We start from the raw sequence: 275,750 nt of genomic DNA, 5'->3' as shown, positions 1-275,750 counted from the left end.
CCAGGACACAGTCACAATCCAGACCCTGGCAGGAGGGGGTGGTTCTGAGTACCCCCAGGTCCTTGACTCACCTGCTGTGTGACCCCCGACAAGCCCTTTGCCCCTATGAACCTGTGTCCTTACCTGGAAAATGGGTGATGAGGCAGCTGCCTGCCCCCCCACTCCGGGGGGAAGGGGTTCCCGGGCTGATGGTCCGCGTCCCTGTGGTGGGGGGTAGGGAGCTGCTGGCCTGTGACAACAACCTGTGTGTGTGTGGATGGTGGGGCCTCCCCTGCCTGCCCTCCACAGACCTCAAGCAGCCCGAGGGGTTCAGGGGTTCGCCGTGCGCCTCCTCCCAGGCCCCCAGGCCCATTCTGAGAACCCTGAGCTCCGAAGCCCCGTGGAGTCGGGGGCACCGCACAGGCCTGCTGGAGGCGGGGGCTGCTCCTGCCCAGCCTGGCTGGACCCTGGGCGCCTCAGACTCAGGCAGAAAAGGGATTTCAGGGGCGGCAGAGCCAGATCTGAGGCCAAGAGCCGAGCTCAGCCCGAGACTTCGGCCGCGTCCACAGGAGAGGACAGAGCCCGCCCGAGTCTGCTGATCGAAGGCCTCTGGGAGCTGATCCCAGGAAGACCTCCCCCCTCTCCCCGGCGCCAGGCTGGGGGCTTCCTTCTGGCCCCCTCCTTATGTGACTCAGCCAGGCCACCCCCTCTTTCCCTTGAGGCTTCCTCTACCACCCTGGCCCCTGGTTGTGTGGAGTCACCCGCCCCCCAATCTCATCACCAGGGTCTGATGAGATTAGATGGCCTGGCAGCGACCCCAGCCCCGACTTCCAGGCCCAGAGGGCCCGACAGAGCCCCCAGGTGCTTGCAAGCCTCGGGTGATGGGCTGCAAGGATCTGCGCTGTAATCAGCATGAAACGTGCCCCTTTGCCGGGAGGAAAATCCCATCTCTGAAATCCGCGTCCCAGTGCCAGTTCAATGCCACCCTCGGGGCCATAAAACCCTTTCCAATCACCTGTGCTGCTGGCTGCCGGCACCGTTAATTCCGGGGACATTATTTAGAGCCAAGACACCGCCTTGGGGGGGGGGGCGGACATCAGGTCCGAACCCCGAACCCCACAAGGAGCTCCCCCTCTGTCCCACCACAGAGCCCTCTGGCGACAAACTATGCCCAGCCCAGGGCACTGGACAGGGGAGTGGGCGTCCTGGCAACCACACGGTCGCTTCATCTCTGCCCACCAAGCCAGCAGGGCCCCAGATGGGCCCCTCTTGGCTGGGAACCCTGCGGCCAGGCAGCTCAGGCCCCCGTCCTCCTCCTGGTTCTCATCAATCCCCTGATTACCGAGGATGACAATGAAAACATGTCACTGAATCTCCAAGAAACTACCATTTTTATAACTTGCACCCAGTTCCTGAGATAAATTAAATGTCTCCCTTGTAAGGCGGCGCTCAGGGCACCTCAGCGAGGGGCGACTGCCCTTCATCAGCTTCTCGGGGCTTCACTAAGGGGAATGCCTCCTGCCTTCCACAGGCACCTGCGGATCCCGCAGCCCTGGGCGGGCTGGGTCTGCCTGAGAGGCGCTCCATCAGCCGCACCTGGGCTTGGGGGGTGGGGAGGGCAGCAGGCTCCTTAGCTGAGTAGCTGGCTGATGGTGTAGGTTGGGGCCAGCTGGAATCCTAGAAAGCCAGGCCTGAGGCCAGACGGAGGGCCAGTAGTGACCAGGCCTGGTGGGAAGGGAGCAGGAATTCACCCCTGCCCCCCCACTCCTGTTGGCCAAAGCTGACTCCAGGGAACCAACTGGCCAGTGGGCTGAGATGGGCACCCAGGGGTTTCGTGGCATCTCGGGGAGCTGCTGCCACGCAGGCAGGGAGCGGGAGGGGTGACCAGCTGTTTGACTGGCCACTTTGTAAGCTAGCTGGTTGGTGGGTGTGGTGGTAGGAGTTAGCTAGGGGGTGAGCTATCGTGCCTCTTGCTGGGCGGGCTGGTGGGTAACTGGGTGGACGCCAACCCCGTCTGTGGACTGAATTCGCTGCGAGGGTTCGCAGGCTGCACTCGGCTGACCCACCTTCAAACAAAGGACCCAACAGTGAAAGCCCCTCACACCAGCTGCCCACTGACAGACAAGACAACATGAGGCCGGCCAGCCCTGAGCCCCCAGCCCCTTGGGAGGGGGCAGGCAAGGGGCCCCTGAGGGGTGCCAGTGTAAGTCCCATGTGAACAGTGGGGTGAAAGCAACAAGCCAACCACAGATCCAATTTGGGTGGGAGCTTCTCCCCCACCCCAGCACTGTTCCTGCCTTGCTGCAAGCGCCAGTCAGGGCTGACCCACCCCGGGCTCCTCCTCCATCCCCGGGACTGTCAGGGGCACTCGGTCCAGCGCACTCTGCAGCCAGTCTGCGGGGTTGTGGCGCCATCTGGTGGTGAATCCTGGAACCCACACCGTGGCCTCCCCAGGGGGGACGAGGACACGCAGTCCTGATGGCCCCAGCTCACTGGTGCCAAGGGATACCAGGACACCAGCCACCTGTGGCCACTCCAGGTCTCTGCCCCTCACCCGGCACCCAGTCTCTCATTCAGCCCCTTTGGGCCTGTTTCCTGGGTGCAGGGACGGGCCCCAGGAGCTCATGGCCAGCACTGTCCACTCCCAGCAAGAGCTGCTTTGGGCCAGAGAGTGAAGAGCAAGGTGGGCCGGCATCCTGGATTCTGGACCCAGTGAGGGTCTGGTCAGGCGGCCCTGGCACTGACCATCAGTCACTCCAGCCAGGCTGGCTCCGCAGGCACCACCGTCTGTCTAGCAGGGACAGATGAGCATAGGGATGCTGAGAAGGGGGTGCACCTGCCTGGCTGGGATCCTCTGGGGAAGCAGGGGAAGGTGGGGGGGTGTCTCTGGGCTCATGCAGGGGTGGGCACGTCCAGTCACCCGTCCTGGAGCACAGGAGCCTTGGCAGCCCCCAGCACGGCCACCTTCCCGGCCTGGCGTCCCCGGCGCCCCAGCTGATGGTAATTTATTGGTGTTGTGTGCCCCTGAGAGGATTTCCCTGACATTCCTATTATCTCCCTGATCCTTAAATAAAAAATGAGCAGCGGTCTTCAGAGAGTCACCCAGGAAGGGAAAACAAATGGCCTGCCATGGCCCGTGCCCTGGGAGCGGATCAGCCACACGGGGACAGGGCAGACACAGGAGCACGACCCCCATCTCAGCCTCAGAAATGGGGCCACTCTGGGAGCACCTCAGGGCACAGCCCTTGACCTTCCCCTGACCTTCACCTGCACTCCCACCCCCAGGGCCCACCCAGCCAGTTCTCCATCCTGCAGGGCTGCCCCACAGGCTGGGAAGGGGAGCCACCCGGCACTCAGAGAACAAGGCGTGTGTCTGCCCTCTGGCCCTGGGATGGGGTGGGCACTCCCCAGGCTGCCCCGGCTCTCACACCATCACACCCGGTGGGTCTGCCCATCCTCCTGGCTGAGTGAGTTGGGGGTACCTGGTAGGTGCAAAACAACCATGGGCCCAGCCACGGGTCGCCCACTGTGTGTTACACGCAGCGCAAAGGACAGCTCATCCCCTGGCTCTGGCAGGGGGTTGAGGGTCAAGAATAGCCTGAAAGCGCAGGTAAGGGGGACCCCCAGCCCAGGTGGCTCCAGGGAGCCTGAGGGGCTCAGGGACGCACAAGGTGGCCCTGAGGACTAGAGGGGGAGGGTCTGGGCCAGGAGCCCAGGTTTGGAGGCACAGAGACGGGACTTTTCCTGAGGGGCTGGCCCAGCGATCCCGAGTTCCATCTGCTCCAAACCTGTTTCTCAGCTTCGGACATGAGCGCGGGGCATCGAATGCCGAGGCCACCGTGAATCCAGGCAGGCGTGCTTCGCGCAGGGCAGGAAGGGGTGGGCCTCCTGTCCCTCTTCCCTGCCCAAGGCCTGCTTAAGAGCCCCTGGCTCCCAGCGGCCACTGGGGGTCACAGCAACTTAGGCAGGAAGCAGCTGCAATGGCAACGGGCAGGCAGGGTAAAGCACTACCTGGCAGTGGGCTGGGGGGGGGGGGCGGCAGGGGGGGCGGCAGGGCATGACCTGGTGCTCCCCACCCTGTGCAGGAGGCAAACCTTCCCCCCGTGGCCAGCAATCCTGCCTGCCCAGGACCCCATCCTGGAGCTACCCCCATGCAGGACCCCCATGATTTTCGGGGTGCTTTGCATACATTAGAGTATCTGTCCCCATTCTGGGAAATGCCACCACGATGGACCCCCAGCACCCTCTCCCTCTGAGAGCCCCAACTCCCTGTCCCTTGGGGCCTTCTCCAGCTTAGGGCACCAGGAAGGGGGTAGGAAGGGAGGTCACAGGGAAGTGGGTCTTCAGGGCTGGGCCTGAGCCTCCCACTTGGGGACACAGCCTGGTAAGGGTGTGGGTGTGTCAGGCAGCGCGGAGTTTGCAGGCCAGGAAGGGAGGATCCCCAGGGTCACAAGCAGAGGGAGGCTGCAACGGTTGGGGGCGAGGCTCCTGTGTCACCCAGGAGCCCCAGGCATCTCCTCAAACCCGCTGGAGATTGCCCCTGTTTCTTGGCCTCTCAGCTTGGCCTATGCCCCTGGGGAGACAGGAGGCACCACCTTCTCCCCCCCACCACCACACCCCGCCCCCAGGCAGCCTGTGTTACTGCTGCTGTTATTATAGGGCAGGGATCCTCAAACTTTTTAAACAGGGGGCCAGTTCACTGTCCCTCAGACCGTTGGAGGGCCAGACTATAGTTTAAAAAAAAAACTATGAGCAAATTCCTATATGCACACTGCACATATCTTATTTTGAAGTAAAAAAAACAAAATGGGAACAAATACAATATTTGTATTTGCATGTGGCCCGCGGGCCGTAGTTTGAGGACCCCTGCATTGAGGTCTGTGAGGACCAGTCTCCATGAAGACCATCTTTCTCCCCATGCGCCTTTCCGGGCACTACTGGCATCTGGTGGGCCCAGGGGCACTGAGTACAGGCAGCAGCCCCCACCTCACCTTCTCCCCCACACCAGCCACCCAGGGCTTTGGGACACCCCCTCTCCATGGCGGCCTCACCCCAGATGTCAGCCAAGAGGCCTTCCTTGGCCCCCACCCCCAGTTCTCCCGAAGGAGCACAGCCTGAGACCCGTTCGATTCTAGAGAGGAGTGGCAGGGCCCAGGCCACGGGGGGCGGGGGAGGAGGCTCCTTCCTCTCTGGGTGGCTGAGCAGACCCCCGGCCGGCAGTTCCGAGGGCAGCTGGTGCCTGAACTTGGCTCCAGGCCCATGCTTCCCGGCTCACCCCACACACACACCCCTCCCCTGCCAGAGCCTGCCGTTGGGGGCTGCAGAGGCCACCCTGCCCTGGAGACACGGCAGGGACCCCTGGGGCCGGGCCCACGTGTGTCAGCCAGTCACGGCCAGTGGACTGTGCACGCACCTCCTCTGTTGGTGAGCGGCCCACACCGGGCGTCCCTGCAGTATATCCACCCGCCCGGCAAAGAGGACAGGAGAGAGGCACCTTCAGACGAGGGATTTCAACAAACTTCGGATGGGAAGTGGAGGCTGACTTCGCAGGGCAGCCTGGGTGTGGATGAGGCAGGGCAGGAACCTGGGGCTGGTTAGGGGGCAGCTTGGAGTGACTACCCAGCACCTCGAAGGGGTAGCAGGTGACACACAACTGCTCAAACTCGCCAAGCCTCCCCGCTCCACGCGCAGATCTAGCTGCAGCAAACAGACATCTGCCCACAGTCGGAGGCCTGCCTTGCAGGGGGCTGGGTGAGGCGCCAGCCTGCTCTTCCCTTCCTCCCTGCACAGGGGTGGGCCAGCCAGGCATCTGAGGACAGTGTCTACTAGGAAGTCCCAAGAACAAATAGAGAAAATGAACCACAGAGAGAATAGAAAGAATGAAGGAAACAAAACCCACTTCATTCCTAAAATAGAACAAGACGCTCCGCAAAACGCAAAAAAAAAGACAGGGGCTCTCAGAGAACAATCGAGATGCATCGTCAACTTAAACCCAGATTGCTGGGATTTAAAAGACCAGCAGCCAAGCCCGCTGCTCACGCAGCGCCGAGGACCACGGGCCCGCCTCGAACTCCTGTGGGAAAACACCCAACAAATACGAGGGCAGAGTAAGATGCTCTCAGACCCAAGAGGAGCCTCATGATCTATCCCCATGTGGCAGGCCATGCCCAACCATCACGGCTAAGACAAGCGGTTCAGCCCAGGGCTCGGCGAGTTGGCCGCCCTCGGGGCCATTCTTCAAGGGCCCCCTGGGCTCCGGTTGAGATGACGGAGCCTCTGTCCCCATGACGATGATGCTATAGCAAGGCCTCCGCACACCAGAGGGTCCCCAGAGCAGCAAGAGGTCAGGCCCAACTGCCAATATGTTAAAAACGTATTGGCTCCCGGCCGGCGTGGCTCAGGGGTTGAGTGTCGGACCTAGAACCAGGAGGTCACGGTTCGATTCCCGGTCAGGGCATAGGCCCAGGTTTCGGGCTCGATCCCCAGTGTGGGGCGTGCAGGAGGCGCCAATCAATGATTCTCTCTCAACATTAATGTTTCTCTCTCTCTCTCTCTCCCCCCCCCCCCCCCGTTCCTCTCTGAAATCAATAAAAAAATATATATTAAAAAAGAAGAACCCATTGGCCCAGTGGTTCCCAGGCCGGTCCAGAGTCCAGGGTGAAGAGAGAACCCTGTCTCTCTCTCTCTCTTTTTTTTTTTCTTTTTAAATATGTGTTTATTGGTTTCAGAGAGGAAGGAAGAGGGAGAGAGAGAGAAACATCAATGATGAGAGAGAATCATTGATTGGCTGCCTCCTGCACGCCCCCTAGTGGGGATCGAGCCCACAACCTGGGCATGTGCCCTTGACCAGAATCGAACCTGGGATCTTTCAGTTCACAGGCCGACGCTCTATCCACTGAGCCAAACTGGCCAGGGCGAGAACCCTGTCTCTTGGGGTGAGGAGGGCACAGTCAGGTTGCAGAGGGCCAGGCGCACAGGAGAGGAGGCAGCTGTGGCTGTTGCTGCTGCACGGGGACTGGCGTTTCCTCTGATCCACCTTCTGGAGGCTGTTATTCGAGGATGCACTTCCCTGAAACAAGGGCGGGCGCCGAGAAAGAGGTCACGGAAACAGGGCCCCGGTGGGGGGGTGGGGGGAGGTGCGGCCCACGGATGGCGTGATGGAACCTTGGAGAGAAGGATGGAGACCCGACCAGGGGCCCATCGGACTCCACTACTGGACACGTGCTCCGCCGTGGGTACCAGACCCCCGAAGCGGTGAAGAGCTAGCTCCAATCCCATCCTCTCACTGAACAGGGGTGTGGCCCCGGGCAAGCGACTAAATGTCCTCATGCCTCAGTTTCCCCACCTGTAGGAGAGGAGAACAGTCGTCCTGACGGGACCGTTAAAGTGAACGTTCAATAAGGTATTTTATTTAAAAATAAGTAAAACCTGAAAATAAAATAAAATAAAACTTGGCGATGTGTTAGGTAAAAAAAGCCAGGCTGTGGGATGATCTATTCTGCGTGGGGAGGGAGGAGAGGTCCCGGTGCCGCCCGTCGGGGACATGCAGCCGCCCCCGGAAGGATCTCGCCGACCAGACCAGCCTTGTGGGGGCTGGGGCAGCAGGGCGGACTGAGGTGTGCGGGAGGGTCCCACCAGACACCTTGTTTGTTGTTTGATTTTGTTTTAACCGTGTGTCTGCATTATGTTCTATGTTTTAAGAAAATAGCCAAGGTGAGTGGGTGGGATGGGCGGGGTGGGGAGGATGGGATGTGGAGGGTGAGTGGGGTGAAGATGCAGAAGGGGTGACTAGGAGAGGACACTTCAGGGACAGGGGTGCGTGGTGGGAGGGGCCTTGCCAGCCAGGCTCCGGCTACTACCCCACCCATTATGACCTCCCTAGCTGTGTCCAGACCTTTGTGACAAATGCCTTGAGGCGGACCTGTGAGCTGTGATGCCTGGAGGGCCTCAGTCAGAGAGTGGTAGGTCTGGCCAGGCCAGAGCCTGGACCTAGGGTCAGGAAGGGGTCATAGGGAAGTATGGAGGGACCGAAAACCCTGGGACCCTATGGCCACTCCCACCCCCAATGCTCCCAGCCCTCAACTTCAAGCAGCCACGGAGGATGCCTCGAACCACCCTGCCAGGGGTTTGTGAGGTGGCCCTGCCTGGTGCCTCTCAGCTCCACTCACTCAGTGGAGTCTTCCGGAACTTTCCCAGCCCCGGGGCCAGGGGGCGGGGGGCCCAGCGTAGGCAGTGAAGGACCTGGGGGCTTTATCGCAAGTGAAGAGGGAGAGATGCAGAGGCAGAGACCACGAGACCCAGCAGGGGCGAGGCCAGGACAGATGGAGGCAGGGCTGGCGTGGGGCTGGTCCCTGCACTCGGGAAGGGAGCAGGGGTCATCCAGGCAGGAGGGAGCCCCCAGCTCAGGGCCCAGATCCTTCCCGTGCCAGCACCTGTCACCGGGGGCAGGGACCCCAGCCTCACCCAGGCCAGCCTCCTCCCAGCTCCAGAGCGGGCCCCTGGGGCCTGCTGAACAGTCCTTCCTACAGTTGGAGCAGGAGAACCAGAAGCTGGTGAGTGAGGCGCCAGCCAGGGCCGCGGGGCTGGCCCCAGGCTTGGCACCTGTCTGTGCAATGAGCTCACAGCTGTTGCCGGACCTCCTCAGCCCCAGGCCCAGGCTGCCTCCGTCTCCTGCCCAAGAAATAGCTGTGATGAGCAGCCCCATCCATCTCTCTGCCTCCCACCCCCAGAAAAGACAGAACCAGGACCTTCGAGAGCAGCTGGGGGCCCTCCTGGGACCGGGGCAGCAGTTCCTGCCGCTGTGCCCGGAGCACTCGAGTTGCACAGCCCTGACCTGGGTAAGTAATGGCGGCAGCAAGGGTCCAGCAGGACTTCGGCTACTGTCAGGACGGACCCTGCGACGCCACGCACCACACCCTCCACTCCTGATCCCAAGTAGTCCATGACCACAGAGGCTGCCCACAACCTTGAGGCTGACCCAGGGCTCTTCCGCAGCCCCGTGAGCAGGCTGGCACCAGGCCCCTGGAGGACAGGGCACCTTTGCAGGTGCTGCGGCGGGAGCTGTGCCGGGGCGAGGAGTCCTTCGTGCAGCAGTCCCAGGTGGGCACCTGGAACGGGCCCTGGGGGATGGGGGCAGGTGCCAGGTGGGTGGAGGAGGAAGAAGCTGACCACCGGTGGCCCCGCCCCCATGCCCATCCTGTGCTCCTCCCCCAGAATGAGCTGCAGCAGATCCGACTGTCCTTTGAGAGGAAGAAGATGGCCATTACCGAGGTGCCCACCTGGCCAGGGTGGGGGGTGCTGGGGGACCCACGTGGTAGGGCACATCCTTGGGGCCTGACCTAGCCTTCCCCCCACCAGGTGTGGGATGGTGTGGCCGAGGTACACATGGCCCTGAACAACCAGGCCACCGGGCTCCAGGTAGGTCCCCGAAGAGCAATACCTAGAGGGTGGGGGAGGCAGGAAATGAGTGGGGGAGGGGAGGGGGGAGGCAGGGCGATCGGTCAGGGGTGCAGGACTCTTGAGCCCCTCTGTCCCCTAGAACCTCAAGAAGGATATTCGGGGCGTGCTAGACCAGATGGAAGACATTCAGCTGGAGATTCTGGGGTGATGTGTGTGGTCAGGGGCTGGGGGCGGGGGGGGGGGGGGGAGGGTGGCTCACTGAGCTGGGATGGTGCAGGTGTCCTGTTCAGGTTGGAACAAACCAATCCCTAACCCCTCCCCATTTCCGCGGCACCAGACCAGGGGTGGTGCCAGGCTGGTGTAGGGAGTGCCCATGGCCCTGACTGTACGCCTTCCCCAGGGATCGCGCCCAGTGCCGCACCCAGGCAAGAAAGGACCTGTGCATATCGGTAAGCCCCCGCCCCTCTCCCGATTTCCCCCCCTGACGGCCCTAACTGGGGAGGGGAGAGGTGGGCTGCAGTGGAAGAGGCCCCAGGGTGGGAGCCCCACCAGGAGCTACGTGGTCAGATTCACCGGGTAGACACGGTTGCAGGTGCCCGTCCTGGGCCTGGGGAGTAGAAACACACAGCACCCAGATCCCACAGGGAAGGGCAGGCTCTGACTGGCTGCTCCCCCCGCAGAAGGCGCGGCCACAGCTGGGATGCTCCGAGGGCTTCAAAGGCCAGCTCTGGTAGGTGGTGCGTGAGTGTGTGGGCAGAGTCCAGTCCCCCGGGGCTGCCCCACGGGTGCCCCTGCCCCCTGACCACCGCCGCCCGCAGGCTGCTGGCCCTGAGGCTGCTGCTGGGCGCCCTGCTGGCCTGCACCGCCGCCTACGTGTACGTGGTGGACCCCACACCCTTCGAGGGGCTGGTGCCGCCCCTGCTGAGCCGCGCTGCAGTCTGGAAGCTCCGGGCCCTACTGGACCCATTCCTGCGCCTCGAGGTGGACGACTTCCTGCCCTTCTAGCTGGAGGCCCAGAGGCCCCAGTGAGGAGGAGGCCAGGTGGCCAGCGCGGCCCCGGGTGCCCAGCAGCCGAGCCAGCCCCTGCCCACAGCACTGCCGTGCACACCGTCCTGCCAAGAGCCTCGGAGAAGGGTGGCGGCGGGATCTGTCCGGAGGGCTGGGCCTGCGGCTGGACATACAGTGGTGACACACACAGCGTCTGAGCTTGTCTCCATGGAGATGGGGGGAACCTGACTGCATCCTGAAGCTAATCTTAAAGTGGGGGTCCCTCAGGGTGGCACCCCACCTCGGCCTTCATGCCCTACCTGCCTGCTGGATGGCAGCCCCTCCACAGCAAGCCCCCAGGTTGCCCCTGGCACCAAGAGGGCCCTGAGCAGAGGGTATGACCAGGAGGGTCTTCACTGAGTGAGGACTGGGCATCCCCAGGCCTCCACCCTCATCAGGGGTCGGGTTCTCAGCCTGAACCTCAGACCTCGCACATGACTCCAGTCCCTGTCCAGTAGACTACCCCACACCCCGCTCCCCACACCCACCCGGCCACCACCGCCCACCCCACTCCTGCGCCCTCCTCAACCCAGGGTCCCTGTTCAGTCCAGCCTCCTGGCACTGACCAAGGCTCAGAGGACAGGGAACCACGTTGGTGGAGAGAGCTATGGAGGTGAACACCAAACATTTTATTTAGGGCATTGAATTGGGGCAGGGAATACCTTCTAGAATAGGAGCTCTGTGGCTTGCTCACCCCCAAGTGGGAGAGGCAGGGCTGTTGCCGAAGCAGGGAAAGGTGCCGAGCGCCCAAGTGTCCACCTCAGAGCGGAGGAGTGGAGACTGCGGGCAGGGCCTGGGCAGAGCGGGCTCACTGGGCCAGGCGGCTGGTCTCCTCCTGCCCAGGCAGGGCCTGGACAGCTCAGCAGGCTGGTGGCTCCAGGACATTAAGGCATCTGCACTGGGTTCGGGGAGGGGGAGTGCAGTGACCAGGGCAATCTGAGACCCCCACCCCAGCCTGACACAGAGGTCTGGGCTTCCTGGGGAGGAAGTGACGTCTAAAGCGCTTGGTCAGCAGGGAGGTCAGGTGATGGCGTGACACCCTAGGAAGGCCGTGCAGGTCCCAGCAGCTCCAGGGCCCCCACCTGGGGTGTCGGACCCCCTGCAGCAGATGGGAACTTCCAGAGGTGGGCGGGCACCTGGTCACGGACCCCGGTGGGTAGGGAGTCGGTCAAGGTTTGGCCCTTCAGCCCACACCCCCAGGGTCCGTGGCAGCCTGGCCTCCCTACTCTCCCATAGGTGCCTACTTGGTGTCCCGCGTGGGCCCCGAGAGGCGGGGGAAAAGGCTGGAGGCAGCCATATGCAGGCGGCACACAGCTCCTCGGGGAAGCACCCCAGCAGCTGGGCTCCAGGGGACCTGCAGCAGTGGGCGGTCCTCAGGGGGGCCGAGGCGGCACAGGTGCAGGCCGGGGGGCACCCTGGGCAGGCCACGACGCCCCCATCCATGGCTATAAGTGCCGATTCGCCCCCTGCGGGCCGCAGCGTCCCATGAGAGAGAAGCAGAAAGGTGGAGGTCAGCATGAGGCTGACCAGTGCAGGGGTCCAAGGTCTGGGGTACCCCCCACAGGGGGCCAACCCCCGCCTTCCCCCCTCTGCCTAGCTGTGAGTCCTGAAAAGCTGTGCGTTCCCGATGCCTCCCCCCAACACATTGAGCAGGCAGAGGTGAAGGGCCAGTAAATGCAGCTGCAGGTCATGGCAACAGCCACCGCAGGGCCCCCAGGCAGCGGGCGGCCCCGGGTACACCCCCTCCTTCATCTCCTGCGAGCCCTTGGGTTCCTGGGGGGGCCCCGGGGGCAGCTGCAGCCCCAGTCTTTCTCCAAAAGCCCTGTCGCTGCCAGGAATGACGCAGACCCAGGGGAGCCGCACGCTCGTCAGCCAAAGACCTGTGGGCCAGCCCCCACCTCCCAGGCTTCCAACTCCGCTTAAGTCAGCAGAAATGCCCACACGGAACATCCGATCCCACACTGCCGGCCTCCACCTCTCCTGGAGCCTGGATGGCTCTCCCCCGCACCCGCACCCCCACCCCCACCCCAGAGCCCCTGAGTATCAGCAACAGCCCTGGCCTTGCTCAAGGAAAGGATCGAAATGACTCTTTTTCTTTTTTTAATAAAATTATAGATATATAGATGTAGATATAAAAACATAAAACAGACACAACGCAAGCAAACGCTGCTGTGTGCTTACTCTCGGGTCCCTGGCGCCAGGCAGAGCTCTGACCCCCTCCCCATGTGCTTCCCACGCAGACGCCGGGGCTCTGGTGCCCCGACTCTGCATGCCTTGGGGTAGAGAATCTCGTTTGGCAGGGCAGGGACTCCTGGTCTCAGAGGCCCCTGTCGCAGCGTCCAGCCTGTGCCTGCTCCCACCTGCCCCCGGTGCCACCACAAGAGCATAAAGCAGAGGTTAAGGCTTCAATGACAGCGAGTTTCCCGGCAGTGGGGCCGCGGGGCCCCGAGCTTTAACACATGGGGCGTGGCATGGCAGCTCAGCGCATAGACATGGGGACACGCCCGCCAGCTGGGCGAGACGGGACACATGGAGCCAGGACCCCACCCACGGCTGGCAGTCTGTCCGTCTGTCCATCCACCTGTCAAAACCCAGAGTAGCCCTGGAGCCGGGTGGCCGTGGGCCAGGGCTGGCCTTCCCCACAGAAGCAGCGGCCTCACCACACTAGAAGTTTCCAGCGGGTCCCTGAAGGCGGCCGGTTAGGGTCAGCCCGGCGGTGGGCCCTCAGTCCGGAGGATGGCCAGGGACCCAGGCCCCTCTGTCCGTTTCCGAGCCACAGTGACCCTTCTATAAAGGGACTGGGTGGGGGCTGGCTTGGTGACAATCAGGGGGACATGGGTGCAGTCCACGCAGATGCAGTCCGTGACCCTCGAGGCCCAGCCTATGGGAGCAAGGGCACCAACACAGATCCTGGAGCTGGTGGCCCCTGGCCTGGCCGCACCCTGGTGAGCAGATAAGTGGATGGACAGGTGGAGACCGAGGGACAGACGCGTGGAGGCGTGGTTCTCCCTCCTGCTGATGCGTCCACACCTGCTGGGCCTCCTCCTCTGTCAGGCAGAGAAGTCGGGGGTGGGGGGCAGCCGCTGGGGGGTCCTGGTCCCCGTGGTGCCACAGCGGATGGGTGGCTGTCACTCCTCACACGGAGATCTCGTACGTGGTCCCACCCACGCCAGACACCTTCTTAACGAGTGTGTGCCGGGCGGGGCTGGTGGAGGGCCCTGGGGGGCCGGCGGCAGGTCCCAGGCGGGCCAGGCCCGGGGACTGCCCGTTAAGCTTACTTGGGGGGTTCTTCAGCTGAGGGTGGTCCCTGCATCAAAGCAAACACATACATGCAGACACACGGTGAACAAGGGACCGACCATGGCAGGACAGAGGCCAGTGAGGCAACAGGACAGATGATGCAGACGAAGCCCTGGCTAGCCACGCCTCTGAGCTCAGAAGGTGCCACCCACAAGACGGGTGGCCACACCGAGCCTATAGGGGGAGGGCTGTGCTGTCACAGGACCGACAGATATCAGAATAGCTGTCACACCCCGAGGACCCTTAGTCCCCCTACTGGCAAGACCATACGCATGGGGCGGCCAGGTGGACACCATCAGCCAAGCCCCTGGTTCTGCACGGTCCTGGTGCCCTGAGCTGGGAAGCCCAGTGATGCCTGTGCGGCCCTTCCCTGTTGCCTCCTGGGAAAACGAGGGGCTTCCCTCCTGCCCCAAAGGCTGCCCAGCAATGACCTCGCTGTCCACTCATGAGGGCAGGAGGCCCTCCCTCCGTCAGCTGCCATCCCTGCCTCTGCAGCTGCCACCTGCTGGACCTGTTACACCCACAACAAGACTCCCTGCCCTGGCCTGTGCTCAAGGCGGTGGGTGATGCCCCGAAGATGCTGCTATGTTCCCTGGGGGCCTGGGCCCACCTGCCCTTCTGAGCAGGAAGCTGCATGCCCACCCTCCTGAGCAGGGACAGCAGCACCATCTCCTGAGGAAGAAGGCCTGGAGGACCCCAGGCAGGGGTCTGTGCTAACTTGGCGGGAATGTGGAGCTTTAGGCTAAGATGCAAATCGTGCCACACCCTGGGACATGCCAGGGTGTCCTTGGAGGGGCACAACCCCCCAGGCAGGGAAGGTCCACCCCACCGGTGGCCTCAGGCCTTCTGGACAACCCGCACTTGCTCAGCCAAGAGATCCCACAGCCAGCCAGACACTGCCCCCTGCCAGGAAACCTGCAGAGTCCCCAGCACCCACCTCTGCACAGCCAGCGAGGGCGGTGGTTCCGGGAGGTCCGAGTGCATGAAGGCAACGGCTTTGGGGCCCATGTAGGAGGGCGAGCGGGGAGTGCTGGGCGGGGAGGCGGGGCCCTGGCGCAGGGGAGACCTGTGGGAGCCGCTCCCTGGCCGGGGTCCCGGGGCGTTGTTGTTGACCAGGTCTGCCTGCAGGGAGGAGGAGGAGGTCCTCGGCGCCCGGCTCACTGTGCTCGACAACGAGGACATGGATGTCTGCAGGGCGGGGTTGCGGGCGCCTCCGAAGCCCGGTCCGGCCACCAGGTCATCTCTGGAGCCGTAGCGCAGCACAGGGCCCCGGGGGCCCTCCGACAGCACACTGGCCTGCTGCAGGCTGTAGGAGCTGGGCGCGTCGTAGACGCCCGAGTCGCCAAAGAGCGAGTCGGCCTGAGAGCGCAGCAGCCGCTCCCGCTCCTCCCGATCCTTGCGCTCCTGGATGGAGGCCATGATGGTCCTGGACAGGTTGTCGTAGCGCACAGGCGAGGGCTCCCTGGGCCGGGGGCCCAACACGGGGCTGAAGCTGCGGGGCGGGGGCCGCGGTGGGTCACCCGCAGCCCCAGGGTGCAGGTAGGGCGAGCGGTAGCTGGCCACGCCGGCTGAGGGGTGGGCGGGGCACGCGTGGCCACCGGGCGAGGCGGGGTTGAGCAGGCTGTCGTAGGACAGGCTGCCATTGCGGTTGGGCAGCGCGTGGGGGGCAAAGATGCTGCGATGGGGTGTCGGGGGCCCACCCTCAGAGCGCAGGGGCTGGAGGGCCACGTGGTCCCCACCCCGCCGGCCTGCCGCCTTGAGGCTCAGGGATCGCAAGGCCCCTGAGAAGGTGTCGGCAGCGCTGAGCGGAGGGGAAGGCGAGTAGGTGGTGTGCAGACCACCAGGGGGGTAGTCAGGGAGGTCCAGGCTGGGCTCAGACGTGAAGTCCAGGCTGTGGAGGCTGTCCTCCCCCAGAGTCAGCGAGTCGGGGCCTGAGACCTGCAGGGAGAGAGGGTGCACGCCTGCCACTGCCCACCCGCCACGCCCCACCTGGTCACCGGATGCTCTGTGCCCACGTGGAGGCTGCAAACTTAGTGACATCTAGGTGGTGGCAGGTACAACCGACAAGCCGTCCCAGAAGCTCTCCAACCCCTGGCCACACCACCTGCTCCTTGTCCACCAGAGAAGGAAGTGGGGGGCGGGGTGAAGCAGAGCAGCAGCCCCAGGTGGTACCCCCCGGGGAAGGGTGCACACACTGTTCCAGCTCGTACACCCGGGGTGGGGGTGGGGGTGGGGTGTGCAGGGACAGCCTCGGCAGCTGGACCTCGAGGAGATGTCATAACCACACAGGGACCAGGGCCCTCTCTTGGGCGCCCCACCTCTGAGTGTCGGGGCACAACAGGGCCACAACTGGCCACTACACACACCCAGGGCAGTGTGCTTGCAGCCCCCCAGCTCCGGGACAGCCACAGCAACAGGGTCTTTGTGATTCGAGGCTCAGGCTGGAGACAAGAACCTGCAAAACCTCAACACAGAGCCCAGCTAGCATGTCTCAGTGGTGGCGCGCTGACCTATGACCCTATGAACCAGAAGGTCGAGGTTCAGTTCGAGGTCAGGGCACATGCCTGGGTTGCGGGCTCAAACCCCAGTAGGGGGTGTGCAGAAGGCAGCCAATCAATGATTCTCTCTCATCATTGATGAGTTCTCTCTCCCTTTCCTTCCCTCTCTGAAATCAATAAAATGTATATAAATTAAAAAAAAAAAAAAAACAGAAGAGGCATGGGTGGGGACAAATGTGACCTCAGGGGCCAGCCTCAGGGGGACAACCCCAGGCCCTCTGTAAGAGCCAGGACAATCGCAAGGAGGTGCCCTGGATGAGGGCACCCAAAGCCCACCCCTATCCCCAGGCAGGGCCACTGCACACGGCCAGAGAGGCTCGGGGTCACTGCGGAGACCAGTGGGCCCCAAGAAGAGGGGCGTCCTGGGGGGTGGGGGCTGGTCGAGGTGTGCTGGTCCAGCCACAGGGCTGCCTCTCAATGGCTGTGAAGGAGGGCGGCCAGCCTGGGAACGCTTGGGGAATTCCTGGGAATTCCTGGCAGTCCAGGGCCGCCGATGGCTCCACAGTGAGCACAAAATGCTTATACTTGGGCAAATAATGTGCTTTCTCAAACAATCTCAGATTCTTCTGAAGCCTTCCCGTGGGCCTGACCGAGTGACTAATGGTGCAATTCCTGGCATCCTGGCACATACTGCTCCTGGGGGCAGCCGCCTACTGGGCCAGCAGGCAGTGCCGGCCAAGGGAGTAGGGCCAGGACCGCCTGCGCCAGCCCCTCCCAGGACACCCTGCTCCGCTCCCGTCCACTGGCCCTAGCTGGGATCTCTGCAAAGTGGGATCCTGCTGACACCCTCCATGCCCCCGGCAGGGCCTCCCACAGGTGAGGCCTCTGGGGGTGGGGTCGCCCAGGCAGGGCATCAGGGGTAGGGCCAGGTTTCCTCACCTGCTCGCTTGGGCCACAGAAAGGCGCTTTGGGACCTGTGGGAAAGGCAGGCCGGAACTTGTACATGGCGGGTGTTGGGGGGCTGGTCCTCTGGGCCGACAGGGCGCTCTCTGGGGGAAATGGACCACAGTCAGGCCAGGGTCAATCATGCCCCTCCCCTCGTTTGGCCAGCCCCTCCTCACCAGCACTGCCTGGGCGTGGGGTCTGCCGGTCACCACCAAATGAGCCAGCCTCCGACTTGGGGGGCAGTGGCGGCCCCAGGTCCAGTGGCTTCTCATCCAGCCGGTCCAGGCTGCCCTTGGACTGGGAGGGGGCACGGTCAGTGGTGGGTAGAGCGTAGGCCAGGGCCCAGCCCACCGTGGGCAGAGGGACAGCTGGGGTCAGGCCAGTGGTAGCCCCACCCAGGCCACCCCAGCTTGTCCCTGCAGGGAGCTGTGGAACTTCCGGGCCCCGAGTCACTGGTGGCTGCAGTGGCAGAGCTCCACCCCCCTACCCCACCTGGGTGCACTGGACCATGCCTCCCTGGGGCCCTGGGACATCGAACCTGCCCCAGGACCTGCCCAATTCCTCCGCCCTCCATTCTTCCAGGCCCCTCCAACCTAGCTGCTTCGCGCCTTCAAGGGTCTGACCTTCCCCCCATCTCCTACCCACTCAAGGGCCCCCACCTTGCTTCGGCCCAAGCCAGCCTTCAGCCCGTTGTCACTAAGCTTGACCTTGAGCGGAGGAGCTCGATCCAGGAGTTCGGGCCGAAGGAAGGGCGGCTTCAGGCGAGCAGCCAGCGGCAGCCGGGGCGACTCCACCACATACCTGCACCGGGGAAGAGGGGGCAGTGGCGAGGCCGACCCAGTCTGAACGTATCCCGAGGGCAGGGCCAGCCCCACCTGCCAAGGGCAGAAGTAGACCAGGCTTAGGGTCTGCAGCTGCCCACCCTGAGCCCGGGCAGAGGCCCCCTCGACACCCGACCCAGGCCTCACCGGGGAGCCAGGGGGCTGCACAGCACGTGCTCCACGTTCCCATAGCAGCCTCGGGTGAAAGGATTCACGCCCCCACGAAACTTCCCCGTCACCTGCGGACAAGGGGCCCTTCAGCCAGCGTGGCTACCCGGGGCCCAGCCCACCGTGGGCAGAGGGACAGCTGGGGTTCCTCCTGGGTTGGTCAGGGTCAGGCCAGTGGTAGCCCCACCCAGGCCACCCCAGCTTGTCCCTGCAGGGAGCTGTGGAACTTCCGGGCCCCGAGTCACTGGTGGCTGCAGTGGCAGAGCTCCACTCCCCTACCCCACCTGGGTGCACTGGACCAGAGCCTCCCCCACCTACACGGGCCACCTGAGTGAGTGCCCCTGCAGCCTTGCCCCGACCCCCCAGGGTCCCAGTGCAGGCTTGACCCTCTCAGCATCGGGGACCCCCATCCCTGTCACAGCATGGCCCACCCAGGGTCTGCACCTGCTCATTGGTAGTGCGCCCCCGAGTGACCAGCACCACGTGGAAGCCGGTGAGGCCGATGACAGGGATGAAGAAGAGGCCGGCCACACACATGACAGCCATGCTGGCCCGTTAAGGCCAACGGCCAAGGACGAAGACACAGAGCAGGTGCCTGTGGACAAACTTCCCACCCATCCAGAAAGGGCAGCCCACCCCCTGGGGGTTCCCAGGCAGCTGACCCACCCGAGTCTGTTTCCCTGAGAATGTGCCCCCAGCCCACACTGCCTCTGTGGTCGGGCCAAGGATACGTGATGGTGGTGTGGGCAGCTCCCAGCCCCTCGGCGTGGTTCAGCACGTAGACCAGGCCGAAGGCGACGACACCCACCATGTGGGCGCTGAGGGACAGCAGGAACAGGAAGAAGTAGCGGTAGTTGCGGCGCCCGATGCAGTTGTTGACCCAGGGGCAGTGGTGGTCAAAGTCCTGGGCAGGAGCAGCACGTCAGGGTGAACGGTGGGTGGGCGGGGGGCGCGGGGGGTGAGGGACATGGCAGGAGGGGAATGGATGGGATGGCGGGGCGGTCACCTCTACGCAGTTGTCGCAGACGCTGCAGTGGGAGCAGCGCGGTGGACGGTAGAAGTGGCAGGTGGCACACCACTTCATACGGACCTGGATGCCCCGCACATCCACGTTCTTGTAGAGCGGGGCCCGGAAGTCGTCCTCCTTATCCTCGTCCTCATCCGCTGTGGGCCAGAGCCAAGGGTGGTGGCAGGAAAGTGACTTCCCTGGCAGGAGAGCCCCTCCCCGATCTCTGCCAGCCCACCCGTCAGGAACCCCCTACCAAAGACTCTCCCCGTGTCAGCCACTCACACTCTAGTGAGAGAGAGCGGATGACCTGCCCCAGCACAAGGTCCTACCTCGGGGGAAGACGCCAGGGTCCATGAAGGTGGCCATGCTGAAGTTGGCCAGGACGAAGAGGAAGATGATGCCATTGTAGACGGGAACGGCTGGGGACACAGCACGTGTCAACCACGGGCACCTGTGTGGCACAGCAGGGCAGGGCTGGGTCTGGGAGTGTGGCAGGCGGGTGAGGAGGGGACTTGGGGGCAGAGAAATTAGGTACATGCACGTGCAGGCCTTCAAGGCCACGGTCGATGCTCAGCATGGCAGCCAGGAAGGCCATGCTGCTGTGGGTCCCGGCAGGCCCCTGCCCACCTGCCTGCTGCTCCTTTGCTCAACCATTGGGCTATGCACGCTGTGCATGGTGCACGGACTCTGTGTGCCAGCTCTAACCCCAGCAAGCCCCCTGGTAGCTGTTGGGAATTTAACTCACAGTTGAGAAAAGTGAGGTTCAAAGAGGCCATAGGCCTGGGGTGGCACGACTTAGGAGGGGTGGCCAGAGCCCACCCGTGTCCTCCCACCGCACCCAGCACCTTTCCCAGGCTCCCCGGAGGGAAATGAGCCCTTTCTGTCCACGCACCGTGCCTGGCAGAGGCCAGTGACCCACCAGGTAGCTCAGGCCACCTGCATCCTCACCTAGACCTGTCCCAGCCCAGCGGGGCCCCTGAGCCTGGAGATCCTCAGGTGTGAGGAGCCCCAATTCTCAGCCAGTGAATGCAAAGTGGGGTGATCCCTGCTCTTCCCTGAGGGGCGCAGTCTCAGAGTCTGGGCCACCTGGCAGCGCCTTCTTTTCAGTAGGTCACCTTACACTCCACATGACAATGCAGAACGCTGGGAGACTCTAGGAAAGAATGACGCCCCCACCCCTTCGAAATCTTTCACCACTTGCCCCCTCTTCCAGGAAGCCTTCCCAGACTCCTGCTGCCCTGTAAGGGTCACGCATACCTCCCTGATGGGTACTCTGCCACAGACAGTATCTTCCTCAGCTCTCCTGGGACCTAACCAGAGCCCCCGCCAGTCCCTGGGCACATGGCCTCTGGCCCCTGCCCCAACTCACAGTGGGTCCCTGAGTCCCCTCACTCAGCACCCACAAAGCCCCTCTGGCCTCAGGCTCCCCATCTCCCCCATGGTCCCTGGCTGCTGTGACAAGCAGGGACATTCAGGGGGTTTGCTCTCTTCCCAGTACCGAGGCTCACTGTGAAGTCGGGGGGCGGGGCACCGGGGATCCCCGCCGCAGCCCTGACTATGAGCCCTGCCTGTCACCCAGCGCGTACAGGCCACACTGGCGCACCCACGCCTCATTTGGCCAGAGGCCAGCCCCGCCACCCCGGCAACCACCTCCATAGCAGCAGAACTTCGCTATTTTTAGTGGAAAGCAAGAAGCTATTTAAAGATTCCCTTCCCACAGCAGCACGCTTGGCACCGGGAGCCTGAGCTACCCCTTCCCCTTCTCCGGGACCCACCATGGAGGTGGATGCACAGCCTGAGGACGGGGTTCCCTCAGCCGGGAGGGCCTTCCTCTGCCACCCCTTTCCTGGGCGGCCCCAAGTACCCCCCAACAGACACCTTCCACACCTTCCACACTTCCCACCCGGCATGCTGGAGCCTAGCATACAGACAGCGCTCAATGTGACCCATTCAGCAAGACAACAGTGGGCGCCTGAGGCATGGTCTGCCCAGCAAGGCAGGGGTGGGGGCACAGGCCCAAATGCCAGTGGGGATGGGCTTTTCACACATGCCCGGCCCCCACGGAGAAGTGGAGCACTGTGCACCCCAAACGGGTGGATTGAACCAGCTCCCCATGGCACCGTCTGGGAAGGGCTGGCCACGTAACCTGCCAAAATGAAAATGTCCCACTTGTTTAAAAAGTATGAAGAATTTCAAGACAGTGAAAGCATTAAAGCAAATACGGGCCCTCGTGCACCTGAACGGTCCGAGGCCAGTGGAGGCAGCCTGTTCTGGGAAAGGAAGAGGCCGAGGGAACCCAGGATGCACTGGGGCGGGCTGAGGACAGGAGATGTGCAGACACTGAGCACAGCAGGCAGGTGGGCACTGAAGGCAGGACACGGGGGGAGACTAGAGTGTGAGCCCCGCCCACCACCGTGTCCAGGTTTGGCTGATGAATTCACAAGACCCACCGCCTACCTGCCCTGCACAATGGACCACACATTCCATCCTCCAGCTGTAGGGGGTGTGGGGTGCTTCTCTTCCCATTTTACGGATAAGGAGCAGGTATCGGAGGGCTTGACACATGCTCAAGGCCTTAGGACAAGTCTGCGTCAGAGCTGGGATTCAAGCCATTACATAGGCTGAACCCCTTGGGCAGCCCCCACCCCTATGCTGACCAGAGCTCCCACTGACCTGGGCAGCCGGTACTGCTTTGTCCTCCTTGAGCCTTGATGGACACCCAGGCCACATGGGCTAGACAGTGGCCCTGATTAGATGCCTAAGACTGGGGTGTAGCTGGGCAGCATTGGGGCCAGGTTTGGAAATCTGCACTGTGATGGGCCAACGCTTACACTGAGGTGCTGGGCGGCCTCCGTCCACTGTGGGTAGCACCTACCACTGCCTGGGCCGCACGTACCCAGGAGGGTACAGACCTTAGTTGGTGTTGGGTAGGCTGGGGAGGGGTGCAGGTCCTCTGACTGGGACCTGAGCCACTGCCCACTCTGCCTCCCATCTCCATCCCCCCAAACTGATTCAGACCCAAAGATTACGCACTCCCATGCGATCCTGTCCTCCGTCCCCCCACCCCCGTCTTCCCCCAGGTGGCCTTCACCCACCAGGAAATGCCTTAAAGGGAGCTCAGGCTGGGCTCACGCTTAAGGGGTATGGCTCACTGGCCAATGCTGCCAAGGCCTGGAACTCAGCCACCTCGGGAAACATGTGGGCTAAGGGAGGAAAGATGAAAGAGCCCATGCAAACACATGCATATGCATGTACACATGTGAACACGCAGGGACAGATGCATGCACATGTGCTCAGAACAGAGACACATAAACATGCTCCATACATGTGTGTACATAAGTAGACGCTGAACAAGCATGCACAGAGACACATGTCCACACATAATTGTGTACATAAAAGGCATGCATCCGTGAACACACGTGAACATGTGCTCAACCTGACGCACAAACATACAGATGTGCACGCTTGTGCACACACTAGCACACCTGCATGGCTACACATACATGGCCACATAGGCACACCTGCATAAACACAGACGTATGCACTTGTGAACACACGTTTCTCCTCCCACTGACCCCAGCCCCATCCAACCCGGCTGGGCTGCCGCTCGCTGCCCTTCCACCTCTCTGGGCGTCCCTTCGCTCTGTGACCAGGTAAGCACACGGATGTGTGGGGACACACACGCTCTGGGCAGGACCCGGCAGGCAGCACTGCTCGGCCCACCTTGAGTCTGTCCTAGGCACCAGGAGGGCCCCTCTGCCCACAGGGAAGTAACGCCACTCCCACCCAGCGGATGGTACACCATAGGCTCGCCCTGCTGCCTACAGCTAAGCTTGGGGCCAGAGTGAGGCCAGGGCTGGGGGCGAACGAGTCGGAGCTCTGAGCCTTCCTCTCTGACCAGCCCCTGCCTCCCCAGCGCCAGGGCCACACACCACGGCTATGAGCTCCCCCACATGTCGAGGCCCCAGGTCCTGCCAGGACCAACAGGGAGACACCTCCCAAGGGCGTGGGAGGTTATGCAAGGGCAGCATGCTCACCAAAGTTAAATGTGGACTGAAATTTTTAACTCAGACATTTTCATTTAAATTGGGTTCATCATTAACAGTCTGTGTTCACGCACATGGATACCCAGCACCAGAGGGTCTGTGGCCACTCTGCCCTGATCAGGCCAGAAAGGCCTCTGGCCAGCTGCACCCACCCACCTAATCCCTACAGAGAGGGAAACTGAGGCTCAGAGGGCCAGGGATACCCCAGGCCACATGCAACAAGCCCTGGCAAGGGGCTCACACCAAGTCCTCCCTCCCCATGCAGCTCTGTCCACCAGGACCCACCATGGTCTGGCCTGGTCCTGGGCTGGCCCTCCCACTGTCCTAGGCCGGGCCTTGCTGCCTGTCTGGGCCTCTGAGCATGGGGAGGGCTCAGGCCCACCCTGGGAACCAGCCCCGACATCCCAGAAGTCAACCCACTGGCCCCAGACATAGGCATGATGGCCCGGCCCAGCCCCAGGCATTGGTATTCTGGCAAGCAGCCCAGTTCTCTCATCTTCACAGGGTCTCCGTCGTTCTGCAAAGTGGCTCTGGGAGGAGTAAGGGGCAGGGGCAAAAGCCTGGACCCTCCCACACACCCTCACACCTGTCCCAGCCTGGCACTGAGCCAGTGTGAAGAGCTTCTGGGGCGCAGGAACCTAGGAAGGCTTCCTGGAAGAGAAGGGCCTCTGGGAACCTGCCCTGCGATGTGCTCCCCATTCTCAGAGGAGGGATACTCCAACCTCCTGGCATATTTTCCAGGCCACCGACTGTCCTAGCAACAGGGTCCGAGCCCCCTCAATGAGCTGGCCTTGGTCCTCCAGGCGTGGTTCCTCACCTCGCATGACACCAGGAGCTGCTGCCTGTGTGGACCTGCCCTAGGGGGGCATCTCATGTTTACTGGTGCACAGCGGGGCCTGGGGCCCTCAGCATCCAGTGAAGTCCAAGGATCAAAGGCAGAAAGACAACCCTGTGGGCTGGAGGGCGGGGAGAGGGCACAGGAGAGCTGCTCCCTCCCTGCACGTGTCTGAGTCTGGGGCAGGCCTGGGGCAGAAACAGGGCAGAAGCATGGGTACTGGGGTGATGAAAGGCCAGTCCTGAGAAGGGGACCGCCTGGACCCCCGATTGCCCAGAACCGGCATATTGTGCCGGCATGAATGGGCCGGGTCTGCCCCACAGAGCCCCCTTCTCAGGGACCCAGCTACCAGGGCAGGGGCAGGCCAGGGTTCATTGGGCCCAAACAATGTGGCCTCGGGGTCGGGCTACAGGGAGCCCTGTCCTGGAATGAGCAAGGCTCCCTTCGCTAGGTGGTCACTCCACCGGGACCCCGACTAGTGCCCCCGGGTCCCCATCCTGCCACAAAGACACACAGCCATACACAGGGCAGGAGGCAGGCACCACCTGTGGTACCCCAAAGGAACCCTGCACCTCCTAGCACGACGTCCCTGAATCCAGACCCCCATCTGTGAGAACAGAGGAAGACCTGGCATGGGGCAGGGTGCAGAGCGGGCAGCAGGTTTGGAGCCTACGGCCTGGGGGTGGGTCAAGTTCACAGGACAGGGAGTAAGAGCCCTCTGAAATCACAACCTCACCACGAGCGCTGGACACCAGGCCAGGTGAGCCTACAGAAAGAGACAATGGCTCTCTGGGGTGAGGTCAATTTCAATTTCTTTTTAAATGGTCTTTTTTTTTTTTTTCCTGCATTTCACAAGTGCTCGATAGAGAACACATATTACTTTGAAAGTTGGGAGGAAAAAAATGCTACATTGCACGTAGGAAATGAGAAACTGAGATGGTCACGCAGAGACCCCCCTCAAACCCTTCACCCCGACCCCAGAGCCAGGACTGCGCTGGGCCCCACCCCTGCAGGAGACCCAGCAGGACGCGCCACCCCTCTTCCGGTGTCTGCTGCCCACCTGCCCCTCTCCTCTCTGCCCCACAGTCAGCAGCTTCTGAGTGACACGAATCCGCCTGCTCACCAAAGCCAGAAATAAGCCCGTCCACACAGGCCTTTTTTAAACACGCTCTTGGCAGCCGGTGGCACCTACCCAGCTCTGGAGTCCAGGTAGAGGGCTCTCCCGCCTCCACAGACACCCAGTGCAGACCCACCAAACACAGGGCAGCCACGCTCGCTCTGGCTAATGTGAAAGGGGGCCATGCCGGCCCCTGTCCACCCCGCCTCCGATTCACTCTCTCTCGGGGGCTGACCTGCCTCTGAACAGAGGTCCCACTGGCTTCAGGTCCCCAGGTTACTTTGGTCCCCAGAGCTGTGCCTAACTAAGCCTGGGACCTGTGGAAGGAGGTGGTCACAGTCCCGCAGGGCTGAAGTCTGGGGCCCCCAATCCCTCCTGGTGCCAGAAGGAGACCTGGGGGGCGGGGAGGGGCATGACCACGGGGCGGGAGCTGCATCGCCAGCACCACTCCGATCTGTGAGCCAGCCGGTGTCTAAAGCTGCAAAAGCCCAGAGCCCAGCCTGCCTTCGGCCTCAAGGGTTCCAAAGCCCGCCATGGCCAGTGCCCCTGGGTGTGGCCTGGCCTGGGCCCTCCAGCTGCGATCACTAGGCTTTCCTATGAAGGTCAAGGAAGGGAGGAGGGTGCTGCCACGCCAGGGTCACTGGGGGCCGTGGGGCAGGCACGTGGCAGATGGGCTAGACCACACCTCCTCAGGAACAACGCGGCTCTGGCCCCTGGCCGGACAGCCAGGAGAGGGGCCGAACACATCCTCAGCTCCTTGCAGGAAGGGCTGGTGGCTCCGGGCAGCCCACGTCCCTCCTGAAGCCTGTGGGGAGGGGAGGGCTGCAGCCACACCCTGGGCAGCCACTGCACACACTCTCCTGCCCAGGCCCAGCGGCTCACACCCAGGGCCTGCCTGGCACACTCATTAGGTGCCCACGGGTCACGGGTGTCCCCGCACACAGGACTCACCTTTTCCTGGTGCCCAGGATAGGCACCTTCACGGCCTCAGCCCAGGGTGCGGGCTCACGCTGCCCAAACCCCTGGTGCCAGCCCTGTCCTGCCCAGCCCTCTGGACCCGGTCCCTGCCCCTGGTCCCTATCCCTCTGGCCGGGCTGTGGCCCCTGCGCCCCCGGCGACGCGGCGGACTCACGTGAACACGAAGAACAGGGTGCTGGAGCCGACCAGCAGCGCGGCGGCGGTGGCCACGGGGATGTACTTGGCGGGTTTGAGGCGCGTCCCGGGGCTGCGGGGCATCCTGGGCGCCGCGCCGCCGCATCCCTCCCCGGGGCCTGACGGGCGGGGCCGGCGGGGTCGTGCCGGGGTCGGCGGGGCGGGTTGGACGCGGCGCAGGACCCGCGGCGGCGGCGGCGGCGGCGGCGGAGGAGGAAATCCCACCCCAGGGGCGGAGCGGCGGCGGCGCACTGATGTCAGCGCGCCCCTTAAGGTGGACCGGGAGGCGGGGGGCGGGGGCGCGGGGCGGGGCCAGAGGCCCGGGAGGACCCTCCCGCCCCACCACGCCCTCGTTGGGATGCGGGCTGCAGAGCCCACCCCAGCCTGGGGCTCCCGAGCTCCCGCCCCGGGCCCTGCGCGCGCGGTGGAGCCGGGTCGGCCTCCTGCGCGGCGCTCGGGACGCTCAGAAAGCGGGCCTCTCCTCGCCTCGGTGCCCCGGTCTAGCGAGTGCCCGCGGCTCTCTAAGCCACAGCCGTCGCACCTGCAAAGCCCTGCCCACCAGCTGGACACTGTAGAGGACACCGGGCACCCTGTGTCCAGCCCGCAGGCCCCTCCTGGGCCTCTGCAGACCGCTCGCTCCCTGAACGCCCCCGAGCAGCGGGTGCCTGCGGGCAGGCGATGCCCCCGCTCCAGGCCATTCTCGGGAGCGCCAGGCCCGGCTCCTCGGGGGCTCCCCCACCAGGGGGTCAGCGGTGACACTGCGCGGGCACCTTGGGTGTTTATCCCCGTCCCGCCGCTCAGCCCTCGGGCCGCTGGGCTGGAGCAGCACCGCTCGCGGACAGCCTCAGGGCAGGGGGAGTGGTCCCTCTGCCTCCTGGCCCGAGCTGCAGGCCTGGGGTGTGGGTGGGTAGAGGCCCCGGGGCAGGCGCGTCCCTCGGCCCCCCGAGGCAGGGTGGAGCACCCCTCAGGAAGCACCGGGCACTCTGCCCCTGCGTGGGATCGGCCCGTGGTCAGGCCCACCTCCGGCAGGAAATCCCCCCGCCCCTGCCCACGCCGCTTAAGGTGGACCCGCGGCCTCGCAGAGTCGGCGCGGAGTGGGCGGGACCATCTGGGCAGCGAGTGCAGCGCCTCTGGGAGGTCGGAACCTCCATCAAGCTCCAAGGCCTCCCCAGGGAGCACCAAGTGTCTCTGTCCGCGGCACTGCGAGGCACATTGACCATCTCCTCCGGCCACGCTGACACAGGCCCGGTGGCTCCTAGAGGCCCCTCCGTGCTGGTAGGTGGGCCTTCTTAAGGCCCCGGCCCCAACGGCTGCAAGCTACTACTAAGGACCCCTGGATGGGGGCCAGACCCCAGCGTTAATGCAGCTTGACAGCAGATCTGGTGATGTGCTTCCTCCCACCACATCCAGTTGTAGCGGTGCCCACTCCGGGAGGCCCAGCCCTTGGGGGACTGGCTCTGACAGGGTCTGGGGGCGGTGGGGTGGATTCAAGGTGCAAAGGTGGACAAAGGACAGCCTCCACCTGGAGCAGACCCCTCCTCAAGCCTAGCGGAGATGCCACAGCCCTACAGGCCTAATGCAAACAGGCCCTCGGGACAGGGGACACCACACCAGCCAAACCCTGCCCCACCACTTCCCCTTTGCTCTTGCCCTTCTGCAGCCCTGTACAGGGAATGCTGTCCCCCACCGCCCCCCTTGCCACACACACACACACCCAACTTCTGGTAACAGGGCCTGGACATAGGCCCACCCATCAAGAGGCCCCTCCCCCACTGCACCCACAGTAGGGCCCTGCTTTGTGTAGGGGTGCCAGGTCAGCTGAGAGCTGAGTGCCAAATGCTGGTCACAGGAAGAGAGGGCTGTCATGTCTCTCTGCTGAGGTCCCTGCAGAGGGGGTCCTGGGTGGGGGAGACCCAGTGAGGCCACAGCCCAGAAATACTCTACCCAAGGAGTTAAGATCCCAGGGAAAGGAAAGCGCAGCGTTCCCAACCCCCTTCCCACCCGCAGGAATGAAAAAATTGTAGGTCATTCCTATCTCTTCTTCCCCAATATTGTTAGCACCTCAATTCTGGCTTAACATCATCACCTGTGCCACCCACACTGGCTGGGGGCAGCGAGTGAGGGGGGTTAAAGGAACCCCTATTGGCGTCCTGGCTCACACTTGCATGTCTCCCCTTGCAGCGCCTTCTGTAGTGTGAACAGCCGCATCGTTAATGCACCCTGGTCACAGCACCTGAGGGGCCTTCCCCTCTCCTCGTCCAAGGAGTCAGCCTGGGGTTTTACATGAGGTGAGGTTAGCTTTCATTGGAGCCCAAAACAGTAACATCCATTCTGTGCTGAAAGGCGTGTCAAGCCCCTGGGCCCTTTCACATAATGCATCCAAGAGAGACCTCACAAGGAAAGGCCATCTGCCCTCACAGCATCACAATTCCAACTCCAGAGGGGCGGTGCACACGCTTCTGTGTCCCTCCTTGGGTGGGAAAAACCACTGCACAACACTGGCCTGTGCCCTGGGGCCTAAGGCTGCCAGGACACAACTAAGCTAGCCAGGGAAGTCTTCAGTTTTAAAACAAGAGCGGCTTCCCTCGGAGGTGCATCCCCGAGTGACCACGGACAGTTTAAACGGGACGAACATCACAGGACAGACAGGGCCCAGCTAGACTTGGCCCCTGGAAAGACCTCTGGTAGGTGTTAGCTCAAACAGCCACCGGCGGCAGGGGCATGTCCGTCTGGGTGGGCACAGACTGCTCCTCCCCCGCTGAGGGTGGGAAGGCCACAGATCCTCGGGGGCCTGGTTATTTGCCAGGAACATACCATCCCAGGTGAGACCATGTGTTTTCCAGATCCTGCCGGCACACTAAGAATCCTCCCTTACGTGGGATGATTCTACAGAGGTAGCCCATCTACAAGACAAACCCCCAAATGGCACTACCCCATTTGCACTCTTGAAAGCATCCTTTTATTTAAAGCCATTGCAGATGTCCACAATTCCACCCAGATGGATGCCAAGAACACATGGACGATGGGATGGTTTTCTCCGACGATGGCGATGAGGCCAAGGCCTGCCGAGGAACTGCAAGATTGGGTTGGGTGCTACGGGACTGGCCTTTCCCAGCCTGAGGGCCGACCAGAGACAGCCTTGGCCAAAGCCCGGACATCTGCTTGGCTTCCTTGTACCACAGCCAAGGAATCTGGTGATCTTCCTTTCTCTTCCCCAAAGGCAAAGGAAGAAAAAATCCTCTCTACTCCTCACCACCGGCAAAGGCACTTGAGGCCTTCAGGAGGCAGTACCTAGCACTGGTCTCCCTGAGCCCAGCTGCCCCACTAGTACCAGCTCAGACATACCACAGCCCCAGTAGCCAACAGTGGCCCAAAGTCCAGAGCAGAACAAGCAGGGTCAGACCCAGAGTGCCACCCCAACCCCCTGGAGCCAGCAGGAACCCACACAGCTGCCAGGACAGGGCCAGCGCACACAAGGTCCTGCCCTCCATGAAGGTTTCGAATGAGTTGTTTATTCACTATGTTTGATGACTATAAATAAGTGTTTCCACTATGGAAAAGAAAGTTAGCACAGTACATCTGCATGACTGGGGAATGGATTTTCTGGTCATCTTCAATAGGGCAAAAACTTCCAAAAAAAAAAAAAAAACCCACCTGAATGTTGGAATTCAGTTCTTTATATAAAGTCCCTTGTAAAAACAAAACAGAATAAAAACAAACCGAAAAGACGGGGCAGGGCAAATTTTTTAAAAAAGGAAAAAGGAACAGAAAACAAGGGCAGAGGACCTATTGCTTCTCCTCAGCTTTCTCCTCGGTCTCCTCCTCTCCGGACTCCTTGCTCTCCTCCACCGAAAGAGCTTCTAGCTTTTCAGCCACTTTCTCGGCATTATCGTTTTTGCCCAATCCTCCTGAAACACGGGGAACACAGTAAGAAAACAGAGAAGCGCTCTTCTCCCCAGCCCACGCGGGAGCGAGATGCACCTGCCTCACGGGATCCCGACGCTCCCCTCAGGACAGGCTGCTGTTCTATCTATCGCATGCCTCCAGAGTCACCCAAACACACACACACCTGGGACCTCAGTCAGTCTGCTCAGCTGTGTCACTGGCTATGGCAGCCATTATCAGGCCCTGAATAAGCAGATGGCCGTGAGGCCCTCTCAAAGTCCATTCAGCCTCTGTAGGGCTCCAGTCAGACACTATGACCTGCCCACCGGCCCAAGTGCAGTGAGGCCAGGTCAGTGAGCATGCACTGGGGCCTGGACGGCCAGCTCACTCCCAGAAAGCACCATGTCCCCGGGCAGCTGCGTCACCCTGCACAGGTCAAGGTAGTGGCAGTCCCTGGAATGTTTCTGTGGCAGACTGAAAAAGCACCCGTCTGGGACTGCAGCCGGGTGCAGAGTGAGTCTGCAAGGAGGCCCCCACCCATGAACCCCATGTTACCTTTCTTTTCTCTCTCTTCGATCTCTTTCCTGCATTCTTCAAACTTTGTCTTGAATTTCTGTGCATCTGCGGAAAGAAGAGACTTCCTCAGAACCCTGAGAAGTGAAGGGGACAAGTCCAGCAAGTGTGAAGAGCCAGGGCTCATTAAGGGCCTGTCCCATAGCCATTCTGACAAGCTGGGCCATCTAACATGACCCTGGATCCACTTCTGCCCAGACTGGGCAGTGACTGTTTCTTAGGTCCCTCCTGAGGCTAGTGGCTATGCTGAGTCGTCTCCTTCCATCTGACTCTGCAACAATTTGGGCACAGCAGCAGTATGGTGGCCTCACGCAACCAAGGGCCAGGGCCTCCGCCCAGGTACTCTGCCCTCCATTCAGGTTGAAGTAGCTGCTGGATAGGCCCCGTTCTAGAGCAGAAGAGAGGTTCACTCACACCAATGGTGAGCTACTGGGCCGCTGAGCTCCAGCACCCACCCAACTCCTGCAGGGCCCACTGGGCACAGCTTTGACCACCTGGGCCGAAAAGACACCCAAGCAGGGGAGAGATCAGCCTCAGCCTGTGGATCTTAGCACAGCCCCTGCTGGCACCCAGGTGACCAGGTGATGGTGAAGGAAACCTGGCTGGTGCAGCCTCCTTTGCGGTTAAGAGGGAAAGGCACTCACTGCTCCTAGACTTAGAGGCAAGAGCGCTTGGCTTGACTGCACTTAGATCCCTTCCTTGAGGGCCCACCAGATAGCAAGATAGTAACAATTCCCACCACAGCTTCCCAATTACCATCAATTCTCCCTGAAAAGCAATAGTGTTTCTGTTTGCAATGAAACTGCTACACTGTAAAACTGGCGGCAGCACTCAGGCCAGCCCAGAGGCCCGCCCCCCCTCCGGCTTACTTTCAGCATTGAGGAAGCGGATGGCCAGCAGCTCCGGCTTAGGGCGCTCATCAGCGAAGTCGGCATGGGTGTTCCAGACCCAGGCACGGTCACTGCCTGCGTTTGGCTTCAGCTCCATCATTGGCGTGACTGGAGGAGAAGCGCCATGAGGATAATGCCCACTACCACAGGGCCAACTTACCACCCAGGCCACGCCACTCCAGGACTGCAGTTCTGCCTGCCAACCCAAGGTCCCATTTTGGGCCAAACAGGGATGATTTGGGGCAATCTGGAATTTACCCAAACCTCTTTTAAAATGCCCCATGTTCACTTAAAACCAGGAACACCCTAAATCAGTCAAGGGCTCCAAAGCCAATGCAGCTGATCACAGCCCGCCCCTTGGTGCAGCCTCCAGACCCAGGAGACATGGGCACCATGATAGGCAGACCCAGCCCTTCCTGGGGACCTGACCCTTTGGAAGTTGGGGGTCATCAGAGGGCCAAAAGCTGAGAAGTGGGAAGATCACCCAGAATGGTGCACAGTCAGAACCACACACCCAACCTCAGCCATCTATGCCAAGGCAGGCCAGTGGGGAGGCGCCAGTCTACCAGAAGTGGGCACTATATAAGCCTTGTGACATGGTCATGTCACGGAAGACACAGTCATGGCCTGGAATAAGCAAACTGCCATTCTCCACAGGCTCTACGTATATCCAAGGGAGACTAGCTGTTCTGAAAGAACAGAAGCACCCCCAGTGCCATGCCCAGCCGTCTACCAGTAGCAGAGGTCTCCAGGGATGTGGGACAGGCCAAGCCCAGCCCTGGGCCACACATCACATCATCACCCAGATGAGCGGTGAGCCGTGTGCCTCGCAGGGCATGCACAGCCTCCTCCCACCATCAACCGCCGGGTCCACCAAGGGCCTAGGGTGTGCACCAGGCCCAGGACTCACCTGCAACTCACACAGAAGTGACCTAGCAACCTGGCAAGCCTCTAAAAATAGCACAAGTGTCAGGAAGACCCCTGAGAAGGCACTTCAAATTGGGTTGATCGGCAAGGACAGGGAAGAGCAGACAGGCTGGGACGTGGAGACTGGCACACAGAGGCCGAATGGGGCCGAAGCAACTGTGGTACAAGGAGGACCCCCCGCATCACCCCCGAGGGCCATTGCACTCTGGTTCCTGACAGCAGTCACCCTGTGAGCAAAGGGGCCCTGCCCTGTCAGACACACATCACACCAGAAATGCAGCACGGCCCTGGATCAGAAACGGAGTCCAGGACACGCTGACTTCAGTCATCTCTTCACAGGCCAGGCCTTGGGTGGCCAATCCTAAAAACCCGACCGCACTAAGCCCAGCGCTAACGTCACACCTGCCCAAGGGCTTCCACCCACTCGTGACGCTTCCCAGGCTCCTAAGGGTGAGGTAGCCACCTTCTCCCCACCCCGTTCCAATCCCATGTCCTCCCCAGGGAACACCACGTGGGGACAGAACACACCAATGGGTGGGAAGGCTGCCGCCCAGGCGCTTCACACACAGAGGCACGTGAGCACACACACAAACGCACTCACACGCCCTTAGGCCGAGCCTGGTTCCGAGGCCACACTGGGGCTCTGCCTCCATCCCGCTTGGTCCCACCTGCCCAGTCTCCACACCCCCGTGGGCTATAAGCTTCTCTGCAGGTCTGCTCTGAGGTCTGAGGCACGTTGGAAAACCTCATTTCCTAGTTTAAATTAAAAGAAAACACACACTGTAAACGTGCACTGGCGGACGGGACACTCCTGGGTCGCAGTGCAGGCCTGAAGCAGGCTGCCCACAGGTCGGAAGCTGCCCCGATGCCGTGTCGGGCCCAGAAGGAAAGCACCCCCGAGAGGCCACCTACTATAGTGGTTGGCGCAGATCTTCAAGGTCTTGTCCCTCCTCATGAGGAGGCGGATGGTCCCTTTTTCCTTATGCTTCAGGAGCTTCACGTCGCCGGTGCCTCGCTCCTTCCATTCTGGGAGATCGTTCTCTGAAGCGAATCGAAACAGCTTTGCCCGCCTTCAAGAAAAGCCGTTACGCGAGAGCTTAGATACACAGAAAAGGTATCAGACAAAAGGCACCAACCTTCTGATGGAAAAAGCACTTCTTTTCTGGGTGTTAAACCAACAGCTGTACCTGATGTCTCAAACGTACACCCTTTCCTTTCTTTGTACTCCAAGAACTACAAACTAAAATGTCACCAAAAGAGCAAAAAAGCAAATTCCAAGTTTTAACATGATGATAAGAAAGAATAAAAGATTTCTACAGTCACACCGTGTTCTTTTCCTTTTTTAAAGACATTTTTTTCAGAGAGGGAGAGAGAGAAACATCAATAATGAGAATCATTGATCGGCTGCCTCCTGCATGCCCCCTACTAGGGGGGATCAAACCCACAACCCAAGCCTGTGCCCTTGGCCAGAATCGAACCTGGGACCTTTAGTCCGCAGGCCGATGCTCTATCCACTGAGCCAAACCGACTAGGGCCAGTCACGTTTTCTAACAGAAAGACCTGACCCATCGGCAAAATAGCTCACCTGAGTCTGCTGAGCGTGTCTGTGAAGACCGTACGGGACTTCCTGGTGATCCGTGGGGGCCACAGGGACAGCATGGAAGCAGATGGAGGCCAAGGACCCCCCTTTCCCTCAGCTGTGAGATGCCCCCTGTGCTTCCCCAGCCCCCACCAGACCACCAGGCTCTGGCCCAATCCCCTGTCTTCCTGCCCAGAACAGTACCTCACTGGGCCCAGGCAAGGCCGCCACCACAGCCGAGCCCAGCAGTCCTCCTCAGGGCTCAGGCCAACATCCTCCCATCACCAACCACACCTGCCCGTTTTGCTTCCCCACAGGATCCCCGCCCTATTGTTCCCTTTTCTGCAGAAATTCTGCTCTCTCCCTAAAACTCCACTCTGTTAAGGGAGGCATGTTCTCACAAGGACGCCCCCAAGGGCTTTGACCTAGAGCCGTGGTCGGCAAACTGCGGCTCTCGAGCCACATGCGGGTCTTTGGCCCCTTGAGTGTGGCTCTTCCACAAAATACCACGTGCGATTGGAACTTCGGCGTAGTCCATGCAGAAGTCGGTTTTCGGCCTGGGCGAGTCTGTTTTGAAGAAGTACTGTTGATATTTGGCTCTGTTGACTCCTGAGTTTGCTGACCACTGATCTAGAGCCCTAGGACCACATACAAAGGTGAGACTTGCTGGCCTCACTTCCCTCAGGAAGGGCCTGTGTCTAGGACACCAAGAGTACCTCCCACCCCCGCAGGGACAAGGAGGTAACAGTAACAGCACCACCGGCAGACGTCACTCATGGGAGCAGCCAGCCCTGGCTGCAGCATCATTTCTGGGCAGAGCAGAGATTTGGAGAACCACCTTCTGAAATCAAAGGGGCATATCCATCTCTTCTTTCCTGCCGGGGCTGACCAACAGCCCCTGAATGACGGATGAAAAGATTACTCCGACACAGTCTGACTGTGGGGGAGAGAGGGCTTAGGGGCTTGCCTGCCTCATTAAGCTTTTTTTTATAAATATATTTTATTGATTTTTTACAGAGAGGAAGGGAGAGGGATAGAGAGTTAGAAACATCGATGAGAGAGAAATATTGATCAGCTGCCTCCTGCACACTCCCACTGGGGATGTGCCCACAACCAAGGTACATGCCCTTGACCAGAATCGAACCCGGGACCCTTCAGTCTACAGGCTGACGCTCTAACCACTGAGCAAAACCGGTCAGGGCTCGTTAAGCATTTATTGGAATTTTTTTATGTAATCAGTAGGGTGAGTAATCTTGGGAGGACACGTGTTTACACTGTCCTCTAGGCAAGGGCATCCAGGGATTAAGCATAAGGATTCCAGTAAACACCTGGGGGTCTGCATAAGCAGGCTTGTTTGGAAAAGGTCAAGGAATAATTAGAGGTGCCACCTTTGACACTCCTGTAAATCGGAATTCTGATAAACAGGGCACATACTTTCCTTTTATCAGAATGTCCTCCTTACAAACTTCCCAACCGAGTCTCTTGTGCTTCCCAACCCTTTCCCAGGTCCTTGGGAGTTGGTCTCCCCAGGCTCCCTTCCTTAAAGGGATGGGTCCCAGGGTTGGTGACTGCCTCTGTTCCCCTGCCTCCAGCTCAAGCAAAGCACTCAAACCATAACCCAGTATCTTGGATAGGTTTGGGGAGGGGGGAGTTCCACACACTTGGACTAGGAACACACTACACCCTATTCTCATTCACTTGTAGCATTTCCTGCAATTCTGAGCATGCCCAATAGGCCGCAGGTCAGACATCTCAACAACACATTGCTCCTGTAGGCACTGCTTCAAAACAACACTCACCCGCACTCCCCTCCAAAAACAATGCCTTGTAGCTTCTCACTGAAGGTGCCAAGAAGCACATTCAGAGTAACTTTTAAAAAGTAACCCCCGTTACTATAACACCACCCATTTTGGTTTGTAATTCCAGGCATTGTTTTGTGCATTAAACACAACGAATCCAGAATTCACGCCCTGACTGGTTTGGCTCAGTGGATAGAGCATCAGCGTGCAGACTGAAGGGTCCCAGGTTCGATTCCGGTCAAGATTTAAAAAAAAAAAAAAAAAAAAAAAGAATTCACAAGCTTCAGAATGCTAAAGTCCACGTGCAAATAATAATAGATTCCCTGCTCAACCCAGGGAAAGGGGCTGTGGGAGTCGGCGGGACATGGGGAGATGCATCTTCGTGGATACAGAACAGCCACAGGACACCAGGGAGTGCCTGTGCCCTCCGCAGCACTGGCCACAGAGCAGCAGGGGTACCCAGTAATAAATTATGTAATAAGTGGGTTGCAATAGCAGCCCTGATTAGTCATCACACAATTCCAGGCCCTTTCTTCAGCCTCGGTCCAATGATAGGTCAAGCCAAGGCCTGGGCACCCACAAAAAGCACCAATTCCGTCTCAAACGAAAGATAATCTACTTCTGTAACAGGATCAGTTACTTACATTTTGAAAAGTTCCTCTTCATCTTCTTCCAGGGTTTTAATTTCTTGCTCAGGAAGAGAAACTATAGGCTCAAACTGAGGGTCGTGGTTGGATTCGTCTGCATTCTCGGTGGAGGTATCATGGTCCTCATGGGTGTCCTGTGGAGGGAGGTGTGGAGAGTTTTGACTGATGGCCTGCAAGCCAGGGCTCACCAGGATCCAAAGTGGGCATCCTCACCAGCGCATGGCCTCAGCACACAGCAAGAGATGACGTCTCCAGCCTTTCACACTTGGAAAGGTTTGCATGTCGGCCCAGCGCACGGTGAGACACGCTGGGCTTCAGCACCCTCCTCCCCCAGGAGGCATCAATCACAACTGACTGGGGTTCCCAAAACTCAGCCACCTACCGAGCAAGTGGCCTGGGGGAAACCCGCCCCATTTCTTGGAGCCTCAGTGCCGTCATCTGTAAAATGCAGATACCGATCCGGCCCAGTTTAGATGAAAGGGCGCAATGATGGGCCGAAGAGGACAGTGTCACAATGAAAGCAAAAAGCAACCGGTTGAGTTTGCACTGATCGAGAAAAACGTGTGCTCTTGCTTACCAGACGGAAAAGTTGGGGACTGCCAGTTTTTTACAAGGAATTCGCAGTTCTGTCCGAAAACTTTACCTTGCTTCAGAAATTAAAGTCAAAAGAGCCATAGAACTAAGGGCCGTAAAATTCTGGCCCGCTTTAGAGAGGACGCAAAGGATCTTATTTTAGGTACAGAACACGCGGCTTTGATCCACAAAACTGTAAGAAACCCGGTCACTTCATTACCAGATTGAAGCCGAGAAAGAAAAGATAAGCCTTTCGCCGCTTTCCTGGGTCGGACGGCACTGCGGCTCTGCGCGCGGCCAGCTCCGCAAGGAGACAGCCGCTGCCGACAAAGCCGCCCCCACCCTGGGCCCGCCCGGCCAGGACCCCCCCGGACCGCAGAGGCCGTGGCCGGCCAGGATTAGGCCAGAATGAATGGAGCGCGGCGCAGACCAGAGGGAGGGATGCACGAGCTCGGCGGGAGCCCGCAAGGGGGCCGGGCCGGAGGAAACCGGCCTGCGTCCGAGGAGAGCGGCGAAGGGAACACGAGACCCAGAAGACTGGGCGGTGGGGCCGCGCCAAGGTCGCGTAGGCACCCGCAGACCCCGGGCCCGAGCCCGCAACCCCAGGCCCCGCGCGTCCTGGCTCCGAATGTCTCGAGACCCCAGGCCGCACCCCCCACAGCCCGATCCCGCGCCACGGCGACCCGCAAGCGCCAAGATCGCAGGCCAGCGGGGGTTGGCGGCAACGGCGCGGGCCGCCCACGTGGCCGCCGGTAGCGGCCTCGGGCCCCCGGCCCCCGCCCATCACCCCCCCCCCCAATCCAGGCCCAGCCGCACCTTGGCGGCCGCCATGGCGGCGCGGCGGCGGTGGCGGCGGCGCGGCTGGCTCGGTCGCTGCTGGTTCCGGGGCCTCTCGGCGGCGACTCGTAGCTCTTTCACTCCGCGTCTGGCGCCGGCGCCTCCCGCCCGCCCGCTCTTCCCTCCGCCCAGCGACCCGAACCCTGACCCCTGACCCCGGAGGCGGGAAACGCGCCGCGATTCAAAACCAGTGCAGCTTTATTGGCTCAGGCGACGGACATTATCATTGTCCGGCCCGCCCCGTGCTTCCCGCCAAAACGCCCGCGGCGCATGCCCGGCCCTCCCGGGAGCCCAGAGAGCGTGCGCTCCCGACGGCCCTCGCGCGCACTTCCGCCCCTCGGCCGCGCGTGGTCTCGGGGCTCAAGAAAGCGAGAGCCAGACGCTGGAGTTGGTGCCGTCGCGCGGCGATGACGTAGCCGGAAGCCAGGATGATGGAGGCGCACCGCCTAGTCTGCATGCGCTAGCCGACTGGACAGCGGCCGGCGGGGCGAGCCACTGGCGCGAGCCCCTGGCCGGCGGGCGGTGCACCCCATTCCCGAGACCGGGACCTGAGCACCGAGGGTTCGAGCCCCGCCCTCGGGTCGGAGCCGGGAGGCGGCCTCAGGGAGCCAAACCCGCGCTCTGAGAGCTTCCCGTGCGCCAGGCCCAGGGTGAGGCGGTGGGTCCAGGCAGCAGGACCGACCGGACGATGAGTGACAAGCTCGACAACCAAGCAAAGTGAAGGGCGATCCCGGCTAGACCCGCGGGGCAGCGATGGCGGACTTCATGAAAGGAGATGGAGATGGGGGCGCGGTGGGAAGCCACTGGGGATGGGGGTGTGAGATGGGAGAGAAGGGATCGGAGGGTGAGGATGGTAGGAAGGGTGGGGCTGGGTGTGGGAAGCACTAAATGGAGGTCTAGATGTGAGGCGATGAATCCTGGACGTCAGCACCCAGAGTCCACCCCTCATCCCAGCCCATGCCTGTCTCCACACAGGGCCCCGGGCCAATGGATGGCTGCGGCCAGGACAGCAGCAGTGCCCTGGGCACCTCTGCAGCCCCAGTCCCCGACGAGAAGGAGGAGGAAGGAGGAGGAGCTGGGACAGCTGCCAAGGCAGGCCCTCAGCCGGGGCTCTACGGCTACATCAGGGACGACCTGTTCACTTCAGAGATCTTCAAATTGGAGCTGCAGAACGTGCCACGCCACGCCAGCTTCAGTGATGTCCGACGCTTTCTGGGCCGCTTTGGCCTGCAGCCCCATAAGACCAAGCTCTTCGGCCAACCTCCTTGCGCTTTTGTGACATTCCGCTGCGCCGCTGAGCGGGACAAGGCCTTGCGTGTACTGCACGGTGCCCTCTGGAAGGGCCGCCCCCTCAGCGTGCGCCTGGCCAGGCCCAAGGCCGATCCCATGGCCAGGAAGAGGCAGCGTGAGGAGGAGGGTGAGCCTCCAGCCACGTGCGTGGCTGATGTAGTGACCCCTCTTTGGACGGTGCCCTATGATGAGCAGCTTGACCGGAAGCGGCTGGAGTGTGAACAGGTGTTGCAGAAGCTTGCCAAGTGAGTGTGAACACAGTCACCCCCTCGACACCGGAGCTCTGTTCAGCTCCATGCTTGGTCAGACCTGCCTGTGCTCTGTACAGACCTCCTGGGCATCTGCACAGACTCTTGGGGAGCTAGCCAGTAAGACCCTGTGCTACCAGTGGGGATAATGAGGTACAAAGTGAGGGTCCTAGGCACCTAGGCGTTTGGAGAGTCGTTGGAGATGGTTTGGGGGCTGAGTCTAACCCTGGTCCCCCCTCACTCTGCAGGGAAATTGGGAACACCAACCGTGCCCTGCTGCCTTGGCTGATCTCGCAGAGGCACAAGCACAACAAAGCCTGCTGCCCCCTGGAGGGGGTCCGGCCATCACCCCAGCAGGTGTAGCCCACAAACCTTTACCCCACACTATCCTAAAGAAAACAGTCCTCACCCACCCCTTGCTTTGCATGTGCTACTCGTGTTGGTCACTAGACTGCTAGCTGTTGTCGGCCTTGTCCCCTGGATTGCCACACCCGATGGGGGAGCGGGGGCTTCTCACACATTGCCCTCTCCCACTCCCCGAGGTTCCCTCCGTGAACAAGTAAGTGGTGGGCTGCCAGGTTAAGATCAGCTGTGTCTCTCTGCCTCCCTCTGCTCACCCTGCAGACCGAGTATCGGAACAAGTGTGAGTTTCTGGTGGGCATCGGAGTGGATGGAGAGGACAACACTGTGGGCTGCCGGCTAGGAAAGTACAAGGGCGGGACCTGTGCGGTGGCGGCCCCCTTTGACACTGTGCACATCCCTGAGGCCACCAAGCAGGTGGTGAAGGCCTTTCAAGAGTTTATCCGGTGAGGACTTGCAGCTGGGAGAAGGTTCCGGAATGTTCGGACTTATCGCAGAGCCTGAGTCCTGCTGGGGAAAGGTGGGGGCGAGAGTCCTATGATTGTGGTGGCCTGGTGGGTGTGGCTAAAGGAGAGCAGGAAGGTTGCCTGCCCAATCCTGGTCAGGAGATGTTGGGGACTCAGGGCTGCTTATGGCTCTTACAGGTCTACTCCGTACTCGGCATACGACCCAGAGACATACTCAGGCCACTGGAAGCAGCTGACCGTGCGCACCAGCCGCCGTGGCCAAGCCATGGCCATTGCCTACTTCCATCCTCAGGTCTCAGGCTGGGTGGCCCTGCTGGGTGAAGGTGTCCCAGCCAGAGTGGGCTGCATGCAACACAGCCTCACGGCCTTTTCTACCGTCTCCTCCAGAAACTGAGCCCCGAGGAGCTGGCAGGGCTGAAGGCCTCCTTAGCGCAACACTTCACAGCGGGACCAGGCAAGGCCAGCGGGGTGACCTGCCTCTACTTCGTGAAGGAGGGACAGCGGTGAGGAGCCTGGATGGGAGGCTGGGGTGAATCCTTTCGAGGGCTAGCAACACTGACTGGCCTCACCACCCACAGAAAGACGCCCAGCCAAGAGGGCCTGCCCCTGGAGCACATAGCTGGGGACCAGTACATCCACGAAGATCTGCTGGGATTGACCTTCCAGATTTCCCCTCATGCCTTCTTCCAGGTAGCTGAGTGCCCTGGGGATCATACAGACACATGGAGGCCCAATGTGACACCAGGACGTAGTTGGGATAGTGGGCTAGGGTAGGTGACAAGTGTTAGCCTGCACAAGTTTGGGGGAGAGCATTCAGGCGGGGGAGCCGTAAGTGCTGTGAGGTAGTAAATTTCACTAACTAGACCTTTGTGATATAACCCTGCTGGAGAGCCACATGTAGGGAGTGGGAGCTGGGTAGTGCCAGGGCTCTGGTGTGAAGTCTTCTGTGCCTGATGCTGATGGGGGAGGGTCCCACACATCCATCACTCAGAAGTTCTTAAGTTAGGGATGTGGGGGGTCAGCATCAAGTTGCTTTTAAAGTCAGGGCCCTGAGTGAGGTTGCCCAACATCTTGTAGATGGAAGAGCAGTTGGACCACTAGGGGTGCTTCAGCAGTTAGAGGTGGGGAAGGGGTGGGATCAGATGAGTGAGCCAGGGACTGGCCACAGGTCTTAAGAGAGGGGGAGTTCCCCGGGGAATGCAGACACTTGGTGGGGCGCTGCAGGGGGAGGCAAATTTGGGCAGTGGGGCTGCTTTGACATCCTGGGTCGTGCTGGCCCACCTCAAGGTGAACACCCCAGCTGCTGAGGTGCTCTACACAGTCATCCAGGACTGGGCCCAGCTGGATATGGAGAGCACAGTGCTGGACGTGTGCTGTGGCACTGGCACCATCGGCCTGGCCCTGGCCCGGGTGAGCCCTCCCACGCACCTCAGCTGAGGATGCCCTCTCCTCACCCAACCCTCCTGCTATCACCACTTTGTGACCCCCTAGCCTGTCCCAGATCCTCTTCTACTCCCCACAATGCCTCCTGCTACTCTCCACCCCAGGCCCCTGGGGAGGTGCAAGGCACCATCAGCCTGTAACCTCCCCTTGATTCAGAAGGTGAAGAGAGTTGTGGGGATTGAGCTGTGCCAGGAAGCTGTGGAAGATGCCCGGGTGAATGCCAACAACAATGGTGAGAGCCAATGTACCACACAGTGGGCAGTCCCCACTGCTATACACCTTAACACCACACCTAGAACCCATTACATGGCTTCTAGGGAGTGGGGGGATGTGGGGACACATGACAGAAACTGCAGAAGGTACAACAGGGCCCCTAGTGTGCACCCACCCACAAAGCCTGGGGCTGCCTGACAGGGAAGGAGGGTGAGCAAGCTCCCTGGCGAGTTTTCCTATGGCATCTCTGGTCAGGGGCTTCAGGACACCACAGCGGGCAGCTCAGCGGGCCCTGTGTGGCAGAGCATCCTGGATCCCAACAGGCTTGCTGTACCATCTGCAGAGTTGAGCAATGTCGAGTTCCACTGTGGGAGGGCTGAGGACCTGGTGCCTGCCCTGGTGAGCAAACTGGCCTCCCAGAAGCTTGTTGCCATCCTGGACCCACCCCGTGCCGGCCTGCGTGAGTAGCCTCCATTTGTGGATGGTACCGGGAATGGAGGGCAGTGACGTCTGGGTGATGTCCACATCCATTGGGCTGCTACCCCTTCTTTGAGGTGGGAACCTCCCCTTAAGGAGTCTGCCTCCTCAGATTCCAAAGTGATCCTGGCCATCCGCAGAGCTGAGAACCTCAAGAGGCTCCTGTATGTCTCCTGCAACCCCCGGGCGGCCATGGGCAACTTTGTAGAGTGAGTTTAAGGTGGGGGCTTGGAGTGGAATAGGGCCAGCACCCAGCCCCACGCCTCCCACAGGAGCCCAGCCATGTGACTGACCTGGACTATTCCCTTCCCACCATAGCCTCTGCAGAGCCCCATCTAATCGGGTGAAGGGCACCCCCTTCCGGCCAGTCAAAGCTGTGGCTGTGGACCTGTTCCCGCAGACCCCGCATTGCGAGATGCTCATCTTGTTCGAGAGGGTGGAGCACCCCAATGGCACAGAGACCCTGGAGCCCCAGGACCCACCAGCTCAGCACTCACCTGGGCCCCCAGATGACACCCAGCAGGAATCTGGGTCCTCCCCTCCTTCCTAGGCCCTGAAGCAGTGGAAACCAGCCTTTCCAGAACAAGTCTAGTCAGCTTCACGGGCAGAAACCAAGTAGCTCCTCAAATCCTTGCCTCACCCCAAAACACTGAGATAGTACTACCAACAGGACATAAGACCCAGCTGTCCTGCCCAGGGCCTTCCTGTTACTGTGGGTAACGGGTTATAGGCTCTTGCACCCTGCACACAGGTACACACACTCGTTCTTTTTGGACCACAAGGGCCAGAATAAACAACTGCTAAACTACTGATGTTTCTGTGATGAGAAACCAAGTCCAAGTGTGTGTGTAGGGGGTTGTCAGGGTGTATAACACAGGGCAAGGGGCTGGCCTTGCCTGTCTAGCCCCCACTTTCCTTGCACCAACGGGAGGACCGTCAATTTTGTTCCACCCCCAACTGAACCCTGAAGAAGGAAGCTGGGCTGGGATGCTGTTTGGCTACTATGGGGAGCAGCTGTGTCCAGGCAAAAGCCCTAGGCTCACTGGGGTTTGCTCCAGAGAGGTTCTGGCAAACTGAGGGTCCACAAGACCCCCTAGTCTTCCACAGCTAGAAAAAAACACCAGTCAGAACCTTTTGGACAGGTTTGTTTTATGTGTCCAAACAATCAAGGCTCACTGTTACAGCCATGGCCCAGCCACCATCTGGGACATACATGACGCACAGAGGTGGCATCAGATCAGCAGAGGCTCTCCTTGCCCTCTACCCCCACAGCACAGCTGTGTGCACACCACACGCACACCACACATGGGACAGGAAGGATATGGTGGGCCCACAGAGGCTCACCCACTTCTAGTAACACGTGCACAAAGCTTTGGTTCATAATGGCGCATCTGGCTGTTTTAAGGGGAAACCGTCAGTCAATTATTCATTGCTGCAGACAGGAAGCAAGACAGAAGCAAGTGCATAATTACAGCAATTTGATTGAGGACTCTGTTTTATAAAGGTCAACACAGAAGCTAACCTTGGTCACATGGGTGCTGAGGGAGGGATACACTGGGTGGCCTACAAGGCCAACATTGTCTTCCCGGAAGCAGACACCACCAATTGTCTTCCTGGAAACAAAACACCATCCACAGGGGATGTGGTGGACAGGCACACCCAAAGAACGTAACAATGCAACCCAGCACTGGGCTCCTGTATCTGGCAGTGCACCATGAGCATGTGGCACCCTGAAGAGGTGCTGGGAACAGGAAACCAATGGCTAACCACCACTACCTTACATGTGGGGACAACCAAGGGCCCCCGCACCCTCTGGGACTCAGAGCAGGGTCACATCTAACCCTGCACCTGTCCACAGGGGCCACCTGGAGAGCACAGGCTGCTGGTCAGAGGAGTGAGCTGGTTACCAGACCTGGCTGCACAGGGCAGCTGCCTTTGAAATCCAGTGAAGCTACCATCCATGTGCTTGCACCAAATCTGGAGAGGAGTGCCAGTTTGTGATCAAGAATGGATTGCACTACTGGTCCTTGTTCCCTCTTCTTAAATAAACCCACGTGCTAAAATTCATTAATTGTTTATATCTGCTACATGATTCCAAATCTATCTTCTACACACTGTAAAAGTTTCTTTCCAAATGCTAAAATATCATAAAAGCTTTAAAAACTGAAGAGTGGATAGAGAGATTTGACTGTGCAAAAATCTTTAGTAAAAAGTTGCTAAAGGCCAGTGAAGGTAACCAGCCTAGGTGTGTTTTTAGGGCATTAAGACTTACTCAGAAGGCCCTGGCCGGGTGGATAGCTCAGTTTGTCAGAGCATCGTCCTGATAGGATATGCCAAGTTTGTGGGTTTGATCCCTGGTCAGGGCACATACATGAATCAACTAATAAATGCATAAATAAGTGGAACAACAAATTGATTACTTTTCTCTCTCTCTCAAATCAATAAAAAAAACTTTAATTTTTTAAAAAGACTTCGAAAAATGGATCACAACCCAGCTCAGGGCTTGGGAAACAAGCCAGGCAGAAACACACTGGCTGAAAAATAATCACCTTGATGATTTGCCTGCAATCTCTGAAAAATAGTTCTGATGCTAAAATTGTGTTTATTTTAAACCTAAAAGGTCTGAAATACTCATTCCTGTTACAACATTTTCAGGGGAAAAAAGGGGAAAACACAGGAGGCAGGAAAGGGGATGGTGTGCCAGCATGCGCCTTCTGACCAGGTTCCTGCAGTGGCCTGCAGGAGCCCTAGACACAGGGCGCCATAGCACTTGGCCATCACTTCTCATTTCATCTGTGATCCAACTATCATTTCTTGTCAGTGCATGTTACATACTAAAATTCATGAAAATCTTCATAAAACCAGTCTGCAGCAAATCCGTAAAAGCATAGGTCATCTCCAAGCTCAGCTTCCACCTGCACGGGCAGGCTGAGCTGATGCTTGAACACGTCCACTCAGACCTGTGGGTGGCCCACAAGGAAATGGTATAGTAGAATGTGGCCCTGGCTATCCCCATACACTGGAGCCCCACCCCTCTGGCCCCAGCCTCAGACATGTGGCTGCAGGGGAGGAACTTAGATTGGAGATGAGAGGCTGCAGAGTGAGCAGTGCATGGTCTCCTGGCACAGAGCTGGCAGCCCCCATGCCCGGTCCACCACCTCCTCACACGTCCACAGTGCACAGGGGCTCGCCACCAGGCTGAGCAGATGCCACAATAGACATCTTGGGCTTCTTCCGCGTCTCCTCCTAGAAAAACAATGAAGGTCAGGGATGCCAGTGAGGTGGGAACATGTTGCAGCCCAGCTTCAGGCAAGAGGCTCCAGAGGGAAATGGGGGGGGGGGGGGGGGTGAGCCCAGCAGACTGGTGCCAGGCAGCCTCTGGAGTAGGAGGGCACCCGTGCTTTGCAATTTCAGGCTGGAAAGAATAAAGGCCTGAGGAGTGGGCCAGGCAGGGGCCTGGATGGGAGGATAACCCTGGACACCATCAGAGTACATGATTCCCTGGGTATCAGGACAGTCAATAATGAAGAGCCAAGGAGGTTACAGCCACCAGGGATACGCCCCTAGTGGGTCTCTCTCCTCACCCCTACCTGAGGGCAGCAGCGAGGCATCCCCTGGACCCAAAAGGTCCACAAAGACAACAGACACCGACTTCAGGGTTTATACAGGCCCAGGCTGATACCACAGCTGAAAAGATCCGAGACCAGAGGCTCCCTGAATGGGTGGTTTTAGAAACGGCATGGGGACTGAGCCCTACCTGCATTCAACCGTTCTGTGAACCACACTCCTTCCTCAGAACTGCTGAGGACTCTAAGAGGTCCAGAATGGCAGTCTGTCACCCACAAGGACCCAGAGTGTGTGTGTGTGGGGGGGGGGGGGGGCGGGGGGGCGCAAGGGGCAGAGTGCTAGCCAGTGCACTCCCCTGCCCTCAAACAGCCAGCACTGAAAGTCAGTGCATAAGAGGCCGGGCCCTTCACAAGCACTATCAAGCTAGAGCTGCCAGCTCTCTAATTTAATTATATAAAATAGGGACTTAGCATAAGTATCACGAATGCTAAAGCTCAAGGAAAAGCAAATCTAATCTGGATGGCTTTTCAGGTGCCTGGGCACTGCCAGGGTATCAGAAGCCAGTGATGGGTTACTATGGGACAGCTTCCCCCGCCCCTCAGCTGCCATAGTGTGACACAGCTTGGTACCCTCCCCTGCCTTGGGGGCAAGGGGATGGAGGAGCCATGGCCTGTGCTCACCCTCTCCTCGGCCAGCCTCTTCATCTCCTCCTGCAGCTTGCTTAGGATGTGCAGGTTCGGCTTGTTCTTCTTGGCATACTGCTGCAGCTCGATCACACTCTTGTCTGAGGTCTCCTAAGGAGCACAGTGCCTCCATTTCAGGTCTGCCCTGGACCTCACACCAGCTGCCCCACCCTCAACCTGTGCAGAGAACATTATGCTGCCCCCACTGCCCCATCCTCAGTGGACAAAAAGCCACAACCTGCTCTGGGAGAAAAGCACCCAGGTACCCAGCTGTTTCCAGCCCTATCCAGACCCAAGGAAGCTAGCCACTGCCTTAGATACAGCAGTCAGCCAGGCTTGCTGTGCCCAGAGCCCTCTGACTGAAGTGGTACCTAGGCTGGGAGGCCATCAGCCCCAGCCACTGAGCTCTCTGCATGCTCTAGACCAGGGGTGGGCAAACTTTTTGACTCGAGGGCCACAATGGGTTCTTAAACTGGACCGGAGGACCGGAACAAAAGCATGGATGGAGTGTTTGTGTGAACTAATATAAATTCAAAATAAACATCATTACATAAAAGGGTACGGTCTTTTTTTTCAATAGTTTTATTCATTTCAAACGGGCCGTAGTTTGCCCACGGCTGCTCTAGACTCTCAGTGCAAGATCCAACTGTCCTAAGGCTCTCCATCTCTCAGGACAACTACTGTATTTGGGGTGCCAGACCCCACCTGTCTTCCAAAAGCCGCATGCTGGGCTGTTCCCAGGCTTGACCCCTCGCCCTCCAGCTTAGGAAAGGTTCCCACCCATGGGCCAAAGTGGGCTGTCTCTCCTTCAACCTTAGCCCGAGAGGATACACAGAAGGCAAGCATATATAAAAGGCAAGGTAAGTTTCATGTGCATTGCATCCAAGTTTTCTCAAAAACACATATCCTGAGGTTCCTCTAAGGAAGTTGGGGACCTGTCACTTCCTTCATCCCACCTATCATGCCCAAAGCAAGAGCATCTTCAGGGATGGTCTGAGATCTACTGTGTGATCTTTGGAGTTACCACCTGTAGTTCCCCAACTGTACACTGATCATCCCTCTACTTACTGGGGTGCTGATAACCCAGAGCGTTTCTATAAACATCAGGGGGGAAATTAAAAATGTAAACACTCACCTCCTAGTACTTCCCTCCACCCAACAAAGCATCTGTCATCCAACTATCTGCGATCTACCTAAAGGTATTGGTTTAAATCTCAAGATCTTGGCAAAAGTAGCAGAAACAAAACAAATGACACACAGGCTGTTGAATTAATTAAAGCTCAGTAACTGTGTTCATAGCCAAGAGAGCTGCCCTTGCATGCTCACTCTCCCTCAGCCACTGTGTGGCCTCAAAATAGCATAAGGCCTCCCATCACTGGACTAAGGTCTCGGGGCTGGCAGCACTCACCATCTGCACTTCTGCTGCTCCAGTCCCCTCCCCATACTGCCAGAGCCAGGCCCAGGCCCCTTGGGCAGGATGACCCCACCCCAACAAAGTCACAGAAATAGCCCAGCAGAGAACACAAGAAAGGTGGCCATGAACAAGAGCAGAGTTGCGTGACTCTATCCCTGTGACAGTGGGACCCCAAGCATGTACTCCAAGGTTGGGAGGAAAGTCCCGTTACCTGTTTGACCATCTTGCTGCTTTCACGGCCATACATGCGTAGTAAAGACCCCCAGTTCTTGACATGTGGGTGCAGGAGCTGAAGGATTTTCTGAGAGGCTAACTGCTTCCCAACTCTCTTATTTTTACCTGTGAAGAGGGCAAGGATACACAGAGAGGGAGTCACAAATATCCAGCTATCCAAAACAGTCACCTTGCCTAAAAAGGAGCTCATCTGCCCCTCCCCCCTCGAGCTGAGGGCACATTCTACAGGAAGCAGGTGAGAAGTGCTCCACCACCAAGCTGAGCACAAGCACCTCACAAATTCCAGACCAGGACCCACCCCTATCGCACTTCACAGAACAGCCCATCAGAGGCTCTAGGAGGTCAGGACATGATCAAGTCACACAGCTTAAGGGCCCTTCCTCCCACCACAACCCCATACTTCCAGACACACTGTCAAGCAGCAATGAGGTGTCATGAAGCATGTGGCCTCAGGTTCCTTGGAGGAGGCACAGGAGGAGGGTTTTCCCAGAAGGCCCAGGCCAGCCACACTTTCAGACAGGGCTTCCCAGCTTGGAGGAGAGAATTCTGGCACCAGGATCCCTCTTCTATTTCAAGCTCCGCCCACCTGCTTAGGAGCACTTCTCAGTGGGACTGATGTCTGCTGGAGTGCGAGGCACACCAGGTCTCAACGTGGTTCTGAATTTTCCCAGGGTCAACTTGTGCACTACCTTCTAATTTATACAGCATTGGTTCTGTGTATATCGTAGTAACAAAAATTTTTCTTTTAAAATAAAGTTATATTTTAAAAGGCCGTCATTTCAAAACTCACATTAGGTAAAGAGCACAGGTAGTGCACACAGACCAGAGGCAGAGGGGCAGCACAGGAATGCAGAGCATAGCGGGGTGGAGACTGCTGCTGTTTGAGCAGCATCGGCCACAAGGACCAAGAACTGTAGGGGGCAGAGATGGCAGGAGGGCACACATGGCCTAACCAGAATGAGCAGTCCTAGCCCAGGCGAGAGAAGACAGAGACAGCACAGACAGGACTACCAAAGTCGAGCCTCAGGCTGACTGTGTTTCAGATGTTGACGTGAGACGCTGGTGGACAAAACTGTAGGGAGCCAGTGCACACAGCTGGAGCTCAGGAGCAACAGTAGGCAGTGACAGGGAACCAAGGCAAAGGGGCTCAAAACTCCCAGAGAGACCCCAGGATGGGGTGGCAGCAAAGCAACATCCCCCAGTGGTCATCTGCCAGCATGGTGGGTGGCAAGGAGGAGGAGATGGGGTCCTTACACCAGCCGCGCACTGTGTGCTTGCCACACGCCATGACATATTCACTCTTCTGGTTTTTACCAGGAACCACTTCAAACTTGATGGATGTGTCACCCATCCCATGGTTTCTAAGAAAAAAACAAAGACAACAGGTAGCATCTGCTGAGGAGGAGGAAACAGCTACTTCCAGAAAGTTAAGGGCTCTCTCAAGACAATGCCAACCCTTTCCCCAAAACTGCTTCTCAGCTGGAGGGTGAGGTTCTCCAGGTACACCCAACCTGATCCCATGGGGCTCTCTGATGGACCGCCAGGGAACACTTACAATGGCTCTCGGGCTTTAGCATTGCCTCTTGAGTCAGGATCAACAGCCAGTAAGGATGTTGGGCACCCAGATAGAAGCCCCCGACCAGGCTTAGGACGGGAAGCTCCCACCCTACCTTTTAAGGCACTCGTGGAGGATCTGATAGGGAGACAACAGTCCGGCCTTGCTGGTCAACTCGTAGACCCGCGAGTCCTCGATACTGATGTGGTTAAAATACTACAAAACAAAGCAGCCACTCCTAAGTACTGGCCTGGCAGAGCTGCTCCCCATGCTGTCTGCTTCCCCCAGAGGCTTACTGTCCTCCTTATTGCTTCACAGAGCACCTCACAGCCCCCACTTCCCTGTCCAGCTGGCCCTCTGGAGACAAGGATGAGTAGCTGCACTACACCAGGCTAGAGACAGGGCATGGATGGGGTGGGAGACCTTGGTACAGTGAGGACCTGGGCTGCATAGCTAGCCAGCCCGGATAGCCTTTTCTGAACCTGAATCTTCAGACTTCACATAGTCTGAAATCTAAGGATAAATAACCTTTGGAGAAAAACTTGAACATCATAAGTGAGATTACAGAACAGAGAAGGTAAGCAAAGCAAAAGCTGCACTCTAATTCTCCCCAAAGGCGACAAAGTGCCTGGTCGGGCTCTAGTCTTAAACACAAATGTTGTCCTGGATTTAAAAGTGATCACTGTGACCAAATAGAAAGGTTAACAAGAAACCACTTAGCCAGTCAGGGAAAAAAAAGGGAAATTCTGCAGAAAAGAGACAGGAGCCGCCCCCGGGTGAATGGATGCCAGTCAGGAGCGAGGTTCACCTCCCCAGGAGGGGCTGCCATAACTAAATACCACAAACTGGGTGGCTTAAAACAACAGAAATTAATTTTCTCTCACTTCTGGAGGCCAGAAGTCAAAGTGTCAGCAGGGTCCTGCTCCTTCTGAAGCCTCCCAAGGAAGAGCCTTCCTTGACTTTTCCAACTTCTGGTGGCTTGTGGAAGCCTAACTCCCATCTCCACGTGGCGTTCTCTCTATCTCCCTCCCCTCTGCTCTGAGCAGGGAGGTGGGGTTCCTCTACCTCCACCTGCTTCAGTGAGGAGAAAGGCTCACTATGACTGAGTGGAGGAAAGGAAGGCACTGTTTCTGAAAAGTATTGTTGATTCTGTGAACAGGAAATCCTCTTGCTATCACCTAGTTATTTGTTTTCTCACAGGTCCCCACAAGACGCCTCCATCTCAAGCGCCCATATCATTGTGGATCAATTTCCAGGAAAAGTTACTTATCAAGATGTAAGGCTCTGGGCCCATCCTTAATGGCTGGTCAGGCAGCCAACACATCAGCAATGTCTGGTTTTCTCATTCAGCCTGTGAGGACTAACTTTCTAACCAGTAGTCGGCACCTGGGCTGTGGGCCTGTAATGAGGCTGAGCAGGTGGATAACTTATGAACCCTACAGCTCCAGGTTCCTCCCTGACAGAGCTAAAGCCAACACACACACATGCCCACGCTCAGAAGCCCCAAAATACCCAACAGCCTCTGCCAAAGGTCAACACCACAATTACCAAGTAGCCATGGCCACATGTTACTGATGGTTAAGCTGCCAGGGGAGTGTAGGTACTCCAATTCTAGAGAGCAAAGGCAAAGGGCAGAAGTGACCACTGAGAACAGCAAGAGCCCAGGTGACTGGCCCAACAGACAGTGAAGAAACACCACAGAGAACCCAAGACCCATAAATTTAAAAATTTAGATAAAACAGACCAATCCCTAAAAAATGCAAACTACCTGCATTGCCCTATTCCAGTTATTTTTAACCTTTTTCATCTCATGGAATACATAAACTAATGACTAAAATTCTGCGGCACTCCAAAAGTATATTTTTTGTCTAATTAAAAAAAAAGTATGATTTTAATTCATTCACACTAGAGGGTTATTGTGTGGCTGTTGTCATTTTTTATTTGACAATCTAAGGGAAAAGAAGTCAGTGCCCCTGACTAGTCAGGTACTGCATGTTTTAAAAATTCTTGCAGCATACTGTTTAAAAATTGCTGCCCTAAAAAAAGAAAGAAAGAAAGAAAGAAAGAAAGTTGCTGCCCTATTCTATTCCAGAAATTAAATTTGTAGCTAAAAACTTTTCCTTGAAGAAAACTCCAGGTGCAGATGGCTTCAGTAGTGATGACTACCAAACATTTAAGAGGAAGAAATGACACTGATTCTATAGAGATTCTTTCAAAAAATCTGAAGAGGAGGGAACAACTGCCAACTCACTTTATGATGCTGAGCAGTAGTACCCTGATATTAACACCAGACCATGGATGTACAAGAAAATAACAAACTAAAACCCCTCACAAACCAGGTATAAAAATCCTAAACAGTATTAGCAAATTGAAACCATTAACATAAAAAAATTTCTATCACACCCAAGTAGAACTTATCATAGGAATGAATTTTTAAATTTTAATTCTCATCCAAGGACACACTTTTTCCTTTGATTCTAGAGAGAGAGGAAGAGAAGAACAACAATCGACCTCCTCCCTAATGCATCCCAACAAGATCGAACCTGAAACCTGGATATGTGACCTGACAGGGAACAAACCTGCAGCCCCTTGGTGCATGGGACAATGCTCCAACCAACTGAGCCACACCAGCCAGGGCCCAGAAATGCATTTTTAAAAAATCAATCAACATAATTCACTATATTAGTATTAACAAAGAAGAACCTTATGATAATGTTAACAGATACAGAAAGGGCATTTGACAAAAATCCAGCACCCTTTCTTGATAAAACACTCAACAAAGAAGAAATAGAAGAGACTTTCCTTGATCTGATGAAATGACCTGACAGCTAACATCATACTCACTGGCAAGAGTTGCTAGATGCTTCCCCCAATTATCAGGTACAAGACAAGGATGTCCACCCTCCCTACTGCTACTCAGCACTGTACTCAAGATTATAGCCAAAATAATAAGGCAAGAAAAAGAAATACCAATGAATTACATAACCTACATCAAATTGAAAAATTTCCAGAAAGATACAATATCCCAAACTAGCTCAAGAAGGAATAAAAAATCTAAAAAGATGAATAACAAGTAAAAAGATTGAACTAGTAATTAAATAACTTCAAAGAAAAGTCTAGGCCAGGGGTTGGCAAACTTTTTGACTCGAGGGCCACAGTGGGTTCTTAAACTGGACCGGAGGGCCGGAACAAAAGCATGGATGGAGTGTTTGTGTGAACTAATATAAATTCAAAGTAAACATCATTACATAAAAGGGTACGGTCTTTTTTTTTTTTTAGTTTTATTCATTTCAAATGGGCCGGATCCAGCCCGCGGGCCATAGTTTGCCCACGGCTGGTCTAGGCCCTAGTGGTTTCACAGGTGAATTCTATCAAATGTTTAAAAAATTAATACCGGTCCTTCAAAAACTATTCCACAAAATGGAAGAGGAACACTTTCCAACTCATTCTTTGAGGCCAGTATTACCCCATACCAATACTAGACAAAAACATACAAGAAAATTACAGATCAGTATCCCTTCTAAATAAATAGAGCTACAAAAAGTTCTCAATAAAATACTAGCAGCCAAATCCAGCAACACATAAAAATAATTATACATTGCCCTGTCTCCACTTCCCTTCTAATTGCTCTAAAAAATAAATAAATAAATAAATAAATGGAAAAAATATCCTCAGGCGAGGATTAACAACAAAAAAAGAAGAAGAAAAAATACATCATGACCAGTGGGATTTATCCCAGGAATGCAAAGTTAGTTTAACATTCAAAAATCAGCCCAGCCAGAGTGGCTCAGTTGGATGAGCACTGTCCTGTGCAACAAAAGGTTGCCAGTTTAATCCCCTGTTGGGGAATGTATGGATGTTTAAAAATAAATAACAAATTATCACAGCTTAAAAAAAAAAACATTCAAAAATCAATGTAATATATCACCATATTAGTAAAGTAAAAGACAAAACACACACAATCATCTTATTAGATACAGAAAAACTATCCGAGAAAATCCAACATCTATTCCTGGCAAAAACTCTTAGCAAACCAGGAGTAGAAGTCAACATTCTCAATCTAATAAGATCCACAAATAACACAACATGTTAAGTGAAAGAAGCCAGTCACAAAGGACCGCATATGTGATTTCATTCCTATGAAATGTCCAGAATTGGCAAATCCAGAAATAGCAACTGGCAAATCCAGAGACAGCAAGTACATTAGTGGCTTCTAATTAGTGTTGAGGGCTAGGGAATGGGGAGAATTGGGAATTATTGCTAAAAATTTTTAAGGTTAGATTGTTGTGATGATTATATACAAATACCCACTGAACTTTAAAAGGATAAAATTCATGGCATATAAATTATATATCAATAAAGCTTTTAGTTAAAAAGACTAAAAGCTTTATTGATATATAATCTTTCAAACTCTTCAGAGTTTGAAAAGCCCTTGTTAGAAATCATAGAAACAGATTTACCCCAAAAAAGTTCACAAGTAGTTTTAAATGGTTCCTAATATAAGACTAATTTAACTTTTGTAGACCCTGCCTCAAAGGTTCATTCCCACCACAGATCTACTATAAGGAGAGAGCTGATTTCCTTCCAAATACATTTATTGCTCACAAGCAACTTCTTGACACCAATTACAAGACACAGGGGACAAAAATGACATTTCTTTCCTGTGCTTGCACAAAGATAAGCAAGTTTCCCCTTTTATAAAATATGAACAAACAATATCACCTTGAATGATTAAATCACTGAGCACACCCTGCACTGGCAGGGCAGGCTGAGCTGAGAATTGCAGTTCCAAACAGGGCAGTCATGACACTCACCTCCAGCTCTTCACTGTCTTTGGGCTTCTCCTCAGAAGTCTGTTTAACAAAATCAGGGATGAGGATTTCCAGCGTAGCTCGAGCTAGGAAAAGAAAAATCTTGAGGATGAGGATTTAGGCCCAGCCTGCTTTCCAACTGCAGAGCGAGCTACACACTGGCTCCTCGGCAGGACCAGGGACCCCATGACTCAGGGGAGCAAGGGCCTTAGGGAGCAGCAGTACTTTTAGAGGCAGAGACAGCAGAGGATGGAAAGAGCACATCCTAAGAAAAGGAGGCAGTGACAGAGGCAATCGGCCCTGAGGCATTTGTAGCAGGTTAGGGAGAGGAGATGTGCATGTCAGAGGATTCACGTGACATGCAGACAAATGGCTCAGCAGAACCTGGACCAAGTAGGGAGAACTGCAAACTGAGTAAGCTACATGTGTGTGGCAGGGAGAAGCAGCCAGATCAGATGGATTATCTGGAAAAACAGCTGCAGGACAGAGCACAGGGATGACTCCATGTTGAGCACAGGTGTCCAAGTGAGCAAGGGTGCCACTCACCAATGGCATGGGGATGTGGGGCACTGAGGGAGCGGGGAGGGATGTGTGACAGTCTGGCCCTGTACGGTTATAGTACCAGCAAGACATCCAAGCGGAGGTGTCTAAAGATAAGCTAGAGTCTGGGCAGAAAAAGTGGGTCCCTGCTCGAGGGAGGAGTGCAGCAGGGTCCTGTCACCAGAATGTCTCCATCCCCATGCTGGGCCTGCTCTATGTTAACTGCTCCATGACTTCAGTAACACCCAGCCTGTTGAGCTGAAAAAGTCTTTGGGGCCCGGTCGGTATAGCTCAGAGTTTGAGCATCAACCCAAGAACTAAGAGGTCACCGGTTCAATTCCCAGTCAGGGCACACACCCAGGATGTGGGCTCAATCCCCAGTAGGGGGCATGCAGGAAGCAGCTGATTGATGATGTTCCTCTCTCATAGATGTTTCTATCTGTATATCCCTCTCCCTTCCTCTCTCTCTAAAAACCAATAAAAACTTTTTTTTTTTTAAAGGAAAAGTCATCCTAGCCAGCTTGGATCAGTGGATAGAGCGTGGGCCTGTGGACCCAAGGGTCCGGGTTAGATTCCGGTCAAGGGCACGTACCTAGTTGCAGGCTTTCTCCCCAGCCCAGGCCCTGGTCAGGTGGCCCTGTGGTTCACTGCTAAGAAGAGGCCAAATAGCCCTGAGCTGGGGCAATTGGCTTCTGGAAAAAAATGCTCGTGCAGGAGGCAACCAATCCATGTGTTTCTCTCACATGGATATTTCTCTCTGTCTTCCCGTCTTTCTTCCATTCTCTCTAAAAATCAATGGAAAAAAATCCTTGGGTGAGGATTTAAAAAAAAGTCTTCTGACAGAATTTCTCAAAAATGGGCAATAGGCCTTCCTAGAGAACGGGGCGCACTGGATGAGCCCAGCACAGCCTCACAGAGGAAGGACAGACAGTAATGTATTATTCCAATTGTATTCAGCATACACCATCGAAAGAAAGCAACACCGAGGGAAACGCTAAGTCCCATGAGCAAAAACACTTAAACTGAGCTGAGACCTAGTGAGATTTGAACAACACTGACATATTTCACACTCTGTGAAGGACAGAGCCGCTCTGGAAGACGATGGGAATAGTAGAAACCTCACGAATCAGCCTATGGGTACCAGAATCTGGGGTGCACCCAACACCTACCCTGCAATGTGGTCCACTCCTAAGAAGAGGCCAAATAGCCCTGAGCTAGGGCAAATGGCTTCTGGGAAAAAATGCCAACTACTAGTGCTGAGCATAAAAGTGAACAGCAAATACACGGTCAAAAAGAGCAATGGGTTTTAACCAGAAAACATAAGCTTTCCCCCGGATCTGCTGTGTTCAATGAGTGGCAGTCCCAAATGTGCAGTTTGAAGGACTCAGGAAATCGTCCTCACAAATGTCAAAACCACTCAAAGAGAATGCCAATAGCATGCTGACTCACCTGTTTTTCATCTCCTAGCATGCCCACATTTGCTCCGTTTAAATACAAACCCACTCTACAACATGTGCCTAGTGCAGCCCAGTCAGCTCTGTGAGTAGGGAGGAAAGGGTGGGAGATTGCAGCCTGGCTGCCAATGAGTTAAGAAGGGACTTTCTACTTTTATTTCTCAGGCTTTACTTTCTATATCTGAATCTTTCCCAATGAACAAATAATTTTTAAAAATCAAATGGACAATTACAGAAATAAAATGGATTCTCCCCAACCACACCACTCCCACTCCTGCTGCTCAGCCCTCCCCAACCAAGAGGAGGGACAAACACAGTGGGTAGTGTGGGCTCTGACATCTCAGCAGGCACATTACCAGCTTTATTCTTCGCAAGTTTTTTGCTGCTTGCAGTTCCAGATCCATAGGTCACACCATCAATGGTCACCGAGGCGCCAAAAGGCTCACTTGGGTTCTCTTAAAATTAAAATTACTGTTTTAAAACACACTTGCCAAGACATTAGAAGCCAGTGTGCACACTCAAGCGCGCGCGCGCACACACACACACACACACACACACACAATCTGCTCACACCAGCAGACAAGGTGGGGCCAAGACTGCTGCTGGAAGACAGAGACCTGAGACTCCCTGAGGCATTGAGATGGGGCTGAGATGGTCAGCAGGCAGAGAACACACCCGGAAAATTTCAAGAAAGGGGGACCATGGGAGAGTGAGCTGAAGGTTAGAGGCAGAACCACCAGGAACAGGGACCAATGTCTGTGAAAGACGGACAGAGTACAGTGAGGGGCAGGGATGCACAGATGTAGTGAGCCAAAGAAACATGAAAAGCAATGAGTAATTCCTAGGTTCTGGCTTCCAACAGGAAGAAAAATTGGTTTTCAAGGATGTGACAAGGATGGACAGGAGAGAGTTGATGGGAAGGGCAGGCCTGAAGCTCCTTCATCCACCTGGGGGAGCCTGGAGACAATGGGAGGCCTTCCTCAGAGCAAGGAACAAAGGAAGATGAGGGAGGGTGGAGTGTGAACAATAAAAGGGGAAGCAGAGGCAGTAACCCTTAGTCTCTAGACACATTCCCATAAAAATGAACTGCCTATCTGCAATATCCTTCTCCTTGTCCTTCCCTTTCATTTCTATCCCAACTAACAGCCAGTTCCCACCTCCCCAGCCATGATCAAAGTGAGGTGTGTGACTTTAGTACTGAGATGAGGAAGGTCAAACTTACCACATTCAAAGAAATTATAAACCGGGCGGACCTTGAGGACACGCTGCATGTACTCGTGCAGGATGCAGACCTCCGATTTCCCGTTGGGGTTAATGACAAATTCTGTGACAAGAAGGACCATCTCAACAACAGTGTGAGGACCCCACTACAAGCTAGCACTCGGGACCTGGCACCATCCAAGTTACCAAGTCATTGAATTAGAGGCGCACTGCCATGAATGTGTCGGAATTCTGCATTTGTAGGGTAAACATAAGCTTTCAATTAAAATGCAACTCACACACAAAGTATACATTTTAAGAACATCAAATGAAAAATAACAATATAACCAGTCTGCCAATGTTACAATTTACAAGTCCCACTCACCTTTCTTTGTGGGTGCATCTTGCACAGATAGAGTAATGAGCTTCTGATTGGCCGGCAGGATGGGCCTCTCAGACTCCGCCTGTTTACGTTTCATTTCTCGGTTAAACTGCCGCCGCTCGGCCCAAGTTCTGAATTTCTTTACAGTAACTTGCTCAAAGTCAAAACGCTTCTCCAAGTAGCTCCGAAATTCCTCAAGATCTATATAAGATTTACCAGCGAGACATATTACTAATTTTCAATTAAGTCGTTTCTTCTGTCCAGTGAATTGGACAGTGATGGGCTGCCACTAGACAGGTCCCACCACACAATACCCACTGCTCTTTCCATCTCCCTTTTGAAGGGCATGGAAAGCAAAGAATGAGGTCCCTTCACTCAGCCAGCTCAAATTATTCTGAAAGGTCCTTATGAACAAACTTCTGGGATATTCTTTTAGTTAATTTGGAGTAAGAACAAGGATTAAAAAAAAAAAAAAGAAAGCTTTAAAAAAAAAAATCAGATGGCCTTCAGAATCCATCAAAACAGGTGCCTAACTGCCAGTAGCAGGCAGGGGAGCCATGCACCCACTGCCCATCTTGCTTGCTCTCCCCTCCAGCCACCGTGGCAGCCTCCAAATTCAGTAACACCCTCTGGCAGCTTAGACCTGGATACTCATCATGCCTCTCCCCACATGGCCCCTGGCTCAGCCCCACAGATCAGGCAGGGCCTTGCCTCAGCTGAGTATTCCACCCCCGCACCATTCAGTGAAGCTTCCTGGGGCCTCCCACTTTTACTGTTACAACTACTATTATCCCCTTCTCCCCAGGACTTCCTAGAGGTTCCCATCAGCCTCAATAGTTTCCTGCCTGCCTCCTAGCACTCAAGTGTGCCATAGCTCATGCCCAGCCCTAAGAGCAATACCAGCAGAAGGTGGAGAGACGGATTCTGTGTAGGAAGACTGAGATGTACACTGAGATGTAGCTTTTTAAAACAAAAGGCTACAAAAAATATACTTGCACCTACTTAATTATAAACTGAAACTACATACTTCTTTGCACAGAATGCAGAGAAGTGAGTCTGGAAGTAAGTGCCAGTGGTCGCCTCTCACAGGAGAATGAGGTTGTAAGTGGGAGGCAGGTGTTTTCGAAACACAGAAATACCATCATTTACACGTGCATAAAAGATAGTACAAAAAAGTAGAGCACTATCTCAAAGGGAGAGCTCCCTTCCAGCTAGGTCCCAGAGAAAAGCCTTGACACCCACAGAGGACAGAGGAAGCCGGCTTGCCAGAGGGAGGAAGGCACACCAGACAGACAGGCTGAGAGAAGACTGAGCTCCATCCATCGGGGGAACTCGGGGACCAGAGACTCGGCCTTTCCCCAGATGTCCAAGGCTCTAACCAGCATGCTGCTTCTCCCCCACCCCCAGAAGCCATCTCCCTAGCCCTTAGGCCCCTTACATGGAAGAGTTAGGAGACAAGCCAGGCAGCAATACACACCATCAGAAATCCTGACAAGGCAAAGTCCTCTTTGAAAAAAGATTCAACCTAACCAGTGTGGCTCAGTGGTTGAGCGTCGACCCATGAACCAGGAGGTCACAGTTCAATTCCCAGTCAGGGCACATGCCTGGGTTGCGGGCTCAATCCCCAGTAGGGGGCATGCAAGAGGCAGCCAATCAATGATTCTCCCTCATCATTGATGTTTCTATTCTTTTCTCCCTCTCCTTTCCTCTCTCTGAAATCAATTCAAAAAACATCAAAAGCCCTGGCGGGTTTTGCACAGTGGGTAGAGCGTCAGCCTGTGGACTAAAGGGTCCCAGGTTCGATTCCAGTCAAGGGTACATGCCTGGTTGCAGGCACAATCCCCAGTAGGGGGAGTGCAGGAGGCAGCCGATCAATGATTTTCTCTCATGATTGATGTTTCTCTCCCTCCCTCTCCCCCTCCCCCTGTTCTCTCTCTAAGCATGTCCTCAGGTGAGGATTAAAAGTAATAATAAAAGTCCAACCGATGTTGCTCAGTGGTTAAGCATTGACCCATGAACCAGGAGGTCATGGTTCAATTCCTGGTCAGGCCACATGCCCAGGTTTTGGGCTCCATCCCTTGTGGGGCCTGCAAGAGGCAATGGAGCAATGATTCTCTCTCATCATTGATGTTTCTATCTCTCACTCTCTCTCCCCCTTCCTCCCTGAAATTAATCCTATATAATAAAAGACTAATATGCAAATCAACCAAACAGCAGAACAACTGGTCACTGTGATGTACACTGACCACCAGGGGGCAGACGCTCAAAGCAGGAGCTGCCCCCTGGTGGTCAGTGTGCTCCCACAGGGGGAGCGCTGCTCAGCCAGAAGCCAGACTCACGGCTGGCGAGTGCCGCAATGGTGGCAGGAGCCTCTCCTGCGAGCCTAAGCCGTCAGTCGGAGATCCCTGAGGGCTCCTGAACTTCGAGAGGGCGCAGTCCAGGCTGAGGGACTCCCCCACCCCCCAGTACACGAATTTTGTGCACCAGGCCTCTAGTAAAAATATATCTTTTAAAAAATAATAATAAAAATTTTTTATCAAAATGTTAAAATTTGAATGGGTGAAACTAAGCTTAAAGACAGGAGAGGGAGTGAAAAACACCAACACACACCCACAACTGCAGGATTTAAGTGTGAAATGCCCACAGAATAGTGATAGTTTCCCAACAATGAGTCTGTGGATTGAAGTAGCCTGTTCTGAGTGCATCAAGATAAATCAAAACGCCACATCGAATACATCCTACTAAAAAAAGCAAAACTTCAGGAAAGAACATAAAAATTACTAGAGAAACAGGTGGGCCTGCACTAACAGCCATCTCCATGACAGCATTGGCCACATGGGCCCCACAGAGCCCAGGAGCAGGGGCCTGGAGGGTGGGACCTAGGCAGGTTCTCCAAAGAACAGGGAGATGGGCCTTTTCAGCCATGTTGTGGGTAGACAGAGGTCCCCAGCAGTCCCTTCTTCACAGACATAACTAGGAACAGATGGTCTTCAGCAGAGGGAAGGAGACCCCACAGGATGTAGGGGCATCCCTGCAGATAGTACAAGGCAGCAAAATGGAAAGAGTTCACTCTGGAAACTTACCAACTGATTCGTCTTTGCACACCTCAACTTTGGCCTTCACCTGCCCCAGGGCCCCAGGGGCAGCCTCAGCCCCCAGTGGATCCTTCTCATCTGGGGGCCCCGTGTCGGCCCCCATGGAATCAGGCTCTTCCAGGGGAAACTCCAGCTCTGCAGATCGACTGAGGGGCTTGACAGGGGACACCTCCCCACTAGGGGAAAGCTCACTGTTTTGCTCCCTTTCCTCGTTGTCCTTCATTTTCTTGTAATGCAGACAGGGGATGCTACTCAGAGGAGGGTCATGTTTCTGTGGATAGTAAAATTGTAATAGATTATAAGGATGACCCCAGTCTGAAATCCGATGTCTTTCAGCTGCCTCAGCTTGGCTATGATGCAATGTGTGCACATTCTTGTCTGCGAATTTGCAAGACTAAATTCAGGACTGATGCATCCCATACCCGTATGCTTCCCGTTCCCAAGAAGTACGGCCTCGACCAGGTGACCACCCGAGACTCTCGGTGTAGGTACACAGGGACTCCGGAGTTATGGAATGTCATGATCCACCCATCAGGCAATGGTTCTGTAGGTGGGCGGCCACGACCTGCATAGAAGAACATCCTACAATCACTTGAAAAACACAAAAACTGTTGGGATTTTTTTAAATTATGACATAAGGCAAATAAAAATGGTAAAATGGACCAAATATTGAAAAGAACCTCTAAGAACTAAGCAAGTAAGGAAGTGCCCCACCTCCAGACAGAGCCTACCCCAGCCCTGTCTGTTGCTTGGCACCTCCCAGCACCTCCTCGACAGCTGGTGTCAGGACAGCCCCTGGAAGGGAGTATTTCAGGTCAGAAGTGCACAAACCCTTATCAGGCACTCTCCCCTGTGAGCCAGGCCAAAGAGCTGCCTTACATCAAATGAAATACAAACCAAGCACAATATGGGACACAGGTGCATCCAGGCCACTCATTTATACCAATGAGTGGCCATAAAGTTGCCCCGGCTGTCCGAAGAGCTCACATGCTGCTCATATGCAGTCTGTAAGCAGGAGGAGCAAGCTGCAACTCCTGGGAGGGAGGCACCACTGCCAGTCAGGCTGCCAGGTGGAGAAGAATGCAGAGGGAAAGCCAGTGCCCAAGCAGGTAGGTAGAGTGGCCAGGCATACTGCTAGCCTGTGCACTGCTCAAAACGGACACGACTTTACCTGCTCAGAATGAGGTACTGAAACCCCAGAAAGAGCACAAAGCAAACCTGCCAGAGGCACCAAGGTGAAGACTGCCCCTCAACCCGTTCGCAGAAGCTGAGACCCAAGTTCATCTCCGTCTGCAATCAGTGAACCCAACATTTGTCCTATTCCAACCACGTCAACATAGGCAGACACACACCTGCCCACCACTGACGCATCCACTACATAGCCAGAGGAGACTGCATACAACCTATCCCTCAATTTCCTCCCATCACACCTCATCACCTTCTGTACCAAGCACCTCAGACTAAGGTGTCACCTGTCTGCCTACCTGAGTCCCCATGCATCTCTTCAGCCCATCTCCACTGTCCAAATGCCCAGCTCTACATCTCCACCTAGACACTCACAGGTGCCGCCAGGACAGACAGACTCCTCTCAGACTGGCACTGCATTAGCAAAGCAGTTGCGCAAACAAAACTCTGGACGTCTCCCTACTGCTCTCCACTCTGTCCTCAAATCCAAGTGTAAATCCTGCTGCCTGTACCTTTAGAACACCTCCACTTGTACACCAGGAGCTCCCACCCTGCCTATCTGAAATACACGTGCCATGCTGCAGCCATAGGAGCTATGCTTTTAGATAAAAATTGTGTAACAATATCTGCCTGCTTTTTTTCTACCTCTAGCTACAAAGATACATTTTTTTTCCAAGTTGTCAGCATCCTTTTAATCTTTAAAAATATATCATATTTCTAAATCTGTTTTAAAAACCAGCCATTGGCCGGCGTAGCTCAGTGGTTAGAGCATCATCCTGCACACCAAAGGGTCCCGGGTTTGATTTGGGGTAAAGGGTTCATACCTGGGTTTCAGGTTTGCTCCCCACCCCATGTCCAGGCGAGTGTAGGAGGCAACTAGTCGATGTGTCTCTCTCATATTGATGTTTCTCGCTCACTCTTCCCCCCTCCCTCCCTCCTTTCTATTCTCTCTGAAAAACGATGGAAAAAATAAAAAATATCCTCAGGTGAGAATTAAATATAAACACACAAAAAAACCCACAAATCATTAGATTTAGCATTTTTATTGAGAGCAATTATGCCACAATAAAATTTATTCTACCATGTTTTGTTTTGAACACCTGCTTGCTTCTAGTGACTTCTCCCGAGAACAACAGAGTCTAGAGAACTTGGACCTTGACCTTCACCTACCACCATGCTGAGCACCCACCTCTGGCCTCAACCTCCACACACACTGGTTGCCTGTCTTGTCATCTCCCAGAACACACCAATGTCCCTTCCTCAGGGGTCCACTCCCCACCCCATCAGAAGTCCCTTCCCAGTTCCCCTGCAATACACTAGCTTCTCTGTAGTTTCCACAGCATACACCACGATTTGCACCTGGGTGGTAGTGCTTCTGGGTGCGTCCTTGTGTCTTATTTCCCCTTCATCAGACATGATTATCTTGCCCTCAAAAGCATGCCGAGACTGTCATCTGGTATCCAAAAACCTCTCAAACCTGCACTTCCACTGCCCTGCAAACACTCACTACTTTTGACCCAACTTACTTTTGAGCACTGTTTTAATCTTGGTCATCATTGGCTGCACACTTGTCTCTCCATCAGATGGATGGTCGCTGTCTCCTCCATATTTCTCATCCACTCTCCTCTTTTTGGGAGCACAAAGGCCCTCTTCCAACAGAGCATCAACGTCGTTGTCAAAATCATCCTGCAAAACATACTATTCAGACACTACAGCCCCGGCACCTACATTCCTGCACCACAGGCAAGTTTAACAACACTAGTGAGAACGGACACAGAAATGAGGCACTCTGAATGGGACCTAGATGTGCCTTTATGGTGCATGATCATCTGAAAAACAAACGGGACGAGACAAAAAACGGAAGCCAAAAGGCTTGGTCCAGGCACACACACCATTAGGGAGCATGTCTCCGCAGCATTTTCCAACTCAGGTTGGTAAAAGGCTGACTTGTCAGCCAAACTTTTCATCAGTTTAACAACGTGGACTCTTTATAGCTAACCCTTTTCCACCTCGGATGGACTTCTTTTCTCTGCAACACCAGCTTACAAAAGATGCTGCTGTTCCCAAACACCTCTCTTTGGGTTTTGTCAAGAGCACTCCAAAGGAGAGGTCACCGACATACCTCGTAGGAGAAATTCAAGGCCTCTTCATCCACTCTGTCTCTTTGCACGATTGCTTTAGCCGTGAACCCGCCTGCTCCTTCTTCATCTAGCTCCAAATTGTCAGTAAAATCTTCTAACTCATCGAGCACTGCATACTCCACTCTCTTTTCCTGATCCAGATCATTCTCCTCATCCTTCTTATCAGCACTCTCACCCCCTATGCCTACCCCATTACCAACACTCCCGCCAAAGGGACAAGCATGCATGTCTCCACTGACAGGGCTAAGGGCCAGACTGCACTCCGCACGAGCGTCGCGCTCCACTCCTGTGTACAGCACCTTCCTGTCCTTACTCCTGCAGCTCTCGGTAAAGCTCACACTAATCTTTACATCCTTAAGCAACTTAAGGTCAGGGGAGAACTTCCGGACCGCAGGTGCGTGCCGGGCGGTGCGCGGGCTGTAGCCACTACAGTTCGGGTCTATGAGGAGACGGGCTTTAGAGAAGGATCCTTTGGAGAGAAGAGAAGCTCCGTAGAAGTTGAGTGGGTCCTCAGCAGGGGGTTCGGCCTGTCCATCACCACCAGAGCCAACGTCCATTACCTCTGCATCACTGGACGTTTGCAGGGGAGGTGGTGGAGACTGTTCACGGGGCAGCGCTTGGAGGGGGCAAGCACGTTTCTCCATCACCGCTTCTCCTGCGGGCTCACGCGGGAGAGGAGAGGGACTCTCATATGTCTCCATAGTAAAAGTGGTTAAAACTATTTTAAAAGACCAGTTTTTAAAAACCTCACATAAATCTATACTGCTAACATGCACAAGTCCGTCGAGACCCGGTGCCGTCCTGCCCGCGCTGCACACACTGGCGGCTTAGTCAAGCTGGCCACATTGCTCTTTTCATTAATGTAGACAGCTTTTAGAACCACTGCCTCAATTATTGGAAATCACAATGCACTCAGCTTAAATGACTGACGACTAAGCGAGTCTGTCTTCATGCCAAAGTGGCACCTTTCTTCTTCTACCTGCAAAGAGATTTAAAAACATCGTCACAAATGACAGAAACCTTCTACTTCCCTGGTACCAAGAGTCAAGTGCTTTTAACAGTGTAGCAAAAAACAAAAAACAAAAAAAACACACACACACAAAAATACTGCCTAAGAGAACCTTTTAAGCTTTAAAACAAACTACCTTTACTTTATTTCTTTATAACCTAAATGATAGTAAGCCCAAGTTAAATATTTTATTAATTGTCCACTGTAGTTCCTACTTCAGAAGCATAAAAACAGTATTTAGTCTTAAGGCTCAAAAGGATTAAAAAAAAATCTACACTAAACTTCACCGCAGCATTCCACTAACTCAGTTTATTTGGTAAGCAAGCACGTGGTGTAAGGCTGCCCTTTCCAGAGCACACATAAGGTGTGTGGCCTCCCTCCGGCCATCAGAGCAACATCAATCTACTCACCTGCTAGGGCTGGGTCAGTCAGAGGGTGAGCACGAGACCCTCAGCTCAACTCTGCAGCACTAGGGCCTCAGAGGTACAGCCGGGCGCTCTGCTACCCTGGAACCCCAGGGCTCTCCTGGGCCCACAAGGTGGCACGTGGACCGGGACAGTGATGCAGCGTGCTGAAGTCGCCAGAGGTGGCGTGGTTCTGTTCCCAGTAGAGGAAGGGGTGGTGGCTGTGGGAAGGGAGCCAGGCCAGGGTTGGTGGGGCAGCTGCAGGAGACAGCTGGAGCCAAGGCACAGGGAGTTCTAGGTACCATCTGGAGCCTGGCTCCATCCTGGGGGCAATGAGGAGCCACACAGGGTGAGTTGACTCTCATGCCACAGTTTAATCCTTATTTGAGAAAAGAAGCTAACCACTGCTCCAGGCACAGTCCCTATGCCCAAGGGGTAGGAGTCCTCGAGGCCAGAGGGCCAAGGCGTGAAAGAACAGGAGCCTTCAGGAACAGTGAAGACACCATACTAACCACTCTGCTGACTGGGTAGAGGTGGAGAGCACAGACAAGAGGGAACTGAGAGCAAATGAGGCTTTCCCCTGGAGGGACGCATGTGTTTCAGCATTCGGGCAGGAGCCCTGTCCAACAGGAGCTGAGGTCACCGCTCTGGAACTAACTGGTCCTGAGAATACGGGCCAGAACACATTCAAGAGGTGGTAGTCGTCAAAGCCACAGAAGAGAGGCTGCCCAGAGAGGGAATAGAGACCAAGAACAGGGTTGAGGACGCAGCTCTGAGAAGCTTCACTCCAGAGGAAGCATGACAAACGGACTGGTATGAGGCTGGAAGGCAGCTCAGAGGGGCAATCCAAAACCCAGAGGTCTGCAGGAGGCCTGAGCATCAGAGCAAAGCACATGCAGGCTCACACACAGTGCAGACAGACAGACATGTAAATATGCCATGCACACGGTGCAGATATGCACATGCATGCCTATATATGCACAGGGCAGCATGACTGGTTGCATAGACAGGAATCAGCAGACATCACATGTTTAAAAAGTTTGTGGTGATCGCTTCTCGGCCTTTTGGCTAAGATCAAGTGTGAAGTTTGTGGTGACGGGACAGAGAATGGTGGTTGTATTTTGCAGGTGGCACAACATAAAAACCAGAGGCTTGTCTTTGAACAAATACTGGCTGTCTACTCTGAGGAAGGCACTACCAGAGACAAGTAAGGTCCCCACGACCTGGACACAGGTGGAAGGGCAATGATCACCAAGCTGTCACTCTATTTCCAAGATTCTAAGATGTCCTTACTGTTCTGGTTTCAATGGTAATTTAACACAATACCTCCCCAGAGATGTGTCTGTCAAAGGTGCTAAGGATGAAGGAAATGCAGCACACAGATAAGGACAGACAGACTGAGCTGCAGGCAAACACTAAGGAGGCTGCAACCAGAGAGGCACCGGGACCACTGAGTAGAGTGAGACCAGTTTCCTGCCAACCAAGAAAGATCATTTTAAGAGAAGGACAAGCAGGTCAGCATGCCCAGAGCTACCGAACACAGATCAGACCAGGACCAAACCCCTCAGCACCTGGCAGGTCCGGCCAGACTCGAGCTAGGGCCAAATGTGACTCTTGGGGCTAAAAAAAAACCCAAAAAACAAAAACTAAAATGAAGAAGACATAAGGAGATGGGAGGATTGAGGACAAGTGGCAGCACAGGCGAGGGACTGCCTACTACCATAGTAAAAGGCTAAGAAGTAGCCATGTGGTAGATGCACAAAGCAAAGATGACAATGATAACAGCTGCAGGAGGCCTTGAAGAGGTGCAGAGGGTGAGGCTGGAGAGCTGTGGAGAGGAAGTGTGTTCTTCTTGGAAGATCAGGAAAACCTGCCCAGCCCCAGGAGGCAGCAGCTCAAGGTGCAAAGGCCCACAGTGGGGCAGCTCTGAACAAGTTCCTTACTTTCCCTCTGCAAGCTTTCACTACTCATTCAACAAGTGTTTGCTAAACCCCTTCAATGTAGCCTGCACACACACACACACACACACACACACTATCCTAGATGCTGAGGACACCAGGCAGACAAAATCCCTGCCCCACAGAGCTCATGTTTTAGCAGGAGATGGTCAAGTAACAACTAAGAAAAACTGATAAGTGCTCAAGAGAAAATAAAGCAAGGAATTCTTCAGAAAGAATGGACAGTAAAGACCTCAGAGCCACTGTCCACCTGAAGGTAAGGAGAGTGAGCCAGGTGGGTAGTGGGAGTGTGAGGAGGGGACACTCCAAGCACAGAAAGAATAAAGGCCCTGGGTAGGAGTGTGGTGTAGCAGGTGAGAGCAGCGTGCTGACAGGAAATGAGAGGAGGCCAGGTCTGTGCGAGCAAGCAAGACCAGGACTGGCTCTTATCTTGAGATGGGCCACTGGACAGGAAAGTCCAAGCAGTGGGGTCACATGATCCAAGGACAGCAGTGGCAGCCAACTCTCAGCTGGACCCTTTTCTAAGCCCTTCGTGAACTTTTATTCGCCAGTGCTCACACAGCACCGAGAAAGGTTAAGCAACTTGCTCAAGGTCACACAGCTAGAAAGTGGTGGAGCTGTTTTACCACCCAGGCAAGCTGGCTCCAAGCTGAACTGCCTCAGTTTTACATTATCTTGCAATGTAAAAGAATCATGAGGAGAGGGGCAAGGGTGAGAGCAAAAAGAAGAATTAAGAGGCTTATTACCAGACTTAAACCGGGGGTGATGATAAATGGTCCCGAGGGTGGTTATGGAGGCCTGAGAAGAATCCAGGGGGCTCCAAACTCAAGAACAGAGCTGTCACGCACTGAGGTGGTGAAGGCAGCATGAGGAGTGTTTGGGGGTGAAGATGGGGCGCTTAAGTTTGCACGTGGCTCCTTAGCATCAAAGTAACACAGAGAGATGTGGACGAGGCAGCTAGAAAGCTGAGGCTGCAGCTCAGATGGCAGGCTGGGGCCGGAGATGGAGATGTCAAGGAGAGATGGCATTAAAGCCAGGCGGCTGGATGAGATCACCACGGAGGGGAGGGCCGGGCAAACCAGTCGGATGTTTGCTACCCCCAAGGCCACGGTTAAGCTGTAAAACAACACTTGGGAACTGTCCCACACGGTGCCTGACCACAGAGAACGCAAACGGATGGTTCGCCCTGCCGTGGGCCTCACTGCTGCTTCAGCTGCCTGAACACATGCAGACCCTGCCTGCCAAGTGGACAGTAAGCCAGCAGCAGGCTTAAAGCGGGCTTCCCTGAGTCCCCAGCGCGCGCGGGGGTACAACCGGCACACTTGGACAGCACCCTGCGCTGCCGGGGCTGGCAGGGAGGCACAGCTGTGCTGGTTACAAGGCTGTGGCCGCTGCCTTGAGGTCAAGCCTCTCCTGCGGCGGCTTCCCGCCCAACCCAGCAGCAGCATGACCTCATCCGTCCCTTTTGTCATCCTCCAATGGGCCTCCTCCTGTGCCCGCACCGCCGACTGGGACCGTTCACTCCCTCCGGGGAGCGAAGGCCCGTGAGGGGGCTGCCCACAGCCCGGTGACTGAGAAGTCCATGCCGCTGCCAGGAAACAGCGGGCCCCGTCCTAGTGGTTGGCCTCCCGGTCACCAGCACTAGACTGCACGGCCGAGCATCGAGCACCGAGCACCGAGCACCGGGTAGCAAGGTACATGCAAAGCATGCAGCAACGGTAAGTCAAACTCCTACCATGAGCAACCCAAGTCCATGAGAGGATACCTGACAGATAATCACTGTCAACAGGTTGCCCCCTTTCCTTGTACTTCTACCACGATCATTGTTATGATAAAACCACGTCCAGAGTATCGAGGTGTGATACTCAACCCATGAGGATTAGTGGAGAGCAAGACTTGGGCGACTTCTCAGATTCCCCGCAGGGTCCTAAGCAAGCACGACCCATGTTCATACCTTTCCCGCCCGAAAGCGATGCTAGGGCTTCGGGCCCACGGGGTGAGGGGTTTCTTTACACTCGGACAGTTACCCCGGGCGGAAAGCGACCGGCCTCGGCGCCGCCTGGTCCCGGGGCCCGCCCCCCAGCCGCAGAACCTCGCCGTCCCACACCCACCCCCCCGCCGTGCGGGACCCCAGCCCCACGCTCTCCCAGGCCCTCGTCCCTAATACTTCACAAAGGCCGAGACTCCGCGTGGCCAGGCCCGCCTCACGCACACCCGCCCCGCCCCGCCCCGCCCCTCCGTGCCTCCCGGGCCGCGGCCCACCGCCCGCGCGAGTAAGGGCGCACCCTCGCGCAGGCCGCAGCGCCCGCCCGACCCGCGGGGCGCCCTTCGCGCCCAGCACCTACCTCTGGCGCCCGCGGCCTGCCCGAGCTGCCCGCAGCCCGACTACAATAGGGAGACCCTCACGGCCCGGCCGCTGCCGCCAACCAGAAAGGCCACCCAGGCTCTCCCGGGTCGGCCGGACCCGCCTGCCGCGCGGGCGAGCGGAGGGCGGGCCTTGGCGCTGCACGGCCAATCCCTGGGCGCGGCCGCCCCGCATTGGGGAATCCGCGGAGCGGGCTGAGGAGGCCGCCAATCGGCGGCGCAGGGCTCTCGAGGCCTCGGCGTGCAGCCCAATAGCGCGGCCGCGTGGGCGGGACCAGAAACTGAGGCCGCGGCCGCGCTAACCGTCGCAGCCCGGGCGGGGCTTGCCGCGCGGAGGGCGATCGCCGCGAGGAGCGCCGGGAACGGGGCGCGCAGGGAATGCCGGAAACAGAGGAGCGCTGGGAACGCCGGGAATGGGGGGTTGGGGGAGGGTTACGGTGGATGCCGGGAATCCGGGAGCTCGGGAATGCCGGGAGTTAAGGGTGCTTGGGTGGTCTCAGGGCTCCTTCCGTCTCCAGTCTAGGCCGTGCGGATGAGAGTGTCCACACAGAAATTTTCCAATTAAAATAATTAAATATTATTATTAGGGATAAAAGGATAAGTATCCTCAATTGTCTTGCAGTTTTCCACTTGCCCATACTGTGTCAGGAGCCTCAAGAAAGGGAGGATATGCCCTAACCGGTATGGGTCAGTGGATAGAGCGTCCGCCTGCGGACTGAAAGGTCCCAGGTTCGATTCCGGTCAAGGGCATGTACCTTGGTTGCGGGCACATTCCCAGTAGGGGGTGTGCAGGAGGCAGCTGATCGATGTTTCTCTCATCGATGTTTCTAACTCTCTATCCCTCTTCCTTCCTCTCTGTAAAAAATCAATAAAATATATTAAAAAAAAAAAAGAAAGAAAGAAAGGGAGGATATAGGAAATGAAAGGACCGTTATTCCTTAGTTAGACCAGAGTGCCCGTAAATAAATGGTGAAGGAATGATGGAAGTAGAAAGTACCCCACCTGGCAGACAGCACCTAAACTGCTTCAGACAAAATCACTGGATGCTTAAAAAAAAAAAAAAAAAAAGGTGGGCAAGCCTTGACTGGTTTGGTTCAGTGGATAGAGCGCCGGGCCATGGACTGAAAGGTCCCGGGTTCGATTCTGGTGGAGAGCATGTACCTTGGTTGCGCGCCGATTTCCAGTAGGGGGCGTGCCGGAGGCAGCTGATTGATGTTTCTCTCTCATGATGTTTCTAACTCTATTCCCTTCCTCTGCAAAAAAAATCAATAATATATATATATTTTTTAAAGGTGGGCAAAAGTATGAGAAACTGGTGGTGGGGTGTGTTTTACAGAGGTGCGGTTTCTTCCCCAATTGCAGTGGAAAAAGCCTGAGAGACACCACCTTAACAAAGTGATCAAAGTCATCAGCAAACGTATACACACCCAAACTTACCAAGTTATACACTGTAAGAATGTGTTGCTTGTATGTTAATTATACCCAAATAAAACCGAAGGGGGAAAGAAGCACCAGAAAAGAGAAAAATTGTGTGCCTCCTGAGGGCATGTATCACTTGGTATTTCTGCCCAAAAGGCTAACCCTGAATGTCATCATGACGAAAAATCAGACAAACCCAACTGAGAGACATTCTACCAAAACACTGGCTGGTACTTTTCTAAAGTGTCAAGATCACGGAAGTCAAAGACAGACTAAGGAGCCATCTTTGATCAAAGGAGACACAACAAATTGCGATGTGGGATCTGGATCAGAGATTGGAAGCTGGCTTAGGAAAGGGATATTAGTGGGGCAATTGGTAAAATTCAAATAAAGCCTGTAGATCAGTTAATAGGATTTAACAATGCTACTTTCCTGGTTGTAATCATTTTACTGTAGTTAGGCAAGGTGTTAACATTTGGAGGAAGTGGATGAATGATATTGGAATTCTTTGTTCTGTTAACATAAAAAAATAAATAAATAAACCTGTAAAGAATTTTTGTGAGTTTATTTGAGCGAAACTGTTGACAATTGCCAGGAAGCAAAACCTCAATGTATTGGGATAATGCTCCGGAGAATGGCTGGTTTTTACCTTGTTTTTATAAACTACCATCAAAAGAGGAGCTGTAAGTGGGTTACTTGAAATCCACTGGTGCTAGATGAGGGAGGTGGGAGAAAGCAAAGTGGGGAAACCTCTGAGATTGGATAAAAAGTGAAAGGACGGACACATGCTTCTATTACATAGGTGAGTACAGAATACTTAACAGTCAACAATTCACATGATAACAATAACAGTGAGGGAATGTGTGGTCTCCCTTGGTGCCATTTGTGGTTACCCAGACACTTCACAGGTATGTTATCTTAGATGCAGAAAGACAATAGGCTCAGTAAAGATCAGAAGTTGATCTTTGTCACGGAAAATACTGGCCTAGGAAATGACTACCTCCTATCAACTGCTTTTAATTAAATTTTTAATTTCAGCCCATCCTTTGTGGTTACTTTTGGTCTTGGAATTTGCAAAACCGCCATGCAGGCCTTCCCTGAACGAGTCAGGTTAGCAGGTGGCCTTTTTTTCATACGTCCATAGTTCTATTTTTTTGAAGTTTGTAGCAAATTGAAATTCCTTCAATGGAAAGGTTAATAAAAGCGGGGAGAGAGAATATTGCAGGTGAGGAAACTGGAAGCCTACACAGTCCCATTCTTCCCTTCCTGCCCCCTTCCATCCACCTAGCTGCCAGCACCAGGCACCTCACAGTGGGCATTGAGCCTCATGAGGTTCTGGTTCCTGGATTTGGCCAGCTGCTGACCTTGGCCCAGTGCCATCAGGGCCCATGGGACTCTTGCTACACCACCATTCAGCCTTAGCTATCTCTACCAACCGGATGATGGACAAGGACCCTCACCACCAGCCCTCCCCCATAATCCCCACCTGGCTCCAGCCTCAGAGTCACAAAGATTGAAGCCTGGAATCTGGAACTCCAGCCCAAGCTGCGGTGGTCAACTTCCCTCTGGGCTTGTTTGCACTTTAGCCTAGCCACCCAGGAGCCAGGTTTCTGCTGAAGAGCCTGGATGATGCCATCTGCTGGCACCTTAACCAAGTGATCATGGTCACCAGCAAATGTAAACACATCTAAATTGTGAACCCTGAGCAAAAAAAAAAAAGTAACTACTAAGAAGGGCTCCTGGTAGCTAACTGAGCTCAAATTTTAAAAAACAGTCTAGCAGCCATTTCTGCACATGAACCTGTCACACAATATGCACTTCACAGAGAAGGGACCACTGAACTCCCTTCCTGCACTGTGTTTTTGCCATCTGAGCCAGGCTTTATGAAGGAATTCTGAGAATCCTATTTCAACCAATAGGGCTGAGGCTTTCCCTGTCCAATTGGAGCTGTGCAGTTCCAACCAATCAGAGTGACTCTATTCTAACCAATCAGGACCGCCTTTTGGACCAACCAACTGCAAGGTTGAGTCCTTGCATGAGGACAGACCAATCAGGGACCAGGAGCAGGGACTTCTGTCCTTATAAGCCAACTCCCTTCTGGCTCAGAGAACACACTCTCCCTTTTCATCAAAGACTGAAGACTTCCCCTGGCTGAGCAGAAACACTGGAGATACCTTGCAGGCCACAGCAGAGCATCTTGCAGGACAGAGCAGAGCTGTCTAGTTGGAGAGGGCCCTGGCCTCAGAGCTGTTCTACAGCTGTGCTGTTTTCCCAGCCACACTGCTATCACAATTTACCTGTTTTGCACTGAATAAAGTTTCCTTGTCACCACACCCCAAATTGGGAATTCCTGTTGGCATTGAATTAGCACCAATGACCATCGGTTGACAAAAATTGTCAAAAGATGGGGTGTCATGGGCAGTCTCTGCAGACCTGCCAGGACAAAACTTAAGGTCAGGCTGCATTCCTGAGCTTGTCATCCCTCCTCATAGACTTGCCTCTGCATCCGTCAGCTCCACACCTCTGGCCTCCATGCCAGCACATCTCAACTTGGCTGTCGTGGAGCCAGAGAGTAAGAGAAGCTCATCTGGGAAAAAGGGCATCTGAGAAAGGGATGGATGAATTCCCCATTCACCCGGAGAAGAAGACCCATGTTGGGAAACTCAGTGACCAAATGCATCCGGTGGCAAGCAGAGAAGACTGGCTAAGCCATGCCAACATCAGGCCCAGGACTTCCTGGATGGTATGCCAAAAGTGCTTCTAGAAGGCATCAGATTCCTATGGTCCTAGTACCCTTCTAACAGTATAGGGGCCTCACTAAAAGGCACTAAATAAATGGAGGCTTGAGCAACATCAGCACTATATCCTTGAGTCAAGGCATCAGGATATAGCGGTAGGCAAAAGAGGAAAGGTCCCAACTTCCTGGAGCTCTCCTGACAGGGAAACACATACACAATCAAAATACATAGTATGTCAGACAGTGCTAACTGATATAGAGAAAGAGCAGGGAGTCAGGCAGAGAAAATGGCAATTTTAGATGGGATGCCCCTCTAAAAATCACTTTAGCAACATTCTGCAGAATGTGATGGAGAGTGCAGTTGGGATATTTGGAAGAGGAGTTATTTAGGCAGAGGGGACAATGAGTGCAAAGGCCGTGGGGCAGAAGCTGTGCAGAAAATGTGGCTTAGCAGTGGCAGGGGCTTAAGTGAGGTGAAGGTGGGAGGGGTGCCAACAGCAGGATGAGGCCAGGGTGGGAGGACCCGATGGGCCTACAGGGCCAGGCACACATCTTGTCCTCTTCATGCTCTTTCCTAGCCTCATGGCTCTGACTCCCATGTGCTCTGGGGACTGAGGGACTGTTATAGTACAAATCTAAGACTTGGTTTTCTCACCTGTCAAGTGAAGGTCACAATTATATCGTTTTGCTAGGAATGCCATAACCAAGTACCACAAATGAGTGGCTTCAACAACAGTTCTGAAGGCCTGAAGTCTAAGATCAAGGTGACAGCAGGGCCATGCGCCCTCTAATGGTGCTGGGAAAGATCTGTTCCAGGCTTTTCTCCCAGCTTCTGGTAATTTCTTGGTGTGTGGCAGCATAGTCATCGTCTTCATAGGGCGTTCTCCTGTGTGCATGTCCAAATTTTCCCTTTTTTATAAGGACATCAGTCATATTTGCTTAGGGCCCACCTTAATGGCCTCACTTTATCTTGATTACTTCTAATATGGTCCCATTCTGAGGTCCTGGGGTTAGGATGACATATATCTTTTGGGGGCACAAAATTCAACCCCTAACAATCACAGAATTACACCTTGAGCTGCCTCTTCCCCGGGGGACCCAGGCTATTGGGGAGCCCTGGGCAGGCTAGACACAGAGGAGGCCATGACACAGGTGGGGAAGTTTCCCTTGATGCCCACCCCTGGGGCAGAGGTGAATATCTTTGGAGGCTCTTCAGTGGCTCTGCACCCAGCCCAGTGGTTCCCTACGAGGGTGGACATGCCTGGCTAGGGTGGATGCTGGTGTGGGCACTGGTCCACACTGTGGGGTAGCCCGCTGAAGCAGATAAAGGGTGTTGGCATAGAATGAGCAGCCAAGTCGGGCCTGATGCAGGTCCACATCCCATAAGCTCTCATTTCTCTGTGATGGCCAGAAGTGAGTGTGGGTGTGAGAGGCACACCTCTGCCTGTCTGGCACAAGCGCATGTGTGTGTATGCCTGGGAGCGTGTGTGTGTGTGTTCCAGCAAGTGTCCACACATCTATTGCCTGTGCCTGTGTGTGTGTGCCCCAAGTTGGGGGTTGGCTACAGAGGCATAGGGAAGCCTGGGTCCTGGCATTGGATGTGTGGGACCCCCTTATGCTTGGCCCCAGATGGGGATAGGAACACCCGAGTGCTTGCCCCCAACCCTGGTCCTGGGGTTGAGACAGACTCCATTACCCTCTTACCTTGAAACCCACTCCACAGTCCACACCAAGTGCAGGTCTGACCACACTGCTCCGTCAGGGGGCTCTCGGGGGCTCCCCACTGAACCTGGATACATCCCTGGCTCCTTGGCCTAGCTCAGGAGGCCCTGTCACTGGCACCTACTATATCCCATATACCCAGGCTCTCCCACACCCGGGCATCAGCCCAAGGACCAGCATGGTGCTCAGGAGACCGTGTGCAAAGGAGGAAGTGGAAAGAGCCCTGTCCTATCACCTGTGTCACAGGAGCTCCTGCAGGCCGGAGAGCAGCCACCAACCCCACACATACAACAGCTCCATTTGTCCCCGTCACACAAGTTAAGCACATGGAATGGATGGACTCACCATAGCCTCAGCGTTTTATTGTCAACGTCTCACATTCAAGTACAGATTCCTGTGAAGTGTGATTCGCCTAAAGAGGAGGGATGGGCAGGGGCTGGCTGTGTCCCCTCGCTGAGATGGGCCTGCCCAGAACCCACGACCAGTGGGCAGGGAGGGTCTGACAGGCTGCTGGGTGCCCAGCACATGCAGGACTCCAGTCATGGGACAGCCCCATGCACACGGGACCACTGGATCCACCAACCAGACTGTGCTTCTATGATGAGAGAAGGTTTTCCTTGGTTCTTCCTCATTCCTCATTCAGAATGTGGCCAGTCTGTCCTCCAAGAGCCGGTCTGGTTGTCAAGATCTGGACCATGTCCAGGAGAGAAGGGGACACTTCTAGACAAAGGTCTACTCCTGTTGTTTTTGATCAAAGCCAAAGATCCACTGGCCAGAAGTGAGTGTGGGTGTGAGAGGCACACCTCTGCCTGTCTGGCACAAGCACATGTGTGTGTATGCCTGGGAGCGTGTGTGTGTTCCAGCAACTGTGCACACATCTATTGCCCGTGCCTGTGCCTGTGTGTGTGAACCATGGGTGTACATGTGTGCCTATACACCTGTAGGCATGTATGTAAGCATGTGCCTTGCGTGGGTGTCTCTATGCATGGGGAGGGGGCAGGGCCAGGTGTGCCGTGCATGTGTGAATGCACCTGGTCCTGCCCCTGACCGGGCTGTGTGGGACTTGCCACTCCCACTGGCATAAGGATGGACTTCGAGCTGGATACTGGGACACAGACAGATCACACACAAATCAGAGGGCCCTGGTGCTGAGAGATGCTGGCCAAGTCACACACAGGCAGTGCCGGTGCTGTGGAAGGTTCCCATCCAGTCCTCAAGGCAGGGCCTTACAGGAGCCTGCTGGCTGCACTCAGGGGGAGGTCTTAGCTCTGCAGCGTAAACTCGTGGGTCCTGGTCTCCCAACGGGAAGGGTCTTTGTCTAGCATGCTGCGCTCTGTGAAGGTCACATGCCCATCCACGTCCACGAGGATGACCGTGTTGGTTCTGAAAGAGAGCACAGGGCCCACATTCAGCCTGCTGCCCTCAGCTCCGGCCCACCTGTCAGCGCCCCAACTGGGGTCAGATCTGAGGCAAAAGGGGCAAGTCCACCACACCTGGGGCCTGTGCTAGGCACTCAGCATGCCTAGAGGCAGGTCACAAATGAGCAGCAGCCTTGGGAAGTAGAGGGACCCTCTGGGGTAGCTGGGCACTGAGCCTGGTGGGGCCTGGAGCTCCCTGGCTGGCCCCCCAGGATGAAGCTTGATGACTCCTGTTGCCTCCCCTCTGACACACCCCCAGCCTTCCCTGCCCACCCTCTGTGGTACAAGTTCCAACCAACCACCACTCTCACCAGGGTGAGCCCTGGGCTCTCCGGCAACGGCCCAGCACAACTACGGACATTCGGCCACACTCAGCTCTTCCAAGCGGTCAGCCTGTCAACTATTTGGGGCCCGGGCCTTCTTTCACCTAGAAAATTCCTCTGTGCCCTCCCTCACCGCCCCCACTACCCTGTTCCAATGCTCAACACACCTGTCCTCCTGCCTGGCCCTCCCCATAGTCAAGGTGGGACCCAGCGGCCATGCAACCAGACAGGGAGTAGACCTGGCATTCTGCCTCACACACCAAGTTCACACGAGCACATGGTTTAGTCAAAAAATAAGCCTATGATGGCGGAGGGCTTGAGGGAAATATGCCCCTGCCAAGGAAAAAGCCGCCCAGCCAGGAAGACTGCCATTCAGGCGGCAACCCTCCCGGGGCTGGGAGCATCAGTGCCGCCATTCACACCATCCGTTCCCCCAGCCAGAGGGCTTGAAACCGCCAGTTCCTGAAGGAGAGAAGACTCAGAGGGGCCTGCTGGTCACCAGGACTTCACATGCCCATTCCCCTGCCTGATGCCCTCAACATCAGCAGAGCCTCAGCCATGTCACCGTAGCAAGGTTGGCACACATCCTCCTGGGAGAACCACCTAAGGCAGCAATAACCCAACCTCTCCCACCTGCGGGGAAAGGAGGGGCTTGGCTCACTCAATCTCAAACGACCTGAATCCAAAAACCAGGTAAATGTGTGACATCACCCTGACGTTAGTCAATACTGGTCACGGTCAGTACTCTTCCCTGAGTCCTTGGTAGCCATGGACCCCCAAGGGCATGGCCCATCCACCACAGTCACTGCAGGTCCCCAGCCTGACACAAGGCTGGTGCCCCTGGGGCCTGGTGCAAGCTGAGCCTAGGCAGATGTGGCTTGCACACGAGGCTGTGCTCCACCTCCAGGCCAGGTAGGCCAGGCACATGGCAGCAGCACCCCTAACGCATCTGGCTGGACCCCAACCTACCCTCCTTTGTGCCTCCCAGCCACTTCTAAGTACAGCATGTGGGCTGCCCTCTGATGGAGCCACATGGGCAGGTCAGGACTCCCAGCCGCACACCCAGGAGGGAGGAAGACAGGAAAGGAATTTGCCAGGACAGCTTCTCCCTCCTGGGCATTATCATCTCGTGGCTGAGACATTTTCGCCTTTCCTGGGATACGGCAACATCCCCGGCTGAGGTGACCTAATCCCGACCTTGGTCACGCAAAGAGCGTGACAGGCCCAGGGACACAGGCAAGTGAAGGGAGGAGCCAGACACTGGGACCTCCAGGCTGACAGGGATTTGCCCAATGCCATCTTGGCCCCCTTGTGGCTGTGTAAGAGGGTAGGGGGCAGCCTAGGACCCCTTCTTGGGAAGCAATGGAAGCCTCGGGGGCCTTGTGCCTGGTCTGCAGCACCCCTGGGAGCTGGCATCTGCTCACCCCACAGCCCCCTGAGCTGAAACGGCATCCACTTCTAGATAAGGCAGAGGCTCTGGGATCCACAGAGCTCGGGTAAGGCCAGGTTCCCGGTGAGACAGGACCAGATGCACCCAGCAGCCCGCCATACCTGGTGCCGTAGCCTGGGCAGCGCACGCACACAGCCGCATACTTGCTCAGAATGGGCTGCACATACTCCCTGCCTTGATCCTCAATGGCTGGGTCTGGCAACTGCCTGGAAGGACAAAGGAGGGGTCATCACCCCACCCCCACACCTGCTGCCTGCCCCCAGCCTTGGAAGGTCTATTTTGTACTTTTCTGCTCAAAGGCTCAAATCTTGGTCCAAGACTTTCACTTAGGACTCCATGGCTGGGCCGAGATGACCAGACAGCGGTTACTGAGACAGCACCCCCTGCCAGGGCCACCAGGAGCTTTCCCAGGACCCAGGACCCAGAACTCAAGACTCTGAGGACATGAGCACCTATGCGCTCAGTGCTAGGAAGGCTCTGCTGGACCTGAAAATGCCTGGCGTCTGTTTGGTCAGAGCTGTGCAGCGTCCTCTGCAGGGGGAGAGAAGCCACCCCGGGAGCGAGCTTGCCTCCTACTCTCAGTGGGGCCTGCATCAGTGGGGGCGCTGCGGGCAGGGGCCAGGCTGAGAGATGCAGTCACCTGGCCACATATGCTCCTGCTTATGCCAAGAGGTGCCCTATGGGCATCTCTCCACGTGACAGGAGCCCACTCAAGCCCTGCAGCTTGCTGGCCACCACAGCTGTCAATAAAAGCAGCCAGGGCCTGTCATGGGCCAGCAGGGATGACGGACAGTGACCAGGCCGGCCCAGGCAGGGCTTCCCTGAGGGGTCAGCTGTGCTGAGGCGGTGCCCTGGTTCATGGTTCAAAGAGGAGAGGGAGGGTGAGCCAGGGCAGAAAGGGGCTGTAGGGGAGAGGAGCGAGGGGCAGGCTGTGGGCGGCTCTTCTCAGAGGCCATGGGCATCTGGGCAGGACACTGGCCTGGCCTGAGTGGGGTAGAGGAGGGATGTGTGGGCCGTGTTGCTGCATGGGAGGAAGGTAGCTTGGCCAGCACCTTGACACACACCCCTACCCCGACTGGGATGGCTGAAATATGCCATTCCATGCAGAGACCTCTGAAGTGCCTCAGGGAAGATGGGCCGGAGACAGCTTTTCCCAGGTAATATCTGGGTGGGCCTCTATGCCACAGCTCCTGTGTGCAAACAGAGGGGAGCCTCCAGCTCCTGTGAGCACCACCCAAGCCCACATCAAGCTCTGAAAGCACCGAGCTTCCCAGCACACTACTGGCCCACGACTGCCCCATCTCCCATCCTCAAAGGCCCCCATAGGAAACCGTACCTGTCCACAGGGACAGGTGGGAGGGGGCAGGGGACAGCGTGTCAGCATATCCGTCAGGTTCTCCTTCAGCTGAGGAGCTGGCCCCCGTCACCTCCACGGGCCTCACAGGGCAGCAGAGGCTGCCTGCCTCTCTGCCCCAGGGCCAGAGTGATGGGGAGACACTCTGCTCACCCCAGCAGGACCCACCCACTCACGCCTCCTCGTTGTTGAGCACGTCCAGAAGCTGGGCCACGAGGACTTCCTTAGGGAGGGCCTGGCTCCGCTCCACAGCCTCCAGGAAGAGCCGCTTCCCAAAGCACAGCTTCCTCCAAGGCGTGTCCAGCAGCGCATTGCTCAGCCCATAGGTCCCTGCAGAGAGGGGTCAGTCCACCAGTGCAAAGGCCCCACTGCCTGAATTTAGGGTAAGCTCCCACCCACCCACCCAGCACCAGGCAAGGTGCCAGGATACAGCTGGGGGCACGGAGGCCAGGCTGCCCCACACTCCAGCATCTTCTCTATGGGTACTCCCAACCATCGGCATGGCCAGAGGCGGAAAACTCAACATGGTAGGGCACCAATAGGAGACTGCAAGGCACAGAGGCCGAATGGTCTTGACAATAAGGAATACACAACCTAAATCCAACTGGGCAAAGGAAAGGGGGAACCACCTCCCCATCTCACTCTCATCCCTCCCTAAGCTAGGAAAAGGCTTCAATGTGTGGGTCCACCCGAGCAGGTCAAGGGTGGGAAAATCACAACCAGAGGCCAGGAGGGTGACTGCCCCAATGGATCCTGGCTCACATCAGCAGGTAGAGAACCCACCACATCACGATAGCCCCACCGAGTGGGCATGGGCAGGGCCTCCTCTACATGCTGGCAGGGACCCTGGCTGGGGGAGCCTTAAGGTCTTGACACGAGTTTCTCAGAACAAGTTCTCGGTGGTTAATAGAAGGCATCACAAAAAAAGGGGTGGGGTGGTTCTCATGTCAAGAGAAAGAGAGAGAGAGAGAGAGAGAGAGAGAGAGAGAGAAAGAGAAAGAGAGTCATGGCCTTGAGGTGGAGAGGTTACAGCAGGTAGCAGGGGTAGGGGAGCTCAGAGTCATGCGTCCTGAAAGATACACTGAGGACAGGGAGCCACCACCCCCTCCAGCTACCAGACTTTCCAGGCAAGAACTTGACTAAGTATGGCATGACTTCAGCAACTTCCAAGGAAGACAGCTCTGGCTCTGCCAGGCCCCCATAGCCACGCCACCAGCCCAGAGTATCACTGAGCTTTATCTATCAGGAGTGACGGGAAAGGCCACCCATCAGTAGTGCTGGGCATCTGGGCAGCCACATGCAGAGAATGGAGTGGAACCCCTACCTCACACCATATACAAAAATCAATTCAAAATGTCCCAAAGACCTAAATGTAAAAGCTAAAACTATAAAACTCTTAGAAGAAAGTATAGGGGAAAAGCTACACAACCTTCGATTAGTCAATGATTTCTTAGCTATGATACCAAAAGCACAAAAAAAAACAAAACAAAAGAAAAAATATAAAATGGACATCATCAATTTACAATGATGCACTTCAAAACTTTCTTGATCAACAAGAAAGTAAAAAGAAAACTCAAAGAAGGGTAGACAATTTTTGTAAATTACATATCTGATAAGGGACTAGAAGCGAGAATATATGATGAACTTCAACATAAAAATAAAAATACAAACCATCCAATTCAAGATCTGAATAGACATTTCCTCAAAGAAGATACAAAAATGACTATTAAGTACACAAAAAGCTGCTCAATATCATTAGCCACCTGGAACATGCAAATCAAAACCACAATGAGATACCACTTCATACCCACTAGGATGGCTGTAATAGAACACACACACACACACACACACACACACAAATAGACAATGACAACTTTTGGCGAGGATGTGAAGAACCTGGAACTTCCTATACTGGTGGGAATGTAAAATGGTGTAGCTGCTTTGGGAAACAGTTGGCAGTTTCTCAAAAGATTAAACAGTTACTTTATGATCCAACAATTCCACTCCTAAGTATATACCCAAGAGAAATGGAAACATGTGTCCACACAAAAATTTGTAACAAATGTTCATAGCTGCATTATCCGCAATAGCCAAAGGGTAGAAAAGAAAACCCAAATGTCCATCAAGGGATGAACAGAGAAACAAAATGTAGGATATACATGCAACAGAATATAATTCAGCCATAAAAAGGAATTAAACCGTCCTGACTGGTTTGGCTCAGTGGCTAGAGCGTCGGCCTGCAGACTGAGAGGTCCCAGGTTCGATTCCAGTAAAGGGCATGTACCTTGGTTGCGGGCACATCCCCAGTGTGGGGTGTGCAGGAGGCAGCTGATCGATGTTTCTCTCTCATCGATGTTTCTAACTCTCTATCCCTCTCCCTTCCTCTCTGTAAAAATCAATAAAATATATTTAAAAAAAAAAGAAAAAAAGCCGAAACCGGTTTGGCTCAGTGGATAGAGCGTCGGCCTGCGGACTGAGAGGTCCCGGGTTCGATTCCAGTAAAGGGCATGTACCTGGGTTGCGGGCACATCCCCAGTGGGAGATGTGCAGGAGGCAGCTGATCGATGTTTCTCTCTCATCGATGTTTCTAACTCTCTATCTCTCTCCCTTCCTCTCTGTAAAAACTCAATAAAAAATACATATTAAAAAAATATATATATTCTAAAAAAAAAAAAAAAAGGAATTAAACCTAATTCATGCTACAACATGGATCAACCTTGAAAACATGCTAAGGGAGAATAGGAAAAGCCACGGAGACAGAAAGTAGATTGGTGGTTGCCAGGGGCTGGGGAAGAGGAGGAAAGGGTATGGTTTCTTTTTGAGGTGATGAAAATGTTAAATAGCAGTGATGCTGACAACTGCACAACTGTGTGAATATATGAAAATCCACTAAATGGTACACTTAAATGGGGGACCTATGACATGTGAGTTATATATGCTAATTAGCCATTACGCCCTGAGGTGTAACGACCAAGCGCATCACGACCAGATCACGAATCAGCAGGTGCAGGAGGTACAAGTGGGCTGTGGAGAGCTACAGGAGGGGGCAGGGCAGCAAGCCATTAGGGGGGTAAGGGGGGAGAGGAGCTGGGGATGGGGAACTACAGGAGGGTGGCAACGACCTACTGGCTACAAAGGCCACAGAGAGCTACAGGACGGAGCAGGGCAGCAAGCAAGCGGGAGGCAGGAGAGCTACAGGAAAGGGCAGGGCAACAAGCTAAGGGCGGGGGGGGGGGGGGCGGCGGAGGAAGCTAGAGGAGGGCGATGGAGAGCTACAGGAGGGTGGCAGTGACCTACTGGTCCACAGATTCATGTACAGGCCTACTAGTATCTCAATAAAACTGTTATTAAAAAGACAGTGACATGGACCAGGCGAGGGCAGGCTCAGGGATGAAACAATAGGATGTTAGGTGAAAAGAATTTCTTCCAAGCAACAATCTAGCAAAAATCAAGCATCTCTAGTCACAGAGTCCCTAGCACTAAGAACTGAGGGCATCTCGGAGACCGATTCCAGATGCTTCCACAAAGGCCTCGGGGCCGATGAATAGAATTTGGGGGTGGGAGGGGGTGGCACTCTCTGTCCTTTTGTGCCTTTTAGTTTCCCGTTTTCTCAGGGCGGTCCCAGGCTCAGCGCTGGGGGGAGGCGGCCTCAGCTGAGGGCAGCCTGTCATGTAGGCCATAAGGTACACAAACAGCCAAAAAGCAGTCCCAGGAGAGAAATATGAGCGGGCCCTAGTCTCTGAAAAATACAGCGGTGTCCCCATAGGAGCAGCCCCCACCCTGTCGCCACCCACCAGAGCAGGCTCACCTGGCGCCAGGACAATGGGTTCGGGCTCCCCCTGGTTTCCATAGTAGCAGAAGACATCTCCCTTCTCTGTGCTGTGAATGGGAGGGCAGAGAGGGTCATACAGGGGCCACGGACCGTGCAGACCCCTCGCTGCCTGGCAATCGCCACAGCCCTATCCCCATGGGGTCCCAGAGCGCTCCAGGGCCACTGCCAGTTGTGCTTGCACCTTCCTTCTCCAGCCTGGGGCACCTCTGCCTCCCAGAGAGCAGTGCAAGTGAGGCATGATCCCAAAGCAGGGGGCTCCTCAGCCATAGGCACGGACGGGAGAGGACCTGGGTCCGAGGGGCGGGTGTCAGCAGGGGGCATGCCCTGTACTAGGAGAGCACTCTGCAATCATGCTCCAGTTCCCCGATGGCAGGAGCCAACAGCCCCCACACTGTCACAGGGAGCCCCACTGCAAAGCTCTGCTTCCCAGGTCCCCACGGCAGTGGGTCTGGGAGGGGCTCAGCCCTCAGGACACTCACCAAGCCGGCTAAGAGAGGCTGCCCCAGATGCCACGGCACCTGAGCTGAGCAGCGGGGCAGGCACCCTACTCCCTGCTGGTTCCAGTCCCAGTCCTGTGGGGGCACTCGGTGGGCTGCCACTCCCCTACCCCCAGCAGACTCACCTCAGGTCGGCTGCTAAGAGGTTGAAGCCATTGTACAGGTGACCCTCTGTGGAGACCTTCTTCAAGTAGGAAAAGCTGTCCATGTCTGCGGTCAGAAAGTGGGCCACCAGTTCACCTGTGAGCAGGGAACAGACATGGCTGAGGCAGCAGGCTTAGGCCCCTCCCTGGGGAGAAGGATGGCCCCGCGTGGGCTGGCTATATCTCACTGACCCCACAGCCAAGGAGGTCGGCATAGAGGACTCTGCTTTTATTGGTTAAAAAAAAGTTTTCCTGCCCTAACCGGTTTGGCTCAGTGGATAGAGCATCAGCCTGCGGATTGAAGGGTCCCAGGTTCGATTCTGGTCAAGGGCATGTACCTTGGTGGCAGGCACATCCCCAGTGGGGGGCGTGCAGAAGGCAGCTGATCGATGTTTCTCTCTCATCGATGTTTCTAACTCTCTATGCCTCTCCTTCCTCTCTGTAAAAAAATCAATAAAATATATTTAAAAAAAGAAAAGTTTTCCTCCATTATGCCCCCATATGGAAGTCCAGCATGAGGGGGAACGTCTTTAGTAGGGACAACGTGTGTCCCGGGAACTATCCTCCCACGGGCATCTGCTCTGCAAACATTGAACAGGGGGGACAATTACACACAGCCAGAGTGACACATTGCCTGGGGACAAGTCTGAAACACATTCCCTGAGAGGCGTGAAAGGTCAGTGTCATGTGGGCCAGACCAAGGGTGGTGCCCACAGTGACTGCCAGCCAGTGGATTACAGGACCCAGGAAACACGCCCTCTCCCCCATTCCAGCTCCTCCTCCTGCCTCTGCACATGCCCAAGGAAGCCCCCACCCCGAGGCCCACCCCCGAGGCCAGCCCCCGCTCCTCTAAGCTAGCCCCCAGCACCCCGCCCCCGCCCCATGGTACCTCGGCCCCTCGCATCTGGGTCCTGCCGTGGCTGCAGGTAGTTGGTGAGCGCTGCCAGCTTCCCCCGAGTGCTGATGCCCAGCCATGTGCCTCCTTCCTTGCCTTCCTCCATGTCGAGCCCTGGACAGACACCAGCATCACCACCAGCAGTACCCACCCTCTCCCTGTGTCCTGGGCAGTCGAACCTCAGTCCCACAGCCCTGGCTGTGGAACAGGGGATCTGACTCCAGAGGGTGGGGCAGCAAGACACTGGAAAGATGCCCTCCCCACGCTCCACCCCTCAGGCCAACTGATGCCAACAGCATCCTGGAGCTTGGGTTGGCACGGGGCTGGGAGCAGAGCACCAGCTCCATCGCGGGAACCTCCTCCCGCATCGGGTGCAAGGGTGGCTGGCTGTCCTCCTCCGGCAGAAAGCACAGGACCCTCACAGCGAGAGCTTCATTGGGAGCCCGGTGCACATCCAGGCCTGCAGCGCAGCCGCCCACTGCCTGTTCCATTGCCTTTGGTGTGTTTGCCCCTAAGCTGCGTGCAGCAGCCACTGGGCTCACCCAGCCTGTGCTGCAGCTGGGCCTCCCTTCCACCAGGCAGGTGCTCCTTCTCAGCTTGCCAGGGGCCTCCCCCAAATCACTACAAAGGATGAACAATTCGGAGTGGCTGGAGCTTCCCAGCCAGGACTGGCACTGATTCAGGGGCAGGGTGCTGGCCCAGGTGCCAGGGTAGGATGGAGCCCAGGTGGCCAGGATGGCCCAGGTAGTCTAATCTTTCATCCAATCCTCATCTACAGGAATCCTGGAGAGGTGCCTCCTGCCCCGCTACCCCAAGGCAACAGCCCCTCACCCCACTCATCCCGAAAAGCCCCCCTCAACACATACACACACACACACACACACACTCACACACACACACACACTTCAGCCTCCTTGTGTGCAGCAGCGACACATACAGCCTGCCCTATCCCCCTTCTGTTCTATCCTAGCCCAAGAGGGCTGGGACCCAGCCTCTCCTCCCTCTTGCACTCAGTCATCTTGAGTCCCCACTCCCAGCCTCTCGGCAGCTTTCCCCACCACCTCTGAGACCTCCTGCCCAGGACAGCGCCCTGCCCTGGTCCCCCCACTCCTGTCCTCCTGTCACCCAGCACCAGGATGGTCTAGCAGTGCTTCCCTCGCACCACTGCCCAACCATCGTCTACACAGGAAGCTCCATAGCTGAGCCTTTAGACACTGCGGGCGGAGCAGAGCACACGCTGCCTCCCTGGGCCCGCGAGGGCACCCTGCCCAGCACACTGGGCACCCTGTCAACTCTGCCAGGCTCCCTTGTGCTTGCCTGGCACCTGGCTCCCAGGCAAAGGGACTCCTGGCCTAGCCAACACCTGTCTGCATGCCCTCCAAGTAAATCCCTGCCCACCCCATGAGCAGGAACTTCTCCCTGTCCAAGTGGCTCAGGGAGGCTGTGGGCTGGGTGGGCAGGGGACCTGGCTGTCACCTTCACTTCTCCTCCACAGGAACCCCTCATGAGGCTCCCACCCAAAGGTGCCCCAACCAAACCTCTGCTCCCCAAATTCAGACCAGCTCTCACTGGACCAAGAGTGCTTGTATGTAAACAGAAACGTGTGCAGAGATAAGCACATGTGTGTGCATACATATGTGCGCACACACACACACACACACACACAACAATGATGCTGCACAAAGCGATAGAGGGTGGACTTGCACCCTCACACCAATACAACTGCATGTCCACAGGGAACATGTGGATCCAAATAAAACCAACGGATCCTTCCAGCTACCTCTTCTGGGGACCCACGACACATGAAGCCACGGGGACAGTGCTGGGTGGACAATTCTGGGGCTGGCCAGCCCAACACTGTCCCGGGACCGAGACTTTGGAGCCAACCCCATTAGACCCATCAGTGTCCACTGATTCATTCCGAACGTACACGGGGAAGCAGCACCGTAACTGCTAGGACCGTCTGGGGCCGGCGCTTCCTGCCACGCTGTGGCCACCCACCACGAGGAAAGACTCACCACTGAGGATCTCGTTGTTGTTGCCCCAGAATTCTGCCACCTTGGATGGCCTGTGGTAGAATTCATCCCTGTTGGATGCCAGGATGAGCCTGAAGAAGAAAGCATGACTGAGACTCTCGGGTCAAAACAGAGAAGCCACGGTCTTCTCTCTCTAGTTAACAAGGAAAATTGGCCTCAGTAACAACGTGGGCGAGTCCCAAAGACAACAGGAACCCGCATCCTGACCGCATTACCCAGACCTCTCCCGGCAACACAGACCAGCCAGTGCAAGTGGGGCTCCCGCACCCCAATTCCGCTGCCCCCTGGTCCTCTGTCAGCCCACAGGGATGTGCCGCTGCCGGGGCCCACTTCACTCCTCCGTCCCGCCCACGCAGGCATCTTTAGAGGCCGAGTCTTAGTGTATTTGTACAATCTGTACATCGGCTCAGGGTCTTTACCGCCAAGGGGCATTCCCTCCAGCGCCCACGCTGAGTGATCACGGTCTGAGAGGCACTGCCAGGCCTGAGCAGCTCGTCCCAGGGCCGCCCTCCCCCTGCCTGGGCAGCAGCGGCATGCCTCTCCTGCCTGGGCCACCTGCATGGGTGCTGTGGCCTGTGGGGCACCCGAGGCTGAGCAGATGGCGGCAGACTCAGAGTGAGGGGTTACCTGTATGCATTTTTGGAAACAGGGCGAGGATCGAACTTAAAGAAGATGATGCACATCGGTCCCTGAGGGTGGCTTTGCTCACACAGGGTTACACAGTCTGTGGGAAAAGGAAAAAAGAAAATGATTTGAGTAACCAGCAGACAACAGATCCACCGTCCCAAACCTGCAATGTTCTTTGAACAGAACCAGCTCTGTAACGCCCCTGGCCTTCCTTAGACATGCCAGAGTCATGTGCCCAACAGCATGACGCTCACCAGCGCTGCACAGCCGTCTCCCTGCCAGCACCCCATGGGCAGGTGGGCGGGCAGCAGGGGCTACAGCCACAGAGTATAGAAGAGCCAAGGAGGGGCGAAGGCCCAAGGCTGTCAGCACGAACACAACCTCAGCCGAGAGCCACTCTGAGGCTGCCTAGCTCCTGGGGCCTTCTTGTGGACAATGCCAGGGTGTTCCCACCACTCCACTCCCTTCTGCTCACTGGTCTGACTGGGGTGAGAGGTGGGGGGAAGGACTGACTCCACCACTATCTCCACTGGTTCCCACAAGCCCTGGAGGGACCCCCAGGACTTGGCCCCCTGGCCCCTTCAGGCATGGGCAAAGGTAAGGGCCACAGGGGAGCTACCTTTGCCCTCAGTAAAGCCTGTAGCTATGTGAGGTGTCGCCTTGGTGACTAGCAGAAGTGCAAGGTGCTAGGGGGTGTACAGCCACAGGCGATGGGCTGCTGGCTACCAGCCCGAGCTGACAGGAGCAGGCTGGGTTCCCATCTGTGGGCACCCTGACCATCCCAATATTTGTGGGCAGCCTGATGGAACCAACATTCTTGGTAAAAACTCAAAATGCTTGAGAGAATGTGAAAACATCTTAAAAGCAGCCAAGAACTAACTGGTCACTTAGACTTTAGCCAACATCTTGGAGAATGTAGGAATTCAGAGATGGGAAAAACAGAGATTGGAGCATTCCTGCCCTGGGGCACTGACTCATCTGGGCAAACCTGGCTTTGGTGACCCTGGGAGAGAGGGACAAAAGACAAAACCCAGGACTGCCTCAAGACAGGACCTCGTAGGAAACCCCTTTGGAACCCCAAGGAGCAACATTCAGAGGGCGAGGGTGGGCTGTAGCCACAGCCACCAGGGGCGGCAGGGACAGCCTACAAGGGAGGGAGTCCTTGAGGAGCTCGGAGAGTGGAGCCAGGGCCACACCAGGTGTCCAGGAACCCTCACGCCAAGACGTGGTTTGAGGAGTCCCACACTGGCAGTGCCCCCGGGCACCTAGCAAACCAAAATTCTCATCTTCACCCCAGACCTCCAAGAAGTCTCACAAATAATTTCTAGGAGAAAGCAGTACACAGTCAGAAAGAACCGCCTAACAGAGCAAAGCACCAAGCACAAGAGCCAGCAGAAAGAGATCCCCGCACGTCTCGTAAACTCACCACACTCTGATCACAGAAAACAGGGAGCTTGGGAATATCCACAGAGAAAAAGGGGTTCACGAAGCACCAGAAAGAACTTTCTCAAGTGGGAGGTATAGATAACCACGAACTACAACTCAGCAGTGGATTTAACTGCAGGTTAGACACAGCTTATGATGAGTCAGCATAATCATCCAGGACATGGTGCAGAGATAGGAAGCATGCTGGGCCTCCCAGGACCCCAGGTGCCCCACCCACCAGGCACAGCTGACAGGGTTCCCAGCATTGCCACCTGATCCTAGTCCGACACAGAAGACACAAGTCTCCTCACCCCAGAGGAGCTGGTCTCTCTCAGGCATAAGCATGCTCCGAGCAAGGCCGGCTGGCGGTGTCTGTGGCACCCAGGCTGCCTCCGTCAGTGATAAGAGCCCTGCCAGTCCATCCCTGCCGGAATCCCACTGGTCCAGAGCCCCACCGGGACGAAGGGCTATTCTGAAGGCTGTTCCACTAAGGATGTGCCACTCCGGACTGTCAGAGGAGGAGGCCATCATGTCTCCCTGGACCTATTGTGTCCCTCCCTGAGCTGCGTGCCTGGCCACTAGGTGAGGCCACTGGCAAAGGGCAGGTCTGGCCACTGATGCTCACAGGCCATATAGAGACTCGGCTGCAGGACTCCGCTGTCCTAGCTGGTTCAAGGGAGTGGCAGATCAGCCTCCAGGTGTAGCAGGGAGGGTTCTGTGGTCTAAGGAAAGGCCGCCAATGGGTCTCCAGGCAGCCTTGTGCCAGAGGTGTGGGCACAGAGAGCCCAGGGCTGCAGCCTCGACGAAAACGCAGTCATTGGGAGGGAAGGACCAGAGGAAAGCCAGCCCCTGGGGAGGGGACCATCAGGAACTGCCTTTCTCTCCAATCCCTCACCCCCCCACTCAGCCAGGCCCGCTGCCCACAGGCCCCTCCCCTTCTTCGCTTCACTGCCCACCTGCAGCTGGCGGGGATCCACATGTGTAGAGCAGGGCTAGCGCTTCCCACATGCACCGGAAGTCCCTGCGTGCACCTTGAAGTGTGAAGCGAAAGGAAAACGCCCTCTTCAAACCAAAGCCAAGAGCTTCCCATCCTATCTAAGAAAGCCAGTGGAAGTCTTCCCAGCTCACAGCGCGGCGAATCTGGCTTTGCCCCGGTCTCACCACCTGGTGATTCTGACGCACAGGAAGAATGGGTCCCGGATTTGGCGCGGGTGCTGGCTACAGAGCACAGAAGCTTTCTAGGCACTCACAGCCCATCTGCTGACAGCGCTTTTGAGAGTTCTCCTGGCCAGCTTCGTCCTGCTGCTCACTCCCTGCCTCTGAATCACCCGCTCCAGCTGGCGCCTCCTTCCTCCTCTCCTGCCTCAAGGAGGACCAGCAGGGCTGTTTCCAACAGCCAAGTGGAGCCAGGTAAACTGCCTCTGTCAGAAGGCTCAGGCTCTTCAGCGCAAGCTTCAAGCCTGACTCCGCGTGGCATCTCACAAGAGCACAATGAGAAAATGACAGGCAGGCAGGCCTGGCCAAATCAGGTCAGAGTCACATGCCAAGAGATGCAGCGATGACTGCAGTGGCTCAGGCAAGGGCCACGGGAAACATAACCTGGCACCGTGATGGACTGGTCCACAGCCTGCTGACCAACAGTGAGGATCTGCTTCCCTGCTCCCCCCGTACTCTCCACCCCCCCAACCCCCGCCCCAGCAGACAGGGGGGTGAAAGGCAAGGTGAGCCATTGACCTCATGGAGGCCACTGGGAGAGGAGGCAAGAGGGGCCAGAGGGCCACCGAGAAGGCCTCATTGTCACTGCCAGCCCGGATGGAAAAGGACCCAGCAGGGGGACCGGCAGGCCTCAGCACTGCTGGGGGTGGTCCAGTCCCTCCCTGGCTGCCCGCCTCACCTTGCGGGGCGGCTAACAGCATAATGCACTGACTGCTGCCACCCACCCAGTGCCCACCAGCACCACCTCCTGCAGCGTTTGCACCAAGGGTGTCTCCCTTCCCCTTCCTTCCAGCACACCTGTCCTCTCACACCCGAGGCAGGCTCATTGGCCCAGCCTCTCGGGACCCAAGCCCAAGGCTCCACACCTCCTGCTGGCACAACCAGCAGCTCCTGGGGGCCAGCGGGGTCTGTGGTTGTGGTTCCCACTCCCAGGTTGCTCAGAAACACACTCTCGTGTGGAAAATTTCCCAACTCTGCACAGCCAGCAAAATCCCCATCTCCAGTCAGCTGTGTGCTTTCACATCTTTCTCAGCAAAGTATGAGGCACAGGGCTATCTGACAAGTGGAATGTCATTGCCCATCTTCCTTCCCCATGACTGGCTATGCAGGAAACTGGACAAGAACAGACCTAGCCCTGGCTCAAAATGCCTCAAAATAGGGACCAAGCACTGCTGGGCTGCACAAAGTCACACCAGGTGTGGACGGGGGTTGGGGGTGGTGGTGGGGCCAGAGGGGTGAAGGGGACTTGCTCCCTGATTGGGATCACTTCCCTTTATCAACTAAAAAGGCAAGCAGGGCATTTGGTTGGTGGGGAGATACTAGGTCAGAATGGAGCAATGCATGGCAGAGACGCACGCCAGTGAATGACGAGGTATTTTTGCCACAACACAGAGCCAACGGGGCAAGACACTCAGGAAAGTGAATCTCCCGGTTCACATCCAATAAGCATAAAAAAAAAAAAATCAGGCTCTAGTCAGTTTGGCTCAGTGGACAGAGCACTGGCCTGTGGACTGAAGGGTCCCAGGTTTGATTCCAATCAAGGGCACATGCCCAGGTTGTGGGCTCCGTCCCCAGTGTGGGGCGTGCAGGGGGCAGTCCATCGGTGATTCTCTCTCATCATTGATGTTTCTATCTCTCTATCCCTCTCCCTTCCTCTCTGAAGTCAATAAAAATATATATTTTTTTAAAAAAACAGTGTCCTATCCAGCTGCACATGCTAAGGCTCTGGACAGAGGTTAACTGGTCCCTAGAGTCAGGTCCAATTTCATTACGCCGAGCACGTTACACATTTGGGAATACATTTTTAAGTCTAGCCAGCCTGTCTATCTAGTCTTGAGGAGCCGTGCAGAGGATGCGATTGCTCAGGCTTCACTCATGATGGCTGCAGGGCCAGGCACCACCTCCCGACCCTGTAACAGTTCCCAGGGGCAGAGCTGGAAAGCATAGGCTCGCTGCTCTTTTCACTTGCCGCCTGAAGTCCTCCTAGCGGTTGCCAGCAGAAGAGGTAAACACACATGGGTACACAGTGTCGCTGTTCCCAGGCCTTGGCTGAGAAAGCCCTGACGTCTGTAAATATTCTCAGCAGCCGGCCTGCTGCAGTGCTCCACCCTCCTCACCCCTCGGGGACTGAGGACTCCTCGATCTACACTTTGTCGTTTTGACTGTTAAGTGGCATTTCACCATGACAAATGTCCTACAGTGATACGCTCTCCTAAGATCTTTGAGATGTTTCGGGAGCAATGATTCAGCCTCACACCACGTGTCATTGTCCCTTCACAGTTCAAAGGAGCAGCACAAAGGAGGGACAAAGGTGAGCACTGAGGAATGCTCCAGTCATGAGGCGGCCCCTGCACCTCGGCCTCTCCTGCAGGAACCCCCGCTTCCCCGCAAGCCAGCCAGGCCTCACAGTGGCCCCTGTGGCCCACATGGCTAACACAGGAGAAAGGGGCCACCTTCCCCCCAACCCTTCAAAAGAGGATGAAAGCAAGCGCTAAAGTTGGCATGGTCCTGAAGACCTCAATAGACGAACCCAAGGAGAAGCAGCCACCAGGAGATGGGGGTTGGTTTTTTACTTTTAAGTGCGCATATATTTTGCAATCTAAAAAGAAAGCTGCGCCGAGACCAGTTTGGCTCAGTGGATAGAGCATCGGCCTGCGAACTGAAAGGTCCCAGGTTCGATTCCAGCATGTACCTTGGTTGCGGGCACATTCCCAGTGGGAGATTTGCAAGAGGCAGCTGATCGATGTTTCTCTCTCATTGATGTTTCTAACTCTCTATCTCTCTCTTCCTCTCTTTAAAAAATCAATAAAATATATTAAAAAAAAAAAAAAAAAGAAAGAAAGCTGAGCCCGGCTCAATGGTTGAGTATCAGCCTACGAACCAGGAGGTCACGGTCTGATTCCTGGTCAGGGCACATGCCCGGGGTTGGGGGCTCGATCCCCAGTACGGGGCATGCAGGAGGCAGCTGATCAATGATTCTCTCTCATCATTGATGTTTCTATCTCTCCCTCTCCCTTCCTCTCTGAAACCAATAAAAATATATTTAAATAAATAAATAAATAGAAAGTTGACAGAGAAAGGAAAAAGCTGCATTGATAATATGAAAGGGCAGCTCAGTAGTTCTGGGGTGGCCTATTTTCATAGAACCCATCATCGAACCGCACGGTCCAGACCAACGGATGCCAGGCTCTGCAGTGCTGTCCTCACGTGCCGACGGAAATGTTCGCAAAGGATGGACTCTGTTCTCGAACTGGAGCATCAGTGTCAACATAGCCCCGCTTCTAGAAGCCTCCCAGTTTCCCTGCCCTGGGGGCTGTTTCTCTCCAGACAGGCTCTGGAGTCCCCTCATCCCCTCAGAGAGCCTGCCCTTTCTTACGGAGGCCTGTGGTCAGAGAACACAGCACACGGCTGCACCCATGGGGAAACGGCCAAAATGAGAGTCATCAAATGAAAACACGAAGGAAGCATGGGGCAGTAATAGCAGCTCAGGGGCTGGGCCGCCGAACAGAGGGGCTGGCCTGTTGCCTGCGTTCAGGGAAGGACTATCATCACCACACGCTGGAGCAGGCAGGGGCCTGGTCTGAAGATCCTGCCAGTCTGTGGACACATCAGAACAAGAAGCTGCAGGACTGGGGTATTAAATAGTCAGGGGCCTGAGGGTAGAAGCCCCAGAGCCAACCACCCTGCCCCACGGGAACACTGGGACCCTGGAGAACAGGATTGGAGACAGAAAGAGGTTCTGCTGTGTCCACCTGCCTACACAACACAGCCATCCTCTCCAGTTGCCACCTGACAGGTCACGTGATGCAGGAAGGCTCCTGGGAGAGAGACCCAGAAGCTAGCAGCGGCACCAGGAGCCAGCCCCGACTCCATGTGACCTTGGGAACACCATTTGCCTCTCAGCCTGAGTTTTCTTCATTGTGAACAGTGTTTGGTCAATGAACACTTGCCCCAAAAGGTTGCCCAGAGGACCATCAAACAAGTGTGAGAAAGCACTTCCAAGGCACTGCCAGCTGGAGACACCTCTGACAGCTGCCACCACCTCACGTCTGCCTCACCGAAGAGGGTGCTGAGCCCAAACAGCAGCAGCAAAACAGCGGTCAGCAGGTCTGGAGCAGGACAAGCCAGGCCTGTACCCAGCATGTGATATATCCGCGGGAGGATGAGGGCCTGAGGCTCAGGGACCCGCGCCCCCACCCCTGATGACCTGGGGGGAGGGTCTGACCTCCCAGAGCCACCCCAGGAAGGCCTTGTCCAGGCGAAAGGATAACCCAGCATTTGCTGCCTACTCAGACATGCATCAGCTGTCACCCCGCTGGCCCCGCGGCAGGACGCAAGGAGGCAGCAGCGTGACTCAGGGCTCCGTAGCTGACCGACACCGGGACCACGCAACTCCCAGCACCGACAGTCTCTGCTTCCCTGCAGCGAGACCAGCCCTGCCTGCCAGTAGCCCCCGCATCCCATCCTGGCGGGGATCCCTAGAAACGCCTTTCAGTAACGGCGCGGGGCCGTTCGTCAGCCGGGGTTGGTTTGGTCTCCCCGGATCTGGCCGCTCGATTTCTACTCCACGCCTCAGGAAGGGGAAACTCAAGCAGGGCAGGGAGGTACCACCTCGCCCCTCCGCACCCGCGCCTCCAGAGCCCAGCGCCCCGAGCCCAGGCCCGCCCCGCAGGGAGCTGAGCCCGCCAGCCCAGGCAGCCAGCCGCGCACTCACCGCCTCCGCCGCTGCCGACTTCCGGGTGCCGCGTCCTCGCGCCGCCGCCACCGCCCAGGTCCCGCCTCTGACACCATTCGCGCGCTCGCCATTGGGTTGCCTGGAGAGGGGCGGGGCAGTGCGCTACACCCTGGGGTACGGTTGGCTACCTGCGCTGTCGCTCGGGGACTGCAGCCTCCCGGCGCCCCGCCCCCAGAGCTGCGCCAAGACTCAGGTCTGCGCGTTGTCTGGGGACTTGTGATCCCCACGGCCTCCCAGCCTTCCACGCATCCCGGTCCTGGGGACGCCCGCGGGAGTTCACAGCTGCTTGCAGCCGCCCCCGAGCTCATGCCCGCGAGGACCCGTGGGGCCGCGGCCTGAGCTCCAGAAGCTTATGGGCCACCTATCCACCCGAAGGCTCGCTGGAAGCACTACAGGGATGCTCACTTCCGGACCCGCCCCTCAGGCTGGGTCCTTGTCGTCCTCTTCCCCACCCCCACCCCTAGGTCCATCCATTGTGGGCCTCTGGACCTGGCCATCCTCTCCACTGTAATCCTGATACCCTGACATCCCTGCCATGTTCAGGACAGACCCTGGACTAGGCATCCCAGCCCCATCCCGCCACCATAGCCTATGGAGGCTGTTCTGCAGGCCCAGGCCCCAAGGATGAAGGGCTAGCCCCGCCTGATCTGTACAAGGTGAGCCAGTGAGCAAGAGGCCGGGAAAGGGCACTGAATGGGGCCTTCCCAACTGGACAAAAGCAATCACTGGGCTCCCTAGCCCCACTGCCTGGGGCACCTGAGCGTAAGGAAAGTGGAGAATCAGAGGCCTAGGGCAGCTTGCTCCAAAGTGGGCACTCAGCAAACTATGACAAGAATGACACTTATATTAAGGATAACAACAATGTGCTAAACACTCTAAACCTAGTGTTTCAGTACACAGCTCTCATTCATCCCCTTTTACAGATGCAGACACCAGGACTCAGAGCAGTTAGTCGCTGGCTTGAAGTTTAAAAACGTTGGTAAGTGGCAGTGGCTAGATCAGCTCCACAGACCCGCATTGAAGACCTAGGTGCCTTGATCCTGACTCAGAGCACTGATGCCCTGTGGGAAACTGGAGCTCAGAAAGGGCAAGGGTCTGGCTGGTAATCAGCAAAGGCAAGAGACAAACCCAAACCTGCATGGCATCCCCTAAGATCCATTGCACCCCACTCTTTTGCCATCTCATCTGTGTTCCCCCTGGAACCCTGCAAAAGCCCTTTGCAGACATGGGAACTGAGGACTTCAGATGCCCACGGACATAGTCTTCCTTCCTGTTCTATCACCACTGACTCCAGTCTGGATGACATGTGATGTTAGGGAGCAGGCAAGACCAATGAGATGGGTCACGGTGGACATCTGAGCCCTGAAGTTTCAGGGCTGCAAAGGGGCTCACTACCATCCCACTTGTAATTACACACATCCTGAGACAGGGGGCTCACTACCTGATGTGGCCATGGTTTAGGTGTCTGAACATCTGCAACTGCTGGAAAGCTCTTCCTGACATCTATCTAAACCTCTTCCTCCCTGTAGTTTTCCTCACGTGCCCCAGGGATGTCATTCAGAGATGGCCACTGGCTGAGAAGCGAGAGTGGGAGATAGAGAGGAGACTTGGTACTCAGTGAACGCGTGGTGGAGTCCATCTCTCCTGCTCTCTGACTTTCTGACCCCCACCTGCAGCTTGGGTCATGGTGGGCCCACTACTGGATAGTGGCCCAGTCCTCTTGGAACTGTGGTTGCCCACCCTGATCCTCTGTATGTGCTGGTGATCTAGTTCAGGAGCAGATGGGTCTTTGCAACCCTGTCAAGAATTAAGGGGAGCCAAAACCGGTTTGGCTCAGTGGATAGAGCGTCGGCCTGCGGACTGAAAGGTCCCAGGTTTGATTCCGGTCAAGGCCATGTACCTGGGTTGCGGGCACATCCCCAGTAGGAGATGTGCAGGAGGCAGCTGATCGATGTTTCTCTCTCATCGATGTTTCTAACTCTCTATCTCTCTCCCTTCCTCTCTGTAAAAAATCAATAAAATATATATTAAAAAAAATTTAAAAAAAAAAAAGAATTAAGGGGGACAGAGGTGATTGCTTGGGCTGATTTAGGTGAATAATCTCAGCAGAAGTCTGTCCAGCCCCTTTTGCCACCATGAGCAAGTGTGTAGGGAAGAGGTGATGCTGGACCACAAGGTCACTGTAAGAAGAGGGGAAGGGCCAGGGCCCAAGGCCCTTGGTGAGATCTATAGTGAATGTTGGACTAATTAAATCCACTCCTAAATGCCCCAGCCCATGTGGCAACTCGGCCAGAATGTCACCGATATGTGGCTCCATGGGAAAAGAGCTATCTTGCTAAACAAGGCCTTTGTGTCCCAGAGAGGGACACTTCATTCTGCCTGCCCAGAGCTTTGAGCAACATCCTTGTGCCAGGATGCCAAATGGCTGTCCCCTTGATAAGGGTTAGCTAGCTAGCTTAATTAGGCAGACAGGAAGGGGGGCTGTCCAGGGAGGGTGCAGGCACTTCTGGCCTGAGCAATGAAAAGAGCCATAAGGTAGATTAAAAGCAACTCCAACCTGAACAGATAAGATGAGTATGTGAAGGGCACCACGTAGGCTTTGAACTTTGAAACTAATACTATATAGCAGAATGACCAATGAGGAAAGTATGGGGTTCGAAAGGTCCAATTAGAAAGGGTCAGGTTCAGACAACTACAGCCTTTATAAACCCGGAGACAAAGAGACTCAGTAGATACAGATTCTAGATGTTTGGATTTATATTTTTCCCATTAGAGAGAGAGAGAGCAAGCTTTTCCCATTTGGGGGCCCCTCCCCAGGGGGACCCCTTTGGGGACACTCCTGCCCAGATGGAGTTTGTATATACTTACAATAAACTTCTATATTTTTTATTAAAGAAGCCTTTTTGTCCACAGGTTTATTCTTCAAACTTCGTAGGGCCAGGACCCACGGGAGAAGAATCTGCACCCTGAACCCCACATGTCACCCTTAAGTGCCAACTCCAGTTGATTGGTGGTGGCTGCCTGGCTCTGAAAGACTGCTGGGATCAATTTGCCTTGTATGCCAAGGCACATGGGGACCCAACGGTGGTCCCAGTGGTGAGTTCTAACCTCAAGTCATTTCCCTTTCTTTGTTCTGACTAAGAAACTATTTGGGCGAACACTCTGGCCTCTGACATGGGTGGATAAGACATGAATGTCTGGTCCCTCCATTAGCAGTGTTGTGGGCAGTATAGCTCCCTGGGTGGCCATGGGGAATATGGTGAGCTGAGGATCTATCTGCTCATCCTCTCCAGGTGCAACCAGGACAGGAAAGGCCTAGAACCAAGAACAGGGCCTCTGAAACAATCTCCAATGGGCAGCATCCCCACTGGTGCCTCCCACACCACAGAGTTAAGGGAGGTTGGCCTAGGGTGATAGTCCCATTCATGGTCACATGTGCACCCTGTGTCACTGCAGGGACCAGGTGGCTGCTCTCCACCCGGCAGGGAAATACAACCTTTGCTAACCTCAACCGAGGTGGCAGAACCCCATAGTGTTCCTCTGTGAACCCAGGGAAGGGTGGAGGAAGTGGGACACCAGGGAAGGGGAGTAATAAAGGCACAGATTCCTCTGTGGCAGTGGGATGAGGGATGGGGTGGAAGATAGTCCTGAGTTGCGCCATTAGGTGGGCTGAGCCTGATGTATCTGAAGATTCAGGCCTGATAGTAGAGCAGTGGTTCTCAACCTGTGGGTCGCGACCCCTTTGGCGGTTGAACGACCCTTTCACAGGGGTCGCCTAAGACCATCCTGCATATCAGATATTTACATTACGATTCATCACAGTAGCAACATGACCGTTATGAAGTAACAACGATAATAATTTTATGGTTAGGTCACAACATGAGGAATTGCATTTAAAGGGCCAGAAGGTTGAGAACCACTGTTAAGTAGAGGAAAACCCCTTGTTCAGCGAGGGGGTCCCTTCCTGCCCTGGAAACCCTGCAGGACATTCCCCAGGACGGCCTCTCTAAGCCTGCTCCCTGCCTTTGCTGTGGGAACCCTAGGGAGATGAAGGCGGGGGAGCCCCCGGGCCCAGGTATCAGATGGGCCCCCGTGGCCTCTAGCAAGTGGGAACCTCTCTGAGTCTGTTTCCCAACCTGCAGACGGGGTGGGTGGTGGCCGCAGAACTCTCCCCCGCGGGCTGTGTGAGGAACACAATTCGGTGTGGACAGGAGAAGCGCTTGGCAAACAGCAGGTGCTAGCGAAGAATAGCTACCAAGTGGGGGTGGTGATGGGGACAACGCGGCCGGAATCCGGGGAGGGGGCGTTAGTCCTTCCAGCTCCTGCTCGGGGCCCGACGGCCCGGGGATGTCCTGGAAGGAGGGAGGGAGGGAGGGAACGGCCTCGCGGCCCCGACCGCCACCGCAGCCCCGGTCCCGGCAGGTGCCGGGCCTTCGCGGCTCTACAAGGGGACCGGTATCGGTCGGGACGGACAATAAGATGGCCCAATGGGAAGCTGGCGTCTCCCCGAGCCCGGCCAATCGGCGCCGGTTGCTGGGCCGCGCCGGACCTCCGGACCAATGGGAAAATTTGCGGGCGGATGGGGCGGGGTGGAGAGCCGAGTAGCTGGCTGGGGCCGCTTTGCGCACGGGCCACGCGAGGGGCGCGCGGGCTGTCCCGGGGGCTGATCGCCGGGCCGAGAGGGTCAGCCCCCGCACGGCTCCAACTCTAGGCCCTGCGACCGGCCCCTTGCAGTGCGCCCTGAGGACGCCGCGTCCCGCACGCTCAGGGACCTGGGGACACCCTTCTGGGGGCGGGGGCCGCGCTGCGGAGCCGCCCACGCCGAGCTCCAGGTAGGCTGGGCCGGAGGGCGGGGTCCGCAGGGAGCCAGAGGTTGGAGCTGTCAGTGAGGGCCCGGCAGGGGCTGGGTCGGGGCGGGGCCTTTGGCTGGGAGTCCAAGTCTGGACCGGGTCGGGCTGGCGATCGGAACCCAGCTCCGCCCCACCCGCACATTTGCGCCGCGGTGCGCGAGACCCTCGACTGGCGGGGACAGGTCCCTTTGTGCGTGGCCTCCGGGCTCTGTCCGACTGACCTGGGCCCCTGCACTGCGCGACGCCGGGCGCCCTGTAGCCAGCAGGGCTGTGCATCCACGGAAACTTTACAACCGCCGAAGGGGCTACGGGGACAGGGAAGTTTCCTGGGGGCGGGGCGCCGCTGGGAAGCGCTGGGGCCCATGGGGGGCCCGAGGGGATGTCTCCGCATCCGTTGCTTCCACTGCCTAGAGGACAAGGGGGGCGGGGTGGGTGAGGTGGGAAGGACGCTGTTCTGGGTCCATGAGCGGTGCCCCGCCCACCCTACCTCCCACCTTCATCCCCCTGGGCCACCTCCGGGGCCCTAGCAGAACCGCGTCCTATCCACTCAGAATGCTACCCAGCCCGGGTTCACTGAGGTGTCGCCTTGGGCAGGCAACCGGGCATTCCCAGCCTTCCATTTTAATCTTTAAATAATTAAATATTGGGGACTTACAACAAGTCACCGTTTGTAACCTATGCAGAGTGTATTGCTCTGGTTCCGATGCACTTTAGATCCAAACATGTTTAGAAACAAAGGAAAGAGAAGAACCTGCTCGATGGGGTTTGATCTTTTAGGATAGACTCTTAATGTAACCTCGGGCGGTCACTTCTTGCTCATGCCCCTTCCCCTTGTCACGCATATTACTGTGCAGGGCACACACCAGATCAGGACTTACACATTCAGGTGCTCAGGGGATGAGCAGCTTAGTGCCTATGGGGGCAACTTGCCCCATAAGGACAGCACCAGGGGCACGTTGTGAGCCCCCTACTCTGCCTGCCTCCGCTCCCAGATCCAGGCTGCCACCAGAGGTCTGCCTGCCTGACCTGTGCTCAGTGTATCTCTGGGACGGTGCTGGACACAGGGGACAGTCAAAGCCCGTGGCCATTCAATTCCCGAGCAGGTGGTCCAGGCCTTGAGTTTGGCCGCAGCATGGGTGGCCATGAATCTGAAGGTATGCTTTCTCCCAGCCTTGCTCTATTCCATCTACTGTACCATGTCTATCCCCTGTTGCCCCTGCAAGTCTGTGGTCTGCCAGCATCCAGCACAGAGCTGGGCACATAGCGTGCTTCTTGCTGGGGATTCTGATCTGGCCTGGGGAGGAGGGTCATGTGAGTACAGCGAGGCAACCCCACCCTGCTCTTCCTCACTCGCTTTTCTGCAAGACCCTGGTATCTGATGAACAAGTCCCTCCTGGATGAACTGGCTGAAGCCCCCAGCCTTCCGTCCTACTAAGTCAGAGCTGCCCCCATTCCCCTGTCACATCTGGACTGTAGTGCCCCCTCCAGAGGTAGCCCCTCAGGTCTCTTCCTAATTTGGGGGTTCCTTTGCATCTCCTTTCCTGTTTGTGTTGCACAAGGATTCAGGGTGGGTTTACTGTGCCCCCTTCACCCCAAGAGACAGGCTTGGGGGACATGAGCCGCGGGATCCTTTGCCTCCAAGAGCAACCAGAAACTGAAGCACAGCTGGGGGGGGGGGGGGCGGGTGCCAAGGACACCAGGCATGCAGAGCCTTAGCCAGCCCCTAGCATCTGCCCTGTGACCGAGCTTCAGCAGAGAGAGGGAGGGGGCAGAGAGAGGGAGGGGACAGAGCTGGAGTGGAGGACCAGGAAAGGAAAATGAGGGCCTTGGGGGCAAGCACTGTGGGATACAGAGGGGAGGGTACAAGGGGTTCTGGGAAATTCCCCCGTCATGGCTCAAATGGGGGGAAGACATGTGTTCTTGTGCTGCAGCTTCCATCAAGATGAGGATGAGGTCTAGGGCCACTCTGCGGGAGCCCCTGAATTGGAGTAACCAGAGGGGGGGGACGTGGGGTCAGGAGCCCTTTCGTGGGCCTTCCCAACCGGAAGGGCAGCACATGGTGACCTACTTCACAGGTCAGAAGAGGAGCCCAGTGCTGATGGACAACAACCTCACCTACATGGCTTCCCCTCTCCCCTCCCGCCACCCTGGGTCAGTCATAGGCGTTCCCCCTGCCCCAGTGGACCCAGAGGGGCCAGCAGCCCCTAGAGCAGGGGTGGGGAACCTTTTTTCTGCCAACGGCCATTTGAATATTTATAACATCAATCGAGGGCCATACAAAATTACCAGCTTAAAAATTTGCCTGCTATATTTGGTCAAACATTTAATGAACTCACCCCTAATGCCTTGGGAGGGCCAGACTAAATGATTTCTCAGGCCTTGTACTGCCCAGGGCTAGACATTCCGCACCCCTGGTCTAGAGCAAAGCAGCAGCAAGCTAAGTGCGGCCACCAGAGGGCACCAGGGACCACTGTGCCGGGCAAGACTGGCTCCACCCAGGACCCTTTCCCAAGGCACCCTGTAGGGAGACCAGGGCTCTGCTTTCTCTAGGTGGCCTGTTCTGGGTGCACGGCTGGAGAGGAGCCAGGACCCCTGGAACAAGCCCCTTGCTACCCCTCAGAGCCCCTCATCACCATTGGTGCAGGCAGAGGACACCCTAAGTCTGGATGGCAGGGTGGTTGAGCACCGTCTTGGGCGAGGGCAGTAAGGGACGGGCCCTGCCGCGGCACAGCACTGAGAGTGAGGACTCCTTCTGTTGCATACCCCAGGCACCGCCCTGCTTCCATAGGACAGCCCCGCCATCACGAGTGTCCAGGCAAAGACTCCAAACCAGCCACTCAGGGCGGGGCTGTGCCTCTCTGCCTCAGTGCCCTCATCTATAACCGAAAGGGTGCAGCCAAAGTGGGTGCCTTTTCACGATGCACCGAGTTACCAGAGTGACAGGGAGAGCTCATCAGGATTTGCCGTGGTGCAGCCCGAGGCTCTGGTGCAAAGCGGGCTCTCTGACAGGCCTGCTGGAGACCCTTACCTGAGCTCCTCACTACCCACTGTGGCCCCAGGCCACCAGCCCAGCCCTCCCAGCCCTAGCCCCAGCCCTCCTCTGGACTCCATTGGTGCCCATGGGAGCTGTCTCGTTGTCAGATGTCTGCGGGTCCATAGCTTGCTGTTCTGGCCTGGTGGCTGGCCCTTGAAGGCTGGGCTGGGCTTCTGCCTCAGTTGGAGACAAAACAGGCCTTCCCAAGGCTGGGGTGGGTCTGATTAAGGGGTGTGGTGACTCCCTTGACCTTGAGGTTCTTGGTAGAGGGTTCTTGGCCTGGCAGGTGACCCCAGAACCTGCAGACCAATTCTGAGGGGGTGATGAGAAGGGTTCCCCATGACAGGTACCCCCTGCCCTCACATCACAAATCACATCACTGGTTCTACCTTCATATCTCAAGTCTGTTCATCAGTTTTGTCCATCTGTCCACTGCCCCGGGGCTCCTGTTTAGGCTCTGCCCTGCCCCGACCGATACAGCACTGCCGTGACAAGGATGCCCTGGGAGTGGAGACCCATGCCTCCCCATGCCCTCCTGCTCCCTCTGCTTCCACCCTCCACTGTGGGAAACTCTTCCTTGGACTCCCTCCCCCGCGGAGCCCTGCAGACGTTCCCACCCCCACACTAGTGTTTACTACTTGGTCTCCTCTGTGTTTGTGGAGTTCTTGGCCTGGCAGGAGCCCCACGAAAAGGAACACATTCTTCTTGTGACCGCACATTCCCAGCTCAGTGGGTGAGTTGTGGGAGCCCTGGCGGCAGGAAAACCTCCTGAGTTCAAGTGCTGGCCCAGTGCTACCTTGCCTGGACCCAGTTTCCCCATCTGTAACATGGGGTATTGGGCCGGCCCAAGGTGTCGAGTGAGAGTCTATGTGATGTTAGTGCACAGCCAGTTACTTCAAGAGGCTTCTCATCAATGAATAGAGCGTTGGCCTGCAGACTGAAGGGTCCTGGGTTTGATTCTGGTCAAGGGCACATGCCCAGGTTGTGGCCTCGATCCCCAGTAGGGGGCGTGCAAGAGGCAGCCAGTCAATGATTCTCATCATTGATGTTTCTATCTCTCTCCCCCTCTCCCTTCCTCTCTGAAATCAATAAAAAATATATGAATAAAATAAAATAATAAAACCTCCACCATTTAAAAAAGGGGGTTCTCATGAGGCCAGTGCTTGGGGAGAGGCTAGTGGGTTTTTTTATTTGTTTGTTAATCCTTACCTAAGGATATTTTTCCAAGGATTTTTAGAGAGAGTGGAAGGGAGTGGGAGGGATAGAGAGAGAGAGACACATCGATTGGTTGCCTTCCGCACACGCCTGGGCCAGGGCCAGGGATTGAGGCTGCAACCGAGGTATGTGCCCTTGACCAGAATCCAACCCAGGCCCCTTCAGTCCGAGGGCTGATGCTCTATCCCAGCCGTGGGCAAACTATGGCCCGTTTGAAATGAATAAAACTAAAAAAAAAAAGACCCTACCCTTTTACTTTGATTTATATTAGTTCACACAAACACTGCATCCATGCTTTTGTGCCGGCCTCCGGTCCAGTTTAAGAACCCATTGTGGCCCTCAAGTCAAAAAGTTTGCCCACCCCTGCTCTATCCACTGAGCCAAACCGGCTAGGGCGAGGCTGGTGGTTTTCAGGCCTGAATAAATAAATAAAAAAGGCATGCAGTTCTCTGGGACGAGCTCTATATGAACATTTAAGCCAAAAACTGAGGTGTCCCAGAAATGTCACATTCTGAGCGAAAGCTGATCCTTGGGCCTCAGACCTGGCACAGGAGCAGCAGCACCCGGGCTGTGAGCAGGAGGGCGTCCGTGGGCAGGTGGACTCCTGACCACGCCTCCCTGCCTCGGCGCACAAGCTCATGTCTTCACATGCATGTGCATGCCCAGCTTGGCTGCCGTGCTTCCCTGCCTCAGGCCCCAGTGTCCTGCCTCCCACCCCATGATCCTCCCTGACTCGAAGCCCCTACTCTTGATGAAGGGGCTGAGTGAGGATGGAGGCCCACCCTCCAGGCCCCGAAGGGGCCACGTCCACAAAGGAAGATTGGACCTAGGTGGAACCATCTGGAAGATACCGTGGAGCTGAGGGCGAGAGCTCCTGAAATCAATCACGCCTCCCAGGAGATCGCCTCCCACCTGGGGTCCAGACCCTCCCTGCCCATCTCTGCCACCCTGGCTTTCTTTTCCATGACACAGACACTGGCAACATCTCCAGGCTCGATACGAGGGTGGATGTATTCCCAGGTTGTTGGTCAAGACAGAAGGCCACGTGGGTCCTCCGTCCCCACTTCTGCAGGCATGTGAAGGGCACTTGGCCGTAGCTTCAGTCCCTGGCGCCCAGAGACCAGGGAGCTGGGCTGGCCTGAGAGAGCCTCGGGAAAGGCAGGTGGCCTGTCCTGCAGGTCAGGTAGGGGGAAGCAGGGCCCAGCAGGGGGTGGGGACAGAGCCCTAGGCAGTGGGTCGTGACACCCTGCGTGGGCTGGATGCTGGTGTGGGAGTTCTCCTTTCTGGGCCTTTAACACAACAAAGCACACCCCGCCTTCTAGAAGGGGGACAGATGTTATCAGTTCACAACTTAACAATCACACTTCTGAAGAATCGTCACACGTTGGAAACACAGGGACCATGGTATTCCAGTGCACACTGCAGATGTGATGGTCCCAGTCGAGTAGGGACAAGAGTGCTCACAACTGTGCATGTCAGAAGCACCACCGGTGACCTCGGGATCAGGGATGACGGTGCCCAGCCAGGAGTCTGGCCACATCCAGAAGAGACAGCCTGGCAGGTGGGCCTCACGAGGTGCCTTCGGTTTCCCTGCAGGAGCTGGAGTTGGCAGGATGGGTGTCGGGACATGCTGATCTCCCCTTGAGACAGGTAGGTGACCTGGGCTTGGCCTGGGGACATCTCCTCACACAGGACAGCAGAGTGTCTTGGTGGGCTGGGTCAGTGGGGTCAACAGGGATGGACCGTGGCTCTCAGTGGTGTGTGCTTCCAGTCAGGGTCTCGCTGGGTGGGCATAGCACCCTGGATGGGACCTGGGACCTCCTGCCACCCCTGCCTGGATTCACTGATGGCGTGAGTGTGGACAGCAGCCACCATTTGACACCTGGCTTAAGGGATGAGCCTGCATTCGGGCCAACTGACCAGGACGTTAGCTGGGCTGTTCTGCACCACCTTCTCATGGACGTCTGCCACCGCAGTGTCTGATATTGGCACAGCTTGCCCAGCTCTGCTCTTAGCTCAGGGTGGTCCCTGCTGCCAGGGGAGACTAAAGCCACCGGCTACGGACAGGCAGTGGGCCCACATGCCAGAGTGCCAGGAGGAGGGCACCAAGGCCAAGCAGCAGGCTTTGTCGGGCCCAGAGAGGAAATGTTTCAATTCTGCCGGCCGTAGGTCTGCCACTCACAGCCACACTGGTCTGCGTTGTAGAGCGAAAGCTGCCACGGACGACAGTGCCCTGAATAGTCTGATGGCATGTGCTGGCCCAAGGCCTCGGGTGGTATCTGTTTTGTGGGTTTCTCTGTTAATCACAGCCCCAGTGGGATGGGCATGATGCCAGGAAGTGTAGCAGGAAGCTGAGTGGCCCCTGTCTCCCCAAGGACCCTCTGAATGGTGCAAGGTGTGCCCTGCTGACACCTCAGTCTGCCAGAGTTGACTGTGGTGGTGGCTTTCCTAGCGTGGTGATGGCTTGTAAGAATGTGCCCAGTCACTCTTCTCCGTCCAATACAGGCTCCCAGTCCCCAGCCCAGTGATCCGCTCCCGACCCACTGGGTGCCGTCTCTGTAGGAGGCTCAGCCGACCAGCTCAGGAGCCTCACCGAGTGCCCAGTGTGGAGGGCCTGGCCCAGTCCGCCGTGCTCAGCGGGTGGTGAGAGCCCTGGGATCTCCAGATGCCTGCGTGTCCTGTGCTAAGGGCTGTGCGACAGAGGAGAGGTGCGAGGAGCCCGCCTCTTTTCTGGTCTCTTCCCCAGGACCTCAGCTGTTGGAGGCTCACAGCTGGGCTGGTGGGAGCTGGGGATCCACTGCCACTTGGCTGCGTTGGGCAAAGGTCCAGCCAAGCACCTTGGTGGCCGGACTGGTAGGCCTTGCAGGGGCTCTGAATTGGGTTAAAGAAGCTCAGGCTGCCCAGCTGGCGTGGCTCAGTAGTTGAGCATCGACCTATGAACCAGGAGGTCAGGGTTCGATTCCCATTCAGGGCACATGCCCAGGTTGCAGGCTCGATCCCCAGTAGGGGGCGTGTAGGAGGCGGCTGATCAATGATTTTCTCTCACCATTTTAAAAAATTAATTTTATTGATTTTTTTACAGAGAGGAAGGGGGAGAGGGATAGAGAGTTAGAAACATCAATGAGAGAGAAACATCGATCAGCTGCCTCCTGCACACCCCCCACTGGGGATTGAGCCCGAAACCCAGGAATGTGCCCTTGGCCAGAATCGAACCTGGGACCCTTCAGTCCTCAGGCTGATGCTCTAACCACTGATCAAACTGGCTGGGGCTCAGCTCAGCTTTTGTGGTTGAGTAAGGCTGCACTTCTGGCCCCTAGCCAGGGTTTCTTGAGGTTTTGATGTGTTTTTTAACCATTGGTATGAGTCTTGACGCATTAAAGAATGAATTCTTCCCTTGTCTGTCTGCCTGCTGCAAGTTTTTTTCAGCCTTTTAATTTTAGTTTGTGATGGTTTACATATTCAGACATTTTTCATGTTTTGTGGTGAAACCTACTGAGGTTTTTTTCTTTTTTACTTGTTTCGTTGTTCTATGCATTGTCCTCCCTAGCATGTAGCCAGATAAATTCACATCAGTCTTTTCCTGTGGGTCTTTCTAGCTTAGTGTTTACACTCAAGATTTCATTCATCTAGAACAGCCGTGGGCAAACTACGGCCCGCGGGCCGGATCCGGCCCGTTTGAAATGAATAAAACTAAAAAAAAAAGACCGTACCCTTTTATGTAATGATGTTTACTTTGAATTTATATTAGTTCACACAAACACTCCACCCATGCTTTTGTGCCGGCCCTCCGGTCCAGTTTAAGAACCCATTGTGGCCCTCGAGTCAAAAAGTTTGCCCACCCCTGATCTAGAATTTACTTGGACATAAATGTGAGGAGAGGATTTAACTTTTTTTATACAGTTGTATCTGAGCTGTTTCTTTTTTATTTATTTTGAGAGTATGTTTATTAAAGCTGGGGACAGCAAAACAAGGAAGGGCTTAGGGTAGAAGAAGCAACAAGAAAGAGCAGTAGGGTAGCCATAGCTCTCAGGAAGCATTATGGGGAAGAAGTGAGCCAAGGCGGGGCTGCTGTCAGCTGGCTGGAGAGCCAGAGAAAAGGGGGCTTTGGGGACAGGTTCGGGGGGCTCGCCTGGGATGAGCTGCTGCTGCCCATTGCTCCCCTGGTTGCACGTCTTGTGGGATCCCTTAGCGTTTAGGAAATGCACGAATTTGGGGGAAGGAGAAGGGGAAGGTGCAGGCATGCTCTGGGGAGGGGGAGTGTGCTGAACTGTGTCTTTTTGTTGTTGTTGTTAATCCTCACCCGAGGATAGTTTTTCCACTGATTTTTAGGGAGAGTTGAAGATAGAGAGAAATATCGATGTGAGAGAAACATATCAACTGGTTGCCTCCTGCAGCCCCGACCGACCAGAGCCTGGGCCGGAGAGGAGCCTGCAACCAAGGTCCATGCCCTTGACTGAAATGGAACCCGGGACCCTTTGGTCCGCAGGCCGACACTCTATCCACTGAGCCAGACTGGCTAGGGCTGCTCAACTGTGTCTTGTCTGTCACCAGAAATTGGAAATGTCACATAATGTGTCCTTGGGTTTGTGGTGCCCTTGGCCAGAGCCCAGTGGATTGTTAAGAAGATCCGGTCAGGGCCTCCCGTGATCAGCCCTTGTTCTCAGAAGCCCATCCCTCTGTATGTGTAGCTCTAGGGACATGTTGGGCCCACTCTGTTGGGACCTCCTCCCTCTTTGGAATCACAGGCTCGCACTGGTGGAGCCCGCTGGCCCTCCCTCTGTGGGTTTGTGTCACGTGCTGTCCCGTACACACCTTGGCTGCTCTGTTTTCCCTGTATCTTGGGCTCGAAGCCCCTCTGAGCACCCTTCATTACTGAGGACAGGTCCCTGCCATGGTGGGGCCCCCTCAGAAACCCCAAAGGTGACCGGGTTCCTTTGTGGACATCCAGGCTTTGAATGCTGTGTGCTACCTGTGGCATGGGACAGCCCCAGAACCACCTGCAAGGAGGGGCATGGGTCTCCTGATGACAGTTTGTGGGCTTTCACATGTGGTGTCTCTTACCCAGGAAGGTTTGTCATACTGGGGGAGTGAACTGGCCTCTTTCTCAAGGGTCCTGAGCCTGGCATCCTTATGCCCGCAGTGGGTGGCACCACCTGGCCAGGGGCTCACGTGTCCTGTTTGTGTCTCAGCCTCATGGCTGGTAGGTGTGTGGTAGGTGGCCAATCTGCCTGCCATGCAAGGATCTTGCCTATATGGCTGGAAAGACTGGTTCAGGCCGGCCAGCTGCCCTCTCACCTGTGGGCTGTCCTAAGCCAGGTATCTAGGGGCCTCTGTGATTGGACTTGTGGGTCCTTTCCCAGGTGGGCTCTGTTAGAGTCACCGAAGGAGGAACACATGAGGCCGAAAGTGGCAAAGAATTATAAATTAGGTCATCTGGCGAGACCAGATAGGCTGAGCCCCAAAATGGTGCCTGCACCCAGGGAAGGGGAGTCAGATATTTTAAAGGATTCTAGGTGGGCTTCTTCAGTGGGGAATTCTCTGGGTGGGTCCAGATCCTGGACAAGTCTGGAGGGGAAAGTTACTGGTCTTAGCAAATGGAATGTGGTCTAAGCGAAAGGGAATGTCAGACCTAAAATTATTTAAAGGTCAGTTTCCCAGGGGAGGGGGCATCGATTCAATTATGTGATCAGACCGCACAGGCTCAATGTGAGAAACAGGAGCCAGCACCACAGCCCCAAGTCCCTTTCCACCCCCAGAACCCCTGCAATCTCAGGTGAGGCAGAAGGAAGGACACTTATGCGGCAGGATTGGGTTCAGACCCTGGCTCTGCTGGCCCCACAGGCCGCATGAAGGGCTCCGTGCCGGCCACTGCAGTTGGGATGTGAGTGCCGTGCCAGCTCTGGCTGCACCATCCCTCACTCCGGGTGAGTCACAGCCAGTGGCGTGGAGGGTGCAGTGGGGCCAGGTTAGTGAGGCCGGGCAGTCCCTGCCAGCCCTCAGTGGCTGTTGTGGTGTGTTTACCCTCACTCCCCAGCCCATCACTCTCCTCCCAGAGCATCCCCTGCCCCTCTGCTCTTCGGGGGCCTCTCACTGTCACTCTGTGTAGAGTCAGCTTAGGGCTCTTCCCTGGACTTGTTCTGCTTTGTCCCCCTTCTTGTACTGTCCTTGGGGGAGCTGCCCGAGAAGCCCCTGGACCATCAGGCTGCTGAGGGGCCTCCGTCCCCCCCCCCCCCCCCCCCCCGGCCCTGGGTGCCCTGCCCAGCATGACTCTCAGCTGGAGCACCGGGAGTCATTAGCTCTGTTTCTCTCGCCCACAGGGACGGCATCCCGGTTGGGGAAGCCAGAGGCACCCCACCCCCATGGCGCATCTTGCCAGGTTGATGTTTGCAGTTGATGAGTTTGGTATTTCGAATATGCCTTTAGTTAAACTTTTTCTTTTCAAAATATTTCACTCTCCTGAAAACCTAATTAGACCATTCATTCGTCTGAATGTACTTGCTGCTCTCTGCATTTTGTGAGATAATGAGTCTGTGGAGATGCTGCCAAACCCATCCTGGGGGTAGGGGGAGGCTTTTGCTCTGTGCCCTGGAGGGAAAGGTGCCCCTGTGGCCTTTCCTGGCCTGTGGGATCTGGGCCCCAGATCAGGGATAGGGAGTGGGGGGGCACCAAGGGTATAGATGGGGAAACAGGCCTGGGCCACTGAAGAGTCTGGGATGGCAGAGGTGGAAGGGTCTCAGACCCGGCGAGGCCCACCCTTCACAAATCATCTCCTGTCACCTCTTGTCACACCCCCCTACCTCCCCATCACCTCCTGTCACCCCAGGCCCTGCCTGGGTCAAGGCCATGGCCTCAGTGATGCCACGGGGGTGCCTCCTAAATCCCTGGGCCAGGCTCCCCTGAGGGGCTGAAAGCCAGGGAGAGGCCACAGGACCAACCCACAGATGCTAAACGTCAGTGGCACCAGAGCCTTTTTAATAAATTATAAACCAATATGTGCGTTTCTATAGAAAATGTAGAAAATAAACCAGAAAAGGGAAAAAAAATAATGGCTGTCACACCCCTGCATCCTGGCCCTGGCGGTCCTTCCTAGGCTCTTAGGGAGGTGGCTTCTGCATGTCCAAGTTTAAGCTGCTGGGCTTGGGACTCCCCTCCCCCTCACCAGCATCTTCTGTGTTGATGCTTTGCCAACACAAGAGAGTGGGTGCCCTTCACTGTGCTGGCCCTCCTACGCCTCTCCTCTGACCACCTGGCTATTCCCTGCCCGCGCCCCACCACAGCCTCAGGCCCAGCTGGGGCCTTGCCTCTTGGGCCTCCCAGCATGGGTGTGAGAGATTATGATGGGGAAACTGAGGCTCAACAAGCAGAGTAGTGGTGGGGGAGGGGGAGTGGCTCCCTGGCCTGCCCCAGACAAGTACATCTTCCATTTCCATCTTCTTGCTAACTGTGCTCTGGCCTTTGTTTCTGCAGAAACCTATTGTTTGTGATGAGACTAATTTAGAATATATGAATTTGAAGAAATAATTCCAGACATTTATTTGCCAAATCTTTGTAACAGGGGCATTAGTTAATTTTTAATTAAGCCTTTATGCTTGCAGACTTTGTCTTTGCAGAACCAGGACCTGCAGAGGTTTAGTGTTGCTGGGGGTGGAGGTGTGTGATGCCCCAGGGTGCAGTGCGGGGAAGGAGGCCATCTGTGACCTGTGACAAAGGCAGTAGCTGCGTACCCTGAAGGAACCCTGGGCCCAGCATGCAGGCTGACATGTCCTCTTGCTCCTGGTTATCCTCCCCTACCCTGACCCAACCTGTTCTGCTCCGTTAGCTCAGACTCCTCCCTCTGTCCCCACCAACTGATGGGCCAGAAAATGAACCTCAGGCCAGATACATGGAGTCTGAAGACAGCAGCCTTGGGCAGGGGAAGGGGGCTGGGTGGGACTGGAGGAGTGTCTGCCACCCCCTCCCCTGAAGCTGATGGCGGGCTGCTTTGGCCAGGACAGGGGAAGCTCCTGAGCTGGGTCTGGTTCTCTTGCCCCAACACCCCCCATGAGATGCTTCCCCATCAACCTTCAGGATAAGCCATACCTGGTCCCTGCGATAGCACCAGCCTCACCCCTCGCCACACCCACCTTCAGCATCAGCAGGCTCTGCCTGGGCGAGGTCTCTGTGCCCACTCCCCCCTCGTGCCATTCTAGACACAGAGGCACTCGCTTCAAGTCGGTGTCCTTCTGAGCCCCCAGGAGCCCCACGGCAGTCCATCTCCTGGCATTTCTCCAGTTTCTTGCAAAAATTGGCCTCTGTATACAGCACATGCTCTGACTCTTCAGGGCAGCCCAGGCATGGGAGTCGCAGGGCTCTGTTCACTGGGCACTATACTCCAGCTGCTCATCCTTTCTTCCTTCATGCAGCAGGAATTAATTGAGCACCGCTGCATGCCAGGTGCTGTGCTGGTTGCCACTCAGCTCTGGCCTGTAATTCAGTAGAAGCTGAGGCGATGGCTGTCCCTGCCCACCTGCACCTTCAGTTCCATGTGAGGCAGCAGGGGAAAGGTTAGATTTGTTGTGTCTGCCTTGTCCATACAGAGGCTTAAGTGCTGAGGGAGGCATAGCAGTAACTTCACATTGTGGTCCTAGCTAGGGTCAGAGATTAATTTTCTCTTCCTTCAGTCCTGCTAGGTTCATAGGTTAATTTTCTCTATTAGAATTTTTTCCATTTCTGGCATATGAAAGGTAGTCAGTGAGAGATGCATCGGTTATTTTGATGAGAATCTTGGTTTGGGGACTTAGATGCCTGTGTGCTCATTTATTTTAGATTTATCCATATTATTTTTTAATTTTTTAATTATGAAAGTAATTAAGGCTATGAATTTACCTATGAGAACAGCGTTAGCTATAACCCATATTTTTATTCCCAGCTTTATTGAGATGTAATTAACATATAATACTGTGTAAGTTTATTGTATATAATGTGACGATTTGATATATATATATATATATATATATATATATAGTGAAATGTTTACAACAATAAGATTCGTTAACCCATCCCTTCATCTCACATTATTATTATTGTTCTGTTGTTGTTACAGTGAGAACATTAAAGTTCTTCTCTCATAGCAATTTTTAAGTACAGTAAGTCCTCACAACATTACTACTAAGTTTTTGGAACTGGGGCAAAATGACATATCATGAAAACAATTTTACCACAGGTTAATTTATATAAACGAGTTAAGTTCCTATGGCATTTCATCAATGTTATAATGAAATGATGTTGAACAAAATGATGTTATTAAAGACCTGCTGTATATAATACAATGTTATTAACTATAGTCATCATGCTGTATATTAGGTCCTCAGAATTCAGTCATCTTATAACTGACAGTTTGTACACTTTGACCAGCATCTCCCCATTTCCCTTCTGGCAGCCACCATTCTACGATTCATACATGTTTATGTATGACATGTGAATACATTTTTTCACTGTTTCTAAATAGTAAGCTCTGTATGCTTAAATCATTTTTTATTGATTGATTTTTTTTTTTAGTAGAGGAGAGAGAGAGAGAAACATTGATTTGTTGTTCCACTTATTTAGGCATTTATTGGTTGCTTTTTAAATTTTTTTTTATTGATTTCAGAGCGGAAGGGAGAGGGAGAGAGAGATAGAAACATCAATGATGGGAGAGAATCATTGATTGGCTGCCTCCTGCAAGCCCCACACTGGGGATGGAGCCCACAGCCCAGGCATGTGCCCTCGACCAGAATCGAACCAGGGATCCTTCAGTCCGCAGGCTGACACTCTATCCACTGAGCCAAACCTGTGAGGGCTATTGGTTGCTTTTTGTATGTGCTCTGACCAGGAATCAAACTCGCAACCTTGGCATATCCGGACAACACTCTAACCAACTTACCTACCCAGCCAGGCCCCTTCTTTTGGCTCTTAAAGCCATAGTCCAGGGTCCTGGTTTGCTGCCTCCTGGGAAAGATTGACCATGCGAACAGCAACGTGACTTTGGAAATCCAGGGACTTCACCCTGAAGTCTGCTTCCTGTGATCTCAGAGCTAGGTTAACCCTTTTTTTTTTTTAATATATTTTATTGATTTTTTACAGAGAGGAAGGGAGAGAGATAGAGAGTTAGAAACATCGATGAGAGAGAAACATCGACCAGCTGCCTCCTGCACATCCCCCACTGGGGATATGCCCGCAACCCAGGTACATGCCCCCGACCGGAATCGAACCCGGGACCCTTCAGTCCGCAGGCCGACGCTCTATCCACTGAGCCAAACCGGTCTCGGCAGTTAACCCTTTTAAAGATCTCGACTTAAGGAGGTGAAGTTTCCTGTTTGTTTTTAATAAGGCTGTCAGCTATTTTTTACCCAAAAAAGTGTCTGCAACGTGGGAGGTGATGAGTGGGCAGCGGATCCTGCAGCTGACATCCATGAACATCCGGACCATGTCCAGGGCTGTGGGCAGCCTGGTGGAGAACGTGAACGCAGACCTCAGTGTGGCCTGGGACGCCAGCCTCGGCAGGCCTCCTTCCCACACTGCAGAGTGGACACCACATGTTTAAGAAGTCTGAGGAAATATCAACCTAACGAGAGTGAATCGTAAAACCCAGGCAGTAGCCATGTCCACAATTTTCTCAGCTTCGGCCTGGACAATGACAGCCCCGCGGGAGGCGTTTCTGACCTTTTCTTTGGGTCTCTTGTCTATTTTTTCTGCCTCAGAGAATCCCCGTTATGTCAAAACTTGGCCCAGGATTCGTTTTCCACATCTCCTGTCTTCCCTCTTTTATCAACTCTTTAATCATTTTCTGCTGGTTTGGAAGGACTGCCTCAAGTTTGCTTTCTGCTAACTCACTGTAACCTGGTTTTCTGCTCGGTCCTGCCTGCTGTTTGCTGCCTCTGCTATGTTTTCCTGTAAATCTCTACAGGAACCTCCTCATTATGGTCTGTTCTCAGCGCATCAGTTCAACGCTGCCTTTCGCCATTTGAGAACACATGCCAGCTATTCCCTAATATCCGTGCTAATAATAAATGCACTGAACATGTTTCAGCGCAAGGCCCTCGGGTCTCCTAAGGGCACAAGGTCTGCCCGGGGTGTGGGGTGCTGCAGGAGGTCTGTGCATGCTGGGTGCTTCTGACCAGGGTCCGTGGCCCAGCCACCCCCATCTGTCACAGATAGACCTCAGTGTGGGCCAGAGGCTTGGGGCTGCTTGCAGACTGTGTTGTCAGGAACAGGTCTGGCCTCTTGGTTGGGGGCAGCCTCACCTGGTGTTCAGGACAGTAACAGGGTCTGCCCAGAACCGCTGATCCTCACCAGGAGTCACGATGGCTAAGGAGCCATAGTTTTACCTTCCCCTCCTCACAAGGACTGTCAGGCCACCTACCACCCATTTTTTTAAAATACATTTTTATTGATTTCAGAGAGGAAGGGAGAGGGAGAGAGAGATAGAAACATCAGTGATGAGAGAGAATCATTGATTGGCTGCCTCCTGCATGCCCCCCACTGGGTATCGAGCCCGCAACCCAGGCATGTGCCCTTGACCGGAATAGAACCTGGGACGTTTCAGTCCGCAGGCCAAAACTCTATCCACTGAGCCAAACCGGCCAGGGCACCACCCATTTTCTGGTGGGGCAGGAGCAGCTCCATAGGGCAGTTATGGCAAGCTCATTAGCAGCCACGCAGAGCAGATAGTATGCCTGCGTGTGTGTGCATGACTGAGTGGGTGGCTGCACGCAGGTGCTGCAGGTGAGTTTTAGGAAGTCCCAGAATACTCAGCAAGCCTCTGCAGTGTTTCTTCCTCCTTGTGGCCAGCCACAGACAAGCCTGGTTCCCAGCAGGCTCTCGTGGCATATTACATATGTGTGTGGGTTGGGGGGAGCCAGACAGGGACACTGCAGATCTTAAAGTCTGCGCTGAGTGGGGGTGGGGTGGAGCCCCCTGCCCAGTCCCACTGGGTTATTTGCATATGAAAAGCAGGACTTTGCTGTTGACTGGAGGTTGGTGGTGTCTGGACTTGTTGCCATGGGCACTCAGCCCTTCAGAGCAGCAGAGCTGGTTCCCAGGAGGAGGAGAGCGGTTGGGAGCAGCAATGCTGGCATCCAGCTCGGTTTCTGGGAGGGAAGGGCTGTCCCTGGGGGCCCCTGCAAGGAGCCAGAGCTGGCCAGAGGCCACTTGGGACTGTGGGCAAGAGCGGACCAGAGGGGACCCGGCCCTCTGACGCAGCAGGCCAGGAGCAAGGCTGGGAGTGCCTGGAGCCTCCCCCCCCCCCCCCGCCCCCCGTCCGATCCATCGAGAATCAGGCAGCCACGGCCACGGCCACTCTGCCTCTGCCACAGCAGCTGGAGGGGCCCTCTGACACGGGTGCTGCTTGTAGGCCCTGTCCCTCCCTCCCACTGGGCTGTGAGTGCCCGCAGGTGAAGTGCTGTTTCCTGATGGGGGAGCGAGGGCCAATTTCCCACACATCTCACTCTTCCCGGAGAACCTTCTTCTGGGGGCTCTGGGTGATTCAGCTGAGCCCAGGCCCCATCTCCCGGAGAACCTTCTTCTGGGGGCTCTGGGTGATTCAGCTGAGCCCAGGCCCCATCTCCCGGAGAACCTGGGGGCTCTGGGTGATTCAGCTGAGCCCAGGCCCCATCTCCCCTTGGCTATGTTGGGGTCCCCTCCCACCTCCCTCCGGCCCAGGGCCTTGAGAGGATTGACTGGGTATATTGCTGATGATGGTCCCCGCAGGCACATCCGGCTGCCTGAAGTGTCAGCAGCTGGCAGGAATGCTGAGAGAGCTGGCCGGGTGGGTGGAGCAGGGGCCAACATCGGGGTGCAGGGGACGGTTGCTGACTTGCAGGGGCACTAATGTGTCAGGGCCGCCCTCCCTGGCATCTGTGTGGTTCTGCCCACAAAGGGAAGAATCTGTCGTGGGGCCATTACCGCCTCATGCTGGCCCCCTGGGCCTATGATTCCCCCCACCCCAGGGGCTTAGTTAGCAAAGCTGCAGTGGGTCAGACTGAGGTCACTTGGGGAGGGCCAGCCCGGCAGGGGCCCAATGTGCAGGGGCACTGCCAAGTGCCTGGTCAGCAGCAGTCAGGGTGGGAGGACCCCGTGGGCTAGGATGGGGAGGGGCTCTATGGCTAGGACCACCTCCTGGGAGGAGGGGGGTCTGTTGGGGTGAGCCTCCCTGACTGTGGAGCTGGGGTACAGACAGGACAAACATGTTGGGGTGGGGGGGCGGGGACTCTGCATTTGGTCCCTGTCACTGTGCCCTGGACCTACGCTGCCCTCACAGTCCCATCTCCCCAACCCTGGAGCAAGCCAGGCCACAGTGAGCTTCCCTTATCCAAGCCTGTCGCAAGGCTGTGGCTTCAGCAAGTCTGCTCCAGGCCACACAGCTTGGCTGGCAGAATTCTCAGGGCGGGCAGGCAGAGATGGGGGCCTCTACAGTGGGGGAAGCCAGGCTAGAGAACCAAGGGACAGTGAACTGGGATGGACCAGACACTGTGGGCAGTCCCTTCAGCAGCCCTGGTCCCAGGCCTCCAGTTATCTGCCAGCACCCAGGACTTCCGTGCCTGGTTTCCAGTGAGGTGGGAGCTCCCCTGCTGCCTGTGCCGTTTTCCATTTATCTAGGCAGAGTATGCTGCTTGTCAGAGGATGGCGGAGACAGTGGGAAGTCCCCCAGCCCGCAGCAGACAACCACTTCCAGGTGCCCTGATGCTCATCCCAGGGACCCCTAACCCTCAGGCTCTCCTGTCCCAGCTTCCTTGGCTCTGTAATGGGGGGCAGGGGATTGAGGGACCCTGTCTCATCCCCCAGGGGCTGTAACCCCACCGCCCCTCAAAGAGGCTTTGTACCACCACAAAGAGGCTCTGTCCCTCCCGGAGAAGCCTGGGTGTTGCCATGGTGACAGAGGGGGCCTGGAAGAAGGGGGTCCACTGTGTGGGGGGAAAGAGGCATTCCAGGCAGAGGGCACCGGTGTGCACAGGCCAGTGGCTACTGTGGGTGATGGCTGCGCTGCCAGGCTTCAGCCCTCGGCCTGGCCTGACAGCTGCCCGGCTGTGCCAGGTGGGCCGTCAGAACATCTCACGGATCCCTTGTCCCCTCAGTAGAGGCTGGGCTCCCAGGCCCTGGTTGCTGTGGGGTCTGTCTGGGGTTGGTCCCAGCCTAGCTGTGAGCCTCAGTCCCTGTGATCACCCCAGAGTGCAGTTGGTTGGGTCGCTGAGCTGGCGCTCTCTTAACTGCACCCCCACACACATTGCCCTGCTCTTCCTGAGATGGAAGGCTGTGGTGAGCAGGGCTCTACTGGAGGGGTTGGGGAGCCACACAGGGTGCCTTCCAGGCTGGGTGCCTGGTGGGGGAGGCAAAGGAGGCAGAGGGCCAGCTGGATCCCACACAGTGGGGCACCTTGCGGTTCAACCCCTCCCTTATGCCTCAGATTCCCCTCTCATGCTGGAACTGGAGCAGGTGGGCTGCTGGTGCAGGTGGAGAGAGGACTGTGACTGCCAGCCCCCAGCCCTCTCTGCCTGGAGCCCCTGGCTCCCCAACTCTGGGGCCTTGGGGTGTCCCAGGGCTGGCTGTTCCAGGGACCACAGAGTAGGTGGGTCCTCGCTGCCCATACCCACACTTGGAGCTTGAAAGGCTTAGCCCTCAGGCACATGCTGCAGCTGCCGTCTGGGTCAGGTGCAGGAGGGGCTGCCCAGAATCCCAGCCTAGGACCTGGGGGACTGCTGTACATTTCCACACCAGAGTCCTCACAGAGAGGCGGGCCCAGGGAACCAAGGAGACGTGAGGGGTGCCACAATGGCCATAGGGAACACAATCTGATCAGTCCCAGTGGGAATCTCAGGCCAGACCCTTCAGGGGCTCTGGCAGTGGCTCCCTGTGGCTCAGGCCTTCCTCCTGGCGGGGGGGGGGGGGGGGCGGGGGGCAGCAGCTGGGATGCTCACCTGCCCCTGCCTGTATTGCTGTGTCTGACCTGCAATCACCTGGCCACTCCCCAGCCCCACCCCTGGCCCAGGCTCTCAGCTCCTCCGATCTCAGGATCCCTGCGCCCCAGGAATGTCTCTGCCTGGATCTGACCCTGAACGTACTGCATCATGCACCCCCCACCTGCCCCTGCCCAACACACACACACACACACACACACACACACACACACACACACAAACACAGCCCCAGTTCTTCTGGATCACCTGCCAAACGGCCCCCCTACCCAGGTGCTGACCAGTGCTTGACCTATGGCACCCCATAAGTATAGGGCAAGAACCTCTTGGGAAGAACACCCCCAGATTGTCTCCCCGCATGTAGGAGTTGTCTTCCATGTGATCATGGGAGGTGTACTGCTGGGGGTCCAGGGGGTCCAGTCTTAGGGTAGGAGGAGGTCACCGAAGGGCCACCACCCCCTCCACCCTCACCCCCCATGGTGTATGGTCCAATGCAGTAGGAGCACCTCCTCTGCTGGGGAATCTAATTTCCGGGATGAATGCCAGATGGGCTCTGCCAGCTCCCTGAAAATCCTACTGCTTCCCTTGGGCAGGCACTGCCCAAGACCCTGGGGAGCTCAGGTCCCCAGCTTCTTCACCCACTTGGCTGCCAGCTGGGGCGGATGTCTGTTTTTCCCAGTTCTTTCTTAGGGTCTGATGGTAGCAGAAGCTTGTGTTCCTTCCTAGAACATTGGCTCAGGACCAAGGGGCCTGGAGCTGCTGAGGCCAGAGACGAATTCCTTCCCGTCCTTTTTCTGTGGACGCGCTTCGGCACACAGCGGCTTCCGCGCTCATTGCATCTTCTCTCTCAGGCCACAGCCCTTGTTTATGACCTTTACCTACTTTGGGGTTTTGGTTTTTCTATTGATTTATAAGAGCACTTTATAGACAAAGGAGATACTCTACCACAAGGACTTGATCCCAGTGTGTCGATTGGCTTTGGGTTATCTTTATGTCTTTTTCTCCTACTTTCCAGTGTGGGAAATTACAAATGCACGGAAGTAGAGCGACTGGTGTGACGCATCTCCGCGTACCCTCACCAGCTCCCACCGTGACGTCACCGTCTAGAAGTAAAGTCAGTGTCTTTCGCCTGTAACGTTCTCTACATGTGCTACTGTGAATGGTGTCGCTTTTTAAAACAACAACCTATAACCAAAATACAGGGCTTTTATTTTTGATGTACAGAAATGTCTCATTCTCCCAAAATTAAGCTGCTTTGTCTTTGCCTTGGCAGTTTCTTTAAGGTTGAGAACAGCCTCCTCCCGCCCAGGCAGCCCAGGCCCTGCACTGACTATGAGTGACCCAGTGGTCCTGGCTGGGATGGAGGGACAGACAGACGAGAACTCCCCCCTTTCGAACCCCATGCCCCGGCCTCTTGTTCCAACCTTGTCCCCAGCCTTGGCACAGGGTGCGTCCCTGTAGGCTGACCAGAAGCTATCCCTGTGGCTGTCACCACAGCAGGGGGTGACGGTAAAGGTGGTCCCCCCACAAGGCCAGAGGTGTAGGGAGCAATCTCCCTGCTAGCAGTGCTGAGGGGACATGGGGCCCCCTGGCAGAGAGAGCTTCGGCACCACCAGACCTGGGTTCTGCTCTTCTGCTCCTGCTCGCACCCTTCCTCCCCATCCAGATGGGTGGAGAGTGGGGTGGGGAAGGAGGTTCAACCAGTGTTGAGTCCCCTCTCTCCGCTCATGGGGGACAGGGACAGCTGGCGGTAGACTGACAGATGGCCGGTGAGAGGTCAGGATCGGAGCCCAAGCCTCCTGCCTGCCTCCCCCTGCTGGCCTGACCCTTAGGAAATTCCTCTAATTCCTCAACCCAGATTGGACTCAGGCCCCATAATTTGATTTTCTGGAGCAGGGTTTGGCTGTACTCCCTGTGAGCAGGAATGTCTGGGTCAGCAGGAAGACGGCAAATGTGGGCTTAGGCCCTGACTGGTGGCGCTCAGTGGTTAGAGTGTTGGCCTGTGCACCAAGAGGTCGGGGGTTCAATTCCCGGTCAAGGTCACGTATCTGGGTTGTGGTTTGCACGCACCCCACCTCCAGTTGGGAGGCAACTAATCTCCCACTCCCTCCCTCCTTCTTCCTCCTTCCTATCCTCCCTCCCCCCTCCCTCCCTCCCCCTAACCCTTCCAGTTTCTCTAAAAAAGCAATGGGAAAAAAAAGTCCTCTGGTGAGGATTAACAACAACAACAGAAATGTGGGCTTAGGTTTTGGGGGAAGGTTCAGCATCTCCCCCCAGTTCCTCTGATGGTGCCTTCTGTTTCCTGATGGAGTGCAGTGTCTACAGTTGTGCCCCAGAAGGTTTGGGGACAAGGCCCCTCCTCCCAGCGGTGTTTCAGAGCCTCATTCTTGCCCACCTGCCCACTCATTCATCTGCCCAACTGTCCATTTACTCATGCCTCCAGCCAGCCTCCACCCATCCTTTTACCCACTCACCAATTACCCATGTAGCCACCCACCCACCCATCCACTCATTTACCCCCATCCTCTCATACAATGACCTACTTATTCTGCAATCCACCCATCTGTTTACTCGTTCATTCATTTCCCCTTCCATCCAGCCTCTGTACTTCCATCCCTCCACCCACCCACCCGTCCATTCACCTGGGATCACTCCTGGGTGTCCAAGCCTGGACAGGCTTTCCCCAGTCGAGCACCTCCACTCCTGCCCTGAGACAGGCAAGCCTGTCTCTGGACGGCCTGTTTGTTCCTGTCTTCTTGCTACATCACCTCCATGGGCAGGCGGGCGTGTGTGGTGAAAAGACACATGCAAAGGTGGTGCCTGGGGTCAGGGTGGGGATCATGATAGGTCTGCCCTGCAGGTAGTGCAGGGCCCTTCCCAGGTGAATGGCTGTGATGATGTCAGTCAGGGTGGCACCTCCCCGCCTGCCTCCAGAGCCTCCCGGGTCCCTGCAGGAGTGAGTCTAGTAACTACCACTACCCAGGATCGGAGCTCCAACCTAGGGCCAGCTGGGAAAACAGCTGGGAAAGTCTCATGGTTGATGTTAAACATTCATGCCCATTTTGCCTTTCATGTCATTACATATTTATTGTTTTAATATAAAAATAGTGTTTTGAGTTACCATCAGAAAAGCCACCTCTGGGGTGCTAGCCTGGGTCACATGTGCCCACCTGGGACTTAGGGAAGCTACCATGTCAGGAGAGTGGGCCTGTGTCTTCCCCGCTTCCTAGATGTCCCCAGCCAGCAGTCTGCTTCCTGCACATGCCAGGGCTGCTCTTGTGGCCACCAAGGTGACAAGGCTGCAGCCTGCAAGGTTCAGTGCCCTCCCTCACAGGCAGACAGAGAGGTGTACCCTCAGACTGGATCAGGGGGCATGGGCCCCAGACCTGGGGTCTCTGTTCTCCAGTAGGCAGCTGTGGGGCATTCTACCCTCAAGCTGGCTGGCATTTGGGAGTGTCACCTGGGAGACGCACAGCCATTTAGCTCCAACTGAGAGAACTGGGTAATGGAAAGGTCAGTGTGGGGTTTGGCCACCTTCTCACTATAGGCTCAGAATTCTGGGCCTCTGGCCAGCTCCCAGCCGGAGCAAGCGGCCCCCTTCAGATCTGGGGCCTGCCGGAGGGCTCAGGGCAGGGAAGCTGGAGGCTAAGGCTGCCCCTTGCCTGCTGTCCCAGGGTCTGGGAGGAGGGAAAGCCTGAGGTTAGGCAAGAACCCATGTCTCTGCATGAGGAGGGCGGGAAGCCACCTCCTGGCTGTCCCATAGGTCCTGATCATCCCCTCCCAGACACACCTTGCCCTCCTATGTGTGGCCCTGGTCTCAGCTGTGCTGCCTGGGCATGAGGCTCAGCTGAGGCCGCCCAGCCACAATCAAGGCTGGCTGCAGGCTGACCTACTTTGACCTCCATCCTGCCCTGTGCTGCCCTCGAGGGAGAAAGTGCCCATAACACCCACCTGGGCAGCCAGGTTTAGTTGATCTGTGCACAGGGCCTGGTGGCCCCCGTATGTAGGTGTGTCTGTGACCCCTGCACAGGGGGCTGTGTCCATGCCGGGCTTTTTGTCCCTTATCCCCTGCTGACCCACTGACCCCCACCTCCCTGTGAGTGCCAGGACCTCTCCCTGCAGGAGTTCAGTTCATTCTTCCGCCTGTGCTGGCCTCATCACCCCTCCTCCAGGTCACACTGACAGCTTATTTGTGTGACTGGTTCTGGGGAAATGAGAAGCAGCTTCTGGGACCTATGCTGGCTTCTTTTCCTCTCTGGGCCTCAGTTTCCCCAGTTGTCACAGTGGATCGGACTCCGCGGTGTTCTTTAAACTGGAGGTGCACCCACACCCCCACAGGGCTCTGCCCCTGCAGCTGGACCTTCTCACGTGCTGCCCACTGTGCTGTCTCTAAGCTCAGGCCCTACATGAGTGGAGGCAGCCTCAGTGGCCTGTGCGGGTCGGATCAGGAGGATGCCCTGAGCAGCACTGGCTCCGTGGGGCACGCTAAGCGCCTGGCAGTGTGGCCACATGGCCTGCACCCCATGCACTCCTATGCGGCTGGGTGTGAACTCCAAATGCTCCTCTTGCATCTTTTTGCCCATGGAAAGCAAACACACTGAGCAGCCAGGGAGCAAGCGGCGAGGAACAGCGCTGGCTTGTGATTGCAGCTGCCAAGCTCTGCCACTCTCTCCCCATTCCCTGGGACCTGCAAGGGAAGCACTGGACCCGGACCCAGGCAGGCCTGGCTCTCCTGGCACACTGGGCCTGGGTAGCCTGGGCCCCCTACCCTCAACCTCCTCCGGATCCAGTATTCATGGGCCACTTTCAGGCACAGAATCACAACCACACTGTCTGTACTCGGCCTTCACTCGGCCGTGTGGGTAGACATCACCCTGTTCCATCCAGTGTAGCTGTGAGTGGAGGCCAGACCACTGGTCTGAAGGCCAGTGTCACCCCTGTGCCTGCCTAGGTGTCCCAGGAGCACCTGGTGGCTGGGGAGTGACACCTGATGTCCTGCTCACTGGTCCATTGGCTCTTCACACCAGCTGTGTGGCTATGGACAGGTCCCCCAACCTCTCTGGGCCCCAGCATTCACCTCAGTGAGAGGAGCCTAGGCTGGCCCCATAAGATGGGGTGAGTTGACATGTGCTGTGGGCAGCAGAGGGCCTGGGAGGTCTGAGTGCTGGTCACACCAAGCTCTTCTGGCCCTTCCTTCCCAGTGGGCTCTAGGACCCCCATAGTCCATGGTTCTGCTGTGCCTGCCAGGGAGCAGAGCCCCACACCCCACAGGGAAGGAGCCGGCTGCTTCCGGCCAGCCTCAGATTCATGGCTTTTAATTTAGAATTTAATCAATGTGGCTTCTCTCTTGAGGGCTGGATGCTCCAGCGTGGGAGTGAGTTGTGTGATTTGTGAGTGGGGCAGGCAGGGGGCCCATGGTGCCCTCTGCCTCGGCCCTACCTTGACCTTGCTCTGCTTTGCCTGCAGCCAGCAGGCGTCCTGGTCATGGAGGACTGCAACGTGCACTCGGCTGCCAGCATCCTGGCCTCGGTGAAGGAGCAGGAGGCTCGCTTTGAGCGGCTGACACGGGCACTAGAGCAGGAGCGGCGCCATGTTGCCTTGCAGCTGGAGCGTGCCCAGCAGCCTGGTGTGGGCAGTGGTGGCGTGGGCAGTGGGCAACCCCTGCCGATGGCCTGGCAACAGCTGGTCTTGCAGGTAACAGCCCAGTGACTCAGGAAGGGTAAAATGGTCAAGTGGGAAAACAATCAAGGGTTCCTGGTGGGCCGCATGCCAGCATGCAATGGCTTATTGCAAGACCTCCTGGGGTCTCTGGGGGACAGGAGAAAAGTGGGATCCCCAAGGGACTAGAACTCCCAGGTGGGTGTGCAGGGCACCATGCGATAAATGGGCAGGACACAACCTGACCCTCAGAGCAGCACCCTCCTCTTGAGTGAGCCCCCAGAGCCCAGGCAGCTGAACAGGCTCTATTCTGGGCACCCCAGTGGTCAGCATGGGGACATGGAGGGTTTTGCCAGCCCTGGAGTCTCCCTGCCATGGTGTTCTTCATAGCATGCATCGGTGGGTCAGCCCCAGGGGAAGGCTCCAGCAAGGCCTTGGGCTCTGCCTGCCGCCCAGAGGATAACCTGGGGGTTCAGTGTCTCCACTGGCCCCTGATCAGCCCCCAGGAGGTGTGGAACCCTGTCTGCCTTGTGGCCAGACCCTGATAACTCTGCCGTTAGAGGTTCATGGTTAGGAGTCAGGCCGCCTGGACTCTTCCTGCCACCCACTGTGCCCCAGTGCCTAACCTGCAGACTTGTTACCAAAGCACCTTGCTCACGGGATGGTAGGGGCAGGACAAAGAAATGTGGGAGTCCTGGAGTTTGGCAAGATTATTTTGGTTCCCATTATAAACTGAGGCATGGGGTGGGGGACAGGCAGGGTGGAGCTATCCCAGGAACTTAGGGAGAGCTGGGAGTAGGGCCCCTGTGTGGGGATCGCACCCTGCAGGCCTCCCACTGTGCCCCCTCCTCACCACCAGGCTCAGTGGCCTCGGGGGGCAGAGGCCTGAATGTTCCCCTGGGTTCCTCGCAGTGACCCTGGAGGCCCTCCCCGTGGGCTCGTCAGTTTCCTGGGCAGGACAGCAGGGTTGCTCTCCTCAACTTGGTAGCCGGAGCCCCTCCTGATGTTTCCCCAAGCACATGCACAGCCTCCCTTATCTGGTCCTGCTGAGTCCTCCAAAGGTGAAGCCTGTACCCCCAAACTCAAGGAGGAGCAGAACAGCCTAGCTGGGCCACATGGGGATACAACAGCCAATGACCCCAAGGCTGCTCCTCAGGCGCCAGGAGCTCTATCCAGCCCTCCCAGGCCGGAAAAGGCTTGGGCCTTCAGCCCAGAGGGCACCGACAAGGGTTGATGCCCCCGAGGGAAGAGGGAAGATGTTCCCATGGCCTGGAGCTGCCCTGGCTTCCTGAGGGCGATGCAGGGGAGACCTCAGGCCACCACCCCTCTCTGCCCACCACCCCTCCCTAGCCTGCCCTCAATTTTTTCTCTCTTGGGAGGATATGGTTTTCTCAGGCTGAGATGGGAGAGAGTGTGTTCCCAGGGCGGTGGCTAGACTGGCAGGGCTAAGGGGGCTGCTGGGGGAGGTGGGACCACATCTGGCTGTCCAGTCCTAGCAACCTCAATGCCAAGCCTGCTTTCCAGATCCATCTCAGCATGAGGGGGGCCTAGTGACCTACCTGCTGAGCCACAGAGCTACCAGGAGCTGGTCCTCAGGGTCAGAGCTGGGCTCTGCATAGCTTGGGAGCAGGTAGCTGGGCCAGGGGGCTGAGAGGCCAGGGGCTACCCCCACCCCTAGACTGTGTCACAGTCCTGGTTGCCTGCCCTTCATCCTCCAGCAGGAAGAGTCCCCTCCTCCAGACACCTGGCTGGAGCAGGGCTGGCCCTCACCAGTGTGTGTGTGTGTGTGTGTGTGTGTAGGGTGGGTGGAGGGGGAACGGTCATCACTCGGGACCTACCCAGCTTCAGGCTGGGGTAAGCATCCAGGCCAAGTGACCTTAGGGCAGTGGTCTATCCGCCTGCTTCTGCCCCAGCCCTCTTGCTTCTGCTCCACCTAGGGCTGCCATGGATTGATGATATAGGGGCCAGTGGTCAGGTCAACTCACCCCTGTGCCAGTGGTAAAACTGCGGCTCAGAGGGACAGGCAGTGGACACCCAGAGTGCTCGCGCATGCTGGCTGCATGGTCTATGCACATGGCATGTTGTGGAAGAAAAGAGGCCCTGTGGTGGCTCTAAGTGGTGCCTGTGGAAAAACAGGTAGGAGACGGGAGGCCCGGCCTCCTCTCTTTTCTGACACACTGACTCTCCCTGGGCTGGCCCAGCTCTGTGCCTCCCAGAGCCTAGTTAGGTTACCTTGATTATAATGCAAGAGCCACTGGCTTGTTTTTGTGGGAAAGGACCCAAGAGGTGGCCCAGCCCAGCCCAACCCTTCTCTTGTCTACATTTCTTTCCAACAGAGCCAGACTCCCCAGGGTGTGGCTGCACCTTCTCACCAGGCTTCTGGGAGGGGGGCGGGGGGGGGGGTGTATCCTGATTAACCCACAACTCTGAACGCCCCCCCTCCCACCACCACCACTTCCCAGTAGATCAAATACATGGAGGGGAGAGGGTCTGAGGCAACTCAGCCTCAAAAGCTTTCACCCAGGGTCACCCAACAGTTGCCCCTCCTTAGAGGGTGGAGAGATCCGGGCCTGGGCCTTGAGGGAGAAAACCCAAGACAAAGTGGGTCAGTGCAGGTCCCTTTGCCAGGTCTCGGTTGAGCTCTGTGGGGACACTTACTTGGGGGGAGGCCTTTTGGGGATAGGCAGTTGGCCTGGAGCCGGGTCTGAGAGACCGCTGCAGCACTGTCAGGTTAGGAACTACTGTCTTATCGGCCCGCATTTCACAGCAAGGGGAAACCGAGTCGCAGTCAGGATGAGCAGTCCTGCAGGTGAGAGTGGCCTTGCCCTCTGTCCATAGCCACTGGACCCTGCACTGCCAGAACTGTTTCCTCAACTCTACAGGGGGGGACGTGTGAGCTTTTTAATGGGGACAGACCTAAGCCCGGGAAGAGGGACTGGGCTCATCTTGGGGCAGGAAAAAGATCACCTTCGCGGGGAAGTGGGGTACGGGGAGGGATGAGGAGGCCAGACCCGCTCCAGGGGACACCGCCTCCAACCCCCCCCCCACCTCCCCCCCGCCGCCTTGCCCAGGCTGCAGAGCCCCGCCCACCGGTCCCCGCCCCGCCCACCGGCCCCCGCCCCGCCCCGCCTGGGCGCGGCCCCGCCCGATTGGCTGCTCGCCGTGGCCGCCGCCAGGTCCGCCCCCGCGGGGAGCGAGTCCGCGGAGCCCGAGCACCAGCGACCGAGGCTTCGGAGCCGAGCCCGGACCAGCCGCTGCTGCCCCACCTCCGGTCCGCGCCTCCCGAGCCGGCCCAATGCCGGCCGAACTCAGACAGGTTGGAGGGAACTTGGTCCCGGGACCAGCGGCGGAGGGCGGGGCGCCGGCCTTCCCGGGAGGACCCGCTTTTGTCTCTCGAAGCCGGCGGCCGGAGGCGGCTATTGTCTGTGCTCCGGGCCGGCGCATCTGGCCCGGGCGGGGCGGCGGAGTGGGCGCGCCTGCGGTGGCTCTGCCTGGCGCGGGGTCTCCGGGGGCCGGGCGGGGTTGGGGGAGCCCGGGCGGTGCGACCCTGAGCGGGGAGCGGGGCCGGGACTCGGGGGGTGGACCCCGGGCCAGCGCCCAGGACAGGTGCCGACGACAGGGGCGGAGGGCGTAGGCTTCGGGAGCAGCTCCTGTGCAAGAGGGATGCCGAGTCCGGAGGGGGAAGTCCAGCCAGGCCTCCTGTTCCCTCTCCTCCCTTCCCCTCCGTCGCCCCAGCGCGGGTTCAGGCTCCGGGGAGCTGCGAAGGAGATTCCGGAGGGAGATTTAAGGGAAGCCCTGTCTGCGGCGGCAGCGCACGTGAGGGGAGGGGTGGGGACGGCCCTGCCCACGTGCAGAGGCGGGTGGGGTCTCCGAGGAAAACCGGGGCTGTCTGCCTTCCAGCGCCGGGGCTGGGGGAGGCCTGTGTGCAGCCGGCGCTCTTGCCCAGAGTGGGCGGGCCCAGTAATAGGCCCAGAAGCAGGCTGGGTGGAGGACCACCGCAGTGACCCCTTGAGCTGTCTCCCACACAGCTGCCTCCGGGGACAGCCAGCCAGTCTTGGCCTCCTGTGGATCCCTGATGTGGTCCCCAGGGTCTGGCCACTGACTACCCCAGAGATGAGGTGGTCATGGGAGGAGCTGGGGAATTTGGGCCACAGTGTGGCCAATGGATGTGGGCTGGGTTTGGGGAAGTTGGGATGAGTGACAGCCAGCAGCTCTGCTTTCTGTGCCCCACAATCCTGCTCCCCCAGCCTGCTGGGCACCCACTACCTCTTGGCCTCTCTGCCAGTCAGCGTGAGGCTGTGCCCTGGCAGGAGGACTGCTGCTGTGGAGGACTGACCTCCAGTCCGCCAGGGCTGGGCAGAGGCCATGGGCACCAAGGGAGAGAGTGTCTGTGGTGGCTAAGGGTTTGCTCCCTGATGAGAGAGGCCAGCCTGGCTTATCGTTGAGTCCAGCTGGGATGGCCCTGCTGGTGGGAGGGGGCTGTCACTCCTCTACCCCTCTGTTCATTCAGCAGCATCCATCTTACACCCTCTGGGGGCCTGGCCCTGTGGGGGTATGGGAGGCAGGTGTGGGATCCGTGGACAGAGTGGGACACCTGCCCCTTGGTTCATTATTTATGAAACAGACCACGGGTGCTCATCTGACAAGTGCAGGTGGTGCAGGTAGATCCATGCCTCTGGGACCCCAGTCCAGCCTGCCCCCTACCCCCCCATTATAACCTGGCTTGTTTCCTCTGTCCCCTCCCTCAGCCATTCCCAATGCACCCCAGAGGCTATTGTGAACTTTTGCCCAGGTAGTGACCCCTCTGCATTGTCCCACATCTGGCCACAAAGGTGGACTGACACTATTTCCGCCTGTCCCACAGCCTTGACAGCACGGGTCCTTCCTGTTTCTGTGTGAACGGGCCCAGGGCTCAGATGCTGTGCTCAGCTCTGTGCCTGTAGGCATCCTCTTGTGAACATTACCTTTCTGGGGAACTCCAGCCCCCACTTGGAGACCTGGGCCATCCCCTTCCCCATAAGTTCAAGGGAGCTCATGGGAAACCCCAGGTTTGGGCAACGGCCCCTCTCTGGGCCAGAGCTCATGGGCCATGGACCAGGTGGACCATGGATAGGTGTATCACAGGGAGGATTTGGGCCCTGGGGGTGGGTGATGGGAGGCTGGGCAGTGGTTCCAGTGAGAGCTGCAAGGATGAGGCCAGGTCTGGAGAAAGAGTGCCAAGACACAATTGACAGGACTTGACAGGATGTGGGACATGGAGGAGGGCTGGGGTGGTGTGTCCATGCAGGTGCCCATGTCTGGGGTATAGCGGGGTAAGGGGGGAACTGGGGCTGCAGGGCCAGGGGTTGCTGAGGGTGGGCTGGCCTGGGTAGGTGGACATGGGTGGTACATGTGGCCCTAGAGCAGGGCCTCAAGACTAGCCAAGGATCCAGGCCCACTGGTCAGCTGCCTCTGTTGAGCACCAACTGTGTGCTGGTCATTGGCCCATGATCTCAGGTCCCCAACCCAACGATATTGCACAGTCCCAAGCCATGGGTAGTCCTTAGGCTTCTCCCTACCCTAGGCCTCAGTTCGCCCATCTGCTTCCAGCTCTCAGACTCCTATAGTGGAGGCTGGTTGAGGGAGTCTGGCCCATGGTGGAAGACAGGAGGGGATGGGGTTGTGTGCACACCTCTGAGGATGGTGGGCACTGCCCACTGAGTGCTGTTAGAGCACACACACTGATTTACTCAGGCCTATGGGCCAGGCTGGTTCTCGTGCACACGTGTGTCCCTTTCAGAGGGATCAGGTACATGCACATGTGTGTCTAGGTCCCTGTCTGCATGCGTGTGCCCAGGCATAGGTAATGGGGCCAGGCCTTTCCATGATCTCCGGCTGACTCAGGCTCCTGCCTGCCTGCCCGCCTGGGTGAAGTCATCGCCTGTTTTTAGCTCCCTGAGGTCATTTGCCAGCAGGGGCTCTTGGTGCCTCAGGATCGTACAGGGCTGCCTGGACTGGGTGTAGATGGGTGGTGCTGCAGGATTGTCAGGCGCTGTTGGAGGGCCCTGGCTCTCCTGGACACCCCATCTCCTCACCCTCCTGACTTCACTGTGTCAGAACCTCACTACAGGTCGGAATGAAAAGAATAAGCTAGACCACAGAGTAGTATTGAGATCTGAAATGTGCTTCTCCCAATCCCAGCCAGGGAGTAGAGGCTCTTCTATGAAAGTGATAATGTATGCAAATGTATGCAAATTTACTGAGGGGCCATATCCCACTGGCAGTGTTGTGTCCTGGGCAACAGTCCTCATCCCTCATGTCAGGCTTGCTTCTTGCCCCGCCCTGATACTTGCAACCACCAGGGCCAGCCAGACCCGAGACCCCTCCGTGCCTGGCCCTTGGGAACCCAGCAGAGAGAATTCAGTCCCTGCCACACATCTGTTCCTGTACTTGCTAAATACAGATGGGGCACCCAAAGCCCCAGCAGTGACAGGCCATTCCTAAACCTTCTCCTGTTTCAGAACTGTCCTGGCTCCCCAGTGCCCTCCAAGAAGCGCTCAGGCCACCCTGCCTGGCAACCCATCAGCATGTCCCTACTCTGGGCCTCAGTTTACCTCTCTTTCCCGGGGGACAGTGTTCCTCCTTCCTGGCCAGGTCTCCAGTAGGCACTCCCCCTGCATCCCAAGACTGAGAAAGTGACAGTCAAGGCTGTGGCCCACAAGGGGTGAGGTGTGGCTAAAAGGCTTTGCAAAATTGCCTTCTGTGCAAAATGGTCTTCTATAAGGATGCCTGAAATCCCCCCCTTAGCAGTTTGTGAAGTTCTGGGTAGAGCTTTTCCCCTTTGTCAGGACTCAGTTTCCCTTTTATAAAATCACATGTTTTCTCCTGCTTGGGCTACATTCTGTGCCTCTTCCTATGTCACCAGAGCCTGAGGGATGCACCTGTCCTATCATGATAGTTTAGGCCCTTCCCTGGACCCCTGAAGAAGTTACAGGGACCCAGAACCTCAATGCTACAAGCAGTTGGGGGACTCAAGCATTCCTTCAGGACAGGACCCCGACCTGGGAAAATGTCACACCCTGAAGGCACCCTGACTGCCTTTCCCTGCATAACTCCAAGCAAGACTCAGGGACAGGAGCTGAGTAGGGCTCTGATGCCAGACAGACGCAGATGGGAGCTGCTGGTCTTCCCTGGGCCTCAGCTCCATGCCTGTGCAGGTCTTAGGGGCCTGGGGGCCAGGCCAGGGACCCATCCTGTAAAGCATGGGGCCTGGGCTGCAGAGCAGAGCCTGTGCTTCTGTTGGCCCTGGCTGTCCAGGAATGTGCTCCCCATTACCCACCCCCTGTGGCTTGGATTTCAGCCCCTGCCCACCATGGCCAGGTGCTGATCCTGAGACGTGGGTGCTGTGTGTGGAATTCATATGGTCAGAGACTCAGGGGTAGATCTTGGTCCCTGTGCCACACAGCACAGCAGGGGACTAGCCAGTTCTGCTATGGGCTGGTCTGTCCTCTTTGAGCCTCAGTTTCCCCATTGGCCAGAGGGGACAGGGCCTTTGAAGAGCCTCTGTCCAGAGCCATCTTGCCTGGAATTCCACCATGGTCGTCCCCTGCAGGGATGATGGCGGGGAGAGGTTGAGGGTGGGGGGGAGCAGGTTGAGAATGAGCAGGTGTTCAGGAGCAGAGGGCCAAGGTTGGGGAGATCTGGGGTGGTGAACAGGGAGGTGACACTGGTGTTCTTGTCAAGGACAAGCCGGGCCCCCTTGGCCTGAACCCACTCCTTGGCCTGAACCCAGTCTCTGGGCTCTCAGGGTTTTCGTGATGATAGGACTAGGCCTTGCCCACTCAACACCCTAAGAGTGTCTGGGCCGGAAGGAGTGTGAGGTTATTTTGGTCCTCCGAGTGCACAGGGCATTCTGGGAGCTGGGTATTTCTGGTCTGCGAGGGTGTCTGGCTGGCCTTAGGGACGGGGGAGCCTCGGTGTGGCCACAGCGAGTTGGTGAACGCTACTGAAACTGCCGCCTTAAGGCCTCTGTACTCAGCATTTGTGAGGGGGGGCAGGGAGGTGGCCCAGGACACCTGGAGGACATCCAGTGGGTCCTGCCTGGCCTTGGGCCCCCAGGAGCCTGCTGCACTCAGGCCTCACTGCTAAGACACGGGACCTTTTCTGCCAGCTCAGCCCCAGGAGGCCCTGGAATGGGGGCCAGCCTCTGGGGCCCCCCCCTTGGGATGGGGCAACAGGGCAAGGTCAGCCCCTCAGCGTTCAGAGGCAGGCACGTGCTGTCCTCACCAGCTGGGGCTGAAACAGGCCCTCCGGTCAGTGGGTTCCTAGGGCGGGGATGAAGGCATTCCTCGCATCCAGGCCAGCACCTACCTGCACTCCAGGGCAGGGTGAGCGTTGGGTCCTCCCACCGACACCCACACCCCTCACCCAGGAGCAGAGCCCGGGCAGCCAGGTCTCACTGGCCACAATGCCGGAGGCGCCGGACGTGCTGGAGGAGACCGTGACGGTGGAGGAGGACCCCGGCACCCCCACCTCCCACGTGTCCATCGTCATGTCAGAAGATGGCACTACGCGGCGCACGGAGACCAAGGTATGGCTGGGCCCAAGTGCTTGGCAGGTGGGCCGTGGAGCCGCAGTTGTCCCGTGTGTAGAATGGGCGTATGCCCCAGCTTCCTGGAGGCCCCTTGTTCGGGTGGAAGACAGGCCACTCTGGCCCTGTGGGCAGTGTCTGGGCCTCTCAGGCTGCCCAGCCCATTGGCTACCTACTTACTCACCAGGTCACCAAGATGGTCAAGACAGTGACTACACGAACCGTGCGCCAGGTGCCCATGGGCCCAGATGGCCTCCCCCTCCTGGATGGTGGCCCCCCGCTAGGACACTTCGGTGATGGCACCCTGGACCGGCACTTCCTGCTGCGTGGGGGTGGCCCGGCGGCCACGCTCTCTCGAACCTACCTCAGCAGCGGGAGTAGCTTTCCTGACAGCCCTGAGCCCCGGGACATCCCCAGCTATGGCAGCCTGTCCCGGGGGCTGGGTGTGCGGCCCCCACGTGGTGGCCCTCTTGGCCCCGGCCCCGGTGATGGCTGCTTCACGCTGCCTGGCCGCCGTGAAGCCTTCACCGAGGGCCCAGAGCCTGTGCCGCCGGCCGGTCGCTCCCAGCCCGAGCGCTTCCAGGCAGAGCCATATGGCTTGGAAGACGACACACGCAGCCTGGCTGCCGATGACGGGGGTGGCCCGGAGCTGGAGGCTGACTATGGCACCGCCACGAGGAGGCGGCCTGATTGTGGGCGGGGCCTTCGCACTAGGTGAGCACCCTGTGCCCTGCCACCACCAACAGGGAGTCTGCCTTCCACTCGCCCACCAGAGAGTACCCCACAGGTAGTCTAGCTGCCCGGGCTAAATGAGTTAGTCACGCACACCTCAGTTTGAATTGGCCTCCATGCTTCTCAAGGACAGCAGCAAGGATAGGCTCTGGGATGGTGGAAGTTGCACTGGGTGCCCTCCCTGCAGGTCTGGGCATGAAAGAAGCTGGTCATAGTGCCCCTGCTCTAGGCAGGTGACCCTGAAGACAGGAACCCAAGAGGCTCAGGGTGTTTCGCTAAGCTTGAAGTCTCAGCCTCTCCCCAGGCCTCATGCACAGATGCAACTGGAACCCTAGAGCCCCACCTCCCCCCAGACCTCAGCGTAACCTCTGGATCTGTTCCCTCTGCCCTCAGCTTCTCTATCTGTAGAATGGGAACATGACCACAACCTGGGTCTGGAGTATGTTGCATGACGATGGGCAAGACACCTGGCTCCTCCTAACCTTAGTCCCTCTCCTGGGAAGTGGGTTTGATGGTAAAAACCCACAAGGACATCTGTGCCCTGGGTGACTGGTAGTCGGTATGCCCCTTAGATGGGTCCACCAGGATGGCCATATACAAAGAAGATCACCTCCCCCCACATCCTGGCACCAGGCAGAGACGGGCCTCATGGGAAGGTGGGACTTCCCAGGCATGGGCAGATATTTCCTAGAAAGGCATTTAACTCAGAATCAGGGGACACTGCCTGGCGATGGGAGTGAGTGAGCCCTATCTGGGAGGGATGCAGCCCTGATGACCATTGGCTGGGGTTGATTCTGTCGTTGGTTCTGAGTCGGTTCTTGCTGGGCTGGAGTATGACTCTCAACACCAGTGCTTGGGGCCAAGTACCAACACTCCAGGCCCAGTCCCACCCTCAGTGCATTCACGTTTCCCTGGAGGTCTGTTGGGGCAGCTCAGGGGTAGGGCGGGCAGCCGCTGACAACGTGTTCGCATGCCCTGTTCGTTTGCACAGGGCCTATGAGGACGTGGCCGATGACGGCGGTGAGCTGGTGGAGGAGAGGCCCCCATTCCCAGCCACAGCAGCACCCCTGGCCCAGCCAGAGCGGGGCAGCCTGGGCAGCCTGGACCGGATGGTGCGGCGCTCGCCCTCTGTCGACAGCGCCCGTAAAGAGCCACGCTGGCGGGACCCTGAGCTGCCCGAGGTACTGGCCATGCTGCGGCACCCCGTGGACCCCGTGAAGGCCAACGCAGCTGCCTACCTGCAGCACCTGTGCTTTGAGAACGAGGGTGTCAAGCGGCGAGTGAGGCAGCTGCGGGGGCTGCCCCTGCTCGTGGCTCTGCTGGACCACCCAAGGGCAGAGGTGCGGCGCCGGGCCTGTGGGGCACTGCGCAACCTCTCCTATGGCCGAGACACTGACAACAAGGCCGCTATCCGGGACTGTGGCGGCGTGCCCGCCCTGGTGCGCCTGCTGCGGGCCGCCCGGGACAATGAGGTTCGAGAGCTCGTCACAGGTGAGTGGCACCTGGCCGGCCCTGCATCCCCTGGGAAGAGACGAGAGTGAGGCTTGGCCCGGGAAAGCACCCCATTTAGTCAGGAGTCCCAACTGCTGGGGGCAGGTGTCAGGCTTAGATGCCATGAAAGGTCCCCGATCTTTACCTCTGACTTTGCTGCCACTGGTGGGGCTGGCACTGGGCCCCTCCCCACCCGGTCCTACTCCCAATGGCAGGGTCACATGACCACCTTTCATTGTGGCCCCAGTCGTAGGCCTACCCACCCGTGTGGCTGGGAAGGGGTGGGGAAGAGAAGGCACCTGCTGTATCCAGCCCCAGGCTCCTTGCTCTTGTCCTAGCCCCTTGGGCCCTCACCCCCTCCTCAGTGGGAGCCAGTGGTAGGTGCCATATGCCCCAGCCAGGAGGAGCATCCAGAGCCTGTAACAGCTTTTGTCACTTCCTACCTTCTGGTCTGAGCTGGGGCATGGTGGACGGTGCGGCAGGTCCTGAGCAGTCGCATGGGAGGCAGGGAGGCAGTGCCCATGGTCAGCACTGGCTGGTCAATGGTGCCCCACAGGCACACTCTGGAACCTGTCATCCTACGAGCCCCTGAAGATGGTCATCATTGACCATGGCCTACAGACACTGACCCACGAGGTCATTGTGCCCCATTCGGGCTGGGAGCGAGAGCCCAATGAGGACTCCAAGCCACGGGATGCCGAGTGGACGACTGTCTTCAAGAACACATCAGGCTGCTTGAGGTGGGGGTGGGGCCGGGCTCAGGCACCCCCTGAGCAGCCGCCCTGGGCTGTTCCTGGTCAAGGAGGCAGGAGCCGGGCACCAGAACCTGCATGCAAACAGCTGTCCTGGGAGAGCCATGTCCTCCCGTCCCAGATAACCTGGAAGACAACTAGCTGCCCGAGTCTTAGGGATCAGCCCCGTCACAGTTCCTGTCCCAGTCCCGAGAATGGGGCCTCATGGGCTTATACTTACGCCCAAGGGCCGCCTCTGGACAAAGTCTGCCACCCTGTTGTGCGGTACCCCATGGCCCTATTCATGCCCAGCTTCGACCCACTCTTCCATCATCATGACACCCAAGGAATGGGGAGCCAGGACCCTCCTCTTCAGTCTGCCTCAGAGGCCTCATCCCACCTCCTGTGACCTCTCCCCCACAACAGGAGGGCCTGCAGAGATCCCACAGGCAGTCCAGTGTCCCCACAGTCCTGACTGTTTATCAAGATAGGGCCCCATCCTATAGGATCCCGACCTTAGGAATAGTAGAGCTGCCATCGGGGCAGGGGGAAGCCAGAATGGTCTGTGCACAGATTCAGGCTTCTGGACCCACCTCTGTCCCTTTCCAGTTCAACTGGGAGTCAGGAAAGCTTCTCCCCCACCCCCACCATGGAGACGCCAGGTTAGGGCTCCCTCCCCCGAAGGAAGGCCAGCCTCACCCCTTCACTGCCGCAGGCTGGTGTCAGCTGCCGATCACCTCAACAGGGCAGTGTTAGTGTCCATTTTGTAGATGGAAACAAGCCCCCAAGGCCAGGTGGGGGCCCGGGGAGTCCCGGTGGGAGCCAGGGGTCACGGAGCTTGTCTTGGCTACCCAGGAACGTGAGCTCAGATGGCGCAGAGGCCCGGCGGCGACTTCGGGAATGTGAAGGGCTGGTGGACGCGCTCCTGCACGCCCTTCAGTCAGCCGTGGGCAGGAAGGACACAGACAACAAGGTGGGCGGGGTGAGACACGGTGGTCCCAGCAGGTCCCAGTCAGGGGCAGACTCAGCCTCCCACAAAGGGTCAGGGAGATGGACCAGAAACGGGGCCCAGGGGGCTTGAAGCATATGGGCGGCACAGAAGGGACAGGCCCGCACGTCTGGGGCAGCACAGGCCACCCCGTAGTGACCATATTGTGCAGTGGGCCTGCCCCAAAGCCCAGATGAGGTCCTACAGGAAGTGGGTGCTCTACCCTTTTCCTCTCTTGGCCCCTGCCTGAGGGTTCTTGCCCGTGTGGGCCCCCTGCCTCAGGCCTCCATGGCTACACCCTCGGCCCTCTCAGAGGCTTAGCATCCCCCATGCCCACCCGGCCGTACCCCATCAGCTCTCTTCTCCCACAGTCGGTGGAGAACTGCGTATGCATCATGCGGAACCTGTCGTACCACGTGCACAAGGAGGTGCCCGGGGCCGACAGGTACCAGGAGGCCGAACCTGGGCCCCTGGGCAGTACTGTGGGCTCCCAGCACCGGAGGCGGGATGATGCTGGTTGCTTTGGTGGCAAGAAGACCAAAGGTGTGTGGATGGGACTGGGTGGGGTACCACTTTAGAACCTTCCCCCTCCCCCCCCCCCCCCGCCGTACCCACAGGCTGAGGCTCTCTATACCCATGGCATTCATGGGAAGTGGGGAAGCAGGGAGCCAAGGTGGGTGGGCCACCCTGGGATACCCATCCAACAGGCCCAGCCTTCACCCCTCTGCACCATGTGGCAGGCCTAGTCCCTTAGCTCTAGGGAGGGTTCTATGGGCCCAAGTTTGGAAAGCGCCGAAGATGATGCCACCTTCTGGCATTGATAGAGCACCTACCTGAAGACCCTGAGAAATCCTGGGGGCAGCACCCCACTCCACCTTCAGGGTGCAGGTTCCAACATCACCCCGGCAGCTGCTGGAATCTGTGGATCACCTTCACCTGTCCCACCTGTGTGGGCCTTTGCTGACCCCTTTGCTGTCCTACTTGTGGGCACTCAACCCCCAAGAGTAATTGGGGTGAGATTCCACATGCCACCTGTTTAACCCAGGGTGTGCAGTGGGAAGTCGAGGCTTCCTGGGAGGGCACAGGGTGGGGGGTGCTGCCCGCTCAGGCTCATCTCCTTTCTCCTGTGCTTCCTCCGGCCGCCCAGAGGACTGGTTCCATCAAGGTGAGTCCCTGTTTGTCCTGCCATGCAGGCCTGGCGGGTGCAGCGGGCACCAAGGAGGCATAGGCCCCTCCCCTTACTGCTCAGGCAGTGGTCTTCGTTACTGCAGGGCTTTCCAGCCTCAAGGTCCTGCCCCACCCCCAGTCCCTTCTCTGGGCAGCCATCTCCATGACAACAGCAGGAATGTCAGCCGTGCACTGATTTGGAGGCTAAGGGGCTGTCCCTCTGTAACCTCAGACTTTGCTCCCCAGGCAGGGCTGGGCCTGGAGCTAGGAGCGGGGCAGAGCTGATGTCCTTAAGGCCTGGGGGTGTCTCTCCAGTGGAATGGGGCATGTGTGGCTCACACAGGGACCACATAAAGGCCCCAGAAGGCCAGGGATGGTGGGGGTCCCAGGTCATCTAAACCAGCGGTTGCCAACCGGTGGTCTGCAGACCACTGGTGGTCCCTGAGGTCCGAGAGGTTGGTGACTGCTTAAACTCAACTCTGCTGCTTTCCAAAGGAGAAACTCCTTCATCTGAGGTGGGGATGATGGCCAGGAGGTGGCGATGCACCCAGAGGTGTACAGGTCGAGGCTGACAGGTGTTAAGTGGAGCTGCTGCAGGGGCTTGGCCTATGAGCAGGGTTTTCCTGGCCAACAGAGCCTGGGACCAGGTCTAGGCCCCGGACGGGCAAGTTTCCCCCTGGGTAGGACTCATTGGCCCCAGCCCTGCCTTGTGTAGCCAGGCATGTCCTGTCCCTGCCAGGCCTCGGCTTCCCTGTGTGCACCTACCCACCACCCAGCCACTGAATCCCTCAGTGCACACACCTGGCAGCCACAAGGAGGCCACTGGGCAGGTCTGCAGTGCAGCTCCCAGCACCTGGTGGGAGCTGAGTCCTGGCTGGGACATCCCTAGGCCCTGCTGCTAACACTGCCCCCCCCCCCCCCCGGCCTCTTGGTGCCTCGTCCTGGACGTGGGGGCGCTTTCTGGGCTCTAGGCAGAAAAGTGCTGTGCCCGGCCCTCGTGACACACACCTTCCCCCCAGAGGGTCCACCTCACCTCCCACTGTTCTTCTGTTCCAGGGAGGAAGGATGGTGACATGGACCGAAACTTTGACACGTTGGACCTGCCTAAGAGAACGGAGGCTGCCAAAGGTGAGTGGGTGGAGGTGGAGTCCAGGCTCGGGACTGTCCAGTAGTAAAGCTTTGTGCCACGAAGGAGGCCTGAAGGGCCTTGCGGATCCAATATGGACACAGCCCACCCTGCAAGCCCAGATGCTCCCAAGCAGAATGGAAGGGACCAGCCACAGGAGATCTGGGGGGGACACCACAGGCTGAGGAATCAGCCCGGGCCAACACCTCAGGGGGCCACGTGTTTGGGGAATTGGAAGCCCAGCGAGGCTGGGGTGGAGGGAGCATGGACATGAGGGCTAGGGAGGGGGTGAGAGGAGAGGGGACAGGGAGGTAATGTCCAGGAACAGGCAGAAGCCCCGGTGTGGGTACAGTAGCCTTGGCAACTGCTCAGCCCCTCATCTGAAACACTGTGGCGAGCGCTGCTGCCAGGCCTGGACCTCTTGGAGGGATGGCCCTGCTGCTAAGGGCATGACCCTGGTAATGGAGCCTCAGTTATATATGGGAGCTGGGCCCTGTTGCTAGGGGAGGTGGGTCTTGTCGCTAGGCCTCACCCTCCAGTTGCACAGCCCCTGTTAGCTACTGGGAGGATGGGTTTTGTTGCTAGGGAGTTTGAGTCCTGTTGCTAGGGGAGAGGCCCTGGTTGCCACCTTCTCTCCACTGGTAGGCCTCCCTGAGCCTCTCGATTCCTCTGTGAGGTGGGACTGCTATTTCTCTGGGGTAGCCATAACATTGTTAAACACTTCCTGACTGCACCACACCCACCCCTGGGTCCCAGCTCAGCCTTGCCCTGGGAGGAGGAGGAGGGAGAGGCGGTGATGTGGGCGGTCTGGGCGACCGTAGGCAGCTGGTGCTCTGTGCCCAGGCTTTGAGTTGCTGTACCAGCCCGAGGTGGTGCGTCTCTACCTCTCACTCCTCACGGAGAGCCGGAACTTCAACACCCTGGAGGCCGCGGCTGGTGCCCTACAGAACCTCAGTGCTGGCAACTGGATGGTGAGAGGCCATGTCTGGCAGGGAGGGGCCAGAGAGGGAATCCCCCTGTCTCTGTTGGTGCCTACTCCTGCCTTTGGCCAGGCAGGGGGAGGGGAGGAGCCTCCCCAAGACCAGGGGTTCTGGGCGCTAGGGCTGTAAGCAGTGTGCCCTGGGTGGTGGGGTGTGGAGGCGTCTGGTGAAGGGAGAGTGGTGCCCTGGGTGGTGGGGTGTGGAGGCATCTGGTGAAGGGAGGGTTGTGCCCTGGGTGGTGGGGTCTTGGAGGCATCTGGTGAAGGGAGAGTTGTGCCCTGGGTGGTGGGGTGTGGAGGCATCTAGTGGAGGCAGAATTGAGCTGCTGTGTAAGGCTTTGTCAGGAGCACAGTCCCGCTGAAGGAGTGGTCAGGGCTCAGGCGGGAGAGTCCATCCTGAGTGGGGTGCTGCTCCGGGTGCTGAGCGTGCTCCGCCTCCTCTGCTGCCACAGTGGGCCACCTACATTCGCGCCACCGTGCGCAAGGAGCGCGGCCTGCCCGTGCTGGTGGAGCTGCTGCAGTCCGAGACCGACAAGGTGGTGCGCGCCGTCGCCATTGCCTTGCGGAACCTTTCGCTGGACCGACGCAACAAGGACCTCATCGGTGAGGACACTGGATGGGAGCCGGGTGGACGGCCCTCGGGGTCCTAACGTAGGGGCCAAAGGCTCCCTGCTGCAGGGGCCTGGCCTGGGCCCCATCACTCTGTCCCAGGCACTGGAGCTGTCTGAGCCTAGCCCCCTGTGCACTGGGAACTGTGGGCTCCTCTCTCCTGAACCCCGCTTCTCCCCACGGGTGGGCAGAGGCGTGTCCTAACACCCGACCCTGCCCCCCAGGGAGCTACGCCATGGCCGAGCTGGTGCGGAACGTGCGCAATGCGCAGGCTCCAGCGCGACCCGGGGCCCGCTTGGAGGAGGACACTGTGGTGGCCGTGCTCAACACCATCCACGAGATCGTGTCCGACAGCCTGGACAATGCACGCTCGCTGCTGCAGGCCCGCGGCGTGCCGGCGCTGGTGGCCCTTGGTGCCTCCAGGTACGCGGGTGGGGACGGGGGAGGGCGGTCCGGGGGTGGGACCGGACATTGACCCCGTCCTGGGCCCGGCCACAGCCAATCGGTGCGAGAGGCGAAGGCTGCGTCCCACGTGCTGCAGACTGTGTGGAGCTACAAGGAGCTGCGTGGTGCCCTGCAGAGGGATGGCTGGACCAAGGCACGCTTCCAGGTGCAGCCTGCACAGCCTTTCCTTTCTCACATTGCCAGGCTGGGTCCCCGGCCGGAGTGCCCCTGACCCCCACCCCTGTCTGTTTTGCTCTCTCCCCTCCAGTCAGCTGCTGCTAATGCCAAGGGGCCCAAGGGAGCACTGAGTCCCGGAGGGTTTGATGACAGCACACTGCCGCTGGTGGACAAGAGCCTGGGTGAGGACGGGCGGGTTGGGGTGTGGGAACCCATCCCCGAGGTGGGGTAGCCTCTCCACACGGCGCATTGATAGTGACAAGGCTGGTGAGGCGTGGAGGAGGGAGGTGGGCGGGCTTACAGGAACATGGCCTCAGGGTGGCCCCTTTCCCTGTCTGCAGCCTTTTACGTCCTCTCCACCACGGTACTCACACTGGTGCCAAGTTGTGGGAAGAGGTTGGCAATGGGCAGTGACCCAGCAAAAGGGTGCAAAGATGTTAGTGATGAAGGGTACCCAGGGTCTCTGAGATCAGCCCAGCCATGGGTGTATCTGCCGTGGCCCCTCGCACTGCTGCTTGCAGCCAGCCAGCCCCTTGCTTGTGCCTTTTAGATGGTGAGAAGCCAGGCAGCCGGGATGTGATCCCCATGGAGGCCCTTGGCCCAGGTGAGTGCAGAGGCAGTGCTGCGTGCTTCCTGTGTGGGGAGGGGGGGCGTGGGCCAGGTGGTTTTGCTGTGTGTGTGTGTGTGTGTGTGTGTGTGTGCGCGTGCATGCGTATGGGGGTGGGGGTGGGGGTCCTGAGCTGCCAAGGGGAAGCAATGAGCCGCTGCAAGGCCTGAGCGGTTGAGGCAGGGGATGGTGAGAGCCGGGAGGAGGAGCTATGGGAAGACCTGTCCTAGGCCTCCAGGATGGTGCTGGGGCAGGGAAGCTGGTGCCCTCTCCAGATGCACCCTGTCCCAGCCAGAGGGAGATCTGCTCCGTGGGGCTTTCCCCTCAGGATCCCCCTTGTGCCCCCACAGATGGATACTCCACGATGGACCAGAGAGAGTGGAGGGCTCGAGGCAGTGCCCCTGCAGGGGAGACCTCTGAGAAGGAACCGTTGAAAGTGAGTGGCTGTGGCAGGTGCCCAGGGAGGCAGCATGAGTAGTGGTTGCCTGGAGAGGGGCTCAGGCGAGATGGGGCCTGGCATCCACCTGGGGTGGGGCTCACCTGTAGGGCAGCTGGGCTGGGAGATTGGGCCCAGGGAGTGGCTTCTCCACCTTGGGAACCTCACATCAGAGTCAGTCTGTGGGTGCAGCTGGTTCGAAGCTCACACTCAGAGAGGGAGGGGGCACATGAGGGGGCACATGACAGGGGGCACAGCCTGGCACAGTGCACAGGACCCCAGGAGTCTGAGCAAGTGTTTCTACCCCCTACTCTGCATGTATGTGTGTGGGCAAGGGCCCATTGTGTTCCCACTTCCAGGGCAGCACCTGCCCCCTGCTCTTTGCCAATCCCCTGGCTTTGGGCACAGGCCTCGTGCATCCACTCGTCACTCTGCACCTGTGTGAGCCACATTAGTAGCCTGGCTCCCCACCCCTTTGGCCCTCCCCTCCTGTGCACCAGCATGGGCCCTGCCCCTCGGACCAGACCAGCGCCCAGAGTCAGCTCTGACTAACCTACTGTGTTCTGCCTCTAACACCCTCCTGCCCTCGCCCATCTGCTGCAGCCTGACCCCAGCAGGAAGGCTCCTCCTCCGGGGCCCAGCAGGCCCGCGGTCAGGCTGGTGGACGCTGTGGGGGACACCAAGCCTCAGCCCGTTGACTCCTGGGTCTAGCTTGCATGCCTGGTACGTTCTCTCCTCTGATTATTTGTTCAACCGTTTCCCGTTCGCTGGGCGGGGGCTTTTTGCATCTCTGCTGGCCGCATGCTCTGTCCTCCCTGCGCGCTCCCTGGTGGGACCCCTCCCCGCTCCACCACCTCGAGCCCAGCCGCCTGAATGCCCATCTTAGGGAAGGACAAGCCAAGTCAGGGCCCTGAGGAGATGGAACCAGAGCAGGGATGGCCCCCCCTACAGCTTGAAACACCCCAAGTGCATGGCCTCTGAAGAACAGCATGTTGGGATTGGCCCTGGTGGTGAGACCCTCAGGGTCGTCCCACAGCTGCTGCCTTTGTATACACCTCCATCTGTCTAGTCTGAGGAGGCAGCCCTCCCCTGCCACCCTGCCACCCTGCCACCCTGCCACCCTGCTCAGCCTTTCCCTCTCCCTCCTCAGGGCCTGGGCCCAGCTTTTCATTCTTAGGAATCTGATCATGGGAAGAAGGGAACTCCAGGGCCAGCCTGCACAGACCCAGCCTCGGAGCTTGGAGCCCCCTGGCGGCAGGGGTCGGCAGTCTGCGCGGGAACCAAGGCTGGACTTTCTGGACACGCCTCCCTTCCCACCCCCTCGCTCCCTCCCTAACTCCCTAGGCAGAGTTAGCTGTTTACTGACATGGTGCTGTGTGCATGGTGCTGTGTGCAAGTGCGAGAGAAGGCTGAGGGGGGCTGCAGGGCAGGGTCCAGGGAGGCAGCAGGAGAGGGGGCCTGGCCTGGCTTTGCTTTGCGGTCGGAAGAATAGGAGGAGAGTGTAGTTGCCCCAGAAGAGCTGGGCAGCTGGCCCTGGGAACAGGCAGCTGGGCAGGGAGGGGGGCTCAGGAGTTTGACTCTGAAGGGTAGAGGGGATCCCCTGGGTTTCCACTCCTGCTCCCCCCCCACCCCCACAGGCCAGCCACTGGGCTGCTCTAAGGGGGCTGACCCCACAGAGAGGATTGGAGACAGTGAGATGGGGGTCAGGCTGTTCTAGCCCCCACCCTGCCCTTGGATGCGTGGAACCCCAGTGCAGTGGGAGCCTCCCTAGGTACACTGGCCCGGGCGCAGCCTCTGCACCGTCTGCCAGAGCCTGGGGCCTGACCCCACCCGGACTGACCCTCCGCAGCAGTGGGGGACTGCTGTTCAGTGCCTGCTGTTTGTGACTTCAAAACAGAAGAAAAACACTGACAAAAAGCATTAAAAACAAAACCAAAATAAGACTGTATTGGTAAACACGTAAATTTTTGTAAGAAAATTTAAAAATTAAAAAAAGCGACCAAGGAACTTCTTTCATGGCTCAGATCTCTCGCCACAAGCTGATTGCTCCTGTTTGTGAGGTGGGGAGTTTGGGGGGGGGGGGGGCGAGGGGGGGAGGGTGGCCCCAGGGGTCCAGAGGGATCTCAGCTCTCAGGCCCCTGGGTGGTTCCCACACACATTCTCTCAGACTTGCTGCGATCCCCTTGCTACATACAGAGAGGGGTGGGCTTGCTCCTGGTGGTTGGCTGGGCCCTGAGCCCCAGCGTGGTGTCCTGGGCAGAGGGGCTCATCCAGGACAGGATGCTACCCTGAGCTGACCAGAGGTCCAAGCCATCTGGGGGTTGGGATTGGAGGGACAGGGCTGGGGCTGGAGGCAGCTGTGGGTTTAGTGGCTACAGATCAACTCTACCTCATTGCTCACCAGCTGTGCAGCCTGGTCTGAGCCTGTTGTCTCTTCCATACACAAGGCTGAGTGGGCCTGGGGAGGTGCCTACACTTAGTGCCACCAGGGGCCCCGAGGGACCAGGTGCTGGAGGCCATGCCTGGCTCTGCTGCAGGCTGAGGCCTCCATTCCCCAACACCTGCTTGGCCAGAGATGAAGGGTGGCCAGCTGCCCTGTTCTGGTTTCCCAGGTGACACAGCCTGCAGCTGTCCAGGTGGGGCTGTGACAGGCTCCTGGCCTGGACAGTGGAGGAGCAGTGCTGGGAGCCCCCGGGCGCATGGGCAACATTGGCATCCAGTCAAGGGGAGCGCTGTGTGTTTGGTGCCAACACGGAGGGCGCCAGGGGAAGGAAAGAGCAGCGCAGTGGTTGAAAAAAAACAAAGTTGACCTCTTATATCGAAATACGTAGATCTTTAATTACCATTTTAGTATCTTTTAGTCATGATATCAATATATAAAATTGTTAAAAATCGGCCCGTTTTAGTGAAGTTGCATTTCCTTCTTAAAAAGGAGAAGAGAAAATGAGGAATCAGAGGTGCGATGTGTTGTTGGTCACAGTGCCAGCACTGAGGCACTGCTGCCACCTGGTGACTGCCAAGCTCGAGGACAGACTGTGAGTGCACAGCCCAAGTTTCCAGATGTTCCCCACTTTCCCCTTTGCTGGGTCAGGGCCTGTCCGTGTAAGAAACCCTACTGGCATGCTGGTGGGGTGAGTGAGCCATGGGCACCACCTGACCCTGACTTGGTATTCACAGATAACTTTCCAGACTGATTGCAGGGATTGTGCATGGTGAGCGGGTTGCTCTGGGGTGGGTTGGTGTGTGACAGCCTGGAGCCATGTGCAGAGGGGCCAGTGTGGCTGGCCGTGGCCTCGCAGGCCTCCAGTGTGTGGCACTGAGGACAGACCCCAGAACTGCAGAAGCAGGGTTGGCGGCAGCATGCCCATCATGACCTTCCTGACCAGGCTTGGCGAGTGCCCCAGAGCAGCCTCGGTCAAGGCCGCGCTGGGCTGTCCGGGCCCATGTAGACGGCCTTCTCCAGACCATCCACGGCCTGGGAGTACTCCAGGAAGGAGGAGAAGTGTGTGCAGTCAAAGCGGCTGCTCCCACGCACGTGCGCCAGAAACTCCGGCGTTCCTGGGCAGATGACGTTGTCAGCCAGCAACACCGTCCCCTTGCGTAACAGGCCGCACTCCTGCAGGGGGCAAGACAGTTGGAGGGGGGGAAGGTCACGGGTTCCCATCAAGTTTGCTCCAAACCAGGACAGGTGCCCCTGACCGGGTGGAGGCTCCATATGCTGGCCTGACCCCTGGGTGAGCCCCCTCACCTCCCGGGGTCACAAGAGGCTCTCTGCAGCCCTCCTCCCCAGCATGTCCCCTGCAAGAAAGGGCTGTGCTGAGTGCAGGTCCCACCTCTAGCACATCAGCTCTGAGGATCTTTTCCTCCGTTCACATCTGCATCCTTGGCCCCTAGGACAGTGTTCAGTACACAACAGGAGCTCACTAAATGCTAGCAAGATGACTGGAGGTGATGATGGGGCGGGGATTTGGGTCACAGTGCTAAAGCCAGTGGGTCCCTCATCACCCAGTGCCAAGAAAATGCAGCTTCTCCAAGCGGGAAAAACGCCTGGTGCCCCTGTGTGTGGCTCTTGGGGTGGTCCCTGGAGGTGCAAGCTGGCCTGACCAGGATGACCCTGCAGTGCTAGGGGGGCAGGGGAGAGGCACATCTCCCCACCCACAAGCCTGCCCCTCAGGGATTCGCTTTGGACATCCCCAAGCCCCAGCATTCGACATGCCCCATCCCATCAGCCCCCGGGCCCTGGGCAGCCAGCTGGCGTGCCGGGCCTGGCTCTGCAGAAGGAAGGAGGGGCAGCTGGACACAGCCTAGGTCCTCCAGCGCTCACAGCCGAGGGAGGGCTGCTTCGGTTACAGGGAACAACAGAATGGGAAGCCTAAGGGGGAATGTTTACCTTGGGGGACAGGTGGACTAGGATAAGGGGGAATGTTTACCTTGGGGGACAGGTGGACTAGGATAAGGGTTGCCTTGTCTCCTGGATTTGACTTTGGAAGCACAGAACTTTTTTACATAATCATAACAGTTAAAAAAGGAAAAGCAATCCAAACACGGAAAGCAAGTGACCCCAGGTGTGTCTGAAACTGCCCACAGGACCACAGACGTGGGGCATCTCCAAGTGACTGAAAATCGGACTAACTCTGCACCCCTCCAGGGCTGTGCCCTAGGGCGGAGTCTGACTGGGGTCCCCGCCCTCCTGGTGGTGGCAGCGGTTCCCTCCAGCCTGTGGGCTGTGGGGGAAGCCGAGGGCCCTCCAGCCAGAGCTCAGGAAAACACGCAAGTGTGAGGTCACGAGGCTGGGGCAACCCACGAGACAGGATTTGAACAGAATGTATCATTATGAATCATAGAGAGTTTTCTCTTAAAAAAGAGAAGGAACAGAACTTTTAGCAACATTGCCTAAAAAGACCGAAAAAAGAGCACCCCGGGGGGAGGCGCCCCTGGCCCAGGCCCCAGAAGGGCAGCTCAGGGGGGGCAGGAAGTGCACAAAGTGAGCTGGGAGCAGGGGCTCCAGCCTCGAAGGGTCCTGCTGAAGGACTCAGGGCACCACTGGCACTGAAAACCACCCGGTTAACCGGGAGAGAGCGAGCGGAAGGAGGAAACTTGGCCACCTGTGGAGGTTGCTGGGGCCCAGCCATCCCGGAGGAGGCTGGCCATGAGGGGGAAGACACGGGGCCTGCACTGCCTCTTCCCAGACGCCAGCCTCCGACAGGACACAGACCCCTGGAGACTTCTGGCCAGAAGCTCAGAGGCTGAGCAAGCCGGTTGTGCCAGCTGCCGGGGAGGAAGTGGTGTGAGCACAGGGTGCCAGGTGTGAGGTGATTGAAACTGTGTCCACAGGTCACAGACCTTCAAGGGGTGGATGTGGGCCGGGCTCAGGGACTGGCTTCTAACACAGAGAAGGCAGAAGCCACAGCGCGTGGCTTCCAGACGAGGTCACACTCGGCACCCAGCCCCTCCTTCTGTCTGTCTGTCTGTCTGTCTGTCTGTCTCTTGCTCTCTCACCTCTGGCTTTGGGGGAAGCCAGCTGCCATGTTGTGAGGACACCTCAAGCGGCCCCGTGGAGACACCCAGGTGCCAAGTGGCCTCCAACTTTGAACAGACAACCCCCCCCCCCCCCCGCGCCTCCCCTGCCCCTTATTCCCAGCGGAGTGGAGGGGCAGCTGGCCCTGCCCCGCACGAGCCAGGGGCCTGCAGAGCCACAGGTGTGGGGCGGCAGACACGCTGGAAAAGTACAGCTGGTCCCATTCGTGGCTTCTCTTTTGAGCCGTGGTTGTCAACCTTGGCTGCACATTAGAATCACCTGGGAATCTTTTTAAAATCCTGATTTCTGGGCCTCATCCTCCGGAAATTCTGTTTCTTTGTTACTAATGTTGTGGCCCCACCCCATAACAAAGAAACAGAATTTCCGGAGGATGAGGCCCAGAAATCAGGATTTTAAAAAGATTCCCAGGTGATTCTAATGTGCAGCCAAGGTTGAGAACCACTGCTTTTGGGAGAATTACCAGCCTTGAACAAGAAGCACTGAGAAAACGATCAGTCTCCTAGTTACCGAAAGGCAGTATTTGCTGCTCTTCGGTAAATGCAGGCCCCTCCCTGTATTCATCACCACACCCAGGCTGCTGGAATCCTCCCCACGCCCTGTGACACAGGCCCCGCTGGGCTGGCCACCTGGTTTCTGCCCTTAATACCCGATTCCCAGGCTCTCGCCCCTCTGCCTGGTGGACCTCCCCAGGCTCAGGCATGTTCCCCTCCGCTGCCCTCCCCCCCACCCCGCGTCTCCTCGTCATCTCCGCATTGTCCGCATGTCTTAGCCAACACAGGACCCGTCCAACTTCTAGTCCAGGGTCCCCTCCCTTCCCACCACCAGCACTCCCTGCCTCCCTGAGGTTCGGGACATCTGCACCCCCTCCTCACAGCCACCCCTCCCACTCTCTACACGCCCAACAGGGATCTTTCCTGGACACTAACCTCCCCCTCATGTGCTAGGAGCTCTTGTGCCCCCGCCCATGTGCCATGTGAGGCCCTCCACACACAGCTCTGGCCCTCTGCCCCAATCGGCCCACACCTGGAACACTCAAAGCCCTTTCGCACCCACCGGAACCACTGGGTTCCAGGTGTTGCCCAGTCTTCAGCCGTGGCTCCTGTGCTCCCAGTCCCTGCACTGGGCAGAGTGTCCACCCTGTGGGGGAGCCGAGGTGGGTGAGCATGGGACAGATAACATGGGACAGCGCCAGGCTGGCCCTTGGGCAGGGAGGCTGGGGTGGGACAGAGTGCTTCTAAGAGTCTTCTAAGGTGCTTCTAAGAGTCCTCTTGACCAACCATGAAGGCCAATGCAGTGGGCATCAATATAAAGCGCCATATGTCAACTCATTACAGGCCCCAAGCTCCATCCTCCTGACCAGGCAACCACTGGTCACCACTTTGTGCGGGCTGAGCAGCTGGCACTGAGGGCTGGGACAGTCTGGCGGTGGAGGCATGTGGGGGTGCAAAGCAAGGAGCCCCAGGAAGAAGGGCAGGAGACGCTGAGTTCCCTGACCAGCACCGTCCAGCTGGGAGAGCCAGCACGGCCACCAGGCTGCTTCCCTCCTGCCTCCTCTGCCCGGTGCCCTTTTGGATCAGACCATCTGGTCCATGAGCTCCCCACCTGCTGCCCTGGCACAGGCTGCCAGAACCCTTTCCTGGTCTCCGTCCTGCCCCAGGCCTCCTGCAGTCCTTGGAGCTCCCTGACCCCCAGCGGCCAGTAGGAGCCACCTGTGGCCCCCGGCCCCCCCTTGTCAGGGCTTCGCTGGAGCACTTGGCTCTTCAGAGGCTGAGGCCCACCGGCTGGGCAGCCCGTGCCGGCAGCCAGCGCATCCCGACTGGGTGGCGGCACAGCTCACCTCCAGGAGGAGCGTGTCCGGCAGGTACCGGTCCTTCCAGTGGTCCAGGAAGACCATGTCCAGCGTGTCCACGTCATATTTCTTCTTCAGCTGCGGGATGATGTCCTGGGATGCCCCCACGACCACGGTTACCTGCAACAGCACTCCATCAGTGCCTGTGCCCACGGGGGTCAAAGAGCCCGCCCCACCCGGATGCCCAGGCAAGCCCACCAACAGTTTCTCTGCGGTTCTGGGGACACAGTCTCCACTCTGCCCCTCCCTCTGCGGAGGTTTCCTGCTCTGAGGAATGGGCAGTAAGGCGCCCTCACGGAGCTGCTGGAGGCCCGTGAAACCCGGCCCAGGAGGCCCTGAGGCCTGGCTGCAGCGGGGTAAGTGTGGTCTGGAACCATGCGGGGCAGGCCCCAGGCCTCCCCCTCCCACCCACCCACACCTGGCCTGTCAGTGTCCACATCTGTCACCGGGGGAGGTGTCGCACCCTGTCCTGCAGGCCGGCGAAGTCCAGCATCTGCTGGGTGATGGCGGCGTAGTCAGGATTGAGCTCGATGGTGAGCAGGCGGGCGCCGGGTGCCAGCAGGCGGCCCATCCGAACGGCCGAGTAGCCGCAGTAAGCCCCCAGCTCCAGCAACACGGAGGGGCGCTGCTCCCGCACCACTGCGTCCACGATCTGGCCTTCAGGGGTGGGCAGGGGTGAGTGCAGGCAGGAGAAACCCACTCCCAGTCCTGGTCGGTTCCTTCTGACTAAGTGACAGCCTCTCCCAATGCCTGGCCCCAGCCCTCCCCCAAGGCCCCATCCCACTGTACAGCCCCCCCAAGCTCCCATGGTACCTTGGGCCTCTGCCTTTCCACACACTGGCCCTTCTCTTTCCATGTTCCCTGGCTGACTATACTGGCCTTAACCCAGAGCTGCCCTCTGTGGAAACCTCCCCCCCCCCTCCCCCCTCCCCGCTCCCCCCACAGGGGCCTCACTCAGGGCCTTCCTAGCTCCCTGGAGCCACACAGTAGCTGTCACGTTTGTCCTCAGGGCTGGACTTCAGGGCATGCAACACAGCACACTCCTGTGCCCCACGCTGGAGTCAAAGGTCAGGAGGCAGCCAGTGCCTGGGCTGGGCAGAGTCCAAGGAGCTCTGTGCACCCTCATGCCTGGCAGGGACACGCAGGAACCCACTGCCCACCCTGCACCAGCCGGGCTCTGAGGGATGGCGTGTGAGAACAAGGCCTGCATGGAGCCACTGCTGTCCCCTCTAATACTGGCTGTTGGTCTGTGGCCAGGAGGGGACCCCACACAGTGGCCTCCTGAGTGGTTTATCGAATGTCCCTCCCTCCCCACGGGGACAGTGATGTGGGGCGTTAGGGTCTCTGCACAGCCTTGACCCCTGGCTGGACAGGTGGCTCGGGCCCCCAGGGCTCCAGATGAGCACCCACCCCAACACGCAAGAAATGGGGTGATAGTAGGCCCCTCCTGTATGGGCTGTGCTGCCTGGCCTGGGGTCCCCCTTCCTATATTCAGTACCTGCTGGCCAGGCCACCCACCTTTCTTGTCGCCCACGTTCATGGCCCACTCCTTCTGCGAGCAGTAGGTGTCGATGGCCTCCAGCACGCTCTCCGGGTCCCCGGCCACGGCGTGCTGCAGCACGTGGCGCAGGATGCGCTGCTCCTTGCTGTCACCCATGAGCAGGCTGTAGATGGGCTGCAAGACGAACTCGTTCCAGCAGATGAGAAGCAAGCCGCTGCGTCGCAGGAAGAACAGCAGCCCCAGCAGTGACAGGCACAGTAAGAAGGCCACCACCAGCAGGGGTGGAGTCTCCAGCATCTGACACAGGGCAGGGGTGGGCGGGGGAGGAGGAGAAAGAAGGAGGAGGGAGTCAAGGGGAGGTGGCCGGCTGCAGTGCCTTGTGGCTGGCCAGGCAGTCCTGAAGCCAGCTGGGGGCTCAAGTTCCCCTAAGTTAGTGCAGACCCGCCCTCCTGGCTCCTCTCCTCACTTTGTTGGTGCTACTGCTGCAGGCAGTTAGACATGAGCAGAGCAAGGGCCAACCAATTGTAGGGTGGGACCTCGCCCCCAGGGTGACCTTTTCTCCCCTAGCAGACCCTGGTCCTGAGGTTTGGACCCCCTGACCTTTCCTCCCTAGAGCTAACATCTAGGCCTCGGTTGTATTTCCGCTCCGGGCCCAGAGAAGCAACGGAACCAGCCATGGCTGACCTCAGGACCAGCTGCAGGGAATAATGACCCCCGCCCTGGTGCCGGCCAATCCATCAGTGGAGACCACTGAGTGGACACCCTGGAAAGCTACTGAATATGCTATTAAGACAGTGGTTCTCAACCTTGGCTGCACATTAGAATCACCTGGGGATCTTTTTAAAATCCTGATTTCTGGGCCTCATCCTCCGGAAATTCTGTTCCTTTGTTACTAATGTTGTGGCCCCACCCCATAACAAAGAAACAGAATTTCCGGGGGGATGAGGCCCAGAAATCAGGATTTTAAAAAGATTCCCAGCCGAGGTTGAGAACCACTGTATTAAGATCTTCTCCTGGGATCTCCCCTAAAATTGCAGCCCTTAAAACCCTTAGGATGGAGGACCCGTGAACTCCCCCTCCCAGGAGCAACCCTGTTCCCTCCTCCTCCCCACCTCCCTGCCCCAGGCACTTTCCCATTAGCTCCTCATTCCCAAGCTTCAAGGGCCCTTCTTTTATGTCCACAACTCGATTCCTAAGCCCATTTCTTCTAGGAATGACTTCTACCCCTGTGATTTGCCAAACAAATGTTCTCTTACAGTTGGGGTCTTGCTCTGAATTCTTTCCTAGCCAGAACCCAAGTACTGAGGTTGCTGAACCCAGGTTTGGTCTGACCCCACCAGTCTAACACCAACTGCTGTTCACGCCTTCCCACTGCCCACCTACAACCCTACCATGGTCCCCCTTGTGCTGGTGGGGGCCCAAGGTTCAAGAGGTCAACCAAGTGCCCCAGTGCCAGGGGAGCACAGGCCCAATCCCCCTGCTAAGAGCTTCCGGCTAAGGCCGAATCCTCAGGCAGACTGCCAGGTGTGTGTCTGACAGTCCTGCCTGGGCCTACTCGTCACAGTCTCCCTCTCTGGGCACGTTCCCAGACAGCCTGGGACCTAAGGGGGGCACGGCTGGCACAGGGGAGTCCTGTTCTATGTTCAGCCCACGTGGGTGCCCACTCAGAATAGTCTGGGATCTCATGTAGTTCTTTGAGTTTCCAAATAAGGACATAGGCAGTCCTCAGGCCAGGCACAGGGGGCGAGTCTATCTCCTTTTTTTTTTTTTTCCTTTTGAAGATTTTTTTATTAAGAGAAAGGGAACGAGAGAGCGAGAGAAACATTGATGTGAGAGCGAAACATCAATAGGCTGCCTCCTGCATGTCTCCTGCCGGGGGACTGAGCCAGCCACCCAGGCATGTGACCTGACCAGGAATCGAACTGGCAACCTTTTGGTGCATGGGACGCCCAACCAACTGAGCCACACAGGCCAGGGCTCGAGGCTATCTCTGGACAAGGAAGGCCAGCCCTGCCACCTGCACCCCAGTGTAAGCGAGAGGTGCCAGCTGTATCTGCTGCTACAAGTGCCTGAGGGCCTGCCCTGGCTTGCCACCCCTCAGGCAAGTAGGTCAGGAGCCAGCCACATGGAGCTGGGCCAGGGCCCCTGGAGACAGGGCAAGGCTGGGTTAGCGCCGAGATCTCCAAGTGTTCAGGGTGCGTGCTCGGATTTCAGGCTGGAGACCTCACCATGTTAAAGGACGAAAGAAAGAGGATTATGGGAAGCTTCCCCAGGGGCTGGTCACTCATAGGAAAGGCCCTTGGAATCCTGGCTTCCACTTGGAAAGGCGCACCCCGGCGAGCAGGCAGGCTGAGGGTCTAGGAGGGGAGGCCCCCTCAAGAACAGCTGATGGCTCCAAACCCCAGTGCCCTGGACCATGAGGAAGAGCGGGCTGCGGGACAGCGGAGAATGAACGTGACGGCCGAGACTCCGCCCGGGGCGGCGTGGACACCAGGTCTCTAGGTTCTCTCAGGCCACGTGGCCTATTTACACAAGGCTGAGCGGACACGTGCTCAGCAGGTCCAAGTCTGCGCAACCAATGGGCCCGAATCCTCGCTCCACACCCCTGCTCCCAGCACCACCCCGACCTACAGGGCAGATTTCCCAGCACAACCCCCACTGGAGATCTACACGCAACCTGGGCACGTGCCCTTGACTGGACTCGAACCCGGGACCCTTCAGTCCGCAGGCTGACGCTCTATCCACTGAGCCAAACCGGCCAGGGCTGGGGAGTTCTTCTGCCTTGAGATAATCACCAATGGAAACTGTAACTTGAAAATGGCCAGGGTCCAGCTATCTGGGCCCACCCTGGAAGCCAGTCTTGCTCTCTACCTTCCCTCCTCGGGGGAAAGAGCACAGAAGGCCTCAGAGAGGCAGAGACAGCCCAGGAGAGAAGGGACAGTCCCTCTGGTCCTCGCTGGCCCGCCGGGTTATGAGGGCACGTGCACCCGTGCCTTATGAAAAGCAGGAGAAATGAATGAACCACTCTGCTCAAGGTCTATTTCCCAGGAGAGCGATTTTCAATTTAGAAGTGACATATAAGACCAAGGGCTAGTTACAAAGAGCACCTACCAATCAGGGAGAAAAAGATGAGTTAAGGCAGCAAATACGAAGCTCACAGAAGGAGGCCAGGAGCCCCGAGCGGACACGGGAAACAGGAGCAGGTCTTGGCAGCAGATTGGGGTGACCCTGGGCCTCACAGCCTGACAGACTGTGAATCAGGCTGGTTTCTGTGGAAGTTCCCGGGCCGCCATGGGACAGGGCACACCTCGCAGGTGAGGGGATCACAGAGGGAGAGGGCGTGGTGGGTAAGGACTGTTTCTCTCTTCTAGGGCTCAGAGGACAGGAAACAATGGCGGGGGGGGGGGGGGGGGGCTGCGCCACCTGAATGCCCAGGACTGCTCACCGAGCTCCTGTCTGCGTGCTTAGTATTTCCCAGCCACACCTGTGCTGCTTTATTTATTGTTACTATTATGACTAGTGTGTTTGGGTGGTGAGATACTGGGCCATTTTGTTTTATTCTCTGTATTTAAAAAACCCTAGGAAATGTTAGAAATAAATCTGAATTAAGAAGGAACATTCTGCTTAAATAGTGAATCACTTGGCAAACTCTGAGATCATAGACTATACATTTCAATCCCCTTAATACTCAAATTGTGTAAGAATCTGGCTTTTAAATCTCTATCTCCAGGTCTGTCCATAACTCCGCAGAAGGGTGCAGAGAGGGGCCCCACCTGTGGGGTGGCCTGTAGCCCCTCCCCTTTCCTGTAAGGAGCGGGTGGCATGCCCGACAGGCAGGGCAGCTCTAAACAGGACAGAAGTGGCCCCGCTGTGCAAGGGCTGTCATGCTTCCTCATCGCCCGTCATGCCCACCTCCCACTGGCTCTTCCAGGGCCCCCTTGGGCCAGGGGCATGGGGCTCAGGGAGACACTTGAGGTACTATCCCCCTCCCCCATGCAGTGCCTAGGGGAATGGGCTTCATGCCCACCTCATCTGGTCCTCCAGCAACCCTAGAGGGACTCGTTGCCCCCGGCCACCGGCTGAGCACTGGTGACTGGCCACACTACCTCCCAATGGGCACCTCCCCTCCTAAACCCCAGTAGCCTTCCCTGATTGCAGGGCCACCCTGTTTCTAAACCTTACTGCTCTGCGTTGCCCAGCAGCGTTGGACGAGGCCACACCCACCCAGCCCTGGGAGAGAACAGTCCAGGCCCACCCGAGCTTTGCAGAACAAAAGGGCGGAAGTGTGAAACAGAGTCATGCCATCTATAATAATAAAAGTGTAATATGCTAATGAGACTGGACTTCCTTCTGGACGAAGCCTGGACTTCGAGGGAAGCCGAGGTCCCAGGTGCCAGAGGGAAGCTGGTGCCGGCAGCCAGGGGCAAGGAGGCCTACTCTTGCACTAATTTCGTGCATCGGGCCTCCAGTTAAAAATAAAATCTCAAGCCGAAACCGGTTTGGCTCAGTGGATAGAGCATCGGCCTGCGGACTGAAGGGTCCCAGGTTCGATTCCGGTCAGGGGCATGTACCTGGGTTGCGGGCACATCCCCAGTGGGAGATGTGCAGGAGGCGGCTGATTGATGTTTCTCTCTCATCGATGTTTCTAACTCTCTATCTCTCTCCCTTCCTCTCTGTAAAAAAATCAATAAAATATATATTAAAAAATTTAAAAAAAAAATCTCAAAAAAAAATAAAAAATAAAATAAAATCTCACAGACACCACAGGGGAAGCCATCCAGAGCTTGCAGATGTTCTGACCTGCGATTTTGCCCTGTGAGTCCTTTGTGGGGAAATTAAACACGGGAGCTCCTCTTGTTTTGGATCCTGGGACCTGAGTGCCTGCTGCTCTGCCCTTGGAAAGAGCTGAGGGTGAGGGCAGTCTGTTCCCGGGAGACAGCTCAGCATTATTCACAATAGCCAAAGCACAGAAACAACCCAAGTGTCCGTCAATAGATGAGTGAATGGAAAATAAAATGTGGTCTATCCAAACAATGGAATATTATTTAGTTACTAAATTGAATGAAATACTGACAGACGCTACTCCATAGATGAGCCTTGATGACATTATGTGCCCAGCCAGAGTGGCACAGTTGGTTGGAGTGTTGTCCCGTACACCACAAAAGGTTTTGGCTTCAGTCCTGGGTCAGGGCACATACAGAAGGGAACCAATCTCTCTCTCTCTCTCTCTCTCTCTCTCTCTCTCTCTCTCTCTCTCCCCACTCCTCCCTTTCTCTCAGCATAAACTCAGGTGAGGATTTTTTAAAAAAAAGACATTATGCTAAGTGAAATAAGCCAGACACAAAAGGATAAATATTGTATGATTCCACTTATATGACAAAGAATAGGCAAATCCATAGAGACAGAAAGTAGAATAGCGGTTGCCAGGAGCTGGAGGGAGCTGGAATTACTGCTGAATGGGTAGAGTTTCTTTTTGGGTTTTTTTTGTTGTTGTTAATCCTCACCCAAGGATATTTTTCCATTGATTTTTTTTTTTTTAGAAAGAGTGGGGGGCGGGGGGGGGGGGGAGAAACTCAGAGAGAAAAAGAATCAATGTGAGAGAGACACACTGATTGGTTGCCTCCCACATGAACCCCAACCAGGGTTGGGGATCGAGTCTGCAACCGAAGGATGTGCCCTTTGACTGGAATCGAACCTGGGACCCTTCAGTCCACAGGCCGACGCTCTATCCACTGAGGCAAACCTGCTAGGGCCAGAGTTTCTTTTTGGAATGGTGAGAAAGTTCTGGAAATAGTGGCAATAGTTATACAACAATGCCACTGAGTTATACACTTAGAAATGCTACAATGGTAAGTCTTAGGTTACGTATATTTTACTGCAGTAAAAAGAAAACAGTGGAAAACCAGTAACACAAGCAGTCCTGCCTCTGGCACTCCCTGTCCCAAAAAGAGAAGGAACATGCCATTCCCTTAGGAAGCAGGATCTAGAAGAGCAGCCAAGCCCCCCTCTCCCTGGGGGACCCAGACACTCAGGAATGCCTCTCTGCCTCCTGCTGCCTGCCCCCGATCCAGACTCCCGCAGGCTGCATGCACCTAGCAGGGCACCTGCCTCCAGGGTGCACGCTCCTCTCCCCGCTTGGAGGCAGCAGAAGGGGTCTTCCTGTCCCAGCAGAATCTGCACCTCCCCCCCCCCCGCCCCACATGCTTCCTTTCAACGTGCCCAGTGTGTGCATCCCGCGTACATCTCAGACAACACAGACATGGCGAGGGGCAGGCCAGGCCCTTTCCCAAAACCACAATAGCACGCACCCCCCAATAAACTTTCCTTATCTAAACCCATTCTTATGTATTCTCCCTGCAACACCTCAGAGGCAGGGGGCAGTCAGATGGGTCACTGACACCCAGAGCCATCAACCCCTGGAACTTTAACTCCATAATCCTTTGCGACAAAAGTGTTTTGCCACATCCAGCTTGATGCAGTTAAACTTCACCAATGTCCAGGCTCCCCCCCCCCAACATCTCCATGTGGGGTGCTCCATTCGCCCTACAGGCATGCCCCTCTTGGCCCACGGGCTCCTGAGGCTGGGGTTGGGGGTACTTTGTGCTTGGTAGCCAGACAGTTTATCACTTTGTCAGCTGGTCAGTATTCATTTTCACATTTAGCACATCCTAGATGACACTCATCTTTCCTTCAAGGAAATGGAAACACTTTTCATAAATATATTGCACATAAGCACCAGTGGGTGTTACTGAGACTCTTAAAAATTCTTTAAAAGGATGAACTAACTGCCCAGCCAGCATGGCTCAGTGGTTGAGTGTCGACCTACGCACCAGTAGGTCACGGTTCAACTCCTGGTCAGGGCATCTGCCAGGTTGCGGGCTCAATCCCCAGTTTGGGGCGTGTAGGAGGCAGCCAACCAATGATTCTCTCTCATCATCGATGTTTCTCTCTCTCTCTCCCTTTCCCTTCCTCTCTGAAATAATAATAATAAAAAAAGATGAACTAACTATATGACCCGGTTCCTAGGCTCGTTTAAAAAACCCGTAAAAGATCAATAGAAATGCCTTCGGCCCCTTTGCAAAGATCCCGCATTGCCGACACCTCCTCAGTCTCTGCCTCGCACTCGTTCTGGACGCCTGTGGGAGGGGCAGGATGTCACTCATTCCTTTGGCTGCAGGAGACAGAAGAAAGGTCTGACCTCAGAATATAAGGGACAATCTGGGGGCAAAAGCGGGTGGGCTGGCCAGGATCCTGTGGTGGGGACAGGATATGCCTGCCAGGGAGGGGTGGTTGGCTATCCGCCCCGCAGGCCCGCCTATATGACAGAGCCCAAGAGCCTGCTCTGCTGGGGAACTGGGAGCAAGCTTCCTGGCAGGTCTTGGGCACCCTGAGCAAAACCCCAGCAGGTGTCTGGTTGAGCCCTGTCCCCTTATGGAAACCGAATGTGAGTCCTCCTCCTTTCAAGCCCTCCGGCACCCAGAGAGATGTCTTATCTCCTCTGCTATTCATTCTGGCACCTTGTGGTGATTTCGACTTCTGACCCCGTGCTCCCGACAAATGTTGAAGTGTGCGGTGAGGACAGGTTTTGGTTCTGATTCTGAGTATATGCCCCGAAGCTGGGTGAGAAGCCAGATTTCCTCTGGAAGGTTCCTCGGGGCTGGAGGAAATCCCTCCTGGCTCCTGGGGAAGCCTCTTGGTCTCTAGTTGATCCTGCTCCCTCCATGGGTGCTTTTCAGCTACTGTACCCCCTTCTTGCACCCTGGCTGACTACATCCATTTCGGTGTTAATTCTGCCGCTCCCTTTCTGGTTGGCATGACTTCACTAAGGCTAATTTGGAACTTCAGTGGCTTCTTTGGGAAACTGCAGATCTGTGCAAAGTGGCTCCTGTAAGACCGCCCCTTCCATCACCTCTGCTCCTCCTTCCTCCTGTGCCAATGCTGACCCTTCCTCCAGAAACCTTGCATCCTCTGGGCTTCATGTTGTCACTTCACGCCCTGTCATTACTAAGGACAGCCCAGTCTTCTCACTGTCAAAAGAGCCAAGGTTATTTCACAGTTGTTTGCACTTATATTTACTTTTGAAGTCTTTTGTTGTCACTCTGGTTAACTAGATAACTAAGTATTGTTTCGCAATGACCTGGGATCCTATTTACAAAAAGAGCCAACGTTATTTTACAGTTGTCTGCTCTTATATTTACTTTTGAAGTCTTTTCTTGTCACTTCGGTTAACTAGATACCTAAGTATTGTTTCACATTGACCTGGGATCCTATTTAGAAAAAGGTTCAAACCTTTTGACATTGTTGGACAACTTTCCCTTTCTAAAATCTAATTCTAAATGAAGTCTTCTTGATCTCGAACTGACTGTGGGATTTTACAGAGGGTCCCTGGAAGATCTCAAAGGATTTGTTCTTTCCCTTATAAAGAGAGATGTTAAATTAATTAGGTTTATTTGACAGGCGTTTTCTTTTTCTTTCTTTTTAAAAAAATATATTTTATTGATTTTTTACAGAGAGAAAGGGATAGAGAGTTAGAAACATCGATCAGCAGCCTCCTGCACACCTCCTACTGGGGATGTGCCCGCAACCAGGGTACATGCCCTTGACCAGAATCGAACCTGGGACCTTTCAGTCCGCAGGCCAACGCTCTATCCACTGAGCCAAACCGGCTAGGGCTCTCCCTTCCTCACTTCAAAAACCAATAAAATATTCTTTTTTTAAAAAAAAAAAGAAAAAAGAATCTGTCCTCTTTGTGACAGGACATAATTAAAAACATTGTTTATATTACCAAGGAATATCATTTGAAAAGGATGTATAGAATCAGATATGACCAGACAGACAGTTTTAAGGAACTATGGTCGACTTTATGGAGCCAGTGCCTCACAAAGCCCTCTTGAGAAAATGGTCTGGTACCTGGCTTAACAGGGTTCCCAGTCTTCTGGTGAGCAAGAGAGGTCACTTCCTGGCTGGCCCAGGAACCATAGGGTATTTTGGAGACCTTGAGAATTCACACAAATCTCTAGGGGAAGTGTGATGGTAAGTTTTTGGCTTGGCTTCCTAGCCTTGAAAGGCTTTTAAAAGTCTAATCTGAGTCCTAGCTGGTTTGGATCAGTGGATAGAGTGTTGCCCTGCGGACTGGAGGGTCCCGGGTTCGATTCCAGTCAAGGGCACATGCTCAGGTTGCGGGCTCAATCCCCAGAAGGGGGTGTGCAGGAGACAGCCGATCGATGATTCTCTCTCATCGTTGATGTTTCTATCTCTATCTCTCTCTCCCTTCCTCTCTAAAATCGATAAAAATATATTTTTTAAAAAATCTGAGACGCCCATAAAAAGTTCCACAAAGGTTATGTGGTCAATTACCATTCTTGCTGCACTTGTGGATGAAAAAGTGGTCCAGTACTAAACCTGACAAGCTCAAGGGAGGCCTGTATGGCGGGCCTTGCAGACTCAGAGACCAAAAGTAACCATGCAGGAGGGTCTGAATATAAACATTCCTAACTAAGAGTGAGTCCTGGCGGGCAGTCAAGGCCCGCAGCTTCCTTGACAAAGGTCAGTCTTTATCTTGAGCAAGCCTGTCTACTTTGGTTTTGTTTTTTGCCTTTAAGGTAACATACCTTTGAAATATCAGAGTAATCTTCTTTTTCAGACCCCTCCGGGTACCAGAGCACCGACCACAGGAGCCCTCATTGTTATCTCGTTTCCCACACGAGTTTATGTGCTGTAAATGTTAATTATAACTGTGCTGTAACCACTCATGTAAAGGAAATATGTGTCTCTCTGATTCACTTTTTAAAAAATAGTTTATTGATTTTTCGAGAGAGAGAGAGAGAGAGAGAGAGAGAGAGAGGAAAGAGAGGGAGAGGAACATCAATGTGAGAGTGCAACATCAATAGGCTGCCTCCTGCACGTCCCCTACTGGGGATTAAGCCAGCAACCTGGGCATGTGCCCTTGACCAGGAATCCAACCTCCCGGTGCACGGGACGACCCCCCACCAACTGAGTCACACTAGCCAGGGCTCTGGTTTACTTTATATCTAATCCCAGAGATTTCCCACACCCCTGTTTTGCTTTCTCTGGCCCCCTTAGTCTATCACTAATGAGTTTCATGTAACCCTCCTTACATCTCTTCCTTTTATTTTAATGTCTAAAATAAGCTACCCAACTGCCCTTCTCGGGAGCATTTTCTCAAGCCGTTGAGAGTTGCTTCTGGGCACTTGGCAGTTTGGCTCAAATAAACTCATAAAAATTCTCTACAGGTTTGGACGTTGCTTATATAAGTTGGGCCAAATTTAATGAGACCAGAATTATTTTAAACAAGAATAATTACTCTGGTTATCTTTTTTTTTTTTTAAACTCTGATTATCTTTGATCAAAAAGGAAGAAGTGACTGTAGAGATAAATGTCTCAAAGGAGAAAAATAACACACCCTGAAGATACCGGTCTTGTTCACTGCCTTCGAGATTTTATCATCTACAGAGGAAGGAGACGGGATCCTGCCATCTTACACATATTGTCAGCCCTTACTAAATCATTTTTAGTTTCCTTCAATATCTGGCTCCAATTCTCCAAACTGATGCTTCCATTTTACACTCTCCCTCCTGACTTAGCATCTAAAACTTGACTGCCCAGACCCTTACTGGGACTCAGGTTGTGTTGCAGCTGCCCCTTTTCCTTCAGGATCTGAAAGAGCCCCACAACTTGAAATAAATTTCAAAGCCAGGCCAGTGTTGCTCAGTGGTCAAGGCTGACTCATGAACCAGGAGGGCCTGATTCAATTCGGGGTCAGGACACACACCCGGGTTGTGGGCTCAATCCCCAAGCGTGCGGGAGGCAGGCGATTAATGGTTCGCTCTCATCATTGATGTTTCTCTCTCTCTTTCTCCCTTCTTCTCTCTGAAATCAATAAAAATACATTAAAAATTTTTTTCAAAGAACTCATCACCACAACAAATCATGTACGGGCAGCCCCTGTACTGGAGTGGCTGTTGCATGGGCCACTCGGAAAGTCCCTGGGAACTCCTGCATCTTCCAGGCTCTGCTCCAGGACATAACCTTGCCTGTGACACTGATGTCTAGGAGGCCATCACCACAAACTTTCAAACTACACACCAGAAATCCATTGGTTTGCGACCGCCATCCTCACTCCACCACCTACAGACCCTTACAGCTCAAATCTAAACTTTTCTCAACTGTCTGCCCGCAGGACTCACAAACTGGGTTTACAGTCAGTTCCTCTGCTTTGCTTCCTGTTTCCATAACAATGTCCCTCATGCCCTGGCCTGGTGTGGCTCAGTTGGTTGAGCATCATCCCATGTACCAGAAGGTCGCCAGTTCAATTCCCCACCAGGTCATAGGCTCAATCTCCAGGAGGGGGTGTGCAGGAGGCAGCTGATACATGTTTCTTGCATGATGTTTCTCTCCCTTTCTCGCCCTCTCCCTTCCTCTTTCTCTAAAATAAATAAAAACATGTTTTTTCATGCCTCATAGCTTGCACCATCCAGCAAATATCTTCTATTACCAAATCCCAACAGATGGTTCAGCTATTCCTTAATGAACAAAAGATGACCAAAAAGGCAATGGACTTTGTTTAATTCTTCTTTCCTTCGACGAGAACAGGACTTGATAAGGACTCTCTCCTTGACCAAACCCTACCTGGCTCCTCTGAGCCTTCGTCTCAACGAGGCCTCAACCTTGGCCTATAAAGATTTGAACAAATACTAACATAGTTTCTAACAGCTCAAGGCTGCATCCATCCATTCCCAGGATGACCCCATCCCTCCCTTAAGGTGCCTGCCTGTTCCAGACAATAACCGAGGACACAGCTGTCTCCCCACCTCTGTGTGTGTGTGTGTGGGGGGGAGGGGTGGAGGTAGGAAGGAGGGACTTAACTTCCACAAGTGCCACTAAGCAAGCTAGTAAGCCAGGACAAGCAGCAGAGGGAAACTGAGACGGATGGTTCAACTGCCGGTTGCAGCCATCTAGAAAATCTAGGTGCCAAGCAGCTTCTAGACACCTAGCAAATCCTATCTCCTCTAAACCATGGACACTTAGGAGCCAATGGTTTGCACTTCTTCCCAACCAGAGTGAAAACAGCTTAAATACCTTACTTGGGGAGACAGCAGAAATCCAGTTAGTGCCATTTGCTAATCAAACCCAAGGATAGATGAGGTTAAGACAGCGGTTCTCAACCTGTGGGTCGTGACCCCTTTGGGGGTCGAACGACCCTTTCACAGGGGTCGCCTAAGACCATCTGAAAACACAGATATAATTACATATTGTTTTTGTGATTCATCACTATGCTTTAATGATGTTCAATTTGTAACAATGAAAATACATCCTGCATATCAGATATTTACATGACGATTCATAACAGTAGCAAAATTACAGTTATGAAGTAGCAACGAAAATAATTTTATGGCTGGGGGTCACCACAACATGAGGAACTGTATTAAAGGGTCGCGGCATTAGGAAGGTTGAGAACCACTGGGCTAAGAGAATAAATCTCATTTTGGTACATCAGCATAAAGCGGATGAATATTCTATTGCGACCCTCTCCTAAGACCTCCCCTAAATGCCCAGACTTTAAATCCCCTGGGAAGGAAGGTCCCAGCGGGTGCTCGCACACCCAAGCCTTCGTCCCTTCCTCCCCTCCTTTCTCCACAGGGATGCATCTCCTAAACTCTAAGTGACCCCACGAGGCTTACAACCAGGGCAACCACGGTCAGTGGCAATTCGTCCCGGCAAACCTCCTAAACCTAACCCCAAAGCCCCCTGTTCTCTGACCTCTTGGTGAGCCCAGGCTCGCTTCCCCAGCCCTTTCTTGCTTCCCTGTCCCCAACGTTAACCAACATCCTCTAAAATTCACCTGGACTCGTAACATTTTTCCTGCACAAAGTCAAAAACCCACACACTACCCACCGACTGGCCTGAGGTGGACCCGACAAGGGCCAGGTCCCCTTTCCAGTAAGCGTCACGTGGACCAACCCCCATTCTGCTTTTGGTAATTTTCACTTTCCCAACTCTCTCAAGCCCCCCCCCCCCCATTTTATTCCCCCTTTTAAAAATACCCACTTTCGCCCAACCCGTGCTGCTCAGTGGTTGAGTGTTGACTTAGGAACCAGGTGGTTGAAGCTGGGTTCCCCGTCCTCACCGCTTGAGCTAGTGTCTGGCTGTGTTCATCTGTGACACGGCCCCCCTCACAGGAATTGCTCCTCTGAGCACCCCCATAGCACCCAGGCCAGCTCAGTCCAAGCAAAGGACACAGATGTCTCTGGCTGGAAACCCCCAAAAGTTAGCAGGTCAGGCCTGGGGCAACTTCCCTTTTCTCTACATTCTCAAGGGGTGGCGTGAGTCTTGGGCTACTGTCATGGCCTCCCTGGTGGGGCAGCCGGTTCCCGTGAAGGGAACGGCCTGGGGTACCCCAAGGCCTCCAAGAGAGAGCCTGTGGGGGACACCCCGAGCCCCTCTATCCCGCCCCCGAGGTTCCGATCCAGCTCCGAGGCCGAGGGTGACCTTTTCCGGGTGAGTCAGGACCTGACTCTGCAATCTGTCACCAGGGCAGCCCCCCACCCCAGGCGGCAGCCCCCCCCCCCCAGGAGTCTGGATCCCCACGGGAAGTGGGACCCCCCACTCTGGACCCCTGTCCCCAAGTCGGATCTTGCCCCACTCACAGCACAGCGCTCCCCGCCCTCGGTGAAGTCTGGTTCCCCTCCCCCAACGGCTGCCCAGAGCCCCCCGCCCCCCAAGATCGGACCCCTTCATCCGGGTCCGAACCCCCCCACCCCTCCAACCGAATCCCCAACTCCGGCCCAGAGACCCCCCCGCCCCAGGTCGGAGTGCCCCCGCCCGGCCCGGATCCCCGGCCCAGCGGGACCAGGTCGGACCCCGCGGCAGGTCGGCTCCGCCCGGCGGCCGCCGCGCGCACTCACCTCGCCCTGGCGGACCCGGGGGCGGCGCAGGCAGCGCGGCGGGCAGCCCGGCCACGAGGCCCCGCGGCGACGGCGGCGATGGCGATGGCCGTGCGGGCGGCGCTGCGGGGAGTCTGCGGGCGCTTCCGGTGGCGGACGCAGGCCTCGGCCTCGACCTCGGCGGGCGGGGTGCGGGGCGCGGCGCAGGGCGCAGCAGGTAGGGCGGGTCCGGCCGGGGTGCCCACGCGGGGGTGGCCCCGGGTGTCGCGGTGGCGGCTGGGACGGGCGTCCTCCCGCTGCCGGGCGCCCTCAGGCCCCGTCCGGAGGGAGGAGCCGCTGGGAGCCGTGCAGGGGGTGCTGCTGGGGAGGCACCTGCGCTCGGACCCCCTCCCCTTGCCCAGGATGAAGTCTGGATCCCCGGAGGGGGACGGCTCGGCGCCCGAGGTTCCCAGGGGCCGCCCCCTCTCCCCGAGGCCCTAGCGCCCCACCCCGCAAGTGCTCACTCAGTCCCGGCGCACGCGGGAGTCCGGGAGGGGCGCCGGGGAGCCGGCGGGCTGGGCACCCGCTGTCCGCCCTGCTCTGCAGGCGCCCTGGGCTAGAGAGGACTTGTGGCTCAACCTCCTGGAGCCACGGAGGGACACTGACCAAACCAGGACCGTGATCACAGACCCACAAGTGCCCCCAGGGTCCCGAGCTGGGGCTGGCTGCTCAGGAGGGTGTAGGGGGTGTGCAAGGGCCGGAGCAGGGACCGGTGAGGGCTCCTTCCCCGGCCCGGGGCTGCGGGAATCGAGTGGTGGCCCTTGGCCGGTGGTGGGCTGGGGAGCAAGGGCTGACTGCACGTGTAACTGGGCAAACGTGTACTCTGTGGCCTTGGGGATCCCAGGGGAGCCAAGGAAAAGATCTGTAAACAGGAGCTGCCCCTATGGTTCAGGTTTTTGTTTTTTAAAATATATTTTATTGATTTTTTACAGAGAGGAAGGGAGCGGGGTAGAGAGTTAGAAACATCGATAAGAGAGAAACATCGATCAGCTGCCTCCTCCACACCCCCTCCTGGGAATGTGCCCACAATCAAGGTACATGCCCTTGACCGGAACTGAACCCGGGACCCTTGAGTCCGCAGGCCAACGCTCTATCCACTGAGCCAAACCGGTTAGGGCACGGTTAGGTTTTTTTTTTTTAAGCTGAGTGTCACGCCAGTGGCCTTGGGAGGCGTCTTTAGTTTCCAGTTAGGCAGGAGGCAGTGCCCCAAGAATTCTGCCCCCTCCCACCCCTCCCCCAGCTGTGGTGGTGAGCAGACAGGGCCAACCCCCAACAAGGACACCCGGTCAGATGTTAAACCTCCTCCATGTCAGCCTTGCAGCGTCTCAGAGTAGAAGGATGCCTGCTCCGTCCAGGCTTGTGGGGAGACTGTGATGAATTCCCTGGACAGGAACCAGCATGGCAGTGCTGCTGGTGTCCCCTGTCCCCTAACACTTACTGCCAGGGTCTCCCCAGGGTAGTGCCCCAAGCGAACTGGCACACCTGGGGGCCACTTGCCCTCCCAGAGCAGCACACTGTTCACTCAGCCTTGCCACACATGCTGGGCTCCAGTGCCAGGCACCGTGGTCAGAGAGGAGCAGAAAATTGAAGGGCAGTGGGCTAAGAACTCCAAGGCCAGACCTTTCTGGGCCAGCCCTGCCTGCTGGGCCTGGCTGAGGTGAGGAGGGTGAGGCTGTGAGGCAGCCCAGGGCATGGAGTGCACAGGTGCCTCTAATGCAGTGGTCGGCAAACCGCGGCTCGTGAGCCACATGCGGCTCTTTGGCCCCTTGAGTGTGGCTCTTCCACAAAATACCACGTGCGGGCGCGCACGTACAGTGCGATTGAAACTTCGTGGCCCATGCGCAGAAGTCGGTTTTTGGAAAGGAGGTAGACGAAACAAGTATACAAGACGAATGTGGATGGGAGAGTCGGAAGGGGTCGACCTCAGCAAACGTACCTCAATCAGATTGAGGACGTTTTTAGCAAAGGCCAGCTTAGGAGTCCCCTAATTAAGTTAATAACCACGTGCCTACCTATATAGTTTAAGTTTAAAAAATTTGGCTCTCAAAAGAAATTTCAATCGTTGTACTGTTGATATTTGGCTCTGTTGACTAATGAGTTTGCCGACCACTGCTCTAGATGACTCTGCAGAGCAGCTCCCACCCCATCCCCTCTGGGGTCCTTCAGGGTCACTCCTCCCCAGCAAGCTATCTGAACCTTCCCATGAGTTCAAAGGCAGATTCCTCTCACTTACCGAAGGCTCCACTGCCGGCCTCTTCCAAGTGGTTATCAGGCTCAGAGGGCTCCTGGGTGTGCACAGTGAGTGGGGAGAGCAAACCGCTAAAGATAAGCCCCTATTCCACCTGGCCAGTTGCTCTTCCTGTCCTCTGCCTGGTAGCTGGCCGGATAAAGGGGGTGGGGGGCACGGGGCTGGGCTTTGGGGCAGGGAGTCTCAGCGGGGACCCTGCTGTGGTGGCAGGAAGGACGAGCACCTGCAATGGAAGGTAGGGGTGTTCTACTGGGTAAAGCCTCCCCCTGGTACCCCGACAGGCAGCTAGCCTGAGCTCCTCATCCGACGGTAGCTCTTCTCCAACGGCAGTTGGTTTTGGGTTCTCCAGGCTCATATGGAAGCCATCAGAGTAACTGACAGCAGGTGAAGACCTCTTCAGTGTCTTTGAGTTGCATTTGGAACTGGGTCCACTTTGGACTGGCTGCTTGAACCGAGTTGTGGCTCCACTCGATCCCTAAGAACCTGTGCATGCATCTCAGGTGCCCTCCGATGCCTCCTGCTGCTTGGTGGGCACCGCTGCGGGTCCCCATGGGCAGGCTGCCTGCAGGCCATGGACCGAGTGCCTGGACACAGCTCTGGGCGGCTGCTCCCCAGGCTTCCTCAACTGCAACCCAGGGCCTCCTCTAGGCTTGAGCTGCTGTGTCCCTGAGAAGCACAGGCCCCGGACTGAGGCCTGTGGGGCATCTCCTGAGCTCAGGTCCCTGCGGGGCTGGGGCTCTGGGTGTTGTCTCCACAGCCAGGAAGGTTGAAGTGGCTGCCAAAACAGCTGCACTCTTCTCACGGAGAGGCCCAGGCTCTGAGGCTCACTGGCCTTGGGTAGCAGACCCACGGACTGATAATTTCCTATGATTTCTTCCTGGTGCTCTGGGCTCACATGGAAGCCATCAGAGTAACTGACAGCGGTTTAAGGCCTCTTCAGAGTCTTTGATCCCCTGCCTGCGCTTGGTATCCCTAACTTGGGCCCTGGGTTAGAGCTCTCACAGGCTGGCCATCCCTAAGGACACACCTGTCCTCACCTATCACTCCATTCCCTTTCTCCATGTCTTTTTGGCTGTCTTTTGACTGCCTTCTATGTCAGTAGTTTGTAGAAGAGACGAGCAGTCCTCTGTGCTGGGCACGGGAATGGAGGATGCATGCTGCCTCTGAGGTGACACCACAGTGAGCCCCAAAGGCATTTCAGGGAGGAACTCAGGGCCAGGGAGGAGCCTGTATGTGCCCATGACTGGACTCGAACCTGGGACCCTTTGGTCCTCAGGCTGACACTCTATCCACTGAGCCAAGCCGGCTAGGGCAAGGGCCTGTGCCACTTTTAACCAGATGGGGCTCCTTGCACTTTGGATATTCTGTGTTACCGTCTGGGATTGGGGCCCCCGGCTTGTCCTGTCCTTCTTAGCCTTTTCCCCTTATTCCAGCAGGACTACCGGACTACGATCTCCTGGTGATTGGTGGGGGATCCGGCGGGCTGGCCTGTGCCAAGGAAGGTATGTGTCTTGTGCCCTTATGGTGCCACCAAGTTTTCAGTGGTGTTCTCCAGGGCTGGGTGGGGATGTGCCCTGAGAAGCCATGAGCAGAATTCATTGTCTCCACAGCTGGCTTCCAGGGTCCTATCACTCTGCCAGGATCACCCCAGCAATCTTATCACTGTGCCCTGCTCCCCATTGTACCCCAGTTATCTGTGCAGCACACGGCAGCCAGGTTGGAACCCCAAGTCTGAGTCTGCCCTCCTCAGCACCAGCCCCAGGCCTCACGGGATTTCCCTCCTTTGGGATATCTCTCCCACCACCCACTCCCTCCCTCATACCACTCAGCCCCCTGCCTCTTCGCTGTTTTGCAAATGCTTCCTTAGGTCCCTCTGGCCTTGTGCCGTGCCCTGGCGGTTGCCTTGTGTAGCCTGCTCTTCACCTGCCCTGTTAGCTGTGGGGCTCACTCGCCTCCCTCCAGTCTTTGTTGCTGAGATGGCGAATTGTACCCTCCTGCATGTCCAGTTCCCATCACTGGCTCCGCTGTCCTGTTCTTAGCCCTGGCACCATCCCGCAGAGATCACGGTTTGTTGTGCTGGCTGGGTCTTGCTCTCCAGATGGGCCCAGGCACCCGGGGGCATTTAGTGAAAAGGTGTGCAGTAAACAGGCTGGACCAGAGGCACCCTGAGACATCACGCCTCTCTAGAGTTGCAGTGTGCCACTCCCCCAGGTGGGGACAGGCTGCCAGGGCTTCACTGTAGACCCTGGGCTCTGCTGGAGGAGCGCCCCGCAGCCTGCTCCCCAGTCTAAATGACAGCGGGCAGATGTGGGAGAGGGAAGGGGAGGGGACGGGAGAGAAACAGGGCCGAAAGCAAGAGCGAGTTGAGCAGGCACCCTGGCCATGAATCTATGGCTCCCTCGTGGCAGATACTAGGTTTTAGAATCTCAGATGGTGTACAGGAAATTCACTCTCCACTGCTCTTGCTCTGAGGGGTGGGGAAGGGGCCCCGCCTGCTCTGAGGGCCAGGAACCTGGGAAGTCTCCTGGCTGATTTGGGGGTTCCCAGAGGGACTTTAGGTCTTCACTCCACTGGACCACTGAGCCACTCTAGGGGCAGTTGTCTGTCCCTTAGAGCAGGAGAAAGCCCTGGACCTGTGTCCACTCCAGTGTCGTCTCTCTAGAGACGTATCTCAACCCAAAACAATTCCCAGGTCTGTCTTTGGCTTTTGTAACAGTGACATTTTTTACAACTTTATTAAGACATAATTAACAAATCATATATATTTAAAGTGGACAACTTGCTAAGGTTTGACATACATACACACCTGTGAAATGGTACCACAATCAAGATAATGAATCCATCACCCCTGTATTAGTGTGCTGGGGCTGTCGTGACAAAGGTCATAGACCAATGATGGCGAACCTATGACACGTGTGTCAGAGGTGACACGCGAACTCATTTTTTTGGTTGATTTTTCTTTGTTAAATGGCATTTAAATATATAAAATAAATATCAAAAATGTAAGTCTTTGTTTTACTATGGTTGCAAATATCAAAAGATTTCTAGATGTGACACGGCACCAGAGTTAAGTTAGGGTTTTTCAAAGTGCTGACACGCTGAGCTCAAAAGGTTTGCCATCACTGTCACAGACCAAGCGGCTCAAACAGCAGAAATGTATTTTCCTATAGTTCCGGAGGCCGGAAGTCTGAGGTCACGGGCCAGCAGGGTCCGTTTATTCTGAAACCTCTCTCTTTGGCTTGTACCTGGCCGCCTTCTCATTGTGTCCTCACGTGGTTGTCCCGCTGCTGGTGTCTTTTTACATAAAGATACTAGTCAGATCGTATTAGCGCCTACCCATCTGGCCTCATTTTAACAGCTCACCCCCGTGAAGACCCTGCCTTCAAGTAAGGCTACATCCTGAGATTCTGGGGGTTAGCACCCCAATTTGGGAGGGCACAATGCAGCCCATAACAACCCGCAAAGTTTCCTCAAACGCTGAGAAGTCCTTCCTGCTCCCCGCTCCCTGCGGTATCCTCCGGCAAGCCGTGATCCGTGTTCTCTCACTGTACATTAGTTTGCATTTTCTAAAATTGTGTACAAATGGAATCATGCTATATGTATTTTTTTCCGGCTTCTTTCACGTAGCAGGATTACTTTGAGATTCATCGATGTTGCTATATATACCCACAGTCCATTCTTTTTTCTTGTTGATTAGTATTCTGATATATATATATCACATTTTGTTGGTTCATTCACCTGTAAACGGACATTTGGCTTGTTTCTAGTTTGGGGCTATTGTGAACAGTCCTGCTATGAACATCTGTGTGTGTGTGTGTGTGTGTCTTTGTGTGCATATATGTATGTTTTTTAAAATATTTTTATTGATTTCGGAGAGGGAGGGAGAGAGAAACATCAGCACATCGACGGCACTAGGCTTGTGCTGAGTGTCGGGGCCTGGAACCAGGCGGGTGGGAGGCGAGGGAGCGCTGGGCCCAGAAGAGGGTTTCTGCTGTGGGCAGCACAGCTGGGTGGCAGCAGGCAGCGGGAGACCCAGGTGCAGAGCTGGTGGTGCCACGGGCCCTCGTCCTTTCCCACCCCTTCTGGGTCACATAGGCTCCTGGAGTCCCAGCCCCAAAGCAGCTCCCCAGTTGTGCCCACCTGCCCTCTCCTCTTGTCATTCCAGCCGCTCAGCTGGGAAAGAAGGTGGCCGTGGTAGACTACGTGGAACCGTCCCCGCAAGGTAGGCAGCCCCCAACTGGAGCCACGTGTCCTGGGAAGTGGGTAGGGAAGGGCAGTTCCTGGTATAGAGGGCAGCTGAGCCCGTGCTTTCCAGAGTCTCCAGAGAGTGCCCTGTTTCCCTGTAAACTGCCATTATTTTAAAGTTTCTTGTTCTTATTTAAAAACGACTCTGGCTCTGGTTGGTGTTAGTCAGTGGTTAGAGAGTCGGCCTATGCACCTGAGGGTTGCAGGCCCGATTTCCGGTCTAGGGCACTTACCTGAGTGGCAGGTTCCATCCCTGGCCCAGTCAGGATTAACAACAACAATAACAACAAAACACACTAAAAAAGGACTCTGAACACTATTATACAGAGCAAAGCAGTAGAGCAGGGTCCTCTGGGCCATGTATGAGTAACAAACCACAACCTAAGGGGATTCTAAACTGTAGAAGAAGGAAAGTCCTCGCCCGCATGTAAATCTAAATGTGCTCTTCTCAACACACCAGGCACCCGGTGGGGCCTCGGCGGCACCTGCGTGAATGTTGGCTGCATCCCCAAGAAGCTGATGCACCACGCAGCGCTGCTGGGGGGCATGATCCGAGACGCCCCCTACTACGGCTGGGAGGTGCCCCAGCAGGTCCCGCATGACTGGTGAGGGGCCCGGCTGTTCCCAGGGCTTTTCTGCTCCTCCCGGAGGAGGCGGAGAGTTATTCATCTGCCAACCTGCAGGGGAGCATGCTGACCCATGGGGCTGCTCACCCAGGGCAACCTTGGACCCCAGACATGTGGCAGTGTCTGGAGACATTTTTGGTTGTCACCAGAGGGGTGGGGGAGGGGTGTACTGCTACGTCTACTGGGTAGCACCCTGGGATGCTGCTATAGGTCCTGCAGCACACAGGATACCCCCAAATAGGATGATCTGACCCCAAGGCCAGTGTTTTGGGGTGGAAACCATTTTAGATTTAGCAGATGGCACCTGGTCCACTAAGAGCCACACACAGGCCCCTTTGGGGTTCTTGGTGACCTAGACGCAGGGCTGCTGCCCTGTCCTGACCACTGGGGACCAAAGCCCTGTTTCCCATGAGTCCGAAGGTCCACATCCCCAAACCTGGACAGCGGTGGTGGCCATGGGGAGGGACATCATGTTTGACCATTTTTAGAGACACCTCCGTTTCGTGGTGTTTCTGTTAACGCACTATTTGCATCTAACAGTCTGTTTGGGACTCTACAGCTACCACTTCTGTGGTGGCTTTTCACATTTTGTTTTGTGCGATAACAGGAGGAAAATGGCAGAAGCTGTTCAAAACTACGTGAAGTCCCTGAACTGGGGGCACCGGGTCCAGCTGCAGGAGAGGTACTGAGCCTCGCCGCCCCCTGGCCTTCCCTGGGTCCTCTCAGACCTTGACAAGCCCTTACTCATGGGGGCTCAGCAGCCATGAGATGAGAGTCCCGGCCCAGAAGGTGGAGCGTGCAGATAAGCAGCTGGCAGGCGAGTGCCCTGGGAGTGGAGGCTGCCCTGCGGGGTGGCCCAGCAGAGCCCAGAGCAGTGAAGTGTGAGGTTCACGATGTAGCAGGTTTAGCAGGCAGCCCCTGTTCTGGCTTCCGGCTCCCTGGGCACGGTGACGAGGCCTGGCGCTGTGCGCTAGAGCAAAGGCCTGATTGATCACTCCAGCCTGAGGCCAGCAGGGCCCATCAGCCCTTTGGGATCCCCAGCCCAGATGCTGACATTTCCTGCCACCAAAGCAGCTCCCATCCTTAGGGAGAGGTGCCTGAAACTGTACTTGACTCAGGCTAAGCTTTGCTCCTTATCCAGTCGTTCTGCCCTAGGCCACGTGGGTCATGGAGGAGACCCACTCCCTCAGAGGTCTGGTGGCCCTCATCTGAGCACCCTTAGCTTGGTCCCAGGGGATCTTCCTGGCCGTGCAGTAGGCAGCTGTTTTGTGCCCTGTTACCCAAGAAAGCTGAGCCAGGAGGCTGCTACCCCGGCCTCCCCAGCGGTCCCTCGGGGAGCTAGGCCACACTGCATCATTTCTTCTCGGAATGGGGCTCGCTGCTCCCCAGTGCAGTTTTCTGGAGGCATCAGGCTCTGCCGTTTGTTCTGTCTGACCCCGGGCAGGCACCAAACAGGCCGGGCGGTGGGCTGACTCTAGAGCTGGTCACAGAAGGAGGCTGGTGTGAAATTGTGTGTCTGTGTCCTGCAGCTCTTCATGGGTGAGCAAGGACTTCTGTAGGAGCTTCAGGTGGGACGTGGAGGCACAGGGCTTGGCATTGGGGAGAACGCCAGGTCAAGGTGGTGGTGAAGGCTCCCCAGCGCCACCTAGAGCCCACACCACAGCATAGCCTTTGTGATCAGAGAGGGTGGGTTGCTTCCGTACACCCTGCTCCCGACCACCTTTGTGTTCGACCCATTTCCTGGTCTCACTATCCCTAAAGGTTGGGGGTGCTGGTTGTCCTCTGGGTACTCTTCCTTGCCAGCGGGAAATTGGTGGTTGGGATGTTTTGGGGTAACTGTGTGCACTTGGGGGTCTCTTTCTAGTGGAATGTGCCTGACCCCTAGCGTAGGCCGTGCTTCTGCCCCTCCCCCGTGCTTCCTGGCACCGTTCTCTCGGCTTCCCCACCTGGACTGTGGGTGGAGGACGTGCACTGTGGGATCGCGCTCACATTTTACCAGCCACCCAGTGCTCCCTATTTCATCGCACAGGTGATGCTGAATTTGTATAGGAAATGTTGGCAAATTCTACTTATTTTGCAGAAAAGTCAGCTACTTTAATATGAAGGCCAGCTTTGTGGATGAGCACGTGGTTCGCGGAGTCGCAAAAGGTGGGAAAGAGGTGAGTCCCGACCGACCATGCCTCGGACTGAGGTGCTGTTCTCAGCAATCAGTGCTGCTGAGTGGACGAGGCAGATTCCTCCGAGGCTCCTTGTCATTCTCTATGAGGGATGAAGCGGATCATGGGCGATTCAGGTGCCACGTGGGGTGACGCGTGATGAGGCCACGGGATGGGTGATCATACCCTCGCACGGTTTAGTGGGGCTTCAAGGAAACGAGACACCCACAGCGTGCTTTGTAAACTGTGGGTGCTTTGTGAGGTGCTTGGAGTTAGAGCAGCTCCCTGTCCTCTTCTGCCTGTCCCTGGACCCTAATGGGCTCCCAGCTCCACAGGGCCTCTGAGCTCCTGCCCACAGGGTCCGCAGTGCCCGGCAGGGGTTGCATTAGAAGCGTGGGTCTCTGCCCTGGGGTACCTGCTGGCAGAGGCGTGGGTGACCACATTGTATCTGTCTGACCCTGGCTTTCTTGGTTTCTTTTCAGACTCTGCTTTCGGCCAAGCACATTGTCATCGCTACTGGAGGGAGACCGAAGTACCCCACGCACGTGAGTGTCCTCGAACACAGCCTTCCCTGCCGCCCTGGGCAAGTTCATGGTCTCTGGGCTCATGTGATATACGGTTTACTGTGTTCATGCTTCCTGCCCCAGCAGCACCCCCACTCTTCCTCTTTTTTAAAAAAGGTTTTTGCGTGCTCACTATCGTTACTTTCTATTTTCCAGTTCTTCCTTGAATCCACTCTGCTGAATCAGGTCACCAGGAACCCCACACTGCTGAATCCTAAGAGCCATTCTCAAGTCATTCTTTAAAAAAAAAAAATAGTTTTTATTGATTTTAGAGAGAGAGGAAGGGAGAGGGATAGAGAGATGGAAACATTGATGAAAGAGAAACATCAATTGGCTGCCTCCTGCATGCCCCCTACTGGGGATCAGCCCGCAATCTGGGATAGAACTGGGAGCCCTCTTGGTTCCTGGGTCGATGCTCAATCACTGAGCAACATCTGGGAACCACCAGACCTATTCTCCTGCATCTCAGCGCCACTTGTTCTGTCTCCTTTGTTGGTTCTTCCTTTTCTCTTCAGCCTCAGAACATTGGAACATCCAGGACTTAGGCCTTGTTCTTCCTCCTCCAAACCCAAATCTTTTTTTTTTTAATTGACAAAATTCACATACCATAAAATGTACCCTTTTAAAGGATACAATTCAGTGGCTATTTCACAGAGTTGTGCAACCATCAATCACCACTACTTAATTCCAGAACATTTTCATCACCCAAAAATGAATCCCCAGACCCCTTAGCAGTCACGCCCCATTCCCTGCTTCCCCAGCCCCTGGCAGCCACTGGCCTGCTGTCTGTCTCTATGGACATGTCACATAAATGGAACCACACACGGTGTGGCCTTTGTGACTGGCTTCTGCACTTGGCATAACACCTTCAGGGTTCGTTCGTGGTGCAGCCTGTATCAGAACTTCATTTCCTTTTATGACGAATAATATTGCATTGTATGTGTGTGTCCGGTTTGGTTTATGCCCTTGTCCATTGATGGACACCTGGGTTGTTTCCACTTTTAGCTTTTACAAATCATGCTGCTGTGAACATCTGCGTAGGAGTTTCTCTGTGGACTTAAGTTTTCACTTCTTTTGGAGATATATATATATATATATATATCTACCTACCTTGGAGTGGAGTTGCTGGGTCATATTAACTCTATGTTTAACCTCCTGAGGAATTGCCGGGCTGTTTTCCAAAGCAGCTACACCATTTCATATTCCTACCAGCAGTGTGTGAAGGTCATACTTTCTTCTTTGCTTGTCTCATAGTTTTTTGTTGATAACGGAACTTTTCATTCTTAAATATATTTTTATTAATTTCAGAGAGGAAGGGAGAGGGAGAGATAGACACATCAATGATGAGAGAGAATCATTGATTGGCTGCCTCCTGCACACCCCACACTGGGGATTGAGCCTGCAACTCGGGCACGTGCCCTGACTGGGAATCAAACCGTGACCTCCTGGTTCATACGTCCATGCTCAACCACTGAGCGACACCAGCCAGGCAATAACAGAACTTTTCCAAATTAAATAATACGTTAACTCTGGGAATCAGAGTCTCTCTCCACTGTAGGATTTTGTGTATTGCTGTTGGATGATTTTTCTGAACTGATTTTGTAAAGTCTTTATTCTTCGTTGTGTGAGGCCACTGAATTCTCTGCTCAGTTAGCTTAGTGGTCAGCTAACGACGGAGATTTCCTTAAACACCTGGAACCAAGAAATCTCCCGTCCTTGCCGAGGGCCCCGTGGGCATTTTGAGGCATATCTCCGACACTGAGCCAGGCACGGGGAGCTGCCTTAGCCCTCACTTCCTGCTGGGGCAGAGCCCAAGGTCAGCCAGAGGCTGAGAGCTCAGTGCCATTTCAGGCCTTTCCCAGGCATGTGCGCAGCCCAATGCCGACGCCTGGCCACCTAGATCCCAGGAATACGCTGGAGCTTTTGAAAGCCCCAACGGACCTCTCCGGCCCCAGCTTTTCCTTTTCCGCTTTTGGTCCGGCTGTTGTGTGCGTCCGTTGTTATCCATCACCGGAGGCAGCCGTGATGTTCAGTCACTGGGCAAATCCTCCCCAGGGAGTGGCTTTCGGCGCTGGGCGAGGTCAGGGGAGGTCAGAGGAAGACCAGCCTATGGAGTGGGGTCTCTCAGGGAGCCCCCGGCAAGGCCTGCCGATGGCTGCTCCGTTCTGCTCTCTCCGTGCTGTCATTTTTCAAGGCTGCCACTGAGCTGGGGGATGGGACTAGCGCACGTGAAAACTCCACAGAACTTACCGTTCTTACCAAGTTCCAGCATTTTTCTTGACTTAATATTCCCTGTGTTGCCACAAGCCGTCGGTTAACTTCCGGAGTTAGGAAAAAGTCGAATCTGGTCGCTTTTGCCAGTTCTTTTGCTGTTTTTATGGAGGGGTGGACCTCGGGAGGCCCTCAGTCCACACCCTGTTCGCTGACGTCACCTCCTGGCCCCGTCTTACGGGGGGGCTTCTCTGTCCTCCCTGCTACCAGGAAGGTGAGCTGAGGAAGGGGCCCCAGGTGGGGTGAGGCAGAAGGGGAAGCAGGAAGGGAGGACAGAGGGGTTTGGTTGAGCCACATCCTCAAGGGTCTCTCGGGGTCCCCGGGAAGTGGGTGCTGCAAGCCCTGCGCCTCCACATGGGCCGCAGCGAAGGGCACAGGCCCACAGGCCACACGAGCCTGAGGACTCCTGCCTCCTACGAGACCCAGAAGGAGCGTGGACGGAAGACAAGGACTGGTCCTGTTTCCTCGCAGACACCTAACCCCCGAACCTCCAGCTTCTGTTTTGTGCTTTTTCTGGAAATGGGGCACCGAGGAAAAAGCACACCTCTGTCCTCCGAGACCACTGGGCCTTCCCTTCAGCTGTCGGGCCAGCAGGAGCAGCCTCGGGGCGGGGGCGGGGGGAAGCTTGTGCTCAGGGCTGGGCCTGGGCAGGCTGCTTGGCTCTGAAGGCTGTCAGGGCGCTGTTAGTGACCCCTCGCCCAGCCTACAGCCCCAGGAGCCGGATAGTCATCTCAGCTCCTTTGAGGCCCCGGGCAGAGCTCACGCAGCCCCACACCAGGGTGCCCTGTGGAGGGCGCTGGCCTGGCTCCACCCTGCTGGACCTCGGCGGGGCAGCTGCCGATGTCTCGGTTTGCCCAGAGGGAGATGAGGCAGGAGCTGCGGGTCCTAGTCCTGGCTGTCCTGCTCTCTGACACCTCACCTGGCGTGACCCTGCCACCCACCTCCCCTGGGTGCCTGCCAAGACTTGCTTGTGTTTCAGTCCCTTTGATTTTCAGACCTTTCGGTTTCCCTTCAGCAAACCCAAGAAATCCCTGGCTTTATTTTTTTTGCCAGTTGGAATCATAAACTGTTTGAAATCCATTTCCTCTCCACCAGCACATCTTACTCTCACAGGCCTGAGGGAGTGCTCTCCTGGTGTCTTTTTTTTTTTTTTTAAGTATTCTTAAAAAAAAATATATTATTGATTTTTTACAGAGAGGAAGGGAGAGGGATAGAGAGTTAGAAACATCGATGAGAGACATCGATCAGCTGCCTCCTGCACACCCCCTACTGGGGATGTGCTCGCAACCCAGGTATATGCCCTTGACCGGAATTGAACCTGGGACCCTTCAGTCCGCAGGCCGACGCTCTATCCACTGAGCCAAACCGGTTAGGGATCGCCTGGTGTCTTTCCACTTGCTCAAGAGCCCCTTACCAGGCCCCGCTGGGATACAGGAGGACCCATATAATTCCTGAGCACGGCCACCTGTGGTCTCCCTCCAGGGTAGAGACCATTGGGCCTTCCCGTCCAGCCTTCAGTCTGGTGCACTGGAAGATGGCTTGCTCCTGCACCCCTGCCTAGCTTCCCCCTCCCCTCCCCATAGCTCTGGGTCTGGGGAGAATTGGGGGTCCTGGAGAGCGGAGAGGAAAGAGCTGCTGGCCGTGTCCTGGCTCTCTGGTCACCTTGCACAGCCAAGGAGAGGCAGTGCATTCATGCTGGGCAGATGGCACACCGAGTTAGATACAGACAGGTCAGCTGTCCCTAGAGGCCACAACCTGAAGACTCTGTGGAGCAGGAAAGTGCACCCACAAGTGGGCTGGGTGGGTCTGGTTGTGTTGTGTCTACAAAACGGGTGTCCCCTTTGAGGAAGTCTCTAGGACAGGTCAGATGACATCCTCTCACATTGATCCTTTTTTCTGGATAGATTGAAGGTGCCGTGGAACATGGTATTACAAGTGATGACATCTTCTGGCTGAAGGAATCCCCTGGAAAAACGTAAGACCTGATACATGCCTGAGTGGGGGGCCCCTTTGTTCATTTCTTAAACATCAGGGCCGTGTAGAATACTGTGTGGTCCTCTCTCCTAGTGCATTCCTCCCACCTCCCTGAGAGGAGGACAGAAAGCTCAGTATTTGTGCCCTGATTGGCACATGTGTCACCAAGTGAATCGAATAGTGTCTAGGGCAGTGGTTTTCAAACAGGGTTCCCCGGAGCCCCAGGGTTCCAGTGGGTCCTGTCAGAAACATCAGAGAGGGGAGCACTCACTGAGGGAAAGAGGGTCAGGTCATAGGAAAAGCCCTCAGCCCCTCTGGCCTCAAACTTTTCTACTTTCACCTGGTCCGTACCTTGGACTTCCCTGAGATCTGGCAAAGAAGGTTCCAGAAACCACATCCCCGTTGTGGAAATGAGAGCTGTGAAGCATGTGAGTGGTTTTATGTTTCCCAAGCAGGTGAAAATGCACTAAGTTCATTTCCTGCGTCCACAGAGCTGTTCTAGGTCCATAGAGCTCCTGCCTGTAGGTTATGGAGGGGACTTCATGCTCAGGCCAGCCAAAAGGGCCACCAGAGGGCGGCAGAGGCTTGGTCGTGAGCAGCACTGGGCTGCCTTGGGACTTGCCTACAAGGAAATGTGGGTGGAAAAATGTGTCCAGAGGTGGACAGGCATGTGTGCACAAGCAGAGATGTGAGGCGTGTGTGTGTGTGTGTGTGTGTGTGTGTGTGTGTGTGTGTGTGTGTTGTGTACATGGGGAGTGTGTGCATGTCATGGTGCTCTGCTCACCACCATCATTTCCTGTTCACCCAGCATCTTTGTTCAGGGAAAGGCTGGATTCCCTTGATGGATATATTGTAATTTATTTTATCTTTTCACGGTTCTGAGCATCTCAGTAGTTTCTCTTTTTCATTGTTATAACATGTTGCAATGGGACCTTTGGTGTTTTTCACTGTTATAAAATGTTGCAATGGAAACCTTTGGTGTGCATCTTATATACCATCATAAATACTACTACTTCTTCTTTTTTTTGGTTAATCCTCACCTGAGAATATTTTCCCATTGATTTTTAGAGAGAGTGGAAGAGAAGGGGAGAGGCAGAGAGAGAGACACATTGATTGGTTGCTTCCTCATGCACCCCAACCAGGGCTGAGGACTGACCCTGCAACCAAGGTATGTGCCCTTGACCAGAATTGAACCTGGGACACTCGATCCGCTGAGCCAAACTGCCCGGGGCATAAGTGCTTCTTATGTGTAACATATACCTGAGGGTGTCTCACAAGTAGAAACCTGAGGTCCAAGGCAGATGCCCTTCACACCTTCACACATCTGCTGACATGCTCCCTCCTGGCGGGCTGCTCCCTGTTCTACCTCCTCATGTGGGCACCAGCTTTTCCATTGGCATAAAAATGAAAGGGGCCTCTCCTGCCCCCATCAGGAGAGCACCAGTGGCTTCTGCCCGAGGCACGTCTGGGTCCCTCCCAGCATCTGCGCTCAGGCTCATGCAGGTTTGTGTCCCTCTGTCCATCACCTTCCAGAGGCACCCCCAGGCTATGGTTTAGCTTTTGACTTAAAGGTAGTTTTTCATGCAGAAATTTTTAATGTTTATGTTGTCACATTTATTCCTTTTTTCTCTTTATGCATAATTTCTGGGTTTCTGTTCTTTTATCTTGGACTACCCAATAGGTTAAATGTGACCTGGTTTTATTTGCATTTGCTATGATTATTAATCTTTTTGTGTATCGGCCATTTAAAATGGAGTATCTGTATGTGAATTTGTGTGTGAATGTGTGCCTGCGCGCGTGTGTGAATTGTTAGCTTGGTCCTTGGCCTGCTTTCTATCTGGTTTTCTTTTTCTTCTCTTATCTCTTATCTTCCAGCTGGTTTGCATATTAGGACTGTGATCCCATGTCGTTTATGTTGCAGGCTTTCTCAGCTTGTCATGTCTTTTAACTTGTGCAATGTACAAATGTTTTTTTTAATGTAACTTAGATCTCTTTTTACACTTAATGGCTTTTAGATTTATTGCATGTTCAGGAAGGCCTTCCCTACCCCCAAGATTTTTTTTTTTTTTTCCTTAAAAAAAAAAAAAAAGCTTCTGTATTTTCCCTTAGGGCTTCCACCCTTCGGCTTTGCCTTTGTGTCCGGGGTGTTTGCAATTCATCTGTGGTGTGGTGGGGTGGTGACCAGGCTGCTGGAGTCCAGCATAGCTGGCCGCTCAGCCCCTCAGGCCAGTCTGAAAGCTCCTTCCAGGAGTTGAGTCGCTGCCCTGCCCTGGCTCTCAGCTCCGCTTTTCCTGTGGCATTGGCGAGAGTGCCTGGCATCAGAGGGGTAGGGTGGGGGGCCCGGGTGCAGTGGGTACCGGTGGCACATGGCGAGGTGGTCCTGGCTTGCACTGCTCCTCTGTCGCCGTGTGCTGGGGCCGTGGCCCATTCGGCCAGGAAGACACGGCCCCAGATACTTTGGTCGGGAAAGAAACTGTAGTGTTTATTTTCTTCAGAAAAGAAAAAAAAATTTAGAAGATTTTTTTTTAAACAAGCTCTTTCGTTTAGAAGGAATCTAGGTATGTTATTGTTGAAGAAAAAAAGTGTTTGCAATGTATCAGTCACCCGTTTCGTTCTGAGCATGATTTATGTGAGGAAATGGTTTTTTTAAAAAATTAAGCTGGAGATATATCCCTGTACGATGCTTCTGTGAAAATGCAGCTTTTGTCCGGTGCTGTTAATGCAAGTTGTAACAGTGTGATATGGGAGTCAGTGTTTACATGTTACATTCCTCCGCGCAGTCAAAATAAGCCCGCAGGGTCTACAGTAGCATTTCTGTATTTTATCAGCTTGGGCTGGGGCTGAGGGGGAGGCCTCTGCTCACACTTGGAGGGGCTGTTTCTGCCAGATTTATTTGCCTTATAAATATTCCCCGTGTTTATTTTAACTCGCCTTTAAAATGGAGCTGAAATTAATATGGACCTGAGGGCTGCCCCCTGGCCCCAAGTGCCTCCCGTCGCCGGGCGGGACGTTTCTACTCGGCCCCATCAAGGAGGCCAAGCTGGTGGCCGAGGGTGCCCGATGCGCCTGGCCTCCCCCTGCAGCGGGCACTCTGTCCTCTGGACGGCTCCCCAAGGCCAGTTGGAGGCTTTGGGTGGCACGCCAGGCCCCAGCTTTCTCATGGGTTCTGCTGCGTATGCGGGCCCCCCCCCCTTCTCTTCCTGTGATGGGGCCTGGGCAGCAGAGACCTTCTGCCATGGCGCACGGTGACCAGTAGCTCCAGATCTGGCACGTGGAGCCCCCGGCGGGCCTGTGGCTTTCAGCCTCTTGCGTTGCTCTGCCACCTTCGTTGCTCTTTGGACCCCCACAGCCTCAGTGCTGTCCTAGCCTCGTGGGCACGGGAGGAGACCCTTTCGTCCTTCGCTGGTGTCCAGGTCTGAGGAGCCCAGGGCTAATAGATGGCAGCGGGGGTGGCCCAGCCCAAGCCCAGTCGGAAAACGGAGTCAACACCCTCACTACACAGCGGGGTACCCGATTTGGGCCTCCTGGAGGTGACGCATCCGTGTAGAGGACTCCAGCACGTGCAGCGTGAGTTCCCGAGTTCACGGGCAGGACCTTCGGAGGCCAGGCGGGCTGGGCCAGCACGTGCGGGGCCTGAGGCAGGCTGTACAGGTTGGCATCCTCAGCTCTGCCGCCTGAATGCCAGTTTTGTGTCCGGCTTGTGTGCCTTTTCCATTATTCTTGTTTCTTTCTCGCTCTCTCTGTTTTAAAAATATATTTGTATTGATTTCAGAGAAAAAGGGAGAGCGAGAGATAGAAACATCAATGATGAGAGAGAATCATTGATCGGCTGCCTCCTGCAAGCCCCCTACTGGGGATCAAGCCCGCAACCCAGGCATGTGCCCTTGACTAGGATCGAACCTGGGATCCTTCAGTCCATAGGCTGATGCTCTACCCACTGAACCAAACTGGTTAGGGCCTTATTTCTTTATTTTTGTGTGGAAATGCAGGGTGGGTTGAAGATGTGTGGGTGATTCTGGAGGAAGGAAGGTGTCCTCTGGGCTGGCAGGGGAATAATGGCCGCTTTGGGGAGCTGTCCCTAACCAGTGGAGGAAGTAGGGACACAGAGGGGGTGTCCAGCCCTGTCTAGGGAGGCCCAAGTCCTGCATGGCCCTTCATTCAGCTGGGCAACCCCCGGGCAGGTGGAGGGAACATGGAAGGGGAGAAAGGGGCTCACTCCCGACAGCTCCTGGAAGGATGCAGGTCCTGGGTTTCTAGACCCAAGTGCCCCCGAGGCAGCTGGGTTCCACCTTGATCCACAGCCCCGGGATGTTTGCTTGCTCACACGGAGGGCCCTCTCCCCTGAGAGTCCTTTTGGCCCCAGGCAGCCTGGTTGGGACTTGGGCCCAGCACCAACCTGCTCAGCCCAGGACCATCTGGTCCCTACGTGTTGCAGCTGTTGGCATGCCTTAAGGATAGGCAATCGGGGTCACTGTACTCAACCCCCTGGGCTTCCTGGCCCAGCTGCTCAGCCCTGCTGCCTGGGGCTCGCTCTGGACTTGAGGTCAGCTCTCTGCAGACCTGGCTCTGAGCGAGAGCTCTCGGCTGACGTCAGTGCCAGAACTTTCTCTAATGGCCAAGCGGACTTGAATGAGGCCAGAGCCACCGGGGACGGCTCTTCTCCCATGTGGGACCCACCAGGCAGCAGAATTGCCACGTCAAGGTGGGACCCAGGACCCTGTGTTCCCACTGCCACTCGGCCGCCTAGGTCTCCTGGAGTGTCTGCAGAGGGAGGCGCTGGCCGGCCTGTCCCGCATGGCCCAGCTCGCTTGCCAGCCGGACTGTGCGCGGCCCTGCGGCTGCTCCACAGCCTGACCTCTGTCCTTGGGCCCCAGCGAGCGTGAAGCAGGGAGTTTGTGACTTGGGCTGCCTGTCAGAGGAGGCCATGGCAGGAGCTTTTGTGTGACCCTTGTTGAGTTAGAAGCTGATTAGGTACTGTAACCGCTTTTCTCTCTTCCTAAGAGCAGGAGAGAAGAATGTAAATGTTATTTTGCGAAGCACCACAGCCATTAATTTAGGAAAATTCACTGCAGCTTCATTTTTCATTTTCTGCCCGACTTCCATATTCCTTTAGCGTGACATCCTCACGTCCAGAAAGGGAGGTGCGCCAGCAGCTTGGACCTGGCTACCGGCTGTACAGCACTGCTGACCACCTCCCTGCGTGTCCCTGGGACTAAGTCGTGGAGGCCTCAGGGGCTGGGGAGACGCCACCTCAGGGTGGCAGTAGTTGTGGGGCCAGCGCCCGAGGTGGCATCCGTCATGGGGCCAGAATGTAGAGATCTGCGCCTGGTGGAAGTGGGCCCAGCAACAGGCCCTGATGGTGGGAGGGGGCTGGCCCACACGGGGGAGGAGGCCTTGGGTCCCCCACCCCCTGTGCTGCCTCCCTGGGGCCTGCTTGGCATTTCCTGCGCTGGCAGGACTGCCAAGGGGCCAGGTGCCTGCCGCGAGGCCCTCACTTTGTGTGGGTATTTCCCTTGGGGAGCAGAGCAGGGGCCTTCAAACTCGAGAGGCAGGTGGAGAGCTCTTTAAGCCAGGGCTTCCCGGGCCTGAATTAAGGCTTTTGTTTCTGTTTCCCCCCATTCAGATCTTGAACAAGAAAGCCTGCCCTGTGATTAGGCTAATCCCGCTGTAGCTACACCTTCGTGTAAAATGTTTGCACACCGAAAGGCACAGAGAGTAGGACTGCTCAGAGCACAGGGAAATGGAATCGGGGCCTCCAAGGACAGGTGGTGACTTCCGGCGTGGGCTGATGGCCCAGTCCTGGGCCTCCTAATGCAGAGATAGGCAAGTTTCCAGCCCTCAGAAGCTTACTCCTCCCTCCCCCAGGTGCAACAAGCTGGCCCCCGACTTCTTCTGTTGGCACTGCTGTCCTCCCCTGGCCAGCCAGGCCAGCGTTGGTCACTGTGACGCAGCACCCAGGCTCAGCCCCATCATCTTCAGGCCCCTATCCAGGCCGAGCATGTCCTCCGTGGCCAGTGGAAGCTGGTCTGCAGTTTCAAACTTACCAATAAAAACGAGATGGCCCCCTGCCTCCCCTGGCACTCTCCCCACTCATGACCTGGAGGCTCCACTTTTGCTCCATCTCGTTCTTACTTGAGTCCATTCGAAGGGGTTCCCTGGCCGAGTTCTCGGATCCTTCATTCTTCAAAGAATAAGCATTATTTGATAAATTGGGATGCCGGGTGGAGTGAGAACCAAGATGGTTGATAATCCTGCCTTGTGAAAGCAGGAAGAGGCCCAGAGCCACCCTCGGCACATGTGGGAGGCCTGCTTTTGTTTGTGGGATTTCAGCTGCACACATTTGGTCAAGGACAACCCCTTCGGAAAGGCCTGCCTGGCTCCTGCCTCCTCCCAAATATGCCCCCTGTTGGCGACTCAGAGCTGGTGGCCCTGGGGTTGGGGGCACTGTGACTTTGAGGTGGGAGTGGGAGGCCCAGTGCACTGAAGGGTGTCTGTGGGAGGAGCTGGGAGTCAGCGCCTGCCTGCCCTATCTCTCCATCCAACCCCTCATCTTTAGTGCAGGAGGGTAGGGAGGAATGTGGGGGCTGCAGAAACATAATGTGTTTGCCCAGATCAGGAGACCACGTGGCTGTGTTGTATACAATGTGGCATGAGGGCCTGGAGCTGTCCTGTAGGCCACAGGCTGTGGACAGTCCACTCCGCAGGACGGCCCACTTTTACAGAGACAGGAAGGCTCGGAGATGAGCAGGGCAGGCCATTTGGAGGACAGAGGGGTTGCCCTGGCGGTCAGCACACGCCACTGCTGCCACTGGAAGCGGGGCAAAGTGCACTCGCTGTGTTGTATGGTCAGCATTGATGCTCTGGCTCAGCTTTGTTCTTGTGTTTGGGGCAGGGTAGCTAAAATCTGTTTGTATCGTAATTTCATATCTTACAGAAAAGCTTATACCTTTCACCATATACATCAAGTCCAAAAAAAAAGTTAGGTCTTTTGTAATTTTGAAAACGTGCCTATGCATAGACATCTAGGTGACACCACACGGCTGCAGGAGTCCCCTCGGCTTCCCCGTGCACTGAGCTCGCTGCAGTCTCCCAGGCGTGACTCCGTGGCTCTCTCCAGCTCCGAGAGGAAGCCATGTGCCAGTTGCTTCTCTCAGGGCACCTGCAGGAGTGTTCCCCGGGATCCGCCACTTCTTGAAATGGAATTATATCATTAGTACCTGGCGGGATTAGAGCTGACATTAGGCTTAGCCATCCTTACATCACCTCCTCTTGTTCAAAGGCTGAAGCAGTGATCTGACAAGCCCACCCACACATCGCCTCCCAGGCTGGGAGTTTTCATTCTGCGTTAGGTTCCGTGCACGCGTGCATGTGTGAGCATGCGTGCAAGTGTGTATGTGTATGCATGCCAAGCGTGGAGCTGAACTGCGGGAGAGCGTTTATACTACTGTGGCAGGTACTTTAAACGAGTCTGCTGGGTCCCTGTGTCCTGTGTCTGCCTCTTCTCCCAGGCACCCTTCTCCTTGCTCAGAGACGCTGGCTTTCCAGGCCCTGGGCCGGCGTGTGCTGGGGCTGGACAGACAGGTGTCAGCCTCCCGGCCTGGCCTTCCCTGGTCAAGAGTTCTGCCCACAGACAATGCTTTCCAGGAGCCCCCACCCACTGTGTGGTGCCCTCCCCATTCTGCAAAGTGTCCTTGTTTCCACCCTGGCTGCAGGAGGTCCAGAGAGACCCCAAGGCAGGGCTAACCTGAGGAAGAAGGAAAACCCTTCTGCTTCCTCGAACTGGGCTTTCCCAACAGGTCCCTGGGGCCATGTGGTCCCACTTCCAGGGCCTTTCATGGGACATGTGCTGTTTTGTCACTGGCCACTCACATCCTTCACCACCAGGCAATTTTCTGATCCAATGACACTGTTTGTCATGTTGAATTTCCCACCTGCAGCCTCTGGGAAGTGGGTTTTGTACCTTGGGACAAGCTGTTTGAACACTCGGCCTCAGCTGACTCGCCCGCAGCCACACATCAGCTGACTGAGTGCCTTGCACGGAGGCTGAAGAGCCCTGTCCCCATGGCACAGCCCCTCCTTGGAGCAGCTGCCTGTGTGTGACGGTGGGCTGCGTGTGAGACTCACTTCTGCTCTTCTCTGTGTTCATTCCTAACAGGTTGGTGGTTGGAGCCAGCTGTATCCTTTGACGGCGTGCAGGAGACCAAGGGCCGCACCTGCGTCCCGAGGGGGGAAGCTCCGTGCCCAGAGCCCTCCCACCGTTCTCCCTCTGCCCGGGAGTACACTCCGCTGCCTGGAAGCAGGCACTTACAGGGCCACTCAGGGTGGATGACCTGTGCTCAGGGGACAATTTTAGGCTGACCTTTGAGTCTAGGGCTTCCGGAGGCTGTTCCTGAGCCACACACTGAGCGGCTGAGGCAGCTGGGCCAGCTGGGCGCAGCCGTGAGGCAGGTGATCCTCCCTGGAGAGCAGCCCCACTCTCTCAGGTCCGTTCCTTTAGAGGGAGCAGCAGACCAGGGGGGTCAGGAGAGGAGCCACAGGAGGCCCTGGGGTCAGGAAGGGGGTCATTCCGGGAGATGAAAGTGCTGGGGCTGCCAGCCGAGAACACAGGCCAGAAGCTGCTGCCTTGTGTCTTTCATGGACGGGGCGTTTCCTCTCCATCACCACTTGGACCCCACAGAGTGGGCCTCATCCTAAAGGCTGAGATGAAACTCCGGGGAGTCTGGACAGATGCCCCGTGGAGGCAGAAGCCACCCGGCCCGTAGGTGCTGGAGGGAGCCCCTCCCTTGTCCCCCACATTTGAGAGATGGGGGAGGGGTGCTCTGCGGCTGGCGTTGGGAGACTCCTTTGGGCCGGCTGGGAAGTGGGCTGTGGTGTCGGTCCCTGGGGATCTTGCCACGTGGCTCCCGATGTCATGATGGCTAGCGAGCACTCCTTAGCTTGTCTCTGGCAGATGTGGCCCTGGAGTGCGCCGGCTTCCTCACCGGCCTGGGACTGGACACCACCGTCATGATGCGCAGCATCCCTCTGCGGGGCTTTGACCAGGTACAGCCCAGGCCCAGCTCCCACCCTGTGGTCTGCTCCCACCAGCCTGTGGCCTCAGCCCAGGCAGGCGCAGGTGTGGGCTGGGAGCCTCTCAAGTGTGTGGCCCTTGAGTTGAATGAGGAGGTTGTTCATAAAACATAAAACACCTGCCAGGGCAGAAGCAGGGATGTCATGTAGAGCGCGTGGCAGCTCTGGGCGTGCCGGGCCAGCCTCGCAGACCTCGGCTGTTCCATCAGCAGGTGTATGTCAGCAGAGGTGCTAGCCCCGCCTCCTTGCTGGGGTCTGATGGGGGTGCCCCCTCAGCAAGGGAAGCACCAGGCAAGGAAGCAGGTGGCAGACTGGCGAGGCCCTGGGCGGCCACTTCGCAAGATAGCAGCTCCTGGCCACCTGCCATAGACTGAAAGACGGGACCCGCGAGCCCTGACGAGCACTCGGTTCCCCGGCCGTGGGCAGTCCACCCTGAGCACTCGGAGCATCAGTATGGCCTCTGAGGCCTCATCGCTCACATGCCTTGTACAGGGGCAGTGCCAGCTGAATGCACAGTGAGCCTGTGTGCCCACTCCTGACCGCTGTGTGGCAGGAGCCAGAGGGCCATCTCACCTGTGCAGGTTGTCCTCACGAGGGTCTGGGACGCAGACACCCATGCCGATGGCAGATGCACCCATGTGAACAGCGTGTTGAATGTTTTTAACTAAAAACTCTCCAAGGAAAGGTCACCTGTTAAAATCCAAGCGTGGGGTTGTTAGGATGGCAAACCCCCCGTGCCTCCCCAAAGAAGATAGACAGCCCCTCATCACACAGTCCCACTGGCCCTCGGTCCACCCTCCGCTCCTGGGCCTGTCCTGCCCGGTGGTGCAGAGACTTGCCTGCCATGGAGGGCCCTCCATGTGCGCAGAGGCCCCGAGTGCCTGCTGTGGGGACAGGCCTCTGAGCCCCGGGCCGTGGGGAGAATGTACCAGGCAGCAGACAGGAGCCACGAGGAGGCCACACGGAGGAGGCAGCAGAAATGAGGCAGGAGAGGCAGAGGGGACTGCGGGATCAGGGCTGCGGCAGGGCTGGCCTTGGCACTGAACGGAGACAGAAGCTGGAGACAGTGGGAAGGGGAGCAGTTCCCAGAGAGGGGCCAATGGAGGGAAGGAGGAGAGGCTGGATCAGGCCTCCCGAGGGCCTGGAGTGAGCGAAGCTGAGCAGGAGGCAGCACAGCAGGGGAGGCGGTCTGATGCCTGGGCACAGTCCCACTTGGAGGCAATGGGATCACCCAGGGAGGGCCGGGAGGGGAGGGAGCAGGCTCCAGGTGTGCCCCGGGGGAAGGACAATGGCAAGGCCAGGCGGCCAAGGCCGTGCTTCAGCAAGAAGAGTCCGTCAGAGCTCTTCATGCAGCCCCAATGGCAGGCCTGGGGACAGTGGACCTGCACTTAGCTCAAGGGGGCCGGCAATTCCCCTCAGACTGCGACAGGGATGTCCAGGCGACCAGGAGTCCCGAGGGCTCCAGGAAGGGCAGGCAGCCCCCTTGCCTGCTCCTGTGACGGGTGCGACAATCCCAGAGAGGCAGGCCTTCTCCTGGTGTCCGCGTCCCTAAGTGAGCTGGTGCATCTGAGCGGACAGCAGAGCATTTAAATTGACTTACTTTCTCCTGAAGAATGAAGCTGTGGCTGACTGCGCCTTGGTGACAAGTCCCACGGTGGCTCCGGAACTAGGATCCCCATCCGCAGCCTGGGAGCGCGGGCTGGGAGCAAGGAGCCCTCTCTATAGATGACTCGCCCCCCAGCAACACCCACTACCCCTGCGTTTCTTGGTGGGGAACTGAGGGGCCCACCTACTGTCCCAGCTCCCTGCTCCATGAGGGAGGGTGGGGAGCCCCCAGGAGAAAAGGGTGCTTCTCTGCCATTACTTTCAGTGGAGACAGTTCATTAGCATCTACAGAGCCCAGAGGTCAAGTGCATCCTAACTGAATGGCTCAGGGGTCTCTGGTTTAGAGCTGGGGGCTGGGGAAGGGGGTGCCCGATGGTCTCCTGGCTCTTCTTTCAGTTCCACAGAGAACAAGGGGGCCCGGAGGTGGGGGTGGTCTGCATGGGGCCACGTAGAAGAAGGGGGCCCTGAACCCTCTCTTTGGAAGAGACCCCTCTTACCCCCACCTCAGGGCCTTTGCAAGGAGGCAGGCGGCTAGGTCCTCCCTTCCTGCTCAGTCATCAGTAGTGACATTTTCACTGCCACCTGGTCCTCATAGCATTTTCCTTTGGGCTTTGCAGCAAATGTCAACCTTGGTCACGGACTACATGGCTTCTCACGGAACCAGGTTTCTGAAGGGCTGCATCCCCTTGAGAGTGAAGAGGCTCCCGGACAACCAGCTTCAGGTCACCTGGAAGGACGTCGCCTCTGGCAGGGAGGCCATGGACACCTTCAACACCGTCCTGTGGGCCATAGGTAAGGTGTGTGAGCCACGCGTGCGCGTGCAAGAGTGCACACACGTGGAGAGCGTGGCACCGCTTCCCCCTCCCACTGCCTCCAGGGGCTCCCTCACCCTCTGGCTCTTAGGTGGGTTGGCACTACAATGCACCTCTTGGGCCGTCGTAAAGACTTGCAGGATTGCTCCTGATAAACTTCCCAGTGGGTTGCTGGACGCTCTGTAGGTCATCACATGCTACGGGGGGGCCATTATACCGGCCTTTCCAGAAGTCACACTGCAGATTTCCAAAGACAGCATCCAGTGACAGGACAGAGACCTGAGGCCTTTTCCGGCCAGGCATGGGCTGTTCTCATCCTCCAGTGCTCTGAGAGGCCTCGGGGCAGCTGTTGGTAGGGCAAAGGCTGGGCAAGTGTGGCTGCTCAGAACTCGCCCATTGCCCACCTTGCCAGACACACTCCCTCCCAGGGGGGCCCTCCCTGCACTCCTAGGCCACCCCTGAGGAGGAGGGTTCAGAGTGTGGGTGTGGTGGGGGAAGATCCTTGCCCAGGGCCTGGACCTGGGCTGGACTCAGGAGGGGAATGGGCTTTGAGGAAAGGCCTGGAGCTGGGTAGGGAGAACAAGGGGCCCAGACACCATGCCCTCGGGAGCTGGTCTCTGCTGGGACGCTCTTGCTGTGGCATCTGGGGTTAGAGCTGTTTTCCTCATCACCCGCCAACTTGCATGTTAAATCGGGGTCTTGCTCACCCTTGATGTTTTCAGTGTGAGGTGTTTTCTCCGCCTGGTCAGTTGTCCTCTTCGGTGAACGTGGGCTGGAAATCCATGTGGCTAACAGGATTGTCATCGGGCTCATGCCCATGAAGCGCGTGGGTACCGAGCGCTCAGAGGGCGTCCGGCCGGTGCTGGCTAAGACCTGGTGGCTCGGTTCCTGTGCACCTTGAGGTGGGGCTCCTGGCAGGAGCAGGTTTGCATCACAGAGGGGATTTCTGAAAAGCCTGTTCTCCGACTTGCTCAGAGTGATCGGGAATCACAAGGGGAGCTGAACTCCAGAGGAGTCAGCTCTTCACTTTGGTGGTCAACATGAGCAGATCTGAGGAACAAGGAAAAGCATCGGAAATGCCCCAGAGCGAATTTAGTGCCTCTTCATCAAACTTCAGTAAATTACCAAAGGAAATATTCTTGATCCAATTGTAAAAGTAAACTTTAAGTAGGTTTATGCTGATGAACACTGAAAGATTGTTTAACTGTTCAGACCCAGAAATGTAAATTGACCTTTAATATCTTAAACTCCGCTCTAAACTCGGAGGCGCATGTTTCTCTCTCCCATTTGTACCCCAGCAGTAGCCCTGCGTCTTCTGACGTCTCTGTGCCCCCACCTCCCTGGCCTCCACCTTTGCACCGAGGCGCAAGCCTGTACCCAGCACTACCTGCTGAGGCCATGCTGATGGCAGCAGCTCAGAGGGCAAGGGTCTGTGCCCTCGGAAAGCTTTAGGGTCGCCCAGCTCCCAGACGGGGCCTGGTGGATGACAAGCTAGGCCCCCCAACATGCATGCCTGCCCTCCCCCATCAGGAGCTCATTTTATTTTTTGTGTTTTCAAAAAGAGCATCCCCAGACAGTCTGCCCGGCGTGATTGATGCTGGGGGTGTAAGCTTTTCACAGCCCTTGGCCTTTGACCTTGCTTCCCCAGGCGGCGCTGCGGAGGCGGCGGTTTCTGGCACGCCTTCTGGGGCTGCACGGGCATGTGCTGACTTTGCTGCTCGCTCCTGGGCCAGGTTTTGTAAACATCAGGAGCTACTTCCCAGTTGAACGACTGGGAATGTTTTCTGCCGGTTTACTCCTGTAAGCCTTTAACCAAAGCTCTATTTCTACTCGCAATAAAGGATGATCCGATCCAGGAGGTTAAAATAAAACGCCCTGGGGGCCACACAGCTGGTGCAACAGAGCTCTTGGACCGGACATCCCGCCCCAGCAGTGAGCTGGGCTTTGACATCAGTTAAAAACAGAAAAGGGAAGGATGCCCCTCATGCCCCATGGACACACGCAGAGGGCTGCCAGGAGCTCCAGTGGGGCTGAGTGCCGGCCTAGCCCGGATGCCCATGTGCCTGATGCCTGGGCCACAGCTGGCGAGGACAGTGCATGCAGGGATGGCGAAGTCAGCCCTGCAGTCTGGAAGCCAAGGAGGACTCTGAGCCTCTTCCTCCGCGCAGCCTTGATCTCCACGTGGTGGATTAAACACATTAGCAGTTAAAGCAGTTAATTGCTGTGCAGGGGGCCCTCTCATTGTTTGTCTCTGAATCACCCACCCACACCAGGTGTCTCAGATAATAGACTGGGAACTTGCAGCGAGGAGGATTTCCTGTCTGCAGATGTGCCGATTACAGTGCTGAGTGAAGACAGTCAGCCTGTGCTGCCGGCTCGAATTCGCCCTGCACAGTTAACCAGTTGTGGCCTGAATCCCCGCTGTCTGGGGGAGCAGGAGCAGGACGAGTTGTCAGGAGTGGACACTTCGAGCGTCAGTGCTTCTAGGTTGGTGGTCAGCTTTAGTTTAGCTTGGGTTTTGTTTCAAAGTGCGGACGCAAGGGGTTTGGACCGCAGCCTGGAAAGTCACAAGCCGAAACCCCTGCCCCTCAGCATCTCCAGCCTCTGGGGAAGATGCTGTCCTTCACTCGAGGGAAGGATGAAGGCTTTGGCGCATCCATCCCGGGCCCTGGGCATTCTGCTCACTGTTGGAAGAGCCAGATGGCCGTGTTCTCAGCGCCCACAGTGCCGGGAGGGCTGTTCCAGACCTGCCTCGGGAGCCCCCAGGGTCTCCTGGGTGGGACCTGGGGAATCAGCCCTGAAGCCATTTCCTTTTCTCAGGCTCCGTCCCAGCAGAAGAGCTGTGGTTGTCCGCCTTAGGTCACTCTGAGCCGCTAAGGGGCCGTAAAAGGAGCCAGCAGGCCCTGGCGCTGAGGCACTGGGGGCCCAGCGCTCCCACTTCCATCACATTGAGGCGCCCACCACGAGCCACCCACACAGCATGTGTACTGGACCCCGGCCAGGGGCACAGGAGGTGCCAGGGAGCCATGATGGGGGCCCACCACGCCCAGGGAGGGGGCACATCTGTCCAGGGTGGACTTCGGCCTGGAGCTCTTCTCCCTCTGCCCCCGGGATCGTGTTCCCGGGCACATGGTAGCCGTCCGTGCTCACCTGTGCTCATCGGATGGCGCTGCCACACCACCCACACGGCTCCCAAAGTCCCTGAGGAATTTCCCCCACGGTGCCAGGCAGCAGGAGAGGGGGCAGGAGGCACAACAGAACTGAGCCCCAGGGCTGGGGATTCATGGGTGGGAGTGCTCCGAGTCAGTCCAGGGCTCCGGCTCCTCAAGGTCATAGATGTTGGGGAGGAGCTTGTAGGCTGACCAGGGATGCAACCTGGATTGGAGAGGCTCGGGTCCAAGGCCACCAGGCCTGTTCTCTGGGACCACATCTTGCTACGGCTACAGGAAAGCACACGTGTGGCTGTCTCCTTCCCAGAGGGGACTCTGCGGTGGCCTGGCTGTGACAGGTCACACACAGAAGACTGCTCTGTGGCAGATACCTCGATTCACCCAGTGCCCCCCCCCCCCCCCCCCCGCTTCCCTCTCTCAAGGTGGAGCCGCTGGCCTTAAGGAATGAACTACTCTTCTTCTGATATTCTAATGCCTTTTTAGGTCAGTGCACATGTCAAGTTTATAATTACTGACATCAAGAGAGACCCAAATCTGCTGTGTCTGTGCTTTGTTTTTGGAGGAAAAGAAGACATTTATGGAGCGCGTGCCTATCGGCACTTTCATAGGCCCAGGGGAGTGGCCACAGGCTTCCCTACCACACCGTGTGGCCGGCAGCCACCACCGCTCCTGAAGCAGCGCCATCGGCTGTGACCTTCATTTCCCTCTGCCCCAGCTTGCAGTGGCAGAAGCCAGGAGAGGGGCAGCGGGAAAACAGTGCCCTGTGCTCCCAGACTGGCCTCATGCCCTCTGCTTGGGATGAGCCACCAGCCAGGATGGAGAGCTGTGCCAGGTCTGCAAGCCAGCTCCTTGTGTCCAGGGTCACCGTGCCCCCCACAGCCACCAGAGCCAGCCAGCGACGGTGCACACAGGGATCAGATGGGGTCTCTTAACCAAGTCAAATCCAGGATTTATGGTTAGAACTTAGCAGAAACCAATTAGGAAAAAAGGAAAGAAAAAAAACACACCTTAGTGAAAGTTCTCCTAGAGATAAATGGGCACCACATTCATGTGCACAGTCTCAACTCTGCAAGTGCCACTCGGAGCAGCCAACAGCGGGAGAATTACATCTCTAACTGTTACAACTATAATTGCCGCCTGCCAGGGAGCACGTTCCTTCCGGGGGTCCCTTGGACCCGGCTGTAGCTGGGACCGAGCTGGAGATTGCACTGAGTCCATGGCTGACTGCAGGGCCAGCGTGGCTTTTTTATGCGATGCCCGTGCTGGCATACAGGCTTAGTCAGGAAAGACCCACACATGGTCTTCCAGTTGGACTCTGGCCAACAGACATGTGCGCCCCAAGGGGCAAGCTCGCCCCGCTTGTCCAAGGAGCCTTCCAGGTAAGAGGCTCCCTCATGATGGCCTAGGAGCCCCTGGTGGATGCTGGTGGTCCCAGCAAGCAGCCCACCTCAGGTCACACTGAGGCCCAGGGCCTCACTCATTCATTCAACAAACATGGAGCCCTGCCTGGGATGCCGAGGCCAGCAGGATAGCAGCTCTCTTCCCTGGCGGGCTTGCAGCTGTGGATGCGCCTGGGACTCACTGAGAAGGGCCATTTGAGAAAATAAAGGAAGCCCTTTGCTGTTTTTATCATTTCCCCTTAAGTCTGAAGGAGGACAAAACATATATAATGCATTTTTGAAAACTAAAGCTCCGAAAATCCAACTAGAGATTCCGAAGGTGTGAGTTCCCATTTGTGCCTGGTTCGAGGTGCTGCACAGGCCTGACCAGGGGGCAGTGGCCAGCTCTGGGGGTCCACGTGCACCTCAGGAGGGTCGCTTGTGAGGGCCGTCAATGAGCCTATGTGTGAAGCTGCTTCTGGGCCCTCGCCCACGCTGCCTGTCCAGCCGCCTAGACTCCGAGCTCCCGGCACTGAGCCTCCAGCTGCTTCCTGCAAATCCTTGCTGCATCTCTCTGATCACAGCCCTCACTCGCCCTGTCATACCCCTGCTGGCACTTAAATCTTACCTCGTTACACGGATTGCCCTTCACTCGTCAGAACATGTGCTCCAGGCAGGCGTGAAATCGGGGGGAATGCCCGTCTTCCCGTAATGGATGGAAGAGGCACGTGAAGCTGCCTGTCCCCGGTTATCTGCGCCCCAGTGCCCGGCAGAGCAAGTAGTAATTGACCAGCGGTTCTTGGGGTTCTCAGACTTGGCTTCTCCAGCGGCTGCGTGGTGTTGTGGCCAGTGAGCAGCAGCAGCTGTGGCATCAGAGGAGGGCTGGCCCAGTCCGGTTGTACCAAGAACATCTGGGCTGAATGCTGATTCTGCCACCACTTTGGGGCTCTGGGTGGTGGGTGCTGGGAAGGAGGGACTGTTTCACCTCAGAGACACCACGGGTCACATGGTCCTCCAGAGGGACTAGCCAATGGGCAAGGCTGGGCCTGGTGAGGGCAGAGCGGTGTGGGGCCCATTCAAATATTTATGCAGATGGTTGTGGCCTCTGAGGAGGAAGAGAGAACATCTGTTTGTACCTGGAATTTTAATGTTCTCATTGTTTGCTGTTACACGGCAGAGTATCATACGTGTATTCCCTAAGAAGCTCTTACAAGGCAAGAAAGTCATGAAAATGTCTGTAAGTGAATGAGAAAAGGCAGGAACTGACAATTTGCAAGAGGAAATAGAGTAAATGCGAGGCCAAAAAATAAGTTTGCTAGTAAAGACCAGCACTGAGAGCGCTGAGCCCTCAACCCCCCCTTTGGGAAGGAGCAGAGCCCGAGAAGGAGCCATGGCAGACGCCGCACCCCACCTGGCCCGTGGCCCTCTTCTGAGGACCTGCCCCAAGGATCTCAACTGACATGTGGACAGATCGCCATCTCCAGCCCCGTGGTGTCCAGGGAGCAGAGACTCGGGAGCCTCCAGGAGTCCCACCAGGGGAGCCATTCAGCGAAACTTGGACCCAAGCTGGTGCCAAGAGCCCAGGCTGAAGGGGGAGAGATTCTGTACGGGGCGGAGCAGGGGTATTGGGGGGGTGTATTGTGTGTGACATGCAGGGTGATGCAGCCTGGGGCACGGTGGGGGCTCCCCTCTTCCCCCAAATCCTTTGAGGAGTAGTATCTTTATATATTTTTTTAATCTTCACCAGAGGACATGCTTATTGATTTTAAAGAGAGGGGAAGGGAGAGAGAGAAACATTGATGTGAGAAAGAAACATCAATCAATTGCCTTCCCATACATAGCCGAACCAGGGATCAAACTTGCAACTTTTTGGTTTACGGGACAATGCTCCAACCAACTAACAGCCATACCGGCCAGAGTAGTACCTTTATTTTTGCATAAGATAAAAGGAAAATGGTCAAGGAGATGACTTGCCTGCATCTTGCTTTGTGCCATTTATGTACAGCCTGGGCCGCGGCTGGGCATTGTCCATGTGGTAGAGCTACCCTGCTTGTGTGGCCAGCCGCTGGGTTCCACCATGGCACCCATTCTCCCACCTCTGGGCCTCCGGGGATCCTAAAAATTCTGGCTTCAAAATGGACAATAGAGGCAACCTGATTCATGCATTTGTTATTCATAAATTTGTTACTAAGCAACAAATTTGCTACTTTTAAACTTATCTATATAGTAGTCCCCTGTTAGGCATGGTTTTACCTTCTGCTATTTTAGTTACCCACAGTTAACTGAAGTCCAAAAATATTAAGTGAAGATTCCAGAAATAAACAGTGCATACGTTTTAAATTGCATGCTGTTCTGAGTAGAGGGATGAAATCTTGCATGACTCACTCCATCCTGGGACGCAAATCATCCCTTTGTCCAGGGTCCACGCTGTATCTGCCTCCCCCCATTAGTCACTTAGTAGCCATCTCTGCTATCAGATCAACTGCCGAGGTATTACAGTGCTTGCATTCAAATAACCCTTATTTTACTTAGTAACGGCCCCAAAGCAGAAGAGTGGTAACACTGACGGTTAGAATATGCCAACGAGAAGCCATAAAGTGCTTCCTTTAAGTGAAAAGGCATGCATGTATAACAGCGACTTTCAACCGGTGTGCCGCAAGAATTTCTAAAACATGCAATACCTGACTAGCCAGGGGCTCTGACGTGTTTTCCCTTAGATTGTCAAACGAAAAAACGACAACAGTCAATATAACAATAGCCGTCCAGTGTGAGTGAATCAAAATTATACCTATTTTTTGGTCAGATTGGCAAAAAAGAGATTTTTTGGTGTGCCACAGAATTTTAGTCATTAGTTTATGTGCGCCATGAGATGAAAAAGGTTGAAAAGTGCTGATGTATAAGAAGAAAAAGTGTAAGTTTCAGTACAATCCACGGTTTCAAGCATCCACTGGGGGTGTTGGAATGTATCACGTCCGTGAATAGGGGGGATATTGTATTTTCTTCAGGACCTCAGATGTGGTTTGCTGGCATCTGCAAGGTGTGTAGTTACCATGGTTACCACGAGGTATGTGAGGAAATGCTCTTGGTCTCCTGTGACTGGCCAGACAACAGTGCAGGAGAGAGTTCGGGTACAGCGTGGTCAGCATCAGAGCAAGTGGGTCTGGGGCACCGGCTTACCCCAGCCCCCAGCAATCCGCAGGAAGCGGTGGGCATGGTGAGCTGCCGAGTGCTGTGTTCCGCAGAACTGGGGGCCTGGGGAAGAACCAGCGGGCTGAGCTAGGAGCTCTCTGCCTGCAGGGACCCTTGGCCCACCCAGCCAACCCCCTCCAGTTCTGCCCATGGGGCCCAGCTCCTTCCTCACTGAGGCACAGCATGTTCCAGTCCCTTCCCAAATGCACGAGGGCTCCTGGGTGCCCGCTGGTTCCAAAAGACCAATCTCCCTTACCCGGGAGTCAGGCCTGGCCCCCCCAGGCCATCTTGTCCAGGGCAGGACACTGGCTGCGGTGGCATGTCCCGCTCTGCATTCTCACGGGTCTCCGTTCATACCACTCTAGTGCCGTCAGAAGGCAGGGACCTCGGAGCCTCTTGTTGCCTATGTCTGGCCTGATTGGTGATGGGTGCCAGCCTGCCTGGCACCCGATTCCTGTGGCCAAGCGGAGTGAAGAGGCTGGAGCCGGCTCCCCGTGAACTTGAGAAGCGCGGCTTAGCCAAGTCTCTGTTTTGACTTCCCGCTTCAAGAGAGCAGCTGGAGACGAGGTTTCCCTTTCACACGGCTTGGTCCTCCAGATGTTCAGATTGGCACCACCCGCTACCCGACCTCTTGTGTGTCTGAGCCACTGCAAGTTGTGGGAACTATGCCTTAGAAATCATTAATTTTTGTCATTAGGGGATCACCCTGAGCCTCTGGGGGCCATGAGCTGCCCACTACCCTCCAAGGGTCGGGCAGGAAGAGCTGCCTTTGCCACTTGCTGCTCAGTGAGGCCACATCGACTAGATGAGGGAAAAAGGATCCGGGCTGACAGCTCCGCTGTGATGACGCCCAGGCTGTAGCATGTGGAGCCTGGCAGGGAGGCACTGCGCCAGCACCCCGGGACCACTGTCCCTGCCCCTCCTGGCTCTGCACCCAAGAGCAGGATTAACCAAGCTGACTGCACCAGGGGTGGGCGTGGTGTGCTTTGCCCCTTGGCGCAGGTCTTCTCTCAAAGCTGGGGCTGTCTGCTGGGCAGGTCATGACACACAGAAGTCGGGGAGCTGAGGTCTGCAGCATGGAGCCGCCGCAAGAACCGCCTTCTAGCCCCCTAGAGCGGCCGAGGGGCCTGTCCTGAGGCCCTGGGCAGCGTGTGGGTTTGTGCATTCTCGCTGCTTGCTCAGGGCTGGCTCCCCTCCCTGTGGCACCTGGGATGCAAGGCCACAGCTTACCCACTCAAACAGTCTGATGGCAGGATAGGAGCATAAAATCCCTATGAAGTGCTGTCCTTGCCCAGTCTGACCCGTCAGGAGGAGCATGGGGAGCCCAGGGGTCACAGAGAGTGGAAGGGGGTCAGTCCACCCCGGGAAGGGCCATATGGGGACTTAAGGCCGTCAGCTCACCTGAGGCCCACAGATGGGCTCCAAAGAGACCTGAGTGGAAAATGCACGTGCAGGACAGGAGCCCCAGCTTCTGTGAGGGGCCTGGGTGTACACAGTCCGTGTCTTCCCGGGGGACGTGATGTCTCTACCAGCTGCATGGCCCTGTCACATCGTGTCTGTGGCTGCTCTGCCATGTCCAGGGCACCCAGGCCTGGACTGGGCTGCGCCCCGATCCCGGCCCCTTCATGGCGGAGGGGCGATGCATATCGCCCTTGGGTCCTCACTGCTTCTAGACCTTTCTGTGGTGAGAACCAGGAACTTTATATTTAAAAAAAATAATGAATTTCAAATTTAACATTACGAGGTTTTAACTGTTCTCTGCAACACCCCAGAGCTGTTTGCAGATTTACTTATTGTTAGGACATAACCCTCTGCGGATATTCAGTTAAAATGTTGGTTCCTTCAGTTTTTGAACAAAGCATCTTTCTATTGCTGTTACCAGCTTCATACACACTCAGGCCCCTTGGTTTCGGGTTATTTATAAGTCATAGGGATTTTTTTCCCCATTTTAAATTTAAATTTATTTTTAAATATGTAATCATATATACGATTAAGAAAACAAAATTGTATCACAGGATGTGTTTAGAGAAATCCTATTCCTGTCTCTGTCCCTTCCCCCTGCTTCCTCCCTTTCTGAGGCCCACTGTTTCTGCTGGTCCTGCCTCATCCTTCCATTGATTCTTTGTGCAAATGGAAGAGGTGTGTGTGTGTGTGTGTGTGTGTGTGTGTGTGTGTGTGTTTGAAGCCTGTGGGGCCAGGAATCCCTGACAATGTTTGTGTTTGATGTTTTACCAATTCTGAAGTAGGTAAAGTGTTTCAAATAAACCAAGGGATCTTGGTCAGAACTGCTAAAGAAAACTGCAATAAATAAACTGCTCTTTCTTTCCTTCAGGGCGAGTTCCAGAAACCAGAAATCTGAATTTGGAGAAGGCTGGAGTGAACACCAATCCTGAGAGTCAGAAGATCCTGGTTGATGCCCAGGAAGCCACCTCCGTCCCCCATATCTATGCCATTGGAGACACAGCAGAGGTATGGCTAGTGCCCGATGCCTGACTCCCCTCCCCCCCGGCCCCCCACCCTGGCCACCTACCCTGGCCAGGCCTTGGGGAAACATATGGCTGACAGAGGCTCTGGGCCAAGTCCCAGGTGCCATTAGACTTGAGTTCTGGGAGGAACTGGGCATCAGCCTCTGCTCTCTCGAATGCTCTTCCTTGCCATGGAGGGCAGGTGGGGACGGCTTGGAGCACCGTTAGTAGATTCCTATTGCAAACTGCTGCGTCAGCTCTGAGGCAATGGCACCTGTTCACTGCAGTGGCCGCCTCAACCTCCCCGCACGTGGGCAGAGGTACAGGCACTGGAAATGCTGCCATGTTGGCCCCAGAGCACTGGGTCTGACCTCCTTGCCTCAGTTTACGCTCTAATCTCTGGGCAGGTCAGTACTCTCCCTGGACTGGTAGACGGGCAGGGCCTGAGGGCGCTGGAGCCTGACAGGGTGTGGACCCAGCCCCACTCAGGCCTGCCTGTTCCCTCCCCTGGAAAGGAGGGTGCACACCACCTTCGAGTCCCTGTTGGAAGCCCTGTCCCCTCACAGGCTCCTAGCAAGACCTACAGCTGGTCAGTTGTGGGGCCCCTGCTCCCCCAAAAGCCTCAGTTGCAGTCGGCCTGCCCCACACGTGTGCAGCACATCCTGAGGAAGTGGCTCAGGAGAGTTCCTGGTCAAAGGGAACTGAGAGGGACACCAGGCACCCGGACCCCAGCAGCCTCCTGGCCTTGAGACCTGCTGGCATCATTGACGTGTATGTCAGTTTCCCAGGGCTGCCATCACAAATCACCGCAAACTGGGTGGCTTAGAATAATAGAAGCTGACTTTCTCTAATGCTGGAGGCTGGAGGTCTGAAGTCGCCCCCTCCGAAGCCTCTGGGGGAAGGACCTTCCTAGCATCTGATGGCCCAGACGGCCCAGGCTCGGAGCTGCAGCTCTGCAATCTCTGTCTCACGTGACCGTCTCCTCAGGCGGCTGTGCTATTGTTCGTCTCTTGGCAGGACCCTCTCATTGTATTTAGGGCCCACCCTAATCCAGTATGAACTCATCTCCATCCTCACCTTAATCATATCTGCAAAGACCTTTATTTCCCAATAAGGCCACATTCTGAGGTTCCAAGCAGAGGTGAATTGGGGTGCGGGAGGGCTATTAAACCCACAATGATATGCTAATTTACATTCATTCCTCATGTACTGACTGAGTGCCCACTGTTCTGGTACCAAGCACTTTTCTGGGTTCTGGGGCCACTGCAGGAACAGATAAAATCCCAGGCCTCAAAGAGGCAACATTCTGGTAGTGGTCACAGGTGACAAATAAATGAGTAAACTATTTCTGATTCAGAAGATGCTTAGTTACTGGGTCAGGAGAGACCTAAGGGGGCGTGGGGTGAGGGAACCCTGGGCTGGAGAAGAGCTAGAAAAGGCACAGGGGAGCTGAATGAGGATGCTTGTGCCCAGGTACACCAGGGAACCCACTTTGGGAAATGCCTAGGGGTAGGGGGGCCAGTATCTAAGGTGAGTGGATTGCTAGGTGGGGCATCCTGGAGCTGAGAGGACACAGGTGGCAGTTGTCGCTGATGCTGTGGGACCATCCTTCCCGCAGCGTCACCTGCCAGCCTCTGCTGTGGTCATGATATTTGGGGGCCTTCGGGAGAGCCTGGGCACATGGAGACAGGCCAGGGCAGGTACATGCAAGGCCCGGCCTTCCCGTGGTTCCTGAAGGGCCAGTTTTCCCTTCTGGCATGGGTCTTCAGGGACAGCTCAGCAGGGCGTGTGGCTAGAGCTCTGGTGAGTTCCCCTCCAGGTCACCTTTGACCACCTAATCGTCCTGTTGTGTGAACGGAAGTGAGTGGCTGTACGTGTCCTCAAGTGTCCCGTGGACCCAGCCGGCAGAGCCAGCAGCCATTGCTCACTGTGATCTCTGAGGCCTGGAAGTGGCATTCGCTGCTGGTGTCCATCCTGTGAGCTGTGCCCTGAGCTAGCATCATGGTCTTGGGAGAGAGCCCAGTTCGAATAGGACGCGCTCTCTACGCACCCGGGGAGCTGAGTGAGTTGGCGTTCCATCCGCTGCAGGGCTTGTGCTAACACAGCAGAAACTGTAATATTTTAGACCAGCGGTCGCCAACCTTTCGGACCTCGTGGACCACCAGTGGTCCGCAGACCACCGATTAGCGACCGCTGTTTTAGACCATGTGGCCAGGAACATGCGGCACACACAAGGCATCGTTTATTCAGATATTAAATTCGCTTACTTGGAAAGGTCATTCTGAGCAGGCACAAGGGTTAACACCGCAATGGTCCGGGTTGGGGGGAGCCATTGTTTAGTGCGATATTGTGAGCGTGCGCCTGGAGGTTTCCGCAACTAGCCAGGCTCGGTGGAATGCACAGCCCGCTCTCCCAAGTTATCTCTGTGGATCTCCATTCATTTCTGGAATGTCAAACAACATCTGCATTTCCTGCTGCTGCAGAGGTGATTGGCAGCCTGTCCCAGGCCTACCCGTGCAGGAACGCTGGGGGCTGTGTCCCCCCGCTCCCCTCACCCCCCTGCAGGACACACACTAGGACAGAGGGGTCCCCAGCAGAGCGGTGTTTTCATTTTGGGTTTGTAATGGGCTGTGATGAGCTGTGTCCGGAGCACACAGAATGCTTCCAGGGCCCCGTTTAGCCAGAATCCCAGTTCACTGAATGAGTGGCAGCAGGATCCCTTTTGAGCTTTGTTGTGGGCTCAGCTCTGCAAGGTCACTGACATGAAGAAGGGGTGCAGGTAGAAGCCACAAGGGGGCCTGGCAGGCTCATTAGCAGCTCACCGCTCTGCCGGGGAAGGTGTGACCGCCCAGAGCAGCACAGAGGGAGTGAAGAGAGAACCACAGACCTGCGGAGGGCCTGCAGCAAACAGCGGTTGGGAGTTTCTGAAAGGAAGGCACCTCACTAGGAAGGCGGAGGGCGACGCACAGACTCCCTTACAAGACATGCCGAACTCACTGCGCACCTCTCCTTCCTCGTCAGGGGCGGCCCGAGCTGACACCCACAGCTATCCTGGCAGGGAGGCTCCTGGCCCAGAGGCTCTGCGGCCAGTCCTCAGACCTGATGGACTATGACAATGTGAGTGCTCACTGCTCTGCACAGGCTAACTTCAGCCTGGAGTGTGAGCGTATGTGTGCATGTCTACATGTGGGGTGCATGTATGTGCACGTCTGTGTATGTGCATGTGGGTGTGTGGTGTGAGTGCATACATGCCTATGTGTATATGTGTCTGTGCATTTTGTGCATGTCTGTGCATATGTGCATGCATATGGGTGTATATGTACACATCTGCATGCGCGCGTGTGTGCGTGTGTACATCAATGGGTGGGTGCGTGTCAGTGCTTGTGTGTGTGTGTGTGTGTGTGTGTGTGTGTGTGTGTGCATGCATATATGTGTGAAGTTTAGCTCTGGTAGGGCCCAGGAATAAGTGAGTGAGTCTTCCCACTGCTTGTGGCCTGCCGGCCAGCATGTCTGACGACTGGCCCGGTGGGAATCTTCAGTCTTGGGTCCCTGAGGGTGTGTCTTTCCAGGTCCCCACCACAGTGTTCACCCCGCTGGAGTATGGCTGTGTGGGGCTGTCCGAGGAGGCGGCTGTGGCACGCCACGGAAAGGAGCATGTGGAGGTAAGTCAGGGCCCCGAGCAGAAGGGGCTGCCACAACGTGACACCTGTCTGGCACCCGTGCCCTCTGACACCCCCTCCCTGAGAGGCCCAGCTGGTGGGCAGGAGTGCTGGCTTTCCTGCATCCCAGGACTGCATCTTTGCAGGGCAGGAGCAGGCGGGGCCCAGAGCCATGGCTGTGAGGCTGTGAGGTGGCTGGAAGGGACATGTGAATGGGAGTGTCAGAGGGTGGCCTTGGGCGCTTTGGGGTATGGCCACCTCACAGGGGCACATGTCTCCCTAGACCTGGAAAGTCTTCTCCTGCACTCTGACCTCTAACCCTCATCCCCTATTCTCCTGTCCCAGCCTGGCCTGCCCCCAGGTACCTCAACTTCCTGTGACTCCCCAACTCCCCTGTGGTTCCTGCAGTCTGTGACCCCTCCCCCCACCCAGCCCCATGCCAGCTTCTGCCTCGGCTCCTCTTCCAAGACCCTCCTAGTTCCCGCAGGCCCCTGACAGCCCAGACTCGGCCTCTCATCCCAGAGGCAGGGCTTTCAGCAGACAAGGCTGCTTCTGGGGTCTGCTCCGACAGGCCAGCTGTGCCTGGGGGTGTACAGCGCGTGCCCAGGCAGCCTGGCAGGATGTGGAGAGACTTTGGATGCTGGAAGCCTTCAGTGTGGCTTCCTCTTGCTGCAGCAGCCTGCAGGCGGACCGATTAGAAACCAGACCCCATGTGGTCACCACAGCAGGGCTTGGTGCCCTCTGGGAATAAGCCACTGGACTCCAGGGCCTGCCCCTTGCCCCAGTGCCCCAGTCCCCTCCATCAACAGGCCAGGCTTGACAGGCCGGCCTTCCCCTCAGCACTTTATTTGCTATTTTTGTTTGATTCATCGCAAGTACACTGGGACATATGTTCATGGCATTTTATAATGTTGTTTTATGTTTCACAATGTTGAATGGCCAAATACCCTTTGTTTGTTTTTTTTACAATTCTGTCTTAGTTAGAACAATATTCTCTGAAGCTCCATTAATTAATAATGGCTGTGCAACACATGTGAGGGCCCTGCTCATTTTTTACTCGGCCGCAGCCCTGAACGCGCTGTCGGTCCCTTCTCGGGTGCTGAAAGCCTTTGTCCGACAGCTCCGGTGTGGGCTGGGGGCCCCCTGCGCCTTCCCCCTCCTCCCTGCTCAGTGAGGGCCCACCAAGCCCCAGGGTGCCTGAGGGAGGCCAGATGGCCACCCGCTAACCCGCTCCTGTCTCCCACTGCCTGTCACCCAGTCACTCCGCAGCGTCCACTCAGACTGCACTCCTGGGCGGTTCCCATGCCCTGTGCTGAGCTTTGGGCTCAGTGACCAGTCACAGCGGGTGGCGCTAACCTGGCGCCTGCTCTGCTGCTGTGGTTCATGGGGATCTCAGCCTGAATGGGCGAGGCCTGCCCTGCAGGGTGGCTCTGGCCATTGACTGCCTGTGTGTGGGCGAGAGGGGTGCTCTTCAAGGCCAGCCAGCCATGTCCTGGCCCCAGACCACAACCAAGTGGGCGATCCCAAGTCCCTGCTGTGTTCACACAGCCTGTCAGAGCTGGGAAATGTCCAGGGGGCTTGGTTGGCTGCAGCCACTGACTCCAGGAATTGGTATCTTGTCGCCAGGTTTATCACGCCTACTATAAACCGCTCGAGTTCACAGTGGCTGAACGGGACGCGTCCCAGTGTTACATAAAGGTGCGTGTCCTCGGGGGCCCAGTCGGGGCATGCCAGGGGGTGAGAGAGAGGGAAAGAGTGGGCCCCGGGGGTGGGGGAGCCCCCCATGGCCACACATACACTGGGGGGTGGTCCACATGCAGCCCAGGTCCCACCTCCAGCAGATGGCAGCTGGCAATGTGGCTTTCAGATGGTGTGCCTGCAGAAGCCCCCAAAGCCGGTGCTGGGCCTGCACTTCCTGGGCCCCAACGCAGGTGAAGTTACTCAAGGATTTGCTCTGGGGATCAAGTAAGTCCGGAAGAATGCGGCTGTTACTTGATGCTCAGACGGGTGTCCCTCCGACTGTTGGCAGCACTACAGTGAACGTCCGCTGCATTGACGTTGCTTTTATGTAGTGTTGTCTGTGTTTTCAGCAGAACGTCTGCTCAGATGGGGCAGGTTCAGCCAGACAAGAGGCAGCTTTCTTCTCCAGCCAAACCCTGTGAAGCCGGCCACACTGAGTGTGTATGGCCAGTGTGGGGAGCAAGAGGAGAGCATCCTGTCCTTGGCTGGCCCTGGGCGGGGGGGTCACCCTTTGGGTCTTCTCTAACTCAGAATGCACCCAGGTGGTCATGAGCAAGGTCTCAGCCTCAGGTGTCCTGTGGGCACCAGCCCCCCCGGGCAAGCACTCGTCTGCTGGAGCCCCAGCCATTATCTGGATCTTGGGCACAGGCTGTGCACTGTGGCGCCCCTGCCTTTGCTGACAGAGGTTCTGGGTATGAGGGGGTTGTCTAGGGCAGTGAGGAGGCTGGGCAGCTGGGTGTGGGCCTGCTAGAGGCCGGGGGGTGGGGGGAGGGGCTGGACTCATAAAGGAAGACACGTGCTTCCAGATCCCCACGGATGCTTGGGGTGTGTGGAGGTTCCAGGAGCAGGATCGATGCCCAGAAAACCTGATGATGGAGGGTTGCAAAGGCGAGGGTCTAGTCCAGACGTCCCAGGGCCACCTCAGCCTCCCCATGGGCAGCATGGGCCCTCAGGTGGGGCACCCGTCATAGGGCAGCGAGCCTCAGGCCCACCATTGCCCTCCTAGCCCTTCCCACACATATCCAGGTGATCACTGGGTTGTGGCGTCAGGTTCTCCCTGGAGGGGAAGGGGAGCTGGGCCTTGGAGGAGAGGAGGGTGGGCAGGGCTGGGTCCAGGACTGGAGTAACATCCTTGGAACATGTGTCTGTGGTCCTTAATCACGGATTCATCTTACATAGAGTGAGCTTTGGAAGGAGGCCCATGTGCCTGGTACAAGGCTCTACTGAGCCTTGCCAGAGCCCATTGTGGGGAGGGCAGTCCACCCTGGGTACAAGGAGAACAGCTGAGGGTGCCCCCTGGAACCCAGCCCACGGACCTGTGTGAGTGCTGGCAGGCCGGCTTCCACAGCTCCCGCCCAGCTCTCTGGCCGCTGGAACATGGAGAGCCACGGCTCTCCCACGGAGCTGTCTCCATGCTCCGGCTTGTGGTTGCTTTTGCCAGGACTCACTCGGCTGGAACAATTTCTGGAGACTCTTTAAAATGCGGCAGCCTTTTCAATAATGCTGCAGCTGCAGAGGGCTGATTTCTTTCCTATGCAAAGAACTCTTAGAAATCAACAGTAGTAATTACAGGACGAATTCAATAGACAGACAGAGAACATAAATAGGCAGTTCAGAGGAAAAGAACATAAAAATAAGTGGAGAGCTGATGTGTCTCAATCAGGATTTTAACATGTAATTGAAACACCAAGAAACCCCAGGTCCTTTCCCAGCGTCCGCACAGCGGAGACGCTGAAGCTTTGAGCAGGTCAGTGGAGCGACGGAGTGACGTTTCCGTCAGTCGGGAGGAAGGCCCTCTGTCCACATGTGAAATGAACACACTAGTCATTCGTGGCGGGACTCTTCCCACCGGCTAGCCATTCCAGCATGCGTGTGCACAGACATAAGAAGAGCTGTGCGATGGGCGTGCCCTGTGGGGTGCCCACACACAACGTGCCAAAGAGTGCACAGTGCGTGGGGAGCATGCAGGCGGCACTTGGGTGATAAGTGCCGGGTGCCGAGCGGAAGAGCGGGCTGGGAGGGGGGCTGGGCAGGTCCAGGCTGCGGTAGTAAAAAGTGGGCTCAGGCAGACTGAGGAAGTGGGCCCACAGCAGGACCGGCCGGAGCCACAGCCCAAGTAGAGCTGTGTCTGGTGGGCTGGGAGCGGCAGGGGGCCAGGCTGGAGCAAGTGAGGGAGGCTCAGGTGGGAGGCGGGCTTGAGGCGGACCCGCTTGGCCAATGCAGGCATCTTCTTGGAGGGAGATGGGCTGGGTCCAACAGGTGTTGGCAGGTGTTTCTGGCTGCTGGCTGGAGGAGAGGGGGTGGGGGCCAGGGTTGGGAGGGGGTGAGAAGACCAAGACTTCTGAGGTGCCCTCCTGTGTGCTGCCTTCCCGGGGACAGGGTAACATGAACACGTCTCCCTGCCCGGCCTCACTGCCCCTCCCCCTGCGTGTAGATGTGGGGCCTCCTACGCGCAGGTGATGCGGACCGTGGGCATCCACCCTACCTGTGCCGAGGAGGTGACCAAACTGCGGATCTCCAAGCGCTCAGGCTTGGACCCCACCGTGACTGGCTGCTGAGGTTAAGCCGCCATCCCTGCCAAGCCCAGGGCATACGACACACCTGCTGCCCCACAGCCAGGCCCTTCGGGGCTTTGGATCCAGGTACGTGTGGGGCGGGCGCCAAGTAAGGGTAGAGCCGTGACGGAAGGGGGAAGGGTGCGTGGCAGGCTGTACCTGCTGGGTCACCGCACAGGCCATAGTAGCCAAAGAAACAAGGATGGGAAAGGAGGCCCCTGAGGGCCCCACCTCCCCAGGGTGCCCCAGACCCTGGCCTGGCTGCCGCTGCTCCCTCAGGCAGGAAGTGCCCTGAGTCTGGGCTCGCACCCATCTCAGGTGGCCGGTGCCAGGGGGGACACTGGGTGTGGAAAGTGCCCCCAGGCTGAGCTCAGTGGGCTGCTGGGTAGGAGGAGCGGGACTCCTTCTCCGGTCCTGCTCCGTGCAGAGCAGCACCCGCTCGTTTCTCTCTCGTCCAGAAGGTGGAGATGCTGCCTTGCGCACAGCTGCTGCCACACAGCTGCTTCTGCTAGAGCTTCGCAAAGCCAGGCGGGGCCGGCAGCGGCCGGAAGCCTCTGGCTGCCGTTGCTGACTCCAACCCTCTTCTGAGGAGGAAGACATTAGCGAGACCCTCCCTGACCCCTGCCTAAGGGCTGCCTGTGGTCAGAGCCTTTCATCTCTCAGTCCCAACATCCTCCAGCCTCAGCCTGAAGGGCCGTGCAGTGGCTGAGGGTCCCATGGGCAGTGGCTCAGGGCCTCTCCAGGGGCACCTGCTCCACCAGGGTGCCCCGGTCAGGGCTGCCTTCGATCCAGACAAACACAGGGAACCTGAGGAAACTCTTACCTGAGTGTCACACCTGAAAGATGATAAAAATTTTATCATCGCAGAGTATTTTTCACAGAACAGGGCTCCCTGTGAGTCATCCCAGGGTAGATGTGCCCTGAGAGGGTCCCTGCGTGTGGGCACGAGAGTGGTGGCCACGGGTATGCGGGGATGGTGTGGCCATCTCATGCTGACCCCCATCTTTGGCAGGACACTGAAGGCCCAGCCCAGGCGACCCACCGCCCTGCCTGGAGAGCCCTGGAGGTGTCTGGCGTGGGCGGCGTGTCTGGATGGACTGCCCGTGTGCCCTGCAGGGATGGCTCCCGTGGGACGTCAGCCCCCACACCTGCCCTGTTGCCCCTCCTGCTCGGGCCGGCCCTGCCAGGCCCCCGATGCCAGATGATGACGACCTGCGCAGAAACCCACCCCGTGGGCTGCCCACGTCTGAGCCCCCCTGGTATTTCTGGAGTGCAAATAAAGAGGGTGTTTTCCTGAAGTGTGCCCTGCCTGTGGTGCCCCCGATGTGCCCCCACCAGCCTGTCACCCCCTCCCCCCCATCACCTCCCTTCATCATTTGGGGAACTGCTTCCAGATTGTTCTGCGACAGGAGCTGGGTAGCATCCCTGCGTTCCCAGCATCAGTGCCTCGGATGACCCCGACCCTTCCTCCCAGCATAGATCTAGGGGAACCCCTCCCGGGACCCTCTGTGCTCACAGGTACTCTGAGCTCCCGGTAGGTGAGCATCCTGCCAGCAGTGTGACCCAGCGACAGGAGCGGGCAGGGGTTGGAGGCTTTCTGTCCCCTGAATGTCAGGCACCTCATTCGTTTTCATGGTGGCCTCCAAGTCAGCTTGTGTGCTGTGCTCCGGCTAATCCTGCACATGGAGGCTTGATGGTGCCTGTCAGTCACCGCAGAGAGATAGGCCGGCAGCGCCGGGCAGGGCCTGGCATTGTGCTGGGGCTTTAGTGGCGGTTAATCTCATGTCTTTCTTAAGAAAACATCACTTAGTCTGCCGGCCCGGGAGCCTTGGATGGGACCCTGCTTGTCAGCAAACAAAGGAATGTCTTTGCACCTAATGGGCCTCCGGGAGCCGAGGCTCTGTGTGCCGCGTGCGCAGGAGCTCTCAGACGCCCAGTTAAGATGCCAAGTGCTGGGCCGGGCCGGGCCCTCCCGACAAGTGCAGCGCGAGATCAGCCGTGTCCCATTTAACGCACGGCTGGCGGCGCGCCCCGTGCTGGATCCTGCGAGGGCCGCCTCTCCACGGGGAGGAGGTGTGCCCCTGTCGTGGAGGCAACGGCGAGGTCTGCAGAGGTCAGCTAACGCGGCGGCCAGGGCAGCAGGAGGGGCCCTTCTAGGCAGGGGCCTCAGATTCCTTGAGCCGGATCGGTCTCTGCCTCGGGGCAAATGAGGAACCTGAATGGCCTTGTTGCTTTTTGTGATGATGGAAATGATGCTGCCTGAGTGGGAGCCCTCATGCACACGGGGCACCTCTCTGGGGTGAGGGTCAGGATTGCCCATCACTGGCTGCCAGGGTGCTCCCACGTGCCCAGCCCCCGGCGTTTTCTCTACACACCCCTTTCCGCAGTACCAGCCTTGCTCCGGTGCCCCTGCCGTGTCTGTGATGCCCACTCTGTGCTGTGTCTGGCCTGTGCCATCACCTAGAGTGGTTGGCAAACTCATCAGTCAACAGAGCCAAATATCAATAGTACAACGATTGAAATTTCTTTTGAGAGCCAAATATTTTAAACTATATAGGTAGGTACATTGTTATTAACTTAATTAGGGTACTCCTAAGGCTTAAGAAGAGCCACACTCAAGGGGCCAAAGAGCCGCATGTGGCTCGCGAGCCACAGTTTGCCAACCATGGACCTAGGATTGAGCAATGCACCCATGGTGCTGGGCACCACCAGCCTCACTGTCCAGTCCTGTGGGGCTCGGGACAGCTCGTGGGGGTGCTGCCCGTGTGGCCCTGAAGCTCCGTAGGCTTGCTGGCTCCCTTGCATGGGGGTCACGTCTTTTTGGTAAATGGTGGGCAGAGGCCTGGCCCAGCTGAAAGCCTGCCACAAAGGGCCTGGCCTCGGCCATCGCCGGAGCCACCTTTGAGCCACGTGCTATGTCAGTATGCAGTTGCTGCCATGGTGCCCAGGAACCTGGACTCCCACATGTACACACTGCTCTGTGGGGCCTGGGGACCAGATTCTGGGGTCCCAGCTGGGCAGGGTGCTCTGACAGCTGCTTCCCTGAGCCAGGGCTCACTGCATGTGGGTCTCAATAAGAGCACTGAGCAGTGTCATCTGTCTTGCATGCCGCTTGGCTCCAGGCTCACCTCATGGCCTGAGGCCCCTCTCTAGGCCTGCCCCTACCCTGTCCCCTCCTCCTAGGGATGAAGGAGGGGCCAGAGCGCCACAGGCCAGGTGCTCTCCACCTGGCCTGAGGGCCGCCTTCCCGCCGCCTTTGCATGTTTTTATGGTGCAATGAAAATATGATTTTAATTCCTCAGATTGTTTGGTGTAACCTACAATTACCCTGGGTGATTCCTGCACACTTCTGCTTATGGCTCAGATTGCACAACCACACGGGAGGGAGAGGGGCTGCGCTCAGGGGCCAAACCACCCCCTCCCGGCCTCACCCTTAGCTCGGAAGCTGGGTAAGGCACCAGCGGCCCTGAGGTGCTGTCCTCTACTCCTATGGCCCCTCGGGAGGCAGGTATACAGAAGAGGGTGACCAGCAGTTTTTGAGGGCTGGATGGAAACTGAAATAGGCAAGGCAAGGGAGGGGTGGGCCTTGCCGGAGGAGGGCACTGACTGCAGGGGTGCAGAAGGGGACATCAGCTCAGGGGAGGTGGCCATGATGCTTGGCTGCGGTCCCCTCCAAACCACAGGCTGCTGGTGTCTTCCCAGCATCTCACAGCCCGGCCAAGACCCCCAGCTTTTCTCGGCAGTAGCGGGGAACACCCGCCCCCATGCATGCTTCAGCCATGCTTTAACATGGCGAGGAGGTTGCGGGGTGGGGAGGCCTGGCTGAGGGTGTGCCCACCTTGCTGAGCCAAGGGCCCTTGCAGGTAGAGTTGCCCCATGAGAAACAGGTCCGCATCAGGTGGTGCCTGTGGTTCAGGATGTCTGTGCCTGCAGCTTCAGGTTCGAGCTAGCCTGCGAGGACCCTGGGGTGGCTTGTCCCATAGCGTCTCAGCTACACACCTCACGTCACCTAGCCCAGGCAGCAGCTTGGAGCCCCAGCCTCCTCCACAGCCTGACGCAGGCCTGAGCCCCTCGCCTACCACTCTCCACTGGGTGCAGAGCTGCTGCAGTGAGAGTGACCCAGGACCCTGCAAGAGGCTGACCCTGAGTCGGTCAGACAGGGTCTGTGCCATCTTGAGAGACCCATGGCTTCCAGGCCACATCACTGAGCCCCCTGGACTCTGTTCAGGCTCCAGATGCTCGGGCCACCCTGGTGAGGGGGCTCCTTGCATGGCCTCAGTGCACACATTGGTGTCTGCCTCTTATAAGTACATCAGGGTCCAGGCCAGGGCACTCAGGGGTGGCCAGCAGGAGCCACTCCTGCCTCCCCGAGTTGTTCACAACCGACTGGGAGCCACTTCCCCTCCATTCCCATCCCAGGGGTCCGCACGAGGCAGGCAGGGCTGAGTGACTTTAAGAGTGATGCCCCAGGGAAGGGACAGGGTGGACGGGGGTTAGGGCCTATCTTACAGATGCTGCTTCCTGTTCCACATGCAGTTGATCACGGGATGGCCAGGGCCCAACCTTCAGACCTGGAAGTAACGTCTGTGGGAGGACAGTCCAGGGCACTTCCCAGCAGAACTGCTCTGAGCAGGCCTGACCTGCTGCCTGCTCTGCCCTGTGCCCACTCCTCCCCCATCTGCCACCCCAGCTTCCAGTAGTCTCTTGGATTTCTTATACTGCCACTGTGGACCCCAGGAGCCCTGCACATGCTGGTCCTTGGCCAAGCACCTGTGCCTGCAAGGCCAGCAAAGAGGCCACTGAGTGGGCCCCATGGGGCCCAGCAAAGCATCTTAGAGCTGAGCTCACCTAATCCCAGCCCCAACATGCTATGGTGCTCGGGTTTCCCTAATCCCGAAACCCAAACCAGGGCCTGCAGCCTTCCCAGGGCCGTCTGAGTGGGCAGCAAGAAGACCCCCTCCCATGTGCCTGTACTGTTTAGAGCTGACCCCCACCAGGACAGGACAGGGAGTTGGGCACCCACAGGGTGGAGATCCAACCTGATGAGCCCCGGTGAGCTCAGGAAACAGCTGAGCCCTCGGCTCCCAGCTGGTCCAGGCAGGAAATTCAAGGTCGGTGGCGACAGCAGAAATGACGGGCAAGGCAGTCCCACCTCAAGCCTGCGAGGTCCTGGCCTCTAGGGTTTCATGGGACAGTGATCTGGCCATGAAATTAAGTTTTTTTCCCCTAATAAAACTGGGATCTTTTTGGCTTATAACCGATGATCAAATAACACCCAATGCTTGGGAATAAAGTGGAACCATAGCCAAGAGACCATGTGACCTTGTTACGTACCAGCTGGGGGTCAGGAGCCAGCTGGGCCCAGCTCCCTGCTCTGACCACTGACCACTGACCCAGCCAAGGCTCCCAGGGGACTGGGCACAAGGCACATGTATGTGAACACGCCAGCATGGGGCACTCACAGGCTCTCTTTTTATAGTCTCATTAGAGAGACACGCAGGCATGTTATGTGAGAACAGTTAATGGCACCTAGTGGTCTTAAGCATCTTTGAAGAATTTTCATACCCACAATTTCCCCAGAGCAGATGCAATTAGCTCCTGAACTACCAGGGTCGAGATAGGAGACAGAATGTGAGATCAAAGCAACATATGAATGTGGTGTGCGTTTTTGTTTTGTTTTGGGTTTTTTGGGGGGTTGGGGGACTCCCACTTGATGAGTGAGAAACCGATGCCCAGACTCCCCAGAAGTCCCCGTGGGGCACAGTGTGCAGCCACGCCGCCCCCTTGCCCACCAAGGCCTCAGTGCCTGGCCTCTGCCTGTGGGAGAGTGTGATGGGAGACAAGACCTCCAAAGGGCTTTAGTGACTCCTTGTTCAGCCCATGGTGGCTGGAATTGGGCAGGTGATTATAATAATAAAGTCCTAACAATGAGCAGAGGTTGGGTTTCCATGGCTGGGGGACTGATTTTCAAAGTCTTTGGGAGAAGGTGTCTGAATGGAGTATGTGGTGCACATCAGCCCACTCCTTGCAAGTCAGAGTCCCATCCAGCACCTTACATCTCTCAAAAGGGGTGTTACCCATCAGCTCCCTGATAGGCAGAGGTCAGCTAACACGGCTGCCAGGGCAGCAGGAGGGGCCCTTCTAGGCAAGGGCTCCAGATTCCTTGAGCCAGATCAGTCTCTGCCTTGGGGCAAATGAGGAACCTGAAATGGCCTTGTTGCTTTTTGTGATGATGGAAATGATGCTGCCTGAGTAGGAGCCCTCGTGCACACGGGGCACCTCTCTGGGGTGAGGGTCAGGATTGCCCATCACTGAGCACATCAGGCGGGAGGCTGCACCAGGAGGCCCAGGCACAGCGTGAATGAGTATTGCCTTCGCCAGCTCAGACAAGCTCTGACCCCCACCCACCCACCAAGGGCTGCTGTGAGGACCTGGTGCCTGAAGAACTTCCTATAGCAGTTCTTACAGTGAGAGTCCTTCGATGAGGAATCACCACAGCTGTCATTTATCTGAAAATGTCTTCATTTCTCCCTCATTTAAAAACATTTTTACTGTACATAGATTTCCTAGTTGGCTTTTCTTAAAAAAAAAAAATTTGTATTGATTTCAGAGAGGGAAGGAGAGGGAGAGAGAGAGAAACATCAATGATGAGAGAGAATCATTGATTGAAACCATTGATTGGATGCCCCACACTGGGGATGGAGCCTGCAACCCCAGCATGTGCCCTGACCTGGAATCACTGTGACCTCCTGGTTCATAGTTGATGCTCAACCACTGAGCAATGCTGGCTAGGCACTTTTCTTTTCTGCACCTAAATTTTGTTTCATTGCTTCTGATCAATTTTTTTTTTCTAATGTGAAGTCAGACATATGCAATGTGTCCTTATTTCTCTGACTGCTTTCAAGGTTTTCTCGTTATCTTTGGTTTTCAAGAGTTTGACTGTGGCCTGCCTAGGTGTGTTCTCTTCATGCTTAATACTGCTTGGGATTTGCTGAGATTCTTGGATCTGTAAGTTGATCCCAAATTCAAGAACTTTTAGGTCATTATTCAAATATTTTTTATTCTGCCCCATTCTCTCTCTTTTCTTCGCAGGCACCATTATATTAGACTTTCTAATATCGTTTCTCAGGTTCACGTCACCTGTAGCTTTACTCTCATATTCTTTTGATTGGATAATTCTTTTTAAATGTGTCTTCGAGTTAATAGACTCTTTCTTCTGCCATCTCCAGTTTGCTCTTAAGATCAGTTAAAGTCCACCCCGTTACCTTTACAGTTGTTGTATTTTTTGGCTCTAGAATTTTCATTTGGTTGTCTTTTACAGTTTCCATTTCTCTGCTTAAATTCCCTCTGTTTATTCATTATGACCACTTTTTCCTTTGAGTACTTAAACATATTTATAGCTGTTACAGAGCCTACAAGCATTAAAAAGATAATACAGTGTGGCCTTGACTTGCGAGTTTAATTCGTTCTGTGACAGAGCTCATAACTGAAATTACTCGTATGTCAAATCACTGTGACGTTTGCTACGCCAACTAGCGGTGGGGGATCTGAAGCTGGCTAGTAACCCGAATTTTTTGAGCTTGCAACTCAAAGCAAAAAATCGGCTGAGAGACGGCTCATATCTCAAAAAATCTCGTAGTCGGGACACTCGTAAGTCAAGGCCCCACTGTAACGCAATATTATGAACAAATTTAATTCAATACATTTGGCTGATTCCTTTACTTTTACAAGAAGAAGTAGGAAATACGAACAGCTTTACATCTCTTAAAGGAATTAACTTCTTTATTGAAAGTATCCCATAAAGAAGACTCCAAGCCTAATTGTTTTCACTGATGAATTTTAGAAAACACTTAAGGAATAAATAATGTCATCCCTACACCAGTTATTTCAGACAGTAGAGGAGAAAAAACACTTCCAAATCAGTTTATCAGGCCAGTATTACCTTGATATCAAAACAAGACAAAGATATTACAGGAAAAGAAAATAACAAGCCAATATCCCTTAAGTAGGTAGACCAAGGTCCTTAACAAAATGTGAGTGCTCGAACCTAGCCATACATGCAAAGAATTCGTTATGGCCAAGCGGGGTTTATCCCAGGAATGCAGGTGGTTTTACGTTCAACATTCAATCCTTGTAATTTGTCACATTAACAGAATGAACAAAAATATTGTGATCATGGCAGAGATGGAGTTAAAAGCATTTGACCAAATTCAACACCCATTTATAAAGAAACAAAACTGTGCAAACTAGGACTCAAAGGAAACTCCCTTAACCGAATAAAAGGCATCTATGAAAACCATTGACAGCTAACACCAAACTTCATAGTGAAAGATCAAGCACTCCCCTCCTAACATTTGGAATAGGTCAAGGATGCCTACTCCTACCACTTTTCTGAAAGTTTTGGCCACTGCAACAGGCCAAAAAAAAGAGACATACTAGTTATGTGTGTGTGTGTATATATATTTATAATAATGAAAGCATAATATGCTAATTAGACCGGACGTCCTTCTGGACATAGCTAGGGCTGTGAGGGAAGCCCAGGTCCCAGGTGCCAGAAGGAAGCCGGTGTCGGCAGCCGAGGGAAGGAAGGCCTACTCTTGCACGAATTTTGTGCATTGGGCCTCTAGTATATACATATATATGTATGTATACATATTCTATATAGATATACAAATGTTATATATATAAAAGGAAGGACAATTGTCTTTATTTGTAGATGGTTGTATATATAGAAAAGCTTAAGGAATCTATAAAACAACTACTAGAAATATTAAGTGAACTTAGCAAGAGCATAAGATAAAATGTCAATTCTATTTTTATATACAAGCAAAGAACAACTGGAAAGTAAAAATATTTTAAATACTATTTACAATAGTATCTAAACCAGCTGTGGGCAAACTACGGCCCGTGGGCCGGATCCGGCCCATTTGAAATGAATAAAACTAAAAAAAAAAAAAAGACCGTACCCTTTTATGTAATAATGTTTACTTTGAATTTATATTAGTTCACACAAACACTCCATCCATGCTTTTGTTCCGGCCCTCCAGTCCAGTTTAAGAACCCATTTTGGCCCTCGAGTCAAAAAGTTTGCCCACCCCTGATCTAAACCCTTAAAATGTTTAGAGATAAATTTAACAAAGTTAATTTTAAAAAATCTTAATAAAAAAAGCAGAAGAGAACAAATGATTGTGAGGGTTTGGAGAAATTAGAAACTGCATTGCTGGTGGGATGCAGCTGCTATGGAAAGTTTGGTAGTTCCTCAAAAAGTTAAATGTAGGGTTACCATATGATTCAGCAGTTCCACTTCTGCGTATATACCTAAGAAAAGTGAAAGCAGGTACTCAGATATTTGTATATCCATGTTCATAACATCATTAGTCACAGTAGCCAAGAGATGGAAGCAAGTCCTCAATGGAACCAAGTGTCCATTAACAGATAAGTGGATAAACAAAATGTATCTATATATATAAAAGCCCAAGCGACCAATTGACTGGTCAACCAGTCACTATGACATGCACTGATCACCAGGGGGCAGACACTCAATGCAAGGGCTGCCCCCTGGTAGTCAGTGCGCTCCCATAACCAACCTCCTATGGCTGGCCAACCTCCCATGGTCCCTCCCTCAGCCGGCCGTCCACCCCCCCCCACCCCCATCAGCCCCAATCTGAAGCCCGGCTGAGGGACCTCACCTGTGCATGAATTTGTGCACCGAGCCTCTAGTGTACACATAATGGAATATTATTCAGCCTTAAAAAGACACAAAATTCTGATAGATGCTACAACATGGATGAACCTTTAAAACTATTCTAGCCCTGGCCAGAGTGGTTCAGTCGGTTGAAGCATTGTCCCATACACTGAAAGATCGTGGGTTCAATTCCCCATCAGAGCACATACCTAGGTTGCAGGTTCAATCCCTGGTTGGGGAGTGTACCAGTATGTGAGGCAACCAATCTCTCTCGCAAGTCAATAAACAAATTCTCTCGGGTGAGGATTAAAAGCAACACTATTCTAAGTGAAATAATAATGTGTGATTCCACATATTCAAGGTACCTAGAATAGGCAAGTTAATATAGACAAGTAGAATAGCGGTTACTAGGGGCTGTGGAAAGAGGTGATGTTATGTTGAGTTACTTGTTTAATGGGGGCAGATTTTCTGTTTGGGGTGTTGAAGTTCTAGAGCTGGATAGTGGTGAAGGGCTGCACAACAATGTGAATGTAATTAGTGCCACAGCCTACAAATGGTTACAATGTTAAATACCATGTGTTATATATTTTGCCACAATTAAAAAATATATATATTTAGATGGCCTAAGTGAAGAAAAACGCAATTTGGACCTAAACAGTTGTTTTCTGATGGCCTGGCCCGGCTGAATTAGTCTTTTACACAAGCCTGCGGACGGGCCGAGCTGGCCTTAGCTGCCTGGTGCCAGAGGTAAGCCACATTGTCGGAACCTCCCCCTCTCCTTGGAGGCAGGAAGTTTAAATTATCAGGTCAATTAGGAAAGATACAACCGAAAAATACAAGTTTCATTCACGCTTCAAGGAGGCGTTTCCTGGCCGGGTGCCACTTTTATTATTTTTGGCGGAGGCTGCTGAAAGCCCCACAGGCCGGGTGAAGGTACAATGTGATCTTTGATTTGCGTTTCAAAGATCAAAGAGAGTGAGTTTGGGTGTCGATGCAGATAACGTTTCAGAGATCCTTTCATGAAAGGAGTCACTAGACCAGGGCAGAAAGGGAGCTGATGTGTTGCGTGTGTTCGCCTTGAGAAAAATCATTTTCCAGTGCATTCGGCGGCCCGTGGCCCCAGGAACCCCTGGCCTGCATCCAGGTCCTTGGCCCACGGGACCGTAGGTCCTTGCGCTGGGGGCGGGCACCTTCTCCCACCTCTGGTCTAGGCACCGTGGGGGGGGGGGCGAGGCATGGGCTGCGCCCGCGAGGAGCCCCCAAGCCCGTCCTCCACCGGCTTTTCCCATGTCCCTGGGTGCTGACGGGCACGCCACTCCGGGGCTGCCTTGGCAGCCTGCCCTCATTGTCCTCTGTGGGCCGGCCTCGGCTGGGGAAGAGCAGCATAAACCCACTAACCATGAGAAACCCACAGGCCCCGCCTGCCAGCCCGCAGGTGGAGGGTCCTTGGGGCCGAGCTGCCCGCCCTCTCGCTCTGCGGCCGGAGGTTTGCAGGACCAGGCCCTTTAAACTCGGGGCACTGGATGGCGAGAGGGGCTTTGCAGAGGAGCGCTGCGGCCCCTCTTCGCCCAAACCCGCCCAGATGCCCGCAGCCCCCAGTGCCCCGCTGACTCGAGGCGGTAAACCCAGGCTCCGGCGGCACCTACAACGGCGTCTCTGCGGGAGCCAGGAGGGCGCCGCGGCCCCACCCGCTAGCTACTCCGTCCTCGTCGCCGGTGTTCCCCGCCCGCTTGGGCGGCACCACCCGCGTAGCCCCGCCCACTCCGGCCACTCCGCGCCTGCGCACGCGGCCCCGTGTGCTCTCGTGGCACTTGGCGCGGCGCAGGGCTGAGCGCGATCCCATCAGCCCTCGCGCCGCGCTGCCGCGCTGCTGCGCTGGCGGGTCCTGGGAGCGTCAGCGCGGCCGCGACCCCAGGGCGCACGGCGCAGGCGCGGCCCGGTGGGGCGGCCGGCGTAGGGTGGGCCGAGCGCCGGTGCGGCGACGTACGGGAGGCCGTGCGCACGCAGGGGGTGTGGCTGCACCGCGCGGTGGGGCCCTGAGGCGCTCACTGCTCCGAGTTGGAGTCACTATCTTCGGCTCTAGGGTCAGTGGGGCGGCGAGAACCCTGGCGCCCGGCAGTGGGATTGCGCCCTCCGTCCCTTCCCCAGTCCCCGTCCTCGGAGACGCGCTCGGAGTCCCCGCACTGGGTGCCGGCGAGCCTCAGTTTGTCAATCCGCGCCGGGGCCGAGGGGGCGTCTGCAATGGTTTTTGGGTGGTTCCCGGCGTCTGCGTCCCTAGAGGTAGTCCCGCGCCTCGCCTCACGGCGGCCGATCTTGTTCTCCACTTTCTAGGTGACACTGGGACTCTCGCCCTCGGAGGGAGACGCGTTCGCAAGGTCCCTGGCTGCAGATTCGTGGACCCCTTCCGTGGGCGCCTGGCGTAGCCGTAGGTGGGTCGGATTCCTATTGTGGGGGAGCTTGTGAGCTCAGGTCCCCGCGCTTTCCGGCATGGCGGTTGCAGGAGGGGTGGGGCAGTGGTCTGCCCTAAAGCGGAGGCACTTGCTATGGGGCTTTGGGCATGTTATTCTACTCCCGGGAGTAGAGAACGTTCCAGCGTCCCAGGTGCTGGCTCTGACTTTGTGGGAGGCGAGTGCACGTGAGCCGCGGCACCTGCTCCTGGACAGAGCGCTGTCCGGCCCAGGAGAAGGGCCCGGATGCCTCAGTGCCAGGCACGGTGAGGACAGAAACGAGAGAGACCAACCGATTGGTAGGTGTGGGAGAGCCAGGGTTCCTGCACCAGTCAGGCCCGGGCGTAGGAAGGCTCAGGCCCATGCAGGGCTGGCTGCTTGGCGCAGGGGTGCTTTCCTCCTGAGGTTGCAGAGGGCACACAGGAATAATGATGAGTTGGGAGGGGTGACAGCTAGGGCTCCAAGTGGGGATGGGAAGTCCGAACTGGGAGAAAGGGAGCGCATTGGCTCCTGGGCATGGGATGTGGTCTCCGTGGGCGACCTGGGCACCTGACCTCAGGTGGGTGACAGGAGCTGCGATGTGGTTATGGCGTTTCAGAGCTCGGTGAGGGACCGGACTCGATGAGTGTGCTGCTCCTTGGGCCACTGCAGGCCCTCGAATATTCTTTCCTTGTTTTAGGATGGGAAGGGCTTTTAGGTGGAAGACCACCACCAGGGGGTAGGGAATATACCTAAGAGGTTCTGTAATGCTTGGCTGGCAGAGGTAGGTGCTGGTGGCCCTGGCAGCTTCGAGTGCTGCAGGCCACCCTGGGAGGTTCTGGGCAGAAAGACCAATAGAGCTGTGCCTTCCTGGAGGAACTCGCTCTGACGGGGGCCAGGTAAACACATAGGAAACTGCACACGAAGGGGTGTGCAGGCCGCGGTGCCCTGGGTGCGGAGCACTGGGATGAGTGGAGGGGTTGTTGGGAAAACCGCACAAGGAGGGGTGAAGCAGAGAGTGCTGCAGAGGCCATGAGCGGACCTCCCTTTGCAGAGACTGGGGAGGTGACTTCTTAGGCGAGGCAGTGTGAGAGCCCTGCGGGAGGGCTCCTTGCCCTGGAAAAGAATTGTGCTTGCTGATGGTTACAGCCTCCTTTCCCTGAATACTCAGGGTCGATGCTCACTGCTCTCCAGGCCGTTGGCAGGAGTCACTTTAAGGAGGTGAGAGAAGGTGCAGCAAGTGGGATTCAACTTGAACATCAGATGCTGGGTTTTCGACAGGGAAAGGAGTGCAGGGAGGTGGCCTTCAGGGTCAGGGTGGCATTGCCCGTCGGCTGTACTCTGAGTGGTGAAGTGAGTCTGGAAAGCCTAGGGCCTAGAGACAGAATAGCAAGGCCCGGGGCTGCTGTCACACACGCAGGTACCATGCTCCTGATGCTGTGACGTAAGACCATCGTATGACCGTCTGTGCCACCAGTTAGTGTCAGTGCTTGGGGCAGCCAGAAGACTCCTGAGCAGATGGTAAAGTGTAGTTCGTAATTGGTGTGGTGAAGTTGATGGTTAAGTGTTTGGTCTCTAGAGCCAGGTTCAGCTGCCTCTGCCACTTACTGCTTGGTGTGTGGCTGCAGACAAGTGACTTCACTCACCACTCTGCCTCGGGGACTGTAATAGCACCAAGCTTACGAGAGGGTCAGGGTGTGGGGTGGTGGATGGAGCGCTTAGTAAAAGGTTGCTACTGTCATTCTCCGGAAATTCCCTGATAGCCAGGCTGTTCAAGGAAGCCCAGGGGGTTCTGATCTGGCCCCTTTCCTTCTGGTACTGACAGCATCTGCCATCACATCTTGCCCTTGAAATGTCACAGATGGCCTTGGCCAGCCTTCTTGGACATCCCAGGCCTTCCTTCCATTCCAGACTCCTGGTGGGTTGCCTAGGGTTGGCCTGCTTGTTGCCTCCTCCTGCAGCCCCTTGGTAATGGTTGGGCCTAGTTTTTGCTCTTCCCCACCTTGTTTTTGGACAGAATGCCTTGGATGGTGACCTGTGTTCGACAGTCCTATGAGCTCTTCTCAGCTTCCCTGACCCTCAGCACTTGCCCAGAACACCTGGGTTTGCCACACCCTTCTCTAGCCCATCTCTGTCCTGTTGTGTCCTGTATGTCTCTTCTGACCACAATCCCCCCCCCCCTTCCTGTGCCATCTCTTCCTCTCCTTTCCCCTTCTTTCTAGTAGTTGGTGCAGCAGCCTCCCTCCACTCACAGCATTCCTTGTGGCTGGCGCTGGTGGCAGGGTCCTTGCAGTCACATCTGAGCTGCAGCCAATTATCCAACGTATACCCCTTGGCAAGAGATTGACTGGGCCTCTCCTGGGGGCTGTGTATGCCCCCCTAGTGGATCCCTGGATTGAGCAGCCCTGCTGTGGGCACCCTGTGTGTGTGTGCACGGCCATGGAGCAGAAGAGCACAGTGAGTTGTGAAGCCACAGAAAAGGGTTCCCTCATTGTGCACATGCCCAACCCACAGCCCCTCAGGGTGGACTTCCACTGGGTGCCAGGCTCAGACCCAGGCACCTTTGATGGCTCCCCATGGCTGCTGTACCGCTTTTTGGCTCAGCTGGGCGATTGCATGTCTTTCCACTTTGAGCACTGCTAGGACAACCTCAGCCGAGTCTGTGAGGTCCTCGGGGCACCTGACAGACCCAGCTTGGGCGTGGGCAGCCCCTACCTTGATGGGTATCCCTGCCTGATGATGATGAGCTCTTTTGCCAGGATCCTGAAGAGGTTATTCAAAACCTGAACAGCTTTGCTGAGCATCATGCTGCAGTGCCCTGCCCCTTGTCCCCACCTCAAACCAGCCACCAGTGGCCCCACAGCTGCCTGTGGTGAGGCTGTACTTAGCTAGGTTCTCGGAGGCCCTGGCACTCAACATGGGTGCTACCCTCAGGCCTGTCCCAAACAGTCTAGTTCTACTACTTCTAGTTCTGACTCTGGATTAAAAATGCTCTGCCTGAGCAGCGCTGGCCAAGGAGAGCAGCCCTGGGCCCACTGAGCCGCCTGCCTTGTCCACTTCTGCGTGCAGCACCAATCCTGGTCTGGTGGGGCCAACAGAGATGGCCCCCAAACCTGTCCTTGTGTTTACAGAATCTGCCTAAGCCCCCTGCCCAGCAACCAGATCCAGCTCACCCAGGGGAGCCGGAACCCCAGAAGACAGGGGAGGTAGGTGGCCCACAAGGGGCGGTGGAGACCCCAGCAAGAGCCACCTTTTTCTCCTGCTCTCCATCCTGCAGCCCTGGATTCTGAACAGGTCCCAGGCAGGTGCAGCAGTGCTCCTCGTGATGAAGTGGCCTATGTAGCCAGGAATCCCGCAGTTCCCCCCCCCCCCCCCCGCCTCTTTCCCCCAGGACCAAGTGGCATTGCCAGATGACTCTAGATGTAGTGCTGCCAGGTGTGGCGCTGTCCACTTGCCCCATTGCTGGGCAGGAGGGGTACTTGTTTGGACTCTGCCTTCGTCCTCCCCCTCCCCCACCACAGCAGACCGCTGGCCTCTGCCCTTGCTCCTTTCTCTGACTTCCCTGATGGCACAGAGGCTGCTTCCTGCATCCCCATACCTGCCCTTGGCGTGCCATCTCACCTGGGTTTGTTCTCACTAGTTGGGCAGAGCTCTATAGATCAGTCCTCATCATATGTTTGCACTGTCTTTGTAACCCCCCCCCCCCCACACACACACACACAGAACCCCCTTCAGTGCTGGCCGCAACTGGACTGGGTTTGCCATGCCAGCCTTTTCGGGATTTGGTCCCGGTATGGTCTTTGCTTTGCCCCCCCACCCCATCTCTGTTTCCCGTGACCTGTCCTCTGGGCTGGAATTTAAGGAGGAGGCGGCCACTTTCATTGTTGAGTGTGAGTCAGATGGTGTCTTGGTAGAGAAAGATGCTTTTCTGTGTGTTTAGCAGCAGCATTCCTGCTCAGCTGGAAAGGCTCCAATACAGGAAGGTAGAATGCAAGCTGCCTTTCAGTCTCAACTCTATTCCAGGCATTTCTTTCTGTGTTAACGTTCTAGTCACCTGTTTTCTTCCATTTTCCTATCTCAGTGCCTTTGCCCTGATGCCCTTCCACTTTCTGCTCTTCCGCAGTCATTGCCTTTTGCCCGCTCTTGCACATGGCCGATGCAGCACTGAGCCCAGCACTGCTGACTTGTGTGTCTGCGCAGACTGAGCCTCTAGGCAGGAGCTCCATCTTAGCTCATGCCCCTGACACACAGCCAGTGCTCGTTAAATGTGCGACGGATCCATGGCTGGGCCTGGGGCGTGATGGCTGCCCACAAGCAGAGTCTGTTCCGTTGGCAGGAGCACTGTGCCCATTCTGTCAGGAACAGAGAGGCCAGGCCCCAGCCCCAAGCACCCACCCCAGGTCAGTGTTGCGTGTATGGTTGGGAGCTCTGAGGATTGGAAGGGTCTGGTTGAGGAGTTGGAAGGGCTGAATGAGTGGGAGTGGGAGGCCTGACAGGTGAAGTGTGGCCTTGAAAAGGGACTTTTCTGCGAGTAGCGGTGAAGTGAGGAGCAGGCAGCAGACCTGAGTTGGGAGGCCCCAGGGGGCCAGAGGATTGGAATGAAGAAAGACCTGTTCTGCACAAGGATGGGTTTTCTAATAATGAGCTGAGCTGGGAAGCTCCCTCAAGCTAAATTGAACATAGGATTGGTACAGTGCACCAATCAGAGCAGTGGTTAGGCAAGAATTTCAAGCCCCTTTCAGTTTTGCAATTGTGTAAACAAAAGAACACCTTCCTGGAAAGAAGAAATAAGTAGAAAGAAGAAATAAGTGGAAATGGGAACTGCAACTAAAACTAGTTATTTTAGGAAAAATTGTAATAAGCAAAACATCTGATAAAAATTTTTAAGCACATTGTTGGGATTATTTTATTTAATAACTTCAAAAGGCTCTGGGTTCAGATGGTTTTATGTGTGAGTTATTTTAAGGCACAGAGAATGTGCAGGTAAAACAGTTGCAAATTTTGGAAATAGGTGGGAAGCTAATATAACCCTAAAAGCAAAGCAAGCAAGCTGACAAAAGAAATCATACGCAGCCTTTCTGATCAGATGTGGGAAGTCCCAGAATGTTCTAGGCAGCCCCAGTCTCTCTGTGTGGGATAACACTACTGCCCCTCCCTGCTGTTGCTCAGGTCCGGGCCCTCCTTCTGCAGGCACAGTCTGACTGCTCCCACCCACTCCAGCCAGCCTGTCCCTAACACCTCCGCAAGCCCGCCAGACCATGCAGCTTTCAGGAGCACCTACCTTGGGGTGGCCCGCCTGTGTGTGGAGAGCTGGGAGTGGTGAATGCTCAAAGGGCCCTCCTCCCACCATGCACGATAAGCCTCCTCTCCTGACGCTGTGTTCCTCTTCTCCACAGAGCGGGAAAGCAGCTAGGTCCCTGCATCTGCCCAAAAGCAGGGCCAGCGCCAGAGGAAGCCATCACTTTGCAGCACTGTCCACGGTCTATGCGACAGGCCAGGCCAGAGCCCTCCCATCCTCTCCTGATGCCACCCAGAAACAGGCACCTTGCCATCACCAATGAGATCCTTCCTCTACTTTCTCCAAATTAAACAGGTCATCTGGCCTCTCCCCCAATCCTCTGGAGCCTGCCTTGGCAGAGCTGGCCCTCAGGAGAGGGATGTGAGATGGTAACGCAAGCCCTGGACAGGAGCTGCCTGGAGCCTGAGGGAATAAAAAACCCAGGGGGTCGGAAAGGAAAATGCCAATCTCGAGCTGAAGGAATTCACTCCAGGTCCTCTACATGGAGACAGGAAAGGCAGCCGGCACAGAGGCCAGCAACATAGTAGGGCGTCAACTGGGCCATCCCCCCAGAAAGCAGCTTTAGATTCTACTGCCGGAGCTGTCTTGCCAGCTCAAATGAGGACCCTTCTAGATCATCATACCTGTCCCTCACGTCCTTGAAAATACCTGCAGACTTAATTTCTTAAAGATAGGACATAGCGGGCACTATGGGGTGTTTTTTTTTTTAACGTATCTATCTCCAAGAAAATTTTAACACCGGAAGAATTGAGGGAAAGGTCTTATGAGATAGTGAACGTTTTATAAAGCTGCAATAATGAAGGTGCTTGGAAATTGGTGTGGACAGATGAACAGAGGAGAATAGAGAACTTTGGAGTAAAGCCAGATGGGAATTTAGTTCATACTAGAGGTGTTTCAAATTAATGGGAGTAAAATGTATTATTCAGTAAAAGGAGTTGGAACAGCTGATTAGCCATCTGGAAAATAGTAAAACTGCATACTTTCCTCTTCCTACTAGCCTATACTCCAGATGAATTAAAGATTTCAACATTTTAAAAATCATTAAAGTAGTATTAATCCAGTCTGTGATTCCAGAACTTACTTTAAAAGTCTTAGATACCCAGAATTGCTGAAGGCATGAAGAAACAGACTTTTTTAATGCTATTGGTTGAAGTGTCAAATACTATGATTTGCCCACGTGACATTACTAGGTGCGTAGACGCTGACCACTCGCCTGCGTATATTTGGTCATTGCTCATTCCTTGGTGTGGGGCTTCAAGCATGGACTTGAACTTGGTCATACCTTTCCTATTACCCTAGGAAGCTGACAGTCCTTGGTGTCATCTTGACCTCTGTGAACTGTAATTTATCCACACAGAGTGGGGAAGGGTAGTATGAGATAAACCCCCGTGCAGTGGCCTGAGCCCTAGTGACTGCCAAATGAGCCTCACTGCAGCAAAACGAAACAGCCCAAAGGCCCAGCAGTAAGGAGGGAGGTAGAGCTGTTATCCATTGTATCAGTCAGGATGTGCCAGATTGTGCTGCAGTAACAAACTTTGCATCTCAGTCACAGATCCACTGGGACAGCCTCTGCCCTTTATAGTGCCCTAGGGACCCATGCCAACAGGAGCCCCACTGGATGTGTTTTTCTGTGAACACAGAAAGAGTGGAAAGACCCCCGTGAACCACAAGCGATACATGTCTCTCCCCTTCTGTTACCGATTCCCTGGCCAGAGAAGCCACACCTGAGTTTGCATGGATGCCAGCATCTAATCCTCCTGTGGGGAAGGGTGGGCACTCAGCCTTGAGAAGAGCAAGCATCCACTCAGCACGACTCAAGAGTGCAGCCATCGAGGCCGTGGTTGGCGAGCTGCATCGTTACCCTGGAAAGATGCCTGCGTGCGTTTGCTAGGGCTGCATGGCTTACACCAAAAATGTGTGTGTGTGTGTGTGTGTGTGTGTGTGTGTGTGTTTTCCACAGTTCTGGAGGCTAGAAGTCTAATATCGAGGTCTCTACAGGGGTGGTTCCTCCTGAGGCCCCTTTCCCTAGCTTGTGATGGCTGTCTTCCTGTCACATGGCGGTCCCTCTGTGCCTGTGTCCTGATCTCTTAGAGGACACCAGTCATATTAGTAGGGCCCACCCATATGACTTAATTTAATCTTAATTACCTCTTTAAAGGTCATGTTTCCAAATAATCACATTCTGAGGTGCTGGGGGTTAGAACTCTGAACTTGGGGGGACACAGTTATACTGCCCAAGATGGATTTCTTTTTTTAAATTAATTTATTTGCAATTTTGGGCAGTACTGTCATGAGAACCCTTCTGAGAGTCCCTGAATGCCCTGTGTAGAGCCCCTCTAGGAGCAGGAAGTAAGTACCCAGTTGTTTTGTATGCAGAACTCTCACTTCCTTTTTTTAATTAATATTTTAGAGAGAGAAAGAGAAGCATCAATGATGAGAATCATCAATCTGCTGCCTCCTGCATGCCCCCCACTGGGGATTGAGCCCACAACCCAGGCATGTGCCCTGACTGGGAATCAAACTGTGATCTGGTTCATGGTTTGATACTCAACCACTGAGCCACACTGGCTAGGCCTTCTTTGTTTTTTCTTAACTCCTCACCTGAGTATATGTTTTTATTGATTTTAGAGAGAGAGGAAGGGAGAGAAAAACATCCATGTGAGAGATAAACAACAATCGGTTGCCTCCTGTACGTGCCCTGATCAAGGATCGAACCTGCAACCTTTTTTTGGTGCATGGGACAGCACTGCAGCCAACTGAGCCACCCAGCTGGGGCAGGACTCTTCTTAAGAAATATCTCCCTACCCGAGGGTCAAGGACATTACACTGTATTCCCAAGTTTTAATGCTTTGCCTTTGCATTGACTGTGGACTCTGTAATGGCGTGGTGTGGGAGGCGTCTGCTGCCAGCATCAGAGGCCTGAGGAGAGTGGTTTCTCCACCCACCGGCGCTGCGCATGTAATAGGAATGGAAATAAACATTGAATGTGTGACGCTACTGAGTCTGGGGACTTGTGTTTTCCACAGCATGACCTATTCTATCCTAACCGATAGAGGACCCCGTTCCACCTTTCCCACAGGGAGGTGACTGTCAGCCTCCCATGCTGGATGCCATCCTGTCCATGATGCCATCTCATACACGCCTGTTCTATCCCTCACTAATGATCTAGCTTTATGGTACGTCTTCTTTATCTGGTCGAGAAACATACTCCCCTCCCTTGTTCTCAGATTGTCGTGGCTAGCTTTTAAAACACATTTCATCACAACACAGAGTGGAGAGGATGGCACAGTGGACCGCATTGTGCCCATCTGGCTCCAGCAGTGGTCAGTCCTCACCCTGGGGTTCTGTGTTGGGGGACTGCTGGGCCGGGCGTGCTCTCTGGGCAGCAGGAGTCCTGAGCTCACTTTATGTGTCTTGGGGCAGTGGTGTCCTCATTTGCAGATGGGTGACATGACCTCTGTTAGGGGTGTCGATGGGCCTGGGAGGAGCCCCTGGGCTGCAGGATGCCCTTGGCAGCCCGCTCCTTCTCTCCTGGCCTCAGGAGCACATAGCCAGGGCGGGGACCTGTGGGTCATGAGTGTTCATCCACTTGCCGGGTGCTTCTGTCTCCCCACTGGCAGGACCATCAGACGGTAGAGGGTTGTCCCTGGGCTGCTTTCCACCTGTGGCCAGCACAGGGACACCTGCTGGCTGCTGGGAATGCCGCATCTTGTGCTCCCCATAGTTCAAGTGCATAGCGTCGTCATTCACCTTGACTTCCACCATAGCCAGGCTTTCTCAACACTGTAGGTGGGCCTGGGAGGGCCTGCAGGATGGAGGATCCAGGAGGCGTTCGGTCAGGCACCCGATCCAATGCACTGTCCCCTGGGGCACCACAGCCTCCCACCACTGAGACCCTGTGTCCCTCCCCTGAAAATCGGTACAAATTGGAGCCTTGGGGTGATGGCAGCCAGGAGGTGATCCAGGGCCGGTGCAGTTCTGTCCCTGTCCACCTGTCCGCTCCAGGTGCCGCTTCATAATGCCCACTGCAGCCTCCTGGCCCTTGTTATTGCCCTACTCCCAGCAAGTTGCTGAACTCCTCGGCCTGTAGATTAGAACTTCTGCCTCCCGTGTGGCTGGAAAGTAGCAGGCCCCTCAGGGCTGCAATCACTGTCCCTGACCCTTGCCCCCCTGAGACGTCCACCAAGCACTGCTGGCAGCCACTCATGTGAGTGCCCACGTGTGGGTGTGTGCCCCTAGACCTGCAGCCCATGGTGAACATGCAGTGCATTTGTACGCATGTTATTTGTGGGTCTGGTAGGCAGATCGCTGGAGGGAGCCCCCCATTCGCTGCCACAGGAGCAACCACGTGGATCCCTGTCAGGAAGTGCATCACCATGGGTCCCTCTTCAGGTGGGATTGGGTTTCTAGGAGCTTCCCGGGCACGAGCCCGCGGGGATCAGCCCCCTTTCCATGCCGTAGGTGAGTGTTGTCTGGGCGCCACCATCAGCACTGGGCAGCTGGCTCCTGTGGACCTCCTGGCAGAAGTACGTCCCAGAGGCTGGCACTGGCACAAGGGGATGGTCACACTTGTAAAACAAGCTTTTCCATGTGTTCACCGGTGACAAAAGGACTGGTGGCCTGCCGCTGGCCCGGTTCCCACCCCTGCCCGTAAGTGCTTGGGGGCAGTTTGGCTGAAAACGCCCCTCAGTCGGGCTTCCTTCCTGCCATCTCAGGACTCCTTGGACCCGCTCCTGGGGGTAACGGATGTCCTCAGCTGCAGCTTGAGACGCCTGTTCACGGAGAGGCCCTGCCCGCCCATCCTGCCTGCCCCTGCAGCCCAGCCGCCCCTCACCCTGGCATTTCCTTTCTTTCAGCCCAGTCCCGAGGAGAAGTCTGTGAGACTCGGCCTCAGCACCCACAGCTGTGGGAGGCCGTTGCTGCCTGTGAGCAGACTGGTCATTCACACCACATACCTCCAGCCTCCAGGCTGTAAGACATCACATCACATGCCTTTATCTCCCGAAGGCTCCCTCCTGCTGCCCCCGCCCAGCCTGGCTGTGCCAGTGCACTGGCTGTGACGTGGCAGGGGAGGAGAACAGGCCGAGGTGGACTGGGGGGCTCACTGCTGCCTGGGCACCGACCACACCAGGCGGGCCTTGACTCCAGCAGAGGATCCGGTCCTGGGAGGCTCGGCTATGACTGGTGTGTCCTGTTACCCTCTTCCCCAAGCACAGTGGGGCTCGTCTGGAAAGGGGTGCTTTTAGACCTGGTGGGGTGAGTGTCCAGGCACTGAGGCAAAGCCTAAGTCACTGTAGACCAGGAGCCCCCGTAGGCCTTCACAGGAATCAAGGGGCCTGGGATATGCCCCCAGGGAGGTGAGGTCAGTGTCTGCTCCTGCCGGAGGCTGCTGAACTTTGCCAGAGCAGAAGGTCTAAGTTATGGAGCACGTGACCCTTCTTGGATGGAAGGAGAGGCTTCAAGCCAAAGACGGAGGTGGGGGGCTTTTCTAACCAGGTCCCTCAGGAGTGTGACACGTGGCTCCACCACAAAAACCTGTGTCTGCGGCTGTCCCCTGAGTTCTGCTTTGGAGACTCACTGGCTCATGGGGAGGTGCCCTACCTGCAAGGGTACCCAGGCTGTACAGGAAGCTCAGAGGGGGCTCCTGGCAGCAGGGCTCGGCTGTTTTCCCTGTGCACGCACAGGACAGGGCCTTGCCCAGTCTTAGGCCCAGCTCCATCAGTCAAGGCCAAGGCCACTGCCTGCTGCTCCTGGGAGACAGATGTGCCAGAGGCAGGCAGGCCTGGGACCAGTTTCAGATCCTCTAGGGAAAGGGCTGTTGGGGGTGTGCCTGTCATTTGCGCGCGCGCACGCGCGCGCACACACACACACACACACACACACACACACACACACACTCCCACGCAGTTATATCAGTCCCCTGGGGAGTTGGGAATGGCTGTGGTTGGATAGTGTGCACTTGCTGCCGTGAGGGAGGCGGATGCAGGGGTGGTGCTGGACTCCCACCTCCCCACTGGGCTGTGAGGCCTGAGGTGTGCAGGGCTGGGCTGCTTATGGCACCAACCTCCCTCCTCCCTCCTCTCCCCCTCCCTCCTCTCCCCCTCCCTCCCTGGCTCCCTCCCTCCCTCTGGGGCAGGGTTGGCCAGGCTGCATCCCGGAACCCTCCCCAGGATCTGCATCTTTGAAGCCATGGATACTGACAGAGGATTCAATGAATCCAAGGTCGCCAGCCGGGTGTTGACAGATGCCCGGCCATGATACTATTTCTGATTTAATAACCGAATGGGAGGCTGGCCCTTGGTAATAATTAGGGCTAATTACTGAGGAGGTGTTGACAGAAGGGCTGAGAGGAAACAAACTACCTTTATCCCGGGGCTTAGAGTCAGATTACCGGGCCCGTACTATCTGCCCCTCAGAAAGTAGACGCTTCAATCACTCACCACGGCTTCAAAGGGGCAAGGGCCCTGACAATGCCCGGGGTTTGGAAAGGAGCTATGAACTGCGCCTTTGACTTCAACTCACCAGCGGAGCCCCATTCCAGAAATGGTTTCTTTGTGAAGTTTGAGTTACCCTGGGCCAACCTGCCTCCCAGCTCAGTCGGGCTGGGGCCGTGGCTGGCCCGCCCATCTGCCCAGGTCCTTCTGTGTGGTGTTTCCTTGGTTTGGGAGTGGGTCCAGTTCTTTGTATGGCTGTGAGCTGCAGGTAAGGGGGTCGGATCTCGTTATCCCAGCAGGCTGTTCCTTTCCCTTGCCTTTAGCTGGACACAGATTTCCGTAGCCTTCAAGGGCCGGTCTGGCCTCATTGCAAGAGGGCCTGCTTTATGGTAGGACCACCCCTTGGGGCCCAGGTGTCACTCATGGGGCTGCCCCACCCCCATCTTGAGCAAGGAGCCAACATTGTGGACAGGACACTGACCCCCAGGGGTCTCAATGACTGAGAGGTAAAGGGCTGTCCTAAGTCACAGACGTATTGTATGTGAACCTGTTAACTGCCATGGATCCCCCTGGATCTCAAAGACGGTGTGGGGGCTGTGGTCAGACCTCCACTTCCTGCTGGGAAGCAGCAGCCCTGGGAAGTTTCCCACTATCTTGGCCTGGACCGCAGGCCACTGCATCTGTGGTGCAGCTTTGAGGGGCCAGCGGGGAGGGTGAGGTGGCCATTGTGGCTGAATGCAGGGGTCCATTCTGGGATTCTGGGCTTTGCTATGGTCTGTCCTGATCAGGAAGGTGGGAGGGCGGCGAGGCCTCACTCGGGACCAACCTGTACAGAGAATGTTTTTTAGGTTCCACTTGTGGCCTGGCAGGTGCAGAGGGAGTGGGCCGCTGTTCTGCCGGCCTAGGGACCAGCCAATTCAGAATTTTCCCACTAGGCTCGCTGTGCTACTTCAAAGAGAGAAGGAGTAGGTCGCGCTGGTGGAGAGCCCTATGGTTAGAGGAGTTCTTCCTTTCCCCGGCGTGCTGCTCTGTTTCTAGAAGTAACGATGACGACGACGGTAAAGGTCACCCACTAATTTGCTTAACTGAAATCTGACTACCTTGAATTGGGGACATTATTGATGAATTTAAATTTATTGATATTAGGGCAAAAAACAGAATGGTATTTTAAATGGGAGAAGCACTTAAAAACTGGCATGAAATCTGCTTAAAGTCACCTTGAGTAGAATTAGAAATTGGCTCTAAATCTGTAAGAATCTAAACAGGAAACTGGGTTTTTATAATGTTAGTGGTAAACTAAATGCCATTACTTACTAGTATAGCATGAGAAAAAGTAGCACAAAAATATTGTACAATGTATTTTATTTGAAAAAAAGCCCGCCCCCCCCCCCCCCCGAAAATGACCAAGGGTGTGTTACCTTGGACACAGAAGCATGCCTGAGCCCTGTTCCCTTTTATTAACATCTTCTGTTAGCATGGTACCGTTGTCATGGTGATGAAACAACACAGATGCATTGTTATTGACTCGCGTCTATACTTTATTCCGATTTCCTGAGTTTTTGCCTAGTGTCCTCTTCCTATTCCAGGATCCCATCCAGGATCCCAGGTTGTATTTAGTCGTCCTGTCTCCTTGGTTTCTTCTGGACTGTCCTTGTTTTCGTGGCCTTCACAGTTTTGAGGAGTACTGGTCAGGTCTTTTGTAGACTGCCGCTCAGCTGGGTTTTGCTGTGTGTTTTTCTCATGATCAGACAGGAGTTGTGGGTTTTTCAGGAGCCAGACCTCAAAGATAAGTGCCACCTCATTACATCATGTCACTGGCACATGCTGTCACCGTGACCTCACTATGGATGTTGACCTTGGTCCCCCGAGGTAGCGGTTGTCAGGCTTCTCCACTGTAAAGCTGCTGTTTCCCCCCATTTCCAGACTGTGCCCTTAGGAAGGATGTCACTTTGCCAAGCCACTCATCAGGGGTGGGTGTTCTGCTCATCTCCCTCAGGGCGGAGCAGCTGCATACATTACTCGGAATTCTGTGTGGGAAATTTGTCTACTTTCCTGTCTTTGCATAAGTATGAACTCATGAATATCTCTTATTAATGCTATGATTATTGTGAAATGTACTTACAGTGAGTCTTAACACCTGCCCACACCAGCATCCCACAATCCGGATGCAGAAACTGTCTCATTAACTCAGAACCCTCCCCCTGCTGCCCTGCCCCTCCCCCTGACCCCTGACAATGGGCCATTTGTGCTGTCTGCCTAGTTTTGCCTTTTCCAAAATACCATATAATTAGGCTCACATAGTCTACAGCCTTTAACTTGTCATAATTCTCTGGAGATTCATCAACGATGTTGCATTTATTAGTAATTTGTTCCTTTTTATTGCTCAAGACTGTGCCATTCACCCATGGATATCATTTGGGTTATCTCCCATTTTGGACAATATTAATACAGTAGAACTGCTATTGATACAGTAGACTTTTGTCTGCTCATAAGTTTTCGCTTCTCCAGAATAAATATATAGGGTAGGATTGTTGGGCAATATGATACACGTATAGTTCATTTAATAAGAAACTACCCCACTGTTTTCCAGAATGCTTGTACCATTTTGCATTCTCAACAACAATGTACGAGAAGTCCAGTTGCTTCACATTCCAGCCAGCATTTGGTTTTGTCAGTTTCTTTTCCCTTTTTCTTTTAGCCATTCTAATAGTCTGTGGTCTTCAATTCCATTTCATCTAAGTTGTTGAGTGTGTGTGCATTGAATTGTTTATAGTATTTCCTTATCATCCTTTTAGTGTTTGTGGTGTCTCGTGATAACCCTTCTTTCATTATTGTACTTTGTTTCTTCTCTCTTTCTTTGGTTGTCAGTCTAGCTAGATTTATCCATTTTATTGATCTTTTAAAAGAACCAATCTCTGGTTTTGTTGATTTTCTCTATTGTATTGCCGTTCTCTCTTTCATTTCTACTCTAACCTTATTTCCTTTCTTTGGCTTGCATTGGGCTTATTTTGCTCTTCTTCTAGTTTCTTAAGGTGGAAACTAGGTCATAGTTTTCTTCTAATGTAGGCACTAATGATATAAATTTTTCTCTAAATCCTACAAGTTTTGACTTTTTATTTTTTATTCAAGTAACATATTTTCTAATTTCTCTTAGGACTTCTTGGACTCATTTGTTATTTGAAGTGTGTCACTTATTTTCCAAATATTTGGATATTTTTCAATTATCTTTCTGTTATTAATTCCCAGGTTAATTCCATAACCTAGAGAACATATTTTGTATGCTTCTTTGGATTCTTCTTCATTTTTAAAGGTTTGTTTTATTGCCCAGAATATGGCCTGTCTTGATGAATGTTCCACGTGCATTGAGAAGAATGTTTTTATGTTGGGTGGAGTGTTTTCTTAATGTCACCTAGGTCAAGTGCGTAGATAGTATTAGTCAAGGCTCCTGTGTGACTTTCTGGTCACTTGCTCAATGGATTATTAAGGAGTGGTTTAAGTGTCCAGCTATAATTATGTATTTGTTTATTTCTGCTTTCAGTTCCACCACCTTTTCCTTCATGCATTTTAGAGTTTTGTTGTTAAATGAATACATATTTAGGACTTGTATGTTTTCTTGATGAATTGATGCCTTATGTTTTTATATCTCCTTCTTATTCCTGATGATACTCCTTGCTCTGAGATCTGTTTTTTTCTGATTTTAATATATCCACTCCAACTTTCTTTTATTGTTTGTATATCTCTTTCATCTTTTTACTTTTATCTATGTTTTTAAACTAAAATGGGTTTCTCGTAGATAAGTTATAGTTGTCTTTTTACAATAGCTTATAATTGTGGGGTCTTATAATTTACATGTTGAGAGCATTTACATTTTTGATAATCATTGATATAGTCCTATTCTGGTTTACCATTTTGTTTTCTCTATTTTCTCTGATTTTTTGTTCTTCTCTCCCCTCTTTTCTTTTTTCAATCCTTACCCAAGGAGTGAGGATTTTTTTTCCATTGATTTTTGTTTGTTTGTTTGTTTGTTTGAGGATATTTTTCACTTGAGGAGAATGTAAGAGAGAGGGAAAGACAAAGAGAAATATCGATGTGAGAGAAATACATCGATTGGTTGCTTCCTGCACACTCCCTGACAAGACCCGGGCCAGGGAGGAGCCTGCAACCATGTGCCCTTGACCGGAATCAAACCGGGGACCCTTTGGTCTGCAGGTTGATGCTCTATCCACTGAGCCAAACTGGCTAGGGCTTTTTTTTTTTTTTTTTAAGAATATGAACAAGAGACAGCTGTTCAAAGATTTGGCGTCCTTTATTTCTTTCTTCCTTCCTTTCTTTCTTCCTTCCTTTCTTTCTTTCTTTCTTTCTTTCTTTCTTTCTTTCTTTCTTTCTTTCTTTCTTCCAAGGGGAGAATGATGATTTTTTTATTTTTTAAACATATATTTTATTGATTTTTTACAGAGAGGAATAGAGTTAGAAACATCAATCAGCTGCCTCCTGCACACTCCCCACTGGGGATGTGCCCACAACCAAGGCACATGCCCTTGACTGGAATTGAACCTGGGACCCTTGAATCCGCAGGCTGACGCTCTATCCACTGAGCCAAACCGGTTAGGGCTGGCTAGGGCTTTTTTGATTGATTTTTAGAGAGAGTAGAAGGGAGGGGGAAGGGAAAGAGAGAAATATCTATGTGAGAGAGAGACACATCGATTGATTGTCTCTCACATGCACCCTGACTGGGGCCCCGGATATAACCTGCAAACCAGGTATGTGACCTTGACTGGGAATAGAACCTGAGACCCTTTGGTGCTCAGGCAGACACTCTAACGGTTACCACTGAGCCATGCCGACCAGCGCTATCTCCTCTTCTGCCTTTTGGATTACTTGGATATTTTCAAATAGTCTGTTTAAATTTTTCTGTTGGTCTTGTGGATATGCCTTTTTCTGTTACATAATACGTTTTTAATGTTTGCTATAGGGATTACAGTGTACATACTTAACCATTGACAGTCTTCCTAGGGTTAATTTTTTTATTTATTTCAAGTAAAATATAGTAGCCTTACAACCATATGCGTCCCTTACTCTTCCATCTTCATGTTATAGCTGTTATATTGAAAAACCCACCAGTGTTATAATTTTAACAATATACATGTTCACTTAAGAGGTGAAAACTTGTATTTTATGTTTGCCCAGATATTTACCATTTCTTTTACTCTACTGTTTTGAAATTCCACATTTCTTTCTGATTATCATTCCTTTTGAGCTGTAGAACTTCCTTTAGTATATCTTTTGGAGCACATCTGGCAAATTCTAGTCGGTTTTTCTCATCTGAGAATATTTTTATTTTGCCTTCATTCACAAAGGACCATATGCTGGATATAAAGTTCTTTTCTTTCATTACTTTAAAGGTGTTCTGCTGTCTTCTGGCTTCCACATTTTCTGATGAGAAATCCACACTCATTTAAATTATTATTTCCTTATGTATAATTTGTTGTTACTGTCAAGATATTTTTTTTATCATTTGTGTTTGAGTGTGGCTTTATCTTGCTTCTTATTCATTTGAATTCTTGAATCTGTACATTTTTCTTTTCCCAATTTTGTGAAATTTCAGGCACTATTAAAGTAATTTTTGTGCTTTAATCTCTTTCTCTTCTTTTCACACTCCAATAACATGAATGTCAGACCTTTTACTATTATTTCCACAAATCCTGGATGCTATATTTATTGTAATCTTTTTGACCTTATATTAGATCATTTCTATTGATCAGTCTTCATGTTCATTGACTTTTTCCTTTGTCATCTCCCATTCAATTATTAATTTTTTTGGTTTCAGATATTTTATTATTCAGTTCTGAAATTTCCTTTAAAAAATAATTCTTATATCTCTGCTGAAAACTTTTCTTCCATTAAGTTCAAGTGTATTTACTTTGCTTCGTAGAGCATGATTATGAAAGCTGTTTTAAAATCCTTATCTGATATTTCCAGCATCTGAATCATCAAGGCTGGCATCTGTAAGTTGTTTTTTTTCCCTTGAGAATTGGCGTCATTTTCTGGTTCTTGGAATGTTGAATAATTTTGTATTGTATCCTAGACATATCCTGGATTGAGTATTATGTTGGGCCCTTCGGAGAATGTTGGGTTTTGGGTTAGCAGGTAGTCAACCCAGTTAGCTTTGTATCACAAGTTCTGTCTTGCCCTCCATGGACTATGGTGTTCATCTCATTTCCATTTTCAAAGCTTTTGAGATGCTGCTTTGGGTCTGTCCCACACATCAGCCACCTGGGGGTTTGCCTGAGATTTGGGTGGTGGTTTAAATCTTAGTCCACATCTTAAAGCTGGTCCTGCTTTGGGTCTGTCCCAGGCATGTGCAACTCAGGAATGAGCCTGGGACTTTTGTGGCTTCCTTCACAAAATTAAGGGACCTTTTCTTTATCTCTGCCCTCTCTTCAGTTCCCCTCCCCCTGCACCCCCCCCCAACCCCCGACACACACACCTTCCACCCACAGTTCATCCTGGGTCCCCTTGATTACTCAGGCCAGAAAGACAGGAGTTTCTCACAGAGTCACCTCTTCCATGCAGCTCCTTGTCTAGGGCCCATCGCTGCAACAACAAACACCAAGAGGGAAGAGAAAAACAAACCATCAGGGATTTCCTCTCACATCCTTTAGGCTTTTTTTTGTACAGAAATTAGGTGTTTTGCATTGTTTTTAAAATTTGTGGTATAATTTTTCCCCTTTCACCTAAAATTCATTTAATAAATATGGTTTGAAATTTTTAGTTGCAAGGATCTTTTGGGTTTTATTTTGTTAATCTCTGGTTTAATTGTACTATAGTTATAGGATATTGTTTATTATAGTTCATATTTATGGAGCTTACCAATGTTTCTTTTTGTTTTTTAATCCTCACTCGAGGATGTTTTTCCATTGATTTTAGAGAGAGTGGAAGAGAGAGAGAAAGACAGAGAGAAGTATCGATGTGAGAGAAACACATCGTTTGGTTGCCTCCTGCATGGACCCCTGACCAGGGCCTGGGCGGGGGAGGAGCCTGCAACCAAGGTACATGCCCTTGACTGGAATCAAACCTGGAACCCTTCAACCCACAGGCCGACACTTTATTTACTGAGCCAATGTTTGCTTTGTGACACCCAATATACAATCAGTGGTTTTTAAAAAATATGTATTTTTATTGATTTCAGAGAGGAAGGAAGAGGGCGAGAGATAGAAACATCATTGATGAGAGAGACAAATTGATTGGTTGCCTCCTGCTTGCACCCCGACCAGGGCCAGAGATCGAGCTTGCCACCTAGGTGTGTGCCCTTGACCGGAATTGAACCTGGGACCCTTCAGTCTGCAGGCCGATGCTCTATTTGAGCCAAATCGGCTAGGGCTACAGTCAGTTTTTACACATGTTCATGTGCATTTGAGAAGAAGCTTTAGTCGCTCATCTGTGTAAAGTTCCATATAGATCCACAATATCTTTCCTGTTGAGTCTTCTCTCTCCTTACTATTATCTACTGGACTTGGCTGTCCTAAGAGCCATTAGTGAGTTTTTCTGACTCCTTGCACCTCCTGTAGTTTTGCTTTATATAGGTGGTACCTCTGTTTAGTGCATAGACATTTATAAGTGTCATATATCCATTGTGAATTTCAGCTTTTAGTATTGGAAAGTGTCTGGCTTTGTCAAATTTAATGCTTTTTGGCTAGAATGCAACTTTGTTGATATCAGTATTTCAGTCTCTGCTTTCTTACTGTTTTCATTTGCCTGATATAACTGTCTATGTACTAGTAATTTTAGCCTTTTGGAATAACTTTAACATTTTGTTTCTTATTGGTTTTTACATTCTGAGTATGAGTTCTTTATCAAATATATTTTTGTGAATATTTTCTCCCTGCCTGAAGCCTGATTGTTGTTATTGGTATTTTGTAGCCTGGTTTTTACTTCTTTACTGTCTCTTGATGAGAATTGTGATATTGAGCTTCATCTATGTGATATTGGAGTTTATCCATTTTCAGTTTTGTGGCGTATTCTATTGTATGAATGTACCACACTTATCGCATTCTGCAGATGATGGCCATTTGGATTGTTTCTAGTTTTTTTTTTGTTTTTTTTTACTATACACAATACTGCTATAAACACTCTTGTACAAATCTCTTTGTGTACATGTGTGAGAATTTCTTTAGGATGTTTATCTAAGAGTGGGGTTGCTGAGTCATATAGTATGCAAAATAGTCCCAGATTGTTTTTGAAACAGATTGTATCAGTTTATGCTCCCTCTAGCTTGGTTGGGGGTTCCAGTTGTCCCACATCTTTCTTGGTCAACATTTGACAGACTGTTTAATTTTTTACTAATTTGCTGGAAGTGTAGTTATGTCACATGGCAGTTTTGACAGGCATTTCTAAGATTATTAATTAGGTTAAACATCTTTTCATATGTTTATCAGCCACTTATGTTTCTTGTGAAATATCTATTCAAGTTGTTTGATCATTTTTCTTTTTGGTGTTTTCTTTTTTCATGGTATTTAAAAGTTTTTATTTTTCCCCTATTGGTTTTTTTAGAGAGTGGAAGGGAAGAAGGGTGGGGCGGAGGGGGGGGAGAAAGAGACATAGAAGAGCAGGGAGGGAGAGAAACATTGAAGCGAGAGAGACACATTGATTGGTTGCCTCCTGCATGAGCCTCAACCAGGGCCAGGGATTGAATCTGCAACCCAGGTATGTGCCCTTGATTGGGAATTGAACCCATGACCCTGTGGTGTGCAGGCTGGTGCTCTAACTACTGGGAAACACTACCCAGGGCTTTTTTATGGTATTGATGTGTGTGATGTTTATCCCTCCCCCTCCACTCGTGTGCTATTGTTAAACCTGCAGAAATGTTACAAGTATAGTATATAATGAATACCTATGTATCCTTCACCTGTGATCACCAATTGTTAGCATTTTCCCATATTTGCTTTACCGCTCTGCCCATGTACTTATATGTACATAGAAATAAAGAAATTTTTTTCTGAAACATTTGCAACCGATTGCAGACATCATGACATCTCACCTCAAAAATACTGTAGCATAGAAATAAGGACATTCTTCTACATAAAACACCATTATCCTTCCCAAGAAAATTAACAAAATTCCATATTATCTGCAGTCCATAGTCAGATTTCCTCAATTGTCCCAAGTTTTTTCTCTGTGGGTTCCCCCCTATTTAATTTTTTTTTTTTAAGAGAGAGAGAGAGGAAGGGAGTGGGTTAGAGAGATAGAAACCTCTGTGAGAGAGGAACACCTTCAATTGGCTGCCTGCTACACGCCCCCTACTGGGGATCGAGCCTGCAACCTGGGCATGTGCCCTGACCGGGAATCGAACCGGCGTGTAGTCCCCCCTTTTTGATCCAGGATCTAATCATGATGCCCATGCTGCCTCTGATTGTGATGGCTCCGAAGTCTCTTAACTTAGAAGAGTTGCCCGGCTTTTTGCTATTGTTGTTTCTCTTAACCGTGACCTTTTGATAAGTCCAAGCTAGTTGTCTAGTCCCATAATCTGGATGTGTCTGCTTGTTTCCTGCGTGTTGCTGGCATGGACGTGCGAGGATGGCGCCATGTCTTCTTGCATCACCTCAGGCGATCAGTGATGCCAGTTTGTTTACTGTTGGCGGTGCCAGTTTTGATCAGATGGTGAAGGTGGTGAGAGCCAGATGTCTCCATTGTAAAGGAATCTTTTCCTTTTGTGATTAGTTAATAACCAGAAGAGTAATACCTTGGCACTATGCAAATCACCTGTTCCCCAACTACCTTTTTACCCAGTTGGGTCCTTTTTCAAATCTGATTGGTGGTTCTTATAGTCTCTTGCTCTCTACTTGTAGTTTTACCTCCTTCTTTTTCTTTTAAACCATTAAGCAGTCTTATTTTATTTTTTTTAATATATTTTATTGATTTTTTACAGAGAGGAAGGGAGAGGGAGAGTTAGAAACATCGATGAGAGAGAAACATCAATCAGCTGCCTCCTGCACATCTCCCACTGGGGATGTGCCCGCAACCCAGGTACATGCCCTTGACCGGAATCGAACCTGGGACCCTTCAGTCCACCGGCCGACACTCTATCCACTGAGCCAAACCAGTTTCGGCAGCAGTCTTATTTTAAATATACCTGAATGCTTTGCTCTGGGTAAAGCAGACTCTGGGGGGTCTGGTTCTGCTTCCTGTTGTTTCTGTTGGCTCTCACTCATGGTGCCATGTTTCCTTATTTATTTTTTATTAGTTGTTTTTTTTTAAATATACATTTATTAATTTCAGAGAGGAAGGGACAGGGAGAGAGAGATTAGAAACATCAATGATGAGAGAGAATCATTGATTGGCTGCCTCCTGCACGCCCCCTACTGGGGATCAAGCCACAACCCGGGCATGTGTTCCTGACTGGAATTGAACCCGTGACGATTCAGTCCCCATTGCTGATGCTCTATCCACTGAGCCAAACGGGCTAGGGCTGTTTTTATGAGTTTTGACTATAAGCCTCCATTTTGTAGGGCTGTGTGTATGAGTTCATTGAGGTCTGAGTTGAAGGTGGGCTCCTTCTGAGAAACTTTGCAGACTGAAGTTTTGAGGACCTCCCAAGGTGGTGTGAATTGGGTTGAACCCTGCGGGCTGGCTTTGTCCTGGCACCTCTGGGTGCAGCTTTAGTTCTTTTTCAGTCTAACACTGAGAATATTGCCCTGTGGGGTCTCATCTTTATGCGGATGCTCCTTTGACATTACTAACCTTGGGAGTTTTGTCTTTCGTGGGCCCGGAGGCCTTGAGAGCTCAAACTCTAGGTCACTGGTACAGCAAATGCCCTCAGGGCAGGAGCCAGCTGCAGGCTCCACAGACCTCATTAGATTTGACTTTAACTTAGTGTTTGGCCTCTGAAGGTTCCAGACTTTTTGGAAAACAACTTAGTGATGTATTGACGATTTTGTTTTTTAATGTTATCAGCATTTTAATTTGCTTTATTGCAGAGAGGGCCAGTCGGGACCTTCATACTGCTAGAAAGCGGTGCCTCCCTCGTCCGAGCTGGCTATGGAACGCTCAGGGTCTTAGGGCCTGCTAAAGGTTCTGTGCCCTTGTCTGCCACTCATGCAGGCGTGGGGTTCCTGTTTGAGCTACTTCCAGATCCCATTCTGCCTGCCCTTGCCCTCGCCCTCTCACGCACACACAGGCAGTGAGGCAGGACCCAGTGGGCTGGGGCAGTACCCAGCACCTCTGGGTGGTGGCTCCTCCACGTTGGCTCACTTCTGCTGTTCTTTCTTGATTTCCAGGCTTCTTCACGGAACAGTGGTTCTATTGCAATAAAGGAAAGGGCCCCATGACTGAGTGTAGGGCAGGTGCCCAAGGAAGTCCTGCAGTCTGTTGGTGGATCAGACCACGGGGCACACAGAGTTATGAACCTCCAGTAGCCCAAGAACGTCAGGTGGGACCTGTGGTCTCTGGGCACCAGCCCCTCCTCTAGCCCCTCTTCCTCTGCCTCTTGAGTTGCATGGGTTCTGCCTGCTGATGCAGCCCCCGGGGCTGGGGCAGCTTTTCAGCAGCACCCGGTTGGTGGGGTACATGCTCCTGCCTCCACCATGAGGGGCATCCGTGAACCCCTGTGGCTGCTGGGCCTGCCCAAGGCATGTGACCTCAGTGGGAGGGTGAGTGCTGGGTTCCGCTCAACCACCCACTGCTCCCCACGCCTGGGGACAGGCTCCCTTCCCCTCTCCTGGAGATAAGCCTGCCAGGCTGTTGCCACTGAGGGGACACAAGGGGACGCTGTCATTGTTCGTCTGTGGGCTGAGGGCCTGCAGGGCTTTGGGGGGCATTTGTAGCATCAGTTGGAAAGGCTGTCAGAGTTGTGCAAATTGTGTCAGATTGTCTTTTTAATTTTAAAAAGAATGTGTGTCTCGCTTTGACATCTTGAAGAGCAGGCAGAATCCGACGTTGTGCTCGGTGGATTAAGTTTCATGTTCCTTTGCCCTCCGGGAGGGAGAGACAACTGATAGAACAGGGAACGGAGGCAGCGGCGGTGGCCATATCGCACATCAACCTTGCGCAAGGGCTGCGGCCTCCGCTCCAGGCCGCTGGTGCCAGGGGAGATAGGATAATGCGATTATTCTCAATTAGATTAATAAAGAATAATTAGATGTCATAAATCAAGTAATCATAGGATATTGTCATGGGAAAAATATGTAGCTAGAATTAATTAGTTTTCAAATAAAGCATTTATTTTAATTGCTTGAAATGATGGAGCCCTTAATTGCCGATGCATCATTTTGGCCTGAGCATTTGGTTGTTGTAACAACGTGACGGGTTTGTTCCCTGAACTTCTGGGGAAACAATAGAGGAGAACTTGATTTCATCACCTCAGAGCGAGCCTTGTGCTGGTGAGGTTCTGGAAACTCCTTTCTGGCCCCAGGCAGGTGGCAAGTGTGGGCTGGGCTTCAGCTGGCACAGCATGTGTATGCGTGTGTGCATGCATGTAAGCACATGCCTGTGTGTGTCCCTAAGCATGTGCATGTATATGTGTAGGTGTGCGTGTGTGAGCACCTGTGCGTGTATATGTGAGCATGAACAAGGTGGGAGTGTACATGTCAGGACTGCACAATGGGAGCCTGCAAAGGTGGGAATCTGTGGCTTGGACTAAGTGGTGGGGTGCCTCCCCAACCTGAATTAGGGCTTTTCTGCTGGGTTGAGGTGCTTGAGCAGGTTCTGCATTCTTGGGTTTCTCCAAACCTGGGGCCCAGCAACCCTGTGCCGGTGGCTGACCAGCTGTTCTTACGGGGTAGGCACAGCCCGGACAAGCAGTGCTTTCTGAGGGCCCAACAGCTTTCCTCGGAACCTGTCCACCCAGTCAGCCAGCCCAGATCGCCCTGCAGAGTTGGCAGCCCTGGCCTGGCAGCTTCTCTAGGTGGCCTACCTGTCCCGTCCAGAGCAGAGGCCATGGGTTGTGAGCAGATGGGGCTGTGGGATTAGGTCCCTTTGCTCCCGGCTGGAGGCTGTTCTTGTGTTTGGGAAGAGTCGGTTGGCCTTTAGCCAAAGGTGGGGGGGGGGATTTAGAGGGAGAGAAACAGATACACACTTGGCCATTTGTAAAGCATGTTCCCAGGAAACCCCTCCTTCTCTTTGAAACCCCGTGATCTAGTGGTAGAGTGGCCAGTCAGGGTGACTATCTGCCTTGGGGCCAGGGGCTGGGGCCACCCCTTCCTGGGCCTGGCTCTGTAGTATCGCTCTGGTCTTTAAGGATCTAGGACCCAACCCTACTTGCACTTGCTTCATGGTAGCCAGACCTCAGGGGGCCTGGGCGCCGGCAGTGGCCCACCACCGGTCTCTGTGTCCTGGTGCTCCCTGCTCTCCTGCACAGTCCCTGTGGTCTCCAGGCTCTGGTTGCTGCTCACCCTCTGCTCTCGGGTGACCTGGAGTCCCCTGGGGTCCCATCTGCTTCAACAGTGGCATTTCCTAGGTGTTTTCCAGTCACACTGCTCCTGCTGTCTTCTGAAGCCAGACCAGAGGAGAGGGCCTGGGATGCTTTTAAGGAGGGGAGGTGCAGGGCTTGGTGGTTGAGGGCACGGCTGAAGTGGCCCATGCCTCTCCTGCCTCTGCTGCCTGTGCATGTGCCCAGCTTCAGCCTGCAGCCCCTCCTAGGCCTCTGTCCTAGGCCTGGAACCCCTCCAAGCCCTGGCATCAACCTCCTGGGCCAAGGCTTCTTCCCGGAGGGAGCCTTCCAGTCCGGTTCCTCAGGTGACCGTGGCTGCCATAGTGGTTGGGCACGTGGCCGCTTCCTGCCCTGTGTGCAGGCTGGAGGTGGGTGGGCTGGGAACTGTCCCAGAGCCTCGCATCCTCAGCCCAGCCGGGCCTGTGGACAGACAGATGTGCCCCCTGACGGTTGGAGCACGTCACTTCTGGTTCTATTCCCCCCCCACACACACCTATTGAGAGCAGCCACCCCTGCACTGTTGAGTTGCTTGCTGCCTGTGGGACTGAGCTGGCGTGAGAGGACACAGGCTCCCAGGGCCCCTGCAGGACTGAGTGACTGGAGGGCGCTCAGTGGGGACACTGGGCGGATTCTCCTTGGGGTGAGTGGGCCCCACAGGCCTTAAACTCAGGACCAGTGACATGAGGAAGGGCCTCTCATCTGTGATAGCAGCCTCCTGGGTAGGGGCAAGGCAATTCGCACACCGCCCGCCCGCACGCTGCTGTGCCGGCCCCTCTGCACCTTCTGGTGGGGCAGGCCTGGGCCTCAGGCTCCCAGGGCCGCTCACGAAGCTGATCCTCCCCCGGCAGTAGAGGGTGCTGCCTGCTTGAAGGATGGCGGCGGCAATGAGCAGCTGTGGGTGTTCAGGCCCGGGACCCAGCGGGCAGCACTTTCAGCGCAGACGCAGAGGAGGACGTGGTTCCTCCCCATCTTCTGGTCCTGCTCGCTGTTTGGCACCCAGGGCCCTCGCGCTCGCTGAATTCTCTGGGAGCGCCGGTTGGGGGGGCTCCCTGAGGGAGGAACTGGAGTGAGGCCTGGTCAGAAGCAGGACTCAGCCAGGGCTGGAGTCCGGGCGGCCCCTGCGCAGCCTGGGCGAGGAGGACCTGCCTGGCCCGAGGGGGACGGCGCTACGGTGGCCAGTGGCAGCCAGGCAGCCAGGAGGTGTAGCTGGTGTGGACTGGAGTTCCTGGAGACCAGCGGAGGGCCCTGTGCCGGGCAAGTGTGGCTGACGGAGGCTGTGGCCACTGCTATGCCCATGTTGGGACTAGGGTGGTTCCACTTGGGTGCAGAGGCCATAGCAGATGGAAGACAGATGGGCAGCATCCAGGGAGGCCTCCCACTGCCTTTCTGAGGGGGGACAGGTGGGCCACTCACTTGCCCCCCCTTGGTCCCCAGGTGGCTGCAGCCCCGCCCAGCATGGCGGCCCCACCAGACCCCCAGTTTGTCCTCCGGGGCACCCAGTCGGCGGTGCATGCGCTGCATTTCTGGGGAGGAGCCCAGGAGCAGGGGCACCAGCTTCTCCTCTCAGGGTGAGTAGCTGCTGCTGGGCCGCCCCCGGGGGCGAGCCCAGGGTGAAGTTTGCGGGGCCAGCAATGAGCCTGGCGCTTGCTTGGGGGTCCTGCTGAGCCGCTCAGGCTGCCTGTCACCCGGGCACTTTTAGAGCCACTCAACATACTGTCCCCTTGGGCCTCACCCCCTTGGGGGAGGCAGGGACACACACCCATTCTGTTACAGGTGCCATCCAGTTTGCACTGTCAACGGCAGCCCTCCCTCCCTCTGCTGAGAGGCAGGCTCTGCCTAAGGGGCCCTCGAGGCCCCCTTGGAAGAAGAGCATGTGCCCCTTTTACCCTTAGTTCCTGTTCAGAGCGGTCACCTAAACTGAAGGCTCAGGCAGCTGGAACCCTGGCCCACCAGACGGGCCCTGGGGAGCGTGCTGGGCATGGCCACCTCCTCCGCCACCTCCTCCCGACCCTGCCCTGCACTCATCTGAACAGGTCCCTGAGTGGGCTGGTGCACATCTGGAGCCTGCAGACACGGAGGGCGATCGCCACCCTGGACGGGCACGGGGGTCAGTGTGTGATCTGGCTGCAGACACTGCCCCAGGGACAGCAGCTCCTCAGGTATGTATGTCTCAGTGGCTGTCCCGAAGGAGCCAGGTGTGCAGCCTCCCCTAGCCACTCAGGCTGCCCCACCCCCAACAGCAGAATAGGGTGTGACCCCTGCTCTCCGCCCATCCTGAGGCAGTGCATCTGGGGTGTGCTGGGTGCTGTCCCGGCTGGTGCTCACTAAGAAGGGCCTCATGACCGTATAGGACGGCTCTGTCCATAGCCCCAGCCGCCAGTGGCTGAGCAGAGCCTGCCGGGCCTGCTGCAGCTCCCCAGTGGTGGGAGCTGGGGTCCCGAGGCTGAACTCGAGGCCCCTCATTGGAGGAGCTTCGCTTCCCTCCTGTAGGCCCTGGGTGGCCGTCTCCCTGGCCATGCAGCCACCTTCCCTCAAGGTGACGAAGACGGGTCGCCAGGGCAGCCCTCAGAGCCTGAGCCTAAGCTCACCAGGCTGGTCAGAGAGACGCTCCACAACCCGTTGTGGCTACCTCCAGGGTCACTGGGAGCACCACACATGTGCCCATGTCTGGGCACTTCAGGGCTGGCTAGTGAGAGCTCAGCAGGAAGTGGCAGGAGTGAGGGCAGCCTGGCGCTCCCAATGGAGGAGAGTGGGTTTGCTGAGGCTGTGGCAGGCCCAGCTGGGAGTGTCACGGGGGCCATGAGGGGCTGGAGGATGGGCAGCGGGGTGGGGAGTGGTTCTGTTCTGGCACTGCCACTGTGGCCATGTGGAGGTGACAGGCTGGGGACTGCAGGTGAGGGCTGGGCCAGGAGGCAACAGGAAGGGGCAGGTGGGTGAGACAGCAAGTTGGAAGGGGCTTCCCTGCTTCCCATGGGGAGCGGGAGGGGCAGGGCACAGACCAGGAGATGTGCAGGGAGCCGGGTACCTACTTGGCTGCCAGAGCTGGCCACTGTCTTGGGCTGCACTGACGTCTGCCCCTGCTCAGGCGTTGCTGCCCCAGCCCAGGAATTTACCAAATCAAAGTGCCAGCCTCCTGGACGCTCTGCCCTTACGCTCCAGGACTGGTCTGTTCTCCTGCTCTGGGCTTCAGCCTGGACATCTCTCTGTGCACTGTGGAGCCAGTCCCCAGAGGATGAGGCCTGCTGGCCTCCACTGGTCTGCAAAGCACTGTTATGCCAGACTCCTGTGGCTCCCACCACCCTGAAGATGACCCAGAGGTGTCCTGGAGGCTGTGGCCCTGGACGTGTGTGCTTGTAGAGCCCTCACAGGGCCTTGTCTTCCTGGCCAGGCTGGCCCAGATGCCACCGCCCCCACTTGGTACACAGGGCCCTCAGTCTCCGCCTTTCCCTGACAATAGAGTAGGTGTCATGTCTGAATGCCCCACTAAGTCACTTGTACCAGGAGCTGCCATTTACAAATGTTCCTGCAGAATTTCCAGCCGAGGTGTAGGCCCTCTGGGCCTCCTGCTCTCTAGGGCCCAGGCACCTCTAGGGCTGTCTTCTGGGAACCCCTGGCCGTGAGTGCTCGGGCACCTGACGCCTTGCTCTGAGGCTTCAGGTCACGGAGATCTGGGCCAACGCGGTGCGGGGTGGACAGCTGCTGGTGTACCCTGTAAGGATGGCACCTCTTCTTCTGGTTGTGATGGCCCTGCGGCAGCCCCGCTCCAGGCAGGGGCCTGCGGGGGAGGAGGTCTACAGCGCAGACCGTGCAGGTGCTCGGAATGCGCAGGTGCGTTTATGTTGCACTACAGGCTGTGCACCCAGCTGTGTTTGGAAGTCAAGTCTCTCCAAAGTGGCTCTTGAGGGAGGAAAGTGAGCTTTCATGTCGAGGAGAGTCTAGAGGACAGAAAGTGAGGAACCAGAGGCCCTGGCCCTCGCCAGGCTGTGCAAGGGGCTCCGGGGAGCCCAGGGGCAGTTCCACAGACACCCCCAGCCCCATCTACAGGCTTGAGGACACACCTGTGCGGGTATGTTGCCTGCCTCTTTCATTGTGAGCTGTAGCGTACTCACAGATGAGTGCAGAGAGCGAGTTTGCAGACTGTTGTGCTATCACAGAGTGGACACCTGTGTAAGCGCCCCAGCAGGATGTGGAGCTCTGCAGCCCTGCTTCCTGCTTGTCCCCGGGAGGCAGCCCTCATGCCTCACTTGCGTTTACCACCGGGACGTGCATCTCCAAAAGGCGAAGATTCATTTTGTCTGTAGTGTTGTTTTTTTAATATATTTTATTGATTTTTTTTTTTTTTTTTACAGAGAGGAAGGGAGAGGGATAGAGAGTTAGAAACATCGATGAGAGAGAAACATCGATCAGCCGCCTCCTGCATGCCCCCTCCTGGGGATGTGCCCGCAACCAAGATATATGCCCTTGACCGGAATCGAACCCGGGATCCTTCAGTCCGCGGGCCGGCGCTCTATCCACTGAGCCAAACCGATTAGGGCCATTTTGTTTGTTTTTGTTGTTGTTCTTAACTTTAAAAAGTGGAGTCACCCAGAGCAGCTTCCTGTGCATCTGACCTTTTTCACTGAGCTCTGTCTTTGTGGGATCCCCCAAGGCGCGCGTGGCTGCAGTGCACTGGGCGGCTTCTCTGGTGGTGCTGCCTGGATGTGTGCTCCCAGGTGACTTCTGTCCTACTGTGGATGGAGGTCTGAGTTGTCCACTGGGGCCTGCCGCAGATAAAGTGGACGAAGGCTCTCGGCCAGGCCTCCTGGGGATCCCGCACCTACAGATGGAACGTTCGAGCACATTGGGCTGCTTGGGAGCACAGGCTGCACTCGTCCCAGTGCAGTGAGTGCCCCACCCCCACTGCCACCTGGGCCAAGGAGCTCGGGGTGTGGCTGTCCCTGTGTGAGGATTATCTGGGGTGATGGGCGTCAGGCCAGGACAGAATGTGTGCAGCGTTAGCAATTAGGTGGCGGGTGAAGGAGGTGTGGGAGGTCTTCCTGCTGTTCTCACAACTGATCTGTGAGTTCGAAACAAATTCAGAATAAAAAGCTACTTAAAAACAAGCCGGTCCTTGCTTACGGCGTGGCTGCCATCTTGACCGTGAGTCAGATGCCCTCCTTGTGTGAGCATGTCTGTCTTGCATTAGGCTCTGGCTCGTCCTTGTGTTAAGGACACTGCCACGTCTGTCTCCCTCCGTGTCAGCCCGTCCTTAAGAGTGCCGCGTGATTCTTAGTCCTCCAGATGCCCAGGCGTTTGAACATCAGTCTGGACACAGACTCCTGTGAGCGCCAGGGCTCCCCAGCCGATGATCTGGCGGTAGCCGAGGTCCCCTCTGGCAAGGCCCCTGCCTTCCTTCGGCCTCAGGTTGGCCTCAGCACGCTGGCATTTGTCCAGGTGGGACATGCAGACCGCTCACCTGGGAGGCTCACGGCCTGTCTCTCCTTGGCTTTGGCAGTCAGGGCCGAGACCTGAAGCTGTGCCTGTGGGACCTGGCGGAGGGCAGAAACGCCGTCGTGGACTCCGTGGGCCTGGAGAGCGTGGGCTTCTGCAGGGGCTCCATCCTGGCCCGGGGTCAGCAGCGCTGGATGCTGGCTGTGCCCGGGGGAGGCAGCGACGAGGTGAGCACCAGCCTGCCCAGCCCCTTGTCCACGAGTCACTGGAGACTCAGTTTCCCTACATGGGCATGGGCATGGGCATGGGCATCCTTAGCATTGGGTTGCAGGAACATTGCTCTCCACAGGACCCGGGGAGCTGTGGCAAGTCTGGGTCTGTCTGCTGAGTGCAGCTCCAGGGGCCTCAGGATGGGCCTTCGTCTGGTCACCTGTGAGGTGTTCCTGGTGGTGAAAGTCAGGAAGGAGGCCCACAGGGGTGACTGGTGTCTCTGGAAGGACCAGGCACCCAGCACGCTGCAGATGGACAAGTGGCAACGCCTGAGGCCATCAGGAGTTCTGGGGAGACACCCAGACAGGTCCTCAGTGGACTTAGGAGCAGGCATGTGTGCAGGGAAGTCCCCAGCAGACCAGCAGGAGGTGGTGGAAGGCAGACCAAGGCCCTGGTGAAGTTGCAGTGGGCCTGGCAGCCAGGGCAGCAGGGGAGGGGCAGCCTCTGGGGAGCAGAACCGGGCCCTGGCGTGAGAAGCCTCGGGTAGGGTTGGGTCTGGGGGTAAGGGCTGGCACTGGGTGGTGATTGCAGTGTGGAGGGACACAGATGATTAGGGGAGCGTCAGAGGCTGGGGCTGGAGGGTGGGGTGGGTGTGACAGAGCCTCAGAGGTCACTGTCAGATGGTGCTCATGCCAGAGCGGCCAGCAGTGGTTGGTGGTGGCAAGGACTGCTCGGGCTGCACAGTGGTGTCGACAGCCCGGGGACAGAAGAGGGAGAATCCCCCACGGGAAGCAGCGCCTGGGAGAGGAGAGGGTGTGGCTGTGAGGGAGCTGAAGGGAAATGGGGAAGAAACCACGAGTGGTGATTGGATGGGGGAGAGGTGGGGTCCCGCCTGGGATGGAGGGGGTGGGGGGGAGGGAGTGGGAGCCTCTGCCTGCCGCCCACTCCCATGTTCTCCCAGGGAGTCTGCTCGGCTGGCAGCGCTGGGCCAGGACCTGCGGCCGGTGCACACGGGAGGCTTGGCCCCCGCCCAAGAAGAGCCGTTTGTCTTCAAGCAGGTTCAGTTCATAAATAATGAGATAGGAACAGGCATTTATTTGTTCATGATGGCATTTAAATCACCAATTAGAGCTACATACACTTTTCTTGCCAATTTGCCAAAAACCTGTTAAAAGTTTTATTAATGTGAAAAGAGAGAGGTGTGTTTCCTTCGGGAGGGCAGGAGCCAGGCAGCCAGCCTTCCCCCTGCACACAGAGACGGCCCAGGGCCGAGCCAGCTCCCACCGGGGCCAGGGTGCTGTGTGCTGGCTTCCACCTCGGCCACCCCAGGACTTCTGGCTGCTCTCGTCCCTCTTCCTGCCCTCACCCTCCGCCCCCCACCCTACTCTCCTGGGCCTGGTCCTTAAGACCACTCGTGCCTTCTGCTTGAGGCTGTTTGAACCCACCTCCTGGCTCCCAGCTCTGGCAGCATCTGTGTTTTTCAGGAGGAGCCCGTCCAGGGACCTGGCACATCCTGGGAAAATAGTTATTTTCCATGTTCCCACCTGGAATCTGCCTGGACGAGGCCCTGGAAAAGCATCGCTGGCCTGTGCCCAGACAATGCCGGGGGAGGCCGTGCTCCTGCCCCACTTGGCCGTCTGGGTGGCCACACTTGCTCAAACCAACATTTTTCCTTCTGGAAATAAAAGGCGCGGTTGAGTGCCAGATGGAAAGCACTCCAGTGTCTGCAGGAGGCTCTGGGCACAGGCCACGGGGCTGCCCTGGTCCTTGGGCCACAGCTCCTTGCTCTCCCTTCCCCGCGCTCCCTCCCACGGCGCTCAGCTCAGGCCTCGGGGCTGCCATGTTTCCCCCTGAGCCTCTCCCCTCCTGACCAGAGCAGACTTGCTGGGTGACTCCCGAGCCCAAAGACCAGGATGGGCCATCCCTCACTGAGCATGGACCTGTGTGCCCGGCTATCCAAGGTGTGGACCTGTGCAGACCATGTCCAGCGACATCTGCTCCCTCCGACATCCCTCTCCCTGTGGCTGCTCCTCCCCCTCCAGCCACTCAGCATCTTGAAACCAGCCTGTCCTCCTGATATGGTGACAAGAGGAACAAATCTCATTTTAATAAATCTGAATAATTCAGGAAATAGAACAGTGCACGGAGTAGGAAATCACGCGCCCTGCCCCCAGCAGCGTGGTCAGTGTCTCTCCAGGCCACGCCTCACCGCGCAGTGTGGGCCGGCTCACCGGGACGCTGAAGCAGCCAAGGGGGCCCTGCCATTCGGCCACGGCCTGCGGCTTTGCACTGTGCGGTGTTGGTGTGCGCAAGGCGTGGCGACGGAGCAGAGCATCTCTCGCCGCCCTGGGTGAGCCATCCTGGCCGGGTGCTCTGTTGCCGGGGATGAGCCTGTCCCTGAGTTGGTATCACTGCAAGAGCCCTCTCTCCTTTCTCCACGGTTTTCTTTTTACTTTGGGCTCACACACTGGGTCTTGGTTGTCACACATCATCTTTCTTATATTTCTTTTCATTTTGCTAGAGCTCCTCCTCGGGCATCTTGGCTGCACCAGGGTCCTCTTTCTGGCCACCCTTTATTTCATGACCGTAACACAGTTCATGTCATTTCTGTTCTTTTCTGTCTCCTTCGTGGGCAGTGAGGGCCAATCCACCTGGTGTAGAGCCTGTGTGTCTGCGTGTGTGAGTGTGTGTGTGTGTATGTGTGTGTGCACGCGCACGCGTGTTCACACCCGGCAGGGGCCCCAGGACTCACCCTTCCTACCAGTGCTGGGGCGAGGACGCTTTGCAGGCTTCCGTTGAGAGCCCTGCCCAGAGCACACCCACAGCCCCAGCTTGTGGACGTGCCGCCCAAGCATAGAGGCAGGCGTGGGGCGCATTGCAGGGCCTCAAAGCTGAGAGGACCAGGCCACGACCCCCTCGGGCATGGCACCAGCACACATGTGGCAGAACTGGAACTCAGACTCGGGACTTAACTCTGGGGCCTGGGCCCTTCTCCTGTGCGTGTTAGCGAGAGCTCAGCCATGCTTGCACAACTCGAGTTCACCCTGGTTCTCCCCGCTAGCGGTTCTGTGTTCTGGGCATCAGACAGTAGGCCAGCTGTCCCCTCAGCGTCCTCAACTCCTCGGAACTCACACTCCTGTCTGCAAACCAGAGCATGCCTCCATGTGGGCGAGGCGTGATGTGCGCTCCACATGGCTGCCCATTGTTGCTGGGGTGTTGGTGGAGCTGCTCTCACCAGTGCATGGGGAGCTAAAGGGCTGGCTGAACCCCCCAAACATGGAGCAGTGGACCTGCAGGAGTGGCGCCCTAATCCCTGCTTGGCAGATGAGGGAGCTGAGGCATGAGGGGTGCAGATGTCTGGGAGCCCAGTTATGGTCTACGGGGCTCCAGCTCCTGAGCCTGCTCCTTTGGCTTTGGCTGTCCCCTGCCGACAATGCGGGACAGAGCCTGGCCCAACTCAGTGGACAAGCCCGAGCCTGAGCTGTCTAGGTGACACAAAATACAGCAGCCACGACACCCAGGGTCGAGGCACGGGCACTGAGCCAGGCTCTACACAGAGCTTCCCCTGGTGCACGTCGAGGCTCTTTCCTAGGCTGGGCGGCAGGTCCCCAAGTGGTCCCTGCGCAAGTCTGTACCATTTGATATGCTGAGAGTGCAGAGTCATTCCCGTAAAACCCACAGCAGGAAAGGGAAGCAGGCAGAGGCCAGGAGAGTGGCCGCCCCGAGCGGTGCTTGGTGAGCCAGGCCTCCTGCTCGGCAAGGAGGTAAAACTGGGGAGAGGCCAGAGGCTGCTCTGGGTAGAATGCTACTCGAGGGACGTGCCCACGGTCGCTCAGGAATGATGCCACGCACGTTGTTTCACCAGACTCGTACGTAGCACTCAAGCCCACGGGCCTGTGCGGCCTAATTAGGCCAGGCTCCCAGGTTCCTACTGGGAGCAGACAGAAACTCGCAGCAGTCTTAGCTAATCGCCTTAAAAGTCTCTTGTTTGTATAGAACAGACTCGACTTGGCGCCGGCCCAAATCAACTTGTTTTCTTACTGTCAGATTCAGATTCTGGAGATGCCATCCAAGACGTCAGTGTGCACCCTGAAGCCAGAGGCAGATGCCAAGCCAGGCATGCCCATGTGCCTGGAGCTGTGGCAGGTAAGGCCCAGTGCACGCCAGCCACGCCCTGTCAGCCACGCCCGCCGGGCCGTGAATCATGCCCCATTCAGGATTCGGTTTGTCGTCAAACCAACAGGGCAATTAGCCCCTCGGGAAAACCTGTGCACGCTGCTTCCACCACAGCCTCCGTCCCTGACAGCCCCTGCCGCCCTCCTGCTGCTTCGAGGGATGCCCCTGCAATCTGCCACAGGGCTCTGCTCTCCTCTGCAGGCTGGGCTGCGGGTAGGGGCCCCCCTGCCAGTGTAGTGAGCGGGGACAGCTGGGTCAGCTGAGCTGGCCCCCTCCCAGGGTGGGTCTCCTTTTCTCTCCCCACCCTCTCCTCCCCTCCCTTCCCCGGGGCCTGCCCACCTTCACCAGAGGCCCTGGCTTTCCTTGAGGCCCAGTCCCCCAAAGGTCAGAGGTCAACACTGGCTCCCAGTAGGCATACCCATGCCTTGGGTCACCCGTGTTTGGCCCAGCAAAGCAAATGGTTGGTGTGTTCACTTAGGAGGAATCCCGGGTAGCATCTTGGTCATTGCAGAGACTGTGGGAAGCAGGTCACTGAGCAGTGTCCATCTCAGGGGTGCTGCTCAGGCCATTTTCTCAGCTGTTTTCAGTTCACCAGCACCTCCTGAGGGCCACCCGTGCGCCTCAGTGCCTGTTTGGACTCTTCCTGAGGGTTAGACCGATGGGCTCAGGCAGCTTGGAGATGATTGCGTGGCCAATAGGATTCATGGGACAAGCATCCCTGGAGACCTTGCCCCAAGCCGTTTGCCCCTCTCAGGACCAGAAAGATTCCCTGGCCTTTCTAGCAGTTGGTTTCCTCCTGTAGTTTCTTAACCAATGACTTTCCAGTTGGAATTCCGGATCCCGGCTGAGGAGGTGAGGCTCCAAGGCTCTCTCGTCTGGGTGACAAAGCTCCTGGCGCCAGCAGGTTCGTGGCAGACGCTTGGTGGGAAATACCCCGAGGCCATGATGCTGCGGGCGTGGTGTGGCACTCACAGGCCCCGGGCAGGGCGTCAGGGGCTACATCCGCTCACACTCCACTCCCTGGAAATGCTGTCATTGCGTAATCATGTAAAAATTCCAGCAGAAAAATGTGTAGAAATGGGATGTACAAACTTGTTAAGGTAATTAATATAGTTGACAGAAGGACAAATCACGTTTTTGTTAGTTGATATGGATCCAACACAAAAGAAAACTCTATGTTCATCCTAAACGTCCCTTTTTCTCTCCAAGCCTGAAGGCCCAGGCTCCGGTTTATTGTCTGAGTGTGGCAGCATGGCCTGAAGTGGCATTTTTCTCTGAAGTTTTCAGATGTAGTCTCGATTTGTTCCTCAAGGAGGCTGACCTGCGTTGCTATGGTGATTATCACGTAAAATGTCAGAATCAGAATCAAGCCTCATGCAGAGTTATTCACACCAGCCTTCAGAGCAATGGCCCCCCCCCCCCCCGAGCTGGGGGCTCCCCACAGGACCTCAAGGTGCCGTGGACAGGGCCTGCCTGCTGGGGTCCCTCCGGGCCAGGGGTCACGGAGCAGATCCTCACAGTAACTTCAGGTCCTCAGCCCGGGGAGGCCAGCTTGGCACTGTGGGCATGTCCTCCCAGCAGCCTGTCACTGGGGGGCCCAGAGGAGCCCTGCATGCTGGGAAAGAAGCTGGCGAGGCCTGCAGGGCAGGTGGGGAGTAGAGGCTGGAGCTAAGCATTTGGCCCCCTTGGCAACTGCTGGGTGAACCCCTGCAGGCCAGTCTGCCTGCTCTGGCTGCCTTGTCAGTGGTCTGTAGCCCCTCAACTAGTTGAGGTGCTCAGAACCCAGAGGCACAGGTGACCCATCAGGGCTGAAGGCCAGGCCGGGTCAGAGCTGGAGGGGATGTGCCAGTGATTTCTCACACTCAAGTGGGGCCAAGCCCAGGCCATTCGGGGGGGGGGGGGGGCCCTGAGACAAGTGAAGAGACAAGGCATCGGCCAGAGTGTCCTCTGTCCCAGAAGCCACCTGGGCACCTGTCCTGGAGGTGTTTCCTGTTGGTAGTGTCTGGGGACTGGGCACCAAGCCTGGTGTGCCACTCGCGGTGCCAGGGTGACTTGGAGTTCTGCAGTGCTCTCTGGAGCCGATGCAGAGGCGAGATAAACGAGGCGTCTGCCCGGGGCGCGGGCCCTCTGACCTGTGCCCTCATTTATCACAATAGCTCAGCGCCGCCGCGGCTCACCCAGCCTCGGGACTGGGGGGGCTTCCGCAGCGACGTTGACAAAGCACAGAAAGTTCATTTTTCATTGACAAAGAGCTCACAATTTTCTTTGGTTGGTGGTTGTAGACAGGTGACTGGCTCCGCCAAGGGGTTGTTGGGAGTCTCAGGCCTGCGGAAAGGACCCTGTGATCCTAGCAGGACCTGACTGGCGAACAGCGGCACGACAGTGTTAGGTGGGGGCGTGCCAAGCTCTGTGCCCTCCAGTCCCGGTCCCTGGGGTGCCCCAACACCAGCCCGCGCAGGTCCTGTACCGGTGGTATCAGCCATCAGGGTGTGTGGAACCTCCACACTGTCACTGCGTGTGAAGACCACGGGAAACAGCTCCTGGCTGGGCCACCCCCAGGCCAGCGGGAGAGACAGCCCATTTCTAGAGTCCCTTGTCCCCAAAGACGCACCAGGACCCCTCAGGAGCTGACTGCTGTTCTGTTCCCCGCAGACTGACTCCAGCCCCCGCCCGTGCCTCCTGGCTGGCTATGAGGATGGATCGGTGGCCCTGTGGGATGTCTCCGAGCGGAAGGTGTGCAGCCGAATCGCCTGCCACACAGAGCCCGTCATGGGCCTTGACTTTGACTCCCAGAAGGCCAGGGGCGTCTCGGGCTCCGCGGAGAAGGCGCTGGCTGTCTGGAGCCTGGATGAGCAGCAGGCCCTGCAGGTCAGTGCGCCAGACCCGAGGTGTCATTTATCCTGCTCTGCACTAACAGTCTGATAGGCTGAAACAATATTTAGGCATGAAGAGGAGTTGTTGCAGATCGCTGGCTAATTAATCACTCCGAGGCGGGGTGCAGGCGGGCCTGTCTGTGGGGCCAGCGCAGGAAGAAGGGGGCGTGGGCGTTTGTGAACCGTTCACATGGTTTGGGTTTCTCTCAGACCTTGGGTTAATAGCAGTCACGTCTTGTCCATCTAGAGAAAAGGCATGTAGAGTCCAGGAGTAAGTACGCCAGCCCATTTGCAAAAACTCAGAGGAATTTGGTCAGTAAGGAACTGATTAATCAAAAAACAAAAATAGCCCAATGTGGAGAAATCCACGGAGTCACGCCCGGGTGGCGGTCTGCAAGCCGGCCCCAGGGAGGCCGTTCCTCACGGGCAGCGGGGAGGGGATGTGAGGCCTCAGGGTGGAGTGGGGCGTTGCTGAATGCCTCCCCCTAACATCCCAGTGACCCTCACAACGTCCCAGTGGACTTTTCCATCCAGCCGGCCTCGTGGAGCACCTGGGGGCCCCGTCTGGGCTGTGCCTGGTGCTCCGCATGGGTTGGCCTAGCCTACTTCTCAGCCCTGTTTGGGATGGGAGGGATGGAGTTTGGGGGTGGGAGTCCTCCTACCCAGGCCTCACTCTGGTGCAGGTCCCGGGAGCTACAGGCCATGGGGGAGGAGATGCTGCTGGGTGTGTCCTATACCTCCTGGCCCCCAGAGGGTCACCTAGGTGCACACTGGCTTTTGGGGGTGGGCGAGGAGCCCCCACTAGCCAGGGAGTCCGAACCCAGGTCTCGGGGGAGCAGGACTCCAGGTGGTGCCAGTAGCAGCAGCAGCCCAGCTCCTGACCTCACTGGCTTTCATCACTGGTTGCTGCAGGGCAGGTCCTGGGCTGTCTCGGCAAGGCTGTGGTCCAGCTTCCCACCAGAGATGGGAGGGCAGAGTAGAGGTGTCTCTCGGAGCCCCTCTCCAGGTGGGGAGCCTTGCCCAGCAGCAGCCTACCAAGCCTGCCTTATAGTTGCCCAGACTGGACCCCACAGCAAGGGGAAGAGGCACCCTTGGGCCCCTCAGACTCATGGGTGGGGTGGGGGAGGGATGGGCCCCAGGTAAAAATCAGAACACACTGTGGTACCCAGCAGGCATCACCACGCTCTAGCTGTAACCTGGAGGTGTGACATTGTCACCAGGTCACCCCAAGAGGACAAGGCGAGGACAGCCAGGACAGGAGGGGGTGTCCAAGAGAGCAGTGATGCAGAAGTCTGAGGATAGACACTGAGGTCAGGTAGAGACTGGGAGGTGCCCTCCCATGCTACAGCTGAAGGGGCCACTGGCATCCCAGAAAGAATAGTCCTGCTGGAGAACCAAGGTTAGAACCAGAGCAGGTGGTGGGTGGCGGCAGAGGTAGGACCATGCCAACTGCCCAGGTGTGAGGCTGCCCCGCGACTCTGCAGGTGGGGTCTGAGGGTCTGTCTCGAGCCCTGTGAGTCATGAGGAGCAGCGGTCGGAGCCCAGCAAGACAGGAGAAGGAGGGGCCACATGTCCTGTTTGGGGACAGGGCACATGTTCACACTTCCTTGGCATCACCCTTCCCAATGTCCAACCATGCCTCCATCCTTCTGTCATCCCAGGGAGCCACAAGGCCCTGAAGGAAGGGGGTCAGTCAGGCCTGCCAGTGGGGCCAGGCCAGGCAGTGGGGGCTGAGCTTCGAGGGCCTTCATCCTGGAGAAGGGCCCCTGTGGACCTGCCGGGGTGGGAGTGAAGGTCATAACAATGGCAGCCGTCTTCGGAAGGAAGCGGAACCACTCCGGTGCTCCATCTCCACGCGCTGGGTCCTCAGCAGTTGAGTCAGCCTTGCTGAGGACTGAGCCCTCCCCACCTCCATGGGCAGCAGGGTTCTCCCTCACACCCTCCCCTCCGGCTCCTCAAGCCTGTAGAGACCCACTCACTGTGGAGTCCAGTGTTCCGCCCCACTGCGCCTTGAACTTCACCAGCCTGACTTCTCCCAGAGCTGACCACTCAGGCAGCTTCCCTGAGGACCCTGCCCAGGCTGCAGCGCTCCCGGGTCCCGGGTCCCGGGTCCCGGGTCCCGGGTCCCGGGAATGGGCCCTCCTGGCTCAGATCTGCCTGGTCTCTCCTGGCTCCCTCGAGAAACAGCTGCTGGAACTTAAGACTTAAATTTATGGGGCATGTTGCAGTCCAGAGATGAACTTTTACTGTACTGATGAATTGAAAAGTTAAAGCAGAGGGCATTATTAATGAATTGGAAAGTTCTAGCAGACGGTGAGCAGGCTCTGCAGGATGGCTGTCGTTGGCCTGATGGTGGTGCCTGGGCCGGGGCCTCGCCCAGCCGGAGAGGGCTCCTCCCGCTGAGCACGCCACCTCACCCAAGGACAGCTGGGCATCACCTTCAAAGTTGGTTCGGCCCAGAGGCCCTGGAGACTTTGGGGCTGGGCAGCGCAGGCCTCTGAGGAGGAAGCATCTGGGGACCCCTAGGCCCTCGTCATCCACAGGCGTCCTTGCCCCAGGGCCCTTGGTGCGCTGTGCCCGGCCCTGCCACGTGGGCACAGATGCGCCTCACCTTTCGGCCTGCTGCTGAAGTCTCTAATGAGCCCAAATCAATCTCTCCCAGGCGGGCGCTGGGCGCGGAGACGCAGATGAGGTTTCCCGCAGCAGAGCGTGGGTAATGGGAACCAGATGGCGGCCGCGCCGCGTGCACATTCCTGGCACCTGAGGTCATGCGCTGCGAGAGCCACTGGTGGCCAGGGATCCTCCCCGGAGGGGCCTGGTCCAGGACAGGTTTGGCCAGGGCTGGGGTAGTGGCCAGGAGTCCTCAGTCACCTGCATCAGGATGCTGCAGCCTTGAGGACGCGCTGTGACGCCAGGCTGCTCACCTGCCTTCCCAAGGTGGCTTTCCAGGGCGCCACCAGGAGCTCGGGCCTCTGTCGTCAGACACAGGTGGTGCACAGACCTGCTCCTTCTTCCCACACTTGGGGCAGGGCCCACGGCCTTGAAGCAGGGGCTGATTTACGGCCAGCAATATTTTTAGGCCTTTAAATAATAATGAGGCCCCCCCACCCCAGCCAGCCAGGACTGGGAAGCAGACTAACCACGCTCCCCCTCACTGTGCCTGAGGCTGGCCAGGTGTCCCTGCTGCGTGGCCACTGCCCTCCCTCTCCCTGGCCCTGCAGGGGCTTCCCTCCAAAGGGTTGGCAGCAGGGCATGTGGGGCAGGTTCGGGGCGCCCACAGGACCCTGACGGAGCATGTTCCTCCTGACTTTATAACTGGAGAAAAGAGCTGTGGCACCCCCCGGCCGGTTGTACGCGTCTCAGGAGCACGGTGGGAGGGGGCTCTGGCCATGTTCACCGTGAGCACCCGACAGGACTCCTCTTCCTGAGAACACACGCAGCCCGGGGACAGCCTCTCCCCGTGTAGGTCCCCACGAAACTTCATTTCCTCTTCTCACGCCACGGAGAGCTGTGAGCCGCCAGCCTTGGCCTCGCTGCTGCTGCTGCTGCTGCACTTCCAGGAGGAGCTGCGAGGGTGGCAGGTGGGGAGTCTCATAGCTGACCCCTGGGCAGCACTGGGTACCTCAGCCCCTGCCAGGTGGCGATGCTGCCGTGGGGGTGTGAGAACGCTGGTGGCTCCGGGGCAAAGTCCACAGGAGAGAAGGGTGGGGGACAGTGGCGGTCAGCCCCTCGAGCCTGTTCCAGCTGCCAGCTCTCTGTCCAGGCGACTCAGAAGGGGCTCGGGCAGATACGCCTCCACACGCGGGCGCACACGTGCAATTGTCTTCTCACCCGCGCAGTGGCACCCACCTCCATGGCCCTGCTCCAGCGCGTGCCCATCTTGGCAGCCTGTGTGTGGAGCCGGGAGTGCAGGACATGCTGAGTGGAAGCAGGAACCACCGAAGGCGTCCTGGCCGAGCCGCTGGTGGGACGGGAGAGCCGCATTGGCTGCGTGGTTTGCAACTTTTCATTATCGGGTTAGGTCCTCTTCCACTCCTGGTGGGGAGGGGATCTGATCATGAAGCCTTGTTGGGCCATCAGACTCATGGCTTTTCTTCTCAAATCTGATGATTTAGTGAATTCTGTTGTTCGATTTCTGGTAACATTGCAACAATTGCACAGTGCTAAATAACCCGCTACTTAGCATGTCCTCTGAGGGGCTCGGTTGGAGCTGTGCCCCCTCTTCTGTCTCCTCACACTGCTTATTGTATCCGGGTGTCAGGAGCCCAGAACCGGGGGGCAGGCATCCCCTCCTCTACTGATCTCTGGACACGTCGACAGGGGGCCTGTTTCGGAGTGGCTGTGGGTCAGTCCTTGCCTGTTCCGGGGGCAGGCGTGTTCTCTGTAGGGAAGGTCTGATTTTCTTCTTGGACTAACTTAGGTGTCTTGATTTTTGGGGTTCGTTTTCTTTTCCTATAGGCATAACAATCCTCAAGGTATTTTTGTATTGACTTTTTCTTAGCGTTGGTAAGGACCGTGTACATTTCTGCTGTATTTGCAGGAATGTCCCTTTATTATTCCTGATCAGCCTTGTCTTTGTTGATCTTTCTTTTTCTGTTCCAGCATTTCTGCTCCGCTCTTCCCCTGCCTCCCTCCCGTGCTCTCTGGGCTCGCGCTGTGGCTGACTTGAGCTGGGTGCATGACGCATTCGTTCCCGGCCTTTTCTCAAAGCAGCTGAAGTCTGCGTCCCACATTGTACGATGTCGCCGTCTTCATCACCACTCACTCTGGACGGACCTGATTTTTATTTGTTCTCTGACTGCTGAGCTGATTAGAGTGTTTTTATGTTTCCAAATGTTTGATTTTTTCCCCCCACTTATTTTTTATTTTTCATTTTCTAGTTTAATTCCATTGTGGTCGGAGAAGAAGGTCTGAATGATATCAGCTCTTTGAAATGTGGAGGCCAGTCGAGTCTCACGAGTGCTCCACATGTGCTGGGAAGGGAAGTGCTTCTCCCTGCGAGATGCACGGCTATACCTGTGCGCACTGGGTCAGCGCGGCATCCCCTGTGCCTGTGACCCGCGGACCTGGAAGGGTCAGGTGGAGCCTCCAGCTGCTGCACATCTTGCTAACCTTTCCTGCGTCCTCTTTCTGCATTTCGAAGCTGGCGTACGGACATACAAGTTCAGAATGCTAACCTTCATGGGAAATTGAACCTTTTCTTTTTTAAAATGTTTTTATTAATTTCAGAGAGAGGGAAGGGGGAGAGAGAGATAGAAGCATCAGTGATGAGAGAGAATCATGGACCGGCTGCCTCCTGCACGCCCCACACTGGGGATCGAGCCCTCAACCCGTGCATGTGCCCCGACCGGGAATCGAACCGTCACCTCCTGGTTCATGGGTTGACCCTCAATCACTGAGCCCGCCGGCCGGGCTCAGCCTTCTCTTTAGTCACCCTGTTATCTCTGGAAAGGATTTTTACCTAAAGGCCAATTTTGCCAACTGTTAACATGGCTCAGGCCAAGTTTCTTCTCATTATACATCCTTTTACAGCTTTTTCCTTTTTAATCCTTTCGCCTTCCCCCTTCCTCCAGATGTCCTGTCTCACACAGATCGCATCTCCTCGCACCATGTTGAGCCATGAGTGTTGCCCACATTGTTGCATCTCAAGCCCTCCTTTCTAGAAATGGAGGGGCCTGTCCTCAGGAGTCCTTCAGTGGGGACCTCTGCGTGCGAGCCGCACGTTGGCGGTGCCCACGGTTGTAGGTGCTCCGCCGGGTTCGCATTGCCTCTCCTCCGGGCCGTGGAGGACTCGGCTTCCAGGCCGGTCACCAGCCTTTGCGGGTCTGTCCCACGCATTTTGATTTATTGTGTCTTCATTTTTATATTCAGTTGAAAATTCTTTCTATTTTCCCTTGTGATTTCTGCTTTGATCCAGTGGTTCCTTAGAAGTATATTATTTAATTTCCAAATATTTGTTGAATTTGTGGCTATCTTTAATCTCGGTTAATTCTGCTGTCAGTGAAGGTGCCCTGTGCAATGTCAGGATGCAGATATTTATTGAGGCTTGTGTTTTGGCCCAGCACATGGTGTATCTTGGTGAAAGCGCATGTGTTCTGCAGTTGTTGGGCGGAGTGTTCTGTCAGCCCGACGTAGGTCGGGGTGCTCGGTAGGCTGTTCAGGTCTTCAGGGTCCTTACCCATCTTTTTGTCTAGTTTTCTACCAGGTCCCGAGTGAGGTCTCGCCGTGTCTGGGTGAGGTTGTGCACGCGCCTGTCTCTCCCTTCAGTTCTGTCAGGTTTGCTTCATGAATTTAAAGCTCTGTCGTTAGGACTGTAAGCATTTCAGATGGTTACGGCGCTGCTGGATGGTCAGTTTATGAAATGTCCTCCGTGTCTCTTGTAACATCCTTTGTCCTGAAGTCGGCTTTGTTTGATTCTAGAACTGTGGCATGAGCTTTCTTCTGTTTCCTCTTTGCACGAGATATCTCTTACATTAAAAAACAATCTTTATTGCTGAAAGTATTACGTAGTTCCCTCTTTCCCCCCATTGACCTCTTCTGGCCCGCCTCCACCCCCAACCCGAGGCCTTCACCAGCACCCTCTTACTTTTAATCTGTCTTGTTCTCTTTGTATTTAAAAGCATCTTTTGTAGTCTTGCTTTTGGGCCCTTTGTGACAATCTCCGTCTTTTAATTGGAGCATTTAGTCTGTTTGCACTTATTATAATTAGTGATGTGTCTGGCCGTCAGTCTACCATCTTGGTATGTTTTCCACTTGCCATCTCTCTTTTTGACCCACTTTTATTCCTTTCCCCCTTCTTGTGTATTAATCAAATATTTGTTTTTCAGTATTCCATTTCATTTCCTCTCCTGGCTTCTTCACTGTGCGGCTCTTGTCTGCTTGGTGTTGTCACCCTGCCTGTCATGTGTCATAGCCCTGCACGAGCAGGATTGCAGTGCCCACCCTCCCGTGCTTTCTGCTGTGCTGTTGTATATTTTACTTTCACACTCACTGTAAACCCCACCTTACAATGTTACTGGTTTTGTGTTAAAACATCGGTTGTGCCCTAGCCGGTTTGGCTCAGTGGATAGAACGTCGGCCTGCGGGCTGAGGGGTCCAGGCTTCAACTCTAGTCAAGGGCACATGCCCAGGTTGAGGACTTGATCCCCAGCAGGGGGTGTGCAGGAGGCGGCCAATCCATGATTCTCTCTCATCATTTATGTTTCTATCTCTCTCCTCCCCCTTCCTCTCTGAAAACAATAAAATAATATATATTTTTTAAAAATCAGTTGTTATTTCTTAAAAATCACAGGAAATAAAAATATATTATTACAAAAATTTCATTTTTTAACATTGTAGGTTTCAGATGTCATAATCTCTTGAATGCTGGCGCCTCACCCAGCCCTGGTGCTAATGAACTGCACCCGGAAGCCCAGAGAGCCCCTTGGCTCCTGGGTGAACCCCATTTAGGGCCATCCAAATGTGGTTGTCTGCAACTGATTTTAATAGAAAAATAAATCAGATCCTTGTCCCCTGGGGACAAATGTGATGGGTGTGTTAATTTCATTAACGAGAATGCAGCCAACCAGAAAAATGAATAAAATCAGCTTTATGCAGCTTAAACACTGACATTTGAAACAAATCATTATTGCATTAGCTGTCACACTGGTAACTCTAGAATCTAAGGAAAAAATATATTATGGATGTTTTTATAAACCTTTGCAAATGCACTGATAAAATAATTTATGATCATTTGAAAACATGGTTGGGTCCTGGTGAATATTTGCTCTCTAAATAAGCTACCCTATTACCCTGGCACATTTTACACCCCTGTGCCATTCCCAGCCCTAACCCCCATCTTTCACAACGGAGACAGCGGAGGCTCTCTGTATTTATTTATTCATTTTTAATTTCTTAAATACATTTTGATTGATTTCAGGAAGGAAGGGAGAGGGAGAGAGAGAAACATCAATGATGAGAAAGAATCATCAATTGGCTGCCTCCTGCACGCCCCGCCCCCTCTTGGGGATCGAGCCCACAACCCGGGCATGTGCCCTTGACCAGAATCGAACCCGGGACCCCTCAGTCAGCAGGACGACGCTCCATCCACTGAGCCAAACCAGCTAGGGCTGGAGGCTCTCTTTAAACAAACCTGATGAGCAAGGGGGCACTTCATTCTGGCCTGACCCTGCCCTTGCGGTGGAAGACTTGGTGCAGTGACAGACTCGTCTGAAATGTGCGTCCGGTCAGAGGCTGGTGCTGCCGAGCCCTGAGCGTCAGGTAGCATCAGTTTTCCAACTTTATTTTCTCCTTTAATACTGTGTTGGCTATTCTGGGTTGGTGTTTTTTTTATATATAACTTTCATTTCTCTGGTAATAGTTCCTATCTGTTCACTCACCAAGGCAGTTTTTTTTTTCTTGGTAATTATTTAGTGCATTTCCTTTCATGTTTTCTTTAAAAGCATATTTAAATAGTTGCTTTAAAATCTCTGTCTGATATGTTCAACATCTGTGCCATTCTGGGTCAGTTCCTATTAACTGCTTTTCCCCCCTTGACTATGCCTCGTAATACATTTCTGCTTCTTGGCGTGTCTAATAATTTTTTGTTTGTTTGCTGGACGTTGTAAATAATATGGGATAGAGACTCTGAATTCTATTCTTTTGCTTTGAAGAGTGTTCACTTTTGTTCTCGCAGGCAGTGCAGTCACTGGCTGTTCACCTTGAACTTGTGTGGGTTTGGTTTTGTGCTCTGTTAGGGCAGGTCTGTGGGAAGCCCAGGGTCATTCCCAGGTTCCTCTAATGTGGTGGGACCAACTTCCCAACTCGTAGGGCCTGGTTTCCCGCTTCGTCACAGTAAGTCTGGAGTGGGCCCTGCCCAAAGGTGTAATCCTCATTCTTGAAGCCAGGCCATGTGGCATCTCAGTGAGTATTAGATTGTCAGGCTGTCTTTGCACTCGGGTCCCGGTTGGGCCCGAGATCGCTGTTGGTCTCTTGTATCTGTAATGTTTAACCCTGTAGCAGCCACTGTCTGGTGAACCTGGTGTGGTGCCCTGAGCATGCAGCCTCCCACAGAAGTCATGGGACTACACACAGCCTTCAGTCCCTCCACCAGCCCCCTCTATGCCGCTGCCATGCCCCAGATTTCAGCTGCTCTCGCTGCCCCACACTCTGACCCCTGCCTTTCCACCTCACATAGCTGCTGGGCTCCACCTGGACCCGTGGCTGGGACGTTCCCTAGACAGAGATCTGCTGGGGCATTTGGGACATTTATCTCATCAGCTGCCCTTGCCTCCTGTTGTCTGGTACCTGTTCATAGTTGTGTAGTATATTCTGTCCAGTTTGATGGTTGTTTACAGCAAGAGGACTGGCCTGGTACCAGTTACTCCGTCACAGCCACTTTCCGATTATTCCTGCTTCACGAACGATAAGATGTTTATTTGTTGATGGATATTCATAGCTCTTTATTATGACTTGTAGCCTTTATCATTGTTAAGTATGGTATATAGTCTGACACAATGCTTTAGGCTCTGAATTCAGCCTTTCTTCGTAGGATTGGACCTCTCTTTCTCTTGTCTGCAGTCTCCTAGTATATCTTTGCCAGTCATTCTGTTGGCATCTCTCTCATACGTAGCACAGATTTGGATTAACTTTGGATTCCAATCATAAATCTGTTGTTTAATCCTTGGTGGAGAAATACAAGGGAAAATGCTAGGAAACAAAGGTACCTAAAGTCTGGGGTGGTGGGGCAGAGGAAATAACGTTTTGTCATTATTGACAGAATGTCGATAATCTTTCAAATAGGAGGTTGACTATTGTATCTTTTCCCCAAATGACAGAAGATGGGCAAATCCGTAACTTAGCATCCCATCCCTCTTGCTACCCTCCCATATTTCTGTTACTTACATAACCGGTTCTATAGCCATAATCCCCATATTGTTTTAGACCTAATCCTACAGGTAAGTCGATGCCGTGTTCTCTGCCAGGCCATTTGCTGCAGTTCTCCAGTTCTCTTAGGAGACTGGGGTTAATCTCCTAGTCCTTCAGGAAGAGCTTATGGGAGCCTATAACTTTAAGTTCTTACATGTTCAAAAATGCTTGTCTATTGTTTTTATACTTGAGCGGCAGTTTGGCTGGATATAAAATTCTTGGGGCCCTGCCTCCTCCACAGCCTCTGCAGGCATCACTCTGCCGTCTGCTGGCACAGATGTGGCCTGGAGCATTCTGAGGACAGCCTAAACCTTACCCTCATAAACCGACTTGCTCCGTTTGCCTGACTACCAAAGGGGCTTTTTCGCTATTATGTCCAAACAGCAGGCTCCGTCTGCTGTTTCCGATTCCCCTTCGTGTCTCTGCGTTTTCCTTCCCCCTCGACCTGTGCTCTGCCAGTGCGTTCCTCCTCTCTTGTGCTGCTTTGGGTTTTTGTTTTATAGAGGTAACTGCTTCATGAAGTTTTATTTGTGAATTTAAGGCTGAAATGCTTGCTGACATTTTCCATTGGCTTCCAAGGAATGTGGCCATTTCTTTCCTTCCTTTCCCTTGAGTTATCTTTGAAGAAATGAGTGGTTCTCATCTAGGGCACTGTGGCCCCATTGGGAGGTGAATCAGGAGAACAGGGGGTGCTGGTGAGGGGTGGCCAGGTGAGTTCTGGGCAGCGTGATCCCGTGATACACAGAGCCAGGCCAAACACAGGAGCAGTGGAAGGAGATGGCCAGTTGGGGGTGTCACAATGATGGCCAAGTGCCTCTGTCATTTAGTGTTGGGGGGACAGAGGTACCAGGTGCCCTGCAGAGCACAGCACAGTCCTGTGTAACCGAGAGCCACGTGACCACAGGCAGCTCTGGTTGCAGGAGACACTGGCACTGAGGGGTCATCGCCTGGCACTGAGGAGTGTGGGGGTGTCAGCGCCAGAGATGCCAGCCCTGATGGTTGCTCCACACCAATGATGTGCCTGTGCAGCTCCTTGTTTTGTGCCAGCATCGCTTCCTCCTGGGACCCAGGCTGGGGACGAAGGCTTTCCCGCAGCCTTAGCCGTGCCCTGCTGCGGCCTGTGGTCAGTGTTGTCCTCCGCTCGTCTCGCCCACGTGATGCTCGTTCCCACTCTTGGCCTTCAACCCCCCTCGCCTTTTGAGGTTTCACTTCATCTGTTTTGCTGAAGGTGGGCTTTGCGTTGGCTGTACTCCGGGTGCTTTGGGCGGGTGTGAGGTTTCTCCGGAGGGAGGCATGCCGGCTTCGTGTTGCCGTCGAGCTGGAAATGTTGCCGCTCACCTGGACGCTGGGTGCAGTGTGAGGGGCCCCACGATCCCGCCCACTGAGGTTTTTCCTGAGGGCCTGATGGGGGGGGATCAGAGCCCCCAATTCCCAGCAGACCTCGTGCAGGAGCTTGTGCAGGGGGCAGCTCTGTGGGGCCTCGGGACTCTCTGAGGGAAGGTCCGAAGTCCTCCATCATAACCCCAGGGTTTGGCTAAGGGCAAGGGTCGGGCCGCTTCCCTCGGCCAGCCTGCTCCCAGGAGGAAGGGGTGAGTTTGCGTAGCAGCCCACATTTCCGTCCTGTTCCGGCTGCTGGACGGGGTGGGCGGGATGTTGGAGATGGGAGCCTCTGTGACGGGTCTCAGAAGCCCCCTAATGACTCTCTGCCTCTCTCGATCCTGTAGGTGCGCGGGACTCATGAACTCACCAATCCTGGGATCTCTGACGTCAAGATCCGGCCTGACCGAAAGCTCCTGGCCACTGCGGGCTGGGACCATCGGGTTCGCGTGTTTCACTGGCGGACGATGAAGCCACTGGCCGTGCTGGCCTTCCACAGCGCTGTGGTCCACTGCGTGGCCTTCGCCGCAGACGGCCTGCTGGCCGCGGGGTCCAGGGATCATCGCATCAGCATCTGGTCGCTCTACCCACGCTCGTGACTTGCCCACTCCCTGTTCTGGACACACGGAGGACAGAGAGGTGGTGCCCACACTTAGGCCTGACCAGGCATGTGGAAGCCATGCTCAGGATCCCTGTGGACAGCAAGTCACCGCTTCTCCTCCTCCAGTCTCGAGAAGAGCTTGGTCCGTGGAGTCCTCGCTTTTTGCACGCGGCTTATTTCCTCCTGTGAAATAGGGCATCTGTGCAGCCGTGACTCTGCAGTTTACAGGGTAACTGGGCAGACACCTGGGCACGCGTCACCTGGGTAAGAGGCCATGGGGGTGCTTTACAGTAAACTTAAAGTTGCAAACCTGCAGGCTCGAGGTACGAATTCTCCAAGGCAACCCCCCTTCCCCCCTCAGGGTCATAGCGAAGACCCTCCACCTGGCTGGATGGTCAGCCTGTATCCATCCAGCAGGGGACACTGAGTGTAGTCCCCAGGACCTGCCGACTCCACGGGGCGCCTCACCCCAAGGACAGCCGGGAGCTCTGACACACAGTCCGAGGCCAGGGCAGTAGAAGGAAGTGACTGACTAAGGAGGCCAGGCAGAAAGAGGGCGCTGAAGGGGGCGGCGAAGGCAACTGGGCAGAGAGAGCCCAGCTGGGGCAGGCCAACGCAGGATTAGTGGGGGGAAGGGCCACCCAAAGAGGGTGAGACCAAGGGTGGCTCAGGCCATGTCCGGGGTGGTTTTGGGGCGGGAAGCACAGGAGCTTATGTGACAGGCCAGGCCCCCAGCAGCCAAGGCACCGTCACAGCCTGCACCGCACACCCAGGGCAGCTGGGAGCTAGCAGCCCAATCAGCATTGCACCCAGAGCCTCCTCACATCTGTGGCCGGGCCCCACGTCAGGGGGTCTTCTCTTAAAGCTGAATCACTGATAGGGAAGAAGTAGGATCCTTCAAAGGGGGCAGGAGCTACGGCAGATCCCGGGGAAGCCGGCGGTCTCAGGCCCCTTTGTTCTGCCGGCTTCTTTGCCAGAAGAGCCCCCTCTGGGCCCTCCCTGAGGAGGTCAGCCCTCCTTTACCTGAAGCACCTAGAATGGCCTTCCGTAGGCAGGGGCCTCGTGGGACACTCAGCATCCTCAGCCCCGCCCCACTTTGCTTATAACCAGACGCAGGCCCCGCAGGCCCCAAGGGTGAGGAGCCAAGTGTGACCCGTGCGGTGGCTCTGCTCCAGGAGAGCTGCGTGGTCCTCCCGGCTCTGCAGGCGGAGGTCTGGAGCACACGTGTGGGCCCAGGTGGCAGGAAGATGAAATGCATCAGGCAAGTCCACTGAACAGGTCCACTGACAGGATCTGCGCTCGATGCCGCAGCGCCGGGAATCGGAAAGGCCTGAGGTCTCGTGGGTCATTTGAAACATGGACCACAGGCAGGCACATAAGTAGGACTGAAAGGCCAGACCGCCCTGGGGGACGCAGAGGGGGGATCTGAGGGCTTAGGGAGAGGAGGGTGTTTAGGCGACTTGCCAACTCACCCACTGCCGGAGGGCCCAGAGGCCGCGCCTGTCCCGCGACCGTGGGGACCACAGCAGTGAGGGCCTGGCCCTTGAAGAACTGCATGCCCTTCTCCACGGGTCAGAAACTACAGTGGGAGCTGCTGCCACAGAGCAGGGATCTCTAAATGCGGGGGTTCCCGGGGTGGCAGGGCTATTGGTGGCGCTCAGGTGCTAACGGCAGGGTGGGCCTCGCTAAAGGTAGGGTGCCTGGTGGGGGCGCAGCCCCAGTCAGCGCTGACGCGCAGAGGCAGAGGCACGGGCTGGTGATCGTGGTCCCTGGGAGTGAATGGAGGGTCAGCCTGCTAAAGTCCGACGTGGTCCGTGTGAGCTGAAGGGTTGTTTCTAGGAAATGACATCGGGCCTGGGCTACCAAAACAGAGGCCGGGCCCCTCGATCACAGACCCAGGCCCCTTGAGGAAAGACCCCCCTGCACTGCCGACAGCAGGTACTGCCATCTCCGCCCAGCCTCTCCCAGGGCCTCTGGCCACCGCCCAGGAGCTGAGCACCGTCCCGGGGAGGCAGCCTGGTCCTGAGCTATGGATCGCCCAGTGCAGGGACTGGCCTCCCACGCTGGCCCTGTTGGCCAGTCGCTGCGGGAGACCTCTGGCACCGTAGGGAGGGACCACACAGGCCCCGAGTGTCCTGTAGCCAGGCCACTGGGATGCTGGGGACACTTCCAGAGGGATTTCCACAGCAGGAATGTCAGTGAGGAGTAGCTGTTTGGGCTGCAACATGAGCCTCATGAGACGTGAGGGAAGCTGCTGGATGAGCTGTGCTCTCGGGGCTCCTCCAGGGAGCTGCCAGGTCAGAGATGGAGGGTGACCTCACCAAGCCGCAGCCTGCCCACGGCTCCGCAGGAGGCCACACACTGGGGCAGCAGCCGGAGTCTGTGAGCCACCTCAGAACTTCTGTCATTTGTCTCACCTCTGGAGGCACCGCCGGCCACGCGGCCGAAGGCAGCAGGGAGCCAGGCTGTGGGTTCATTTCAGCATGAACCTCTGCTGGTCCTGCCCGTGGCCGGGCTCACGAGTCTCGTACACCTCCCTGACCTCCAGCAAAGCTTCCACGCCATTTCCAGAGGCGCTGGCCGCCATGGGCGACTGCCAGATAGCACAGAACTGCCCGACGGGGCTCCAAACCCACCTGGCCTCGCGGAAGCAAAGCCATGAACACAGGCCAAGGGCAAGCGGCAACGTCCCTCCTAGGGTGCTGGGGAGATACTGCCACAAGGGAGGGGCACCTCGTCAGTATCCTGCGCCCCTCCACAGCCCTGCTCGAACCCACTGCTGTGCTGGGCACCCCTGTGGCCGTCCCGCCTCAGCTTGGACTCCGAGGCGCCGGGCACTGAGCTGGGCACTCAGGAGGCTGTGAGACTGGTCCCGGCAGAGGGACTGTGCCCGGCCCCGGTGGAAGTCCATGCCGCCAGCTCCTCAAGAATCTCGATGACGCTGTCCTTTGTCAGGATCACAGAGGTACCATGGGGGTGTGTCACGGACAAGGGACAGACTGCAGGTCAGCATGCGGTGCTTCCACAGACAGTGCTGGGGGAGCTGTGCATGTCGACTGCCAGCACCCCACACCCAGAGGTAGTGAAAGGTGGGTGTTGGTGACGCAGACCCCATGTCCGTACCTGGCCCTTGCCTTCGTGCTGAAGACATAAGCAGAGGCACAGAGCATCCCAGGCAGCTGGTGAGCAGCGTCCTGGGGACATCTTGTGGCCAAGCTCAGGGTATGGGGACCAAGCCAGGCTGTGACGGCCCCCGCGAGCTCC

The 275,750-nt window shown here is 55.8% G+C and overlaps 11 protein-coding genes across 20 annotated transcripts; 6 read left to right on the top strand and 5 right to left on the bottom strand.

The window, feature by feature from the left end:
- Window positions 1-7,997: 7,997 nt before the first annotated feature.
- CCDC188 (coiled-coil domain containing 188) lies at window positions 7,998-10,383 on the top strand (the record flags this gene model as incomplete). The annotated part of the gene is made up of 9 exons (XM_081114212.1): window positions 7,998-8,531; window positions 8,709-8,816; window positions 8,974-9,078; window positions 9,193-9,249; window positions 9,337-9,396; window positions 9,518-9,582; window positions 9,779-9,827; window positions 10,059-10,108; window positions 10,197-10,383. 9 exons carry the CDS (start codon window positions 7,998-8,000, stop codon window positions 10,381-10,383), a joined length of 1,215 nt encoding a protein of 404 aa, XP_080970338.1.
- A 649-nt stretch (window positions 10,384-11,032) lies between these two features.
- ZDHHC8 (zDHHC palmitoyltransferase 8) lies at window positions 11,033-26,499 on the bottom strand. Of its 3 annotated transcripts, none has more exons than XM_081114205.1 (11): window positions 26,297-26,499; window positions 19,496-19,617; window positions 19,164-19,321; window positions 18,889-19,061; window positions 18,602-18,704; window positions 18,137-18,228; window positions 17,828-17,969; window positions 17,345-17,465; window positions 17,163-17,272; window positions 14,663-15,663; window positions 11,033-11,891 (listed from the first exon to the last, which is right to left on the bottom strand). In XM_081114205.1, the coding sequence occupies exons 1-11, from the start codon at window positions 26,398-26,400 to the stop codon at window positions 11,666-11,668; spliced, it is 2,352 nt and encodes a 783-aa protein (XP_080970331.1). In that variant the 5' UTR covers window positions 26,401-26,499; the 3' UTR covers window positions 11,033-11,665. The 3 variants fall into 3 exon arrangements, with proteins under 3 accessions (XP_080970331.1, XP_080970332.1, XP_080970333.1); XM_081114206.1 differs by having other exon boundaries at window positions 11,041-11,870; XM_081114207.1 differs by lacking the exon at window positions 11,033-11,891 and adding an exon at window positions 12,509-13,732.
- Window positions 26,500-29,806: 3,307 nt separating this feature from the next.
- RANBP1 (RAN binding protein 1) lies at window positions 29,807-38,361 on the bottom strand. Its single transcript, XM_081113668.1, has 6 exons — window positions 38,006-38,361; window positions 36,614-36,750; window positions 33,504-33,661; window positions 31,644-31,772; window positions 30,757-30,822; window positions 29,807-30,224 (listed from the first exon to the last, which is right to left on the bottom strand). The coding sequence occupies exons 1-6, from the start codon at window positions 38,018-38,020 to the stop codon at window positions 30,103-30,105; spliced, it is 627 nt and encodes a 208-aa protein (XP_080969794.1). The 5' UTR covers window positions 38,021-38,361; the 3' UTR covers window positions 29,807-30,102.
- Window positions 38,362-38,432: 71 nt separating this feature from the next.
- Window positions 38,433-44,591, top strand: TRMT2A (tRNA methyltransferase 2 homolog A). Of its 6 annotated transcripts, none has more exons than XM_081113662.1 (12): window positions 38,433-38,818; window positions 39,002-39,561; window positions 39,813-39,921; window positions 40,189-40,370; window positions 40,569-40,683; window positions 40,779-40,894; window positions 40,970-41,081; window positions 41,679-41,801; window positions 41,991-42,066; window positions 42,391-42,507; window positions 42,637-42,733; window positions 42,843-43,332. In XM_081113662.1, the coding sequence occupies exons 1-12, from the start codon at window positions 38,780-38,782 to the stop codon at window positions 43,072-43,074; spliced, it is 1,878 nt and encodes a 625-aa protein (XP_080969788.1). In that variant the 5' UTR covers window positions 38,433-38,779; the 3' UTR covers window positions 43,075-43,332. The 6 variants fall into 6 exon arrangements, with proteins under 6 accessions (XP_080969788.1, XP_080969791.1, XP_080969793.1 ...); XM_081113665.1 differs by lacking the exon at window positions 42,843-43,332 and adding an exon at window positions 44,383-44,591 and having other exon boundaries at window positions 38,439-38,818; XM_081113667.1 differs by having other exon boundaries at window positions 38,439-38,818; window positions 42,637-42,744.
- Window positions 43,661-70,603, bottom strand: DGCR8 (DGCR8 microprocessor complex subunit). Its single transcript, XM_081113661.1, has 14 exons — window positions 70,502-70,603; window positions 64,767-65,764; window positions 64,171-64,330; window positions 61,882-62,024; window positions 61,448-61,730; window positions 58,368-58,565; window positions 58,005-58,106; window positions 57,139-57,237; window positions 54,792-54,874; window positions 50,093-50,193; window positions 49,677-49,783; window positions 48,400-48,527; window positions 46,772-46,885; window positions 43,661-45,770 (listed from the first exon to the last, which is right to left on the bottom strand). Exons 2-14 carry the CDS (start codon window positions 65,484-65,486, stop codon window positions 45,687-45,689), a joined length of 2,322 nt encoding a protein of 773 aa, XP_080969787.1. The 5' UTR covers window positions 65,487-65,764; window positions 70,502-70,603; the 3' UTR covers window positions 43,661-45,686.
- A 6,128-nt stretch (window positions 70,604-76,731) lies between these two features.
- Window positions 76,732-96,348, bottom strand: TANGO2 (transport and golgi organization 2 homolog). The gene is made up of 10 exons (XM_081113536.1): window positions 96,328-96,348; window positions 88,974-89,070; window positions 88,329-88,417; window positions 86,305-86,424; window positions 85,398-85,512; window positions 84,752-84,822; window positions 81,120-81,273; window positions 79,691-79,795; window positions 76,982-77,781; window positions 76,732-76,810 (listed from the first exon to the last, which is right to left on the bottom strand). Exons 2-9 carry the CDS (start codon window positions 89,027-89,029, stop codon window positions 77,661-77,663), a joined length of 831 nt encoding a protein of 276 aa, XP_080969662.1. The 5' UTR covers window positions 89,030-89,070; window positions 96,328-96,348; the 3' UTR covers window positions 76,732-76,810; window positions 76,982-77,660.
- A 32,885-nt stretch (window positions 96,349-129,233) lies between these two features.
- On the top strand, window positions 129,234-146,099 carry ARVCF (ARVCF delta catenin family member). 2 transcript variants are annotated; one of them, XM_081113927.1, is made up of 18 exons: window positions 129,234-129,348; window positions 134,443-134,601; window positions 134,789-135,315; window positions 136,325-136,824; window positions 137,381-137,564; window positions 138,411-138,528; window positions 138,915-139,086; window positions 139,691-139,708; window positions 140,767-140,838; window positions 141,680-141,807; window positions 142,268-142,418; window positions 142,649-142,847; window positions 142,923-143,034; window positions 143,137-143,227; window positions 143,596-143,649; window positions 144,003-144,088; window positions 144,692-144,811; window positions 145,239-146,099. In XM_081113927.1, the coding sequence occupies exons 1-17, from the start codon at window positions 129,328-129,330 to the stop codon at window positions 144,797-144,799; spliced, it is 2,700 nt and encodes an 899-aa protein (XP_080970053.1). In that variant the 5' UTR covers window positions 129,234-129,327; the 3' UTR covers window positions 144,800-144,811; window positions 145,239-146,099. The 2 variants fall into 2 exon arrangements, with proteins under 2 accessions (XP_080970053.1, XP_080970054.1); XM_081113928.1 differs by lacking the exon at window positions 139,691-139,708 and having other exon boundaries at window positions 129,249-129,348.
- A 797-nt stretch (window positions 146,100-146,896) lies between these two features.
- Window positions 146,897-167,349, bottom strand: COMT (catechol-O-methyltransferase). Its single transcript, XM_081113931.1, has 5 exons — window positions 166,903-167,349; window positions 152,995-153,274; window positions 151,940-152,133; window positions 151,465-151,596; window positions 146,897-147,704 (listed from the first exon to the last, which is right to left on the bottom strand). The coding sequence occupies exons 2-5, from the start codon at window positions 153,272-153,274 to the stop codon at window positions 147,504-147,506; spliced, it is 807 nt and encodes a 268-aa protein (XP_080970057.1). The 5' UTR covers window positions 166,903-167,349; the 3' UTR covers window positions 146,897-147,503.
- TXNRD2 (thioredoxin reductase 2) lies at window positions 166,971-211,944 on the top strand. 2 transcript variants are annotated; one of them, XM_081113929.1, is made up of 18 exons: window positions 166,971-167,098; window positions 170,602-170,670; window positions 173,334-173,390; window positions 173,874-174,018; window positions 174,647-174,721; window positions 176,120-176,198; window positions 176,678-176,740; window positions 180,934-181,004; window positions 189,159-189,178; window positions 189,954-190,045; window positions 192,295-192,469; window positions 202,560-202,696; window positions 205,714-205,809; window positions 206,262-206,354; window positions 207,978-208,049; window positions 208,219-208,316; window positions 210,526-210,733; window positions 211,659-211,944. In XM_081113929.1, the coding sequence occupies exons 1-17, from the start codon at window positions 166,981-166,983 to the stop codon at window positions 210,647-210,649; spliced, it is 1,584 nt and encodes a 527-aa protein (XP_080970055.1). In that variant the 5' UTR covers window positions 166,971-166,980; the 3' UTR covers window positions 210,650-210,733; window positions 211,659-211,944. The 2 variants fall into 2 exon arrangements, with proteins under 2 accessions (XP_080970055.1, XP_080970056.1); XM_081113930.1 differs by lacking the exon at window positions 166,971-167,098 and adding an exon at window positions 169,345-169,403.
- Window positions 211,945-221,566: 9,622 nt separating this feature from the next.
- Window positions 221,567-228,170, top strand: RTL10 (retrotransposon Gag like 10; the record flags this gene model as incomplete). Its single annotated transcript, XM_081113729.1, is given in 16 exon segments — window positions 221,567-221,594; window positions 221,961-222,209; window positions 222,480-222,611; window positions 225,062-225,117; window positions 225,119-225,397; window positions 225,401-225,430; window positions 225,432-225,487; window positions 225,489-225,586; window positions 225,589-225,708; window positions 225,711-225,734; window positions 225,737-225,760; window positions 225,763-225,896; window positions 225,898-225,963; window positions 226,035-226,096; window positions 226,149-226,192; window positions 228,154-228,170. Coding segments are annotated over 16 exon segments (1,419 nt in total).
- GNB1L (G protein subunit beta 1 like) lies at window positions 222,304-272,800 on the top strand. The gene is made up of 8 exons (XM_081113926.1): window positions 222,304-222,415; window positions 222,663-222,760; window positions 249,348-249,481; window positions 249,947-250,072; window positions 253,408-253,570; window positions 257,601-257,699; window positions 260,382-260,597; window positions 272,233-272,800. Exons 3-8 carry the CDS (start codon window positions 249,369-249,371, stop codon window positions 272,482-272,484), a joined length of 969 nt encoding a protein of 322 aa, XP_080970052.1. The 5' UTR covers window positions 222,304-222,415; window positions 222,663-222,760; window positions 249,348-249,368; the 3' UTR covers window positions 272,485-272,800.
- Window positions 272,801-275,750: the final 2,950 nt, after the last annotated feature.

This window comes from Myotis nattereri, assembly GCF_964212035.1.
Source record: "Myotis nattereri genome assembly, chromosome: 19".
NCBI lineage: Eukaryota > Metazoa > Chordata > Mammalia > Chiroptera > Vespertilionidae > Myotis > Myotis nattereri.
Note: the sequence above shows the minus strand (reverse complement) of the source record. Positions and strands in the feature narration are given on the sequence as shown.

Bases quoted from the DNA above. Each gene is read 5' to 3' on its own strand.
- ZDHHC8 (XM_081114205.1), bottom strand. From the start codon at position 26,400: ATGCCCCGCAGCCCCGGGACGCGCCTCAAACCCGCCAAGTACATCCCC. The intron at 19,322-19,495 runs GTAGGACCTTGT...TCTGGCCCACAG, and splicing joins CCCTGGCGTCTTCCCCCGAG to CGGATGAGGACGAGGATAAG. The intron at 11,892-14,662 runs GTGGGTGCTGGG...TGCGGCCCGCAG, and splicing joins CCCTCGCTGGCTGTGCAGAG to GGGGCGAATCGGCACTTATA.
- RANBP1 (XM_081113668.1), bottom strand. The intron at 33,662-36,613 runs GTAAGTAACTGA...CTTTTCTTGAAG, and splicing joins GAAGAGGAACTTTTCAAAAT to GCGGGCAAAGCTGTTTCGAT. The intron at 30,823-31,643 runs GTAAGCCGGAGG...TTCTTTCCGCAG, and splicing joins CCGCTTCCTCAATGCTGAAA to ATGCACAGAAATTCAAGACA.
- TRMT2A (XM_081113662.1), top strand. From the start codon at position 38,780: ATGGCGGACTTCATGAAAGGAGATGGAGATGGGGGCGCG. The intron at 38,819-39,001 runs GTGGGAAGCCAC...GTCTCCACACAG, and splicing joins GAGATGGAGATGGGGGCGCG to GGCCCCGGGCCAATGGATGG. The intron at 42,508-42,636 runs GTGAGTAGCCTC...CTGCCTCCTCAG, and splicing joins CCCACCCCGTGCCGGCCTGC to ATTCCAAAGTGATCCTGGCC.
- DGCR8 (XM_081113661.1), bottom strand. From the start codon at position 65,486: ATGGAGACATATGAGAGTCCCTCTCCTCTCCCGCGTGAGCCCGCAGGA. The intron at 61,731-61,881 runs GTATGGGATGCA...TACTATCCACAG, and splicing joins TGGGAACGGGAAGCATACGG to AAACATGACCCTCCTCTGAG. The intron at 50,194-54,791 runs GTGAGTGTCATG...TTTGTTTTGTAG, and splicing joins AAGACAGTGAAGAGCTGGAG to TATTTTAACCACATCAGTAT.
- TANGO2 (XM_081113536.1), bottom strand. From the start codon at position 89,029: ATGTGCATCATCTTCTTTAAGTTCGATCCTCGCCCTGTTTCCAAAAAT. The intron at 86,425-88,328 runs GTGAGTCTTTCC...GTGTCTGTCCAG, and splicing joins CAACAACGAGATCCTCAGTG to GGCTCGACATGGAGGAAGGC. The intron at 85,513-86,304 runs GTACCATGGGGC...CCCTGCTCACAG, and splicing joins CCCAGATGCGAGGGGCCGAG to GTGAACTGGTGGCCCACTTT.
- ARVCF (XM_081113927.1), top strand. From the start codon at position 129,328: ATGCCGGCCGAACTCAGACAG. The intron at 135,316-136,324 runs GTGAGCACCCTG...TCGTTTGCACAG, and splicing joins GGGCGGGGCCTTCGCACTAG to GGCCTATGAGGACGTGGCCG. The intron at 142,419-142,648 runs GTGAGGACACTG...CCTGCCCCCCAG, and splicing joins ACGCAACAAGGACCTCATCG to GGAGCTACGCCATGGCCGAG.
- COMT (XM_081113931.1), bottom strand. From the start codon at position 153,274: ATGCTGGAGACTCCACCCCTGCTGGTGGTGGCCTTCTTACTGTGCCTG. The intron at 151,597-151,939 runs GTGCGACACCTC...GTGCTGTTGCAG, and splicing joins TCGCCGGCCTGCAGGACAGG to GTAACCGTGGTCGTGGGGGC. The intron at 147,705-151,464 runs GTGAGCTGTGCC...TGCCCCCTGCAG, and splicing joins CGGACACGCTCCTCCTGGAG to GAGTGCGGCCTGTTACGCAA.
- TXNRD2 (XM_081113929.1), top strand. From the start codon at position 166,981: ATGGCGATGGCCGTGCGGGCGGCGCTGCGGGGAGTCTGCGGGCGCTTC. The intron at 181,005-189,158 runs GTAAGACCTGAT...CATTCCTAACAG, and splicing joins AAGGAATCCCCTGGAAAAAC to GTTGGTGGTTGGAGCCAGCT. The intron at 189,179-189,953 runs GTATCCTTTGAC...TGTCTCTGGCAG, and splicing joins GTTGGTGGTTGGAGCCAGCT to ATGTGGCCCTGGAGTGCGCC.
- GNB1L (XM_081113926.1), top strand. From the start codon at position 249,369: ATGGCGGCCCCACCAGACCCCCAGTTTGTCCTCCGGGGCACCCAGTCG. The intron at 249,482-249,946 runs GTGAGTAGCTGC...TCATCTGAACAG, and splicing joins CACCAGCTTCTCCTCTCAGG to GTCCCTGAGTGGGCTGGTGC. The intron at 257,700-260,381 runs GTAAGGCCCAGT...TGTTCCCCGCAG, and splicing joins TGTGCCTGGAGCTGTGGCAG to ACTGACTCCAGCCCCCGCCC.